Here is a 225,960-nt window from a genome sequence, read left to right on the forward strand (position 1 = left end):
TAATTACAACCTCTACGAGGTATAATTTTTATTGCTGTTTTCTGTGCAACCTTAAATATACCTCAAATCAATCTTAATACCTCAAAAATACCTCAAATCAACCTTAAATATACCTTAAATTTTCGTAAGGGTAATAATTCTAATTTACTAAATATGTCAATTTGATGTACAACCTAATCCAAACATAAAATACATTCCAAACATTACACATTCGCATAAGCATGAATTGTTTTAGTTAAAGCATTTGCTCACCACCTAAGGAATTAGCCGATAAATTTTTTTATTTAGACTTAAAAAATAAAAACAATTGAAATGTTACGATTTTTTTGAAGAAATATAAAACGTGATTATAGATTATCAATAATAAACCAATAATTTCAGTTAAATCTAAATAAAGGCAAACAAAAATGAGCATATATATTAAATTTTTGAACTAGAATTAGTATACTTACAATGTCACCGAAACAATGTCACGAACGTATTATGCCCGGTTACATAATCTAACACAAGAGCGCTATGACTGGACATTCCTGCTAAAAGCAAATTTGGCTAAAAGGCACGTCTTTGGGAAAGAAAAAACATTAAAAAATAAACTAAGAAAATTGAATGCCTCATCTCTCCGGAATGCCAACTGGAGCCCTCGTTTTTTACATCCACAACGAAAGCTTAATATATCTGCTCTTTGAAATTTTAGATCAGTCTGTTTTCTGTTAGTGTCAGTTTATGCTCGAATTTAGACAAAGAAATTATACTGTAGATATCCGATGTTTCTATAAATTTGACAGAAGGATTAGAGAGTTCTAGACCATAAATAACATAGAGGCAAATTTAAGAAACAAACGACATTTTCGCATAATGCATACAAAGGCTACATTATTTTTTCAGTGGGGTCAGAGAGCTCAGTGGGTGGTGTAAAGTAGGTAATATAAAAGGATTCCTTACATTTTATTTTTCTTCATTAAAGAGAGCATTTCATTTCATTGCTCGTTTGACGGTAAGGTTTGAGTGGCAGTAACAACTATCTTATTTATGCAAACGCTTATTTTGTAATTTTTTAATGTGTTTTTTTTTCTTTCGAGGTGTATCTCTTTTATATCAATATTAAATGAAATAATAAGTAATTATTATTTATCTGTTCTCAAACTACGATTTTATTTGTACAACTAGATAATGAAAAAACATGTAAAATATTTCCTTAATTGAAAACACGAATATCTGTTTGAAAATGTCGCCTTGCGGAATAAGCTACAGTAAACAGCTGTATACTTTCTGACCAGAAGCAAATCAGGTCACGAGCTTGTTGTCGTGTACAGTCCGCAAAAAAAAAAAACGAATCACCCTGAATAACTTTCGTTCTAATGATCGGATTTTCACGAACTAAGTGTCAATCTTAATGGTTCCTGGGGGTGACCTCAAATATGCTAATTAATTAGTGCTAACTATTAATTAAGTTACGAAATCAGACACAAAAACGTACTTTCTCTGAATAAACAAGCATTTTTTTTCACATATTTGGATTTCTTATCCTCAAAATATAGGGGGTAGCCGCAATCTGGGAAATGTGGTCCCCATAGTTTGGTCAGGAGAGCGATTCAAAGTTCGTACCCCTTAATGTTAATTTCGCTTTTTGCGTTTTCAGTCATATTTTCAAAACTAATGAAGCAATTCAAAAAAAATTGCACCCACTCATAAAAATCATTTTCCCAAAGATAATTTCATGCAAAAAATAATTTTTAATAATTATTTATTATTTTTTATTATTTAATTAAAGTGAGGATGAAAAAATATTGAATTATAAGGTATGAATGTTTTTATACCATATTAATCTACATATTTTTCAATTGAAAAATCTAAAGTTTCAACTGTTTTTATTTATTAGAAGCTGAGAAAAATTAAATTTAATTATTTTTAAAAAAATAATTTGGCGACAATAAAGAAATAACTAATTGGGGCGATTAATATTAAAATGTGATAAACTTGGGAGGAACTTGACTTTGCGCGCGTAGCGTAAAATTTCATTCATATTTTTTTCGCTAATAATCGTTTGCTAATCTTTTTATTTTTATTTCTTTCACACTATAAAATACGATGTTTCTTTTTTAGTCATTTAATAATTTATTTGCAATTTAGTAAAGAATTTTGAATAAAAAACACTTTATTCAACAAATGTCTAGTTTTAAAAAAGCGTGCTTCTGATAGAATACACAAGATTGTGCTTATTTAATGTGATTATTTTTTATTTTTTTTATTTTGTTTTTCAATAACTGATACAATTTCAATAATATACATACGTATGCATAGATTTGGAATAATATATTTATCAATTTCTTGAATATATATTTTATAAATATTAATAAAAATACGTAGTCAACATTTTTAAACATCTCTCACAACATCGCAAATTTCTCAACATCTTATAGGGTAAACTAAACAATGAAGAAACACTTAAGCTTAGCTTGCCTTTAATAAAAATTCATAAAAATTTCAAAATTTATAATTTTAGTTAAATGATGGTTTCGACATATTTGTTATTAAATGCAAATTATGTAAAAAAAGTTAGATAACTTACATAATATTGTTTTAAGCTTTTGGTGGTTTAAACAATAAGTAGTAAGATGACCAAGTGAAGGAACAGTTCTTACCAGTGAATAAACACTAAATTTTCCAGAGAATGAACACTTAATTTTGATAATGTTTGATGCTCGTTAGGAATCCATAGGCCACACAAATGTCTAAAAACAAGATTTTTTTTGGAATTACGACATATAACCATAGTTAATGTGGAAAATTTTACTTTTTTTCAGTCATGGAATGGAAAGTAAAATATGTTTAAATACATAATTTTAAAAAAATGTTTTTCATTTTTTTCTCACAGTTTAATAGTCCGTTCTAAATTATGAATGTTTATCATTGTGTAATCTGATGATGTTTTTATTATTATTATAATTCGATCATTTTTTTGTTTAATCTTTTCCTCATATTTTTTAAGCTTTTTTTTAAATCTTTTTAAGTATTTTTTTTCTCTTCGTCATGAGTAATTTATTTCTTTTTCTTTTGATTTAACCTTCCTCTTTTTTCCAAATTTTTGGCCAATGTAAATGTATCTTCGAAATTTCTTTTGATTTTCCAGTTCCATTTCCAGAATTCCTCACTGGATAATAAATGAGAAAAAGGAGTTTCGAAGTTTGAGTAAAACCCATCTCTCATTGACTTATATCTAGTAGTTACTTATGAAACCAATCGTTTTTGCAACTAACAATGCCTCAAGAGGACTTATCTCAAAATCGGTTTTCAAGATACTTTCATTATTAATGTTAGTTGTCTCAGCTTCAGAACCAAAATTTTATTATACAATCGTTCTTTTTGAAATAAATTCTTCAATATTGAGAAAAGCGCAGGCTATTGTATATTTGGGAGATTAAACTTTTCTGTCAATGTTCCTTTAAAAATTTGCAACATAACTTGTGAGATTTCCTTCTCAAGCTTCTGAAGAAATAGCGCATCGTTACTCTCGAAGCATGTGTTTTGTTGATAAGTTGTCTTGCTCATTAACTCTTGGTGTCTGTTTTGCATGCATTTGTTACAGTCAACGTTTTCTACATCGAATGAAAAAATATCGCATTTCATAAAAGCATTTTAACTTCATCAGTTGATGCCTCAAATCTTATTTAAAAATGGATGTAAAATTTTCTAGACATATTGTTTTACAATTCTTTTGTTTTCAAGATCTAACGAGATTTCCAAGAATTACGTAGAAAACTAAACCAGAAAATTCGTTTTGAGGAACAAAACTTGCTCAGTTTCAAATTGATATGAGATTTATACCTATCCAGAAGAAGCAAAATTAGGAATTTGATTGCATTTTTAATTAGCCATGGGTAGAAACTTTTGCAATATATTTGTAAAATGTTGCTGCGGTCATCGTTTCATTTCATGAATAGCTTTTTCCAATGAAATATGTAGCAGGGACTGATTCTATAATATCTCTACGAATTCTTCTGTAAGGAAAAACTACCAATGGAGGTACTTTTTCTTTCCTAGGTACTTTAGAATATAAATCCTTATAATTTTTAAGGCCGCAGATTTTTCCCGTTTAAGGGCAGTATTCAACTCTTGTTTCATTCGCATTGTAAATACAATCACTTTATGAAAGGATGCCAGGGCTACTTCCCTCCTAAAGATTCTCTGAAGTTCTTAAAACCAGTATTTCGAATATTATTCTCTAAGGGAAGTTTGCCTTTTGAAATTATCTTCGCATTGCACTGAGTTATCGGTGGATGTCACCTTAAAAAAACTTCACCCATTTTTCACCTAGATAATTGTCTTTAAATGGATTTTTCCTACCAGTTCCCGTTAGGACATTAAAGACGGCAATAGGATAATAATTTAGCTAATTATTGGCACAAAATCCTGCAAAGATTCCATTCAAGCTCTTATTATTATATTTAGTTGTTATATTTAGTTAATAAACATAGTTTATTAAGGAGTATAAGGTATGATGTAATAACTAATCATTACATTTATAAAGATAAATAATAAATTAATTATTATTATAATTCTTTAAATAAATTTAGCAATTAAATTTGCATATTTAAATGAAATAGTTATAGGAACTATTCATACAACATTTAACTGAATTTTAGGAGTCCTCTATGTCGCTGAACTACTAATTATCCAAGTAAAATCATATTTCACACATACTATTCATTCACTGGGAAATCTATTCTCAGTGAAGGAACATGCCTGTTCCTTCACTGGTTAGAAGTTGTTTTTTTTTATTTTTAACATAATTTTGATTTATAATATGACAAAAGGTACAAGAAAATTAAAATTTTTCTTTTATTTTCATTAACTTGAAAAAATCCCAGTAAAGGAACACTTGTTTATACATTGGTTTTTCATCGTTCTGTAATCCAGTTAATAAACACCCCCTAATCTCAGTACTTGCTTATGTTATGATGCTTAAAATAAATAAAACGTAACTTCAATGACCATATTTTGAATTCTTTTTTTCACAATGAAAAGAAAAAGCATTATTATATGCAATTAATTGTAGTTTAAATGGATAACAACAAACACTGACCTTATAATTTTGTCAAAGAAACAAGGCGTTGAATAGATACTAACAAATTCAAAACTTTTTCCAGAGAAGACTCAAAGACCAGGTAACTAAATGCATTGTTAAAGGACTTCCTATTGTTAGGTAGTAAGCTACTCTTACCAATCAATCTAAATCAAAACGTTTAAAATCTTATTTCTAAGAAATATCTATGAAATGCTCCTTCATTTGTTGGTTTACCCTATATCATCCTAATCTTAAAAGAAATTTCCGGAAGTGTATCGCAGAACTATTTTACCAACTATTTAATAAAATTTTAACATTTTAAAATTCTTATTCTTTTCCATTTTACGTTTATTATTTCTTCATTAATATACTAATAATTTTTTTAGAACTTTAATTTAGATTTTCTTTAATTTAGGTTTCCTTTTCAAATTATAGTCAAGTTTTTTTTAAAGAATTATTGTCTGCTAGCTAAGAATAAAACCTTGTTAAGAAATTAAAAACATTCAGCGGTTTAAAATAATTTAATGCAAAACAGCTGATTATTTACTTAGCATACTATTTTTTTGAAAAAAGAATATAAATTATTGATTGTCTTCTTTTTTTTGTTTCTTGTGACTTCAACTTAGATTATCTAAAATAGTGTTGATGTTTTACAAGTCACTACAAAGTGGATAAAGATACCGAACATTAAAAGCTGTGGAATACGTAACCAATTTTTTTAGTGTCTTAAAATATCTCAGTATCTTAAATGTCGTCCTACTATCTTAGTTGTGAAATTAAATTTTTAATTATCTGACCACGTGTGATTCACTAATTATTTCATTATATCTTTTACTCTTTATGATACCAAGTAGATTTTTTTTCTGATAATATACTAAACTATTTTGTTTAATTTTTTACTTTAGCATGATTTCCAAGATAATATTGTAGTATAATTTGTTATCAGGAAAATGCCTTATTTTATTAATCAGGAAATACTAAAAATTGAAATTTGTAAGGATTCCGAAGCTGTGCACACAATACACAATTTCCGACCTTATTTTAATAAAAAAAAAATTAAAAAAAAACGTGGCAAGTAGGCTAACATACTTTTTACAGAAACTGTGAAAACTAATTTTTCCTATATTTCGTCAAAAGAGGATAAGAATGATATTGCTCCAAGGGACCTACTCAATAATTTCGCTATTTCCAGAATGAAATCTGTTTGATCGAAACATATTATTCCTTGAAAATTACACGAGGGAAAAATTAACTTTTATTATTTATCTAAGCTTATTCCATTTATTTAATGATAGCGGTATTAAGGTTAAGGATATGCGTCGGAAGCTCCGTTTATTATTATACTATAAATGCATTAAATCGTGTAGCTTGAATAATTTATTTTAAGTAAATTATTTAATAATTTTAAGCAAATAAGGGTGTAAAAATAAACTCGATCGAAATACTCCGAAAGTATACCCTGAAATATATGTAGAATAAACTTTGGAATCGATATATAAAAAATACCTTTTCAAACAACTTCGAGTAGGACGGAAACGCTAACTTGTTTAAAAAAGTTGTCCTTGTTACTATTTAATTTCGATTCCTGGTACTAGGGGACATTCCATTTTCACATTCGACTTTTGAAATTTCAATTGTAAACGGAATTTTTTTATGACCTTAAACTAAAATGTTAAGGCTCGCAGCAAAAAAAAAAAAAAAAAAAATTTTTTTTTTTACTGCATTAATTTTTTTACAAAGTAGTGAATTATTATTTTTTCAATCTAAGAACCTGTGCCTATAACATATGTAAAACTTATTTTAATATCGAGTGAAATAATTTAATATGTTGTGTAACTAAATGGATAATCCCAAGAAACTGAATCGAAAATATAAAAACTTCATTGATTTAAAAAAATAATAGATGATAATAAAAATAGACATGTTTTGAGCGTCCAATAATAAAAGTCACAAGTTATCCAAGCCTGACAAGTCTTGAGAATGGGCGATTATATTTGAAAAATCGAAACATGTCGACTTTTACTTCCCTCTTCATATGTTTTGAAGCCAGTTGAGTTTTTATCGTCAATTATACTGTTTTACATTTGGGTCTTTATCATTATTTTGATAAGGATTTCACACTAGTTAAAGTAAACATACGCATTTTAATATTTTATCAGGATTCATATGGTCTTTAAAAATGTAAGAACATCAATATTGTAAAAGTTATATTTAACTTAAAAATTAACATTTTGACTCCAGATATTTTGAGTTAATGAAATTAAATATTTTATCTCTTAAGTTTTTGTGCCCCCATTTCAGTATCTTAAGGATCTTACGAGCTCTGTTTAAAAAGAGATCATCAGATATATATAAGAAAGCAAAAATAACCATAGTAGCAGTATTTGGTGGTAAATGTAGCTTATCGTAATTGAAGAATATGCTGTGCGACATTTTATGGTGAATTTGCGAACGTATAAGTTTCAGAATGTATCGAAACATGAGGATGCTATTTGCTAATCATCTTTATCCAAAGGAAACGATGTAACCTAAATCCTAAACCAATCTAGTAGAATGAAGCGATTTTTTAAGCAATGAATCCTACAATTTGCAACATATTATTTCAATATCTTATTCTTAAACATAACATATTTCAATCTTTTTAAAATGCCACTAAACATTCAGCAATTCCTTGAGTTATAGATAAAAGAAATATCGTAAATTATAGAAAGCCTTGTGAATGTGCATTAGAATTATTATACAATCTACATTTTATTTTTCAAGCACTTTTTTTTTCTTCAAATTTTCTTGCCTAGAAGACTCGATTAAAACTGTAAAAATGATTATCCCTAAAATTTTGTATATAGCTATAATAAGTTATGCTCATTTTATTTTAGTATAAAATCCTCGAATAAATATAGTAAATACAGTGTAATCTAAACAATATCAGATAAAAAGTTCATGTATTTAAATTCTAAAAACTATCATAAATAATTTATAAATCGATTCAAATTTACTTTTCAAAGGAGATTAAAATAATATTTTTTTTGCTTTTTGGACAGAAATCCCCTAAAAAAATTGTTTATGGCCTGGAAACTTCGAGATATTTTCTATTAACAATAAATTAAGCCCCTCCGAGCAATCACTGAACATTATTTCAATTTTTTTACTATCAGAGTTTGGTTGCGTAGCAACCTAGTAAAATTAAGCACTCCTCTTTTGAATTAGGCAATGGGTTATCTTAAAATATTTATTTGCGCAGGCGACTTTTTTTGGCGGTTTTCTGGACTATCGCCAAATATATAAACATTTATTGTGGCCCAATTTACCACCCAATTTTTTTATAATTTTGTCTACCCCCACTAATTCAAGGGTCTAGATTCCAAATATGTAAAAAAAATTATATGTTTATTCAGAGAAAGTACGTTTTTGTGTCTGATTTCATAACTTAATTAATAGTTATCACTAATTAATTAACATATTTGAGGTCACCCCCAGGAACCATTAAGATTGACACTTAGTTCGTGAAAATCCGATCATTAGAACGAAAGTTATTCAGGGTGATTCGTTTCTTTTTTGCGGACTGTACATTTACATTGAAAACATCATCCGTAGGGTTGCTAATGGCAAACATTTATAAGGTCACGTGGTAAATGTTTCCATTCATCCCTTGGAAAGCAAACTTTATAAGATGAAGATGGTTGAAAGGAACTAAATTAGACATACGGAAACGTTTGGAGTTTCCTCACGCGATGCTGATTGGTGGAATTTTTGTTTACATTGAGTATTTCTAAAAGGGTCATAAATGGATTCTGCGAAGTATTGAAATCATTTTCATTCGTAAAAAGTCATAAGTCCATATAGGTTTAAACTGTTCAGCTTCTATTTTGAGAAAAACATCGATTATGTGCCGAGTGTTGTGATTGTTATGTGTGCTAATGGTTTTAGGAGTTTTATAGCTAAAAAATCATTTAAGTTCGAACCTTTAGTAACCAGCAGTTTCGAGCGTAAATTACGAAATTTTCGTTTTCATTTCCAGAATAATAATAAATCATTTTGGACATGAATTAAATGTATTATAATAGTAAGAATCTTTTTGAAGTTGCTATTATTTTTCATTTACTCTTTAAAAAATTCGTCGTGTTTAGAACAGGTGTGAATAAAAAATATTGAGATAGGCATGAGTGATGTCCGTGATTTCATGGTCCATATTTTTCTACTAACTTGTAGCAGTTGCATATTGACTCAATGAACTTAGTGGAAAACTGCATTTTAAAAGACAAATTATATTTAAAAGTAAGTAGTAATATATAAATAAAAATATGTATGGAATTATTAAAAACAGAAATATATATATTTTCAAATGTGGGATTTTGGTTCATAATTTGGTAATATATACGTGGAATTGCAAATTGATTGTATTTTATAAATACAGAAGAGTAAAATAATAAAATACAGTTTTGTTATTTTAATTGTTCAACAATTTTATGTAGGAAACTGGATACACTCAATAATTTTTTTTTTCCCTCGCTAACCCCATTTGAAGTTCACTTGTGTTACAGTCATTTTAAATAACAGAAAACATGTATTTCTTTAATGAAAAAAGCCCTCAGATCTATATCAAATGCTATTCTCCATGTAACAGTTTTGTTACTGTTCTGTTGCAAATTTCATAAAAATATAAGACTGTATACACACAAAGATATTTAATGCTTAAGGTGAATATTCATTAAAAAGATACAATAATAAGCACAATGAATTTACTCCCTTATAAAACATATATCCTATTTCACTTCATGATACCTTTTAATTTAACCTATCTTTAATCTTCGTTTTAGAAGATACACAACAATAATCTATGCATTTAATTTTAAAATTGACTTACTCAGCCATTTTAAATCTCCTCACATTTAGGAAATATATTTCCAAATGCATAATGTGGCAAAATCAACATTCTCAGGCTCTAGTAAAAACTAAACATTTCTATCAAAAAATGATTGTCTTGCACCCAGCATACTAAGATTTTTTGCACCATTTAAAAATTAAAACATCCAGGCCTTCAAAGTTAATATGTAAATTTATTACTACTCAAAATAGCTTGACAATCCTGTAACATTAAAAAAACAAAAACAATCAGTGTAGTGAATTCCAAGCAAATTTATTCTTTCAATCAAACTTAAAGTTTGAAAAAAAAAGAAAAAAGGTAGGTGTTTTGTCGAAACCTTTCCTTTCACTCACTCTCCAAATCTTTACATCACATTTATCTGCATGAAAACAAATGCAGCAAAAATCCTATTGACAGTTATCGATGCTGTTGGTGGAAAAAAAAAAAAAAAACTTGAAAAAAAAGTTACAGCACATAATGAATCAGTTTCTTGTTTAGAAAAGCTATGAGGAGTAAATATAGTGGATCTCTCCTCGGTTTTGACATGATTTTTAGCACAGTGACTTTTTATAAAAATCTTCATTCTGTTTTAAGTATTTATAAGTTTCCTTTTAATTAAAATTATTATAACAATCTATGTACATAAACAATAAAGACCAGTACTGTGAGGTTTCTTATCTATCTTTCTGAATAAATTTTTGTGTTGGTATCAGCTCAAAAAATCACCTGATTTTAGTGAGATCCGAGTGAAGGCACAGGAGAAGCTAAAATCATGTTTAAATGTACAGTCATGGTTCATTCTAGGTGGAGATTGCAGAGCTGGGCACTCTGTTTGCCCTTTGAATAAAAAATTATCGCTCCATGTGCTCTATGAATCTGAATATGTGCCCCAACATATTAAAGAGAGAAGGGTATATTTGCACAGATTTTTTGGTAAATTTATGTGGTTTTCTGATCATTTTTCAGCAGAAATAAATCTTGTTTCGGCCATAATTTTTCAACCGTTTTCCTATGGTTTTTCAAATTCTGATATATAACCGGTGCATAACCTTTTTGAGTGAAAGGCCACATACGCAGCAGATTGATCAACCGAGGGCTGTATGCCAAAGTATTTCGACTGACATATTGACAGTAATTGTAGGTAGTAATTGTTATATAAACATCATTGTTTTAGACAATTCTTTTTTCAGTTAACCTTGTAATATGTTGGCATAAAATTAAATACTTCTAATTGTTTAAAATTAGAAACTGCAAAACTGATTACTTAGAAAATAAAACAGAATCTATTTATCAGAATAAATTTATCAGAAAAAAATTCCAATGAAATGAAGAAAAAAAAGGCAGAATTCATGTGTTTTTTATCACATTATATAATACAAAAATAGGATTCAACATTTAGTAAGGAATATACTTCAACTTTAAAACATTTATTTTAAATAAATTATAAGAGGCAGGGGTTGAGAGAAGAAGGAAAAAGAAAGAAAGAAAACTTTATTTTGAGCGAACCATTTTCCTTAATAATTAGAAACTAACAAAATATTTGTTTACAACTCTTTATGATCAATACTTTTTTTTAACATAACACTATTTACAATTAACACACATATATTAACAATTAATTAAAATTTACATTAGTTTATGATACTTATCTTAATTCCATTTTTACAGTTGAAATTTAATGATATACGAATCATTTCCCGGCATATGATCATAAATGATATACAATGGTCTACATAGGCAGAAAATGGTTTAAAAAATTTCTTAATGGTTATTCTACACATTGCAAAATTTTCAAATACAGTAGGGAACCGATTATCCGGAACGATCGGGACCATCGCTATTCCGAATAACTGATTTTTCTGGTTTTCTGAATCGCTACTAAAAGCCGTTTTTTTATTGTTAAATCCAACTAAAAAAAAAAATAATATCTTTGGAAATAATCTTAAAAAGAAGAAAAAATTATGAAGTAAGACACTAATGATTATTTCCAAGCTGATGGTAAGGTAAACATCTTTCAAAAAAGAAAGAAAAATCCTAAAATCTCATGAGGAAAAAAAAAATTAAAAAAAAAAAAAAAAAGTCTGAAAAATTTATTGAATTTCGTTCCGGATTTTTGGTTTTCCGGTTTTCTGATTTCCAGATAACGGGTTCTGTACTGTATTGTGATAGTTTTATCTACTTGATCATGTGATATCTTTTTTGGGCTATTAAATGAAAATCTAATGATTTTGTTTAAAGGCTGCTCCTTAATTTTGAACATGCTAAACTCATTTTGGAAAACAGTCTTTCAACATGAGCTGCTGTTGTGGGCAGCATTAAAATTAGGGCCAAATTGTGGTCTTTCTTTCCAGATTTTTAAATCACATAAATATGAATACTTATGTGTTATTTTTAAATCTCTTGAATACAAATTGCTATGTGTGATTTTTAAATTGCTTGAATAATAAACGCGATGCTAGGTTTTTAATGTGCGGGAATACGAATCAAGATGTCTGATTTTTAAATTGTGAGAATGCTTACAACATATAATTTTTAAAATGCGCGAATATTGACCGTGATATGTGGTTTTTATATCTCGTGAATATGAATCGCGGTGTATGATTTTTAAATTGCGAGAAGAGTACCAGTGTGTGATTTTCTTAGATGACAATTTGTGACTTTAAATCTCATGAATACGAATTGTGATGGATGATTTTTAATTCTCATTAATGTTAATGGATGTGCAAATTTTAGACCCCGTGAATACAAATTACGATGTGTGACTTATAAATTGCGAGAAGAATTGGTGGAAGGAATGAATGTTTTACTTTCTCCTGATGGTCAGAAAAAATCGTTTTTCTGATAAGCTGCCATCAATCAAACTCAAAAGAGAGGCATGCTGATTTCGTTTTCTCTTTGATTTAGGAGGGGGTGGGGAGAATGCATTGCACATGCATTTCAGTGAACAGATGATGAAAGAGAAATGAAAACGAAAAATATATTTATCTACGATTATTTTATGAAGTAGATTGCAGTTTTCTTTTTTTTGATTCTACTACGTTTTAGTTTTTTTTCCTATTCTCTCACACGGTAACTTTCATACCTAATAAATTAATTCTTTTTATTCATTAATTTTATCATTAGGTCTTTTTTTAAAAAAAAATTCCTTTGATCTTATTGATCTTGCCTTGTTCCGGGTTTTAATATTTATGTTAGTGCCTTTTTTAACTATCATTTCAGTTCGATAATTTTCAAGTGTTATTCTTATTTAGATTAATAAGTTTTCCTTTTATTTTATCGTTTCCCCCCTCTGTATAATTAGGTATGAAATATATTTTGTTTTTTAATCGTTGGTTTTGTTTATACGGTGTAACGTCCCATTTCCGGACGTCCCTTTTCCGGAGTGGTCGATTTCCCGGACACTTTTTAACAATCAAAATAAACAAACATTTCTTCAGCTTCCTCTCTCTCTCTCTCAAAAAAAAGAGAGATCTTTTGACAGGTTTTTTCCTTTCTTAGCTTTTAGTGATTTATGCATTGAACTCATAAATCAACCTAAAGGGGAACAGAAGATCTACCAAGACTGTACCGTTAGTGACGCTCCTCCTCTGGAACGAAGGAAAGTAGGGGGGGGGGGAGATAGGGAAAGAAATGCTGTGAAAAAGGGTAAACACAGAAAAATGTTGAAGTGGAGGGGGAATCCCCTTTAGTCACACAAGAAAAAATAAAAACCCAATCAGCATGCCACGCCTTTATGCTTGATTGATAGCCAATGAAGATAAGAATTTGTCACTGCCCCGCCCTTAACTTGAATGACAAGTAAGGAGGAAATAAATTTTCTTCTCCACCTACCCACTTTAATGAATGACGGAAATTTCCCCTTCTTGCTTGAATCGTTGTAGTTCAAAATGGCAGAAAGAGCAATTAATATTTTCGTAACTAGCAATTTTTTCGTTTTCTATATTTATTTTTATAATAGCAATAATTATTTTTTTTTCTAATATTTTGTTTTTCATAGATTAGATACCATTCTAATACTAAAACATTATTGCCCGAAAAATAAAGTTTTTTTATTTTTTGCTTCTTAGATTCAGATCATTTTAAGCGTTGTTTACGTTGAGGGCCTATTATACGGAAAAATCTAATATCCGGACTTCGGGAAGTCCCGCCGATTCTGGATACGCGACTTTCCACTGTATTTGCTAATTTAGGAATTTTAATTATTTTAAACGAACAAATGGGAGAATCTTGTATTTTTTAAACTTGTATTTCTTGTCTGAACTTTCAAATTTTTTTTATTCTTTTAAATGTTATTTTTCTAGTATTTTTTTCTTTTTAAATTAAAGCAAGCTTTTCTTTTTTCTCATACTTAAAGATGTGTTACACTTTTTCCTTGTAATTTGGGTTCGATAAAACATCGATTAATGACACTTTTTGGTCGATCCAGAAAACCAGGAAATTCAGACATCCGGGATAGCGATGGTCCCGAGCATCCCGGATAATTGGTTCTCTACTGTACTATGAAACTGTCGATGGGAGCTTAATTGAACCTAGGGGCTTGTTTGGTATTTTACGATATGTATTTGCTTATGTACTGTATGTTTATCTTCAATTTTTTTTCTTCATATTAATATTCAATATTTTTTTAGCTGTCTATGGTTACTTTCTATATGTTGTGGTATTGGAGCTGCCATGGAAAGTGATGCATTTTCTGAAAGTTCTTTCAGTAACGGAGAGTCTTGTGAAAGTGACGAAAATGGCGAAATATTTGAAACATGCTCCTTCAATGATAGTGTTTTACAATTACCGGAATTTTTCTGTGATGAGGTAGATGTACTTTTTTATAAATATGAATTCTCTTATTATTTATATTATTACATACTTCTTAAATTCTAAATTAATTTTGTTGAGCATTTACTGATTTAAGGTTTTAAAATTAAATAAGTGGCCTCTCAATCATGTGAAATCCTTTAAAAACTAGATGGACTTTCTTGTTCATTGGAGGAGTGCCAAATGGTATTAAGATTCCTATTTAAATTTCTTTAGGGAGCAGTTTTCCACACAGTCATATGGCATTTGCTAAAGTGTTATGTATACCATTGGTTAATTTATATAATTATTATTCATTCATTTTTTCTGTTGAATAGTTCCAATTTAAAGTTGATATGATTTTTCTGCTGAAGCCTGTTCTAGAAAGAGTTGCTGTCAATGTACAGTACACAAAGTAAGAAACAAGAAACCTGTATAACTTTTAATTCAATTCTTCGATTTTCATATTTAAACTACCAAATCAAAGGGGGAAAAATACTTTCTCTGAATAAATATACCTTTTCTTATGATGAATCTAGATTCTATAATGATGACGCCTTTATCTGCAAAATAATGTCCCAAATATTGAGGAGAGCAACAATGTTAATTTTACTTTTCGTGTATTTTACCATATACTTGGAATTGTGAAGGTAAATCAAAGAGCTTTTGCTTTGACTTGTTCTTTGAAAAATAATTTTTCACAAAAAATTATTTGAGTGAATCTTTATTTTTTAAAAAAATTTTTTTTTTTGTATTGCTTTCTTAAAGGTACCTAAATTCATTCATCATATAAAACCATTCGATTATAAATGACAAAATTCAAAATTTGACTGAAAACAGTTGGTTAATGTCTGATCAATAATGCTTTAATACCATAATTTCACAGAGATACGCTGCCCCGGGATATACGCAGCACTCGTCAAATTTGACTGAAAGGGATAAGTTTTTCACCTGAAAGGCCACATCATCGGATATGCCGCACAAAATTCGACTTCGTGATCGATCATGTAGTTAGTGCATATGTTTCAAATAACAAATTTTATACAAAATAAATAATTGGATGTTTAAAAATCATAAAAATAATTATAAAATATACAATAAATTAATATATGTGTTATTACTTAAAATCAGAAATTAAGTATTTCGATAACTTTAGAACTTATTCAAATGTACGCAAAATTGTGCCGTCGTGTACAATTATGCGCAATTCAAATGCATCGCAAATGCATTACGTTAATAAATACCATTTAAAAATACTCAAATTTTATGTAAACCAAATAGTTAAGAACCTAAATATAATTAAAATACAATAAATTGATGAAAATATTCTTACTAGGCACAAAATTCTATCATATAGAACAATTGTGATTGCATCGTGTCCCTTTGTCATAATTTGATTTGAAATACCTAAATATTATATAATCAAATGATTAAACAGCTAAATATCCTTACAATAATCCAAAAAAATATATATATTTATACTAATTAAATATAGTAAAAATGAATCTTGTTTTGCTCAAAATTGTACAATGCAAAACAATCACGAATGCATCCCATTTCTTTTTTTTAATTTTAAATTTCTCAAATTTTAACCTATCAATGGATAAACAGTTAAGAACCTTTAAAATAATTTTAAAAGATAAGTGTAAAAATAAGCAAATAATTTCGTTTTGCGCAAAATTAAAGCATAAAATGATCACAAATGCATTATTTCTTTTACTGTTAATTTATAATATCCCACTTATAAATCAAATGATTAAACAGCTAAAAAATTTTTAAATATATGTTAAATATAGAATAAATAAATCAGTTCATGCATTCCTCTTTTATCCACGAGCTCATCATGTTGCATCATTTTTCTTGAGCATCACTAAATTGCAAAATTGTATATCTCCGAAAGTAAAATTAATAAAGATGACCTTCAGCTGAAAGTAGGGAGAAACTTGACATTCAAGATGGATCATTTAAGCATTTCTTCCCTTCATTCGTTTTAGAGAATGACTTGCATATTTTTCTTTCACTTTTTTTTTCACACCTGCAGCAGAAGAAAGGAGGAGAGGGAATCGTACTTCCTTTGATCCTTGTAAGAGACTTTTTGCAGGGTAATTGTGGGAGGAAAATTTGTCAACAGCTTCTTTGGTTGAAGAGGAGAACATCTGTTGCACTATTGTTACATTCTCACAAACTGTATTTCACCTACATTGTTAATTCTTTAAATTATTATTGATCGTAAATTATAAAAATAGATCGCAACAAAAGATGAAAAGTAATAATGAAAGTTTGGAGAATCAATTCAACAAAATAGAATTTTCTTGCTCAAGTAATAAAAATAAAAAAAAATTAAAATAACACCGGTTAGGCTACCCTTCTAAATACGCCACACACTCCAAAATTTAATGTTTCAATTTCAGTGTTTTCATTACAGAAAAAAAAAATGGGAGCGAATTTCTCACCCTTTCTCAAAAACAGGGTGAGATTTCAAAAAGTTAAGTGAGATTTCTAAAAATTAATAAAACACGCATAGACTTGGAAAAAAATTATTTCTTTAATTATAATACATTTTTAACATCTTCTAATTGAATATTTTTGCTGCATCATCATATGGAAAATGTTCTATATCTACTTTTTCAACAGCTATTATATTTATTTGGATGAAAAATATCCGTATTTGTTTCGTTTTGACCGTTTCTACTGACATTTGTTTCATTTTCATTTTTCCGCTACGGAGTAGAAGATGTCGCCTGAACAAGGTATTTGTTCATCTTACATTCATGCACAAAAAATGTAAACGTCTTACATGAAGAAACCTTACCTACGGTGAACACGTGGTTGCAGAGAAATGTGCTCTGAATGGGGTTCCATGGTTCGGTGAGGGGGGGTGTTCTGCTGTTCGCGCCGGTTCTGAACAATACTGGTAAATAGGAAAGCTAGATAACAAGGACCAATGTTCAAAATAATGAAAGGTCAAGGAAGAACAGATGAAACGGATTTTATTCTAAATGGCAAAAGACGAAATTTTTTCCAAAACTCGCGCATTTTGAAATTGATTAATAGAGTGTGCGAACTTCTCGCGTTTATCATTTTGTTATTGCGAGAAAGGAAGAAAATATGCTAGATTCTCGCGTTCTCGCTCTGTAGTGAAAACACTGAATGTATAAATGCTGTGGGGTATATCTCCTCGAAATTACGATATTTAAATTTTTCAAATAAAAAACAGAACAATTGAACTAGTGATTGAGTTTTTACATTGCAACATTCTATCTTAATGTTTTGAGGGGTTGACTTTAGATAATAAGTAATATGTATTGCATTTTTCTTTTTAGTTTATATACGTGAGCAGGTAAATATATTTCCCCCCTTGGATTCAGATATCCAGTCATCCAAATATGAGGGTTGTAGCAGTTTGGAAGAGAGGATTAAAAAAGCAGTTGAAAATTAAAACTTATCAATATTAGTCTTATTTTTTGCATATTTTGTCATATCTCTTAAAATATTTAACCCAATCAAATTAAATAATTTTTGTGCTTAATATGAAACTTATATACTAAAAATTTTAAATTATTCTGTGTTATTTCATTTCATTTAATAATTGTAAGTATAGAAATTTTTATATTTATTGTTACATCATTTCCATTGATAAATTCCAACATTTTAAGAAAATAAGGTGAATAAAGCTAAAAACAACATGAATAGTTTTCAAAAAATGAAAGAAATATGACTTTTTTAAAGTTTGATTAACTCAATCAGAAATTATTTGTCCTTTTTTTTTTTAATATGTGTATATAAATAATCAAACTATTAGATTTTGTCTTTTAATATTGCATGGTGAATATGAGTGAAAATTTGTATCTGTATGTTGAGTAAAAATTGTTTGTTGATTTGAAAATTTCTCAATTATTAAATAAAATAATAAAAAATTATTAAAATTTATTTATACTGTAAATTAAATTACTATTTAAATTTATTTTTACTATGAATTATTTTTTGACATATGAGTTTCATACTTTTTTTTGTAAAAATCGTTTGATTCGCTTAAATAGTTCTCTTGATTTGCTTAAATAGATCTGAAAAAACACAAAAAGTAAAATTAACCTTATAATAGGCTGGGTTTTATGACTGCTCTCCTGACTAAACTTTTGAGCTTATATTTTCCAGAGTGTGGCTATTACCCGCATTTTAAAGGTGAATGATCTAATTTCACATTTTAAATTACAGTAGAGAACCATTTATCCCGTATCCAGATAACCGGGACAAATTTTGCTCGATTTTCCCGCCATTTTAAACTAGAACGAAAAAAGTGGAAATTGGACTCATCCTTGAAGTTGAGTAGAGGAAAATGTAAGGAAGGGGAAAAGTTTTTTCCCCGTTTACCCAGAGAAACGTCATTTCCTCCGTGACCTTGAAGGCAGGGAAGGGAGGAATGTTTTATTTTTTCCTCTAGGCCGTCAATCAAACTCAAGGGTGTGGCATGCTGATTTCGTTTTCTGCTTGATTTACGAGGGGGGTGGGGAAAATGCATTGCAAGCATATCAGTGAACAGAAAAAGAAAAGAGAAAAATATATTTATTTGACATCGACTAATAAAAATAAAATCTTTATCTTTTGAATAAATTCTCATTCTTTGGAAGTGCGGTATCAATTGCAAGTTTTTCTTGGTGTGGAATCACATCTGCTGTAATTAAAAATCTTGTTTTTATCAACAAAAAAAAAATAAAATAAAAGGAGAATTGTTTATTAATTTAAACATAGGATTATTTTATGAAGCAGATTACAGTTTTGTTTTTCTGATTCCACTACGTTTGATTTTTTTTCTTTTCCCGAAAAATTTCTCACTCAATAAATTAATTATTTTCATTCATAAATTTTATCATTAGGTTTTTTTTTTATTTATTTATTTTTTTTTTAGAATTCCGTTGATCTTGCCTTGTTCCGGGTTTTAATATTTATGCTAGTGCCTTTTTTAACTATCGTTTCGGTTCGATAATTTTCAAGTGTTTTTATTTAGATTAATAAGTTTTCCTTTTATTTCATTGTTTCTCCCCGTATAATTGGGTATGAAATATATTGCGTTATTTAATCATTGGTTTTGTTTATATTATTTAATTTAGGAATTTTAATTATTTTTAAAAAATAAATATGAGAATTTTGTATTTTTTAAACTTGATTTTCTTGTCTGAACTTGCAAATTTTTTTATTCTTTTAAATGTTATATTTCTACCATTTTTTTTTCTTTTTAAAGTTAGGAGTACCTTTCTTTTTTCACTTACTTTATGCATTGCACTTTTTCCTTGTACTTCGGGTTCGATAAAACATCGATTAATGACACTTTTTGGTCGATCCAGAATACCGGGAAATTCAGATATCCGGGATAGTGATGGTCCCGAGCATCCCGGATAATTGGTTCTCTACTGTATTTATTTAAATGATTCAGCAGATTTGGTGAAGAATGTAAAAAACAATATTTATGTTAAAAGGTTAAATTTTTTTTATTACTCTCTTGACTAATCTCTAAAAACTATATTTTCCAAGTTACAGTAGTAAGTGAAAATTAAAAAGGTTTAAAAAAAAAAAGTTTTTTAAAAAAAAAGGTTTATATGTGTTCTGCAAAAGTGTTTTTTTTTTGTGTCTAATTTTGTATCTTAAATTATTGTATATATATTTTAATTGATAAGTATATATACTTATATATGTAATTATTTACCATGCTTATGGCAGGAGTCATTTCAAATCTTAAAAAGAGCACACATGACAAAAAAGAGAATTGTATTTAATGAAAATTTTCATAGCTTTTGAATATTTCTAATTAGACAAAGCTCTTAATTTTTCATTAAAAAAATCTTATTTACAAAGAGAAATAGTTTAATTTAAAAATAATTCCTTAGTTAAATTTGCACATTCTTTATACCGGTTTTAAAATGAGTGTGATTCTCAAATTTTAAAAATGTTGCATATAATGACATTTTAAAAATATTTAGATTGTAAAAACAATTTAGAAATGGCTTAATTAACAATAAGTAGCTGTAATAAATGCCAAAAAGTGATTAGAAATTGATGTAGGTGAAGTTGTTGCAAATTGAACGTGTAGAAAAGTGTTTACTAAAACACAAAATTTGCTTGCCATATAAAATTGTATAAGAAATATCAGAATTGAAAAAATGTCCTGCAGAAATAATTGAGAAATGATGAATAGATGCCGAAGAAACAATCCTTAAACAATGGGGGTTTAAGATTAAATCATTACGAATTTAGCAGGTCAAAAAGTGACTTTTTAAAATTAAAATACGCGCATGTCGTAATCATCGTTTTATTGGTCATTGAATTAGAAAAAACAAGTAGAAATAGTTAAAAAAGATTTAGATTTACGGGGGAATTGTCGCATATCAAACACATGAAAAATCGATTACTCTAATTCAAAATTCGCTTGTCATAATTGCTATTAAAAATATTAGAGATATAAAAATTAACTATAAGTAAGAACTGAAAAATTGTCATTCAACGACATGAAGTTACGCTGGAGTCATTACGAATTGAACACTTCAAAAAGTGATAAGCCTATTTCGAATGTCATAATACATCATATTAAATTTATTGGTATTTAAAAAACCACATGAAAGGAGCTGAAAAAAAATGATAAATAACTTCCAAAAAAACCCCTCTCAAACTACAAGAAGTTTTGATGGAATCATCATGAATCAAATGTTTAAAAAAAGTGATAGCTTAAATTCAAAACTCGCATGTCATAATAGCATATTAAATATATCAGAATTTGAAAAACCGTAGAGAAAAATTATGTGGATTTGGAAAAAAATAGACCCAAATAAACAGTTTTCTTCCTTTAAATATAGTATATATATATTGGGACGTGTGATAAGTTTAAAGGCCATGCTGGGCAAAAATTTATCATTCAAAAAGCAAACGGGTGACCTGTTCTGTAAATCCTGCCTGGAATGAACCCTGCTTATGGCCAACCTTTTGAACCATTAAGAGAACATGTTGGCATGTGAAAATCTGGTTATTTGCTTATAATTTATTCAGATATTTGATTTTTTATTTTACATTGTGCACGCCAATTTTATGGGGGAGAATATAATCACTCAATTGCTTAATGTATTTGTGCTTTTATAACTTTCATCATACTTTTTTCATTATGTTTATTGTTTAAATGTTTCTCCTACCTAATTGCATGAGCTTTGAAATTTGATGTGATCAATAAGAGTTATTTCAAGTTTATTTTCAATTGGCTGAAACATTGACTTTAAGGAGTGTTGCTCTTATTCTGGAAGAAATTTAAGTAAAATATTTTAGGTCTTACTAAATTTAAATCTGTGTTATTTATATAGGAAGATGTTTTCAGAGAAGTTATTACTTCAACCACATGGAAGTCTCTTATTAATAGAAAAAATGCTGAAAGGTTAAAAGTAAGTTTCAAGTTTGAATTATATTTCATTTTTTAGAAATATAATAGTTTTTTTGTCCATAATTTATTTCATTTTGTTTTATTTTCTGAGGCTAATTGCAGCTCTACTTTCTTATTAAGTATTAGTTTGAAAATTGTTAGTAAAATTTTTTTCAAAATAATTTTATTTCTTGCACTGCACTGCCTCAATTACTTCATAACCAAAGTTCCGTTAGTAATTAACAAAGACATTTCTAAAAGTCTCAAATTTAGAGATAATGGTTGTGTTTCTTTCAATATGACGAGAGTATTTATCAAGCCCTTTAACTCTTCCAAGAAAAAATAGTTTTTTTCTTACCTATTTCAGTTACTGCAAAAGTAATTTTTACTCATTTTATAATTTCATTAAGTAGTATACTGTAACTTTTTTTTTTAGGTAGAAGTGCTGTATCTAATATTGTTATTGCTTTTTTTATGTCATTAAATATTATTAACAATTTGATTATAGAATCCAAATAAATCTAATTAGTAATTTCCCAAATGCGCAATATATTTTAATCTGTCTTATTTTTATTTTTAAAGTGCGACTATCATTTATTTTTAAAGTGACAGGTTGCTCGTAACAGATTTGTTATTTTTCTCAAGTTATGGGTTACATTGTTATTATTTTTTTCAACTGATTTTATTCCATCCCTTCTCTACACTATTCATTAAAAAAAAAAAAAGCGAATCACAGATGTTGTAGAACGTTGATTAATGTTTGCTTTATTTTGGGATTTTTAAAAGCTGCGTTTAAAAAATACTGAACAATTTGTTTGCATGTTAGTGGCGCAGCACAGTATAAAAATGTATATTAAATAAGTTTATATATAGTTAGTTCATGATGTGAAAATGATTTCAAAATATTGGGAAACCTCTTATTTCGTCTCTTAAATGATTATACTGTGTGAAGAAGAGGGTTACCCTCTCTTCTTCACACAGCTTTTTCAGCACACAGCACAGGATAGACTTAAATGTTTTCTATCTTGGCAAATGTTTCCCTACACTTAAACACTATTTAATTTTTAAGTTAACTGTGTTTTTCTATTTTAAATAATCACTCATCGTCAAATAATTGTTTAATCTTTTGAATATTCAATTTCTTTGTGTTGAGTTTCTGTGTCTGAAGGTTTCCTATTACTCTTTTCATTCCCATTGAATAACATAGGTAGAATCAAATGTTTGAAGCAAAAAAGCTTTGAGCTGAAAGTTCTGAAAAAGCTGGAATCTATGATAATAGAGTTGAAGTCTTTTTCATCTTTATTTTCTAAGGGGATTAAAACTGATCTTAAAAAGGCACTTATTAATACAAAATAATAAAAAACGATTAATGGCAAATGATTTTTCTTTATGGGATCTTCAAGTTTTAAATCATCCTATCATAAAAAACTTGAAACTGTTTCTGAAGTTTGATTTTTATCATTTTGGTTATCATGGACACTTTTACCTTGCTTTTCTATCAACTGATTTAAATTTTCGAGACTATTAACTTTGAGTTTCACTTTTTTGAAATTAAGTTTTTGTCATTTCAGCAACTACTTCCAACTTTTCCAGAAAATGATGACTTTGAGAAACAAGAGACTTTAAGGTAACTATATTGTTCCATTCAGAAATTATTTAATGGATTAATAAGTTTTAAGTATCCAGTAATTCTTAAAGGTGCAAGTTAATATTTACACCAAGTTCTTAAGATTTACTTATTCAGGTAAAATGTAAAAATTATTAGTTTGAAATGAGGCTTATAGAAACATTTAAAATCATGGAACTAATTTGGGACACATTAAAATTACTGAGTTTGTATTATTATTATCTATTATTACATAATCAGTCTATATACTTATTAGTAGAATTTACCAAGACACTCTGTAATACAACCATCAAAAAATCAAATTTGTATGCAATTTCAACGCAGTCACTCAAAGACTATTGTAATAGTTGAGCTTAATCTAACATGTATAAAGTACAATTTGAAAATATAAGGTTGTAAAAATTAGATACAAAAAAGTATGTTAAAAATTTGTCGCTGTAGATATGAATTCATGAAAACAATAAAATAAAAAAAATCTATAATGGTTTATAATATGACGATTCTAATAGAAAAACTTTTTAAGCCTAAATCTGCATTTAGATCTTAGTAACGGACCTTATATGAAAGGACGTCACACTCCTAGTTCTAACAAATATTTGGCCACTATTCGGTATTCTGCCCTTTTTGCCAGATATTCAGCTGGTCAAATATTTAGTAAAGTATTTTTCGATGAAGTTTTTTCTTCTTCTTTTTTTTCCTTCTAAATTTCAATAGATTTAATAAAGAATTATCCAAATTAATATTTTTTTCTAAACATTATTAGAAATAGATTTTACTCATATTTGCTAAGTTCTAAAACTTGGAGACTGCTTGCAAATTTATGTCCTGTAGACAAATGAAAAAGCAACATTTAAAGAATTGAAACTAGATTAATTCATACTGTACCACAAGTTTTGTATTGCTGATTTTTTTAATTATATTCAGGCAAGTCAATTACATCATTTTTTCAATACTTTGCATTTTTTTTCTTTTCTCGTTTTTCTGATTTTATCATAACACAGCATTTCTGAAAAACTTTATTCTTTTATTGTCCCAATTATATTTTAAGAACTAAAGACAATTTTTTTCTTATGCTTTTTTTACTGACTTTTTTTATTGGCGTTTCTATAATGATCAGGCAATTAAGAGGGTTCCTATACATATATGTATGCTAGTTTTATATAGCTGTATAGTCAGATTTTTTATTTATCTTAAATGTGTGTAATAGATAAGTATTTTGTTTTTTTTTCCTTTACCCCATACCAGTTTCCTATCTTGGTTTTGATTAACTTTAAATAATGACTGAACTTCTTTTAATTATTACAAAATTAAAATTTTAACTAATTAAATTTTTTTGCTAAAAAAAGGAAGACAAATTTGGTTTAAATGGTGTAGCTTTATTAATAAATTTCTTTTAATTTATATAAGATTTGAAATTTATTTTTATATGTCTAAAAATGAAATTTATTTTTACATGTTTTAGTTTTATCACTTATATTAACTTTGCAAATGTATTATAAATGAACTAAACTTATTTAAGGCTTAGTTTTAACAAATTTAATGAATTTTAAATATACTCTTTGTGCTCATTTAGGATTTTCATTTAATCCAGTTTATCCCATTCCATTGGAAAAAGTTATTTCCTCTTGGAAAATGTGAAACCGAAAACATCAAAGATGTCTACTTCATTAAATTACAGAATATAAACATTTTTGCTTTACCTTTTTAATGCAATAATGTGGCTCCTTTACTAAGTATTTAAAGTATTTTGAAATATTTCTTTTGGAAATGATATATTTCAAGTTTAAAGTTCGTTTTTGAAAACTAAAGATCATTATATTATTCTCAGAATTATGAGCAAGACAATTCGTGGTTATATGCTTTAAAAATAACAGTAAATTATTTTTAAAAAAACCTGATTTTGGGTATTTATCAGAGACTGGTAAATACCTGGATAAATATCCATTTATAAATACCCTACCCACATTTATAAGTATAGGGATAGATACCAACAGAAATGATGTCGCATCTATGAAGTTACATCACAACAACTGGTGTCTCAGCTGTGCAATTTAATATTCTGATTTTATTTATTTCTGAAGTGGTTGATTCAGTATAACTTTTTCTACATAATCAGAAAAAATATGAGTATGTATATATTCAGATTTTTTATTTATATATCCTTGTTTAATTATTGGTAGGTTTAGGCATAAGGCACATATAAATATCAACTTTACAATAGATAAATATCTGTCCTGAATAAGCCTGTACAGTAAGAAGAGTATACTAAATTAATTGCTACTAATGATTGGGTGAATAATGCTGAATGGTATATATAAGTAAATATTTGTTCTAGATGCTATTTTATATGATGAGGAAAAAAATATTTTGACTCAAAAGAAAAGCCTTTCTTTCATTTCTTAGTTCTTTATACTTAGCAGCTATGGTGCTGCTTTTAAATTTGTTTAATATTTTATTTATTTTAATAATATATACATTTGTTAAATATAAATGTTTTGATTTTTAGGAAGCTTTTCAATGGAGACAATTTCAGATTTGGAAGTCCTTTCAAATTATTTTTTCAGAAACTAAGAGGTATGATACACATAAAAAGGTATTTAAATAAATATATATAGGCATGCCTTACGAATCATGACTATTATAGTAAAGAAATTCTGTTTGTTTAAAAGTATTCATCAGCATGCATTTATAGTTTAATTACTTAAGTAATTAAAGTAATTACGTAAGTATAAGTAAAGCATATATCCTTAAGGATATATGTTTTTCTTCATTTGGATGTAAGTGCATAAATTTAAAGGTATGAAAGCTGTGTTTTAGATATTTTTTCTTAATTTACGTAAATTGATAATTTTTTATACGTCCTATTAAAATATTTACCTCTTTCTTAAACAAATTATTTATTTTATTTTCAAATTTTTTACATAAAATTATCGAACTATTAAGCCTCATTCATCAAGCTTGAGGAGATACTTTAAAATATTCTGTATTTTAAAAAGCATAATTCAAAAGCAATATCACATTACAGAACAGCTTTGAGCTATAGCTTGAGTATTCATAGTCAAAGCCTCATTTTTTTTAGATTGTGTGTGACTACCCTTTTCTAATTTTTGGGGTAAAACTTTATGTCCTTGCTAAAAGATTTTTTTTGATAAGAAAGCTACTTTTTTATGTCTTTGATTTTAATTTAATGAATGCTTATTTCTAATGACCTAACATGACTTGACTCTTGAACTGATCCAATCAAAAGTTGTGAGTAAAAATTTATTCAGGATCTTTTGTTTTTCTATCCTGTTTATATATTGGCAGGTTTATGTAATAAAAGATGTAAAAATATTAGTGTGCACCTACAATGGTTGTAAATTGATAAAAAAGAGCAACTAAATTAATCAATGTCATATGCACAGCTTCTTGCATGGTACAAAATCAAACCCTTCTTGGACAGGTTAATTACTGGGGAGGAAAAGTGGATTACCTATGAAAACATATGAGGAAAAACGCGTAATGTGAGCCTGGATAATCGGCCCCCTCCGAAGAAAAATAAAACATCTAAAATATAGCTATTTTTTTAAATTTAATATTAAAGTAGGAATATAATTCAGCTGTATTGATTCATTTGTTTTTTCAGCTCAAAATATTAATGTAAAAACTTGGAAAACATATGAAATGTTATCTTCTTTTTTTTCAATAAGTCATTACAAAGCAAAGACAATAGAGATTTAATGTACTGTATTATAAAATTTATAATTTAGTTTCATCGATTTTTCACAGAATTGACTGAAAAAATTTATAGCTGTTTGTCTTTTTGCCTTTAGATGGATTTTTATCTTCTGAAGTTGTGGAGATTACTAATGCATTAAAAGAAGCAAATTATAGAGAATATAGAAGTCAGCAAAAGCAGTATTCTTATAAGTTACTTCATGATGTATTACTTTCCCGGCAGGTTAGTTCTTTCAAGTAACTACAAAATTTTTGCAAAATGTAGTATTTTTCTTTAGCATTTCAAAGGAAACATATAATTTTGCAAACAAACTGTACATTACAAGATTTTAGTCTAATATACTGGATAAAAAGATCAGAACGCTGATACCCTACTTCTAGCATTATTTTCAGCAGATAAAACAAAACAAGCAGTATACTGTTTTATTGAGGTCATCAAACTCCTCTTGCCAAATTGAAGGAAAATTCCTATGTTTGAGTGCCTTAACCTGAAATAAAAGCTTTAATTTTTACCACACACACACACACACATATGTATGTATATAGTATTGCTGAAAAATTAGTTGTATTTAAAAACATTGAAATATTTTAATTATTTTACAAATTACTATAAAGAAAAATTTTTTTTTGAAAAAATATTGCTAAGCTGGCAAAATTTTTACCTAGATGAAATTTACAATTTTGCATATTTTTATGGTTCAAAACTAAGCAATGAGGAAGTCACTTTTAATATATTAAAAAGAGTTACAAGTGCAAAATTTGATTTTCTACACACTGAATTTTCACTTCATTTTTGTAATCAGCGTATAACTGTAAAATCCCATGACCAGAATTGTCAGGACTTCAGAAAGTCTGGAAAATGGATTTTTCCAGATAATAGGCCTTTAAGGTAAACAAGCATCAAAACATACGCTATTCAATAAAATAAAAAATGACAAATAGACAACTCTATAAGTCAATTTCATACAACGTTTTCTTATAACTTGAATGACCTTTAATTAACTAAAGAATGCATATTGTGTGAAGAAATAGAATTGCAGATAATCTGTTAAAAATCACATTAGCAAACCAGCCTCGAATTCCAAAAGTTAATACAAAGCTGACTAATTGATTTAAGCTGACTAATATAATGTAAACAAGGGACAGAATCCAGTAGATTTTTTTAATGAGAGCATTTGAAACCTGAAGGGAAACAAAACATGTCTGTTCTTTTTAAACACCATTAACATTCAGCTTCATTATTATTTATAGTTCATCTTTTTACCAAAGATTTTTTTTAAACTGCTTTTCTCCATACATGGGAACGTTAATTTTAAAAAGTAATGAGTAAAAGTACAAGTACTTATGGTAAAAGTAACAAGTAAATAGTAAAAAGTTTTGATCTAAAAAAGTGACAGGTAATAAGTACAAGCAACAATTTTAAATTGCATTTCAAGGAAATCGAAATTTTAAAATAACGTTAAATTTCATTAAACAAGTGTAAGAAAAGATATAACTTTAAAATATATTAAATTTTTATTAAAACGTGTAAAACTTTAAAATGTATGAAAATTTTACAAACTTCATTGAAATAATAAATGCTGAAAATATCCAGAAGTCAAAATTCCCTGTTCGTATATAAAATTATTATTCTTTATACTGTCAAATGTTTAGAAATTTTGTTTTCATTATCAGAATTTCTTGTAATAAAATAATTGTAGAAGTAATTTGATAAATCTTGCAATATTTGCTTAAACAAGTAAACAAATTTAAAAAAATTTATTCGTATACACAGGTAACTTAAACCATTAAATTAAAAATCATAATTAGTTTTTAATCATAATTAGTATGTAATTTTACAATTCTAAATAATGAAGATTTTTTTATTTGATAAATAGAACTTTAAAAAATACTGTTTTTTGTTGTCTTAAATTGTCAAATACTATTTTAATAAATCTACTATTTTAACAACAATTTTAATAAATCTGTTCAAATCTATTAAACCAAAGGTTTTTAGTACGAAGTTCAGTTTTTTCATATTATTTCAACTTAAAAGTAAAAAAAATTATAGTACTTTAAACTAAATATAGTATATGGAATTGAAAAAAAAAATTGGTTTTACTGTTTTAATATTTTATGAAACAAATCTTTAAATTGTTTACAGCATTAAGAAAAAAAAATTTTTAATGAATAAATTTTTACCAATTATCATCACAAAAAAAATGAAAACTAATTAACAAATAAACAAATTCCCATTTAAAATTTAAAAAAATTAACATTTAAAAATTAGAAATGTAATTTTTTAGGTTTTAAGGAAGGAGGGCAACGAATGTTTTTTTGATCCCTCCGTTGATGCTATACCATGGTAGTAACAAATTTTAGCATATCTGATGAATGTAAACAATTTGAGTATAATTCAATGCATTTATTTAAATATTTAGAAAATAATTATCGAGTCATTGTTGCTTTTCAGGATCAGATAAAAAATTAAAATCCTTTTTTTATTTTCAAAATGTAAATATAGGAACATCTTTAAATGCACATCTTTCATCTGTTTTTATTTTTCAGAACAGAAGGGGGAGTATTCAATCTTAAATTGTTGGTTTAAATTAGTTGTCAAGCGAGGCAGAGGCGTCACCTTTTTTTAAGTAATTATTGGAGGACACCAAATGACCTTTGAACCTTCAGTTCAGATTTCTCATTGAAATTGCTATTTTTTCCAGCCAGTTAAGGGGTTTCATATTCCCTTCTCCCAGTTACACGGTTGTTTTTAAAAGGCTTTGTAATAAGGAGATGAAGAAGTTTGGTGGCCTTGACTTGTAGCATAGGGTGTTCGAAGAGAAAATAGAGATTTGTCTTGAGATTTTTTTTGAAAGAGAAAATTTTAAAAAAAAAATCAAAAAAGTATTGATTTTTTCAAAATTTTCGTTATAAATATTTGTACCTTTTCCCCAAAAAATGACGAAAAAACAAGTAAAAGTATTAAATTAAAAAAGTAAAAATGCGCACTTTTTACCTTCGTTACAAGTAAAAGTATTGCCATGTATGCTTTTGTCTTTTTCAACAACTTTTTTAGTGCATATTGAAATAGGATAAATGTTTAGCTAGCTGTTGCAGCAAGAAGAAACAAAAATTTTAATTTTTGAACTAATATTTTTTAACCATTGAAAAAAAAAATTTTTTTTCTTTGAAAAAGGAAAAAGAGATTCATTTTGATTGCTAAAAAGTGTCCAGAAAATTGACTTTTCGAGTAAACAGGCTTCTGCATATCAGACTTTGTACTGTATGTGATGGCTATAGTTGTTTAAAACTTAATCTAACAGTTATGAAGGATTATCTGAAACTAACATAGTTATGAAAATGAGGGGTTATTTCTAATGACAAGAAAGCCTTAAAGCTTTATTTGTGGTTTCCTATCAATATTCTTCAAAGTTAATTCATAAAAAAAGTCTGACTAAACTTCCAGAATTTTCATGATTATTACTTATTAAAATTTTTTAATTTTTGGCATAGTTTACCCATGTAGTTAGGTTGATTAGTAATGTAACACCATATTGTAATAAATGTGGTTTAAAAATAATTTGCCATACCAATGTACAACAGCATAAAATGTCTTGATCAATTATGAACACTTAATTTGAAAAATTTCAGAAATTTTATAATTATAAGTAATTATTTCTATCAGTAAATGATAAAACCAAAGTTCTTATACTATTTAGAATTATGTCATGTTTTTACATCATGTATAATGTATGTGGTAGTTAAATAACAATGATAGTTAAATTTCAATAACATTTAAAGGCATCAATTTTTTTTAGATGTTTTATGAATATCTTTAATTTATTTAAATATAGTGGTGGTCAAATTCTTTTTGAATGAAATATTAACACATAATTTTTACTACTACTTCAAATATTTGAGAAAAAACCTTAGTTTAAAAGCTAGAGGGTTGGTTTGCAATTTTTATCTCTGATAAATATGACAATTTGTTTATATTTAAATTGTAATAGATAAAATTTGACCTCATGAAGATCTTTTTTTTTCATATTTTTTAGTATGCAATATTTTCTAGTATATGCAGCACTTTAATTTATTTCTTTTTACAGGCCACTTATAAAAAAAAGTTTGCAAAAGATGTAACTTAATTTCGCAAATAAATGTGTTTGACAGCCACAACATCAGGGTTTTTGTGAAATTTTGGAGCTTTAATCTCTTTAAGCTCTATGTATAAATATTTCATCAATATACCACTTTTTATTGATTTAGTGATTGTCTAATTTGATATAAATGTTGACGTTTAAGATAAAAACAAATTTCATTCATATATATATGTATATATATATAAATGCTACCAAAAACCTCTTCATCCTCCTCCTTATAAAATTATCATCTCAGAATCTACACTAGAATAATATATGATGCAGGAGGTTCAACAGTAATACTTACTTAGGATAAACGTAACTTCAAAGAAATTAGATGCTGGAAAAAAGTATGAAATTAGATAAAATATTCTAAAAATTGTGGAAAGTTTTTTATTACATAAAAAAGAATTATCTGGCTGTAAACAAATTTCTCATAATTTATTATAACAAGATATTAGGTAATATTAACGAAATTTTCTAAAACCAGCCATTGAAATAGTCTTGGTTATCTAGATTGAGAATGTCGCTTGCTTAAGCAAGTTAATCTTTTCATTATTTCACACTTTTGAGCTTGAAGACCTATCAAAGCTATCACCTAAAGATCAGTGTATATTAAACAGTTATTCATACTTAAGGAAATTTGTTGTGAGTATTTTGTTCATATGTGTTTTAAATTTTTTCTTCCTTATACATTGTCATTTCTTTGTAAAGTATTGTTTGATGTATTTAGATTTAAAAAAATTATCTATTTTGGTATTTGTCAGAAACTGGTTGAAGCTTCCTATGCTTTACCTCCTGAGAATTCAGTTAAAATGCAACAGTATTTTACGAAGCCAAAGGATGCTACTTTATCTGAAAAGACAAGATTAAGATATTTTTCTATGCTGCAAGATCTACGAGAAGAAATTGGAGAAGTTGATACTTCTTCAGATGATGAAAATTATCCAGGTTTGAAGAAAGTTTAAATTTTTTAAGTAAATGACTGATTACGCTTACATTTATTAACAGAAATAGTGTTAATAAAAAAGATAATAAAAATTTCATCCAGGGATAAATGGGAGACAGATTTTCAAAAAGACATTGAATGTTTTATAATTTTCAAAAACACTGGTTATTAAATAAATTAAAAAAAAGTAAATTAAATATATTATAATAGTAAGTTTGAAGTTCTTATTAATGTATGCAAATAATTATTTTTTTCTTAAGAATTTTCTCTTGTTTTAAGCTCAGTGGTGTGTTGTTAAGTATAGCAAGCTATTTCCCTTCCTTTATACTGTTTAGTATCTATTGCTTTATAAAATCATTTAGTACAAAAAGTAAAGAAAAAATTATACTTTTAAGCAAGTTTATTATAATGAAAACATTCTGCCCATTCCTGACTTGAAAATTCCTCTCAATATTTTCGTATGAACTATTATGAAAATCCAAAATGGCTTACTGCTATAAAAAATTAGTCCTGTATCCAAAATTGTCCTGACTTCGACAAGCCTAGAAAATAGATTTTTATAGGTCAGTAAGGTAAACAACAAAAGCTTTTGATACGAATGAAAAAAGATTTTTTTTCTTATAATTTTTTTATTGAAGCTTTAATATTCCATAAAAATTGAAGACACAACTATTAAAATATATATAAAGCGTGTAAAATAAATAAAATATCTACAATGTTTGCCTATAAATCTAAAATTCAAATGAATTCTTAATTGCTCATTAGACTTAATTTTTTTTTAAATAGAAAGTTGCCCTCCTAAAGTTCCTAAGAAGTATAAAAAGCATTTCAATCATGAAGTTAGCACTGGTGCTAGTATTTGTATGCCAACAACATCTGACACATCAAATTATTCAGGTAAACTATTTTCATTGGATAATTTTTGAATTTTTTTTTTCGTTTGATAACTTTTGTATATGTTGCTAGCAATGAATTAGAAGAGAGCAAGATTTTACAAAAGTTAAAAATTTTTGGATCCGGCAGTGATTGTTTAGAAGTCAGTATTTTATGAATTGAAAAGTTGCATAACTGCCTTTTTCTTTTGTGAATTACTTGAAGACAGTTATTATTTTTAAATAAATATTATTTAAAATAAATTTATTAGAACTTCTTTTGCTTTTTAACGTGTTTAATTTAGGGTGACTGGACAAACCAATTAAAAATTTAAATTAGGAATTGACTATAATCAGCATCATGTGATCAATCCACAATTGCTGGAACATATACTTGGCCATTACTTTGGCAGCAATTTTCATACAAATATATATTGCAATTTATTAAAAAAAATATTGAATTAAGCCTAATGAGGAAAAGTGGAACTATTATTTAAAGTGCTTGGATGTTAGTAGAGCCTATATTTACTTAGAAGGACTTAATTTAATATGACTTAGTTAAGAAAACTATCTTGCATAACTACAACTGAATATGTAATAAATCTCTAGCAACAAAATATAAAAACTTGTTCTTATAATTTTTTTCAATGTTGTTTTTTTACCAGATTTCTTTATTTACTTTTTTTATGAAAAAAAAATATGAATCTTAATTTCTGCACTCAAGTTTACAAACTGAGGGAAAAAATTCTAAGACCTAATTCAGTTTTAATGAAATCACTAAAAATGGAATGCAGATAGTTTTGATAGATGTAATTAACTCTAAATAATCTGAAAATATTTCAAGTTTATTTCAGCATAATAATATTTATTATTATTTAAAAAATTTATAATTAAGCTTAATATCAATTATAATTTTATATATAAATTAATTGTAAATATGACAACAATATATTATTGATTTTTGTTGCCATTTGCATGGTATCGGATGTAGTAAGTAAAATTGCCGTGCTGCTCATATGGTGCCATTGGCTTTGTTAAAGAGTTAAATTATATGAAAGCATTGTTTTGAGTACTATAATAATATATAAACTTAATTTATTAAATATATATTAGAGTTCAATTACGTTTTCAAGCTACATAAATAATGTCATTTCATGGAAACTGATAATTTGTCATAAATGAACTAGTTTGATTTAATTATAACTTAAATCACTGTTACCAGCGTAGATATTTTAAAAATGCAAAATTAGTATTATACTTAAAGTTAAACATTTGTAATGGAAATTTTATAAATAAGAACAATAATTATAATTTCATATAAATAAAAAAGTATTCTTAACGTTTTAGGAGCCCCAATGTTTTATAAAGAACAGATACTTCACTTTCTCATTATAACTAAAGGCACATTAGTATGTTCTTAAAGCAAGTTGAATGTATTTCAGTTCATGCTCTTAAAATAAGTCGAATGCATTTCAATTTATGTATCAAGTTAATTTATCATCAAGGACAATTATTTTGTATTAGAAGCAAAACCTTGATCTAGTTCAATAAATTTTGTTAAAACCAATTAAAAAAGTGAGTTTCTTCTATTGAGTCTACCCAAAAAATTTCAACTGTAGTTTGCAAAAGTTGCCTGGCCCCACTTTGGTGAACCTTAGTAATGAGTGCAATTATATCAGCGCTTGCATTATATTGAAATTGTTTTTTTTTCTTTTCTGAAAGGTAAATATTTGGATTGTCACACTGGGTATATGTATATTTGGCAATTATTATACTATTTTCAAGCTCCCTACTTTTGAAAAAAAGTCCTTACCGTATTTTTCGGCGAAAGCGCCGCTTCGTCGCAAGCGCCGCACCTCAATAAAAATGAAATTTTTTAAAAAAAAGGTTGTAGTAAGCGCCGCAATGGTGCTAAGCCGCGCATATCAGCATCCATTTAGAAGAGACCTTTAAATTACCATTTAGAGTATCTGTATAATAAAAAATTAAATTTTTTTATGCATTTCATGAAGTAAAGTTTTAATTTCTAAATTATAATAAAAAATTTCTTTTTCAGCAAAAAAAAGCAACAAAAAAAGTTTTCTCTTTCAGCAAAAAAAAAAAAAAAAGAAAACAAAACTATATAAACTAAAGTTGTTCTTACCAGTTGGCACCGCACCAAAAAACAGAAGAACAGCAAAAAAATATTTATATGTTCAGTAGCTGAATTAAGGCTGAACTGATTACAGAAATCCGTAAAACAATGTAATAAGAAAAATAAAATAAAAATTTATTAAAAGAAAGATTTTAAAATTTATTACCGTTAAGAATTTGAGGAAAAACTAATACATAATAACGAAACAGCTAATAATAATAAAATAACTAATAATAACAAGAATAAGAAATAACTAAGCAGGCCCCAAAAAAATTCTGAAGGAATGAGCGAAGGGGAAATAAGTTTCACTTTCACAATCTTTGAGGGTGGAATTTTAGTGGGTAGAATGATGCCCTCTCCTTCAATGGAAATAACCCAATGTGACTCAACTTAGAAAGAGAGAAGAAAATGTTTAAAAGAAAGGTGTACCCCACCTCCTCCACGTGTCATTTCTATTGGAGCTGTTTAGGAGGAATCAATCAGTTATATTTTAAAGGGGTTGGGGAAAAGAAAAGGGTGTGGGACCCCTAATCTAGCATTCCAAAATTCAGCACTTAATCTGATCTAATCTTTTTCGTTTTTTTTTAAAGAAATTTATACTGATAAGACAAAAAAACTCAGCTATTTTCTTTTGAATTTTATTCTGTTGAAGTAACTTACTTTATTTTATCTTTTAAAAATAAAAAAGAAGCTTGAAGAAAAAAAAAAATAAATCTGTATCAAAGGAAACATCTGTTTCTAAAGCAGTTTAAAATAAAGTGAGAAGTAAAAACACCTGCATTTCCAATGAACAAAATAAAGAAATGGAAGTTGGAAAAAACTGATCAATCAATCTTGACAGCTGTGCTTGTGCTTTACTGATTTGCCCCCAAATTTCCCTCCTCTCTTTGACCATAAATTGGCCACACCCAGTTGACATTGAAACTACCATGTGGACAATAAAATGAATTTATTCCTTTTGCGGTTTTTTATTTGATTCATTAAATTTTTTTTATTTTGCCGCTTTTTATTTTTTCTTGTTAATTGCTGCTTGCTTGTTTTTTTTTATCGTTATTAGTTTTTAGCTTGTTTTTTGTTGTTATTCATTGTTAGTTTCTTAGCATTAGTTGTTAAAATTTTTTTTTTTTGTAGTTCCCTGCTATCTTTTTTTTTTCTTGCGAGGTAAGCGTCTTTTGTTAAAACAAAATGTTATCTAAAAGAAAAAACGAGAACTATGATCTCGCTCCAAAGAAGAAACGATTATTTCTTCTTCATAGGATTCTGATTATTTCTTCTTCATTATATATTACAGTGTAACGTCCCATATCCGGACGTCCCTTTCCCGGAAGGGTCGATTTCCCGGACACTTTTTAACAATCAAAATAAACAAACATCTCTCCATCTTCCCCTTTCCAAAAAAAAAATAAAAAAATCTTTTGACAAATTTTTTCTTTTTCTAGTTTGCACTGAACCTCTGACTTATGCATCGAACCCATAAATCACCAGAAAGGGGAAATGAAGATCTACCAAGACCATTGAGTGACCGTTAGTGACACTCCTCCCTTGGAATGTAGGAAAAAGAGGGAGATTTGTTTTCAAAACACCGTAACTGAGTCCCCCCCGCTTTTCCCATGCAGGTGGCTAGTAAAAGAGGCATTTCCTGGAACCTTTTTATTGAAAGAAGAAATACTGTGGAAAAGGGTAAACGGGGCAAGCGTTAAGGTGGAGGGGGAGTCAGAATGAAAAATTTGAATAGGTCTAAAATGATACACGTCCTTGAGAAACAAAACATTCGTTCTTCCCCATTACATGTAATATTTAGGAGACGGGGGGAAAAATGGGGTAACATTCTCTTTTGAGCAGATTCTTTCAGTCATAAAAGAAAAAATAAAGAGAACCCGATCAGCGTGTCCCGCCTTTATGCTTGATTGATAGCCAATGATTGGAGAGAAAACAATAATTTGTTACTTCCCCACCCTCAACTTAAATGATCTCCTCTTTACACTTATTTTCTTTCACAAATAAGGAGGAAAAGAATTTTTCTCCTCCATCTACCCACCTTAATGAATGACGGGAATTTCCCTTTCTTGCTTGAATCATTCTAGTTAAAAATGGCGGATTATTATTTTCATATGTCAATTTTTTTAGTTTTCTATATTTTAAGCAATAATATTTTTTTTCTAATATTTCATATTTTATTGATTAGATATTCTAATACTAAAACATTATTCCCCTTAAAAATAATGTTTATTTATTTTTTGCTTCTTAGATTTAGATCATTTTAAGCTTTGTTCCAGAATTTCCCCTTCCTGCTTGAATCATTCTAGTTCAAAATGGCGGATTAATATTTTCGTAACTGTTAAATTTTTTTCGTTTTCCATATTTTCAGCAATAATATTTTTTTTTCTAATATTTTATATTTGATTGATTAGATATTTTAATGCTAAAACATTATTCCCCTTAAAAATAGTGTTTATTTATTTTTTGCTTCTTAGATTCAGATCGTTTATTAAATCATTTTAAGCTTTGTTTACCTCAGGGGTGTATTATCCGGAAAAATCTATTATACGGACTTCTGGAAGTCCCACCGATTCCGGATACGCGACTTTACACTGTATATAGATTATTATTTTGATTAGCAAAATTTCTCTTAAGATGGGCCAGTTTTAAATTCACCCCATCATAATCTACGATCGAAACTTGACTAAATTTATTGGTTTTTCTGAAATTAACAGTGGAATTGAATTATAGTCATATTTGGGGGCCATATTGGAATTTCCGAAAGAGATCCGAAGTTCGGCACTTCGTCAGTCCCGTGAACGTCGTATTTAGGGTCCTATTCTTCATTTTCTGTTCACTTAAATTACAATTGCCAAGGCGCTAAATAGATTTCTATCTTGCGATTTTTCCTTAAGCTGGGGGTGGATGCAAGATGCATACCTTTTAAATTTTCTCCTTATGAGATGTTTTTTTAAAATTATTATTTCGTTTATTTATTTTCTTACAGGCTGCTGCCGAAAGTTTGCTAAGAATTGGCGATGTTCTGCAGTAGATCGTGATACGGGCGAATATTTCGTCAACTTCGTTATAAATTTTTTTTAATAGTCTTTCTCTCAGAAAATTATTTAATCTTAAATAACTTTCCTTGACAAATTTTTTTGCTGCAAAAAAATATTTCGTCGGAAGCGCCGCTGCATCGAAAGCGCCGCATGTAGGAAAAAAAACTTTTTTTTCGATAGCGCCGCGACTCTTCCGCCGAAAAATACGGTACTTTATTCCAAGAAATTGTTAAACTTATGTTATTTATTAATTAATTTCTGCTTTGTTAAAAGAGTGAGAACCCTGTTAGAGTAAGCTTTTATTTATAAATAAATTTAATTGGTTTCAAAGTGGCTGCTTTTTAGAGGCACACACACTTATTGAAATTTTCAGTAACAGACCATAAGTCTTCTACCTTTAATCTATCCCACTCCTGTGTAAACGATTGCTTTAGAAAGTCCAATCTTTTATGTGCAAGGATTGTGTACAGAGCAAACAAGCGATTTCTTACTGTCATTTTCCTTGCTTTATTTTCCTTGTGTTATTAAAAATATGAACACACAAATTAAAAATAAGTTATTCAACTTCTATTCTATCCGGCACGGCTATAACTTTGTCCAAGTTTCTTTGCCACATCCTGTATTCATCAACTAGACAATAGTAAACTTTTCCTTTAGTTGATCATTTGTTTCCTTAGAAATTTTAGTTCTGTTAGTTTTTCTACTCCCTAATCTATTCTAATACAATATCTTAATCAGGGTTGCCACTCCTCAGGGAGAACAGGGAAAACCTGGAAAATACAGGGAATTTAAAAATCACCTAAAATAACAGGGAAAATGCAGGGAATTTTGATTTTTTTCTTTACAAACTGAGAAAATACAGGGAATTTTGTTTTTACTTTTGTCTTTTAAAAAATGGTGACCACTCAAAGCCTAATCTATGGGATATTTAACCATGATATTTCAGCTATAATAAACTATTTCAGTTACTATAGCATTATTTAAGTATGTTCAGCTGTTTTTCCAGCAATTAAAACTAATAAATATAGTTAGCCCAATATAGCTTACACAAGAGTGCAGTAATTGTTGTTTCTTCTTAACATATTGTGTATAATATGTACAGGGAAAACACAGGGAACTTTTTCTCCAGATTTGAGTGGCAACCCTGTTAATTGCAATCTCTTAGTTGAAAGATAACTATTAATGTCTTACAACTTTCATAGGTAGTTGGCTACCTTTTTCAATAGAACAAATTCATTCCTAAATGAGGATTTTTATACTTTAAACTAATGAAGGTATTAAAAAAAAATAACCCATAACATTAAAGTTTAATAATGCTTGCTGGTGAGAATAGAATGACTATTTAAATAAGAAAAATTGTCCATATATACTGCAGTAAAAACATATTCTGTCCAATAAAATTTGAAATTCTGTTTAAACTAAAGCTCTTGTTTTATATTCTTTTTTTTATATCTTTCTGCAGAAACCATCTTTACTATTTCAGGGTGGAACCACATTTACACTGTAATGGATCCCCACAACTTAACATAATATTCAATGAAAAAAGTATATAACTAGAATAAAGATGAACTAACATAAACTAGAATAAAGATGGAATTTATTACTAAATCTCTATTTCCCTCTTGTAACAGAATTATTTTTAAACATATAATTTTGTTTTTGTTTTTTCAAATGTATTGCTTTTCTATAGTCAAGTTTACTCTCCTTAATTGCTTTTCTGTTTTTCTTCAGTTAGTAGTTCTCATAATTTATAGTTCACAGTACTTGTTTTAAAGATTTCCTGTGTTCTGGATTCAGGGTCCTATACTGTACTAATGGAAAAAATGCCAGTTTAAAATCATGTAAAGATGTACAAAAACACTGTGATAGTGACCCTATCGTTTTTGATAAATCTTATTTTAACTTTAATTCTAAAAGTGTAAGAAAATCAAGGACTTGGAAGTATCAAACTTTTCATTTTCATTTTTTTAAAAATGTTGGTGAAACTTTTAAAAACTTTTGAAGGTGATGAGTGAATGAATTCTCTGAATGATGAAGCAAATGGTTGAATGGCCAATTGTGAAATAACTTGATCAAAGTGTTTCTACAAGAATTACGACAATTGTTTGCCATAATAATTTTTTTGTAGTGCTCCAAACCAAAAATAGTATTAATTTTGAAAGTTTTTTGGTCATGGTTTCCAGAATACTGAGAAAACCTGGAATCTCCAGAGTAATTTCCTAGAATCTCCAATAAGTAAGTATTTGTGCAGCAAAAATATGCAAACAAATCTAGATTATGATCTATCTTAGAATTTTTGATACTTATGTAAATAAATAGTAGAATTCAAAGTAAATAATTCCATGATCTTTTATAATTATCTCTTACAAACATTTCATTGTTCTATAGTTAAAATTTAACTTATGTTAAATTAATTCCTAGATTTACATGTCGAAAGAAAAAAGTATTTTCTTATGAATAATTGCTGTGGAAAGTTTGTTCAATGAAAATGTTGTCTTTGAAAATCTGAGATTTTTTTCTTCTGAATAGATATGATAATATGATAGATAATTAAGAATGCCTGTTTTTGAGCTTTGAAATGGATACCAATGTATGTTGCAAATTGTCTGATTGTGTATTTTCTGAAAATTTATCCAATTTTTTAGGCAATGGTAATTTTTTTCATACTAATGGTGATGCAATGGAAGTGTCTGAAGATAGATATCGTGAAATGCTGCAAAACCATAAAGAAAAAGCAGTCTTGGAGCCAGTGAGTATTTTGTTAAAATTATTGTCAAAGCTGTAACTAAAAGATGAAATAAGGGTTCATATGGGTTTCAAAAAGTCCTGTGGAATTTCATAATTAAACTGTTTAAAACTGTTTTTAAGCCCTTAAAAACAACTTGGTTTTTATTTTTAGTTCTTAATTTTATCTTGCAAACTTTCAGGCTAATAAAATATTCTTATTTTTGGTATCCTACAGACATTCCTATTTTTATCCTTTTACATCATAATTTTAGCATTCATGTTTTTGCACCTTATGCATTTACTTACAAAATCTCTTTTAATTTAAACTTATGCTACAAAATACAATTATACATTTTCCGAAAAGAAAGGATGAAAATTACATTTGTGAATAGTTTTTTTCCTTCCTATTTATTATTGTGGGGTGTTATAAAAACACAAATAAGTTGTGCATCAATGTATGTACTACAATTATTTATTATTGCCAATTAGAATACTGATAAGTTTCGTTTCGTTTAATAACTTAATCTTTAAATGTTAACTAGATGTTTTATTTACCAAGTATCTCACAGCTCTTTTAAAAAATTTTTGTCTACTCGGGAAAGTACTATTTCATATCATAGCGTAGACACTTTCCACAAAAGAGTTTTTGTTTGTTTTATTAGGTGGTCATCTTACAAAAAATTTATATCTGCATTAAATATTACCTCTTTCCAAATTTGATTTATTTCAGCGTTCAAAATACAAGATAGGCATGTGGTCAGGTTATGAGGATTGAGCAAAAAATTCTAATCATCTACTTTTGACTGTTTTTTATTTATAAAGGAAAATGCATTTGGATAATTGAGAATCAGATTAGTGCAATTTAATTAATATACCATTTAGTTAATCTGTCATATCATGCTGCCGGAAAACCAGCTAACTTTCTGAACATTATAATTAAATTTTTATTCTTTGTGCAGTTTTTGATCTTTACTGTTAGTTACTGTTTCATATTGAAGAAAATTATTCTTATCAAATAATGAATGATATTGCCATGGGAAAACTATGAACTAAATTATTTAAAAACTTAGCAGTTCAAACACATTTAACTTAAATTTTGAATTAAAAAAGCACCTTTCACTGACTCTGGTTTATGAAAGAAACAGGATTAAAGTTCTACGTAATTAACTTAAAATTGTTCTTGGTTCATTTTAATTGATGGTTCTTATTTTAGAGCAAAATTTGTATTGAAAGCAACTATTTAGAATATATATATTTTTTTATTTCTATAGGGCATGCAATTGTATTGAAATGATCCTATTCTTTTCTTTTGACAGGAGTTCGAAAATAAATAAAATTCATAATTTATTTATATTAAAATTTATTGATTTGTATCCAAAATTATTACTATAATTTTAATTTCTGAAATTTATGTTAATATCTTATTATAATATAAAATTTTAACCGAAAAATTTTTGTTTTCTATAATTATAGAAACGCCCAGAACTTTCTACATCTTTCATTGACATAAAAAGTGTTAGTTCTAGGTGCAACTTCCCTAAACGAGCTTCAGTTAAATCAAGTAAGATTTTCTTAGTCTATTAAAATACTATCTTGTCGTCATTGAAATATTTTCTGAAATAAGTAACATAATTAATTGATTTAAATGCTTTTATCATTTTTTACTTTTCATGTCTATAAATTGAAATTGAATTTCTAAGTTATGAAAAATACATGTTATTATTAGTGTACCCAAAATCAAAATATTTTATCTTAGAAATCCTGATGTTAAAACTGATATTGTCTGAGTCTAAGGTATAAAGAGTAAAATTAAAAAATATAATGGCTGTTTTATATTAATCTATTTTACTAATGGAAATAAAGACATTTCTGTTTGAATGCTTTGAATTCAAATATAATAGTTTAAAGTTTTAAATCATACTATCTTGTAAAGAATCAATTAAACTTCAAAATAAACAAAAAAAAATTTAAAAAAATTTTTCTTTTTTAAATTTAATTGTTAATTTTTTCATTTCGATGAAAATTATTTAGAAATCAATGAATAATTTTTTATTATTGCATATTCTTATGGATTCAAACAATGTAAATGCTCTGTATTTCTAAAAAAACTATCTTTTCTTCATACTGATTGAAATTTTATGTTTGTATCATATTCAACATACAGATTTCTATATCTTATCTCTCTCTCTCTATATATATATAAAAGCGCAAGTCTGTCGGGATTTATGTTAGCCAATTAATCGAGAGCAGGAACACAAATTTTAATCCTGTTTTTCTCAGCAGTTTTCGAAGAGTGGTTTGTAAACAATTATCTCTTTCTAGTGTTAAGTGGTCTGGTAAAATATCAAAAATTCGCAATTTTATCGATAAAAACCATTGTTATAGATTAAAACATGCACGGTCACTGTAACATTTTTGCCAAATATTAAAAAAAAATAACTGATCAAAATCACTAGAAAAAATTTAATATCCTTAAAACTCACTAAATTCAGGTTGAATTTAAGTGCAGAAGTGAAGCATACTAGAAACAAATATGCATGCTAATGTAAGTTATTGAAAATTGAAGAAATATTACACTTCACCTTCAGGGCAAATGTTACACATAGATTAAGCTATTCTTATTCATCCAAACTGCATGCCAGTTTCAAGGCTTTTAAGTTTATTAATTTCAAATGCTAAAACATTTTAATGACAACTATTAATAATTAATTGTTCACATCTTATTTGATCTCAAATATTTAATTCCTAAACTTTATATTATTGTCCTTTAAATGAAAATATCAAAAACCAGCACATATCTGTACCGTTGCTTCGCAGAGATAGGCTGCCCTGGGAAATCCGCTGCATCTGCAAAATTTAACCAAATTGGTGCCAAAAAATTTAATCATTAAAATAAATGGAAAGGAGTCGATTCTCGGGGCATAATGCTGCAATATTTGAAATTAACATATAGGAAGCATAAAGGTGCTTTTTTTTCCAGACTATTGATCCTTGACTCCTTGTGCTGCCAAAAACTGGTTTCGATTAAAGACTCGTGTGGAAAAGAAATTATCTACTAAACTTCTTTTAATTCGCACCGACCTTACGAAAGAACTTCAACCCCTCCACCTAACTGTCGAATGGGCTTTCAAACAAGAAATCTGGCGGTTGTAGGAGCACTAGATTTAGCACGGCAATTACTCATACGCTAAATCTGGACGCATACAGCTGACACCATATGAAGAGGTCACTGCATGGTTGTCAGATGGGTATTGGCCTTCTTTTTCCCGACGACAATCAATAGATAAATAGCAAAGTGATTTACACAGTGGCTGAACTGAAAAAACAAAGCTCTTACAGAAATAAATATTTATTCAACAGCCGTGAAACATGAATTAATTTACTAATGATTAAGCGAATAATGTAACATATTAATAGCTCATAACTAGGGCTGCAGGTCTGTCGCGGCGCGAATTTCGTATAGATTGTCCTCTTTTTTCTTTCTAAAATCCACAAATTTCTCAATATGTTTTAATTTATGCGAAAATTGCTTAAAATTTGAATTTTTTTTTTCATTTTTAATTTATTATTTTTATTTAATAGAATTTCTTACTTTACCGAAGCCTTAAATTGAACATGTAAAATTGATTAGATATTTAAGGAGTGAAGCAAAATGACAAGAAAATTGTTCAGAGATAAGAGATAATCACAATCTTGTCACATAAGGTGGTCTTTCTACACTTCGGGAGGGTAATAGACTGATAGGATTACCTTCCTGAAGTCAGTAAGAGTACAAAAGAAATTTGAATTACAAAATAATTAAAATGTTATAATTAAAATCTTTGACAGAAAAGTTGTAACACAGGCTATTGCTCTGGGCAATGAAATTTCTACTGCCTTTCTACATCTGCCGACAATTTTTCCTGGGCAGCTTCTTGTGATTTCTTAAATAGGGATCAGTTTCTTAGATGAGAGGGAGATAAGGCTTTTGTATCTAGTAGTTTGAATGTAGAATGCTTGAGTTTTCACAGCAATTACTTCTTACAAAGCAATGGTCAAGGAATTAATTGTGCGTTGATAGAGGAAAATGTATCGAGTTTTGGAAATCAAAGACTGAACGCTATCCAAAACTGGCAATTTGATGTTTGTCGGTGCCTACAAACAGCGTGTGGAAGCGGAAAGATCGTTTTTTAAGTATAAAAATGTATTAAGCGATGAAAGACGAAGCATAAATGAGAATAATCTGACAATGTACAATACTTTGTACAAAAATTCTGTTCATTTAAATAAAAATATTAATATTGCTTGAAATTAAAGGAAATACTTTTGTTGTGCATTTTTTTAAGCTTTTTTATTATTTCCGCAATTTCTGTCTTTTGCATCATTTATATAGTAAATTTTTTTATGTTTAGAATTTGGGTAATTTTCAATATTTTTCGTGAATTTCGGGTCTTTTTTCCCGCGACGAACTTGCAGCCCTACTCATAACCCATTCCCGTGCTGGAGCATGGACTCAACTTTCGGAAGAATCTTATGTAATTGTAGCTTTAACAAACAAAGGGCGAAAGAGAACATTTTGGTTAAGTCTCGGGTCTTTTAAAGATTGAGATTAGGTGTCATTGACTAATTACAAGCTACTAAGCATCTTACATATATTATTGTACAAGTAATTGAAGAAAAATTGGTAGTGCTGGAAGATGCTCAGCTTCGTCACTTCAAAATTTTTATTTGCTTAAATTTAGATAAGAACATGCAACTTTTGTGCAGATTATGATTTTTTATTTAATTATGATTTTTTTACTTGATTTGAATCAAAAGATTTTACTAACAATTCTAAAATAGTAAGTATTTAGTAGGTTGAACTCTTGAATAATATCATGGAAAAAAAACTTTATTAATTAAATTTTCCCATTATAAAAGTTTTAAAAGTGAATTGGAGGTCATACACTTATTTACCATTTTTAGAAGTTGAAAACAAATCTCATATGATTAATTGTTTCAAAGTTTTTGAAGTAATCACTTTGTAACAAAAAAAGTACTTTGTAACTTTTTAAAAAAAAATATGAGTTTAATTAAAAATTTATTAATCATAAAACTTTTGAAATTGCAATTAATAAAAAAAAAATTTTAGGTTCTGAATGTTAATATTAAACTCATTATAATTTTAAATAGAATATGAAACTTTCAAATTTTTTTAGTAAGAAATGATTACAATTTAGAGTTCTATAAGTAATGTCATTTTAAATCTATTAATAGCTGTGTCAGTAGACTTAGACTGAAATTGCTCAATGTGTTTATAAAAATATTAATAAATTCAATTTATATTTTATTTACTATAATTCCTGATAATTTCTATTTATTTAATTCTTAAATTTGGAAAGCATGTTTTGGAAATCTTATGTTATCCTGTGAAAAGCAAAGCATTTTCAAAACTGTTTGAGCATGCCTGAAAAGTTTATTTGTAATTCTAAATCACAAAGTTTGTGCCTGAAGATTGTGTTCCACCAACTATAAAATTATTGCTCTGTCAAAGCTTTTTATCTTGCTGAATTTGTGGTTTCTCTGATTTGTTGAAATCAGACTTAAATAATTTCAATACATTTTGATCCAAATATGAAATAATTTTTTCCATTTCGTCATTTTCATCCTCATAATCGGTTAAAAAGTCAATGATATTTTTTTATGGGTGCATTTTTCATACAATTAGGCAATATTGCAGCTTTGCAAAAAGCATTTGTCCCAGTCTTGGTTGTTACCCCATACCACAGCTTTACTATCTAGTCATGAGTCGTCCGATGAACTTTTACCATATTTGTGTAAATATGTTGAGGGCTGGATATACAGTCTTCCCACAAGGTTCAGACTTGAGTTTTAAATGATCTATTTATTCCAATGTCCAGGGGTTGCAGTTTTTTGTCAACCCTCCTGGAATGATGAATAGTTTTGCTGAAAAAGTTTTACAAATTTTGTTCATTGTGTCTATTAAGTGAGTCCGCATTGAGTCCATGATTAACTATCCTTTGGAATTAGAGAAGGAGCCACAATGTCATGACATTGTGGTTTATTCACCCTTTTTTTCCCATCTCAACCTTGATTTATTTGGGAAAATTGTATTCCATCTAAAAATAACAAAGAGAGCAAGCTTTTCCCTTGCTGCAGAGCTTGCCAAGACTATAGTGAAAGCTGTGTTCACATTCCCATCATCGTAACAGCAATGTTTGGGGGCAATCAAAACCTAAAGGTACCTCATCCATGTTTATAATATCTTTTTCCGTAGACCTATTTTCTGCTATCACAATTCGTGTGAAATTAATAAATTCCACACATTTTTATTACCAATCCTAGGGTAAACATTGCCCAATATGTTGCTAAAAGTCGGGGCTTTAAGCATGATCCATACTGTTTAAGTCAATATTCCCTTCTCTATTTTGCTGAGGATCCAGTGATTTAATTCCGATTCCAATTCGAGTAACACAGGTTGGTCTCTCCTCTTAAAACGTCTCCATTTATCTTTAAGTAAAAACTTCTCCAAAGATCTATAATGTTAAAATATCTTCAGCTGCCCGGTTTCGTTCATTTTTGCTTTTTTGATAACTTTAAATTTAAACTCTGAAGTGTAACTAATAGATTTTTTTCTGGACATTTTGATCAATACACAGAAAATTCAGCTCTACTAAACTTGTGACAAGAATGAAATTGAACATTTCGCATATGTTGTTCTAAGTCAGTGGGGGGGGGGGAGAGAATTGTTAGGTGGCTTATTTCTCTGTAACATGACGTTACAATGAAAATGAAAAAATTTTACACAAGTTCTGAAAGAAAGGAATTCTGTTGCAGAGAGAAAGGTAGCACAGCCGCTTAAAAAATTGAAAGTGAAAAAAAAGCTTTAGAAAAACATTCTTTTAATTTGGAATTCGTAACTTTTGTTTTATAATGAAGTGTTTGAGTGATTTGGGTAAGGATTTTTTAAATAAACTAAATTAAAACGTAATAAAATACAATCCTTAGATATTTATTTTTTCTTATGCTAATAAGATAAAAAGATTTTATTTCTCCTTAATTGTCTGCCAGTCCTTTATTTTTATGGTTTTCTATTTCTTTATTTTTTATTGCACTTAACATTTTCTTCTTAAAACAATATATTTTTAAACATTTTAGATGCTTTAAAAATTTAATTACTTTTTTAATTACGATCATATTAGAAGGCAGAGATTGTATTCGTTAGAGAACGGCCATTTTCACGGCTTGCGTTGAAAGAAAAAGGAGAAACCCGATTTATGAGTTTATCACAGTAAATTAAATTTCATTAATTAGGTTCTCATTTTCTCTTGGTGGTGATCCGATGTGCGTAAATTGCATGCAGTGAGACTTATTAATTAATGTGTGGGGAATATGTTATCAACAATGTCAACCTGTCATCTATCAAAAGATACCTCAAGATAGAATCCAGTTAACATGTCTTATATACTAGTGAATGGGAATTTAATAATTGTAGTGGTAGTTTTGCTATATTACTCCTCCACCAGAATTTTATTTTTGAGAGAATTTGATGAACAGTTTCCATTAGTTGATTCATTTCTGTACTGCAAGAGGTCATGAGAAATGTATTACGATCATTGGGCTTTGCGTGTTGGTCACGAGGGTGTGGTCATTCTTGTGTTGCAATTAGTAGTCAAGTGTACACAACATGAGTGTAATAACAGGCCAACTGTTCACTGTGTTCCATCCATTCAAACAAGACATGTTCATATTGAGCTGGCCGTTTCTGTTGAGTTCGGTGTATTCAGATCACATCTGAAGGTCACCAATGTGAGAAATATGTTATCAACAATGTCAACTGTCATCTATCAAAAGGTACCTCAAGATGGAATCCAGTTACTATGTCTTATATACTAGGGAATGGAAATTTAATAATCATAGTGGTAGTTACACTACAAATGCAATCTCCTTAAAAAGGGAAATACAGTACAGAACCCGTCATCCGGAAATCAGAAAACCGGAAAACCAAAAAACCGGAACGAAATTCGATAAATTTTCCCGCCATTTTCAAAAAAAAATTTTTTTTTTTTTCCTCATAGGATTTTAGGATTTTTCTTTCTATTTTGAAAGATGTTTACCTTACCATCATTTTGGAAATAATCATTAGTGTATTACTTCATCGTTTTTTCTTCTTTTTAAGATTATTTGAAATTTTTTTTTTTAGTTGGGTTTAACAGTAAAAAAAATGGCTTTTTGTAGCGATTCAGAAAACCGGAAAAATCAGTTATCCGGAATAGCGATGGTCCCGATCGTTCCGGATAATCGGTTCCCTACTGTATCTTGAAAAGCTCTTCTCAGCCCTCATATCTATCAAAAATGAGGGGAAATTTTTTAAAAAAATGCAAAACACGATTATGATGCCATCTATACAGAGAAAATTAGCATTAAAAGTTTTTGGTCAGGGAAAAATTGCTGAGCATTAGACACAATGACTCATGATATGGACTCATATATATGACTCATATATATATTATTAAGAAACTTATTGTAAAATGTCTTAACTTGTAAGTAAAATCCTAAATCAAAACGAATTTTGTTTTACTTACTTCTTTTTAATTATATTCTTAACAAAAACTAACTTAATCATCTATTCTAATATCTGATATTAAATAGTTTTAATTATAAATGGTCCTCTTTCACTAATTCTTCCTTTTCAAATTCTTTTTCTATGGCTAGAATGAGCCCTGTAATTGTAATAAGATTCGTTCAATTTTCTGCTGTTCAAATTTCTAATATATTTTTCACATTTGATACTATTTTGAATTATCAAAATTTCAATGTAATTGTATTTACAGCTGATGGTGCCGGAAAGAAAAAAGCCAAAACCTCTGATGCTTCTGATAAATCTGGTACAATTGGAATTCCTGAATCAATAGAATCTTCAGTGCCTTTAATAAATATTGTTATCAAAGAAGAACATAATACAAACTCAAGTTCATCAGATCCTAACATTGACTCCAATCCTCCAGCTGTTCAGGAGACTGAAGTTCAGACTGATCCTTTAACACTGTTAGATGAAGGGGATGATTCAGAAATATGTGAAAATCCCACAGCTAAGTATGATGAGTTCCTTATTTTTATAAATTGTTTCACTTAATTAAGTTTATGATATATTTTTTACTATATTTGTAACATGTAGCTATTAGTGTTGTTAATTTTTAAAGAAAATATTTAAATCAGATTTTTTTTATTATTCAAAGTCAGATTTTTATATTTTGATTTTTTTGAAAAACTATATATTTAAATAAATAAAATTACTAATGCACTGATAGAGTACAAAATAAGTATGTGTATAAATTATGTGGGAATTGTTATTTAGAAGTTTCATTAACAATACTAGTTTTGAGATTTTTTTCACTCTCAGTTCATTTTGCAATTTAGAATGTACTACACCAAATGTTGGAAGAACTGGCAAAGCAGGTTTTTCAAAGCTGGCTGTTGTAAGCATTTTAAAAAGCTTCATATTTCTATCTTTGATTTCTTTTTCTTTTTTCTTTAAACCAGACACATAGCAAAAACTGTTCCTCCATTTAAAGAAAATGCTGTTATATATTGGTGGAAATAAACCTTTTTAGTTTTTTTTTTTTTTTTTGAATTTTTTTTTTTTTTTTATGTATCGCACGTGTAATCACAATTGAAGAACTAGCATTTAGTGTTTTCTGCAAAGAAGCAAGACTTTTTCAGACTTATTTGAAGAACAGTAGAAGTTCAGTTTAATTTAAGCTCATGTTCTATTATAGGAAATTCAAAATAACTTTTTCAGAAATTATCTCAAAGAAAAAATTTAGCTTTTTCAAATTTTTTGAAGAAGTAGAAAGAGATTGATGAACAGACTAATTTGGAAAACAATACCTGTGTAAATACTAATTTAAAGGAAACTGAATATTCTCTGTGTATTTGTCCTAACCCTTAGTAAAGAACGTTAAAGCTGTAGTTGAGAAACAGTAGAAAAATTCGAAACTGTTTTTCTTCCCAGCCCCACAAACAAAATGTAAATGCTTAAATTTGCAATAATGAGCAATACAATGTATTTTTAGGTAAATAATTGTATATATTGTATAGACAAGTTTTTTTATGTATGTTTTTAGACAAATAAGTTAGTTTTGAATTACATTTGCTCAAGTGATGTTTTATCCTGTGCAGTAAGTTATTATTGAGTATTTATGGGATGTTAAAATTTTATTGTTTCATTTTATTCGTATTACAATATCACATAGCTGCCAACTCAGCAGGATATTGTTAATTTACATTAGTTTCTTCTCCTTGTTTTTGCATTCCTGAAATCTTCTTAAAAAAAGTAAACACTTGAAAAAGTTACTATTGAAAAAAATTTAATCTCAGATTTTATTTAAGAATTTAAGTAAGCAATGTTACTAAAAGAATTTATCTTTTGCTTTGTTAATAATTTTATCAATTGAAAAGTTTCTAATTATTTTGAAAATAATGCTATGAAAAAGGAAAATTTTTATGTTATGAAATCTTTAACCTGTATGTTATTCAAGAAACACTTAAAACTATTTAAAGTGAATTTAATATCTATTGCTAAAGAAACTCTTGAATTAAAGCACATAATTAATATAATAATAAAAATTTATACTTAAAGTCTATTAAATTTTTTAATCAGTTTGCATAAAATTTTTATTATTTTGTAAAATTTGCCTTATTTTTGCTCTTTCAATGTTTGCAACCATATTGTAGTACTGTAATTTCTGGTATTTTAATCACAGATTTTGTGTCAAAAAAGTGATTCTTAAAGCGTATGGATTATAAACTGGTCTGGATAATCCATTGGAATTTTTTAAATGACATAATTGACCAGATTTGTTTTTATTGCTGCTAGATGGTGCCAAATCGAATTCATGTTTGGAAATGTTGACATGGAAAGAAAGTTTAAAAGTTTGCAAAATTTGCATTTATTAAGTTAGAGACTATTTGAGAAAAAAGATTTAACAAACTGGGATGAGTCTGGGAAAAATAAAAAAGATGAAAATAAAAATGTTATTTGAGAAACACATTTTAAATAATTAAAAAAAATCCCTGAAATTTGACCAAGAAAAAAGTGTGTGTAGAAAGCATATGCATCTCTTATTCAAAATATTAGAATAATTAAAAAATTCAACATTAAAAAGCATTTTGTTTTATTTATATGTTTTTTTACATCATTAAATTAAATTCGAAATTGAATGAGTCAAATCTACATATTTCACAGCTTTTTTAAGCATTTAAAAAATCAATATGAAACATGAATTATTTTGAAAATTTATTTTTTGTAAAAAGAAATCAAAATATAAGAATGAAATTTTATGTGGTCCAAATGACGGAGAAAATATGAATGGTGAAAAAAAATTACTTAATATTTTGCATCATTGAATTAGATTTGATCACTACATATAAACGATCTTGCATGGAATAAATAAGCCTTTTTTTTGTCCACATTAACTGAAATAAACTAAATGCTCTTCTCTAACTTAGCTTTGTAGGAGTAACTCCTTTTTGCATTGCTCCAGCCTGATCCTGGTTTATTCTGATATGTGATATGAAGAATTTTTTTTTTAACTAAAACCATCTGCAAATATGTCTTCGGACTATGAAATCACGTAGTACTTGAGAATATCTTCATAAATATCTGAATTAACTTTTTTTTGAGTATGAATTTGTTTTGAACCCTTCCAGGTCCATTTGTGCTAATGTAACTCCGTACCATCACCACTAGCTGCAAATTACCGAATATTTTAAGCACTATTTATTAAATGTTTCATGCACTGTGTATTATTGTTTCATGCTACAAACTCAAATTCTTTGATTATCATAAGACACACAGAATGTACTTTTGTCACTAAATATCTTGCCACCGTTGCCAGCCGTTGAGGATTGTAAAGAAAAAACTTCAAGAAGTTGCTCCTGTGTACAAAACTGAGCTAATGGATAGCATTAAGTGTACTTGGGATAATGTGGACAAAAAAAAAGCTTGCTTATTCCATTGAAGATCATTTATATGCAGTGATCAAAGTTAAGAGCGATGCTGCAGAATATTAAGTAACTTTTTTCTCCATTTATAAATAAATAGTGTAACATTTTAAAATATTATTTAGATTATATTCTCCTCGACCTGAAGTAACTCAATATCCAACCTGTTTCTTTGCACTTTTGCGAGACATATTTTGTGAGTCAAGTGAACAAAAACTCTCAGCTGTTAAGGTAAGTAGCATTAAGCTAAGTGTTTTGCTTTTAGTAGTACTCAGAATTGTAAATTATCATCTTAAGCTATGTTTTGTGTCAACTCAATGCTCATTGGGAAACTATGCATTACATGTTAAATAATCAGTTTTAAATTGCATTGAGTCTTCAAATATTAGACTCACCATAAATTATTGCAAGATTCTTAAAACTCTATTTCTAAAATAATATTGATAAGAGGTTTATAAAACTAAAAAGTTGAAAAAAGTTAAAATGCAATTTACTGTAGGGATGTATTGGATACCCAGCAATAACATGGTACCAGCCAGATATTCATTAGTGTAGAAATGGTTGGAAAAAAATAATCAACGGAAAAACCACGTCAATAGATGCCGAGGAAATTGTCCCGAGTCAAAAGTATAAGGAAGAGAAAACGTAAATTCTAAATTCGCTTGTCGAAATTTGAAAAATCATGTGGAATGGCTGAAAACTGATTGGGGATTTGTGAAGGAATCGCTGCAAACAGAGCACATCTTAAAGTGTTAAATTACATTTTAAATTTGTGTGATCTAACTAAATTGTGTTAAAAACATTGAAATTTTAAAAGAAAAATAAAGGCAGCTGCCAAAGAAATTATTGCAAATCGACATGGACTTTTGAAAAAAACTTAATGAATTTTGTTTGTCAAAAAGTTATTACTCAATTTCGCGTATTGTCAGATCCAAAATTCTTAAGTCGTAATAATATTGCATTGAAAATATCAAAATTTCAGAAAACATGTGTAAATGGCCAAAAAAACTTTCGATAGTTACAAAAGAAAAACTGAAAAACAATACAGATTTACGATCGAATTGACACAAATCAAGCAGGTCAAAAAGCTATAGAAAATTTGTTTGAAATTTGTGTTCTACAGTAACACTGAACTAAAAATATGAAAATTCGAAAAACAATTCAGAATTGGTTAAAAAACGATCGTGAACCTCATGGATTTTCAAGGAAATGAGCAGAAGTAGACTTTTTTAATTAACTTCTTTCTCTCCTATAAGAGGAGCAGAGTGGAGGAAACTAAACTTTTTCAAATTTGTTGAAGAAGCAGAAAGTTATTTGAGTACAGACTAATTTTAAAAACAATACGAGTGTAAGTACTAAATTAAATGAAACTGAATGTTCTGTGTGTTTCTTCAAATCCGCATTCAGAAATGATTAAATTGTAACTGAGAAACAAAAGAAAAATTGCACTCTTATTTTTTTTAGTCTCACAACAAGATATAAAAGCTTAAATTTGCATTAATGAGTAATGCAATGTATTTATAAGTAAATAATTATATAGATTTTCTTTTTTTTGGTGTGCAAGAGAAAAAATTTATTCTGAGCTGATAATTTTTTGTCTTCTCATAACATGTTTTTATAATGAGAAAAGCTAAAGAAGAGATTATAATTTAAGCTTTCCGAATATTTTAAATCTATATTTAAACTCAGTTGAGTTTTTACTGCCAAATTGCCCCGTGCAGTAAGTCAGCATAGAAAAATAAGAATTCCAAATTCCTAACTTGAAAATTTTTTAACACTATATGATTCTTGTATCTAGTTGAATAATGTATAATGCTTCAGAAAAGCATATACATTATTATACATTATTCAATTAGAACTTTTCACTCACTGAAACAATATATCTGGTTAATGGTTCATCAAAAAAAAAATTTTTTTTTATATATATATATTTAACTAGTTATATAAATAATGTATTCAATAACATTTATGTGATTTGAATAATTTTTATTACAAAAAATTGAAAGCAAAATGCTATGAAGAAATAATCATAAAAGTTTTTTTTTTGGGTCAGAAAATTTTTGTTTTTCCTGAGACACCTGGTCTCAAGACTCGGTTCTAGGTATCAAGTGACGGGTAACACTCATTTATGTTTGCCACAACTATATCACATTTATAGTAATTTTTGAATTATTCATAAAAATAATTGTAATTTTGGAAATCTATGTTTTCTGCCATTTTCTTAATAATCAAGCTGAAATGACTGGTGTTCAGGCACAGAGTATTTTACTCACTCGTAGAATTTTAATTCTGGGAAACCTTGGTAGAGTAAACACTCACTTGATTTATTAAGATGGAGAAAATTTTTTCATCAAATTTTTTCCAACACCCCCTAAAAAGGTGCAATTTGCTATAAAACTAATATTTGGAAAGATTTTTAAAAAAAAAACATTCTAGGCCCTGCCACTGACCATCACAATTTGAAGACAAGATTTCAGAAACAAGATTTTTTTCAATAAATTGCATATTTTTTGCTGTAAAATGGAGGGTTGTAGTAACTGGACTCATTTTATAGATATTGCTTTTAACTTAGACTTTTATAAAATTGCACCTATTTGTAAAGCAAGTAGACTGAAAAATATAAGCATTTTATGATATTCTTCTCAATGAAATCTATTTTTTAAAGAGTGTTGAAAAAAATTTGTATGTTTTGTTAACTATCGTAAAATGGCTCAAGTGAAATAGTTACTAATGATTTTGTAACTATATCTTCAAAAAGTATAAGAGATTAACAAAAAGAAGTAAGTAAAATCAAATTAATGAACTTTTGTAGTTAGATTTTTAAAAACCCTAACACATGGATTCAGTATGATTAAGAAAATCAAAAATTATTGATATAAATGAAATAAATTTTTGTGATTTACTAATAATCCTTTTTTTGTTTCAAAAATAATCTTTCATTGTTTCCACGGGAAGACAAAGTTTAGTAATAAAAATTTTTGTAGATGTGACTTTAAAGAAAGGGTGACATTATTGTTTAGTGTCGTCTTGTTTTGCCTAATTGGTGAATATCTTCTTCCTGTGAAAGATCTTAAATAATAATAATTTATAAAAAATTGAAATTACTATTTTTTCTAAACACTAAACTCAGTGTCACGACAGCCCTAGAGGGCCAAGGCCTACTGTGCCCATCTCAGTTTTCTTGACCTTGGGCTCTGGGGTGCAGGAGCAGATGTTCCGGTCAGGTGGTCAGCCGAGCGCGGAACCCCCAGTGTTTAGTTCCCAAGCATGCTTTTTACTCATTTATCGACTCACTGAAGGGATGAAAGGCTGAGTCAACCTTGCCCGGCCCGAGGATCGAACCAGGGACATGTGGCACGACAGCGCAAAGCGCTACCGCTCAGCCACGGAGTCTATTTTTTCCAAAACCGTACAATTTACCCAAAAATGCAAAATTGCAATTTAAAAGTTTTATCATCATTGTTTAAAGATATTCGTGCTAGAATTTCTTTTAAAAAATGATAGCAAAGTTTAAAGTGAGACTTTATCTCTTTTAGTTTCCATTTCACATTACATCCATTTAGATTCAACAAGTAAAAGAACTAACAGTATAAACCATTTTTGTGAAAATACCATAAAATAGTCTATTGCTATAAAATCTCTAAATTCAGTTTCTTTATAACTTTATTTTACTTTATTAAACGTAACCTCCACTGTGCTCAAACAATGTAATTTTTGAAAAAAAAATTTATAAATTTTTCAAGAATGATAAATTCTTTGCTTTTTACCGATATATCTTTTTTTTAAAAATTAATAAATTTTGTCAATTAAATAAAAAATTACACCAGAAAATCTTTGCAAAACCACCTGGATTCTATAAAAGGAGAAGACCAAGAATCCAGTGGATTGACTGTCTAGAAAAAGATTTAAGAGTTCTCAAAAACTGCAAGAGTCTATCCAAGAAGTTGCTTCTGAGGAAGGCCATGGCCCACCCTAGTCTAATGCACCTTTAAAAAAGAAGATACAACTATGCAATTGTTTGTGTTTTATATCATCAATTTATTTATTTTGAATGGTCAATAGCATTTTATTTAATTTACATGTTCTGATACATTTGCTATGAGAGATTTTCTATCAAGAAAAATACACTTTATTATCTATTCTAATATTAATTTCTCTATTTATCTTCTGTTTGAGACTTGAATTTCATTATTAATATTTTAGATTATCACTTTTTCGTGCATTTTTTTAAATCTAAATTATAGTTTCAACAAATACTTGAATTCTTAATTATACATATCTTTAATTTTTATAACCATGCCTGATTGTTTGAAAAAGTTTATTTAGAATTACTTTTTAACCTTATGCATAACTTTTTGCTATTAAGTGTCTTATTGCTTTTATAAAAACAGCTTGAAGAAAAGGTTAAAAATTGGCAAGGAGGACCAACTGCTTCGTTATTTGAATGGATGAGTTTTCAGGAATCTTGGTCAGATCTTGTTTCATCTGCATTAAAATTTCTTGCTGGAGATTTAATAAGTAATTATAGCTTATAGCAATATAGTTTTCTATTTAGTATAGAAAAATTGTAACAACTATTGTAATATAACTGCATTTAAAAAAACATGATTATAGATTTATTTTTAAAAAATTTAATAATTTTTGTCACACTTACTAATTAATTTGCTTTGTATACATTTAGGTATTTTACCAGAAACGTTTATACCTTTCTTGGATTACAAAGAGAAACAGCAACAATGGCAATGGATAGGTTCTGGTCGTGACTCTGATGAACAAATGTTTGGTTTATGCCAGCAGTGGTTAGATGGTAAAGATGATATTTCTCTTGATATGTTAGAAACCTCACAAGGGTCCCCACCCCCACCAAGAGTGTAAGTATAAAAACTAAATACAGTAGAGTCTCGATTGTTCGAGTTTCCTATATTCACGAAGGCTTGACTATGAAATTAATTTATATTATTTAGAACTACTGGTTGGACTGTCAGACCTACAGCTGAAAATGAAAAGCAAGCATATCGCCAACAGGTTAGTCTCACTTCTGTTTAATACTAAATGTAATATTTATTATATTGTGGTCCTTAAAGGAATAGTCATAAATATTTAGGCAAAACAAAAATTATCTATATTCAAAAAAATATTGAGTTTTTTGTTTTCGGTATTGGGATTTTTTATTGTCAAATGTTATACTATTTTAATTTTACTTTTTGACTTTATAAAAACAGTTCAATCGTGGGAAATAATTTCAAATCAACTATACTATTTATCCCTTAACTGATTTGACTCTTAAACAAATTACATTAAGTACATTATATCCATTAGAAAGGAGGGGTGATGAAACCAGTCTTTTGTGTTGGAAGAAAAATGGTTGTATCCTGATTTGTGTTCAGAGCTTACTGTTAAGGTTAATATATTGAATCTGTCATAGTGAGTAATCTAAGGAAAATTTTCTTAGATTTACTTATACTATTTTATTAATTTTATTTGAAACTATGGTTTAATTTTAATTTGGATATTGAAATAATTGTTTAGTACTTTTTTTTAATATTAACCCCAGTTATTAGAGCTAATATTAATTCTGTTTTTTCATATTAACCGTGATAATCTACCAACCTACCTATTTTAGATTTCAACCTATTTGATATAAAAACCAGCTTAATCTTTTTATAGAAAAACAGGCTTACCTTTGCTTTTTTTTCTATTTTTAGTTAGTTGCCTAATTTTTTATGTTGTTGGATTATATCAAAAAACAGCCTTCTATTACTTGGATGAAAGAACTGCCTCCAAGTCTGTTCAGGAGATGTTTTTTTTTTCTTGTCAAACTGCTTAAAATGAACTTGATTTTGAGTTGAAATATCTAAACAATCTATAATAATTTTGTTTTTAGACTCAATTATTTTTTCTCTTAAAAAAGCCAAATTTAATAATGGATTTATTTTAAAATACAATGTATTTCCAAAAATTATGCAGATAATGATGATTATACCTGCCAACTCTGCTGTTTTTTTTTTATAAGCTACTTCGTTATTTTGGATATTTCACCCAATTTTCTGTATCTAATTGATTTTTTTGCATTTCTTTTAATAAAGAATTTTTTTAAAAAAAAAAACTCTTTTATGTAATTTTCTTATAAATAATAAATTTTCTAAAAATATTTCAGTTTTTGTTCAACAATTCAATATCATCAACGCAACTGCACTTTTTTTAAAATTCAAAATAGGCTTAACAAACAGTGATGTTATAAGCAGCACTATCAGATTCCAAATCTCTAATAAGTCTGCTTCTGTGAATGGTTTAGAAATATTTGTTTTTTTCCTTTAAATAAGTGCAGAGAAAAAAAATGTTTTATTTTGTTGTGATTTCATCAATGGTGTATGCAATGTTGTCAATTTTTAATTATGGCATTTATTAACAAAAAGCTTTATTTTTACAAAAATAAACTTGGATATTCAAAAATTAATTTACAATATGCAAAGTCACAAAAGAAAATAATACTATGCTTTCTGCATTATACATGCTACAGATATAAATATTAATCACTGTAAAAAAGTAGAGATAGCTCAGTATTTGGAAACAAAAATGATAATATTACTGATAATTGCAAAAATAGAATAATGATTAACAAAATAATGATTTTACTGAGGAACACAATTTTCTAATGAACAGTGTCAACCATGTTATTCAGCTGCCCCAAAAAATGCTTCGAATTAATGAGATTGCAAAAAAAAAAAAAAAAAAGGAAAAAAAATGGTGTACCAGAATTAAAACTAAATCTGTGTGGTGGGTGTGAAAGAATAGTCCCAATGCAGCTCATGCATGTCATAAAAGGCGACTAAAATTGGTACTCAGTGTCTAGGCGTATAACCGGGCACCTTGCCCCTGGGAATTATATCAGGGGACTGGCCCTTCAGGTTGGGGGTTGGGCATAGGGTTGACACCTCTATCCTGTTAAAACTTCTTGTTACAAAATCCTTAGAAGAAAAATCCCAGATGACTTCATGAAAACGATTTGGAAAACGAAATTTGGATATGAGAATTGGAAGCTGGAACGTTCTGTCTCTCAATAGAGCCATGGTTTTGCAGTGTAAAAGAATTCAAATGAAAACTGCTTACATACATTATTAAATGCCCAATCATTTAAAGTTAATGATCTCCCGCAGATAAGAAGGAATTAGGTAGCCACTCTGAAATTGAAAAATAATTCAAATTCAAATAAACTGATGATTGAAAGATCGGGTAGTGGCGATGAGCCTAAATGGAAAGATTTGAGTGTCATTGATAAATTTAAAATGTATTGGAATTTATTCTGACATTCATAGTAATATTGAAAGTTACAAAAATTCATATTAACTTTCAAACAGTACTGAGTCTTTAACACTAGAACTACCAAATCCGTCAATTTGACAGTTTCAAAATTTTTCTCTAAAATTATAACTTATGTATTGTCTTAAGATTTTTTAATGCCTTTTAATGAATATTTTGGGTAGTTTAATTTTCCATTTAAAGTTTCAGCAGCTTCAAATTTCATTTTTTTTAATGATTTGTATGACCTATAAGTATTTATATCAAAACCCATCAAAATGATAATCTTAACAATTATAAAGTTTATAATATTGAATTGACAATCTTTTCAATTATGGATGTTCATAGATATTTATGTATTCATATATTTACATACATATGGGCAATTCCATTGTGTCAGGCAGATTAAATGGATTAAAATGTTAGTGCTGAACGTAAATCACACAAAATTAAAATATGATGATTTGATTATGCATCCTTTAAATTCTGTGAATTGGTTTGGAATTTAATTTTAAACTCAATTAAATTCTGAACTAAAGGAATTGAGACAGTTTTTAAAATATCTACTGCAACATATAACTAATTTTAAACTACTTTGTCTCAGTGTTGAATGTAAATAGTTCATTTTAAATGTAAATCAATAAATAGAATTATTAACCCTGAAACTTATTCTAATTTTTATTCTGATAATATTTGGAATTTTTTCAATTAAATACTTCCTTAAATGTAAAATGCTCTCTTTTTTTCTTATTGATTAGAACCTATAGATCATTGTGTTTTACTACATTTTCCACCTTGTAAAATATTTTATCTGCTACGAGAAGTTTTATACAATAAGATGTTTTTATTTTCTGTCTGGGCATTTGAAATCACCTTTTGAACAAAACATGATACTAGATAAATTTTGTAATAACCTATTTGTTTCACATATTAAAAATACACATACATTGAATTAGCAAAACTACTTGTCAGTAGGCAATACAAATGTTCCATGGCTTTGAATTTTCTGTGATGAAATTTATATTTTATTTATATGTATGTTAGGCTTTGGATATATTGCAAATTTAGTGTAAAATGTTGTAATACTTTTTTTTACATGTCATTGAACAATTTCACAGTACCTCCTATCCCATTGGCTTGGTTTTATTTTAAAATTTTGTTAAGGAAAGGAATGTTCCTATAAATTATAATTTTTAAATTTATTATTTCCAAAAAGTATTTATAAATTTTGAATTTATAACCAATGCTAAAAACAAAATTTGGTTCAGGTTAAATAAAATATAATCGCATTTAATAATTAATAATATCTTGAATGAGGAAATAAATACTAAATGCATCATAAGATAACAGGAAAAGCAAATATACACAATCAACTTCAAATCTAGTTAATTGTATTAAATATTTTGTGCTTTAAATAATTGGAAAAAAAATAAGGAGCAAAATTAGAGAGAAATTGTAAATGACTTATTTTAAGTGCATAATAAAAAATAAAAGAGTATTCAGTAGTAAAACAGAACATGAAATTAGCTTATTGAAGTGAAATATTCTTTTTAAAATTAAATTAAAGCCTATTTAGTTTCTTCTATGCTTATTTCACTTCATAAGTAAAAAGAAAGATAGGTGGAAATAAATTAAAAATATAAAAAAGAATGTTGGATGTAAACATTGCCGGTCATAAAAAGCATTAATTATTCATTTACAAAAGTAATATTCACTGTTTACAAAATTTAAATAGATGATACCAATGAGTTATAAAAACTTGCTTTAAACTGAAAAATTCATTTTTCTAGCTCTAATTTTATTTACTCCAAACAAATAATTATGCATTTTGGTGTCATATCTAAAATATCTGAAATGCCTTAAGACAATACTTTTAAAAATCAAAATGTACAGTTATTCTATATACTTATGTAACAGGTCCTATCTTTTTATACTATACTTCAATGATTATTTACTTCACTTCTCAATATTTATAAAAAAATCTGGATTTATTTGAAAGTCACTTAATGTGACTAAAAGTTTCAGATGATATTTCCTTTCATTCAGCAACCTATAACTAATTAGAAAATAAGTTTATCAAGTTAAGAGCCAATATTTCTAAATCTTCGACTTTTTACCTTTAAAACGACACCTTATTTGCTAAAAAATATTTATTTAAAATTTTTTGCTCATTTGGGTAATTTTACCATGGAATTACCCATTTATAGCATATAAAAATATAACTTTGTGATTCTCAGGAACTATTTGTCTGATTTTGCTTAAATTTTGTATTTTGACTTTTGCATTCTTTGAAATGATGTAAAAACTTGTCTATTAAAAAAATTATATTTAGCATGGAATTATCTTCGGCTAAATGAATTTTATAATTATGTACAAAAATTTTTCAATTTGCTTAATAAGTTCTCAAGGTATGGGGAAATATGCAAAAAGTAAAATTAACATTAAGGGTTCCTAACTTTGGACCACTTTCCTGACCAAACTATTCAGACCATATTTCCCAGATTTTGGCTACCCCCTATATATTGGGAGACAAGAATCCAACAAAAAAAACATGTTTATTCAGACGCGTGTTTTTGTATCTAATTTTGTAATTTAAAATATCGTCTGCACTATTTAATTAGCATATTTGAGGTCACCTCCACGAACCATTAAGATCGAATCCTACAATGTGAACCGATAATTTGATCAAAAGTTATTCAGGGTGGTCCAATTTTTGTGTGTGTGTGCTGTACATTCAAGCATAAATTTACGCATTTAACTAAATAAAAACAGAAAACATATGACAAGCAATGGAAAACTCATGTTTTAGTAATAATCTACAAAATATGACATAGCTGCGAAATTATGATCTTTAAACACTATTTTAATGTTAACTTTTTGTAAATAGGTTAAAATTTATTTTTATAGAATTACAGTCAATAGTTTTTGTCTACTTCTGATGACTGCTTAGTGTTTTTGCTGTTTCATACTAGTTTAAAATAAGATGCAAGCTTGATAAAGTTCTTAAATCACATTTCAAATTGAAGTAATTGGTAAAAACAAATTTATATAACTTTCCTTGGTGGAGTAAAATTGCTATACATAAATCCTAATATATGAAGTTCAGTAGCTGACAACATGCATTGAAATTTAATTTATTATGCCCAAGTACCAATTGGGGGATAGTATTTGATTAAAATATCTAATAAAGAATTACATAATAATGACGTAACACATATGAAAAAAAAGCAGTTCTACTTGAATAGATAAAACGATTGTTACAACATGAAGATATGGGTCTGAATTTTCTTAATTGAAAATGTATATAAAAAATAAGTGCGCTCATCAGTTAGAATAATATTTGAAGTCTAAATTGAAAATGAAAAATAGTTTTTTATTCATGTTGAGAAATCATTTAACAATTTATACATTTTGAACTTGTAAATAAAGCAAATCTTATCAAAGTCCATAAACTTAAATGTCTAAGATAACAAAAAACTGGATCCGCGTCAGATTTTACTAATAATTTAAAATATCTCTCAGGTATTCTTTGAACACCCAATTATCCATATGTTGGGCTTAGGTGTGTCTTGATATCTCTATAATATCCAAATAACTGTATCCTCCAGATATCCATAAATAATATCTCAGAGATATTCAAATTCATAGACTTCTTGGACTTATTTAGATATCTGTAACAAGTCTGTAACATATCCATATGTCCACTGGATATTTTGATACGTAGCAGACATGTTTGGATATCCCTGGGATATTGGTGGCTGTATGGATATTATTAACTTTTGTAATGATATAATTTTGTGCATATTTTATTAATTATAATCAATTAAGATAATGTTTGTTACTATTTCACTATATTTAAACATCTACTGCCTTGTCCAATAGATATCTCAATCAACTCTTAATTCAGATTAATTACCTCTGTTAGTCCCCCTTCAGAAATTATCTTTCTGTTTTCAAAGTGATAGTGAAGTAGACCATGGATTTTTCAATAAAAGCTTAAAACTGGAGAAAGTAATCCCTATTAATGGTACTATAAAACTTATGCTGTAGACATTTTCAGATCATCCAAAGAATTATCATTGATTGCCACTAAGGTAATTAAACCTCTAATGTAGCTGTATCTTAAATCTTATCATTTTAGTTTTCATGAAATGTATTTTTATCTTTGCATTTAAAAACATTAATTAATTAATTGGCAAACGAAATAGCTCTTGCTCTTTTACTACTTGATAGCAACTTTTGAATTTTTTCAAAATCATTTTCTATTTTAACTACTAAAACAGATAATAAATTAAAAGCACTTTCAGATCATCCAAAGCTTAAGAAGTTAATTTTTTAAATAATCATTTTTAAGCATGCTAAGTTTAATTTGTTTATATTTTTTAATGAGCATACAAGTTTTACCTGTCTTTAACGCTGCAAAGGAAACTTATTAAGTGAAACTTTTATTTTTTTATATCTTGTGAAATTAAAAGTAGCTGTAACTAGCTAGGGTTTTACTGCTACTGTGTTTTTTTTTAATTGCAGGAATGTGTCAGATATCAAAATCCACATAAAGCATTTACTTTTAAAGTTCATGGATATGAAGCAGTTGTTGGACCAGTTAAAGGTGTTTATGGAAAAGAAAGCGGTGTTAACAAAGCAAGAGAGCATTCACTCTTAACATCAGATAGACCCCCATTTGTTACTATCCTTTCTCTTGGTTAGTATTATTTAAATATTTTTTCTCAACATTATATTAAAATTTTTTTTTTTCGTTTCCTCAGTATTATTAGTTATTTTTATTGCAGCAAAAATTAGACTTTTTCAGGACTTAATATTCAGGCTATGCAACGTTAGTGTTCTAGGCACTAATTTTTTTTATCAAAAAAATTAGTAATGTATTTGCTGAAAATTAAATACTTCTAATTATTTGAGTCCATTTTATAAAAAAATCTTTTCATCAATAATTGATTTATTAATGTGTGTGTATCCATGTGTGTATATATATATATATATATATATATATATATATATATATATATATATATATATATATATATATATATACAGTAGGGAACCGATTATCCGGAACGATCGGGACCATCGCTATTCCGGATAACTGATTTTTCTGAATCGCTACAAAAAGCCGTTTTTTTTATTGTCAAATTCAACTAAAAAAAATATATTTGGAAATAATCTTGAAAAGAAGAAAAAAACGATGAAGTAATACACTAATGATTGTTTCCAAAATGATGGTAAGGTTAACATCTTTCAAAAAAGAAAGAAAAAATCTTGAAATCTTATGAGGAGAAAAACATTTGTTTTTTCAAAAATGGCGGGAAAATTTATCGAATTTCGTTCCGGTTATTTGGTTTTCCGGTTTTCTGATTTCCGGATAACGGGTTCTGTACTGTATATATATATATATATATATATATATATATATATATATATATATATATACAGTGGAACCCCGATTTTGCGTTGTCCGTTTCGTACGTTATCCCGCTTCTTACGTCATTTTCTGCTGATCCGTGAAAATTGCCTATACCGATAATGTTAAAAAATTCCCGGATTTTGCGCTACCCCTTTTATGAAAATCCCGCTTGATGCGTTTTTCTATTAACAGATAAATTTTAAAAAAAATTCTATTCGAAATGGTTTTACTCATTTTTCCGTGCTAGCATACCAAATGAGATTTTCAGTCGGTTTTGTTTGAATTTGATAGCATTTTTTCTCATTTTTGAAACCTCAGTCATCGTGTTCTTTTCTTGAAAGAAGATGTCGAAACGAAAATGCTTTTCTCTGGCCGAAAAGGCTGAAATCATCGAAAAAGCTAAAGAATTTCATGGCACTAAAGTTGATCTTGCTAAATCTTTGAGAATTGCTTATTCAACTTTGCAAATGATTTTAAAGCAAGAAGCTTCAGTAGAACTAAACGCTGAAAAACTCGGAAAATATGCCAAGAAGCGAAAAACCCTTAAAACATCTCCGTATGATGAGTTAGAAAATATTTTAATGAACTGGTTCAAGGAAGCCAGAGCAGCAAAGTTTCCTATAAAAGGATCCATCCTGAGAGAAAAGGGGCTTGAAATTGCTGAAAGGCTTAAACTCCAAGGCTTCAGTGCATCAAATGGCTGGATCAATCGATTAAAAAAAAGGAACAATTGATGCCTCAAATCTATCTGTTGCGAATCCGATAGTGTGGATATGACAATTGTGTAACAGTGGAAAGAAGAAACTCTGCTAAATTTATTAAAGGGCTATAATCCAAGTGATATATTTAATGTGGACGAAACAGGATTGATTTTCAGCCTATTGCCAAACAAGACATTGACAATTAAAGGTGAAAATTGCCATGGAGGAAAGCTTTCAAAAATGCGCTTTACTGTTTTGTTCTGTGCAAATGCCGATGGAAGCCAAAAGTTAATGCCTCTTGTAATCGGTAGAGCAGAGAAACCACGGTGTTTCAAAAATATCAAAAGTTTTCCTACCGATTACACTTCAAACTAAAAAGCATGGATGACGCAAGCATTATTTAAAAATTTTCTTCGAAAACTGGATAAGAAAATGAATTTTCAAAAGCGCAACATAATTTTATTCCTAGACCAATGCATTGCTCATTTAAACCTTAAACTGAAAAACGTGCAAATAGAGTTTTTTCCAGCTAACTGTACGAGCAAACTTCAACTACTGGATTTAGGAATTATGCGATCATTTAAAGAGAGTTGCCGGAAGCAACTGGTTAGAAAATCTCTAATGTTTCTTGATTCTGGTGACTTTCAGGATGCTTCTAAGGCAAAAATTAATGTTTTTGAGGCTCTTAATTTGATATCTTCAGGTTGAGACTGTGTCGACCGAAAGTGCATTATCAATGGATTCAATAAAGCAGGATTTTCAATAATGGAGGAGGAGAGCACAGCTCTCTCCTCCTCTCCTTTGTTTTGGAAGAAGAAGAAGGTAGCGTGTCTGAAGTTGAGGACCTTCCGGAAATCGATGATGCATACATCGACTGTGACACAGATATCATTACTTCAGAAATCCCTTTCATAAGTGATTTAATGCCTGATTCCGACGATAGTGCTGATAACGATGAAGATGAAATAACAGAAGACGTGCCAACAGCTGATCAAGCGATACAAAGCATAAAAACTCTAAAACAATTTTTACTTGCAAATTTGCAAAAAATTGTTAGTATTGAACGAGCTGTATACTAAATTGTAGCTATAAACGAAAAGCAAGTAAAGATTACTCATTTTTTCCATTAATTTAACTGGTAGGTGTCAATTTTTAAAATTATGCATAGATTTTTCTTAACGTTATTCCGCTTCGAGCGTTTTTTATCGCTAGTTCGACAGAAAACGTAAAATCGGGGGTTTCACTGTGTGTGTATATATATATATATATGTATATATATATATATATGTATATATATACACACACACACAGGGGATGGATAAAATATTGGAAACACTTCTATACTGACGCATTTTTCACGAAATACTTGAAGAATCAGTCTCTTTAATCATTCTCATAAAGAATTCTGAAACTATGATTTTTTTTATCTTCTTACATGAAAGAGCTTTGAAAAACATTCTCAAGTTCTTTAAACAGAAATTTAAATAGTTTTATGCCAACGTTTTTTAATCTTGTGTTAATTTTGTTACTTTTTAGTACGAGATTCTGCTGCAAGACTTCCAAATGGGGAAGGAACTCGTGCTGATATATGTGAATTATTGAAAGATTCTCAGTATCTTGCTGCAGCCAGTGACCAACAGGTATTCTTCTTTTGGCTAGAGTATTTTCGTATCCTTTATTCACTGTCATTAGGTCAATGTAAATTAAATGTATGGAAAATTGCCATCACACTTAGATGGCCGTAACTAAAAAATGTGTTCTAGAAATAATCTCCCTTTGCATTAATATTTTTGCCATTTGCCTGGAAAATATGTTTTTGAAAATATATATACGTGGTAAAAAATATGTTGGTGGCTAGGATATGAAGGAATTTTCAACTGCCCATTGAATTTCAGTTTGAGTAGCAAAAAGTGATCTACCCTAAGCAACAATCATAGCGACTTAGAAACATCTTAACTTTGCTGTGCTCTGTAAGACCGTAGTTTGTAAGCCAAATAAATGTTTTGTATGTTTGAAGAAAAAGTTCTGACTTTCTTTGCTCTTCTTGACTAAAAAGTAATTTTTTATTTCTAACTTTTTGGTTCTTTCACATTCAATACTATTTAGAGTCAGATTAGTGTACATAGAAACCAAATTTTTTTTAGCTTCTCTACTTCATAGTTGTAGGAAATTATTTAGAAAACTTTCAACTATTTGGTTTGATAGTTTATATATATATATATATATATTCCCTAAAATCATATTACAATTTAAATCTTTTTACAACTGTGACATTATTTCAAAACATATTTTTTTCTGGCTTTTTTTTCTCATACTGGGAATAATAAATCGTCTTATAATATTCTTGTTAAAAAAATTTTTTTTGTACAATTTTCTAACTGCGATTTTATTTTAAAACACATAAATATTAACCAAATGAAAATTGAAATAAGAATACTACAATTGAGAAAAAAAATTATTAATATTTATAATATATTAATATTTATGATACATTAATATTTATATATTTATCATTTGAAATTTTTTATTATAATTCTCTAAAATCATATTACATTACAATTTAAATATTTTTGCAACTGTGACATTATTTCAAGACATATTTTTTTCTGGCTTTTTTTTCCTCATACTTGGGTATAATAAATCGTCTTATAATATTCTTGTTAAAAAAAAAAATTTGGTACAAAATTTTCTGAGATTTTATTTTAAAACACACAAATATTTACCAAATGAAAATTGAAATAAGAACACTACAATTGAGAAAAAAAAATTATTAATTTTTATAATATATTCTTTAAAATCATATTACATTACAATTTAAATCTTTTTGCAACTGTGACATTATTTCAAAAAAATTTTTTCTCATACTGAAAATAATAAGTAGTCACATAATATTCTAGTTAAAAAAAATTTATACAAAGTATGTTAACTAAGATTTTATTTTACAACAAATAAATTTTAACCTAATTAAAATTGAAATAAGAATATTACTATTGAGTAAAAAAATTTATGTGATGATATATAATTTTTCCCTAAAAGAGTAAAACATACTTTGAAGCTTTTCTTGAATTGCCATTCGTAATAACTCAATGACTCTAGTAAAACTGAAGTAAATCACATATTTTTAGTTTTTTTAGTAGAGGAAGAAATTAATGTTTGTTATTTTCTTCATTGAATCAATTTTGCAGATTCATACTGTTGTAAGTGGAGCACTAGATCGTTTGCATTATGAGAAAGATCCATGCGTGAAATATGATGTTAATCGTAAATTGTGGATATATTTACATCGACACAGAACAGAAGAGGAGTTTGGTAAGTGTCAATTTTTATTTACTCTTAGTCGAAACATCTAATTAATGATATCAATTTTAAGACTTTATATTGAATGAATTTCAACCACATTAAAATGTCTATATTAAAATTGCCTTTTTTTGTTTTAACTCTGAAAGTTTAACTATTTTTATTTGGTTTATATGGAAAAAATATTTATCCTTCTACAGAGATGCCAACTTGCTCCGGACAGCATATATATGTGTTAAAGTGGAAGTTTATAAATTGTGATTCTTGGTTTAATAAATTCAATTCAGTAGATTTTTATCCACCACTGTTTCTTAGTAATTCGTAGGCTTACATAATTCACCACTTTATAGTATTTATGTCATGCTATACCTTTTAAAAAGCAAGAAAAAATAGTCAAATATTTGCAAAATTTACTTTGTAGTTATTTACCATTTTTTAAAATTATTTTGGTGTGTTCGGAGCAGTTGGCATCGCTGCTTTTATACTGTAAATATAGAAAGATTTATAAAGATTTATTTAGATTTAAAAATTTATCCTTCTATACTGTATTCTTAATTATTTTAGGTGCAATATTCATACATTAAGCAAATTTGTAGACATTTTATTAATTTATTTAAACTAACAAATATTTATTTCTCATACTTATTCTGTAATTTTTTTGATCAGTCATTTCCATTGCTAAAAATAATTGCAACTTAATGAATCACCATATAAAAATCAGTAAGACACCATATAAAAACTATAAGAGATATAGATATCTTGATGACATCAAATCTAGCTTAGTGTCTCTGTCGATTTATTTCTACTGTGTTCAATGTTTGTGGTAAAAGTGAGAATATCCAAATTCAACAAATAAATAAGCTCATGTAACTAGTAATCATGAACAAAAATAAAGATTTCTAAAAAGGATGAGCTTGCAGATAGTAATATTAAAACAATCTTGTAACTTCAGTTGAATTAAAAAAGATATTATTAGGATTGTATTTTATGGTTTATTCTTAGCATCTATTTAAAATCTCTTCAAATGAAATACATTATTATGTATTCATAGATATTTTGTAGAAAAATAAGATAACAAGAAAATCGAAGATGTCAGATAATGGAGGGGGGATTTCAAGTATACATATCTTTTAGAATTTTCCTCTTCAGAGAAAAGCACCTGTAATCATGTGGAGATACCCCTCACCCCACAAATTCCAATTAAAAAAGAGAAGTTTTTCTATGGAAAGGTCCCACTCCCGTACACGCTGCATAAACTTTGATCAATTGCAAAGTAAACGCATCTGTAAATGACAAATTACATATAAAAAGATTAAACAGTTAAAAATCATTGAAATAATTATTAAATATGCGATAAATAAATATATGCAATCATATTTTAAATCAGAAATTATGCATCTCAATTTTCATAATAGTTTTTCGATCTTGCAAATAACTGTACCATGTATAATTATACACAATTCCAATTCGAAATGCTAGCAAACGCATTACTTCAATAAATATTAATTTAAAATATCCCATTTTTATGTAAATCAAGTGATTAAACTGCTAAAAATAATTGAGGTAAGTTATTAAAATACAATAAATTAATTAAAAAAACCTTACTTACCTCCAAACTGTACCATATGGAAAAGTCACAGTTACATCTCTTAATTGTAATTTGATTTGAAAAACCTAATTATCATTAAATTAAATGATAAACAGCTAAAAATGCTTTTAATAAATTCAAAAAAATGTCTATAAATAAACTAAATCTTGTTTTACGCAAAATTGTTCTATGCAGAACAATTTCTAATGCATCCCATTTCTTATTACTAATTTTAAATTTCTAAAATTAGGACCCTCAGAATAATTTTAGAAAAATAGAACCCTCAAAATAATTTTTAAAAAAATAGTAGTAAAAAATGAACAAATGGTCTTGTTTTGAGCAAAATTGAAGCCTAAAATATTGTATCTTTTATAATGAATTTATAATATCCCAATATACCCACAGAAATACAGTTTTTAGCACCCACCAAATAACCTCCATCTTTCTCTATTACAGAACCGAAAATAAGATTTCTCCTAAGTTTAGGGGAATACATGACATTGTGAAAAGTTACTCTGCGCATTTTACCATTTAACTTATTACTTTCTAATGCCTAAAATTGGACTTTCAATATCACCAATGACAAGGCATCAGAGCATTTTCTATAATTTCATATTCAAAGAATAAAACCAAATTATTACAAAAATATGTTGAAGCAGCAGTGTCAAAAAGCCATGTTTCTTTTTCAATTTCATCACACATATTACCTACACTGGCTTCAACAGTATAAAGACTGTTATCAAAAACATTTGCAGTCACATTACAGTAAGAATTATCGGTTAAATTTTGTTTAAATTTATTCTTTACTTTCTTTGGTTCACATTTTAATTTTTGCTTCCTATCTGAAATTAAGTGACCATATTTGTTACAATGATAGCAAGGTTATGTTACAAGATAGCTTAGATTTATCATAACTAGTTTTGGATTTAGTCTTGATTTTAGTAGATTCTAAATTTATTATTAGCAGAACCAGATTTAGACTTGGTTAAACTTAACTTTTCGTTAAAATTTAAATCAACATTATGAGCAATATCACTGACATTATTTAAATCAAAATTTAGTTGCTTAAGTCCACTTTCCTCTAAAAGTAATTCACCTAAAATGTTCTTAATTTTAAATTTAGTGTCATCCCATTTTTAAATAATTGGAACTATACCTTGAAAGTCTTTGGGTAAGTATCTTATAAGTTGAAATCCTTGATATAGGTCGTCAACGGGATGTCCAGCGTCTTTCAGTTGCGAAACTAGGTTCATTAGTCTAGTAAAAAACAGACCTATTAATTCACCTGGGGTGTATTTTAGTTCGAAAAATTGGTCTAGTAGTTGAATAACTCTTGTTCTTGTAGTTGGGTCAAAATGTTGCTTTAATATTTCCCAAGCTACAGCGCCATCAGTTGCCGAGATCAAACTTCGGTACTCTGGTTCAACACTAAGAAATATCAACGTGTATGCTTTATCCTGCTTCCAGAGGTGTTGACCTCGGTTTGCATCTGTAGATAGGGCAGGCTCAGTTTTGGATATAAAACTCCAAACTTCTCGGTCCATGAGGATTACTTTCATGTTTTCTTTCCATGTACATTTGACAAATTCAGATACTCTATGTGTAGGCTCGAACATTCTATGAGAAAAGAACTGTAACTCAAAGATCCTAAAAACAAAATGTGTATTGTTTCTCGTTCCCTACTAAAATCAAATCTTAGGTTTAGCCATCAAATTCGCATTTGTCGACTCAGATTCCTAATTAAAATTCTTTCAAAAAATGCATTTTATTATTTTTGCCAACTGGAGAAAAATTCCTTAGACGTTATATATTTTTAAAAATTAGACTGAAGTTGATGATGGAAAATATTAGCTTAATCCAGGATAATGCAAATTTGATATACAGGACTATGGAAAAATAAATCTTGGTTATGCGTAGGATGATACCCATAACCTTGACAGCCTAGATAGTCGCAAGAATATCAGTGCAGCTGAACGTTTACTTTCATTGAAACAAAGAAAAACAAAGTTACCACGGTAAACAATTTACTTTAAAAGCATATCAAACTTGAAAAGACAAGCATATCACACTCTCACAAACAGGGTTGCAAAAGAACAATGAAAGGGACAAGGATGCTAAGTAATCGGCTTCATCAAAAGTGTAAATACTCTTGTACAGGAGATAAAAACGACATCATGATCCACGTGTGATCAACCAACAACAAATGATAAAAGACCAGCTGAGCACTCGTAGACCATGACGTTATCGACATAAGTTAAATGCATGAGAACACTACCTCATCATTAACAGGACTGATAAAGGGTCTAAACTTTATTAGAATGACTAGCATGTTTCTTTTTTATTTTTATTTTCATCACTCTTGCTGTAGAAGAAAGAGAAGGGGGAATTTTACTTCTGTAGATTCTTGTAAGAGACTTATTCCAGAGGTGATCACGGGAGGGGCATTCTTCAACAGCTTTTATTTAGGGGGAAGATCGTATGTCAGATGGGTTGTACATCCTTGCAACTGCATTGATCATTCTTTAGATTATTATTAATCGTAAAATATAAAAAATAGGTCATAGCAAAAGATTAAAAAGAAAAGGTGATACTGAAATTTTGTAAAATAAATGTAACAAAATAGAATTTTCAAGCTGAAGTAAGAAAAAAAAATCTGATAAGCCGCTCATTTAATATGCTGCATACCAAAATTTAAAGTTTTAATTCTTAATCTATACCTGAATCTGTCAAGTTTTTTTTTTCAGTACATACTGATGATATTTTTTGATATAAAATTATTCAAATCTTTTTCAAAACTTTTAGGAAAAGCATAAAGTTACTATTTTCAAAACTCCATAATTTTAATTAAAATTTTAGTTCATGTAATATAATCTTGTTTCAGTGTCTGTCAATGTCAAACTAAATCTGAATAAAGTTTGTTCAAATCAAATCAAAATCTTTGGCCTATGGAAAGTTTGACTATGTTCGTTAATAGTTTGTTGTTAGTAGTAATTTCTTGATTTCTATGTTGCTTGAGCCATTTAAGTTCTGATTCCTCTTTGGGAAAGCCACACCTTTTCCTTATTGACCAGAATTGATGCTTTTCTCATACTGACTCAATTGTGCATAGATTGTTTAAGTAATGGCAAGAAATTATTGCCTACTTAGTCTGGGGTTTTTTTCAGCTAAAAGAGATTGAATTATCTTCTTAATAAATTGAGTTAAAGAGATTAAAAATCAATCAAATTCTAAAATAGTCAAGTTATAGTAATACTCCAGCTATAGTGCTTCAAGTTTAGTAAATTAACTGTATAATTAGGGGGAAAACCATAAAATGAACTATTACTTTTAAAACACAAAAGAAACAAATTTTATATTTTGGCCGGTCAAACTTAATTTCGGTCTAATTTTTTGAAGTATTTTTAAAAATATCTAGGTATAAACATATATAATAAAAATATATAAATTTTAATGTACTTTGATCATTTCTAAAAGACTTATGTTCACAATTTTTTTAAAGTCTTAGTAATTTAAATAAGATTTTGTTTTTAGATCTTTTTTACAACTCTGTTTAAAAGCACATCAATAGATATGTTATACTAGCAATAAAAACATAAAGTAATAATTTTATGGTTGGTTTTCTACAGATGATAGATACTAAATCCACAGCTGAAAATGAATTTGTAGTTAATACAAATTGTTGTTAGTTGAGTTTTTATGATTTTCATAACTTTCTATTGTTGGCATCCACCTAATTATATATTATTTCTTTATCTAATTTTTTTTTTAGCTGTTCTTGTAAATTATCAATATGTTAGGGAGTGTCAGAGAATTGTGTCAGAAAATAAAGTTATCAGATATAATAGACTAATTATTATCATATAATAGAAATCTTCTTTATTTTGAAATGCTTCTAGGTGCTCTTTTATAAATGTTGTGATTTAAATCATTATTTTGTAGAGCGTATACACCAAGCTCAAGCCGCAGCTGCAAAGGCAAGAAAGGCTGTACAAAAGAATAAATTACCAAAAATTGTAAGTAATATTAAACATACCTAATTTTTTTCCATTTAGATGACTTTTTCCTTCATAAACAAGTACAATCATCAGGGAGATGTGAGCAGAAAGATTGATATTAAATATGCTTTAACTTTACAAATAAGTTCTTGATTGTTACTCTACTCTGATATATTATTCAAATCATGTGATATGCAAGATCATCACACCATCAGAGAATGAGAGAGATGTATTTTCCAAGGCCCTTAAAAAGAACTAAACATAATTACCTGGAAATATTTATTTAAAAATATACACCAATATTTCAGTTTTTTTCTCACTGTGAGAACCACTTGAATTTTAATTCTACCTTTGTTACATAAGCAGCTAGTCCTGGCTTAAAAAACAGTTTTCCCTGTGTTTTGTGTAATGCCATTGCCAGTTTTTCACATCCTATGGAGTTTTCAGTTGTTTTGATAATATGTTTTGAAAGCCTAATTTTTAGCTCTTACTGTTGTAAAAAACGGATAGCATGTAAAAATTAAAGTTAACCTTATTTTATGATGTGTCGTTACTAGCCAAGCAGTAAACTGACACATTGCACTAAATACATTTGCTTTTATGTGTGTATATCTAAGCACGTATATTGCAAGTAGCACACAATATCGCCGATTACGACATCAAGCAACATTTCCAAACTATCAATCTATGTAAAAACATCAGATTTTTACTCATAGATTCTGTTTTATAAAAACATTGCAAAAATGTTGAAAAGTTTTGTAACATCATTCTTAGTGTCATTATGTAATGTTTCCCAGCATTTACAAACGCTATAGGATGTCAATCAACATCATCAACAAGATATTCATAAAACCCATGCTATGGAATATTGTCATCAACATAATTGCTTAAATTGTAAAATTAATAAGCATTTGAAAAGAGGCAGGCCTATTTGTACTCCAGAAAAGAGAAGAAAAAAAACTAAGAAATGAACAATTTCTAGCTTGTTTTTGAATGAAATAAAATATACTTTCTTAACAGTTGTAGCATACATTTACATGTGAAATCTCGTACAGCCAATATTTTTTAAAAAGTATTGATAAAGCTTTTCCTATTAATTATAGACTTTCCACCACTAATTTGCTTTCTTCTGGATGAGAAACAGTCCTGTATATATGTTATAACTATTAATTAGTTTTGGTAGTTCAGGATATTTTTCTTCTTCTTATTCCTGAAATAAGGCAGCAATGCTATAAATTTTTCTCTCTCTTTTTTGGAATACAAGCAGCCGTAAAAATAGTTATTTCAGTCAGATTTTCTAAAAGAACATTGTTCTATTACCATACTTTATCTCTCTCTCTCTCTGAAGAAGTTTAAAATATTAAAAAAATTCAAGAGGAAAAACAATTTTTGTATCTAAATTATCATAATTTTTTTCTCCAACTTTTTCTGTTACAAGATCATAGGATTTAAAGTTTTGTTAATGGTTTTAAATTTATTTTGGATAATTGGTTTTAAAATGTTAAACTTGCATTCAACTAAGTAATCCTAGTATTTGCAAAATTCAAAATTTTCATAAAGGATTTATTAATTTTAACTTAAAATTAGTGAACAAACTTATTTTGCTAAAATTGTAACTATTCTATTTTTTTTTCGTTTGTAAATTTCTGATGAATTTATTCTGGTGTAAGAAAAGTGCCAATTTAAAAAATAAAACATTTATCATTTCAAAGTGTTACATTTGTAATATTCCTATCGAGATTATTTACGATCTCAAATTCTTTTAGTTTTATATAAAATATAATACAATACGATGTAGTTATATATGAAAATTCCTTAAGCTTCAACTAGACTTTACAGAATTTTTCCAAAAATCTGAAGAAAAAAAACATTAAATGCCTTTATTAAAAATATTAACTTTACATTGTTAATATCTGTGATTAAATAGTTTCAATGAGAATCCAGTTAATCTTCCAATTATCCTAAACAACTTAAAACAAATCTGATAAATATTTTAATTAGAATTCTAAGTTTATTCCATATACCATTGGAAATTTTTTCATGATTAAATTAAAATTTTATTTGTGTTAGTCTTTGAAAATTTGAATGACTAAAAGGTTTTACTCCCTGCTTACTAATGCCAAGGGTTGCTTCACACTCAAATTTGTTTCTTAATGATTAGCAGAATGCAACACCAAAATTAACCCTTTGACGGTTAGGGAAATGAGCAGTTTTCGTTTACTTAATTCGCGCAGTATTACGAGCAAACAGTAGTTGAAAGTTGCAGCTGTTTCCCCCCCCCCCCGTTCTTCCGAAAATGTCACCCTTCTCTAGCGATGCCGTAGATAGCTTGCCTCACGCGTTTTAAAAATTTCTTAAAGTATTTGTAGTACATAAACAACACTTTTTGCATACTTTAAAATAATTAATAAATTATAATTATTAATAGTAAATTATAAATGATTATAATCAATTATATAAATAATAGTTAAATATAAATATAAGACAAATATTAAATTGAAAGGACCAAATAAATACAACTAATGTAAAACTTTATGAAGCATTTAAATACAGTAATTACCTAAATACTGTGAACAAAGTCTTCATCAGGCTCAAAACTTGATAAGCTTTCTGTATCATAATTATCGAACTTTCGCTTTTCAGCCATTTTACTTTGCAAACACCCTAAAAAAATGCGCCAAAATACGCATGAGAAGAACAAGGGGGGGAAAACAAATTCCCTCTTCATTATGTAAACAAATTCATGGAACCCGTACTGCCATCTGTAGGCAGTAAAACTAACTACGTTTCGCGAGTAGGATTCGTTTCTAATGCAGAATAATAATGGGGAACGAGCTCAGTTCATCAGCGAGCATTGGGGAAAAATTTCACTACGCGAGTAGAGCTCGTTACTAACCATTACTGTCGAAATCTTGCTCCCGAGCGGAACTCGTTTGTGCGCATTATGAAGCACGATTCGATTGCGAGCCAAACTCGTTCATAACCATCAAAGGGTTAAATATTAATCAATTGAAAATATTCCGAAAATATTTATCTCATTAACAAGAGTGTTTTGTGTCCTACTTACTAGTGCTAATCAGTATATCAGATCTTTATGATAAACTGATATGTAATATCATAGAATTACTTTATAATATAATAAAGAAACATCGCTTTCAGTTTTAAAAATGTTACTTTGATTAAGCCTCTCAAGCACTGATTCTCTGGTAAAAATTGTACTGAGATTTCCTTGTTAAACACTACTTTTATATTGAAAAACTTAGAAAAAACAGTTTTTTATGCAGGAAAGACAATAGCTGAAAGTATAGAAAAAGCCGTGATTAACATTCAGAGAGTTAATAGTTTTTTACTCAAAGAGTTGACGTATACCGCAGGGCTCGAAAAACCACCCGTCCTCGGCGGCCAAAAATTCCCTGCGGACAACGAATTTCTCGTATCCGACGTCCACGCGGACGGCCATTTTCCCATTAATGTTCGCGATACATTTTCACTTTTTGTTATCTTTGTTGGGAAAATGTAAACAAATAGAGATGTAAACAGTATTTTCCTCTTGGCTGTGTCACTTCCTGTGGGAAGTTGTGTCACTTCCTGTGGGAAGTTAGGTCACTTCCTGTTATCTCAGCTAGAAGGAAGTGGGTGTTTCTGTTTTTAGTCAGTTATATCTTTGCTTTGGATAGAATATGTTTCCTCTCTTATGTTATGTTTAGAGAGAGCTATGTGATGTTAAAGAGTTATGTTTAGTTTAATTGAATGTAGTTTTTCATACTTTATATTTAGAGATTTATATTCAATAAATATAGTTGTACAGTTTTCCATGAAGTGAGTTCTTGAGTAGTAATAGATGTCTTCAATATCTTATACTTAGTAAGCTGGCCCCTATTTGTCAACATTGGTTATGGGCCCAGACATTTTAGAAGGGGGCCGTGAACAATTTGTATTGATAATTTAAAATATTTTTTGAAGAACTTTTATAGAGAATGGCTTTGCTACCAGAAGGCTTTAACTTATTAAGTTATGATAATTGGGACAGGTGGAAAACAGACATTAAAATTTTGTTATTAGATAAAGGCTGTTGGAAATTTATTGATGGAAAAGAAGAAGAGTTGGAAGTTTCAGCTACAAGAAGAGAAAAACAGGAATTTGAATTAAGAAGAGATAGATCATTTTCTACACTGTATTATGCAATTCAGCCAGAATTCAGACCGCTTATTCAAGATTGTTTCGATGGTAAAAAAGGCTTGGGAGAAATTGGTTCAGTATTTTGAGCCAAAAACAAGAGCCAGACTCATTCAGATACTTGATGAGTTTTTTAGCATAAAGTATCAAGCTAATGAAAGTATAGGCCTTTTTATTGCTAGACTTAAAACAGCAGTGAAAAAGCTTAGTGAAGCAGGTCATGAATTAAATCAGTTGTTTCAAGACTTCCAAGCAATAAGGCATCTACCACCTAAGTTCTCCGGTATAGTTCAGTTAATTTATCGTTGGAAAGATGAAGATTTTACGATTGATAAAATTGCCGAGGAACTGATAAGAGAAGAAAGCAGACTTACACAAGTGAAAGCTGATATTCGTCCAGAGGTTAGTGCGTTTAACATTTCTTCTATAAGTAAAGATGAAGAAAGATATGGAGGCAGAAAAAAATCTCAAAGTAAATTTGTAGAAAGTAATAGAAAAGTCATTGGTTCATGTCATCACTGCCACAAGTATGGACATTTAGTTGCAAATTGTAGAGATAGATATGCCAGAAATGTCAAGTCAAAGTGGGGAAAACAGAAAAGGAATTTCAATGATCAGTCAGCTGCTTTAGTTGAGACTTATTCAACACACTCTGTGGAAGTTGGTGAAACCATGATTAAAAATGATGATAGAATATGGGTTTTGGATTCAGCTGCAACTACACATTTCTGTAAAAACAAAATGCTAATGTCAAGTTATGAAGAAACAAATAATATTAGCATGGCTTTGGCTGTTGGAGATACTTCTAGTAAGGTACTAAGAAAAGAAACTGTTGAATTTTCAGTTAAAGTAGGAGAAGAAATGAGTAATATAACTTTAACAAATGTTTTATACAACCCAAGTATTCGAAGAAACCTAATATCTATTTCACGATTAGAAGCTGCAGGAGCTAATTTTGTTGGAACTAAGGGAAAATTATGGATTTATTCAAATGATTGGTTGAAGTTATTTTATGCCACTAGAAGAGACGGATTGCACTATCTGAAGTCATACAAATATAAAACTGGAACTCCAAAAGCTGAAAATAGTGGATTTAATGTTGGCACTTGTAAATCAGGAACAGATATAGCTACATTGTGGCATAGGAGGTATTGTCATATTAATTTTGACTACCTTAAAGAAACTAGCAAGAACCAGAGTGTAAGGGGATTACCTAATAAAGAAAAACCAGATGAAAATTGTGACACTTGTCTCCTTGCCAAGTCCTATAGAATCTCATTTAAATCAATTCCAAGTCGTACTTCTCAACCACTTGAAGTAGTATATATGGATATCTGTGGTCCTATGCCGAAAACTTCAAAAGGAGGAAATAGGTATTTTTTGGCAATTATAGATGATTACAGTCGTGCAGTTGTTTTATAACTTATGAGGAATAAAAGTGAAGCATTTAGGAAATTTAGGAATTATCATGCAAAGATGGAGCGCTTGACTGAAAGAAAATTAAAGTGTATCAGGAGTGACAATGGCGGTGAGTTCTGCAATAACCAATTTGAACAATACTTAGAAGAGCATGGAATTTGTGCTGAGCGAACTAATTACTATACGCCAGAAGAAAATGGTGTATGTGAAAGATTTAATAGAACTGCTCTGGATGCCATTAAATCTAAGTTGAAGGATAGTAACATGAATGAAGAATGGTGGGATGAAGCAGTATGTTGTTTTGTTCATACGTGGAACAGAATTTCAAGAAAGGGAAAGAAAACGCCATATGAGATGTTGTATGGAAGGAAACCACCAGTAATGTATTTTAAAGTATTTGGATGTAAGGCTTATGTTGGTGTACCTAAACAGAAGAGAAATAAATTCCAAATGCGTGCCAAAGAAGGTATAATGCTAGGTTATGCTTTTTCAACCAAGGGCTACCGTATCTACTTACCTGAAGATCGTAAAGTTATAGAAACAAAAAATGTTAAATTCAATTAAAATGAATTTGCAGTGGAAGTCATCCTGGACCCAAGTAGAAAACCGCCAAGAAGAAAAAAATGAAATGAAAAAGAAGAATCAAGTGATGAAGATATTATTCATAGGCCAGAATTTGACTCCAGTTGTAGTCATGAAAGCATCAAGAAGGTATCAGATTTAAACTGGTTAAGAAAAGCAACTAAACGTTCAGATGGATCTAGAAATGATATTTATTATTTCATAGAAGGGTCTAAAAACCGATTTAGTCCGATTAAACCGATTTCATCAAATGACATCGAGAAATATTGTGATAGTCATGGAATTGAATTTGAAAAAGATATATTTGATTTTAGTGGTAGGAATGAATATTCTGGTAAAGTAACCAGAAATGAAGTCAGCATAGTACAAGAAGATGAAGCAAATTTAATTGAGTATAATGTTCCAAAAAGCTACAAAGAAGCAGTTGAGTCAAGAAATTGTGAAACATGGAAGAATGCAATGGAAGAGGAAATTGAAATGATGAAGAAAAGAGAAGTGTGGTCATTGGTAGAGAGGCCAAAGGATACTAAAGTGATTAGTAGATGGGTCTACAACCTAAAAACTGATGAATCGAATAAAATTGTGAGACATAAAGCCAGACTTGTTGCACAAGGATTTAAACAACAACAGGGCATTGACTATTACGAAGTGTATAGTCCTGTGGTTAATTTTTCTCTCATAAGACTATGTTTTGCTATTTTTGTAGGTTTGATGAACTGGGTTCACTGTCAAGTCGATGTAAAAAATGCATATTTATATGCAGACTTAACAGAAGAGATTTATATGGAACAACCTGAAGGTTTTGTAGTGGATCCATCAAAAGTGTGTAAATTAAAAAAGGCAATATATGGATTACGTCAATCAGGACGTGAGTGGTATACACTGAAGTAACTAGTGTATTATACGAATTAAAACTTGAAAAATTAGATTGGTGCAATGGAATATTCACAGGTGATAATGTGTTGCTATTGTTACATGTAGATGATATTGTGATAATGGGAAAAAGTCAAAAGAACATAGATCTAATTTTAAAAGAGTTGAATCAAAATTTTGGATTAAAGGTTTTGGGAGAAACAAGGAAACTTTTAGGTATAGAATTTGAGAAAATTAATGGTCATTTAGTAATCCACCAGAAAGAATATATAGAGAATACAGTGAAGCATTTTAGCAAGTGGTACAACATACCCATAGTTTCATTGCCGATAGCTAAAGGATTAAATTTGTCAATGCAGGATTGCCCACAAACAGAAATAGAGAAAGCAGAAATGGAAAACATTCCATACCGAAGTGTTCTTGGATGTGTATCCTTTATAGCAAGTAGGACAAGACCTGAAATATCTTATGCTGTTAATATTTTATCGCAGTATCAAGAAAATCCTGGTATCAAACATTGGCAAGCTCTACTGAAATTATTAGGGTATCTGCAATATACAATGGAAAATATGCTTGATTTGTCGAAAATCTTAGATTTGTCAATAAAGTGCTACACTGATGCCGACCATGCATCAAACAGAGATGACAGAGTGTCAATAGGAGGAACTATTGTATATGTAGGTGATATCCCTATCTTGTGGAAAACCTTTAAACAGAAAAGCGTTTCAATTTCTACCATGGAGGCTAAGTATATCTCTTTATCGGAGTCAGCCAAGGAGTTAGTGTGGTTAAAAAATGTGCTAACTGATAAGAAACTCAAATTGGACGTACCAAGTTGTGAATTGTTTTGTGATAACAGGGCTGCTATTGATTTTTCTAAATCTGAGGTTGAGAACTCTCGCAGCAAACACATTGATGTTCGTTACCATTTTGTGAGACAATATGTGAATGACAAATTCTTTGAATTAAGATATGTTAGAACTTTGAACAATACAGCAGACTTATTAACAAAGCCTGCGGTTAAAGAACGAATGAGATCCTTTTGTAATAAAATATATTTAAGGACTTAACTCAAGGTTATAAATAAGTGTTTAACTTTTTAGCACAGCAAAAGGAAAAGGGGGACGAATGTTGGGAAAATGTAAACAAATAGAGATGTAAAAGTATTTTCCTCTTGGCTGTGTTACTTCCTGTTATCTCAGCTAGAAGGAAGTGGGTGTTTCTGTTTTTAGTCAGTTATATCTTTGCTTTGGATAGAAGATGTTTCCTCTCTTATGTTATGTTTAGAGAGAGCTATGTGATGTTAAAGAGTTATGTTTAGTTTAATTGAATGTAGTTTTTCTTACTTTATATTTAAAAATTTATATTCAATAAATATAGTTGTACAGTTTTCCATGAAGTGAATTCTTGAGTAGTAATAGATGTCTTCAATATCTTATACTTAGTAAGCTGGCCCCTATTTGTCAACAATCTTACAAGAGTCTAGCGCCTCACTTCTAAAATGACCCTCTAATCTAGAAATACAACAACATACTGTGCATGGTGGAATTGATGTTTTCTCTGTCTGGGAGTACTACAGCAGTTGAAAGGGCCTTTTCAGCAATGAACTTACGGAAAAAAACACATTACGTACTGGTCTTAAACAAGAAGCGTTAAACGCAATTATAAACATCTACCTGAATGGAAAGCCCCTTTCAGATTTCTGTGCAGAAACCTCTGGGAATCATTGTCTTGTTTGTTTAACTGGCAAACGTCATATTCGATTCATTTAAAAAACGCAGTACACTCGGATAAATTGACATTCCAGATAACTTAGACCTTCATCACTTAAATTATTTCATAAAAGAAATACTAGGTTACTATTAGTAGCCTAGTATTTCTTTTATTGCTGCATAATGTAATCCTAATATTTGTAATCCTAGTAACTACTAATTTATTGTGCAATTTATATAAATGCTTGAAATGAATAAGAGAAAATTATATTTGTATTTATTTAGAAGCTACGGGTTAGTTTCAAGGGAGGACGGATAAAATTTCTGAGTTTTTTCGAGCCCTGGTACAAAGTTCCATATCTAGGCATCTGTTTACTGAAAGGGTCCCTTTTACGGACACTTTTTAACAATCAAAATAAACAAAATTCTTTTCTCTTTTAATTTTTTTTCTACTTTTGAGTTCTGTTAGAAAAAAAAGTATGCGTGGAAATCCTCTGTTTTTGATTTTTTCCTGATTTTCGATTTTAGTTCAATTTTAATCTGATTTCCACTATAATATGAAAAAAAAAATTGGATATACCAGAAATGAAATTTGGCATTTCACTACAGCACGAAAAAAGTAAGTTTTTTCTTACGTCTTGCATAAAAGTATTATTGCCGCTAAGAATCACACACTCAATTTCAGAATTGGCAAAAATTTTACAAATTTAAACTTTTGCGGATTTGAGATGAAATCATCTCTAAAGCGAGTCATTAAGTGATTATTCAAAAGCGCAATTCAGAATTTTGCAGATTATAATAATATAACATTAAAAATTAAATCGAAATTTTAAAAAATATGTTAAAATCCTAATCTGTTGTAATGTGATAAAAAAAAGCCACATAAACAAAATTGAATACGTCAAAAAGTAATTCTATAAAAGTGCAGTTTGAAATTTCTTGTGTATGATAATGTGGCATTAAAAACTATGAAAATCCGTAGCAATGACTGACAAAAATGCGATCATTAGTCCACTTGGGATTGCGGGTGAATTGTCAATAATTGAGTGGAAAATGCGCAATTCGAAGTTTACCGAATTAAATAATATCATATTAAAACATTGATATTTTAAATACCAAGTGAAAATCCGTTTAATTACTACCGGAAAAACGATCATCAAAACCACGCAGATTTACTGCAGAATCATTGCTATTCGAGAATTGATTACTAAATTAAATAAGTTATTCAGAAGTTGTGACATGTTACATTAGCATATAGAATATAGAGATTTTAGAAACCATGTCAAAAGCTGCAAAAATAGCGCAACCACGTAAACCCCAAGGATTTATTCCTTGTTGATTGAAATTGACATTAATTTTCATCTATTTGTTATTTTTAATTGAAGCAGAATGTTTTGATGTTCGTTTACCTTAAAAACCTATTATCCGTAAAAAATCTCTTTTTTGGACTTGCAGAAGTCCCGACTATCTCGGATATGGAGCTTCCCAGTGTAGTTATTTCATTTTACATTAGTAATATTTGTTTCTTGTATTTTTTTCTTAGAACTTGTTTTTTTTTTCCATTGTATTACAGTTTTTTTTATGATCTTCTTTAACTAACTGTGATGAAATATTTGTTACTTTTTTTATAATATGTTATGAAGAAACACAGTCGACCACTTCCAGTCACACTTGGTCCAGAAACTACAGCTTTGAATATTGACATACCAACATTGATCAGTTCAGGATCTCAAAGTCCAAAAACTCAAGTAATATTTTTTCCATCTGCAAGTCATTTAATATTCATATGTTTATAATTAATTTTAATATCGTGTATATTTTTATATCCTAGTTCTATCACTGAAGTCATTAATGAACTACTTTAAAGAAATTGTGTTATTCACTTATATCAGTAAACTATAGCTGCTAATTCTGATGTATTTTGTCAATTTTTCCAATTCCATGAAAAATTCAAATTTATATAGTTAAGAAAATTCTCTGATATTGAGAAAGTTTTTTTTAAAAAAAAATCTTCATAATATTTTTATTTATCTTATTGTTTACTAGAATTTAAACTTGTATTTATTACTTGACTTTACACACTACATGTAGAGTAGTATTTAAAATATCAATAACACTGTTTATAGCAATACATATAGGTAATTTTTTAGCTTGTAATTTTTGACCTAAGGGTCTTATTCAGGAAGTCAAAAAGTGACAGTATCCAAAAACTTCCCCATGTGCAGCTTTCAACCTTTAAATATAAGCATCTTTTTTTGTACATTTGATTGGAAAATTTAGTCATTTCTTAGCAAAAATCCCTTAGATTTAAAAAAAATGTTTTTTTGCATATTTTTATGTTTTTTAAATATTTTATTTTTGATTATATGAGTATATTTAAAATTAGGAATTGTCTTCTAAAAATTTTGTAGTTTTAAAATATGATAGTTAGCTGCTGTTTGAATTTTAACTTTATAAATCTTCAACTTGAAATATCTTAAATATTACTTTGCATTTTTTTAAAATTCCAACTAAGACATTTTTCAAAGAAAAAAAATATATTTCTCATTTATTTAATTAATTTGATTTTTAGCAAAATCTGTGTTTTATTAAAAGTTTTACTCATTTTTATGTTACCTGCCCTATTTTTTCTTTGAATAATTTAGTGGAAACACATATGAGATTTTTTCTTTACTTGGTCAGGAGACAAATGTGCCATAATAAATAATTTTTCTTTTTTGAAAGATTGGAATTTGTTGCCAATTTATGGGTGAAGTTTTGCAGTTTTTGGTTAATCAAAATCATATTTTATTAATAATAAAAATATGAAAAAATATGTAATCTTTAGAGCAATCTATTTTGTTTGAAAGATGTGATTTCAGATATTGTTTTTGCTATAATCAATTTGTAACTTTTTTTTCTTCAAATGTCATATAACCAGTAGCTCCCAGAAATATCTTTTAATTAAACGTAAAATGTTTGGTTTAGAAATTTTGTGACTTCTAGTCTCAGTTTTTATTTTATTTTCTTATTCTTTTTTTTTTCAAATAAGTTTTTTCTTTTGCAATCATGGGCACATTTTATTGATATTACTTATTAGTTAACTTCTTGCATAGACTGTTTGCTTTGCAACTCCCTAAAATACATGAACAGAATGATTATAAAAACATTTGTTCTGATAACATTATTATTTATGATCTAAAATGAAGATTAACTTTTAAGCATGATTTTTGACAATTTTTTTTCTATTCTGATTGGTGAATTTTAATTAGTTACAGTAGTTTTATTATTAATTTATTTTAATTAAATTTGTTATTTATTTATTCTTTCAATTATCTGTTCTTTTAAATTATTGAAAGTATTATTTTTGTCTGATTGTCAAAAAGTTTCAAATTATAAACTTAAAATTAGGATAATTGAAGAAAAATTTCAAAAATGGTGAGACTTATCTTACATTATCTTATTGTGAACTCTGATAATTTAAAAAATAACTTTTTTTCATTCTTCACTTTCATTAACGTCTTGTTAAATAAATCACTATAAATAAAATTTTTTAAATTCATTTATGAATTAAAATTATTGCCATTTGAGTTCCCTTAAATAGACCTACTAAATATATATTTTTAGTAAATTTAAAGAAAGATACCAATTTTCTGGGTGTTTCTTTGATATTTACTTTAAATGGTAGCATGAGTTACTTTGCTTTTTCATGTAAGTGATACTTTTTATTCTAGGGAAGTCCTAAGCCAAATCGATATGTTATGCACACATCTAGTCAAGTAGATATCAAAATGGCTGTTGAAAGTAATGTGAAGAAAGAAGAAGATTCTTCAATCTCAAATCCTCCAGAGACTGAACTTATTGCAGCTCCTGTAACCTTGTCTTCTTGTGTTCAAGATATTAGCAATTCTCGGCCTTCTACGTCAACCTATTCTTTTGCAACAGCGAAAAATGCCATTGGTAATATTACAGCCACTCAAATAGTTAGTGTTACTCCCATCCAAATTAAATCAACTGATCAAATCAAACCAAATATTTCTACGCAAGTACATGATGTTTTAAATGTAGATATGAAGCCATCCTCTCCGTCTTTTGTTGGACAACCGCCAGTTTTACAGCCTGTTATAAGTCATCAAATTAGTGATAAAACAAATCCTGTGATACCAACATCCACAACACCAACTTTAATCACTACCCCTATAATAACGAAAGCCAAAGCAAACTGTCTACAAGCAAATGCTTTAGCTGGATTTCAAACAATAGTTATTAAACAAGAGCCTGGTCTAAGGCCTTGTGGTACCATTCCTTTGCTATCTATTGAAGAAAATATGCCTTCCTCAAATTCATCAGGACCTGTTGTTGCTCGACTTGTCCATGGTTCTCAGTACTTATCATTTAGTAATATTTTAGCAAGTTCAAATGCATGCTCATCTAATAAACCTTTGGCAGGAACTGTCCAAAATTTTAGAGTTCATGGTGGTAACATTTGCCAACAGGTGCTTTCGACATCTACAATTAAAGTAATGCATTCAGCTCCAGTTTCAGCAATTGCAGACACAAGGTAATACTTTCAATTTGTTCTTTAGGGGCCATTCCAATATATTTTGTAAACATATTTTTAGAACTTTTTAGCGTCTTCTTTCCCTTTGTCAGCAAAAATAAGTAAATCACATAACTCTACTCATGCTTCAGTGGCAAACCAGTTCTATGGTCTGTTCAAAATAATTTATTTTTGCAGTTGCATTTTCAGTAAAAATTATTGTCCTGTTTTGCATTCAATATGTCTGCATTTTGTTAAAAATTATTTAAAAAAATGAAAAATAGTTGTCAACTGCTGTCAAACAAATTATAAGTTTATAAGCATTTTTATGCATTTATTAACTCATTCACTGATTCGACTATTAATAAATGCAACAATAAAATCCCCTTCAATGACTCACCCATATACAAATTCACAGCTATTTATTGCTGAATTGTTGTTAATACAGCTATTCATTGATTGGTTTCCTTACATACCTCATTCTTACTTTATGCACACACCAGGGCTTGAAAAACCACCCATTGTCGGCAGTCAAAAATTCCCATCCGACAACGAATTTCTTGAATCCGACATCAGCTTAGACGGCCATTTTCCTGTTAATGTTCGTGATACAGTTTCAATTTTTGTTATCTTACAATCTTTTTTGAAGGAGTAGATAAAGAAAATTTTTCTCAAGAATTAGTGTCATTAAAGTTTAAGATACATAACATTGTTAAACACCAGAGAAATTCAGCCCTCCGAGCCCAAGTTATTTATAAAGACCTAATGCAGCAAAGTGATCCACAATACAGCAACATACTGTGCATGGTGGAATTGATGTTTTCTCTGTCTGGGAGTACTGCAGCGGTTGAAAGGGGCTTTTCAGCAATGAACTTACAAAAAAAAAAAACACATTACGTACTGGTCTTAAAAAAGAAGCGTTAAACGCAATTATGAACATCTACCTAAATGGAAAACCTCTGTAAATCATTGACTTGATTGTGGATCTGGCAAATGTCATATTTGATTCATTTGAAAAATGCAATACCCTCGGATAAATTGACATTCCAGATAACTTGACCTTTGTCATTTAAATTGTTTCATAAAAGAAGGAAATTATTTCATGAAAGAAATACTAGGTTACTATTAGTAACATAGTATTTCTTTTACTACTGTATAAAGTAATCCTAGTAACTACTTATTCATTGTGCAATTTATATAAATGTTTGTAATAAATGAGAGAAAGTTATATTTTTATTTATTTAGAAGCTATGGGTTAGTTTCAAAGGAGGACGGGTTCATTGTTGGACAAGCCGTCCTCGGGGACGGGTAAAATTTCTGAGTTTTTTCGGGCCCTGGCATACGCTATTCATTTTCACAGTTCTCATTATGAAGCAAACTTGTAATAATATTTTTATGAAGAATCTATCCGAAAACTAACCATTTAAATTAAATTGAAAGTGACCTCATAAAAAATGTATTAATGAAAGAACAGACAGTCATTATTGTAATAGAAAAATATTAAATGATTACACTGGAGGAAATTTTTTTTTCCTGTTGCATAAGATTTTTTAAACGAATCTTGAATATTTTCACGTCACTGATTTCAAATCTACAATCTTATTCTCTCTCCAAGCTACAGTTTTTTTCAAATGACATTTTTAGTCTAGTTTTTGTCAAAATATGCAAGTTTAAAAATGTTATACATAGCAGAGGGTCGCATAAATGTTGCAACAAACTTCTACTGGAGTTAGAGCACATCATTAGGATTAAAATTGCATAGGAATCCATGCTCAGAAATGACTTCATACAAAAGGGTCCGGAAATAACTTCCGTGAAAGGGGTAGCCTACCCCTTTCATGGGTGAAGGCCCTGCACCCTTGTTTTTTGCTTCAACATTTTCTTTTCTTATAATAATCTAATTTTCAGAATTTTAGGATTAAATGCAACTAAAACATGTAATTTTGCATGAAGCTTTTCTACTTTTTCTTTCTCAAGATGTAACTTTTATTTTAAATTTGAAATTTTTCCAAGTGTAATTTTTTAATTTAATTAAATTTGAAAGTAAGTGGATTTTGTGTTTTATGTAAGCTTTGGTTATAAGCCCTTCCCCCTTGTCATCAGCAGAAGTAAGCAAATCTTAAACCTATTACCCCCTTTAAATGCTTTCATAATATTCGAATGACCCCTAATTCATGGGAGCTTATTAATGCCATTTTTCAATAATATTGTCAACTCTTTATTTTAGGCCCAAAAAAAGTCATAAAAATATTTGAATTATGCAAAATTCAAATTATAGAACTTGATTTTTTTATTTGTTTAAAACTTAAGTTGGAAAAAATTATGTACTGCACCCTATTCTATTGAAAAGGTAAAACAGTGGTTCAAAATTTAAAAGTAATAAAACTATTTTAACATGTTTATAATCACCCAAATATTTTAATAGCTTCTAATGTATAAACACAGATACAAAATCTTTGGTTTTAAGATTTGAATTTGGTTTTAAGATTTGATAAAATATTTTTTAAGTGTAAATTTGTAACTCTTCTAAAGTAAAATTGGCAATCCTGCTTCATTCTTTTTTAGTTTCGGTGCATACCTCTATTCTATATTGTAAGCAAGTTATGATGTTGGGTGATGCAAGCTAAAAAAATTTTATCTCATGACTACACTAAATTTACTATTGTTTCAAGGAATTAAACTATTATACTCGCAGCAAAATTAACTTCATAGAATTACCAAAGCTATGACAACCTGTTAACATTTTCTAACGGTTTTGCCAAATAACACTTGAAACAGTGAATTTGAAAACTTTTTAAATAATTCACATTGGATGTACTTAATGAAAGGAAAACTACTATGCAATTGAAAGAGCATCATAATTGCTTCACAATGGATTTCAAGAAATTTAATTTTATTTATAAATTTTTTTTTTGAAATATGTATCTTAGCGAACAAAGATGCTAAATGTATAAAAAAATCTCAATTTTTCGTTTCCATGTCAGAATACTAAATAATGTTAAATATTAAACAATACTCACTATTTGTATTTATTTCACTTTACCAGAAGCTGTACTTTTTAAATATTCCAAATACATGAGGAGTAAATTTACAAGTTGCTTGAAAACCTAAGCTGCAATTACTAACCATGGCATCACCTTCATTATGAAAAAAATAAAAATGTAGCAATTTTTTTAAAATCTTATTTCTGAAAATTACTAAAGCTGAAATGGACAAAAAAAAGCTTTTGATAAAGTTTTATACCATACAGAAATTCTACAAAAAATTTATACTTAATCACTTAATTGCTGTGCCAATTCATGTAATAATAATAATAAAAATCATTATTGTTTTATCATATGCTGCATTGTATATGTAAAGAAAAACTTAAAAATTGTTAAATTTTAATTCTTTCTTGTCTATGTCATATAATGTAGATTTATTATTTCCTCCTGCATTTTATTGTAACCATGATTATTTTTGTTTTGTGAAAAAGATTTACAAATTCCTATACGTTGTGATGTAAACTTTACTGAAATCCTTAAAACATATGAAGAAGCAGTTAACTCCCATTAAAGAATAGAAAGATGAAATAAAGGGAACAACTGAAATTATTACTGAAAAATAATACTTGACAGTTAGTGAAATGTCAAGTATTATTTTTGAAATGTCAAGTTTTCTTGTTAGTGAAATGTCAAGAAAAGAAAAATATAATCAGTTCAAAATGTATATTAAACAATAAGTGCTGTATTAAAATATAATATTATATTAAAATTAAGTCGATTTAATTGTAGCCAAATAAAATGAGGGAGAAGTCTATCACATTGGTTATATAATTCTTCGGTTACAAATTGGAATTTGCTACAAAAGTGCTAGCATATGATCATTAAAATGTTTACCTTTTCAGGATTGCATTTTAGATTATAAATTTTATACTTTTGTGTTTGCCTCAGTAGTTCATTAATTCTAGCCAAAATTATTATGGAATTTTTTTTCTTCTGTCTCGTGTTCTTGAAGTTTAAAGTTGCTTTTTGCTCTAACAAATCTGCACAAAAAAAAGCTATGAAGGGTGCAGGTAAAAACGGAATAAATGTTTCAATAACAAGATTTTGCCTAAGTAATAAAATTTTAATTTTAGATTAACGGAATCCCGAGAAATTTTTTTTGAAATACAGGTTATTGATTAGTGGAAGTTCGCAAACAACGGTGTTGAAATTTGCAGAATTCTACGAATTAGTGCGAAAATCACATCCCCTGTTTAAGATAAAGCTTAAAGGCGATTTTTAATTAGAGGCAAATGCATTTACCTTTCAATTCTTTTTTTTTTTTTTTTATGATTGTAAGCACTTTTTATGGTGGTGAATTTTTAAAGACCAAGTAGTACAATCCCTTACATCCGGAAATCAAACTTTTGAAGGAGTCATCCAATTTAGATACTTGAGGCCAGTTTAAACACTTTTTTTTTTAAATTTTCAGATAATTTCTTTTTTCAGCAATCACATGTCTGCTTCAAGTAATAAAGATTATTTTGATCCCCCTTTTACATTTCCTTTCCTCTATGAAGATTGACTGTAGTTTGAAAACGTTACAAGGAAAGTTTACAAGGATTCTAAAAATATTTAAAGTGCTTTGGGGGTAATATAATGATAAGCCACACTTTTTTTCCGAAACTTACATTTTGACATCAAAGTGGAGTATTCCTTAGTATTATTTTCATGTGGCTATTTTACAAGTGTGTGAAATTTCTACTAGATAACAGCACAATACTCTAAACATTTTATTTCCTCTATGAATATCTTGTTTTTCTTCAAGAATGCTTATCACTTTATTGTGTACGCCTTTCCTAAATTAGTTGTTGTCTGAAATGCAGTTGTTTTTTGTTTCATGAGCAAAACATTTATTTTGCTTTTGGGCAGTATTGGGTAAACTGTATGACTTAATTTTTGCTTTTTTATTTGATTGCAGGTTTCCTGTAATCCAACTAAAAAATCAAGTTAATGCAAAGGAAGCTGCTCCAACTTCATTAAATGTGTGTGGACGAATTTATCAAATGACAAATATCAGGAATGCTGTTATTTCTAAACCAAATGATACCAAAATACCTGCTAATAAAGATCATTCTGAAATTGAAGACTTAAAAGAAAGTATATCTGCCACTGTACCTTCTGCTCCTCTCTCTGTACCTAACAGAAAAACTCAACCAGTGATTAAAGGTAAACTTTATCTCAATTTTTTATTATTTTTTTTTAGTTTTCTATAACTTAGGTTTGGAACGCAGATTTATTTTCTATTTCATTTCATATTCTAAATGCATCTTTAAAACAACAAAAAGTAATTATTTAATCATCAGATATTTTCTTTTGATCTGTCAATAATCGTAATTTTGAATTCTATTTGGCTATTTCTAATCTATTAATCTTGTCTAGTAAATTTTCAGTGGTGCTATATATTTTTACAAAATAATTTCCAATAGCAAATTGCAGAGTAAAATTTTCTAATATCATTAGAAAGATTTTTTTTTTTCCTTTCCAGTTTTTCTTTCTAAACACTTTTGACAATAGAACACAAAAACAAGAGATAATGCATTTGTTTCTCGAACAATTTATTAAATAAATAAATAAATGTCAAGAAAAGTCATGATTGTAAGTTAAAATTAAATTTAAGAATCCACTAAAAATGTTTTACTTATATATTGTTGTTTTTTCATTAAAGTATTTTTCCAATTAGTGGATTTTCACAAAAATGGAAAATATATAATAAAACATCTTCATTGTCTGGTTATAGTTTGTTATGATTTTGTAATTTTTTTTAAATTCATAATAAATATCTATTGATTTAAATCTGAAATTAAGCTACTAGGGTGGGCTGAAAACCCAGGTTTCTATTTAAAAAACGCTATACTGTGGGAAAAATGCCTTTTGTAAAAAAAAGAAATATCATTACAAAATTTTTATATTATAATTTATTTACTCAAAATTTAGAACAGTTTAAAATTTAAAAAAAAAAAAAATACCTCTTCACATTGTATAATTGATATGCTATAGTGTCTAATGCTTAAAAACATAAATTTTGAAAAGTAAAAGAAGTTAAAATATGTATATAAATTCAATGCATATTGATCATGTGATGCGTTTAAAAAACATAAATTATCTCAAATCTTGTGAAATCTCTCTCTATTTACTGTCATGGCTGTTGTCAAGAGTTGACACATAATTCACTATACCTTTTATAATTTTTTAATGTTTACATTTTATTTAGATTTTAGGATTTCAGCTCATTAGTGTTAACATCTAAATAAATTTTCTTTAATTTCAAAATGTTTTTCGATTGGTAGTCTTTTTAATTTACCAGGGTTGGCAAGTATATGAAAATTTACAGTTTTATCTGGCTATTTTTATTTACAGTTTTATTTTACTATGATTTTTTCCACCATGTTAAAAACCACTTTTTTATATAGTTTTTGCCAATTATCAAAGACCTAAAATGTTGGTGTAGAAATAAATTATTAGCTATTATAAGTTGAAGTAATTATTATAAATAAAAGTACATATGAAATTACAAATGATCATTGAATTATGTTCTTTAATAATTTTGACATTTAACTACTTTTTTGTTTGGACAATTACTATTATAACATTAAAAAAATGTTACAATAATTACAATTACTGTACAAAATCCAAAATTTTAGCAGAGAAAATCTTAATTTATTGTAAATTCACTAAAAATAAAAATATGAAAAATTGCAATTTATCTAAGTTGTTTATTTCTTCAATTGTTGAAAATAAAAAATACAAAAACAATTTTCTTTTAGAAAAAGACATCTAGTTCATTATGTGTAAAATCAATTTTCATTTTTCTGTTATTCTAACTTTTGCTTTTTCCAGAGCATGCCATTACATAAGGTTAGTTTTAAAGTCCTCTGTTCTCTGAGTTTATTTTTCAGTTTTGATTCTAAAATATTCTTTCGATTTAAGCTGACCTGCATGGAATAAAGTGTGGACGTACCAAAACTATTATAACATACCAAAATTAGCATGCATTAGAAAATTTATTTTAATAATTGTACTGAATGTTTATAACTTAATTAAGGAAGTTAATTTTGATTGATTGAAAAAACTAATTATTAATTTAAAGAAACATTTATATTTCTTCGGGAATTATAATTTGTAAATAAAAAAACAAATAGATTAATTCCTGGCATAAAAATAATTTAAACATCATAGCATCTGATGCTACCTGTGTAGGACCACTAAAGCTACAAATAATTTATTTACATCATTAAGAAATTTTGCTTGCAAATAAAAGAACAGAAAAACGTATTATTTAAAAACTTTTGCACCCTACTGTACGTTGATTTTTCTAAGTAATGTTCATTCATATGTATTCGTATAAATATATACCTTTGGGTTTCACTGTTGGTGCAAGTAGATTTTGACAGTCAAAGTCTAACGAAATAGCCTTTTTTTTTAAAAAAGATTTTTAAATGAAGTTTGATGCTAAGGTTAACTGAAAGTATTTGTCTTAATATTTCGTGTAAATGTAATAAAACATAAAATAATGATTAGTGCCATGATTCACTCGTTTTTACAAAAAATATTGCCACTTGTAAATCAATGTATTTTTTCTTAAATTTCTGGAGGATCTTCCCTGATCCCAAAACTTTGAGGAAATTTTTTTTTTTTTTGAAAAATAAAAAAAGTGCCTAATAGTTTTACATCAAGAACATATCCCAGAAATTTCAAGAAAATAAAAAATGTCAAGTATCTACGCTTCCCTTATTTGCTCGATTTTTCTTAAAAAAACTGCAACTTAAACATTGTTTATAATTGAAATTTAGCATTTTTACAAGGAATTACAAAATTTTATACTAAAATATATTTGCACAGTATACAAATATTTTTAATATTTTAGGATTTTGCTAATAATCCAAATATATTACAGAAACTTTAGCAATAACAGTTAAAAAGAACAAAATGAAGAATTCTAACTAATGAACTCTTATTTTGGGTTGCCAGTACTTTAGATATTTTAGAAGTAAGACTATGCTAATTAATATTTCATATTTCCTGCAATTTAAAATATTATTAGCATCTCACCTTTATGATGTATAAATACTGACGAGTACTTATAAAGTCAGAAACGTTTTTAAGTTGCATTTATATTAAACAAACCAGCCAGATCACCACGTTTACTATCCTTGATGTAACATTCCTTAGACCAGAAAACATGACATAGTCTGGTTGTAATAAAAATAAGTTAAAATCAACTACAGTTTTAAAAAGCATGTGATGTGTATTTCTTATTCTTTTTATCTGTGTATGTTTTGCACCACTTATATAGCAATTTAAAATTGTATGCTGGCGCTCAGTAAATTAACTATAGTTCATATTTCATTTATTTCTTTTTTAGTTTCTCCGAAGTAAAAGAAGTCATCTGGTATAGTTCTTTTATATAAGAATAGTCTTAAGTTTATAATAATTCTAAGTTAGTTATTTAAAATAAGCTCTGACATGAAAACTCTTTCTGTGTATAATTACAGTAGACTTTAAATTAATTGTGATTGAATTATCCTGGTTGTGAATTATATGAATGATCATTATATGGGAACAAAGAAAAAGTTTGCAAGGATTGTTAAAGCAAACATGGATAAAAATGATGTTGAGAAGTTTTCACAGTAAAATTTGTTAAAAATTAAATAAAAAATGAAGATGGACTTCTGTTATTTCATTCGTCACAAAACAGTAAAAGGAGTAACAAAAAATTTCTGTCAATTCTCTTCCTTTTATTTTAATGAAATTATTAATTACCTATTGTATAATAATTTTATATTTTCTGTAATTTAAAAAAAAATTAACAAAATTTGTATGAGTTTATTCGACCCACTTTGTAGAGAGTCTGATGTATCATATTATGTAAAATAATAAGGATTTATATTTTTGTGCTTATTTGCACAATTGCTTTTTTTAATATAAGATGTTTTCAATATTTTAAAAATATGAATGACAATTTAACTAAAACTATTTTTAAGTGTTTCAATAACATATTCATTTTAACTCTTGTAATATATTAACACAGCTATCTTTAATTAAAATAAAATATGTTACTCTTAAAATTTTTATTCCATTTTGTCATAGACTTTGTATATATTACTTCATTTATTTTAATAATTTCTTTTTCAATATGTTCAAAAATTATTTTTAGCTCAATAAATTTCATTATTTGTTGTCATCAATTGCATGTCATTTTATAAAAATATGCTATGTATAGTACTTGTTTATAAATAATTTACTATATACATTAAAAGAAATATGAAAATAGACTCTTATTATGTCAATCTTCACAAAGACCGTGATAGTAGCAAATGTAATCTAAATATAACATTAAAATTCCTGTTTATTCATTTTTTTTTTTGTAATAACGAAATTGTTAATGATCTATTATATAACAATTTTACATTTTCTTAGAATTTTCAAATGTTTTATTAGATTATCTAGAAATTTTGCTTACCCTGATTTGTCGAGAGTCTACTGTATCCTTTAATTTCAAACATTAAAGTTTTATATTTTTGTGATTATATGCATAAAATTACTTTTTTCAATGCTTTAAAAATATAACAATATATTTGTAGAATAATATATTATTGATAAAAGATTCTATTAGTTTTAAAAATGTCAGTTTTGGTTAAACTCTTAAATGTTGGACTGTATGTTATGATTATTGTAATTGTTTTGATTAGTGTCATGAACTATGTTCCTTTTAAATGCATAGAATGTGGGTTTTAGTGAAACATATTATTTTGATCTATGGGAAATACTGTGTTCTAACATACATGTTTAGTTTTAAAGAAAAATATTGGGTCTATTAGTTTATTTAAAACCAACTTTACATATTGATGTAAAATTCTTATTTTTTGTATTAGTTTTCAATAGTAATCATTAAGTTAATTTCTTGTTATAAACTTATCACTTTACCCTTTTTAATTCCTTGTGCAGTCTGTTTAAATGCTGATATTAAGTTCACATTTGTTTACTTTAAATGTAAAGACTATTTTTAAAACTTAAGATTTCCAGCCATAATACATGTGCTGAAGATGTATTTATTTATTTTCTTCCAAATAAAATTTTGAAAACTATTGTTTTGATTCTTTTTTTACAGTTTTTTACTTTAAACTGCGAAGATTGCAATTTAATGTGTGAAAGTTCATTTAAGGATTTTTCACCCTTTGAAAAGAAGAAAACTGTTTTAAATAAATAAAAAAGAACTTTCTTTTAATAGTGCACTAAGTTTGTCAAGCAATGTGTTGATAAAAAAATTTCTTTTTCTATGCTCAATTTAAAACAAATTTTTAATCATTTGATTATTCAATATTTTGCACATGAATAGCAATATTTGCCTGATGGTTTGGTAACTAACACAAGATTGTGCTCATTTCAAGAATGTGACTACATCAAATTTATCAAAAACTTATGAAAGATTACTTAAAGGGTATGTAACCATACTTTATTCAAAATATTTATTATCTGCCTTTTCACTAGAAATTTATATCTCCTAAAGAGTTGAATGATCATTTCTTTAAATTATTTGACGAACGAAAATCTTTATTTGATGTCAAAATGTGCAATGACTGGTGATTACCAGAGGAAACCCGAATAGAGAATGGTTTTTAAATTTAAATATGTTTATGCAATTCTTATAGAACAGGCAAAGAGCTCGAGATTGTTGTTGTTTACACTTATATTGAAAACACCAAAGTTTTTTTACTTCAGGCATAGCTGTACTAGATCCGTAACTTAACTGTTGCTTCAGCAGCCCCCTAGGGGCCTTTATATCTATGGCAGCCGCAATGGGGTAGTATATAACGAGAGGATGTGTGTGATGCCATAGGAAACAAAATACCCCTTCAAGCATGCACAGTATACTAAGGATTATGGGTAACTCCTCCTTGTTGTTCTTCTTGGTAGACTATTACACAACAGAAAAAGGCGAGTTCATTTCAAGAATGTGACAAAACTTATCAAAAAATAATAAAATATTATTAAAGGGGTATGTAATTATAAGTATTAGTTTTCTGCCTTTTCACTAGAAACTTTTATTCCCTTAATAGTTGAATGATCATTTCTTTTAATTAAATGATGAACGTTGAATAAAAGCATTGCAAGAATCTATGTTCAGTTTCTTTCCTATTATCTTTAATGTTAAATGTAGAATGACTGTCGATTAAGACGTTCAAATGGAGCAATGGAGAAAAGAAATCCTAATAAATTCAGTACAGTTTTTAAATGCATTAGTATTTAATAGTTAGTTGAGTTAAGTCAGTCGTAATAAGCACGCTAGTCTTCATATGTATATGAAACAATAAATTCTTGGAATATTAATAATTTAAAAAAAAAATTATTTTAGCATTAGTCTTGTCTTTCCCACCAACGCTACGTAAAATGGAGGTAGCGGGTCCAAAGCAAAACAATAAATGAATGAGTTTGGTTTAGATACATATGCAGCATCGAATACTTAATGCAAAAAATTGCTTGTTTCTTGTCAAATTGCAGAACAGATATAAAGAAAAAGAGCATAAAAATATTGAACCCACTACCTTTACGCTGAGCGCTTGGCAGAAGAACAACACAATACGGCAATGGAGATCCCAATAATATACAGCTGTCTTACTTGAACCTCACTATGCAGTATTGCTATTCCGCTAACCCATTTAAGGCACATATGTAGCGTGTTCAAATTCCGCAATAACATTCAATGTATATTATGTCTTCCATGAAATTGTGTCATCTGTTTTTCAAACTGAAAAGAGTATTTAAGTCACCCCTTGTATTTAAAAATAAACAAACATATGTATGTAAATAAATCCCACTACATCATAAAAAATGGATAAAACAGTCACCATAGTATGATATATCTTAATTTAGCACCTTTAAAACACTTTAGTTGAACATTTGAAGACATCCTTTTCCTCTCTTTAACCCTTGTATTTAGAAATTATATTAGAATAAGGAAGTCATCATCTAACTTCTATTAACCATTTTAAATAAACCATGGAAGTGTAAACAGATTATTAGCGTTCTGTGTGGAAAAAGGCATCGACGTTAAAAGGTTAAAATTATCAAATAAATTATAGTACTGAAGTTCATTTTAGAAATTTTTTGTGATACTTTAAAGCATAGCATTAAAATAATTTATTTAGCTGCATTTGCTTTTGAGATTTGTATTTGTTACTAAATGTATTGTAATAAGAACTATAATTTTGAAAAGCAAAATTTCTGGTAAACTGATAAAAGTAAACAATAATATTAACATATGAAGCATTTAAATACCATATATTTTGGTTTAATTCTTAGAATTTCTTTACTATAATGATTTTGTCAAAAAAAAATTTCTCTGCATATGAATAAAACATTTATTATCAATGAAAGTTGATATCAATGGTTCATTATCACAGCCTTAAGTATAATGCAGTAGTGTATAATATTTTTTAGTTAAATCTAAGATTTAAAAAAAATCATCCAAACCCTGCTTTATATTTTTCTAGACATTTTGCACTGCAGTTCTTAGGGATTGGCCTCTACACACACTCACAAATCGGCAATCGTTAAAATTTTTATACAATTAATTTCTATGACATAAAAATTAAAATTTTACAAAATTCCATGCTGTTACTTTAAAAATTACACTACTGATAGAAAAGGAACACTAACTGAAATGAAATCAGACACATTTGGAAATATATATAAAAAAATGCTAAATTTGTTCTAAACAAAATATTCAGCTTTACTAACTTTTCTTATTTTATTTTTTTTCAAAATGTGTTCGATATTCACAAAATTTTAAATCTACAATGAGTTACATAGGTAATATCCTTACATATATAAATGATGACTAAACAGATAAATATAATCAATGTTTAATTACTCATCTGAAACTATCTAGATATAGCCTAATATTGATTAAAAAAAATTGCTGTTAACTTTTTTTTAATAAAAAAAATAAATTTGTTATGTCCAACAATTAAGTTTTGGTTTGTAGCAATAAAATATCTGAACAAAAACAATATTTATTTAGAAATTATGTTTATGAAAAACACTTTCGAAATAAATCCTAACCAAATATGAAAATTTTAGAATTTTGCTTGGACAAAAGAGCTTGCAATTAATCTTTGCAGAGCTTGCCCATAAAATCTTCGTTTGGCTTTGGGAATAAGAATCCTTACTAATATCACCTTTTGATTAATAAACTTGAATTCAAACAGCCCCCAGAATATCAGTTGTTATATAGCAGTCTGTTTTGAGAACATTAGGCAGAAAGCAATTATTTTCTGGAATGAATATGACATACACAATTTTATTTTAAAATCAATTGTAATTAAAAGTATAATCATAAATTGAGATCACTTATAATCACTTAAATAAAACTCTTATAAGCTGGAGTGCAAGTAACTCTTTGCTTGCAGTTATTTAATAGCATTTTGCCCCTAGGACAGCTAGAAACCCAACCTAAAATAGTGCCAAAATCGTAGAGTGTAAAGTCTCCTGCTTTTGCCACGCTGAAAAGTTTTATCAATTGCATAGGGGAAAAAAATTATGAACACACTTAAGTTACAAATTATGCTAGTGTCCCAGTGACAGCGATATTCAAGAACTATTCAGTGTTTGTGGCTTGGCTTTAAATTAATCAAAACTTGTTTGGCATATGATAGTTTTTTTTTTATTGTCAATTGAATCTGAGTATGCAAGACAATTTGTTAATGTAAATGTTACAGGGAGTTATGAAATAAGAGCCATTAATGTATGCTTTTAAATTCTTGGAAAAAAGCTATGCACTTTAAGAATCACAAGTTAATATTGAAATTAAAAAGAACAATGATGTCAATAAAAGAAAAAGAGTAATTAAAATAATCAAAAAACAATTTATTTGAGGAAGAAATTTTTTAAAAAAGTTTTCCTTTTCTTCAAAAGTGCCAAATTATTATTAATGTTTTTAAATTTGAATATACACGGTTAAAATCCAAAATAAAACATTAAAAAAAAAATCAGATTTAACCAATGAAACATTTATATTTGTTTCATTTGTATTGTTCAGTTTTAAGATTTCTTTTTGTTGATCTTTGTATTTTTATTTGCTTGATGAGTTCAAGAAAACACAAATTTTATTAAGATCAAATAATAATAATAAATATAGCTATAAAATGATACTTTGTTTTAAAAGTGAAGTCTACGAAAAAGTTAATATACTAGCGACAATTTAAAGGCAACTTCATGGAGATTTTGATGAAAAACAGATTTCTAGAGAGTACTCACTTTTCGATAATTCACCTCTATTAATAATTTAAAATTTATAGAAAAGAAAAAAGTGAGCTCACAGGGCAATAGAGGTAACTTATGAAGATTTAGATACTAGAGAGTTTTTTCAAAATATCAAACTGCAAATACCTCCTTATTCTAAACAAAATCTACAATAAAAAAAATTATCATTGTTAAAAATTAAACCAGATGATTTATGTGAAGAAAAAAAAAGGTTTTTTTTTTTTGAAAAGGTCAAAGTTCTGGAAATTGATCTTCTTCCTCGCTACCCTAAACTTGATGTCATCCCCAGAGGTAGAAGCTTTTGACAAACAGATCTTTTAATCACTTAAAATACTTTGAAGCGATTTTAGTGACTGTCTCTTCACACTCTTTTTTTTTGGGGGGGGGATGCTAAAAGCCATTAAGTAGGACTTAGCATTTTACTGCGGGAAAAGAGGCCTCATAAATATTGATTTTGAACCTTAATGTGCATAGATTTTTTACTTTGTTTTTACAAGAATTCGAAACATACATAAAAGAGCAAGTCATTACAAAGCACTCTGTAAATGCATCATTCTTGATTCAGAGACTTTCACTCAATTTCCAACCTGTACATTTCTAATTCGACCTTCATCAGCTAAGCTTATTAGATAGACCAAACTGTGTGTGGAGGCTAGTTTATAAACAGGATTCAGGATCTGTAATGTACAAAACAACAAATTACTTTACACGCAGTACAAAGGCAGGCTGTAACTAAATTGGAAAAGTTAACTTGGTATTTCATTGCTAATTTGTTTTTGGGAAGAGTAAAATATCTTTGATCACTATGAATTAGTAAGAATTTTAATGTAAGTTTACTTGTGAGGAATTTCACAAGTAAATATAAATGTAATAATCAAAAGAAAAAGAGATGGTCATTAATAATTCACTTCTCCTAAAGAACAGGTGAAAATTAAATAGTTTTACAGCTCTTTTTATTTTTTTTCACCAAAAACCATGAAAGTAACAGCCTTGGTTGGATCACTACATTAAATAAGAAATTATGGCAATAATCAATGATCTGTGATGCATGCTGTTTTTTGAAAAGAAGAACAGGAAAAATGGTCTTTACAGTTAAATTAATGAATAACCTTTTTACTGAGATGGAACAGCATGACAATCAACCTGGATAGCAGAAAAGCCATTTTAAAGCTGCAAAATGAATTATGTTATTATATTTTCTCATTAAAGCTTTAAAGTAGGTTATTGCCCAGCAGAAAGATGAAATTGATTTATTAAATTTTATATCAAATGAAATCAAAGATCAATAAGTCACAATAATAAAATAAATGGCACACTTCCTGATTACCTGGCTTGCAGGTTGCTTAGCGAAAAGAAGAGTGCCACTAAAGCATAAGGAGATATTGTAAAATAAGATTGACCTTCACTTCACAATTGTTAAGAAGCAGAAAGAAATCTTTTCATTTCATGTTGAAAAATTGTTTTTATGCCTTAAAATTTAAAAATCTCAACTTACAGACAAATAAAAAAAATATATATATATAAATTGCTTTAAAAATTAGAAGTAAATAAAAACCAGAAAAAAATATACTTTACCCTAGAATATGTGCATCCTATTACAAATATGTCTCTTATATTTTTATACTGATACTGAATCATGTTTCAACAGTAATTTACTTTGTGCTTATTATTTTATACATGTTGTAATGGTACCATATTTAACTGCAACTTATTTTGTTTAAAAATAAGCTTACCAAACAAAAAATTATTGACCCCTCACTCATTGTATACAATGTCAGGTTCAAATCAGATACTGCACTGTGATGTTTTGAAAATGTTTTTCTTTTGTTAATGATTAAGTTTATGATTGTGCCCATATACTGTGTGGCAACTCAAGCCACGAATAAGGTTAAATCCCCACTAAAGGGATTTCTACTAGGCGTCTTCCCTAACCAAGTTTCATTCTGATTGAATTCTCCCTCGGTTAGGGAAGACGCCTAGTAGAAATCCCTTTAGTGGGGATTTAACCTTATTCGTGGCTTGAGTTGCCACATCCTCCCGCCCCGAAAGAGAGTTAAAAAACAATTTACAAATAGAATTTAAAATTATACTAATACTAATTCTACATTAAACTACCAAATTAACAATTCACGACATACTGAGGTAAGCACAAACATGAACCAGTATGTTTATGTTAAAATTCACAATAAACTGGTGCTGCCTCTCAATCAAAATTTTTATGAGTATGCTTTCGATACTGCAATAATCAGCAATTCTTCAAATCAGTAGATTTGTGAGCTTAAACTGAATTCGACCCTCTTTGAAGAACTTGAGGACTCACTTCCTAGGAGAATTCAGGTGGTAACCAAGTCCAAAGACAAAGTTAATTTAAATAATACTTTTCATAATTTCTCTAGGGATAACTAATTGTTTGTGCATTGAGTTTATGACTCTTAACTATTTTAAAATTATTATTCATTATTAAAAGTATTATAAATGTTACAGATAATTGTTCATTTGAGATTTTAATTCCTATAGTATAGTAAATGAAAAGCTACGTAAATATTACTATTGAGATTACAAGAGAATATATAAGAAATATTTAATATGTATTATTGTGAAGTTTTCCTCACCTCATTAAAAACACGAGCTGAAAGAAGATCGATTTGTACTCCTACATCACGCATGTCCCCACTGTATCTGAAATATAAATCACACTTTTTATTTCACGTTACAAAAAATAAAATTGAATTTAGGGTTTTGTGACACTAAGTCTAAATAAAGCAAACATCAAAACAAATTGCAAAGAAAAACTGGCTTGAGGGATAATTTTTATTCAAGCTAGAACAGGGTGAAAAGTAGTTTAAGTACAAAACAACATCATTGTTGGTTAGACCAACAAAGTCTGTTTTGGATGATGGGTGTGAGTGAAATTTGGTATAAGATTTGTAAGGACCATAGGGGAAAGAAATCAGCAATTAAGAATTAGTTCAAATCTCAAAGACCAGGAGTCGAAAAGGAGTGCATAAAAATACTAGTTTGAGGCTTCTAATTAATCCAAAATATGGTCAATGTGTGCTCCATTGACTAATTTAATTCTGAAATTAATTTGTGATTTAAATCACTTGATCCTTTTAGTAAGTCAATGGTTTAAATTAGTCATTTAAAAATTTATTTTTAATTTAAAAAAAAACTGACGTGAATAACGACACTCAGAGAGCACTGATAACCTTGATTTTCTACAGATAGTTTCAAGAGTAATGAAATAGCACACTTCTTGTTATTCATTAAAACATCGCTTTGTTTCTCAGGCTTCCTCTTACCTTACTAGCATTTAAATTAAAAAAAACTTACATTGTAAAAATTCGTATAGGAACTATATTCAATGAATAGCAAAAATATGTATTGCATAGTTAAAATATTCATCAAAAGTGGCTTTATGGAGTCATCATAATTCCTATCAATAGCTTGTCCTGTTTTTTTGAATGTAGGATAAATTTCAGTGGAATAGACTGGTGTGTGATTTTTATAATTTTTAACTTGATTGGGGTAGTCAATCAATTTTGTCTATTCTTATGCAAATGAAAATTATCAATTATATTAATATGCATAATTTAAATGGGAATTCCACATTTCTTTTTTAAATCACTATTTTTTTTTTAAATGCAGGTCCTATACTATCTTTTTTTTCATCCTTAGTTCATTAAAAATAAAGTACAGACATATTAAATGAATTATTACAACAACGAATATGATATATTACATTATTACAATAAAAATATTTACCTTATGTAAGTCCAAAGGCAAAGAGTTAATAATATAACTCCCATAATAAGGTTACAAAAATGAGCAATTGCTGTCATGCCAATCAATGAAAATATTCCAGCTGAAAAGTATATTATAATATCTAGAGTAAAAAGTGTAGCAGGAGTTTTAGCAGATGCAAATATATTTTTTCCATCGTTATGCTTTTTGTAATTCAGGTACATAAGATCAAGTTCCTTAAAAAAAAGCAACAATATAAGACATAAAGCAAATACATTAATTTAACAAACAAATAAATGATATTCATGAAACAATGCTGTAATATATTATTTTGCAGTTTTACTAACAAGATAATGCACCATAGTGCAAAATAATGCATATAATACAAAAACTAGTAAACTCAATATTTTTAGAGTTATAAATTTTTTATGATTAGGGTTATCTAAGTATAACTTTCAAAAATGTAACAACAGCTTCAAGAAAAAAAAGAGCTTAAATTTGTTAAGTAACATGTTTCTAAATTATATTTTCAGAAACAGTTCAAATCAAACTTCAAAAAAATTGCAATTTAAAAGAATTAGTTGCTAAATTAAATAAAAAAACAAATTAATTATATTGAATAAAACAATAAACATAGTTGTTTCAAAATGTAGTTAACTATTGAACACACAAATAAACTCAATTCTTCATAATATCCCAACACATGATATAATATTCTATATAAAATTGAAAAAAATTTTTTTAAGCGAAAAGCTTTTATTTGTTCAACTGAAGATAGGGTTAAGGCAACTACATGTTTTTGCCCCACACATGATGCATGCAATTGATTAATATAGTCTGTAAAAAAAATTTGTAAATATATCTATACCTGGGATATCTTAATACCAAAAGTGAATACATAAAAGTAATTTTATTCATATTCATAAAACATTGTAATTTCTGATTGTTCCTCTGATGTTGAATCAACTGATTAACTTTAGGCTACACAAGAATGAAGCTAAACGATGTGAAATAAGTACAAAAGATATGACATTATTTGTGCTTTTTTTCATGTAGTTAAATTTTATTTTTTTATTTGCTACTTTCAGAAAAAGGTGAGTTTTTTAGGAGTAAATCAGTAAAAAGGGCATTTCTAACTATGAAAACCCTATGTTTAGTGTTCAAAAGGGAAAAAAAAGTAACACCCTAAATAACTTTTGATCTAATGATCAAAGTTTTATGTACCGTATTTTTCGGCGGAAGCGCCGCGGCGCTTTCGAAAAAAAAGTTGTTTTTTTCCTACATGCGGCGCTTCCGATGCAGCGGCGCTTCCGACGAAATATTTTTTAGTAGCAAAAAAATTTTTCAAGGAAAGTTATTTAAGATGAAATAATTTTCTGAGAGAAAGACTATTAAAAAAAAAATTAATAACGAAGTCGACGAAATATTCGCCCGTATCGCGATCTGCTGCAGAACATCGGCAATTGTAATTTGAGCGAACAGAAAAGGAAGTAATAGGACCCTAAATCCGACACTCACGGGACTGACGAAATGCCGATTTTTGGATCTCTTTCGGAAATTCCAATATGGGCCCCTAATATTACTATAATTCAATTCCATTGTTAATTTCAGAAAAACCGATAAATTTAGTCAAGTTTCGATCGTAGATTATGATGGGGTGAATTTAAAACTGGCCCATCTAAAGAAATTTTACTAATCAAAATAATAATCTATATAATATAATCAAGAAGAAATATTTCGAATCCTATGAAGAAGAAATAATCGTTTCTTCTTTGGAGCGAGATCATAGTTCTCGTTTTTTCTTTTAGATAACATTTTGTTTTAACAAAAGACGCTTACCTCGCAAGAAAAAAAAAATAAAAAAAAGCTAACAAGGAACTACAAAAAAAGAAAAAAAATTTAACAATTATTGCTAAGAAACTAACAATGAATAACAACAAAAAACAAGCGAAACAACTAATAACGTTAAAAAAAAAGAAACAAGCAAACAACTATTAGCAAGAAAAAAAACAAGCTCACTATTTACAAAGAAAAAAAAACAACAAATTAGCAGTTAATAACTAATAAAAAAGCGGCAAAATAAAAAATTAATAAATCGAATAAAAAACCGCAAAAGGGATAGAATTCATTTTGTTGTCTACATGGTAGTTTCAATGTCAACTGGGTGTGGCCAATTTATGGTCAAACAGAGGAGGGAGAATTGGGGGCGAATCAGTAAAGTGCAAGCCTAGCTGTCAAGATTGATTGATCAGTTTTTTCCAACTTGCATTTCTTTATTTTGTTCATTGGAAATGCAGATGTTTTTACTTCTCAATTTATTTTAAACTGCTTAAGAAACAGATGTTTCCTTTGACACAGATTTTTTTTTTTTCAAGCTTCTTTTTTATTTTTAAAAGATAAAATAAAGTAAGTTACTTCAACAGAATAAAATTCCAAATAAAAAGAATATAGCTGATTTTTTTTTTTTATCTTATCAATATAAATTTCTTAAAAAAAAAAAAAAAAAATATTAGATCAGATTAAGTGCTGAATTTTGGAATGCTGGATTAGGGGTCCCATACCCTTTTCTTTTCCCCAACCCCTTTAAAATATAACTGATTGATTTCTCCTAATCAGCTCCAGTAGAAATGACACGTGGAGGAGGTGGGGTACACCCCTCTTTTAAACATTTTCTTCTCTTTCTAGTTGAGTCACATTGGGTTATTTCCATTGAAGGAGAGGGCATTCTACCCACTAAAATTCCACCCCCTAAGATTGTGAAAGTGAAACTTATTTCCTCTTCTCTCATTCCTTCAGAATTTTTTTGGGGCTTGTTTAGTTATTTATTATTCTTGTTATTGTTAGTTATTTCGTTATTATTAGCTGTTTCGTTATTATGTATTAGTTTTTCCTCGAATTGTTAACGGTAATAAATTTTAAAATCTTTTTATTTTAAAATTTTTCATATAATGAATTTTTATTTTACTTTTCTTATTACATTGTTTTACTGATTTCTGTAATCAGTTCAGCGTAGCTACTGCACATATAAATAATTTTTTTGCTGTTCTTCTGTTCTTTGGCGCGGTGCCAACTGGTAAGAACAACTTTATTTTATATCGTTTTGTTGTTTTCGTTTTTTTTTTTTTTTTTTTTGCTGAAAAAGAAATTTTTTATTATAATTTAGAAATTAAAACTTTACTTTATGAAATGCATAAAAAAATTTAATTTTTTATTATACAGATATTCTAAATGGTATTTTAAAGGTCTCTTCTAAAAGGATGCTGATATGCCCGGTTTAGCGCCATTGCGGCGCTTACAATAACTTTTTTTTTAAAAATTTCAATTTTATCGATGTGCGGCGCTTGCGACGAAGCGGCGCTTTCGCCGAAAAATACGGTAATAGGACTCAATCTCATTAATTTGAGGAGTGATGATTAAAAATATGCTAATCAGTTAATGTATATAATATTTTAACATAATCAGACAAAAAAACATACTTTCTTTGAATAAATATACTTTTTTATGGATTTGGATTCCCAACTCTCAAAATATAGGGGATATCAGGTAAATATGGTTACAGCAGTTTGGTCAGAAGAGCAACCAAAAGTTTTGACCTCTTCTTGTTATTTTTACTTTTTTGCAATCCCGATAACTTTCTAAAAAGTTTGAAAATTTTTCACACAATTTTAAAACTTGTTTATCCAAAGATACCATGTGAAAAAAATGTAATAATTATTTATCATCAAAAACAAACAGACAAAAAAAAATAGAACTGGAATGTAAACAATTTTTTACATCATTTTAAAGAATGTAAATTTATAAAGCTAAATGCAAAATTTGAACAAAAGCAGTCAAACAGTTCCCGAGAAATCAAATTTTAAAAACGTCGTGTATTTAAATTTTGATTTCCTAGGAACTATTCAACTGATTTCATTTGCATTTTGCAATATAAAATTACATTCTTTAAAATGATGTAAAAATTTTATACCTTACAATTCAATTATATTATTAAATAAAATAATAAATATACACTAAAAATTTCCTTTTTGAATGAAATTATCCTTAAATTTAATTAAATTTTCAATTAGCAAAATTTCTCAAGATGTGGCAAAATACGCAAAAAGTAAAATTAACATTAAGGAGTCCAAACTTTGGACCACTCTGCTGACCAAACTATGGGGACCATATTTCATAGATTGCGGCTATCACCCATATTTCGGCGGTTAGAAATTTCAATCCAGCGATTGAGAATTCAAGAATTTGAATCCAATTTGAAAATCCAATGATTGAGAATTCGAATCCAATGATTTCATAACTTAAAATATCATATGCACTAACCAATTAGCTTATTTGAGATCGCCCCCCTTGAAAAAAGTTTGAGTCCTAGTGCATAAAAATCTGATCATTAAAATCAAAAGTTAATCAGGATATTTCGTCTCTTATTTTTATTTCTTAATACACACTGTACATGTATAAAACACGTTCTTTATTTGAGTACCAATAGAATTTCTTATCATGAGTGGAATTAATGGTCATGGAATTTTTTTGATGAGAGAAAAGCTCTGATTTTACATTATTTTCTGGATAGCAACATCCTGGAAATTACTTACCATACTTAATGAGCATGAGGGATAAAAGCTCATTTTTAAGATTGAGTCATCACAGCATATTATTAATTCCAAAAAGCAGAAACCAAGTAAGCGATAAAAAATAAACAGCTTCAATTAAAAAAAATTCAACCTGCTGAGAGTAAAATATGCTTTAGCTTACCTTTAAGAGTTTTTCACAATATTGCCGAGAAAATTCTTCTCCTCCCATTTTTCTAGTGTAATTGAAAAGTATCTCACATTCATTTTTTAAATGATTATGATGGAGCTCTAACTGCTGAGGTCTTATATAAGGTTTATCACCACCACAAATCTTAAAAGTAAGAAATATTGTTAAATATGAGAAAATAAGAAAAGAATTATATTTAAAAGAATTATATATTAAATATAATCCATAAATTGAGCTTACATCTAACACGAAATCATTTAAATCCTTTCCCACATAGAAAGTAATAATATTGATTTAATTATCTCATAAAATATGATGCGTCTTTAGTAGCTTGAGAAATTGATCAGTCCCACGTTACTAAGACCGATTAATATTTAAATATATTGTCCAAAGAGTTATAGAAACACTCTTTCCAAGGTCAATTGTCTCTTTTTTATCCACCAGCATGGAATGTTCTCATTTCTGGGCCAATTTAATAAAGTTCTATTATTTTTTCATGTTCCTGCATCTGTTTCAATAAACAGCCTCACTACGAATTTAATGTTAATGGTTTCAAAGCGTAATAAACATACACATATATTATTTACATATGTATTTATACAATGTAATATATTAATTTAATGTATTTGTATACATATTTATACACATACATGTATATCTTGTATATTTATAATTATTTTTTAATGGTTTTTATTTAACCATTAAAATTATTTTTATATGCGCATTTATAACACACGCGTTAAGTCTGTGATCGGTGCCAGCGATAGTATGGTAGAACTTTGAGCAGGTGTTTAATGAAATATTTTTTAAAATTATATTTTGCAGCCATGACGTATACACCATTGCGGCCTATCTCCGCAAAATTATAGGAGTTTTGTCTGCAGTTATTTATTGTATTTTCAGCCATATCCTAGTTTTTAAAATTTTTAAATGTTTTCATGACATGAGAAGTTCAAATTCGAACTATTACTGTACGGTGCATTTGGTTTGTAATTATTCTGTCGTAAATCTGCAGCATTTGCTGGTCTTTGTTGGCAGTTATTTTTTGTTTCTTGTCCATTTTTGCAGAATTTTTCAATTTCTGTATTAATACAAAGTTATTACAATATGCAATTTAGGAATTTGAGTTATCTTTTCTTTAAGTGCTTGAAATTTTTTTTTGGATCTTTGCTTAAAATATCGTGACTTTTTGGGACTTTGCGAATTTAGGGACTCTTTTATCAAATTCAGGACTTTCGTGATTTCTATGACACTCTATTCCACCTATTGGAGCTATTCTCTAACTAACCATAATATCGGAATTGACAAAAATTTTCAGAACCCCAATTTTTAAATATATTCCTAGGTCAAGAATCAAATTTTGTCAGGAAACAGTTACTTAAAAAATTTCAACTTACAAATTTACACAAACAAATGTATTTCCTGAGAGTAAAATACTTTTTTAATGGACTCGGGTATTTAATCCTCAAAGGCTGGCAATTTGGAAAATAAGACTGTTCTAAAACAGAGAAACTGAATTTTCCTATAGAATTCAGTAGCTGAGATTTTACAAGTTGTTAATTTTCAGAATAAATTTTTACTTGCATACACATATTAAAAAAGGATTTGACAGTATTTTGCTTAAATTTAGGGTATAATACAGCTGAGGTACTTCTACAAGTAAGCATTCTTCCAAAAAAATATTTGATATTTTAAAAAATGTGTCTAAATATCAGGGGCTGCACCAGTGGCGTACGCAGAATTTTTTCAAGGGGGTGTTCATAATTTTCTGAAATTACTAAAAGAAATTCTAGTATGTAATAAAGCACTATTATTTCCCTAATTTAGACAGCTAACAATTTTAACTTTTTATTTAGATAGCATTGTTTAGTTAAATTTTGATTTGATTTTTTAAATTTAAGAACATAGTGTAATATCTTCTCGCATGTAATATCTTCTGAAAAAAGTTCAATGTCATATGAGTGGGAAGTAACACTTTGAGGGTCACTTTCACATTCATCAGATTTTGTTATGCTAGAAACGTTTTCTTCAACTGAAGTATCACATTTCTGTTCAATAGAAAAACTTACATTGGTACCAGATGCCGTCATCTCACTAATTTCAGGTCGTGATTTTTTCTCACAATGATTAAAAATTGTTAAATTCTAGCGTTTTGGCATCCTGAAGATCCAAGAACAGCAAATATATACATATATTTATTGGCATAGAAATATCCGCTATGCTACGATCTCAAAGTTTCAACTTCAACGAGCACAGTATCTCCAATGGTATTGTTACTGATTTCTTCACTAGTCGAAATAGTGGCAACGACGGGTCCGGCGATTGAATTAACTTTTTGTTAAGACAAAACGAAATAGATCTGGCGACAAGCTGCAAAAGACAAGCGGCAGAGATAACTCTTAGTCTGGCTAACTAACTCCACTGTACTCCGTCCCCCCTTTTATCTAATTTTTCACCGCATGTCCAAAATTCTCGAATTGTCTCAAAGATGACAGAACGCCTAGGATTCCACAATCATCGCGTAAAGACCTCGCGAATGACTGCCAATCTCGAAAACTATCGCGACTGGCAGGACAGAAAGGAACCAGCCCGTAGTACGACTCTATTATAGTATATGTTTTTTCAGTGTTTTGAGAAATACCGTGAGAAGAAAAAGCAGGCATAAGGCAAATAAAAATAATATAGCCTTAAAAAATTATAGCCCGCATAATTTCAACTAAAATTTTCATTTTTGCTATTTTGTCTGAGCTCAAGGAGGGTGTTTAAACCCCTAAACCCCTCCCTTGCGTACGCCCCTGGGCTGCACGAAGCATTCACTAGCTTGGCAAATGCGATAAAATTATAAATTTGGAAAATAAAATTGCGTTTTGAGAAAAGTACTGGAGAATGATTTTTTCACATGTAAAAAATATATACCGTAATTTCGCGGAGACAGGCCGCGGCGTTGTCAATTTAAAACTTGAAAATTTCATAAAAAGGCGTATCTAACGGGGCGGCCTATATAGCATTACTTTTTTTTTTACATAGCATTATTTTAGAAAATTTTGTCTTTTAGAAGCCCCACTGGAAATTTCATCATCATTTTTTCCACCTGTTACTTATGCTTTTTATTTATTTTTTCATCTTTAATGTTACTCCAAAGAATGGTCAACGCACCTAGAATTTCCTCCTCCCCCATGCTTCTAAGAATCACTTTCTGGAAAGCATTCATAGCATTATTTGCTATCTGCAAGAGAACAAAAGCTTTTCTTTCCCTTCTGCCTTAGGAACAGCAATTGAGTGCAGGGGACGGGCGTGGAGTGGAGAAGCATAAATCAGAAAGGAATGAATAAAGAAAATCAGGGTGGTGCCAGTGATGACATTCACTGTGAAACAAACGCTCCCCTCCCCGTTTTTTTCCAGGAAATATGTCTCTTCCACTTGTCATGGTTTCATCAGTAAGTATCCACTTCCCTTTTTTCAGCTGTTTGTTAAAAATATGTGAATGTTTGATGAATGAATGGTGCCAATGAGCTTGAGATGGCCTTGAATATTCTTACAATTCAAGAAGAATTTCTAACTTTCAACTCAAGGTCAGTGAAGAGAGGAAGAAGCAATGTGGGTGAATTTTACACCTTCCTAGGCGGAGTCAGTAAATAAAAAAGAGCTGTTTTCTGAAGTCTCATTTGAGAAGAGAAAGTAGGGAGAGGGGAATATAGAAAGGTGTTTTAAATGCTTGGGAGGGGAGAGCTTTCAGGGTTCCCACTCTTTTATCAAAGCAAAAATTAAGCACTTTTAAGGACTTTTATCAAAAAAATTAAGGACTTTTTTTGTAGAAATTAAGGACCTTAAAAATGATTATTTATCATCAAATAAAACATCATAGATTAATAATAATAGATTTAAAAAATGGAATAGCTTCTCTTCAACTCAGTCATCCTTTAAAAAATTTAAAAAAAAACTAAATAAAGAAATGTTTAATACAAATAATCTGTATATAATTAAAATTAAATTGCATTTAATCACTTCACATAAGCTTTTAAGAATATAAAGAAAAACTCAAAGAATTCAGATTAAACATTAAAATTTTCTATTTTAAAAATAGCAAGAAATTGTGTAAACAGATAGAAATATATAAATTATGACGGTAAATTCATTAAATTAATAAAAATATTATTTTGAGTGACTAATAGTAAACAAAGACACAAAGAAACTAACACATATAAGTTTATTGAGGTTAAGACAATTATTTTAAACTAAGTAAAACCTAATTATAATAAGCTCAAGATTTATTAAAATCACAAAATATAAAAAATTTAATGATTAAAATCAGAATATATTTAGTACCTAACAATCAGGAAAAAAGAAAGAAATAAACTACAAGGAAAACTTATTAATTAAAATTAAGAACTGAGAAACAGAAATGATAGTTAAAATAAGTGCTAATATAAATATTGAAACACAGGACAAGGGAGGATGTAATGATCAATTGAAATAAAAATGAAAAAATTCCATACCTAAAAATTGAAAATGAAATGAAATAATTCATTAAGTACAAAATTTATTGTGAATGAAGGATAAAAACAACAAAACATAGTGGAATCAGAAACAAAAAGATAAAAAAACTTAATAAAATAGTCTGCGTTTAGTTATAAAAAATTGTATGCTTACACTGATAAGGAACCTCTGAGGAATTAGAATTTATTCAATTAAAAAGTATTGTGTCTTGTATAGATATTAAAGGAACTAAAATAATGGATGATAAAAAAAATTTGTTCGTAATAAAGTATTGTCTGAAATTATAAAACAATAATTTGTCAAATCAATCAAAGGTAATGAAAATTGGATGCAAATATGGATTATATATATATATATTACTTATTATAATTATATTAAAATTTATCAATCAGAGATCTTTAAATCAATCAAAAATAAATTTATAACAAAAGAAAATGTTAATTCTAAAAAAAAATTTAATCTATAACATCAATAGCATTGCTTAGTTTTTTCAATTAAAATAAAGATGGATTGACTTAAGACTGTCTTAAGGATTGACCTGCCTTAAAGTAAAAACAAACACAAGCTTTATTTTAATTTTTTTTAAAATTAAAAACGACTTAGATTTTTTAAAAATAATAATAAAACTGTTACAAAATATTTTACAAACATTACAAATTAAAAAAAAAAAAGAAAATGTCCACTTAAATAAAACATTTTTTAAATTATTTGTCGAAAAAAAAATTAGCTTTTGAAACTTTGTTAGGCTTTTGTTAATTACTTATTTAAAATAATAAAGTTGTATTGACTAATGGTCAAATGGTTTTAATGTAAGTTCATTTATTTATTTATTATTATTTTCCTTTCTGAAAATGAAATAGACTAAAGATTTAAATGTTTAAAAATAATACTCACTATCTGACAAATTATTAAACGAACATGTATTGAAGGGATTTTAAAAAAAATATATATATATATTCTATATTTAAGAGCACTATTGTTAAATTATTGAAAAGCGTTAAAACATTGCTTAACTTTTTATTTAATTTAAAAAAATTTAGTCACTTTAACTAACAACCAAATTAAAAAAAAAAAAAAAAAAAAAAAAGAAAGAAAGAACGCAAACTCTGTTTCAATTTCCTCAAAAATAAAAGCAAATTAATTAAATGTAGGCTTTATTCTAATTTTTTAAACCAAAAGCGACTGAAGATTTATTGGTTTAAAAACTAATCAAATTATTTTATTTAAAAAACTTAACTCAATGGCGCGACAGCCCATAGAGGGCCAAGGCCTACTGTGCCCATCTCAGTTTTCTTAACCTTGGGCTCTGGGGTGCAACGTGAATTAAATAAATTTAAAAAAACAATTTACTTTCTATGACAAAATATAAATCACTTAAATACAAAATATATAAAATATTAGATTGTATCACTTTTAAAAAAATCAATAAAGAATTTATTTTTTTTAAATTCATGATTTCTAACAGTAGGTCTGCTGAAAATAATTGAAAACGTTAAATCCAAACAGAAAAAAAAGTGACAAAATAATGCGCAACAATCGCTAAGTAGCAAAAGTCTCACTGAAAATAATTTATTTGAAACGTTATATCAAGTCGAAATAAAACGCACAGCGAACGCAAAATAAGTCCCGCTGAAAATAATCTTCAAGAAACGTAAAATCCCAAGGTCAAAATGGCGCATAAGGAAACTATGCATCGCGTTCTATATTTCAATGTTGATCCTCACTCTTCGTTATTTAATATCACGAAACGAACATCATCTTCGTAGCTAAAAATGTAATCAACATCTTCGCAGCTAGACGAAATCAAAATAGTCTTCGTCAGAGCGGTGATAGCGTAAGCATGCGCAAGAATCCTCGCACGTTAAACCGCGAGCGTCTTAAATCAGATTCCTGATGCATCGCCTAAAATAAAAGTAATTATATCGGCCTGCCGATATGTGCATTAAGTCGATAAATCGCGATACATCGATTTAGAAATGTCTAAGAATAGCGCTCTTTAAAATTGCTGCATCATAACAAAAACAAATTGGGAAAGTCAAACGAAATAAAAACAAAGAAATCTTTCTCAATTTTTAGAAGAAAAATTTAACGTTGAAAAATACACTTCAAGTGTTTCCCATCGCCGGATTTTTAGAAAAAATGACGAAAAAGAAGCTCTTTAAAATATGCTATCAAAATAAATATAAAAAAAACACAATTAATCAAAAAAGCAAAAGAGAAACAGAAAATTTTCCTAAATTCTTAAGACAAAACTTGCAACGTAGAAAATCAATTCTCTATTTTACCGGTTATCTAATTATCTGTATAACTTCAAAAGAAAAAGTGGAGATAAAATATATCAGAAACGCTGTTAAATTGCTGCGCTATGAAATAAAAAAACCCAGCAAAAGTGAAAACAGAAAGCAAACATTTCACTCTTTAAAAAAAAAAAAAAGTGTCGATGAGAAAACGACGAAAATGACTTTCCTGATTAAAATTATACTTCGCCGAATATTCGTAATATCCCTAATATTAAAAAAATGGAGTCATTTATAAAATTCAATTTCAGAAGAAAATCTGATACAATGAAAAAAATCCACTTTGCCTTGCGACGATCACTAGATGCTGATCCATTCCTTATATTTTTCATCAAATGTCCATAAATTATTAAAAACACACTTTCCTGACATTTCTAACAATTTCACATTTGAATGAAGTATCAAAGCTACCACGTGTGCTATCGGAAGAATTGAATTTCTCGAACCCTATGGATGTAGAAGGTCAATGCAGGTCTTCAGCTGATAAAGTACCTCTAAGTACTGTCTAAAAATAAGTAAAGACCTCTACCCACCTGCAGTATCACGCTCCCCTCTCCCCACACTAAATTTTTTTCTTTCAGAGTGATCCAGAAAGAAATATTTTAATGAAAAATTAATAAAAGAAAAAAACAAACAATAAGGACGTGTTTTCTTCCACTTGCTTGTAGCCCCTACCCTTACACACATTCAAAGTATTCTACCCTCAATGCAGGGTCTCATTCTAGGCGAAAGACATACTTTTTAACTGTGGATATTTTCCTAAGATAAAAAAATTGTTCCAACCAACTAGTGATACTAGAAATTAAGGACTTTTAAGGACCGTGAATCAAAATTCAGTACTTTTAAGGGCCCTTAATTTTCAAAATAAAAACAAAGCAGTTTTTAAGGACTTTTAAGGACCGTGAGAACTCTGGCTTTTTCTTGGAATTTTTTTCATTGCTCGTATTTCTGCCTTAAAAGTTCGATTATCTTCTTCCTTAGCTTATTTTTTTTATCGTCTAATCTTCAATTCTGATCTTCTGTTGCGTTTTTGTTTAGTTAATATTTTTTTTCGTTAATATTTTTGCCTCGTTAATTTTTTTGTTATTTTGTTTTATTTAAATTTCAACATAACTTGTTTTTAAGTTATATATTTCAAATGCCTCCCATTAAGAGGAAAAGTTATACTTCTGCATTTAAGCTTTCAGCTATTAAAAGAGCTGAAGAAATTGGAAATCGGGCTGCTGCTCGAGAATTTGATGTAGATGAACGGGATGACCCGGAAATAAACAATGAACTTATAAACTTATTTTGCTCCGATACTGAGAGCTCAGATTTTGAAGGTTTTTAACTGCTGGATGTGATTATATTTGATATCTGGATATATGATTATATGTGATATATTAATAAATTTTAGTTTTGCTTTGAACAAAATTTGTTTGCACTTATTGTTTAATGCTAATTTAAAAGTAAGATTGTTTTATTTTTAAAAATGTTAATGCTTATTATGCTACATTGATTATTTAATTCATATTTTAATGGTTACTTCAAATTAAAATTAGAAAATGCTTAATATTTACTTAGAAAGTTATTGAAATCCATTTTAGTAGGATTGCTTATTTTTTTTTTTTTGTGTATTTAATATACTTTTATTGGTTTCTCATTTAACTATTTAAGTTATGTATATATATGAGTATATAGAACATGTTTTAAGTCTGTAATCAATACCTGCTTTGGTATAGTATAATCCGGCGTGGCATGCACGGCGAAATTTTTTTATTTAGCCAATTTTTGAGGGCGCGGCGTGTATACCAGGGCTGCGTTTCTCCGCAAAATTACGGTATATAAAAATAACTGTTAAGATTTGCATTTGGCGAAGACTTTCAAAAATTGGTGAATACTTTTGATATTTGGCTAATAATTTGAAATCCCTTACTACTTTGCCTGAATATAATTTTAAAACTTATAGCTATACTTTATTTACATTTCTCAGTGCATTTTAGCAACAATAAAAAATTATCCTGAATTGAAGTATAAATTAGAGATGTGAGATTCACTAGTACTATTTTTAATTATCTTTAAACCCATTTTTGAAATCAAGTTTTTACAACTCTAATTTTGTTCACCTATTATAAACAAAAATCATTTCTAAAACTAAACAATTAACAACAAAAACTATTTTTATTATATTTCATGTGACGGGGTAGTAGAACTATCACATACCTAGCAAGCAACATTTTATGCATGTTGGACATTTATTCACCCAGATTTCTGCTAGGTGAATACCTTTCATTAAAAATAAAATGTTAAAAAACTGTTTCAAGAATTAATTTCTATCACCAGTAAACTATATTTATGCAAACACTAGCACACTCAGAAGTTAAAGACTCCTTAGCACACTCAAAAAGATAAAGGTTCATTTCACAAATGTAAAATAAGCTATTTAAAATGAATAAATATACCTTTTCCATTGCGCTACTGTAGTGATCTTTTGCATTAGTAACAGCTGTTAGATTATTAGCCTCAGCTGTTGCCTGTAAAATTATAATCGAAATTCAAATATGATCATAATAAACAAATAACAAAGAAGATTGCACCTTCATCAGTGTAAAAACATTGAACAAAGAAAAATATAATAGAATCAAATTAGTAATGGAGTAGGGGTGCACAACCTGCGGCCCGCGGGCCAAATGCGGCCCTTCGACTACTGAAGTGCGGCCCGCGAGAGCTTCTGAACACAATAAAAAAAATTTAAAAAAGGGCAATTTTTAATCGCACTTTTAAGTCATCACGTTTTGACACAATCAATTATAACATATTCTTTAGTAAATGTATGTTTAACGCGCTTTCTTTAAGCCGATTTTATCGTAAATATAAATGATTTTTTTTGAACAGTTATTTCCGCTTTTCTACGTGATTTCGAAAATCCCGAATTTTTATTACGACGCGTCTAACAATCACGTGTCGTAATAACATCACAGTTGAATAACGGGATTGTCAAAATCATGTGGAAAAAGTACAGAAATAATTAGGTGAAAAAATTACTTATATTTATGCTGAACTCAGCACGAATAAAGTGTGTCAAATGCACAATTTAAAATTGGCATGTCCTAATAGAATAATTGGAATTTTTTATGATACGTGGGAACGCATAGCAATAACTGCCGAAAAAAAATTTTGAAAAAAAGAAAGAATTGCAAAAAAAAGATAAAAAATCACTTAGATTTAAGATGAAATCGTCACATAAAGTGCACCAAAAAGTGATTATTTAAATGGGCGATCTGAAACTCGTGCAATTAAATAATCACTTTTTGATACGGTATTTCGGTGCAGTTTTATCGTAAATCCTAGTTATTTTTCCTTCGTTTTTTTTCCGCAACGAATATGATTTGGTCGAATATGGTAATGAATTGTGATTTGGTCAAAAACCAAATATTCATTAAAAAAAAAAGAAGAAGAAAAATCGACTGAACGCCGTACACTTGGGGCCAAATAGCAAAATCTTTTAGCAGCATAGCAACACTGAAACTGAAATTTCAATGCTCAGAATAATATTTCCTGGGAAAATGTATTCATAAATTAACTCTAAAAAATAAGGCCAATCAAGAACGTTTTTGAAAATGTCGAAATGTCAAACAGAGAACATAAAAATCAATCTTAATTTTTGAAGGAGCCGGCCAGGTGGCCGAGCGGTTAGCGTGCCTGACTGCGAAGCCATAGGCTGCGGGTTCGAATCCCGCTCTGGGCATGGAGGTTTCTCTCTCTCTCTCTTTGTGCTGTCCTCTGTTGTGTGTGTGTGTATGATGTGTGAATGTGGCCCACCCTATAAACGGGTTTGTGGCAGTGTGGCGTGGGCAATGTTGCTCGCCTCCGTGACTTTGGCTCACAGGTGCCCACTGGGTAACGCGAAATGAGCAACAATTCTGGCATAGTATAGGCGAAGATTCAAATTCAGTGCCTGCCATTGGAAAAAAATTTTTTTTTTTTTTTAAAGAAAATTTTAAAGCTGAACATCTCAGTTTTCCAATTACCAGAAAAAGCCAAGAAAAAGGAATTAAGTCAACAGAAATGCTATTAAAAATTACTACGTTATAACAAAAACGTCTAAAAAAAGTTTTTTTTATTTCAAAAAAATAAAAAGTTAGAGAAAACGTTCTTAATTTTTTAAATGAAAATCTTATGCTGAAAATCGCAATTAAAATTTTTCTTATTGCCATAATTTTAGAAGAAAAAAAATTGCTATAAAATAAATTTTATTAGCAACTTTATTTTTTAAAAAAATGCTGAGTCATAATAAAAATGCCTAAAAAGGAAAAACAGAAAAAACAAATTTTTCTTAGTTCCAAAAACAAAACTTTAATACTGAAAATCACACTTTTCTATGTTACTGGTTATTTATATTACAGTATAGGGAAAGAGTGATAATAAATTAATAGTATGAGGCGTTCTGTTGAAATGCTGGGTTATAATAAAAACAGCAAAAAATGGAAAAAAATCCTTCTTAATTCTCAAAGTATTGAAAAAAATGACAAAATTGACTTGTCTGATTATAATTTTTAAAAAAAGTAGTATCTATAAAAATTCAAAAAAAAAAAAAAGAACTTAGAAAAATACATTTCTAAAAAATATTCTGCCGAATATTTGACTGATCATTCAACCAACTGAATTTTTCACAGATGGGCCAAATACTCGTTACATCCCTAATTTAAACGCAATGTTATTGCAACTTGAGAAATTCATAAAATGGCGGAAAACGTACATTTTTAAACAGCTCACTGTTTGTAGTTAAGATTTCAATTTTTTGTTGCTTAAGTGGTCTCTTTCGATTAAAAAAAAAAGGAAAATTTTCACGATATAAAAAAATCTAATAATTAATAAAATGAAATAATAAAGTACATTACAAAATAAATATTGAATTTTATTTTCCTATACTATCATAATTTTGTTTTTATTTTGGGCTTTTGTTAAAAACTTATAAATTTTCTTCAATTAAAATATTTAATTTGAATTTATATTACTTAATTATGACTAAATTTTTTCCTACTTTCATTCTGTAGGCATTGCAGTTTTTTTTATTTATTAGAATTTACAAGGCGTATCCAGAAAGTAAGTTTTCCTTTTTTTTAAAAAAAAAAAGAACTCATACTTTCAGGAACATATTTTTTGCCAATAGGTACAGCAATGTTTCAGCTATTTTTCAACATAGCAACATAGAATTGAGACACTTGTCGTATCATGGGTTCAACTTTTGTATCCCTCTGTCGTAGAACTCTGCCGCCTGTGAATGGAACCACGTTGTGAAACATTAAGCGCTGCCATTCAAAACAAGAGGAGTGGAATGCTTACTGCAGGTGTTGTGCTCCTCCATGACAATGCTCTTTCACATACAGCTCGACGCACAGCAGCTGTTTTGACGAAATTTGGCTTGGAGTTGTTTGATCATCCACCCTACAGCCCTGATCTTGCTCCCAGCGATTTTCATGTTTTCTTGCACCTCAAGAAATTCTTGTCCTCCGGTGAGCGTTTTGGCAACGACGAAGAGTTGTCACACGCTGGTTCCATTTACAGGCAGCAGAGTTCTACGACAGAAGGATACAAAAGTTGATCCCACGATACGACAAGTGTCTCAATTCTGGTGGTGGCTATGTTGAAAAATAGCTGAAACATTGCTGCACTTGTTGCCAATAAATATGTTTCTGAAAGTATAAGTTCTTTTTTTTAAAAAAAAAATAGGGAAACTTACTTTCTGGATGTGCCTCGTAAGTCTAAAATGAATTTTCGTATTGCATGACATGATAAAAAATAAAAAAAACATTTCTTTTCTTCAATGTTTATTTATTTTGATAAATCTATTGTTCATATGATAAAAATAGCAATTTTTTGTAAAAAGAAAAAGTATAAGTTTTTTTATTTTTGAATGAATTCTAAAAATGGAACACCTTTAACTTTTTACAAATGTATTACAAAGTTTATTGATAAAAAAATAGAACGCTAATGTTTAAATAAACATTACTACATTTGTCATTAACATGTCTCAATACATGTGCGGCCCTTCGTTAGCCAACCTGCTGTGTAAGTGGCCCTTCACTCAAAAAGGTTGTGCTCCCCTATAATAGAGCCTTCATTGGTCATATGTGGGACATTTCCTAATGTTTTTTTATTATTTCCACATAGTTTTATTTCCATATAATGTTCTTTTTTATTATTTCCATTACTTAGTCTTTTTTAAAAATGGAAATTTTATGTGGAATTTTTCTGAAGTGGTCACAACTCAAAATATATTATTTATAGTAATTAATGCCAGTGTCTTTTGTGGAGCATTGTTGAAAATGCATATTAGTATTTTTCAAACAAAAAGACGAATTTTGCTAATTAAATTATTTAATCAATACATATTATTATTTCTCATGAAAAGTAACTCCACTCATTGACTTGACAGTCCCTTGAGGATTGGAGTTGGCTTCAGGATAGCCCTCCATTCCTCATGGTTATGGGGTATAAGGTAGTCATGCAATAAGTTTTATTAATATTGTTATTATTTTTTAAAGTTGAGATTAGTTTGTCATATTTATGACACCTGAGAAAATAGTACATTGTCCCATTTTTTATCAGTTCACAAAAAAACACTTCAAATTTAATTTTACAATTGAAGACTTTTATTACTCAGAAAAATGAAATTTTCAACAATAGCACAACTTTAACAATTCTACTTTTTTTAAAAGTAACTTGCAAAATTAAATTAAATTCTTTGTTTTTAATGAAATAAGCAACAAAAAAATTTTCCTAAGAATTTCAGTTTTATTAAATTTCAATTTATCATGGTTGTTAAAAAAAGGTTAATTTGGTTCTTTTTTTCACTATATAAGTACTTTTTGTTTCATTCATAACTGGACATTTAAGCTTATCATTTTTCTTGGAAATTATGTGGATTTTTCAAGCTAATTATTTTTCCTGGTTCTTATCTGAAATAACTTTTCCTAGATATGTTTCAGAATCACCTAGGTCAATTGGCAAAGATTCAAACTTTTAGTTTGACTTTTTTTTTTTATCATTAGCATTGAATTTTAGACATCAATTAATTTTGGCAAGTTATAGCTGAGCAATGGTGGTAACTTTGAAAAATATATTTTATAGTTTTTCTTCATTGACAAACTTACTAATTTTGAAAGAGCATTAAGAGTGTTTCTTTTTCCTGTGCAGTTGCAAAATATAAAGTTGAAAACACTTGATAACACTTTTACTCCCAAGAAGTTTCAAAGTAATTATACACTGATTTTGTATAACACTTTTAAATATTTTTTAAAGTAAAAATATTCCCACTTACCAATAACATACTCTTAGGTTCTGGAAGTTCACCACATTGAAATATTTTCACATATGCCTAATTAACAACGAAATTTTTTAGTCAATATTTTCAGAAACAATAAGAATGATAGAAATACAGATATTTATTTTTTACATAATAAGGCACATCATTCTTATGCTTAAAACTTCCTACAAAGCATAAGAAACTGCAAAAATCCTAGTAGACCAGGTTATATTTTAAACTTAACTTTTAAAATAAAAAAACAGTTAATTCCATATTAAACAAAGCCAGCAATAATATTTAGGAAGGCATCTAGAAATGAAAAATATCATATCCTTTGCTTATTTTCATTTTTTATATGCATCTATCATGTTTGGAGCTTAAAAATAACTAGATAAACGGAGATTTAAGCAGGAAATTTTTTTAAAGCCTATGTATTGTTTATCACTCTCACAATGATGCATAAAAAAGTCAGTTTTTAAAACAATTGTAATTTTTATACATTAATTGGGAAACATTAAACGAGCAAATTATAGAGCTCTTTTTTATTTGTTAAATGGTTATTGAACTCAAATGCAAAGTAACTACCGAAAAGTAAAATAAACACCGAAAAATTAAACAATTTATGGAATTATTTACTTAAAAAATTGATTAAAAAATAGTGTACTTAGAACAGAACTTTTACTGTTATTCTACAAGGCACAGAAAGAAACTTGCAAGATAATTTTTTATAACTTACATAGAAAAAATTTTACTGAAATTTTAAGATCATGGTATTGACAGATTCACAAAGAGAACTGATTCTCAACGTCACCCTTTCCAGGCATAGGGGAAAAAAAATTTTTCTTGCTACCCCCCAAAAAAAGAAAATATCCTTTTTTTTGGGGGGGGGGAGGACATTTTTTTGGTTTAAAAATGGTTTTATTTTTTTAAGTTCGACAATATGCCCAGAATTTTATGCTACATATATACATACCGTATATTCCGGCACATAACGCGCCCTGGGGTATAACGCGCACCCGTAATTTCTAAAAACTTTTTTTAAATTTTAAGATATACTCTTCGTATAATGCGCACTAAAATTTTGATTGTACATGTGCAATATCTCGTCTAGTATCTATAGAAAACCAGAAAGCCTTTTAGTGTGGGACATGTTTCGGTCCCACCTTATAGATAATACAAAAAAATTGTTGCAAGAATGTAACACCGATATGGCAGTTATTCCGGGCAGATTAACACCATTTCTTCAGCCATTGGACGTTTGCTTAAACAAACCATTTAAAGCCAATTTAAAAAAACAGTGGAACACTTGGATGTTGGAGGGCGAGAAAACCTTTACGAAAGGACATATGCGCCATGCAAGTTTGGAAGTGCGAATGAATATTAAAAGCATGGGGTGAAATTAAGCCTGAGATGGTTAGAAAACCATTAAAAAAATGCAGCATTTCAAATAATCTGAATGGATCAGAAGATGACTGTTTATTTATGGATGAGGGTAACACAGATGATGAAGATGAAACAGATTGTGATGACGTGCCTGAAGAAATAACGGAAGACGAATATAATGAACTATTTATGTAATAACGAAAATCAACAAAGTATATAGGTAAAGGTATGTTACTTCTTTAAAATAAAAGTATTTTTCTATACTTAAATTTTTTTAATCTATAATTTTTTATATTCGGCGTATACCGCACACCCGTACATTCCAATGTTATTTTTTGTATTAAAAGTGTGCGTTAAACGTCGGAATACACGGTAGTTTTTTTTTAAAAAAATCACGATTTTATATGTATTATTCAGTTGTAAAACCAATCATCTCCAGAATATAAAATTTTCTGTAAAAGCTGGTTTTCTGCAACACTTAGCAAAAACACTTTAGTTTATGAAGCATTATAATAGTGTGCTTTTAAATACAATATAAGGAGGCAGAGGCAAATGAAAGAAGTTAGTTATCAAATTTTTCATTTTAGATTAAGCAAGTTATACAACTCTTTTTGGAGTCCGCTGACTTTGTTGGTCTGCTGAAAATCAGTTCATCATAGCTGTCAACTGTTCCAATTAAATCATATTTGTTCCGATTTTTTAGCTTTCTCTTTAAAATACAATTTTAGTTCAAAATATTTCGATTTTTTGTATTTTAGTGCCTTTTCACGCCTTATACTGATTTTCTTTCAACCCTCCCCTACTCTAAAAACTCGAAACAGGGCATGTGATTTTTCTGGAAATATCGTAGAATTCTGCATATGTCAAGACCATTGGTTTGCCAACCTCTATGAATCAAAATCTTATAATTCAATGGAAGTTTGAAACTCTAGCTAAATCTCGTTAACAAGACGTTTACACACGACTCTTGAGCAATTTTTATTCTTTTGGTTTTCGATTTTTGCCATTCTGAATATTTGGAACTGCGCCAGAATCTACTAATGACACGATTCTTATTCGTGAGATTTTAATATCAAGTATTGATTTCAGTATTCACCAGATTTAAAAATTATGCATTGGGATTCGTATTCATCCAATATAAAAGTCAGATGTCGGGATTCTATTCACTACGTAACTCATTTTGGAGAATGTCTGTTTTATATCTGTTGAAAAACATTTCATCAGCCCTAAGTTATATTTCTTAATCTATTAAAAGTTTAAAAGCGTATGAATCATCTTTTATCATTTTAATAAAAATTGGTGATGGAAATTGATGATGAACTTATGTTTGTAAGACAAATAATATTAAAAAAAATGGAATAATTTATATAAAAATAATTTCCATTGAAATAGTAAAAATTAACAAAGAAATTCCTCATTAAAGAAAGAAAGAGAAAAGAAAATAAGGTGATCCACTGTGTGAATCGATCCTCAAGCATCTGGTAGTCAGACTTAATTAAAATTCATACAAAAGACATTTGCTTTCAACAAAATAGGAAATATAAAAATAATAATTTCGCATTAAAATATTACAAATTTTCAAACTACATGTACTTATGCATACGACAATTTTTAAAATAGTATCAGCAGCTTAAAAAGTAATTAATTCTAAGTTTCTGTACCTTAAAATATTCCAAAAGCTCTTTACAAGTAATTTTCTTCCCATTCACTTCCTTTAATATCAGATTTTCCCTAGAGAGCAAATGTGGAATCAAGAGTCTCAAACTTTCTTTGAAATTGTCTGCTATATCTAAAAAGAATAATAAAAATTCTGTCAGTCACCTTCAAAAGGAGATTAAACACTTCATTCTATTTACACAAAAAAACTTATATGTGAAGCATAAGTTAAACCTTATTCCCTGCTTTCAGCTGGCTTCCTTGTTGCAAGAAAAAACTATATTCTTTTTATGTTATTTAATGATAATGATAAAGATAATACAGGTTTAGCTCATCATACAACCTCGTGCACAGTGGGCAAAATAAAAAAAGGTATCACTTTGAAAAACTTTCAGTCTAATGATTGGATTTTCACGTACTAAGAATCAATCTCAATAGTTCCTGAAATTAGTTGGAAATATCTCTTATTTTCTAGGCAGTAGACATTTTTTCTGACCAAAAAGCAAAGATTTTTCTTCTTCTTTTTCATCTCCTTTGCAACAATTTTGCAACAGCAAATTTGAATAGATTTAAAAATTATTTATGATTTTCCAAACTTTTAGAATTTGAATACTTTTTATCTAATATTATTTGTGTTATTTATGATGTTTTTACTTAATTTGCATGATGATTTCATAAAAAAATCAAAATTACATAACTTATTATAATTTATAAACAAAATTTTAGAGATAATTATTATTACAGTTTTGATTGAATCTTCTGGGCAAGAAAATTTAAAGAAACAAAATAAAAAAAAGTGCCCAAAAGAATGTAGAGGGTATGGTAATTCTAATGCTATTACGATTTCTGTTTTTCCCCCTTAATTTACAAACCTGTTCTACGATCTAATCACTTTATATCTGATATGATATTATCCTTTTAAATCCCATAGTTTTGTGAGGAGAGTCATCCAAAGTTTGGACCCCTTAATGTTAATTTTGTTTTTTAAAATGATTCAAAAAATTCTATACCACATTTCAATTTTTTTTTAACCATTATTAAATAAAATAACGAAAATAATAAATATTTACTAAATGTTATTTTTTGCATAGAATTATCGTAGGATAAAAAAATTTTACAATTGTGTGCAAATTTTTTTAAATTCGATTAAAAAGTTCTTGAGATATAGCGAACTATCCAAATAGTAAAATTAAGGGGTTCAAGCTTTGGACGTTCTCCTGGCCAAACTAGTTTAACTATATTTTGGGGGTCAGAAATCCGAATCCATTGAAAAAAAAGGTATGTTTATTCAGAGAAAGTAAGTTTTGTGTCTGAATTTGTAACTTAAAACATTGCACTAATTAATTAGTATATTTGAGGTCACTTCCTTGAGAAATTAAGATTGAGTCCTAGAACGTCCGATTGTGAGATAAAAAGTTATTCAGAGTTCCTTATTTTTGCACCCTGTACTATTCTATTTGTGTAATATGCCAATCCTAAGGGTCAAATGGCGACTAACAGTGTAACTATCATCATCACTAATATGGATGTAAAGTGAGGTTGAGAAACTCTTCTTGTTAAATAGAAACTGCTATCTTGTGTAGTGACATTATGAGTGGCTATCTTCATTTATACAGTTCTTTTTTTTGTTATACAATTGAATCTAGTTGTTTTGTTATGTCTACCTTTTCTTTCTATTTTAATAGTAATGATTTTGCATCAGTTTCATTTTTTGTTTGCATAAAACCCCTTAAAGAGGTGTTAGAAAATTAATGAAAAGATATAAGGAAATTATAGAAGTATAACATTAGAAAAGAATAAAACTTCGTAAAGGAATTTTGTATGAATATGCTAAATAATTAAAATTTTAAACTAGTTACCTGAAAGTCTACCATCAAAATGAGGATTTGTTGCTACTTTAAGACCAGGATGAGGTAAAAGAAAACAAGAAGTATCAGCAAAGCAGGCACGAATGTGTTTTCGAAGCTGTTGTAGTTCCGGATGTTGCTTTTCAGAAATCTATAAAAAGAGCTTTAATTGAAACTAAAAAATGCAATAACAATAAAATCAGAGTCTGTACAATCCTGAAATTTATTAATATAGAAGTTATATTTCTAGAATCCTAGTCAAAGACTGAGTTGAGGAAAAAAATAAAAATCTAACAAATAACTGAGGAAGGCAAGACTAAAAACATCAAAACCTTATTGATTACCAGAGAAAATTTGAAGGTGATTTTAAGAAATGCATTTAAACTCTGCTATGTTTAATCTGGCAATGAAAAGTTTTAATATTTTCAGCCCCATTTTTTTAATACTTATTTGTTAAATTTTAATTAAATTTTTGTTTTTTCATCCTTAATTTGCAACACTGAATATTCCCTTTTGTTAATTCAGATTTTACAAATATTCTAAAAAATAAAAAAAAAGATAAGTGAAATGGAATACCTAAGATAATTTTGGCAACTGGAATTCTAGATTATTCCACATTCCCTGAACAAAAGTGGAATGCAGCAGATGAGACATATATACCATATATTTTAATTAGAAAACAAATAATTCAATAAGATTAAGATTACAGAAAAAAGGTGAATTAAATTTTTAAATGAGAAAAATCTGAATTATTTCTCAATGAAAATTCTGTTTGTCCTATAATTTGTAAGTGGAAAAAAGTTTAGATGCTTTGAGCACTCGAACATGGGGCTCACACTAAATATGTGAATGATGAAAACATAACAGACAGAGATATTTTTAACTCCTCTACAAGCATATTTCATGCATTGAAATTAGAATTATTAGTAAGGTGAGCTTTCATGCTTTGTATTTTAAATGAATATTGAAAAAAATATTATGGTGTATTCTTGAAACCTCCTTGAATTGTTTCCTTAGTTTCCCACTACATCCAAACTTTGCAATAGCAATAGAAATGCCTTTGTAAACAACTGAATGTAAAAGAGGGTTTTTAATCCTAGACAAGGTAAAAATAATTTTAAAAAATTGACAGACAAACAGTTGTAATAAACTTGAATATCAAACACCAGTTATTCTAAAATATTTGAACTCCAAATACAATAAATATTTTATTGGTATATGAATGTAATCAACACAATAAACTGTTTCCTTTTGCCCCATTGGGTAAAGTAAAATAAAACACCAATACAGCTCACATACAAAACATTTACATTTCACATACAAGCATGCCAACATCTGCACATAAATCATGAACCAATTTGCTACATTTACTGCACTTGATCAACCTTTCTACTGTATATACATTGTTACAGTACAAGCATATAATAATAGTTGAAATTCAATATAATGACCTTATAATAACAAATGACCTTATAATAAACAATAATGAACATAAAATGAGCTCTTTTATCATTAGTGTGATATATTTAATCATGATATATTTAACACCATATATATTTAATCATAAATAAAAATAATAATTTTGTTTATCACTTAAATAAAAATTCAAAAATTAGCAGAATAATTAATAGAAATTCTTTTTTTTTTTTCCTTTTAAGATAATATATATGCACACAAAAAAATACCAATAGAATCATCCAATGGGACTAACATTTTAGAAAAAGAGTGAATAATGAACATGAAATTTGTTACTTGCATCAATATTTTTGTTACAATACAGTATAGGACCCGAAATCCGGCACTCACAGGACCGACGAAATTGCGTATTTCGGAATTCGCAGAATTTCTGATCTCTTCCGAAAATTCCAATATTGCGCCCATATGTAATTCAATTATGCTGTTAATTTCAGAAAAACCAATAAATTTAGCTAAGTTCCAATTGCAGATTATGATGGGGTGAATTTAAAACTGTTCCATCTTAAGAAATTTCATTACCGTATTTTTCGGCGAAAACGCCGATTCGTCGCAAGCGCCGCACCTCGATAAAAATGAAATTTTTTTAAAAAAAGTTATAGTAAGCGCCGCAATGGTGCTAAGCCGCGCATATCAGCATCCTTTTAGAAGAGACCTTTAAATTACCATTTAGAGTATCTGTATAATAAAAAATTAAATTTTTTTATGCATTTCATAAAGTAAAGTTTTAATTTCTAAATTATAATAAAAAATTTCTTTTTCAGCAAAAAAAAGCAACAAAAAAAGTTTTCTCTTTCAGCAAAAAAAAGCAACAAAAAAAGTTTTCTCTTTCAGCAAAAAAAAAAGAAAAGAAAACAACAAAACTATATAAAATAAAGTTATTCTTACCAGTTGGCACCGCGCCAAAAAACAGAAGAACAGCAAAAAATATTTATATGTTCAGTAGCTGAATTAAGGCTGAACTGATTACAGAAATCCGTAAAACAATGTAATAAGAAAAAATAAAATAAAAATTTATTAAAAGAAAGATTTTAAAATTTATTAACGTTAAGAATTTGAGGAAAAACTAATACATAATAACGATACAGCTAATAATAACGAAATAACTAATAATAACAAGAATAAGAAATAACTAAGCAGGCCTCAAAAAAATTCTGAAGGAATGAGCGAAGGGGAAATAAGTTTCACTTTCACAATCTTTGAAGGTGGAGTTTTAGTGGGTAGAATGCCCTCTCCTTCAATGGAAATAACCCAATGTGACTCAACTTAGAAAGAGAGAAGAAAATGTTTAAAAGAGAGGTGTACCCCACCTCCTCCACGTGTCATTTCTATTGGAGCTGTTTAGGAGGAATCAATCAGTTATATTTTAAAAGGGTTGGGGAAAAGAAAAGTATATGGGACCCCTAATCCAGCATTCCAAAATGCTTTAAGAAATTTATATTGATAACACAAAAAAAATCAGCTATATTCTTTTTATTTTGAATTTTATTCTGTTGAAGTAACTTACTTTATTTTATCTTTTAAAAATAAAAAAGAAGCTTGAAGGAAAAAAAAAATCTGTATCAAAGGAAACATCTGTTTCTAAAGCAGTTTAAAATAAAGTGAGAAGAAAAAACATCCCCATTTCCAATGAACAAAATAAAGAAATGGAAGTTGGAAAAAACTGATCAATCAATCTTGACAGCTGTGCTTTACTGATTTGCCCCCGAATTTCCCTCCTCTGTTTGACCATAAATTGGCCACACCCAGTTGACATTAAAACTACCACATGGACAATAAAATGAATTTATCCCTTTTCGCGATTTTTTATTTGATTCATTAAATTTTTTTATTTTGCCGCTTTTTATTTTTTCTTGTTAATTGTTGCTTGCTTGCTTTTTTTTTATCGTTATTAGTTTTTAGCTTGTTTTTTGTTGTTATTCATTGTTAGTTTCTTAGCATTTAGTTTAAAAAAAAAAATTTGGTAGTTCCCTGTTAGCTTTTTTTTTTTTTTCTTGCGAGGTAAGCGTCTTTTGTTAAAACAAAATGTTATCTAAAAGAAAAAACGAGAACTATGATCTTGCTCCAAAGAAGAAACGATTATTTCTTCCTCAAAGGATTCTGATTATTTCTTCTTGATTATATTATATAGATTATTATTTTGATTAGTAAAATTTCTCTTATGATGAGCCAGTTTTAAATTCACCCCATCATAATCTATGATCGAAACTTGACTAAATTTATTGGTTTTACTGAAATTATCAGTGGAATTGAATTATAGTAATATTTGGGGGCCATATTGGAATTTCCGAAAGAGATCCGAAGTTCGGCATTTCGTCAGTCCCGTGAGTGTCGGATTTAGGGTCCTATTCTTCCTTTTCTGTTCGCTTAAATTACAATTGCTAAGGCACTAAATAGATTTCTAGCTTGCGATTTTTCCTTAAGCTGGGGGTGGATACAAGATGCATACCTTTTAAATTTTCTCCTTATGCGATGTTTTTTTAAAATTATTATTTCGTTTATTTATTTTCTTACAGGCTGCTGCCGAAAGTTTGCTAAGAATTGGCGATGTTCTGCAGCAGATCACGATACGGGCGAATATTTCGTCGACTTCGTTATTAATTTTTTTTAATAGTCTTTATCTCAGAAAATTATTTCTTAAATAACTTTCCTGGACAAATTTTTTTGCTACAAAAAAAATATTTCGTCGGAAGCGCCGCATGTAGGAAAAAAACAACTTTTTTTTCGATAGCGCCGCGGCTCTTCCGCCGAAAAATACGGTAATTAAAATAATAATCTATATAATATAATCAAGGAGAAATAATTCAAGATGAAATAATCCGAGTCCTCCGAAAAAGAAATTATCGTTTTTTCTTCAGCGCAAGATCATTGTTCTCATTTTTTCTTTACATAACATTTTGTTTTAACAAAAGACGCTCACCTCGCAAGAAAAAAAAGAAAGCTACCAAGAAACTGCAAAAAAACAATTAATGCTAAGAAACTAACAACGAATAACTACAAAAAAGAAGCAAACAACTAATAAGGATTAAAAAAAACAAGTTCACAATTAACAAAAAAAAGTAACAGCTAATAACCAATAAAAAAATTAATAAATCGAATAAAAAAAGCAAAAGAGATAGAATTCATTTTGTACACCACATGGTAGTTTCAATGTCAACAGGGTGTGGCCAATTTATGGTCAAACAGGAGAGGGAAATGTGGGGACAAACCAGTAAAGCACTTGCACAGCTGTCAAGATTGATTGATCAGTTGCTCCCAACTTGCATTTCTTTATTTTGTTCATTGGAAATGCAGATGTTTTTACTTTTCACTTTTACTTTATTTTAAACTGCTTTAGGAACAGATGTTTTGTTTGACACAGATTTATTTATTTTTTCACGCTTTTTTTTAAATTTTTAAACGATAAAATATAGTTACTTACTTCAAGAGAAAAAATTCTAAATAAAAAGAGAGTATGACCGATTTTTTTTTCTCATATCAATAAAAATTTCTTAAAAAAAAATTTTTTAAAAAATTAGGTAGGATTAAGTGCCGAATTTCGGGATGCCGGATTAGGGGTCCCATACTGTACTGGTTTAAAAAAAATTATGAAAGTAAAATGCCTACCTTTCAATTTTGCTACTTGTAACAAAAATAAAAGAATTTCAAAGTATGTATAGAGAAAATGCGAAGATTACAGTTAACAGGTTAGAGATGAAAGTAACTTACAATAAGTCGTTTCTCAAGAATTTTCCTTCCACCTTGTAATCCATAACTTGCCTCATATGGGTAACTCCAATCACGAACAAGAAAAAGGAGTTTCTAAAAAATAAGAATATTGTTACAGAATTTGCAATATTATTTAGTTATGAGTAGAAATAGATATTTTTGTTCTTTTTTAAATTTAATTTCAATTATTGTTGTTTCATTTCAAATGATAAATTGAGAAATTTGCATTTCTTCAGTGTATCTCTCCTACGAAAAAAAAATTAAACAAAAAAAAAATCATTTTTTAAAACATAAAGCTACAGAAATTATAATTAATAAAGCACTATTAATGGTTTTTTTTAACTAAAACAATTACTTTAAGAGGACATTTCCTAATAAACTGATATATTGATTTTTAATAAACTGTATTACTGGACATTTCTTAATAAACTGTATTACTGATTTTTATATTTACTAATTTTATTCAATTATAGTTTCATTTAAAATAATCATTTAAGATATTTAAATAAATTAAACAAATAAAAAAAAACTTTATTTAAAAAAATATGTTACGAAAACTAAAATTTTTAAAATACTATTATAGGTTTTTAAACTAAAAAATTACCTGGAAAGGACGTTCCCTAGTATCTTCAAGAGCCAATCTTCCATATTCTGTAAAAAGCTAGTCATAAAATATTATTAAGTGCAGTATCAATTTAATGCTGTGTTTAATTACAATAAAAGTTATTATATAATTTAAATGTATCGATTATAGATTTAAAAACTGCCATATGCCATCTAAACATAAAAATTATCAAAAACAGACTAGACAGAAATCTGCGAGAAATTTACCTGTAAGTGTTGCAGATCATTTTCTTGGATGTTTTGAGGAAGATTATACACCTGTATAAATTTAAGAATTTTTCGATCAATTATAAATAAAAATCCTATGTTTCTATCACTAATTATTACTTTTTAAAAATTTGACAACAAAAATAATGCTAAAAACAATATAGTTTATGATTAAAATCATTTTCGATTAGTTTAAAATATCAGGACTTAATTATAAATTTTTAATTAATTACATTAGCAATTGCATCTTGAATTTTTATTCTTTCATAGTTACTGAAAATTTTTACTTTCTATACTATAGTAAGTTTCATAATGTTATCCGGAGCCGGTTTGTACGGATTTTGATACAAAAATAAAATTTTTAGTTCTAAGCAATTTGTCCAATGAGGAGTCAGTGTCATATAATTTTGATATGAAAGAGACATTCCTCACAACTTTAAATGATATTTTAATATTTATAATCAAGTCCAGAGTTGGTTCATTATTTTTAATTAGATATAACTTGTCGTAAAATTTCAGACTTACAAAGACAATGCAAACAATTAAGATTACAATACTCCAACATTAAGAAAGTTATACCTTGGATCCATATTGATTTTTTATTTTTTAAACGCAGAATGTAATAATTCGAATAACTTAGAAATATTAAGAGAAATATAATATAATATCATATAGTTAAAACGAAATTACTCCAAAGGTCAACATGGTGTTGTACTACTATAACACTAGTTTGCATGCTTGTTCACTAAACTTAAAAGTTGCTGAAATTTGAATATTAATGCAATCAAAACTTATTTTTAATTAAGTTTTGAAGTAGCCTGTATTAACAAACCTGCATAAATTATTTTGTAGTACCTGTATAAATCAAATTAATCATAAAAGCAATATTAAATAATATTTTACAGGAATATTTCATAAATTTGTAGATTTACTAAGAACATAGAAATTTTACATCATATATGTGGCGAAGTCTATAGCGAATTATAATTTTGCTAACTAATGTTGAGAAGCATCTTTAGCTTAATCAAAGGTACAATTCTGTATTTTTAAAGCCAAAAGTGGAAAGAAAAACGGACCTACCAATAAATTTACCTTTTTACCTTTACTGGCCACCACATAAATTTTCAAGTCTAGCCCTTTAAGAGAATGATATTTTGGCACTTACCCACCTTAGTTTTGATTTTAAATTTAAGTACTATAGAGTTTATTTTTCCAATTAAATTGATTGGGAAAAATTACTTAGTGACTACAAAATCAATAAACCTTTTTATCACCAGTCTGAAAAACCTGAATTTGTCCAAAGCACAGCAGATAGTACCTGTTATTACATGTATCACGTACATAAATGGAGTGCAGACTTTCTTTACTATGGAATGCAAAAATTCACAATGGTCCAAGATACAACATTCTCATCTCTATATTTTCAGTCAGTAACTGACCATATTTATATCTTAATTATAGTGAGATAATAAAATCTTTGACAAAGATTGCCTACGTTACAATCAGTGTACATTATAACAATAAATTGATAAAAGAATGAATGGAATAAAAACAAAATCCTTGACTTCCTTCAACAACGTATCAAGGCTTTAAGGAGGTTTTTTATGTAAGGAAACATACACTCATGGTCTTCTTAAAACAGAAATTTGTCACTTAAATTTGAGTAAATTGGGATAAACTATCACTTTTAAACAAATATTGTACAAATAAATATTACAGTGACAAAATTAAGATACTTTGATTAAATTTTTATAAAATATATTTTTAAAGAGGTTAAATAACTCATGCAATACATTAAAATGCACAATAAATCCATGCATAATTAAAGTTATACAATGCCTCCTATCATGCATTTGTAAAAATAACTCTTAAAAATAGTGTTTCTGTGATTTTTCAACAGAGCGGTTATAGTGTTCACTTAATGTTTAAACCACAATTTAAGAAGTGTTTTTAATTCTAAAGGTTTTACGTAATTAAAAAGCTTCTAAAATTATAGAAATAGAAGAACACTTTCAGTGTATTTAGTAGTAAAAAAAGTTTCATTAGAAAATATATAAATATGTTTGTGTGTGTATTTATGTATGTATAAAAAGTCTTATGTATAAATGTCTTTATATATATTTATGAATATATATAAAGAAAGAGTGGTATTTGTGTCCTTTACTCTTATTCAATTTATTTTTCTTAAAATTGTTTTTCTATTTTAAAAATAACTAATCCCCCAAATATACATTCTTATAAGTATCAAATTCATATTATCATAATCATTATGACTTAACAGCTCAATTTCAATGTGTAAAATGTCACTTCAGACCCTGTCCCCAACATTAAAGCCAGATATTCAAAGGAAATTTTCACTATAAAGTACAATATTGTTGATATATTGTTCAAATTTTTGCAACTATAGATTCAAGTTATTAGAAAAATATATTTTCTCCTAAATTTTTTTATAATTTCACAATTCATCAGAAAAATGCTGTCCCACAGTTTACTTGTCACTGATGTCCATTAGCATAAATACAATTGAATTGCTCACTGAAAGGCCACACATTTAAACCAAATAGGGATGAATTATTAGTTGGATTATGTATTTTTTGTATAGATGTGAAATTTAGTTAGTTTTCAAACTATAAATCTTACTCATTTTTTTGAACTGCATAAACAAAATAATGTAACTCGATTTTAAACAGTTTATAGTTTATTATAAGTTCTGTTTTTTGATAATGTTGGCTGACTCAGATTTAACAAACGAATTAGCTCAGTCATTTGGTTCTTGTTATAAACTTGTTTGGCTCTTGATATAATATAGAATCAGTCTAACAAAATAAATGAAAGCAAATAAAACCTTTTATATAAGTAGCTGCTTGAATATAATCAGAATAAGTTTCACACACTTAGAGTATTCTAAACTAAAAATTAAATTCTTAGCATACCATATAAAGGAAAGGGTTCCACTTTAATAGCACCAATTACCAAACAGATGTTCGCCAGATTTTGTAGAATCACATGATGAACTTATGAAAATGAAAAAAAGGCATTCTCTTTAAGAAAAACGCATATTTTGCAAGATAAATAATATTATAAACTGAATTAGTTACTATTAAAAGATATAAAAATATTATGAGTGTGTGAAGATCAAAGTATGAAAATCTTATTACAATTCAATTTTTTTTAAAGAAAAAAACCTACAGCCATACAAACAGGATCTGTTATTTCAGATTATTGCTGATAAACTTGAATTGCCAAGGTGAATATAATTTGATACCACTCACTTATGCTTATTTATCATTTACTAATAAAAATCAAGTTAATTCTTCATAATTAAATATCTATAAAAGACATTGCATTGAGAAATTTGGAGTTTCAATTGAATATTTCATGCAAAATGAGGCACAACCCACATTGCACGGAACAGGTGTTTTACTTCCTGAAAGAATATTTTGGGAATAGAGTGACTGCACTAAATTATTTCAAAGTTATTCGAGCAGGCATGAAGTGATCATACTAGCCTGATCTTAAGCTAGCCCTTGAGATTACTTTTTTTGGAGTTCATTGAAAGACTGTCAACCAAAACAATGAATGAGCTCGAGGAATTGTTCTGAAAGGCAAGTGCATCCCTTTCTCTTAGCACACTATAGAAGGTCATGACAAATTTCATTATGTTTGCGACACTGAGAATACTGAACTTAAATTTAAACTATTCCTGTTCTTACAATAATTATAGCTAAGCAATTATATTGGCCGTTTTCAGTATTTAATTTCGTTTATTGCTTTTTTCCACTTTGTCTAGTTTCTCCCAGCACCCTGGAAGAAACAGATTTCTTTCAGGTGAAAAAAAGGTTTAACAGAGTCGTTGCTTATAAAAAAAATAATAACAATAAAAGATAACAAAAATGACTCTAGATTTCCATAAAAATATCAAAGATGAATATCGGATTGATAGCTATTAAAAAATGAAATTGCGAAGTGGAAAAAAAAAGAGAGATAAGCATTTTAAAAAAAAATTTTTGTTAATTTACTCCCCATTTGTTATTACCATCTGTTTCAATTTTTTAACACTGAAATGTTCTCTTTTGCATTATAGTGTATTTTTTAAAATAAGTGCTTCCACCGTGAATCATGATGAGAATGCCATAAAAGAAAGTATATTAGAATCACTCTTATAGAAAAAATTAAAAAAAGGAAAAACTATATGATTAATGCATAAAAAAATAATAAAAATAAATAAAGTTAGAATGATAGCAACCATGAAAAATAGATAAAAGATGAAATTGAAAAGTGGTAAAAAATATAAGAAATAAAAACATTTTTGTTTTATTCTTAAGTCATTACCATCTGCTTCAATTCCTTTACATCAAAATATTCCTGTTTTCCATATAATTGTATTTTCCAGAAAAAGAGTCAGGCATTATAAAAATGCTAATAAAAAGCAATATCAGAATTGCATCAGTAAATAGAAAAGGAAAAAAAGATAAATAAAAGACTGAATAACAGATATAAAAATAAATGAAAATTTAAAAAAACTGAAATCAATTGCAAATTGACGAAAACATGAGAAAAACAAGGAAAAATCCCTCAGCAATTAATTCAATCTACCACAATATGCAACTACACTGTTGTGTTGCACTGTTTTTTGCCAGAAGGACATTGACATTATCATTATTTGTACAATAGAAAATATAATTATTCGGTTCAACATCAAAAATAATGATATTTTAAGAACTGAAAGAAAATGTGTAAAAAAATTAAGAATTAATAATAAAACATATTTGCTTTTGAAGTTCTTTGAACACTGTTTGATTTAAGAACTTACAGATTTTAAGAATCACCACACACTACATAATTTTATTTTACTTAGGTCAAAATAAACATGCATATCTCTTTTTAAAAAAATGAAGATGCCCATGTTAAAACAAATAAATTTCTTGTTAGTCAGAAACATAAAACTGGCAAATAAATTATTATTGTTATTATATTATAAGAAACAGGAGTTCTTATATCCATAACATATAAACAACAAATCAATCATTAACAAGCAAATAAAAATGTTGCAAGCATTATTTAAATAAAGAAATTTTGAATGTTTTTTTAAAGTTTCCATAGTTTATTAAGTGTTACTTAATAAAGTATTCATGAAATAAAAGGAAAGATTACCCAACACCCAGTTACTAAGGGAATGCTGAAAATCAAAATCATTCAATAATTGGACAAACTTTAAAAGTTACATTTTCAAAGTGTACAAACATTCAATTGTGAAGATTAGTAAAAATAGGTATTACTACCTAAATGCAGCTACCTCAACTTATCAGATAACACAATTTAAGAAATAACAATATATGTCTTATCCAAATTATTCAGAAAAAAGTGAATAAAATTCCAGACAACATTTTGCTGTACATGGCAATATTTCATTAGAAATATATTATTTGTTCAATAAGAAATGAAACTTACTTTTTTAGAGAAAATTGTGAAGATCGCATTTTGTAAGAGTCAAATTTTTACTAGGTGAAGGTTTAACATTCATATTTTATAATAAACAAATATATAAATTATAGATGGATAGAGCATGCAAACATGATTAAATTTAAGAAAAATTTGAAACAAGACATTTTTAAATAAAGAGAATTGTGAGCACGTTAATATCTTAATTTCAATCAATAGTTGCAGCATAATTTACATAAAAAAATCTTAATATATATTAATTATTTTAAGTCTTGTTGACTAATTAGTATTACTATGAATTTAAGTTTGGTTGTATTGGTTAACAAATGCATTATTCCCTGACTTTTAACCAAAATAAATTTTACCGACAATTCCAGGATTCTTTGACCTAATGGGAATCATGGCTATCTATCAGAGATCAAAGAAATATTAAACTAGATATTATAACTTTGTTTTGAGATACAGTATTTGGCCAAAAGAATCTGAACACTCTATGGAATGGACTCAAGAAATCCTGAGCCTTGTAATTAATATGATGTTGTTCCCCCTTTTGCAAATTTGACAGCAGTCTAGTCAGGATAGATCTGGGAGAGATTTTTCAATACCACCATTTTTCGATAAATGGTCCTAAGAATTGACTTCCATCCATCACGACTGAAGTGAGTGAGGATGGTTGATTTAGCTGGCTACATAATATACATTGTAATTCTTCCCAATGATATTCAATGGGATCTAGATTATGACTCTGAGAAAGCCAGTCCAGTTTTAGAATACTCATTTTGTCAAAAAATGATTGTGCAAGACATGATGGGTGAGAATAGAACAGTTATCCTACTAGAAAAGAGATGGACTTTCCCTGAAATATTGCCAAAGTGATGGGAGAACAACACTTTCCAGAATGACCATATACAGTGCGACAAAAAAAGGACCACCCTAAACAACTTTGGATCTAATGATTAGATCTTCACATTCTAGGACTAGATCTTAATAGCTCAAGGGGATGACCTCAAATATGTTATTAATTAGTGCATATGACATTTTAGGTTAAGAAATCAAACTCTAAAAAGTACTTTTTCTGAATAAACATGCGTTTTTTATGGATATGGATTTTCGACCCCCAAAGTATAAGGGGTAGCTGCAATCGCCCAAACATGGTCCCCACAGTTTGGTCAGGAGAGTATCCTAAGTTTGGACCCCCTAATGTTAATTTTATTTTTTGCATATTTCGTCATATCTCAAGAACTTTTTAAGTGAATTGAAAAATCTTTTGCAAACCATTAGAAAATTCGTTTATCTGAAGATAATTCCATGCAAAAAAAATTTTTAGTAAATATTCAATATGTTTTATTATTTTATTTAAAAACAGTATTTAAACTTTTGAATTGTAAGGTACATAAATTTTTACATAATCTTAGTATCTAATTTTACAAGGCAAAATACAAAATTTGAGCAAAATTGGTGAATAGTTCCTGAGAAATCAAATTTTAAATATAAGAGTTTTTAAAATTCGGTTTCTCAGGAACTATTCAATCGATTTCGCTCCAATTTTGTATTTTGCTGTGTGAAATTAGATACTTTAAAATAACTTTTAAAAAATTTATACCTTATAATTAAAAATTTTTTTTGAATATTACTAAATAAAATAATAAAAACTTCGGATTGCTCTCCTGACCAAACTATGAGGACCATAATTCCCAGATTGCAGCCACCCACTATATTTTGAGAGGTAAATAATCCAAAACCGTGAACAAAAGGTATGTTTATTCAGAGAAAGTACATTTTTGTGTCTGATTTCGTAACTTAAAATATTGTCTGCATATTTGCGCCCCCCCCCCCTCAAACCATTAAGATTGAGTCCTAAAATGGTAAGATCCAATCATTAAATCAAAAGTTATTCAGGGTTGCCAGTTTTTTATTTTGCGCGTTGTACATCGCGTATTTCAACCATAGGAACTAAGGATCCCAGGCTAAACCATGTAAAACACCAACTAGATACACTTCTTTACGTCAGTATTTGGTTACTTTTGGCCAAATAGCGTATTACTCTAGTGTATCCATTAAAATATTTACCTGTATGGAGCTTATCATGGTACTCAAAGCAAAAACAGTAGCACAATCTTTCACTGTTGAAGCACTATCAAAAGCTCCTTGTGTATCAAGAAGTAAAACTGCAACCTAAAAGCAAATAAACTTACTCAGTTTCTAACACCTATTTTTAACTACAGAACCATCTACAGCCCAAATCAACCTTATAGCCAACTATTAGCTATAACAAGAAAAAAGATAACTTCATTATTAAAAGAAATTAAATTTTTATAAGGTCCTGATCATGTTATCTTTAATAATGCAAATAAATAGCTGATAATGCAAATAAATAAATAATTAATTAAAAAGGAAAGTATCTATAGCAATTTATGCAAAATAGTAAGGGATTACACCTATGGGAAATGAATGTAATTCTTTTTCTCTTTTATCCATATAGATTGCATTGTGAACAACAACACTGCACTATAATGCATGAGAATTTGGAAATGAAAAGATTTAATGCACATGAATACATTTTAACTTATCTGTTTAATTTCAAAATTACCAAGTTTTGTATGATGCTTATGTTTTTGTTCTTCTGTTACTATTTGTGTGGATGAAGTTTATCGTTAAAGAAGTAAGGGAAAGTTAACAACTTAACTTGAATTATAAAATTAAACTGAATGATATAGATAGAAATCCAACTATGAAGATGAAAGATACATAATCAAATGTGAAATTATCCCAGATACTCTTTCAATAACACCAAGAGAAAGAAAAAATATCCTTAAACTATATGAATCAATGAATCAACTGTCGTAAAAAGGAAGAAATGCAAATAATCTCCTCACTAGGTGGACACACCTCTTCTTAAATGATTCCAGCAGTTTGCCATTCAGAGATATGGCATAGAAAATGAGAGTTAGAATGAATGAATACTGAAAATGCCTACACCATAAAAGTTTGGCTATACCAGGAAGCTTTAGATTTTGTTAAACTTTTCAAAATAGACAATTCTCCAGGCAGAGCTGGCTGCATAAATTAAATGCTACCTATAGAGTGTTGTGTGTGTGTGTATATATATATATATATATATATATATATATATATATATATATATATATATATATATATATATATATATATATAAAAAGTTTTAAATGTATAGCATTAAGTGTTGAAAGGTTCTGTTAAAGTTGAAAACCAAAACCAAAAGTGGTGTGCTTTATCTAAAAAAAAATTAAAACAGGGAAAAACATTTGAACAAAGGTGTTTGGATGCATATGGGAAACTTCAAAATTAAAGGTTATGTTAGAGGTTCCTGAAAAAAGAAGTGTAACTATTGTGGAGGAATAAAAGCCACTGTAATAAAGAATAAACACTGAAAAGAAAAAAAATTAAATTTATATTTAAATTTCGATTCATGTAAGATAAGTGTAAATTATTCTAAGGTATAAAATTTATTATTTCCAAGAAAACAATCTTTCTTTTTTCTTAAATGCGAATAGTGCATAAATGTAATGTACTAAAACTTCATTATTAAACACATCATACCCAAAAATTCTACAATTTTTTTTATATATTTTGCACAAGAAAATATGTATCTGATAAAAAAAATCGGATTTCATTATAAAAATAAGTAATAAATTTTCAGTCATAGATTATCTTTTAAGGCCGTGATACAAATAGCTTCTAGACTGATAAATTTTATTTTTTTAGTTCACTATGGAGGCTCATAAAAGGTAAATTTTGAGAACTTCCGTATATTTCTTAATACATGCTGCTCTAAATTTAAAAAAAAAGAACTCTGTGACAATATAGAAATGGAAGATTGAACACTTGAAACTTCGGGGAAAACACAATGAGTGCAGGATTTATTAAACTTGCAAAATATTCTAAAAATAGTTATTTCTATCCTTTTAAATACAGTTACAAAAAAGGCAATAGAAAAATATCTTTAAATACTTAATGGTCAATTTTGCCACCTCTAACATTTTCAACTCAGAGTAGATACACAGTTTACCCACCCTTTCTTGGATTATGCAGTTTTATAGTTGAAGAAAAATTATGAATGTGCTTAATAATTTTAAATGCTTACAGCATGTCAATAAAGGCAGTTTTTTAATAGGTGCATTACTTATTTATCTACAACATTATATATCATATTTAAAATTACCCTTAAAAAATCTTATATTATATTAATGCAATTTTGATATAACTTCACAAAGAATAAAAATTGCAATCTAATTTTTTTTTCTACCAGATCAAAAACTTGAACTAAATATGTGCTAAATTTATACCTCTTCCTCATTGGGTAGCTTTGTCAAAAACACTTTACTCCAAATAAGGATTCCAGTAGTATCTCTTTCGCAACCACCACGCCATGAAAATCCAGTTAAAGGTTCATCTTCAGCTCCTATCCAATCAGGGTTTCCCTGAAGAAAGAAAAAACAAGTTTCAAAAACAAAACTTAGTAGAGATTATAAAAAAAATTGAACTATAGTAAATTCGCACAATGTTGTGAACAGGTGCTTTAATAAATTAATTTTTTGAAATCAACGAAATCTATATAACAAAGAGCTAATATTTCAACCTGAAAATCATTAAAAAAAGACAGCTTTCTAATGAATTGTGACAAAAAGAAGTTTAGAGAGAGCTTGATACAGGTTTTGCATAAATACAGGTTTTTAAGGGGGGAAATCCTGCTCATGTGGGTTTTTTGATCATAATCAAAACGCCTAGAGATAAGTAAGTTTTTTTTAATACATACTATAAGCATACACATATATATATACACTAAAAATAAGATATAGTATACACTGAAAAAATATTATTTAAAAATTATCAAGGGGATTAATAAAAGAAATAGTTAATGAAATGGAAATGAATGAAAAGAGATTATAAACTTTAAGCATTTGTTGTTCATTTCAAATAAATTAAGATTTAAATGAACATGTAGGAATGTTCATTAAATTTAATTAATAGTCATGTACAAATGAGCATATCATGAACAACCAATATCTACAATATGTATTCACATTCCTTCCATTAAGAGATGAATTTATTAAAATTTGTATTTTATTTCAGTAACATTCGGTAGACATCTTTCTAGGTGGAAGCACAGACCTGCATGCCTTTCCAAGTGGAACTGTTAATGCCTGATGACATTCTTAATAATGATTTGCGCTGTTATGCTGGTGCAATAGGTGATGATTTCATGCTACTGGATGATAACACAACACCGCACAGGATTCACATTGTGAATGATTAACTTCATTAGCAAACAAATCAGCGCATGGAGAGGCCAGCTTGATCACCAGACTTGATTCCTATCAGATATGTTTGGGAGGTTTTAAGAAGGTATGTTGCTGCTCTCAATCCTCAGACCTTGCAACTGCTTTGCAAAAACAATGGCTCACACTTTCAACAGAACTGGCAGACTGCATAATTTAAGTATGACATGTCACTGTATGTGTTGCTACATTTCTTCCGAGTTGTGCTATATCATACTCCATACTGAAGGCACTTTCCCTATTTCAAACTGACACATCTGATTTATTCATTTCATACATATGCTAATTTCGGAAACACCATAACTGTCTTATGTTATTTCATACATTATTATGTGCACTATAATGTGTGCCAGTTTCATCAAATTCTATGCATAACTTTTTGAGTTCTGATCATTTTTGTGATTTTACTTTAATCTATGATAACCAGAGTAATAAAAGATATTTTTAAAACATAAAAGAATATAGTTAAGAAGAATAGATACCTTGTTATTTAAATACCGTAGGCAAAAATCCAAGAGGAAAGATTTCCCTTTTCTAAATGCTCCAGCAATTGAAAGCACAACAACTTTCTTATCTCGAACATTATCAGCTAAAAGAATAGATTCTAAAGCCTCTTCTTGGAGCTCAAATAAATGATCATCAGTAGGTGAAATCACTTGAGCAGCATGCCCTTCTACTTTACAATCATTTAAATTATTTTCATACTCTAAAACATAAAAATAAATGGGGTTATTAGTTCTGTTTTCATACCTAAAGTCTAATAAAATCATTCCAATAACACCTTTTTATGACCAAGGTAATAAATTTAACTACTTTATGAGTAAGGAATGCTAACCAGCAATGTTTTCAGCATTGTGGGATGAAATTTACTAATCTTGTGGAACTGACAGTCAAAGTTAAGCATTTCATTCAAACTTAGAATTAATTTGAAACATTACAACTGACAATAGAGCAAAGAGTATAAAAAGAAAAGAGCTTGTAAATATGACATTTAATATTTTATAAAGACAATATTGAGAAAATTAAAAAAAATTGGTCTTAAACACCCACTAATGATTATTTTTTCAAGCTAAAAAGTAAGAACATGAAAAACATATAAAATCCAATGAGTCATCTAATAGTCTAGATCAAATTTTAGTGACAAATAAAGCATTCAATGAAAAGGGTTGTAGTTTAATATTTATTGATAATAAATATTTTCATATAGCTTCAAGTACTTTATCTTGCAATCCACTTCCTTCTGAGAAACTTTTCTTTGTTAATTATACAGAATCAATTTTTTTCATCTTAGCATTTCTTTGCATAGAACTCCAAGAGAACAACAATGCAGCTCTGTACTGTTATTTTCTGTCCTCTAATAACATATAGAGATCCTTAATATTCTCTTTGTTGTGCTTTAAAAATTTAAAAACACTGTTGAAGTTTGCTTCAAGATCAAGAAGCTTGCTGTGCTTACACAGATGCAGCAAAATACTAATGTCCATTTCTGTGAGAGAATGCTAGTTTCAAATCCAAATTTCAAACTTTCACTTGTCTGTCTTCTGATTATCAATTTTGCTTAACAGGAGCTTCATTATTGCTTGAGTTAATAACAAATTAACAATTGGTCACTTTGACAATTATTCTAGCCTTTTGACAACTATTCTAAATGGCTGCAATGCTTTTAAAATTGTTTTAATCCTGCTAAAAAAAACTTGGGCAAAAACTCATGAACCTCTTTTTGTTACATGCAGGCTACACCTTACCATATATCTTTGAAGAAAAAAGCAATATATGTAAAGGAATGGGAAAAGGGTAAATTATGCGATCCAGACATCAATAAATGACCTTCATTTTAAAAGAGAAGAATTTAGTTTCTAAACTTTGATCCAGTGGGATTGAGGTTCTAAACCAGAGGGACTAGTCTCACAGACATCAGTGCAAATTTCCACCAAATTCCAATCAGACGGATCAGGATTACTTTTCTATAAGAAGAGCTCAACAGAAAAACTGGATGTGACTTTTTTTTTAAAAAAAAATTAGATTTCTTGGGGAAAGTTTTTATTTTAGTCTTATTTAAATATATAAATCATTTATATTTCTAAATCTATTAATTTCGAAGATACTCTCAATGGCTATCACATGCTTGTTAAACGTTGAATGTGAAAAAAAGCTGCATATCCACTGAGTGAATAGGTGTTCAGCAGCAATTTGTAAAGTGCTAATCTAAATGTTGAAAAAAATTAGAGTCCCCCAACTAATCGTGATCAGGGAAGCTAACCATAATAGAAAAATACCCAAAACTGTTTTATAAAATTTCTTTAAATTAAGCTGACATTTTTGCCATGAAATTGTAAATTTTTATTGAAAAATTGAAAGTAATTTATGTGTTTTAACAACTATACCTATATACTTTTGGTATTAAAACTAATAAAAACACTTCTATTCAATTTCAGACATACACTAAGATGTAACAAAATTTCAAAACATTTTGACCACAATCAGCACTATTTAAAATATATATGATGCTTTTTTAAAATAAAAAATTACTGAATTCTTGACAGTTAAAACAATACATATCGCAAAAACATCCCCTCTGTGAATGTTCAGCTCTCATTGCCTCTGAATCCGTTTTTGGACTAACAAGACTAGATAAATTTTAACACCAAATTGTTCTGAATAAAGGTTGCTAAAATTTTATTTTGTGAAGAAAAGCTTAAATAAATGTATATCCATTTTATCTTTTCAAACAAAATTATATTAATCGAAAAACATTAAAAATCCTCCATAAAAACAAGAAAATGCTACACAAAACTCATTAAGATCCTTCTTTATTATAAAGAATCAAGGAAATAGACCCCTAAACATTTTATGAGTTATCTTCACAAATATACTAAAATATAAAGATTGAGCAAAGTAACAAAAAAGAGAAATGCATAAACTTTAGAGATAATTTACTCAAATTCACTAAAATTTCACATATCCTATTCTTCCACTAACCTCTTCATAAATAAGTGTACTGTATAACTCCTATTTCATGTTTTTATATTGAAAATATAAAAGTAAAAAACTTAATAGTTTCCCTTATTTCGGTATAAATTAGAGAGTAGTTTAACTTCTTTCATAAAAACATAAAAATGTTATTAACCTATACAGTTCCCCTAAATAAACAACAACAAAAATTTATTATCTTGAAAAAGTTTTATCTTGCTCACTATTTCAGCCCACAAGCAGTGCTTCCAGTATAAAAAAAAAAATTTTTTTATCTCCTAAAACACCCACCTATCTAGAACTAGAAAGGAGAAAAATTACCCTTCATAACAGTTTTATGATAACAGGTGGTGGAAGGTTTGGCTTGAACTACAGTAGTATAAAAAAGTATTAATACTTGGAAGCAGTAAAGAAGGAAATTGTTAAAACTCCCAGTGAGTTTCCTCATTATACACACATTACGGCAAATAAAATAAAGAAGAATTGAATTGTAATATATGTTTCTAAGAGCACAAGAACTTGATTTTTAAAGAGAAAAAATTACATTTCAGAATGGCACTCCAGGTCTTAATAAAAGTTCCAGAATGTCAAACTGGAACATTTAGACCTGATTACACCCCTGATTATATTATTAAAAAAAATTATACTATAAAATAAAAAAAACTGAAAATACCTTTTTTTTAATTTGTTACTTGCTGCTATGTTAAATAAGTTTTCTGTAAGAAATTAAAATAAATAAATTGAAAAACAGTGACTTTCAATTTTAAGGCACATTTATAGTGCTATTTAAGAAAGTTTGGCTTTTGAGGGTGGAAACTTAGAACGTGTGAAACAATATTTTTAAAAAGCTTACGCATGCACACAAAAAAAACATGCAGATATTATAGCTATACCTTCCAGATACATTGTCTCTTTCTTTCTCACAGTAATAATCAACTGTCATACACTTCTCTACAAAAAAAATAATAACAATTAAGATATGCAAATATTATAGAATTACATAAAGTATTTATTTTACAAAAATCAAGAAATGGCTGAAATAATTTTACTCTCAAAAGATCAATAGATTAAAAGAATTGGAAGGTTTTTGACAGTTAAATAGGTGGTTTTGACAAGGTTTTGACAGTGACCTAGGATAAAACAATCACGAGAAAAATATGTTTTCTAAAATTTTAGATGTAACAATTTTAATCATATAACCATAATTTGATTCGCTTTTGATAATAATTATAAGCAATCAACTTTTACAACTAATTTTCCTAAGCTTAAGAAATAGCATGGTGTGCAGCCAAATTTTTCAACAAAAAATAAGCACCTTTTAAGCACTTTTCAAGCACTAAAAAATATTTTTAAGCACTTTAAAAAAGTATCATAATTAGGTAAAGTTGGCAAGTTTTTGTTATTCATAAATGTTTGTTATTCATAAAATTCAGTTATTACATAATATTATACATTTTGATAAATTTTTACAATGTTAAGTGAGTGCCCTTTCTAAACTCAAAGTGCCCTTTTCAAAGAGGAAGTGCCTTGCCTTTTTCATTCCTAGGGAGATTTCTGGAAAAACTCATTAATTATTTCAATGATTTTGGTTGCATTTTATATAAATAGTATAGATCCTAATTATAATAGTATATAATGCAAGTATTGTGCATAATTTAATATCTAATAAAATGTCCACAATGCTAATAAAGAAACTTGTTCCAGGTTTTTGACAGTTTTTGTCAGATTTTGACTTTTTTCTTTACACTTTTTAACAGGTTTTTGATGCCAAAATCCCAACCCTATAATTAGGATATGCACTGTAATAAAAAAAATTTCTTCCTCCTATTTTTGAGAGTTCTTCATAAATACATTAACAAAATGCAAAATAATTTCAAAAGACTTTACATGATCATAATAAAGTAACTAGCTTCAGACAAAGAACTCTTTTCTTAATTATATTAGCCACCATAAAAAAATTTATACAAAATTTAAAATATATTCAATATTGAGTGGCTGATTTTATTTTTTAATTTAATAATTACTTTATTTAATTACGTAAAAAATATTATTTAAAACCATAATTAATTTAACTATTATTTAAAAAGCTTATCAAGTGTATTTTTTTGATTTAAATAAAAGTTATTTATAAAAGCATATTCGACAAAGCATTAACAAGATTAATATTATTGATCATACTGAATTTATAAAGATATGTAAAGAATTAAGCAAACTAAGAAAAATCTAATAAATTCATAATACAAATGCAAATTAGTGAATAGTTCCTATAAACGTTTATCATTATTTGTTACTTGATTCAGGGTTTCTTTACTGAAATGATTAAAGAAATGAAAATAATTGTGAAATGTAAATACAATAAGTGTTAAAGCTAAACATGTTTGTCAGAAGTAATTATACGGCCCCTGTGCACATAATATTTAACAAATTTTAAGGAAATTGAATTTTTTATTTTGTTTTTAAATAAATCATTAAGAGATGAATTCAAGATTTTTAGAATGACAAATCTGAATTTTTTACCAAAAGATTTTTTGCTGTATTTAAAATATCAAAAGCCCCTTATTTCATACTCTTTTAAAATCGTACCTTACCTCTAAATATTATTGAGTTATCTCATAAAACAACTCAAGAAAACTGAAAATTTTAAAATTAATAATACAATTATTAATAAAAAGCAAAAAGTAAAAAAAAATATGAAAAAGAGTAATGAAGTACAATAAAAGTTTTAAAAAATTTTTTGCAATTGGAGAACGGTCCCTTAGTTGAAAATATTACGCCCAAAATTCTCAATTAATTCTTAAGTTTAATGAATAAAAGGAAGATGGACATTTTGAGGTTATGAAGCTGTGAGATTCTTGATTGCTTTTGGGACTCACATGAAAATACGTAATTAGTGAATGATCCCCAAATCTAGTTCAAAGATTATGGTACTGATCTATAACTACGATGTCGCCAGAAAGCTATTAGCTTGCCAGTGACGAAGACGATGGCGCTTTACCAGCGATGAAATTAACAAGAGAAATAAAAAAAAATATCGTTATTGGGGGGGGGGGGATTTGACAATGTTTTTAGTTGGTTCCCGCTATCAGCGAAAATGCAGAGAGATTTTTCAAATCGATTTCAGAGGGCGGAAAATAAATCCCGAAAGTGAGAATCTCTTGCAAAATGCAGTGTAGTTGCACATGAGTGGGCAAGAATCCTTCCCACTGAATCCAGCTCTATATACGCAAATGTGGACAAGAAAGTATTGAATCAAACACGTAAAACAATTGGCGTTTTCATACGAACCCACGGTATAGAAACGGTACGAAATAGATTTGGGGTAAAACGAATCGTTAAAATTTTGAATAGCTTTCTGCATAATTTGTGGCGAAAATCAACATGGTAACGAAAAAATATCTCATTTTGGAATGGGAAAAATTAAGCACTTTTTAAAAACACAGAATGAAAAAAAGCACCTTTAAGCGCTTTGATAAAATGAAAATAAGCACCATTAAGCACTTTTTAAAAATGCTATGCACCCTCAATAAGATTTAAAAAAAACTCTATAATTATATTATTACAAAAAAAACTACAATCTGATTTTAAAAATTGTTGCTTAGATAACTTAAAAATTTCAAATCTCTTTAAGTTATTAGCATATGCAAATGATATTGATATCTTGGAGATACCTCAGTAAGCTCTAGTAAAACCATTTACTACCCTTGAGAATATTGCCAAATATATGGGCCTGGTAGTAAATTTAAAAAAAAACTAAATTCATGGTGGTGAATTTCAGCAACTAAGTAGTACAACCCTTGACAATTGATAGCAACAATAAAGATATTGATCTGAGCCATGATGGCTATGGGGATAGAGCCTTCACCTGTCAATGAGGTGAATCCTAGCCATCGTTTGGATTCGAATTCCGCGCCCGGCTGGCACCGACTACATTGCTGATGTAAAATATCCTCCTTAGTAGGGGATCATGGGTTAGAGACTCCTTGCCGTCAAACTAGCCGTGGGAGGTTCGCGTGTTTTTCCTCTCCATGTAAAGCAAATGCCGGTTAATTCCATCAAAAAGTCCTCCACAGAGGCAAATTTCTCCCAATACTTGATCCAGGAGTTCCCTTGTATTTCGGATAGGGTTCAAAATTACAAGACTATGGACTTGAATATTAGTTGTCTTAAACTCAAAAATTGGGTTGGCTGTTCAACGATGGTTATAAAATAAAATAAATATATTAGTGAGTGAGAATTAAATAATAGGTTTTTAATAACAAATAAATATTGGTCTAAAAAGTCCATTTCAGTTAGGATTTATTTCCTTAAGTACTAAAATAAATATCCATGGAATATATAAATCAGATTAGACCAATAATCTTATATGGCTGTGAAATTATGAAATCTCTACATTAAATAAGTTAGAAGAAAATAAATTATACAATTATATGAAAGAAAAACTTTCCTTTCAATTTTTTGGAGTACTTACAGAAAATAATCAATCATTGTAAGAGTTATCAAATCATACAGAATTGGATTGCTATGACATATTTATCAATTTGATTATTCAGACCGTACCAGAAATTAGGATTTTTAAAAATAGAGGGAACAAGAAAAGGTTAACCATCATGCACGACAAAACCAAACGGACTTTCAACTAAACCAAGCAAAATAGACGCGTCAAAAAACGATTCCTCCAATACCCCTAGTCCCGCAGTGGACTGATCGTTAAGGTGAGATGGCTACGATCAGTGTGCGGGTGGGTGACCACTTGGACCAGCCTGCGTAGGGACCGAGGGTGTGCGGTATTGGTCCTCGTTAAACTGTTCAACCGTCAAGTGCTCGACTTCGCGCTCAGGTCGTCGGGATACCGAAGCGGGGGTGCAATCCCCTCTGCAGAGGATCAAAATTATGATGGCATGTCTTCGGATCATCCTCAGGGATGTTTCCCAGACCCTCGCCAATAGCCCATTGTGCAGCTCTAGTGTGACGTAAATGAACAACAACAACAACCAATACCCCTAGCAACAATTTTAATTGGCCCCAGTTGAACTCAAAATTGGCTAATATGGGTCCCATAAGAGCATGCAGTGAGGGACCTATATTGGGATGTCTAAATTTTTTGATATTGGACCTAGAATGACTTTCAATATTAAAACAAGATTCATTTCTATCTAGGACCAATATTGAAAAATCTAGACACCCAAATTTTTACCCAACATTACAAGTCTATAAGGGTCCTACATAGAAAATAATATCGGTAAATTATTGAAAGCCATTCTAGAACCAATATTACAAAATATAGACACCCTAATATTGGCTTGTAGAGTGTTAGTTGAGGCAAGCGTGCTCAGATCACGCCTGCGAGTCGCCTATGTGGAGCTAGACTAAAGGACCACGTTGTGTCTAATCTAATCTGAGTAGCAACACCACGAGGTCACAGTTACAAATCGCAAGTCAATTGTTTACTGTGTTCATATCGAGGTGGACGTTTCTGTCGAGAGAGGCGTGCTTAGATGACGTACGAAAGTCACCTATTTAGAGAGTTCGTCGAGGCAAGTGTGCCTGCAAGCGGCCCTTGGGGTGCTAGACTACCGACAATGTCAACCTTCATTTATCAAGAGGTACCCCGAGATATAAAATAAGTTAACATATTTTATATACTAGTGAACTTGAATTTAATAGTTGTAATGGTAGCTACACTACAGCCTCTGTTTCGTAGCCTACAAGGGTCCTATAGAGAAATTAATATTGGTCCTATGTTCAAAACCATTCGAGGACCAATATTAAAAAATCAAGATATCCCAATAGTGGCTGTATATTGTAAACCTATAAAGGTTCTACATAGAAATAAATATTTGGCCAGAATATAAAGCCGTTCTTGGACCTATTATTTTAAAACCTATACACCTCAATCTCGGTTCGATATCGAAAGCCATTCTAAGACCATTGTTTAGAAATATATAAGACCATTGCAGGTTTGTTATTAAGGACCAGTTTTGTATTTATATCTATTAAAACTGGAAACACTTAAATTATTTTAATAATATTGATTTCTATATCTAGTTCTCTAATAAGTGATTTACAATACAAACAAATGTACCTACGACGGATTTCTCTTTTCTGCTCGTAAGACATTTTTGTTTATTTCACAATAGTTCAAGCACAATATAAACATTCACCTTTTGAAAAGAAATATTTTTTCTTTGTTTGTCTATTAAGCTTCTGATAATTCATACAAAATTTTGGTAAAATTATACAGGATTAATATAAATTTTTTGTTTAGGATTACTTATTATGAAATAAGAAAATCATTGCATTAATGTTATTTGTCTTAAAACTCTCAACTGATCCACACATCTTGAAATAAATAGAACAATTAAACACACATATTTTAAAAAGAAAAAATTGCTTTTATTCATTATACGGCTTTTGAGGGTAATACGGTGCAATTAGGCGTAGAAAACTAAGAGATGTAAGGGATCTTAAAAATTTATTTTTATTCTTGATATTGCATGATGTTAAAAAAAAAATAGATTATTTAAGCTGCACTTGGGCTATCGTCTCCATTGAAGAGGGGGCTTAGAAGACACAATGCGCAAACCGATTTAACACTGTCCTTACAGCATCACTGGAAATGATTTTCACCTTGGTCAAAACGACAAGTTTCTGGTCAAAATTTATGTTTGATGTTGCAAGAGTTAAAAATGAGAATGATAAAGCTGCATTTGAACTATTGGCGATATTTTAGAGTGGGGTTCAGAAGACGTGATGTACAATTTAATTAATCACTCAGTCGTTACCGAATTACTGGAAATGATAACTACTAACATTTTCATCTAGTGCCGTGGTGGCTGAGGTGATAGAGCGTTCGCCTTCCAACAAGTTCATATCCCAGCAATGGCTGGTTGATACGAATTCCGTACCCGGGTCGTACCGGGTGCGAGCCGGAAAAAAATATCCTCATTTGTATACGGATCATGGGTTAGAGTCTCCTTGTCGTCAGGCTAACCTAGGGCTAGGGTCAGGCTTTCCTCTCGATGCAACACAAATGCAGGTTAGTTCCATCAAAAAGTCTTCCACAATGGCAAATTTCTCACTATACTTGATCCAGTTCCCTTGTTTTCTGGATTAGGTTCAAAATTAGGTCTTTCGAGTTGAATATTAGTGATCATAAACTCAGTATTGGGTCGACTGTTCAACGGTGATTATAAAATAAAACATTTTCACCCTGGTCGAAATGACAAGTACTGATGGTAGAAAATTGAGTTACCAAGACCACTGTATGTTTTGATTTTATTGTAAAAGTAGCACAAGAGTTATATGGATGGCTATCCGCCCATGACATTTGAAATCACCTAAATATGATTTTAGAGAAAAGCATTTATTATTTTACCTTTTTAGTTTTCATTAATGGCTAGAAAATATGGGTTTAATCGGCCAATTTTAAATAACGTCTTTAAAACATCGGGTGAATTATACAATTCTATATATATGGTCTACATTGATTGATTAATGGCTTTAAAATATCGGCTTAATCTGACAATTTTAAGTAGGGTTTATATTGGCTATAAAATAACGGGAGAAATTAACAAATCTGTATAGTGCCAATAGTGGTGAAATAAGGAAAGTAAAATATTGGACGAATCAAGCTACTATATAGGGCCCACACTGGCTGTATAATAGCTTTAAAATATCGGGTGAATTGTACAATTCTATATATAACCCATATTGGCTGAATATTGGCTGCAAAATATCGGTTGTATCGGCCAATTTTATTTAGGTTCTATATTGGCAGAATAACAGCGATAAAATATCGGATGAATCGAACAATTCTATATATGGCCTATATTGGTTGAGTAGCTGCTATAAGATCATGGGATAATCGGTCAATTTTATCTATGGTCTATATTGGCGAAATAACGGCTAAAAAATATTGGGTGAACTTAACAAATCGGTATAAGGCCGATATTGGGTAAATAAGAGGAATAAAGTATCGAATGAATTTGATTATTTTTATATAGGGTAAACATCGGCTGTATAGTGGCTACAAATTATCGGGTGAATCGGATACTTCGATATTGGTCCAATATTAGCAAAATATAGGTCCTTTAAAACTTTGTTGAGCCAAGATTGGTGAATATTGGCTCAATGAGTTCCGAAGTTATTTTGCTACTAGGGGCGTGACTCAAGATTCGCGGGTTGTAATATCGTAATATGGGGCTTTTTAAAATCCAGACAGAAATCAACAAAAGTAGATATAATTGTCGCATCAAAAAATGAATACTCAAATGCACGATTCAAATAGTTTTTTTTTATTGCTATTTAAGAAAAAAAATCAATAACTGCCAGAAAAAGATTGAAAAACCTCATGGATTTATCATGAAATCAACTCAAAAGGTGATTACTCAATGTGTGTCGTAATGGATAGCGTTTCCTTCACTAGGGTGTACTGTAAGCTCTTTAATGCCTATACTTCCGAGTTGCTGCTTCGGGTGTATTTTGAAGTCATTTGGTTCACAGCTTGGTCATTGCGTTTTGAGATTCTCTTGAGTAGCATTTCTTGCATACGTGCATTTGTAAACTGCTTTCTTATTTGTGTTTAAAAAAGAATCGCTATTTGAAGACCTGTCACTTCAAGACGCATGAATCGTCATTTGAAAAAAAGAATCGTTATAAAACACTTTTTAGCTAGCCGACAATACACAAACTTCAAAATAGAAACCTAGATGACAATTGAAAAAATGAACTTAATCTCGCTACTCGAACAATATGCTAACATTAACATATGATGGTGCATGGTTTGCAACAAGAACAATATACAAATAGGTGTTAGAATCTGAGTAATTTATTTGCTTTTAAGTTGCAGTTTTACTTCTTGGTACACAAGGAGCTTGTGATAGTGCTTCAACAGTGAAAGATTGTGCCACTGTTCTTGCTTTGAGTGCCATGATAAGCTCCATACAGGTAAATATTTTAATGGATACACAAGAGTAATACACTATTTGGTTAAAAGTAACCAAATACCTACATAAAAAAAAGTGTATCTAGTTGGTGTTTTACATGGCTTGGCATAGGAACCTTAGTTTCTATGGTTGAAAACATGAACTCGATTTCGATTTACAAAGCACAAAATAAAAAACGGACGACCCTGAATAACTTTTGATCTAATGATCGGATCTTCACGTGTTAGGACTCCATCTTAATGGTTTGAGGGGGTGACCTCAAATATGCTGTTACGAAATCAGACACAAAAACGTACTTTCTCTGAATAAACATACCTTTTTTTTTTTTACAGTTTCGGATTAGTGACTTCTCCAAATATCCACAATTATGGAAATCATTATTGTTGTAATTCATTTACGTAGCACTAGAGCTGCACAATGGGCTATTGGCGACGGTCTGGGATGCATCCCAGAGAATGATCCGAAGACATGCTCCATCACAATTTTGATCCTCTGCAGAGGGGATATGGTCCCCACAGTTCAGTCAGGAGAGCAATCCAAAGTTTGGACTCCCTAATGTTTATTTTATTTTTTGCATATTTCGTTATATCTCGAGAACTTTCGCTATATCTTGAGAAGTAAATTTAAAAATTCTTGCACAAATTTAAGAAATTCGTTAATCCAAAGATAAATCCATACGAAAAATAAATTTTTAGTAAATATATACTATTTTTTATTAATTTATTTTGCAATAGTCGAAAAAATTTTGCATTGTAAGGTATACAATTTTTTTTACATTACTTTAAAGTATCTTTCACATGGCATAATACAAAATTTGAGCAAAATAGGGTGAATAGTAGCTGAGAAATCGAATTTTAAAAAACTTGTATACTTTAAATTTGATTTCTCAGGAACTATTTGACCAATTTCGCTCAAATGTTGCTTTTTGCCATGTAAAATTATATTTTTTTAAGTGATGCTAAAAATTGTATACCTTACAATTAAAAAAATTTTTGACCATTCTTAAATAAAATAAATGATTACTAAAAGTTATTTTTGTATGAAATTATCTTTGGATAAACAAATTTTATAGTTGAGAGTAAAAATTTTTCAATTCGCTTGAAAAAATCTCCAGAAATAGCGAAATAAGCAAAAGTAAAGTTTCAGGGTTCAGAAATCCGAATCCGTTGAAAAAGAGGGTATGTTTATTCAGAGAAAGTACGTTTTTTGTCTGATATCGTAACTTAAAATCTCGTCTGTACCTTTCAATTAGCATATTTGAGATCACCCCTTCAGCCATTAAGTCCTCGAACGTGAAAATCCAATCATTAGAGCAAAAATTATTCAGGATGGGGTTCTGTTTTGTTTTTTTTTTCTTTTCGGCACAGTGTACATTATTAAATGCAATAGTTCTAAAAAATCAAAGAAATATTTAACTTAGACCGAGCGGTGCCTAAGGGGTTAAATACTATAATAAACTATACAAAGAGCTCAATTCTAATTTTTTAAATATATCTCCATTATACAAGATTTGATTTAATCTTCCAAAAAGAGTAAATAAGCCTACATAAAAAAAAGTGTATCTAGTTGGTGTTTTACATGGCTTGGCATAGGAACCTTAGTTTCTATGGTTGAAAACATGAACTCGATTTCGATTTACAAAGCACAAAATAAAAAACGGACGACCCTGAATAACTTTTGATCTAATGATCGGATCTTCACGTGTTAGGACTCCATCTTAATGGTTTGAGGGGGTGACCTCAAATATGCTGTTACGAAATCAGACACAAAAACGTACTTTCTCTGAATAAACATACCTTTTTTTTTTTTACAGTTTCGGATTAGTGACTTCTCCAAATATCCACAATTATGGAAATCATTATTGTTGTAATTCATTTACGTAGCACTAGAGCTGCACAATGGGCTATTGGCGACGGTCTGGGATGCATCCCAGAGAATGATCCGAAGACATGCCATCACAATTTTGATCCTCTGCAGAGGGGATATGGTCCCCACAGTTCAGTCAGGAGAGCAATCCAAAGTTTGGACTCCCTAATGTTTATTTTATTTTTTGCATATTTCGTTATATCTCGAGAACTTTCGCTATATCTTGAGAAGTAAATTTAAAAATTCTTGCACAAATTTAAGAAATTCGTTAATCCAAAGATAAATCCATACGAAAAATAAATTTTTAGTAAATATATACTATTTTTTATTAATTTATTTTGCAATAGTCGAAAAAATTTTGCATTGTAAGGTATACAATTTTTTTTACATTACTTTAAAGTATCTTTCACATGGCATAATACAAAATTTGAGCAAAATAGGGTGAATAGTAGCTGAGAAATCGAATTTTAAAAAACTTGTATACTTTAAATTTGATTTCTCAGGAACTATTTGACCAATTTCGCTCAAATGTTGCTTTTTGCCATGTAAAATTATATTTTTTTAAGTGATGCTAAAATTTGTATACCTTACAATTAAAAAAATTTTTGACCATTCTTAAATAAAATAAATGATTACTAAAAGTTATTTTTGTATGAAATTATCTTTGGATAAACAAATTTTATAGTTGAGAGTAAAAATTTTTCAATTCGCTTGAAAAAATCTCCAGAAATAGCGAAATAAGCAAAAGTAAAGTTTCAGGGTTCAGAAATCCGAATCCGTTGAAAAAGAGGGTATGTTTATTCAGAGAAAGTACGTTTTTTGTCTGATATCGTAACTTAAAATCTCGTCTGTACCTTTCAATTAGCATATTTGAGATCACCCCTTCAGCCATTAAGTCCTCGAACGTGAAAATCCAATCATTAGAGCAAAAATTATTCAGGATGGGGTTCTGTTTTGTTTTTTTTTTCTTTTCGGCACAGTGTACATTATTAAATGCAATAGTTCTAAAAAATCAAAGAAATATTTAACTTAGACCGAGCGGTGCCTAAGGGGTTAAATACTATAATAAACTATACAAAGAGCTCAATTCTAATTTTTTAAATATATCTCCATTATACAAGATTTGATTTAATCTTCCAAAAAGAGTAAATAAGCCAACTATCCCCAATTCACTCTTCTTAAATTTCAACACAGGAAAATTTAAATTATTTTATCTTCATTCAAGAGTCACATCAGTTTAGAAACATATTTGGTAGAATAGTTATGTGATACTCCATTCACCTCTGAACAAGTTGTGGATAGTCCTCCAGTTCATAATATTGAAGTCTTGTAATTTTAGAATTGTTATGTTTACGACAGAAACCAGGCAACAACAAAAAAAAAGAAGCTTAACTACAGTGACCTGCGGAAAAGTAGCATGACTGATTAAACCAATAGTCTATGTATAAAATAGAAATTTATCACACCAAAAACGCAACAGAAATGTAAACTAACGATGAATATAACTTCTGGAATGGAATTGGGGAAAGTTTTTTTTTTCAGTCCCCTCATATTTGAGTTATTGCAAATCCACTGTAATTCAGAAATATTTTACTTTAGAAGAAAGTCATGGAAATATCTCCATGTATTAATTAGTATATGATAAAAATAATAAACAAAGTATTGGAATAAGGAGAGTTTTTTTTCAGCCCCCCCCCCCCCCCAGATTTGAGTTATTGCAAATCAGACTGCTATTTACAAATGTTTTGCTTTGTTTGAAAGTTAGGTAAATATTTCTATTTCTTCATCAGTATATCATGTTTTTCATAAACCAAATAAAAAGTATTTGTACCAAAAACTTTAAGAACTAAATCTCTAAAAATTATCACAGAAACTTCAATTTGTTTATTTATATTTGTTTACATTACATTTCTTACTACCTTTCAATGACATAGCAAAAACATAGCAAAACATTGCAGAAAACATAGCAAAAAAAAAAAAAAAAATTCTGAAGATGACAAAAACCATACAAAACATTTTTTTCAAGACAATATAATCATGGGAAAAACTGTTTTTTCCCCCAAGAAGAATAAAACTCGGATAAAGACCACTATATACAGTACAGAACCCGTTATCCGGAAATCAGAAAACCGGAAAACCAAAAAACCGGAACGAAATTCGATAAATTTTCTCGCAATTTTTTTATTATAAATTTTTCTTCCTCATAAGATTTTACGATTTTTCTTTCTTTTTTTAAAGATGTTTACCTTACCATCATTTTGGAAATAATCATTAGTGTATTACATCGTTTTTTCTTATTTTTAAGATTATTGCCAAAAAATTTTTATTTTTTAGTTGGGTTTAACAAATAAAAAAAACGGCTTTTTGTAGCGATTCAGAAAACCGGAAAAATCAGTTATCCGGAATAGCAATTGTCCCGACCGTTCCGGATAATCGGTTTCCTACTGTACTAGTATTCACCTATTCCTAACAATGGTCTGCTCTATTATCGGCATGTGTCGACACAATATGAGGCATTTATAGCTTCCTTTGGATGATATGAATGCATGGATTTATACTAATTTAAGCTGAGAAGTTCATTTTATATATTTTTATTTAAAGGTCTTAAAAAGAAAATTTCTAAGAAATGGTTCAAGTAGAGATGCACAACCTTTATAAGTTGAAGGCCACTTGTACAACAGGTTGACCAATGAAGGGCCGCTTAATTTGCACAACTGGTTGACCAATGAAGAGCCACTTGCCCAAGTATTTAGACACTTTGAGAGCACTTATGGAAATTTTCATATAAACTTGAACATTTTAGGCACTAAATCCTTTTTATTAGTCCTCTTATTAAAACATTTGCATAGCATTAAATGATTTTAAACATTAAAGCTAAAAGAATGCCAAACTTTTTATATTATATATATATATTATATAATGGAAATATTTTTTTGAAAAAAATATTTCCATCTTAGATATATATATGTATTAAGAAAAAAAAAAAAGATTTATCAAAATAAATATAAAGTAAAAAGTAAAAGTTCACACGACACAAGCTTATTTTAAAATAAATTAACTGTAATTTTCCAAGAATAAAAGTTAATATAATAACGAAATATTTTATTTAGCAATATATATGCCAAGTAAATATTTTATTTAGCACAATATAAATGCAAATTTAATGTTTTAGTTAAAAATATATTTATGGTGTTTAAAATTATTGAAAGTAAAACAAACACATTGTAGCTCAAAAGAAAATCCAACAGTCAGTTGGGAATATATTTTCAACTATTCATTTATGCTTAATGAACTATAAAAAACTTTATCATGTTAAATCTTAAATGGTTTTTAAGCACATTTTAAAATACAAAGAATTAGAAATAAAGTTACAAACGGTAATGAGTAAATTACATGTTGTTATAATACATGTTTAAATTTACATTCTACATGTTTAAATGTAATTCTACATGTTTAAATCATGTTTAAATTTACATGTTGTTATACTATGGTACTAAAATATTGTTTTTTTAATTACCATGTAAAAAATGAGCAGCAAAAATCGGAAAATAACTTGGATTTATGGTGAAATCGGCATAAATAAATTATGTCAAAAAGTGATTATTTAAATGCGCAATTTGAAGTTTGCGATAATATTAATGTGTATTATAGTAAAAATATTTGAATTTCAAAACCACTAGAAAAAAAAGCCTGAAAATAACTGCCGAAAAACAATAAATAGATTCTTCAGATTTACGATGAAACCAGCACAAATGAAACATAAACTCATGTTTGTGAAAATTGCAACACAATGAAGGACTTATGTGAGTGAGCTGAAATTTTCAGGAAATGCAAAGTAGAGCATGATATGCAAATGATTAAAATTTCAGATCCGTAGCACATGCGCATGCTGAGCAGCGCCCTCTGAATGGCTGATGGATCCGAATAAATAGACGGCTGTAGCGAGGCGTGTATGGTTATCACTGGTTATCTGCTTGTGGCAAACGTTAGCTTCGTCGTTACTTATGCCTCTTCCACAAAAGAGAGCAAGTTTTCAACCACTTACGGAGTTCGAACGGGGGGAGAATCACCAGCCTTCGGGAAGCTCGATTATCTTATTGTGCAGTAACCGCTCGTGTGGAGCGTAAGAGCAGCACAGTAATGCGTGTTTGGAAGCAGTGGACAAACGAGTGTCAGATAACTCGGAAATCCGGTAGTGGACCGCGAAATGTCACGTCAGCTCGCGACGATAGACACCTGGTCTGCATGGCACTGACGGACCGTACGGCTCCCTCTAGACAACTGGCAGCACAGTGGTCAATAGCTACAGGTGATTCATTGTGTGCTTCATCAATTTGTAGACGTCTACTGCAGCGTGGACTGCGCGCAAGGACTCCTTTATGCAGGATCTTCCTCACGCTAAACCATCGCCGCCTGCGGCTGCAATGGGCCAATCAGCATAGGGACTGGAGTGCTGATTGGCAGCGTGTCGTGTTTTCTGACGAATCTGTGTTATCGTGTTTTCTGCCACCTTCCAGAGTGCGTTATCGAAAGCCACGTTGGGCGAACACCCAGAGTTATGGTCTGGGGTGCCATAGCATATCATGGACGATCTCAATTGCTACGAATTGTGGGTAATCTGAACAGCAACCAGTATATCAGTGAAGCTCTACAGCCCCAAGCTGTTCCCTTCCTTCAAGCCTTGCCAGGCTCTGTATTTCAACAGGACAATGCCCGCCCTCATATTGCTTGGACTCTTCAATCTTTCCTTGCATCGCAACAGGTACAACTTCTTCCCTGGTCTGCATATTCCCCGGATATGTCACTGATTGAACAAGAGTGGGATTTCGTTGGTCGGCGTCTCGCTTGTGATCCAAGTCCTGTTGCTTCTACAGACGAACTTTGGGTACGCATACAAACAATATGGAATGCTTTTCCTCAGACAGACATTCAAAATTTACTTGAGTCCATGCCATGTCGTGTAGCAGCACTTATTGCGGCGCGTGGTGGCTACACAAAATACTGATTTTGTTCTCTTGTTATTGTTTGTTTGCTTTGAAAGTTTAATCATTTATTTGTACCACTACCTCTCAACTGTGTATTAAATTTCATTTAATTATGACGATTCCTTCTTGGTGTTGCAATTTTCACAAACACGAGTTTATAATTAAATGCATGGTTCATGAGTCATATTATTGTATTAAAATACAATATCATGTAATTAAAATGAACTTCATGAATGAATTTCAGTAAAATTTTTGTAGTTATGTGAGCTTTTACAAGTTCAAAATTTTAATGTTATGTGAAATTTTTGAATTGTAATTATCATGTCTAATTATTGACACAAGAACAAATATGATTTTTATAGTAATATTTAAAACGCTATATTTTAAAACTTTAAATTTTTTTAAAAATTTTCTAGCAAAAGTGAGATACTAATTTAACTAAGCAACAAAATTATAAAATTCCCATAGTTATTCAGATAAAATTTTATCTTTAAAATTGTGCGAATTGACTAACACAAATTTTAAATTAACAAGCTTGAATTAGCTAATATTGTGCAGATTGCAATGGAAAAACTTTGTTTTTATTTTGAAAATTTATTTAAATGAGAATATTTAATACTATTTAAAAACTATTTAATACTGTTTCACTGCTATCGTTTCATTTGTATAACTAAATAAATCTTACAAAGACAAACAAACCCGAAGCACCTCTGGCTATAACGTCAGAAGAGGTAAGCAAAACTTCTTGTTCCATTTTATTTTTTTTTTAAGATACAGGGTATCTATCAAATAAAAAAATTACTAAAAGAACTACTGTGAAAAAATTACTAAAAGAGCCACTTAAAAAGAGCTACTGTGATCACTAACTTGCATCTCCTGGTAATATAGTAGATAAAAAAATAATATTTTGCTCTTAAATGTTATTAATTTTCAATTTTGAATTACAACTTATTTAATCAACTCTCTGATTTATAAAGTGAGAGCAAAGTTAATTTTTAACTATAACGCAAATTAACATTATTTTTTACTAAAAATTGCTACGACTATTTTCTTTTTTTATTACTATCGGTTTAATAAAAACAAAATATATAACAAAACAAAAAAACTTTCATAAAAATTACTCAAGAACACATTTTTTTACACATGCTGATTTTAACTTAACAAATATAAATAGAGCATGATTCCTAATAAATAATAATAATATTTACAATACATAAATAATGCAACATTTTTTACCAAAAACTGCTTAGTAGCTTTAATTAAATTGCTCCTTTTTTAAGGTGGTTCCTAAACTTCAAAAGCACATAATGAAATTTAACACAATTCACAAAATTATTTTAAAGTAATTAATAATTTAGAGTATTGTGAATGCAAAAATTTTAATATTGTATGTCTTCTTTTAAATATTGTAAAAATAAAATAGATTAATTTAACAAGGGCTACATTATCCTCTCAACACAAAATATCAAGTGGTTACTTAATTACATAGCCTTTTATTTTATTTTCAGGCCAAATTCAACATTTAATGAAATTTCGATGAAGAAAAGCATTTATTTATTAAATTTCAACAAATATTTCAGTAAACAATTGAAAAAACCCACAAGAGAATTGGAAAATTTAATTTCATTTTAGATTTTGGTAGCTTTTTGACACTGTACCTGAATTCTAAAGCTATTACAACTTTTTCTAATAAAACAAAAGTGCCAGTCTGCAATTTTCTTTTATTCTACCGATAATTTTCCATAACAGTTAAAGAGATAAAAGCTGAGCATAAATTGAAAATTCGTTACAGCAAGGAGACTCCATTTTTTAATATTACAGTTATATAATAATTTATTGTTTCAGAGATCTTCGTGTTAAGATTTATTTTTAAAGCGTTAATAATAAACTTCTTTCTTATTTTAAAAAGATGCAATGTGAAAGAGCTTTAAAACTTTAGGCTAACAAAATGTTTATAAATTTTCTTTGAGCTAAAAGTATAACACAGCATTTCTGAAAGATATCAATGCCTTAATCTAATTATATCCATACCTTGTTTTAATCTATTATGAACAAAATTGATACCACGTTCTGCTGCTATTGAAATCGAAACATAAACAAAATAAGAAAATGTTTCAGAAAGTTGCCACAAATATGGTAGTTATAATAAATCAAGAGTTTACATATTTAGTATCTATTTCTACCGTTAGCTAACTCCAGACCATTTTAGTTAGTTTAACCGCGCCAAATGGGTGAAGAATGTTTCTTTGCCAATAGCGATAAATAACTCTACTTAGTTGCTCTTCTTCCGCATATGCATTTCACGTCATTAACTCCACCCAACTATGTTATTATCTGAAATCCAACGAACATGGATGGATCGTATAAAGCTAAGCACAGGTGGCGCTAAAAGTTCAAATTCATTTTAAGACTTCCGGGTTACTACTTTCGATTTATTATTCCGCCTAAATTTGAAAAAGCGGTTCATCCAATATTATTATGGATGGGTGGTCTAATGTAAATAATAACAAGCGTCCTTAAACCGGAAGAAATTTAGAAAATTTCCGGTGTATCCCTCCGCTTATGTTATGACTACGAGGCGATGTGTGAACATGCCAAATATTCTATGCAGTTTTGTTATTGTAATTTGGGTTCAAATCTAAACATAATTGTACCATTCATAAGAGCTTTCAGAAATGTATTGGTTCTCAGAGGTCGTAAGGCCAAAAAAAATTTTGGAAAGTTAATATCTCATTGTGAATAATTCTTAAGATTTGCCATGTTTTGTATTTTATCCCTTATTTGGCTACATTTGAATAAAATGTCGCCAAAAATATCTTTAAAAATATCTTTTTAAATTAGCCTAATTAGAAAATATTCTAATGATTATAATATTAATATGCTAATGCTGAAGTTTAAAGGCTGAAAGAAAGAACTCGGTACTTGTGAAATACGGCAAAAGATATGATGCAATAATATGGTGGCGCGTTTTTTCAATCTGCGGCGTAGAAATATATCGGAAGCAGTAACCCGGAAGTCTTGAAAGAGCAATTTTACCACTAGCACCACCACCCTCAGCTTTACACGATCACCCATCCATACTTGTAGTGTTTGCAACATAATGCTTTCTTTCGATTTAACTTTCAGTGGAACAAACAGCAAACGAATTCGAAAGACTCCACAAGCACGTTCTACCCAAAAAATAACTAACGGCAATATTTTACAAAAATATAGTCAAATAAGGGATAACAGTCATAGTAAACCTTACGTTTTATTTCTGTTCTGATATTAATTTTCTCAAATTTATTTACGGCTAACGACCTTTTAGAATCGATAAATTACAGGAAACTCCCATGAATTTTAAAATTATTCTTGAATTTAAATGCAAAGCACAATAATAAAACTTCCTAGGATATCAAGTCTGATCCCACATCTCCTCGTAAAAATAACATACGCGGAGGGATACATTGAAAGTTTTCTTAATTTCTTCCGATTTCAAGAATTTCGCTATTGTTCACATTCAGTCAATCATCCATAGACAGGATATATTTTCAGATTCAAAGTTTGGGAATGAAAAGCTTTCTTTTTTCTACAACAAGAAATACAACTGATGTTTTTCGATGCTTCTGATGTATTAAATTTTAAAATATTTCTGTTTCATTTTATTTAATATTTCTTTATTCTGTTCGCTGTGACATTTGAAACCAAGAATTTTCCCATCAGTCATCAATAGCAAAGTATATTTTCTCCACGAGGGGGATGATTTGATAGAAGTTTTCTTCATGGAAATCTTGAAGCGGGTATGAGAAAAAGAAATCTTAGGATTCAAACAGAAGAAAACTAACTTTATTTATTATATTTTTTATTAAAAATTGCTACTACTAACTAATTTCTTTCTATTACTATTTACTTCATTAAATAAAAGATATAACAAAACAAAAAAAATTTAATAAACATGTAAAAATTACATAATTCAAGAACACATTTATTTGCAAATAACAAATTTAATTTATAAAATATAAATAAACTTAATAAAAAAATTATATGCACAATTTACAAATAATGCAAATTTTTTTTGTCAAAAATTGTTTTATTATTGCTTAGTAGCTTTATTTAAATCGTTATTTTTTAAAGGGGGTTCCTAAACTTCAAAATCACATAATAAAACATTTTCACCAGACTATTTTTAAGTAATTAATAGCTTAAAGTATTGTAAGTGCAAAATTTTTTATATTGTACTCCTTCTTTTAAATATTGTAATAACAAAATAGTTTAAATTAACAAAAGCTACATTATCCACCCAACACAACTTATCAAGTGGTTGCTTAATTACAATGTCTTTTATTTTATTTTCAAGTCAAATTCAACATTTAATGAAATTTCGGTGAAGATAAGGATTTATTTATTATCTTTCAACAAATATTTCAGAAAACAATTTTTTAAAAAACCATATGAGAATTGGAAAATTTCCCTTAATTTCAGATTTTGCTAGCTTTTTGACACTGTACCCAAATTCTAGAGCTATTACAACTTTTTCTAATAAAACAAAAATGTCAGTCTGCAATTTTTTTTTCTACCGGTAATTTTCATAACAATTAAAGCCATGTAAGCTGAGCATGAATTGAAAATTCGGTACAGCAGGATCAGTCCATTTTTTAATATTATATAGTTAAATAATAATTTATTGTTTCAGGGATCTTCGTGTGTTGATTTATTTTTAAAGCATTAATAATAAGCTTCTTTCTTATTTAAAAAAATGCAGTATGAAAGAGCTATAAAAGTTTAGTTTAACGAAATGATTATAAATTTTCTTTGAGTTAAAAGTACAACAGCATTTCTGAAAGATATCAATACCAAACCTAATCTAATTACATCCATACCTTGTTTTAGCATATTATGAAAAAATTGATACCACTGTCTGCTGCGGTGGATAGTTTACTGCATGTAAACAATAACAAACTTCCTAAACCCGGAAGAAATATAGGTAACTTCCGGTGTATCCTTTCAGATATATTATGCTTCCGAGGTGATGTGTGAGCAGGCTTCATAATCTATGAAGTTTCATTATTGTGATTTGTGTTCAAATTTACGCGTAATTTTATCATTCATAAGAGTTTTCTGTAATTTATAAATTCAAAAGTTTTGAGAAATAATTTATTGCTTATGTTAAATTTTCAAATAATTCCAAACACATTAAAAAAAAAAATTTCATTTCTCTATCTGCATTATTTATAAAGTTTTGGGCACTTTTTTTTTTTTTTTTTTACTTATGAAAATGTCAGTGGTTTTTTTCAGCAAAAACAAAAATCTCTCACGTGCATGCTTTTTTAATATTTACTATTTACATGTTATTTGAATCTCTAGAGATTTTTTTTCTGTTGATGATGGAGCTTTTAAGTAATTTTTTTTCACAATCAGCCTAAAATAAGATTGAGTATAAGCGTTTCGAAAATTATTAAAGTTTTTACAGCATGTTATTTATATCTGTGCATTCGATATTTCTTGCATTTTTTTTCATCTCCATTTTATATAAAGGGAACCATAGAAATTGTTGTAATTGATATATGGGTGATTCTTTGGAAACACGACTATTCGAACCAAAAATTTCTTCAAATTTAAAGTCTTCAAAATAATCTAACTTTTTTTCTATATACTTATTTAGTTACATTTATTAATATCTTACAGACAGCACTATAGTTTATTGACAATGCTCAAGAAAAAAAAATATAATAGAAATTCACCAAATCTTGAATGCCAGGAAAATGACATATTAGCTTAGAAGTTTAAAAAAAAGTCATTTTGAGCTAATAGTATGCTCAACTTAAGCCTTAATGTTAGATGGACCATAAATTGCGTAAATTAATTCTTTTCATCCACAGTAGAAAGAATGAAAAATGTTTTTGTTACTAATATGTGCAGAATAAAATTGTGCATAATAATCAACCATTAAATAAATAAATAACTTTGATTACATTCAAGCATATTAAAATCCTACATAAACTTGGTATTAGGTTAATATTTGCTTTCCCTCTTTACAGTATACTGCCTAAAAAATTTTCTGGTAACACTTCAATGTCCTGGCATTCATACGCCAGGAAAATGACAGCCAGGATAATGACAAATTTGATATTTTATAGCATTTAACTTTACTTTAATTTAACATTTTGGCCTAAGACGTTTACAACCTGCAGAAAACAGCAGAATTTCTTGAAATAACTCAGATAAATCTACGTAGTTTATGTTATTAATTATTTCATGAAGACAGGAAAATGACAACATAAAAACCAACTCACCTTGAAAAAATTTTTGAAATAGATTTTGAACCAGAAAGTTGGTTCTTTATTCATGCAACAAGACATGTTCAGATAGATAGGGGGGTATCTAATCAATCTATAAACATAAGATATTGATTGCTGGTCCTATCTATTTTGGTTATAAATCACTAAATAACAGTAGCCAGGAAAATGACATATGAGAAACAAATTATTGACAGAAAAAATTATTTTAAACGAAGTTTTTGTAAATAATACCCTCTGCGTATATTCTACAAATGCTTACAAAGGTTGAGATAAAAAACAATTACATATTGAAAAAATTATGCGAAGTTTTGAAGCTAGTTATTATTGGAAATATTGTTTGTGACATACTAGAAACATGACATTTTGAAATTAAATTAAATTTTATAAATATACAAAACAGTCGATGCTAGTACAAGGTCATTTTAAATTGCTAACAGCAATGCTATTTATTAAAATTTTTAAAAAAAGTTCTTTTAGTAGTATAGTATTAGATCTTTGAGCAAGAGACTGTAAATTGTCATATATCGTGAGAATTACCCATTTAAGCAAATGAATGCGTAGATTTACTGTAGGAACCATATTGCTGATTTTTTTTTTTTTTTTTTTTTTTTTTTTTTTTTTGAGAAACATGTTGCAAAAACTTCTCGCTTTAAAATCTTAAAAATGAAAAGATTTTTGCACATTTTTAAAAAATCTGAGCGTAATCGCATCTAAGTAAATTCCTGTTTGTGAAAATTGCAACACCATGAAGGAATCGTCATAATTGAATGAAATTTAATACACAGTTGAGTGGTAGTGGTGCAAATAAATGATTAAACTTTCAAAGCAAACAAACTGTAACAAGAGATCGAAATCAGTATTTTGTGTAGCTTCCACCCTCCTCAATAAGTGCTGCTACACAACTTGGCATGGAGTCAAGCAAACTTTGAATTTCTGTCTGAGGAAGAGAATTCCATACTGTTTGCATGCGTACCCAAAGTTCGTCTGTAGAAGCAACAGGACGAGAATTACGAGCGAGACGCCGACCAACGAAATCCCACACATGCTCAATCGGCGACATATTAGGGGAATACGCCGGCCAAGGAAGACGTTGTACCTGTCGCGATGCAAGGAAGGATTGAACAGTCCTAGAAATATGAGGGCGGGCATTCTCCTGTTGAAATGCAGCACCTGACAAAGCTTGAAGGAAGGGAACAGCTTGGCGCTGTAGAACTTCACTGATGTACCGGTTGCTGTTCAGATTACCCACAATTCGTAGCAATTGAGATTGTCTATGATATGCTATTTCACCCCAGACCATAACTCCGGGTGTTCGTCCACTGTGGCGTTCGATAACGCACTCCGGAAGATGGAGTTCACCGGCATAGCGTCTGACACGAATGCGGTCATCATGGCACCACAAATTGAAGAAGTGAGATTTGTCAGAAAACACGACACGCTGCCAATCAGCACGCCAGTCCCTATGCTGGTTGGCGCATTGAAGCCGCAACGGCGAAGGTTTAGCGTGAGGGGGATCCTGTATAAAGGAGTCCACGCTGCAGTAGACGTCTACGAATTGATAAAGCACACAATGAAACACCTGTAGCTATTGACCACCGTGTTGCCAGTTGTCTAGAGGGAGCAGTACGGTCCGTTAGTGCAACGCCGAACAGGTGTCTATCATCGCGAGCTGATGTGACATTTCGGGGTCCACTCCCGGATTTCCGAGTTGTCCGACACTCGTCCATTCACTGCTTTCAAACACGCATCACTGTGCTTCTGTTATGCTGCACACGAGCGGTTTCTGCACGATAAGATAATCCAGCTTCACGAAGGCCGATGATTCTCCCCTCTTTAAACTCCGTAAGTTGTTGAAATCTCGCTCTCTTTCGTCGAATAGGCATAAGTAATGACTAAGCTAACGTTTACCGCTAGCAGATAACCACCGATAACCATACTCGCTTGGCTACAGCCGTCTATTTATTCGGATCCATCCGCCGTTCAGAGGGAGCTGCTCAGCATACGCATGCGCTACGGGTCTGAAATTCTAATCATTTGCATATCATGCTCTATTTTACATTTCCTGAAAATTTCAGCTCACTCGCGTAGGTCCTTCATTGTGTTGCAATTTTCACAAACATGAGTTTATTAATTTTTGAAAATTAATTTGTTTTCATTAATATTTGATTGTCGTGTAACTAAAAAAATGTTTATTTTAATTTTATTTAAAAAAAAATTGTTCTGAGGTTATTTTGACCCCTTAATCATTAAAGAATTAAAATTAAATTTGCATTTTTTTTTAGATTTGAATGAGATTTGAATGAGAATTTCTGGAATTTTGTTTGTAACAATTTTTTGTCATAAAATCCCTTTTATATTATGGAATGCGAATAATTTTGTTTCATAACATCATCAAATAGTCCTACATGTTTATTTTATAGAGTTATAACGAGATACATAATATCGAGTTATTTTAATAAAAAACTAAAAATTCACTACTTAAAAATATTTAAATGCCAGTAAATTAGCTAAAGTAAAAAATAATTTACTTCGCTCATAAAAGATTTGAATTATTTAATATAGTTTTCTCTTAATACAAATGTGCACCGTGAGCACTTCCGAGGAAGACGTCACTAAGTTACTGAGAGGCCTTGATTCTCCGTTGCTATGTTCAACGCCTTTATTACTCGATGGCTATAGTTTAATGCACTTCGGCGGAGGCAATGAATGAGGAGAGCAAAATCTCATCTCTAAGTACAATAACTTGAGACGAAAATTAAGACCAGAGTTTACTTCCTGTCTAATTCCCCGACATTAGACAGGAAGTAAACTCTGGTCTTAATTTTCGTCACAAGTTATTGTACTTAGAGATGAGATTTTGCTCTCCTCATTCATTGCCTCCGCCGAAGTGCATTAGGGCCGGGATAGCCTGGTCGGTAGGGCGCTGGGCCCATATCCAAGAGGTCGTGGGTTCGATCCTCGCCGGCCGAAGACTCCCCGTGTAGTAAATGGTGACTGATGAACGTTAAATCTGTCGAGTCTCAAAGTCCTCCATGTTCCCACAACAAATCAATACCTCTGGGGGTACTGATCCAGGAGTTTCCTTGTCTTCTGGATTGGTTCAAAATTACAAGGCTACCCTTATGAAAAAATCGAGGTATAAATGAGGTATAAACGAGGTATATTTTAAAGGTATAAAGGAGGTTGTTGTTTAAATACGTCGTAAAGGTTGAAAAGGGTGCAAATGAATACCTCAAAATCAACCTCAAATATACCTTAATTATACCTCCAGAGGTATATATGTTTCAGCCTGAAGTATATTTTTTTACACTTGAGGAAGTATTTATTCAACGACCTAAGGTGTGTCATTTTACACTTCAGGCTATTATAAATCAACCTCAGATGTATTTTGTTCGACATCAGGTAATTGTTTTTCAACCTCAGGTATATAATTTTATGCTTGTAGAGGTATATATTTATCAACCTGTGGTGTGTCGTTTTACACTTCTGGTTGCTATAAATCAACCTCAAATGTATTTTGTTCTACCTCAGGTAATTATTCTTCAACCTCAGGTATATAATTTTATGCTTGTAGAGGTATATATTTTTCAACCTAAGGTGGGCCATTTTACACTTCTGGTTGTTATAAATCAACCTGAAGTGTATTTTCAACAATTGGAAAGGTTATTTTTAATTAGCGCCATGTGTTCCATGTTCTACCTTAAGTTATTATTTCGTAACCTCAAGTATATATTTTTGTATTTTTAGAAGTATTAATTTATCAACAAAAGATGTTTTTTTTAGCACTTACGAAGGTGAGGTGTTATACGGACCACCTAGTTTATTAATTTTTAGACTCACTATATAAAAAATATAATATATATATATAAAGATATTATATATATTATATGAAGAATAATGTATATTACAGTTTTTTCACTAGTAGAGATCATTTATCAACCTGAAATTTTTAATATTAAACCTTCGGCAGTAATTGCTTCTTTTGTTAAGCTGTAAAAGAAAGTTTCAAATGCATAATTCTTCTATAATTTTAATAGATTGATTTAAATCATCTTAAAATACCACTTAGTTCTACAGTTAGTAAAAATTATTTATGGGAACTCATACTCGTATTTTTAGAAGATAGTTGTCTAAGGTCCTTGAATTTTTTAAGCTATAAAACTACAAATTTAAGTAATTAGTCAGCTGAAATTCAAAGTACTTTTATTTAAAACTAAAATTTCACTCTTTTTACAGACCAACAAAATTATTTTAAATACTGTTTCCGTCTACACGTTGAAACTTGTAATTATTGGAACCTAAAAGGAAAAAAAATATAAATTGGTAAGAAAGTCATATTTACAATAATAGTGGCAGGTCTTAAAATATTAGAAAATATTTTTTTTATCATTTAAATTAACTGGATGAAATTAATTTTCCTTTTCAGATAAATATCTTCTGCCATTTCTATTCAATCCTCGTAGCTAAAAAGCATGACATGTATCACAGCCACAAAATAAAATACACTGAAGACAGTATTACCATTAACAACATTTACAGAAATTCAAATATACAGGGTGTTCAATATTCAGGGTGTTCAGAAATTCAAATATACTCGGACCCATTTTGATGTTTAATAACTCATAAAATAATAAAGATAGATTAAAATTAATAACATAAATGGTTAGATAGACTCAAAAACTTTCACGAACCTTGTCAATGAACTTCCACGTGTGCCCCCTTCGTCGCACGGAGAATATCAAGTCGATAGTCAATTTCACGCCAGGTAGCGGCAAGCATGTCGGCATCCACAGAGGCTATTGCGGTTGTAATTCTGGCTTTTAGGCCATCAATGTTCGACACGATCCTCCTGTAAACATTGTCCTTTATAAATCCCCAAAGAAAAAAGTCCAGCGGCGTTATATCAGGTTATCTGGGTGGCCAAGGAATTGGACCTCCTCGCCCAATCCATCTTCCTGTAAAATGATCATTCAAAGAACTACGAACGATGATACCCCAATGAGGTGGTGCACCATCTTGTTGCAAAAAGACATGTGGCTGAAGCTCTTCTAGTTGTGGAAATACGAAGTTTTCCAACATGTCTAAGTATACGACTGATGAGATTGTCTTTTCTGTAAAAAAAGAAAGCTACCTCTCGTGAAATTGACTATCGACTTGATATTCTCCGTGCAACGAAGGGGGCACACGTGGAAGTTCATTGACAAGGGTCATGAAACTTTTTGAGTCTATCTAACCATTAATGTTATTAATTTTAATCTGTCTTTATTATTTTATGAGTTATTAAACATCAAAATGGGTCCGGGACTTTATAAACACCCTGTATAATTCCAATCTTATTATGCAATTTTAACACTTTTTATTTTTCTAAGCATCTGTAACATTATGGTACTTGTAAGTTTAATAATTAGATTTCCTTCCCTTTCTTTTTTAAAAATCTTTAAACTCAATAAACCTAGTCTATATTTTTCAACTTTTTGTCAGACTTCATGAAACTAGCAGCTTTTTTTAAATTTTTGACGCTGATTCTGAAAAGGACTTATGTTATTGTCAATCACATCATAGCTTCTTAAAAAATAGTTATTTTAATAATTTTTAATCAATGTAATCAAGAATCTACAATCGTTTAATAAATTAAAATTTTAAAGTTATGTACCAATTTTTATTCTTTTTTTACACTCAATCGAATAGAACAAATTACAAGCTGATAAGGAGCATTTATTTTAAAGTTGTGAGTAATTTTATGTGAGGAAAATGTCTAAGAGAGAATGATTTGAAATAATACTTTTAAAATAAGTTGAGTATAATATCTCCTATATAACTTATAATACCGAGCAGAATAAAACTAATAGTTAGTTGTTACAAACACTTGTTTAAATATAAATACACATCCCATAGGATGAAACTCAAAATAATGCATATTACTTTCAACAATAAATGTTTTTATTTGCAATTGATTTTATTCAATTCAGGATTAAAATTGCATACTATACAGACTTATTTCTAAAATATTTAAGATTTCCGAAATTCGCACATTTTTGAAGTAGTGAACCATAAACAGCTGCATGAAAAAGCTCATAACCTTGAAACAAATTGTCATATAAACTTGAAATCGGATTTAATTTCATTCTGCCCAATATTCTAATAAGTAATAACAATCTGCTTAGTAAATAATTAACGTGGGTAAAATGCGAGAAAATATCATGTAGTGAAAATAGCAGTTTTGTGATCAAACATGAAGAAGTGAGCTAGTACAGTTACTAGTTTTCAATTATCAAATATCTAGCAACTATTGTTATCAACAATTACATAAATTCTGTAGTTTATTAGGAGAGATTACTTTTTAGGTATAAATTCAGAACTATATCCTAGGGGAAGGCTGAGCAGTAGCTTGCTTGTCTCTTCTTCTGCGCCGCCGCACATGTACTATTTACAGCCTAGGCCATCTCAGTAATATCAGGGAACTGTGGATAAGTTCTGTAAATATATATATATATATATATATATATATATATATATATATATATATATATATATATATATATATATATATATATATATATATATATATATATATATATATATATATATATATATATATATATATATATATATATATATATATATATATATATATATATATATATATGAACTTTGCAACAAATATCCAAACGATAAGCATACAGCTATAGTAGAATTTCAAAGCAAAATTGCTATTTTAAAAATCTTTCTATTTTCAATGATTTATTTATAAGAGAAATTGTGAACATTTTTCTCAATTAATCAGCGTGCATACTGCTACGTTAAAACATATACATTTAAGCAAAATAAAAAGAATAGTTCTATTTGACTGAACTACAAACAATAAAATATACTGTGCATAACCTGCTGTAACGATTCACCAGTAATGTTACCCAAAACAGTGACGAGAAATATTTCGGTTATTCTCTCTTATTGCTAAGCCTACAACGATAGCCTCTAAGAATATCCTCCAACTTAAATTATTTAAGATCAGGACGCGTCGTTAAAACAAAAATAATAAAATTTAAGTTTCAAAATTGAAGCATATTTGATTAAAAGTGATAAAACTAAATTAATAAATGTCAAGCACACTTACCGAATTTCGAATAGACCTTCGATTGTCAACACACACGCCATTTGCCGGCTCGCATGGAACTCTGGGAAGTGAGTTAGTTAATAAGAAGTGTACTTTAAGCAACCTTAAAACAAGCTTAGGTATAAATAAAATGACTTCAACACCTCAATAAATACCTCACTCTCTTTAGTTGAAATAAGGTATATTCTTTTATACCTCATAAATACCTCAATATCGTTAGTCGAAAAAAGGTATACTTTTTATACCTCGTAATTACCTCACTCTCGTTAGTTGAAATAAGGTTGATTTTTTTATACTTCATAAATACCTCTTTTGTTACAAGTGTAAGAGAAACAACCTCGTATACCTTAAAAATCATCTTATCAGTCTGGATGATTTGAAGTGAATTTAAAACAACCTCAAAATAAGGTTAGGTATAAATAAAATGACTTCATATACCTCAATAAATACCTTTTTATCGTTAGTTGAAATAAGGTAAAAAATTTTATACCTCAAAAATACCTCTTTTGTTACAAGTGTAAGAAAATAAACCTGGTATACCTTAAAAATCTCCTTATCAGTCTGGTTGATTTGAAGTGAATTTTAAACAACCTCAAAACAAGCTGAAGTATATATAAATCAACCTCGTACACCTTAATTACAACCTTTACGAGGTATAATTTTTATTGCTGTTTTCTCTGCAACCTTAAATATACCTCAAATATACCTCAAAACAACCTTAATACCTCAAAAATACCTCAAATCAACCTTAAATATACCTTAAATTTTCATAAGGGTACGGAGTTGAACGTAAGTAGTCGTAAACCCATGAAATTGGGTCGGCTGTTCAACGACGGTTATAAAATAAAATAAAAAATAATTCCCCGACATAGTTTAAAAAGTCATCAGTTTATAATAAAAATTTTCTTATCCACAACCCAGATAGCACAGACTGTCTCAGTGACATGATTAAAAAAAAGTTAAATATGGTCAATCACACTCACAGGTGTGACCCTTTTAAATTGTCGCAATAAGGGGATAATGTGACTTGTTACTTTATTTTGTAATATCACATAAAAGTCTACCTGACTATTTATTGCGACTTTCGTCAGTTGGTAGTCATACCTATATTTTACTGGGATTAAAGTCACTGAGAATCTTTGTTGCCACTTAGTTGCAACTTTGATCCCTTGAAAGTCGCATAAGAACTATTTCATGACTTGTCCTTCAAAAGTTATAGGAGTATTAATTTGCGATCTGTCTCACTTAAGTTAGACCAGTAACTTTAAAGACTTGTTAGCAGTTTTTTGCGATATCTTAAAATTAAATGTGTGAATCACAAAGCAATCACGAATGTTCATAACAATTACCTTTTTGTGTGATCTTTTTTAAATGGCTCCAAAGGCCTCTCAATTAGAGTTGGGCAAAACAAATAATCTGAGAGATTCGAATTAATAGAATCAGTTACCCTTAGTGATACAAATCATTGATTTGAATTACTTGTTGATTCCAATCACTTATTGATTCCAATCCCTTGCAGATTTGAATCATTTACTGATTCTAAGCACTGATTCAATTTAGTTGATTCGGAACAATGATTCAAATGAAGTAATTCAGATCACTGAATCATACGATTTGGATCAGTGATTCAAATCAATGTTATTTAAATCATGTGATTTCGATCACTGATCAAATTATGCGATTTGCAACACTGATTGGAATGAAGTGATTCAGCTTACTGACATTCGGATCATTCGGATTTGAATTATGATTTGAATCAAGTGGTTCTCATCACGTGATTCGGATTAGCTACTCAAATTGGATAATTCGGATAAATGATCATGAGTTTCAAATCACTGATTCAAATATTGCGATTCGGATTAATGATTCGAATCAAGTGAATCAAATCATGTGAGTGAAATTGTGATTCATATATCAACGATTCGAAAGAAGTGATTCAGATCACTGATTCAAATCATGTGATTTGAATGAAGTGATTTAGATTACTGGTTAAGAAAAGTGATTTGAATCGTGTGATTCGGATTACTATTAAAATTAGGTGATTTAAATCACGTGATTTGGATGAGTGATTTAAATAAAGTAATTCAAATCATGTGATTTGTATCAGTGATTAGAATGAAGTGATTCAAATCATGTGATTCCGAACAATGATCATAATGAAATGATTCAGATCACTGAATTGAATCATTCGATGCGGATCAATGATTCGACTGAAGTGATTCAAATCACTGATTCGAATGAAATGATTCAGATCACTGATTAAAACCAGTGATTTAAATCATGCGATTTGGATAACTATTAAAATCAAGTGATTCAAATCGCTACAGTGATCCAATTCAGTGATCCATATCATGTAATTCGAATCTGTGATTCAAAATAATTTATTCGGGTCATTGATTCGAATCTCGCAATTTCGATTGCTGATTTGAATCAAAAGATTCAGATAATTGATTCGTATCATGAAGTTCGGAACAATGAAGTGAGTGAAATCACTGATTCGAATCATACGATGCGGATCAATGATTAAAATGAAATGATTCAAATCACTAATTCGAATCATGAGATTCAGGTTACTGATTCAAACCAGTGATTCGAATCATGTGATTTGGATCACTATTCAACTCATGTGATTCAGATAAGTGATTCGAATGAAGTGATTCATGTAAATGATTCAAATCATGTGACTTGGATCAGTGATTCGAATGAAGTTATTCGGATCAATCAATCCAATCAAGTGATTCAAATCACTGATTCAAATTATGTGATTCGAAAGAATTAATTTGGTTCAATAATTTGAATAAAGGTATTCAAATCACTGATTTAATTCAAGTGATTCCATTCAATGATTCTTATCAAGCAATTCAGATCACTGAATCATACGATTAGAATCAATGATTCGAATCAAGTTATTCAAATCACTGATTCGAATAATGTGATTTGACTGAAGTGATTTGGATCGCTGATTCAAATCAAAAGATTATGATCACTGATTCGTATCATGAAACTCGGATCAATGATTTAAATCAAGTGATTCTATTCACTGATTCAATTCACGTGATTCGGTTTATTGATTTGAATTGAGTTATTCAAATCAATAAACCGATTATATTAAATATTAATATTTCAATCTAATTGAGCCGTATTAATAAATTTATATATTAATATAGAATACAAATCATCCTAATCAACCTAACAATTAACTTGATTAATCTCACTACCACACGTGGTGGTTAAACCTAAAATTATTAGTGGTAGTACAAAGCTATAAAATGTCTCTGGAAATAAAAACATAACCTAAAGACAGACAAACATAAACCTAAGAAAACGACAAATAAAGAATAATTTACAAATATTTATTCCAAGATCATCATCCCTAGAATCACACGCACAGTGAAAAAAAAAAAGAAAAATAAAAGAAACTTATGTATGCATCATAGATTTGATAATCTGATTTACTTATCAGACATTAGAGTTAAGGATCAATAAGGATCCTGAATAGTATTTTAATTCCTTAGCGACATGTACTTTTTCACCACCATCTCAGAGAGAACAACGACAGGCCGAAGCCTCCGCTACTCACCGAATCAGACCATCATCTGCCGTCTCAAATTACTTGAAAAGGACACTTCACACTGTCGTTGCCATCACACTTAACTCGAAGGATGAAAAATACTTCCTTCCCCAATTTTCAATATAGGTGTCTCTGTCCTCTCAAGTTGGAATTCGGCTTTCTCCTCTTTGCCTAGAATTCTGACCTGAAGTTTTTGAAATCTGAAGTCTTTTTTTTTTATGGTCACTTTCAAATCATTTACTCCAAATTGATTTGCAGTTGGCAGTAGATCACGGAGTGTGAAAAGTTCAAAGTCTTATCAGTAAAAAAATCAGAACAAATTGTACCTTAAAAAATTAGTGTTACAATGTGTAACATTATCTTTGATTGTCACTTTCAAATCATTTACTTTTTGATTTGCAGTTGGCAGTAGATCATGGAGTGTGAAAAGTTCAAAGTCTTATCAGTAAAAAATATCAGAACAAATTGTACCTTAAAAAATTAGTGTTACAATGTGTAACACTTACCTATTTTTTTTCTTCCAAATGTCGATTGAAAAAATTTTATTATTATTTTTCATTAATGAATTTTTTCAAGTAAGTGAATATATTTTTTTTTCGAAAATTATATTGTATATGTTGAAAATTCCTATAATTACTTTTAACTACGGTAAATTTTAAGAAACTACGAAAGATATATATTTTATTACTTTTTTAATTTATTTATTTATCTGACTTTTCATTGAATTCTTTGATTGGAAAAAATCTTAAGTCCTTAATAATGAATGATTGAGAATCTCTTAGGTTTTACAAGAAATTTTTAACTATCTATGACATAGCATCACAGTGAATCAAGACTAATTGAAATTTACGAAACATTAATTCATTATAATTTAAATTTATTTTGATAAAATCAACTGATTCGAATCAGTTGCAAGTTGGTGATTCGAATTACAGATTCAATTCAGTGATTAATCATCGAATCTCTACTCTCATATACCCAACTCAACTATAATACCCAACTCTACTCTCTATTTGATTTAAAAAAAAAAAATTCCGTAAACGTCTCTGTTATAAAAGAAATTAACATACAAATTTGGACGAATACCTTTGTCTAAATTACTGAACAATATTTAAATATATTTATTTTAATAAATCTATTTTAATATTATCTTTTTAAATAAAGAATTTGCATGTGGTTTCTCTTTCTTTTTAAAATAGTTGTATGCACTTACATTTCCTTTAAGATTCTTGTTAAAAAATTCCAAATTTTACGCAACTGCTATAGCCACAGACCGTCTTGACAAGATTTATTTAATTCAAAAATATTATTGAACTATTAGAAAAAGTAAGTTTTTGAGCTGACAATCTCATAAACTAAGCATATTTGTAATATTTTAACTTTGAATGAAATGCTTTTTTCTATTTTGCATATATTTTGCTTGCAAAACAATTTATTTTCAGGAATAAATGTAGAATAATTTTCAATAGAATTAAGCACTGAAGCATTGAGTTAAACATTGAAGTATATATTGTGTTCACAGACACCTTTCAATTTCTTAAATTATCCGTAATAAAATTAATAATAATGAAATCCTTAATTAATAATAACTTGTGAAAAAATTTTAAATTTAATTTTACAACTTACAGAAATTTAAGTTGAGAGATTGTTGATAGAGGAAAATCATTCAAACTAATAAACATCTAATTAACATTTGTTCCATAAAAAGCAAACGATTTTAAATCCAGCGCGAACCACAGCTGCCGCCATTTTTAAATTTCAGCACATTTCTTTTTTTTTTTCAGGAAGTAATTCAAATTCAGATGCTTTGATGCTTTAATTTAAAATTGAAAATAAAGTCATCCGTTAAGGATATGTCACAAAATTAAAAATAAAAATTCATTAGTTTGTGTTGAATCCATCTAAAACGCTTCTTCTTTATAAAGCTTTGTTCGACTTTCATTAAATGTTATTTGTTTGCTGTAGATTTTGATGAAATTTTAGTTACTTAGTAGTAATGTATTATTTGGTGAAAAGGGGCGGAGAACTGATATTGTTCGTTTGAATATATAAACGAAGAACTCGTATGATAAATGTAGCAACGATGATGTCACAAAAAATTCGAATATTTTAAAAAAAGTGATCACTTTAGAGGAATGTTGTATTTAAACTTGAAGAAGCTTTAATTCTTCTATAGTTTGATTAATAGCCATTGCGTTTTTTTTTTTTTTTTTTTTTTTTTTTTGAAAAGTGTTATGCTGTTATGTATTCCAAATTCCAAGCTTGTGATTTTAAGAAGTTTTGAACTTTTCGTAGTGTATGTTTCAAAAGCAGAATGAAACGGGTGAGTGAGTCCTACTATTTTGTTTGCTTATATAAGCTCTTATATCAGAAAATAAATTTGTATTTGTGAATTAAGGTAAATTAGAATACGATAGTGTTTTAATATTGATGATTGAAGAAAATTGATATGTTTTGAATTACATTTCTTTATTCACTTTCGATTTTTTTTTTAAGTCTATTTAATTTCATTGTTTAAAGGATCTTTCATTTTGAAATACGTATCTGGTGTTTATTTTTGATTATCAAGTCAAAATTTTATTGATTTTGATCATTTTTTTTTAGTTTTTCCTTCACTTTTACAATAATGTAAGCCAATTAACAATATTTTTTATAGTTTTTATTTTCAAATTTAGATTGATTGACTTTATGAAGTACTTAATGTTTTTGCTTATTTTAAAATATTTTAGGCTTTTTTTCCCCACTATGTACATAAATTTTTGAACAGTTAAGAAATTAGAATTTTTTAAGTTTTAATTCAATTAAAAATTTTGATTTCTTAATGCAAATGTGTATTGGATGCTTCCAAAATTATTCTAATGTTTAAAATTATTATTCTCACTTTACGCAATTATTTATTTAATATTATGATAAATTAATAATTTTTTAGCATACTATACCTTATACACATCATTTAAATATTATTAGTCTATCTGTCCCTGTAAACACAAATAACTGTTTCAAATTTCTAGATTTTACAAGCGGTTTTGGGAAAGTAAAATATGGTAGCGTTTTATAAATACTACAAATAAAAAATTCAGGCGCTGCTAGCCTGAATTGAAATTGGCATAGCTCTAAATCACTATGTCCGAACATTAACGTTCTCTTCTCGCCATCTTTATTCATTTTAGTGAACTTCGTGTCAATTAACTTTATCTACTCGATACATTTAATTAGGAATAAAAAAATTGTTCTGTTAAAGCCTTACCAAAAGCTTTAACTGATCAAAATGGACGTTTTTACACAGTCAAAACGCTCTATAGTGAAACATTTGTGAACTTATAAATGATGGTTTACTATAATTAAAATCTCAGAAAATTCTTTTTTGTCATATTGCGGAAGTATTGTTAGAAATAATGATGGCAATAGTACGCAATTAATGCTATAATATAATAACCGTTTGCAATAATAGTATATAATATAATACTACATTCAGTAACTAATGAAATATATAAAGTTTCCTTACAAATGATGTTTCCTTACAGTGAATTTCGACCTAAAACGAACTTTTTAATTGGAACATTAAATAACATTCAGAATATTCTCCATACTAACTGAATACCAGTTTTCCATACGACTGGAAAAATTTATGCTATCAATGAATCAGTATTGTACAACATTCTGAAGTAATGCACAAAACAGAAAGATATATACCAACACAATTAATAAAGCTGAAATAATTCCAATTTTTATTATTATTATTATCATTATTTTTTTTTCCTTATCGTGGACTTTATGTTTCTAGATAAAGCAGAACACGTTTCAGTAGTTTATCCCATCAAAATAACGATTAATTTTATTCAGCATAGTTCGGAATGATCTTAATGCTCGAAGCCAACTCATGATGACCAAAATTCATCCCAATTAAGCGGTTTTCTCTGTTTTGTCCAGCAAAACACTTTTTTTCACATTGTCTAGATTAAAACTGCTAGGTATGAATGGAGTTTTAATAGGGACCCGATATACTAATTTCACCTACAGTAATACATTTGGTATTGATTAATATTGCACCAATTATCATAATACCAAAAGCGCCTATTGCCAAAATTAATTAAGCACCATTGGCGTCAATAATAGTATGGTAATTTTTCATGTTCCTGCTGAACGAATTAATATTATTTCCCCATTAATTTCGCTTTTCAGTAAGCTTATTTTTTTCAATTAGTTTATATTACCAAAATTAATTAAGCATCATTGGCATCAATAACAGCATGGCAATTTTTTACGTTTTGCCTAAACGAATTAGAATCATTTCTTCACTTATTTTGCTTTTTAGCACTAAGCTTATAGTTTTATTTTAATACCAAAATTAATTCAGCATCATAAGCTTCAATAAAAGTATGGCAAATTTTTACTTTTCTCCTAAGCGAATTAGTTACATTTCTTCATTAATTTGACTGTTTAGTATATAGTTTATTTTTTACTTTAGTTATTGTAGCTATTACCATAATTAAGCATCACTGGCGTCAAAAATAGTATGGCGAGTATTTTATTTCCTCCTATAAGAGTGAGTGCCATTTTTTTTTTATAAATTGTGCTTTTCAGTATATAGTTTACTTTTTTATTTTAGTTAGTACATATCACTAAATTTAATAAAACAACATGGGCATCAATAATAGTATGGTGATTTACTGCGGTTCTCCTAAATGAATTAGTATGGTTTTTTAATTAATTTTTCCTTTTAGTACGTAGTTTATTTATTTTTTTATTAAAATTAGCACCTTTTACCAAAATTAATCCAGCATCATTGGCGTCAATAATAGTATGGCGATTTTTTTGCCTTTTTCCTAAATGATTAAGTATTGTTTGATCAGTAATTTTGTTTTCAGCACATATCTTATTCTTTTTTTATTTCAAATACCATTGATTATAAATTATTTAGTTCTATAGAAATGCGTTTTAGAAGCATAATTATATTTAAAAAAATAAACACGTGGTTTCATATTACTTAAGAAATATTCATTTGGGGACGTAGTTCACCTATGCTACCACGCTCACGTTGATGATTGAGTTTTTCTGACGTAACGAAGAAAAAAATAACTAAATATCTAAAAACGTGCAATAAACTTTTTTTTTTTAATTTTTTTTATTAATGGGAGATATAAACAAGCAAATATTACTGAGGCTATCTTTAAAATGATCTGCAGTTTCATTTATTTAGATGGCGCTATCTCTAAACCAATGAGAATATTCCATTTTTTAAATGTCTCGCCTGAATGGTCTAATTAAAATTTTTGAACGATTTTCAGGATCGGGGGCTAAAATTGTCTCTTTAATCCACTCTGTCAGACAAATAGTTCTGAAATTATAATAATGCACAAACATGATTTTGGAAACACTGCATTCTTGTAGATTTTTTTATCCCTTTGAAGTCATTATTTGTTGATATTCTATGGGAATGGGGGCTGAGAAACGGCTGCATAGAGTTAATTTTATGACTTAGCTTCTCTTTGGTTAACCTCGTGGGGAGTACATATTTAAGTAAATTTTGGTTTCCAGGTCACCGAGATACCCTGGTGGTTTTTCTTTTCATTTGGATTTTCCGTCAGACTGAGTTTATGGCACCCTCTTTTGCTACCTATGTCTTTAAAACTCTCACTGAGTCTGTGCTTGTTAAATTATTTTTCCTCCTTTAGAGTTAGAACAAGGTGAACCACTTGTAAGAAAGGTCGTAAAACATAAATAATCTATAAGCTCTTATGCGCTTATCGCTTTGAGTTATTCAAATACGTTTTAACGAGCTAGCTATTCAATTCGTTAAGTATAGAATCGAAAAGACAGACCTCCCTCGATGATGAGTTGTAAGTATCTGCAAACAGGAAATGAGAAAGAAACCTTTCACTTTCATCCCCACATGGCCGTCTTCCCCTTCGAGAGAACAGAGCCACCTTAACCTATCTTTCAGCCGGCAAGCATCCAAGCAACAGGCCAGCCTGAGTGTGAGAAACAACTACAGGGAAAACAAACGTGAACACCAGACCGCATCTCCTGTAAGAACTAGCAAGCATTGTCCAGCATAACAACCCCCAGTAACCACCGAGATCCTACTAGAAGACTGGAAGGTTAAACTAGTTAATTAAAAACCAAGTTAATTAAAAGTTTAATAAGTTAATTAAACCAAGAATCTACCAGATAGAGACTTTAAAAATCTAAGAAGTTAACTTTTTATTGAGAAAAATAAGTTAAATCATAATTGAGAGCCCCTTATAAATTTGAACCGAACTCAGAAATAGGGAATAAAGCTACATTTGTTGTTGAATGCTGTTTAACTAAAATCAAGTCCAATACAAAAAGGTAGAATTTTTAGACAATAATTCCAACAGGGTATTCCTCAAAGAACGGCCCTTATAATATATTTTTTTATAAAAACATAATATTTAAACGATCGAAATCATACAAAACCTGTTTGATTTCGAGGAATTGATAATTAGAAAAGCCTTCCAGTTTCAATCTCCAATTAAACAGGTTTTGGTATTCTGTGCACCCGCCTTCCTCAGTTGTAATTTGTCAGATTTCGAGAATAAATTGGTTTTTCAAGTGTACATTTCTTCTTATTTTTTATATTACGTTTTTGTTACGTAAATATTGATCTGAAACGTTTCCACCCATTTCTGCTAAGGATTATAAAAATATATACAAAGATAGAACGGTCCCTGTAACAGGTATAGACAAGATCTTTACTAGCACATAAAGCTCTATTATTGATATTATATATAGATATAATTTTTATGACTATAATATTAGTTAAAATGGTAAAAAAAAATATTTATTAAAAACTATTTTTGCATGGAATATCTTTAGATAAACGAATTTTATAATCGTGTGCAAAAATGTTTGAATTCGCTTAAAGAAGTTTTTGAGATATTTCGAAATACGCAAAAAAAAATAAAATTAACATAAAAGGGTCATTACTTTGAACCACTGTTATGATAAAATTTTATTGGGACTTATTGCATATATAACAATCAGGGCCGGATTTAAGCTTGGTGAGGCCCTAAGCTACTGAAAATGATGGGGCACTTATAAGTTCAATTCCATTTCTATACATCTAAAGTAAACTGTCACTATTTTTTACTGTTGAGTATTAACATTATATTATTAAAAAATTTTATAATATTACTTTATTGTTAAATATATTAATTTTGATGAGACTTATGTAGAACCTTTCTTCTATTGCACATATTTTTTGAACCAGGGGAAGAAGTTACAAAAGAAACACATTTTAAGCACAGAGTAAAAATTTGGCTTGCTGGGCCACTATATATTTAGTTTTATTATATATTAGTTTTTTTTTTTTTAGATTCATTTTGAATATATTTTATATGATTTTTTCGCGAATTTTTTTCTCAATTGTTTTTTTTTTTTACGTTACAAAATTTACAAGACTTAGAAACATGAAATTTTGAATGTGCGTAGAAAACATGCAAAGAGTTAGAAAGAAAACAAGAAAATACAATTTGATTATTAGTTTTATTTTTTTTTATAACCACCGTTGAACAACCTACTCAATTTTGAGTTTACGCCCTATCAACCAGGCTATCCCGGCCAAATTTATTAGTTTATTTTATAACAGTCTTTGCGCAACCGACCCAATTTCGAGTTTACGACTACTAATATTCAACTCCGTGGCCTTGTAATTTTGAACCTAATCCAGAAGACAAGGGAACTGCTAGATTAGAACCCAGAGGTATTTATTTGTTATGAGAACTTGGAGGACTTTGTGACCCCGACAGATTTAACATGCACCAGTCACCATTTTATACATGGGTATTCTTCGGCCGGCTGGACTCAACTCCCATTCTCACGAGCACGAGTCCAACGCCATATGAACCAGGCTATCCCGGCCAAATTTATTAGTTTATTTTATAACAGTCATTGCATAGCCGACCCAATTTCGAGTTTACGACTACTAATATTCAACTCCATGGCCTTGTTATTTTGAACCCAATCCAGCAGTCCCTGGAGCAGGTGAGGGCCGTTTTGTAAAAATAAAAAGAACATTGCGTAAGCTGATATTATTTAATTGATGTTTATATTGAAAATATTTCTTAATTATTTTTGCTTTCTTTTTAATTATTTAAAGTACATTCGTTAAATTTTAGAGCAAGAAAAAAAATTGTCATTATTTATGTAAATTTTTGGCTTATATTTTTAAGGATTTATTAAAGGGTCTATTAAATATCAGAGAGAATAAATGTCATAGGTTAAAGTACATTCGTTAAATTTTAGTGCAAGAAAAAAAATTGTCATTATTTATGTAAATTTTTGGCTTATATTTTTAAGGATTTATTAAAGGGTCTATTAAATATCAGAGAGAATAAATGTCATACGGGTTTAAAGTATCAGCTCTGCTCTTGATGGTGTATAGTGGCTAGGATGTGAAAGAGCAACAGTCCCGAGCATTCAACATATCAATGGAACACACTAAAGCTTTATATCAATTAGCAATTAGTTTTTGATAATTCCAATTGTAGAATATTTATCTTATTATAGAATGAAATGTTTTAAAAGACAAATATCTGTTAATGTTTAACATTTAATCAACGAAAAAACAGAACCAATATTGAAATCTAACGAATTTATTATTTTTAAGTACTGATAAAGTTTGTGACAGAAAAAAAATATATTAAGGCCTGATAGATTTCAGAATTTTAGAAACACCTTCTAGTTATACTATTCAATCAAATAGGTTTCGATGTCTTTCATCCCGGTCTCATTAGTGATTCAGCATATTTCGATATTATTTTTGTTTCGTTCTTACTTAATATCAATTTGTTTGAGACAGTTAATTTGTATACCTCTTTTACTACATTTTTGAGGAGTTTAAAAATATAATATTGAGGATTTTAACTGAAATGAAATTTGCTTTTTTTGTATGCCTCTTTAACTACGTCATCATCACACCCACACGCAACTGTCTACTCTAAATAATGCTATATAGAATGAGATAGCAAAACAAACGTGTGTAGTTATTTAAATTCTTATTCAAAAGTATTAGTTAACTTTTTTTTTTTTTTTTTTTTTTTTGAACTGACAATTTCTGTCCTTTTTTTAGATATTTTAAAGTGCAATTTAAAACTGCTGCATTTCACATGAAAGCATTAAATATATCATTTGTACAATTTTAAAGTAAAATAAAAGGGAATTCAGATCCTTAGAAACAGATATTAAATAGCCTGATGATCGAATGATGGGACAAAAAAAAACTTTTTTACCTTTCAAACTAAAAAAAAAATTTATTTATAAATAATTTATTAATACTCAAATTGCTTGAAAGATGCTATGTTTCCTGCTAATGACAACGAAGTTTTTTGTTTTATTCAGTCATTTATTTATATTTATCTTGTCTGACAATGTAAAAAAGAAAAAAAATGCATTTTGGGACTCTGAGGGCCCCAGCTCCGAATAAAACTTTAAAAAAAGAGGGGGGGGGAGTAGGATCTGGGGGCCCTTGTCATCTCGGGGCCCCAAGCTACAGCTTATTTAGCTTATACGTAAATCCGGCCTTGATAACAATAATAATAAAAAAAATGTAAATTTAAAATATATATGTATAAATGTTTTTTTAAAGAAAAGCTTAAATGAAAAATTAAAGGAATCAATCAATTAATAAACTGAATCAATTAATAAGCTGAGTAAAAAGCCTGCTTAGAAAGTATTTTATTCCTGAGCCTTCCCCAATTTTGTTTTTTAAAAGCGAGGATCATAATATTTATTTTGCGCCGACGAAAGTCTCGCTACTGTATGTTCAATCTTTGCTAACAGATTTGTTTATATTGAAAGTGTGACTTTGGATGCACCGTCAACTCTGCAAGTAAAATATCTCAATGTTAAGTCTTTTTAGAAATTATTGTTTGTTTCATTTGAATTATTGCAACATCCACGTGGTGTTTACGTCATAATTTTCTTCCTGGAGAAGTCCGTGCCACCCCCACACGTAAGCTGAGAGGGAGGAATACGTATGTTACCTATTTTGGTGCGTTCCCAAACCAATGGGAACGGGAAAGTCTTCCCATTTGACCAATATTCACTTCTTACTGAACTCTCTTACAGAGAACAAGCAAGCAATGGCTAACCGAGGACCTTCTTTTGGCCTTAGCGCCCAAGTGGCTAACAAGGTAGGCCTGTTGTTTGTTTACAAGCAATCTTCAAACATAACTTCTAATACTATTTATCTATAGTCAATAATAATAATAAACTTATTAAGAGTCATTTCTCTCAAAGATCATAAAAATTTTCGAAAAACTTATTAGCAATTATATTGGTAAAACTTTGTATCTTATGTATTAAAGCTATGTTATCCTTAAAGATATGCGTTAATTTGCATAGTTAGATTTGTTCTCCGCTTTTTAATTTCTCATCTATTTTTCAAAACGTAACGTTTAATAATGATTTATAAAATTGATAAGGATTGTTGAAATAATTATTATAAAAGTTTTTGTTACAGTTTCATTGAATTGCGAAAAAAAAGCACCAAAAATGATTTTTCACAAACTCTGCTTAAGTTAAACAAAAACTAATACTTTTACAGCTTAATGCGTCTATAGATAAAATATGAGACTTTCTGTTGACATTTGAGGAGCGGGAATGATTTCGTATCATTCATTAATGATGTATTCTTATACAATTTAAGACCCGTCATTAGAGATTCCTTTAAAATATATTTTAGAATAAAGCTAAACAACTTATAAACAGCTCTTCGAAATTAACGCACTAAATGACTAAACAATTGGGACCATGTTCTCTAAATTGCAACTACTATTTTTATAGCCAAAAATCCAAATCTGCCGAAAAAAGACATGTTTATCCCAGAAAGAATGTTTTTGTGTCTGATTTTAAGACCTGATTAATAGTTAGCACCATTTAATAAGCACCTTATACCTTTAACATTAGCACTTGATATGGAAAATCCAATCGTTAGAACATAAGTTTTTGAAAGTGGCATCTTTATTTTTTGATTCAATGTGTAATTTTCCAATTTCGATGAGATGTGTCTCCTTACGAAATGAACCATTCATATCAAATATTCTTTTCTGAGAAGCCTCTTCCATCAAACTTAACAGTCAAGGAAGAGTAAAGGGAACTTATAAATATACTTTTATTTAGTTTTATTATTTATTTAATTTATTTAAGAAATTATAAATATACTTTTATTTAATTTTATTAGATCTTTACAAAGCAATATCTTTTCAAACAAGTAAAATTAAAGGTTGCCACCTAAATGGAATGGGAAACAATATAATTAGCATTATTCTAAAATTGATTTTTCTGACTACATAATATCAATACAGTTCTGCAATCAGAATTATTGAAATGGTATTAAGTATTACACATTTGCTCTAGATTTTAGTTGATTGATAGCTTGGTGTAAAAAAAATGCCAGCATCATTCAATGGGATTATCATTTGTTTAAACAATAAGAAACCATTATTGTTTTTGTTTTGTTTTTTTAAAAACTTCAAAAACAGACTAATGTATTACATTAAATTATTTATTTAAAAAATAAAAACCACATAATTTTATGGCTCTGAATTTTTGAGAGAGAGAAAAAACCATGGAAGTTTCAAAAATTATCAAGTTCTAATTCTCCTAATTTAATAAAGATACATTTTTTTAAAACTTTTTTAAACAATTATCCAAATCTAATAAAATTCCTTTTTATTATAAAACTTTTTTGGATAGTTTATTGCTGTCGAATGATACTCCATCACCAAAAATTTGTTCAGGAAAAAACAGGAAGAAAAAATAAATAAATAAAAAACAGGGAGAAAATTAAAATCAAAATTTAACTTAAAATCCAAGAAGAGGAAGTCGTTTAAAATGTAAATTGTGTTACCCATTCCACTTATTTATATTTATTTTTCAATTATTTATGATTCAATTAAGAGAACTTCATAATAAGAGCAAAGAAAAAATGAATAGCAAAATTTCTATTTTGAAGAAATCTCTTATTTTTTCCTTTACAGATGCAATAAGAATTTTTGTTATCAATTTATCGTCATTTGAATTCAAGATAATTTTTTTGCATTTGTAGTAAAATAAAATTCCTTTTTTATTTCAAAACTTTCTTGGATAATTTATTGCTGTGGATTGATACTCTACCACCAAAAGTTTATTCAGGAAAAATCAGGAAGAAAAAAAAAAAAAAAAAAAAAAAAAACAGGGAGAAAATTAAGATCAAAATTTAACTTAAAATCCAAGAAGAGGAAGTCGTTTAAAATGTAAATTGTGTTACCCATTCCACTTATTTATATTTCTTTTTCAATTATTTATGAGTCAATTAAGAGAACTTGATAATAAGAGCAAAGAAAAAATGAATAGCAAAATTTCTATTTTGAAGAAATCTCTTATTTCTTCCTTTCCAGATGCAATAGGAATTTTTGTTATCAATTTATCGTCATATGAATCCAAGATAATTTTTTCGCATTTGTAGTAAAATTACAAAAGAGTTTCTTGAATGGAATTAGTGAAACTTGACACCATATTCTTTGTAAAATAAGTCACGGAATTCCTCATATCATTGAATCAATGGTGCCGCAAAGGACAGGGGTGTAGTGATTGTGTACTTTTTCCTCTTTTTCGATTAAACACAATTTTTTTCGTTAATTTTGCAGTCTTTTATTAATTGTATATGTATCTTGAATTTTTGTAAAGGTATATTAAACTTCATATATATGTATATAGTTGTTTTGCCGGTAAGACCTAGCTTCTATGAAAGTGGCTTGGTAAAAGTCCGAATTGTTATATGATTTTATTTCATTTCAACCTTTCTTTTAAATAATTAGTTATATTTTTAATCTTTTATCTTAACTTTAATCCAATTCGAAAACTGAAATTTTTAACTCTAATTAACTAATGCTTCCCTAATTTGAAGCAGTAATTTTCTTTTGTGCTCATACGATACTTAATTTAACGAATTTTAAAAAAGAATGATTTTTATTACATTTTTCATATTTTAAAGTTTAATTACTGTTAAAAAGGTGCATTTTTGTCAAACACTTTTGGTGTAGTAGCTTTAATTCAATTTGTAAAAATTTCGAATACTCAGATGTGCTTCAAAAATATTTTTCAGAAATACGAAAAAAAAAAAAAAATAATCCTACGATTTTTGTTGTATTTTGCCTAGTAGCACCCCCATACCAACCCTGGGAATTCTTCGTTGGGTGCGTGACTACGGTTTTTGCTGCAATGGGGTTGGTGAAACAAATTAACTGTATTTTCAAATTTCTTGTTACTAAAATATTAAAAATTTGTAACTTCGAAAAATATATTACAATTATAATATTTTAAATTTTCTGTAATAATATAGAAAGTTACAAACATAAAATAATACAAATTCTTACAATTTTAAAATTTATCAATTTGTATAAGTTTATAAATTGCGTTTTTTTTACTTTTTCTTTTTTCTTGCGGAATTAAATTTTATTTCCCCAAAACAATTACCTAACATCGGCTCTGAATATTCCTTCAATTTTAAATTATATTATACTATAAAAAAGTTCGATATAACGAGTACGACGTGTTATGATGAGAAGTCCGCTATTTCAACGAATTTTCAAGTCACCTACAAAATATGTATTAAAGATTCAAAAATTGCATATTTATAACCGAGTTAAAAATTATTAGCCGTCTGCTTTTTCAATAACATTTTTTGGGGGAAACACATTTTTCTGTTGATTAAGGATGCAATTTTATACGAAGAACTTTGTAAATAAAAAAACATTTTATGTATTTCTGGTATTAATGTAGAAAAGCGAACATCTTTTCCTTTTTAAATTTTTTTTTATCCCTTACTATTATATAGCAATGTATAGCTAAGCCACCAGCTAAGTTATCCTTTTTCCCGTTATGTGCAGAAATCCTATCTCGCTATTCGAAAGAATGCTTCTTTCGTTGACCACTTTTTCTATCATGCTCCTTTATATACCTTCCTGATAACTTATGAAAATCAACATTCACTTTTATCAATGAACGTCAAAAAGTATCGCATTTTCTTTAATTTTCTTCTTGCAAAAACTTGTTACTATTTGGAAACTTCCTCAAACTTTCCTGTGGTAGACATTTTTGCCTTTCATAAAGTACAGACCTACGTAATTTAGTTGTACTATCTGAAGGCAAAGGCAGTCTACTCTCGATATGTATTCTACATAAAGAAAAAATATCTATTGCATTTTTTTATCTTTTTACTGCTATTTTAATATTGAATTTGAGTATTTGCTTATAACAACAAATTCGCTATAATGACAATTTCATGTGCTATTATTATTTTTCGTAGTTACGGACTTCTCCTGTATTCTTATTTTCAAGGAATTGGTCAACTGTTGATTTCCCGTTAAATATACAGTCATATATATTTTCGTCGTATTTTTCTCATTTTATCACTAACTTCTCAAATAATATGCTTCTTATAATGATGCTTCTTATATTTTTAGATCACCAATATGCTTTTAATAATAAAGCACACATTCTTCAGTTCCCAATTAACTGCAAAACTGCTTTCCTTATATTTTACTGTTCCTTAAACAATTTATAATGTCTCCTAAATCAACATTTGGGTGATGATAAAATTGAGCAAAATTATTTTTCATGAAACGTAATTATTTTTGAATAAACCATTTAAAATATATGAGCAATATGAAATAACCAGTCTAATTTTTTAAATGATTTAAGAGCACTTTGAAATATTTCAACTACGTGAAATTATCAATCCACTATTTTATTTATTATTTTCCCAATACCTATTCATGTGAAATGACATTCGTCATTCAGGTATCAGAAGGACAGATTTCTTGAACGCTCGTTCAGAAGCAGGCACCATATTAGGTGTGCCATCATTACCCCTCCAGTAAGAAGTATAGAAAAGAAAGAAAGAACATCCATGCCGCTAACCGGGATTTGAACCCGGGGTATTTCTGACATCAGGTCAGCTCCCCGGTCGTCTCCAATATTTGATAAAAGTAAATGATTTGGAAATACTCGTACAATAAATCATCAATCGTATTCTTTAAATTAAATGATTCATTATCAATCCATTTTCTTATAAAAAAAAACCATTATGAATTACCTGAACTTTGAAATTTTTTTTTATTTTCAATGGCAGCAAAAACAAACTATAAAAGAAAACATAGACTGGGGGGGGGGGGGAGTCTATGAATATAAAAGGTCTCTGATCTTTCAGTATTGGATCATAATATTACGATTGGCTAAAGCTCGGTAGAAGTAAGATCGTTCCCAGATTACAGAGACTGTAGATAGGACTTGAAACTTTGGAAAACGGTGCAAGTGTTCGGAAGACATTTATGGCCAAAGCCGAGCCTAAAATCAGCCACCATTTTATATCTGGGCCATTTTGAGGCTAAAGATAACAAATAGGGAACAATTTTTTTGTAGCATTCATACAAATACTTGATCTTACCTAATTCTGGTGTGGACATTTCAAATCTGAAATTAATTTTGCTCCTAAAGCTACGTTTTTTTAAATGATATATTTTGTCGTAATGAAGAAGTTTAAAAATGTTATACATAACAGAGGATAGCCCACATGTGGCAACAAGTTTCTAGGGTAGTTAGAGCACATGATTAGGACTAAAATTGGATAGGAACCCATGCCCAGAAATGTCGTCGAACGCGGTGAGGGGCACAACCTTATTATGAACTGTTTCTTCGTGTGCTTCTGAGCAGGTCACAATAGGGAAGCACCCTTAGCCACGCACGACGACATTTTCGGGCATGGGTTTCTATGCAATTTTAGTCCTGATGATGTGTCCCAACTCCCCTAAAAGTTTGTCGTAACACTTACACGACCCCCTGGTATATACAACGTTTTTAAACTCATACATTTCGACAAAAAATAGATTAAAAACGCCATTAAAGAAACTGTAGCTTGGATTAGAAAAAGTGAAACCGATTGCAGATTTTGAAATCAGCGACGTGAAAATATCTAAGATCCGTTTTTAAAAAAATGTCATGCAGCAGAAAGCAAAATGTAGAGAAAAAAAATTGTTCTCTAGTGTAATTTGTTTTTCCATGACTTTTAATTTGTTCTAAGAGCGAGTTTTCTTTTTTAAACTCTTCATATATGGTATTTGTGATTAATCAATTTATTATTCCATCTGGAAGGAGATTTCCAGAGTCAAAAGATACTATTTTTGGCCAATGAAAAAGTAAGCACAGATATTATTTAAATGAAACCATTTTTGTGAAATAGTGCAAAGAACTTTTGTAATTTAATTTTCTTTTGAAAATTTGAAGAAAATAAGAGATACTATGATGTCTTGCACGAAAGATAAGTCATTAAAATCATGTTAATAACTTGAAATCTTTTTTAATATGCAGTCAAATATACACGTTTTACAAACATACTAGAAACAAACATTCAAAGAAATTGAAAAATAAAAAGCTTTTTTTTTGAGTTTGAAAAATTGGATTTTTATTTAAAAAAAATCATTTGGATTCCCCCAAAATATAAAATATTTACCAATATTCAAGTGCTATTATGAATTTGAGCAACATGCTATACTCAAACGCTGTTCACTAATTTTTAATTTAATAGGTTAATTAGAAATCGAGTAATGTTGCTAGTCATGTGAAAAATTTGAGTTGAGAAAAACAGATTTAAAGACAAAATTTTGAATAAATATCTTCGAACAAAAAAAATGAGTTTGCAGACAATTCCAATTAAGAAAATGGGTTTTTCTGATTTCAGTAAGCTTTTGCCGTAACTTTAGAGGTTAATTGTATTTGACGTTTGCTTGTTCTGAACAACATACATTAAATTTTTTCTTTGTGGGGAAAAACCATCTAGATCGCTTAAGAAGCGTTTTTCACTAAAAAATTATTTTTTTCTGTTAAAATAGAAAGAGAAACTAACAATAAGAATCTCAGAACAGTTATAAAAATAGCATATTAGAAAAGGTGTTCTGGCTCACGTGGATTCACTTGAATCTTTGAAGAGTTATTTTGAAAGTTTATTCTTAGAACATCGCATCGCTTTTTTCTTTGCTTTCATAAATGTCTTCCAAATACGCCACATGCCATGCTGACTTTTGCAGTCACCGTAGGCGTAGCGTCGGGAGTGGGGCACGTGTCCCCTCAATAATTTCTCAAAATTATTACTTTAAGAGAATTATTACTTAAATTTTTTTTCAAATTATTACTTTAAAAGAAAATATTAAAAAAATATTTTTAATTTAATAAAAATGAATAACTTTAGACAGATTGATTTAGATAATTTAACGAAATAATTAGATACTTATAACTTTTCGGCTTTAAGTCGTATCTTAAAAGCAATTTATAGAATTTTTTAAAATTATTTCGATCATTATTTAACTATTCTGAAATTGAAATTGGGAGCAACAAGTATTAATATAGTTTAAATGTGATTATTAGTTATTTAGTTTAATTTATGCACTCTATATTTTTTAAAATTACAATTATTATCTATTAACATTTAAAGATCTGTTTATTTTTTATAACTATCGAAAGATTTTAGCATCGTTTTAGCCCTTTAGTATAGTTATCGCCCTTTAGAACTTTAAGTTTTCATTCGGATTTGTTCCAAGTATACATTTTTAGGTAAAAGTGATAAAATATACTTATGTTTACTATCCTTATAATTTTTAACCAATAAATTTCATTGCATACGAAATATCTATATTACGTTACTGATTAATTTTCAATGCACCGCATTAATTTTCAGCATGTTTCAATAGCAATTCTAAGCAATTTTGCTTAGCTATCACATAACTTTTTGAAACTACGAGATTGAAATACGAGATTGCACTAAATGCATAAAAATATTAAAAAATGACGCATTATTACACTTATTAAAATTGTTATTCTTTTAGATTTAAAGGGAATTTCATATCAAGGAATTGCAGTGTTAAATAATAAATAAAGTACATTATGATGGATCGGATTTTCTCATAATTTTCCGGATAATATATTAAAAAAATTAATTCTGTAAAAACGTTTTCGCGTTTTGGGAAATGTGGGTAAAGTGATCATATCATTAATGAAAAGCCCTGACTAATTTTATTCATGCTACTTTAATATTGAAAATATATTTTGTGACAGAATTGCATCAGATTTCTCATAAATTTCAAATTAGAATGAAACATAATTCCAATAAAAAAATTTTTTTCACCATTTGCTTAAAGAAGTAAATATTAGAGAAATAAGAGTGAAAAGTTAAAAAAAATCAATCCAACACTTTTTTTATGGTTAATTGTTTAAAAATTAACGTAGAAACTAATTAAAATCGAATTTTTATATCTTTCTTTGAAATAAAATTGCAAACTGCGAAAAAATAAATAAATAAATAACAATATCAACGAATCACCCTGAACTTGGTGAACAAAGAAGGCCAAGACCCTTAATAACTTTGATCTAATAATCGGATCTTCATGTTCTAGGACTCAATCTTAATTGTTTAAGGGGTGACCACAAATATGCCAATTCAGACGATAATTTAAGTTACGAAATCGGAAACAAAAACGTATTTTCTTTGACGTATTCGAATTTCTGGGCAACAAAATATAGGGGGAATGGTCCCAATAGTTTGATTACAACAGCGATTCAAAGTTAGGACCTTTTAATGTTAAATTTACATTTTGCTTACTTCGAAAGCTATTTTAAGCAAATCGAAAAATTCTTGCACACAACTATAAAATTCGCTTATTTAAAGATAATTCCATGCAAAAATTATTTTTTTCTACAATTCTAAATATATATATATATATATATATATATATATATATATATATATATATATATATATATATATATATATATATATATATATATATATATATATATATATATATATATATATATATATATATATATAATATATATGTATGGAGGTTGGTGTTAGGTATAAGTTGAAATGACTACGCTTTAGTAATAAACAAATTTAATAAAAAAAATAACAAGAGATATGAAACAACCCCTCCGTCTGAGCGTTACAAAAGTGGGGTGGCGCTGCTGCAGTGGAGGTTGGATTCCCACACATATATATAATAAAAAGACAGCGTGGTTCCTCAATAATTACTTTCATGCAATCACAATTCAAGCTTATTTTTAATGACGAAATTTATCATTAGTGTATTTATTTATTTTGTTTAAAAGGAAATTCACTACAAATAACAGGGTTAATATCAACTAGCAATAGTATTTCTGTATTTGATGTATTTTGTTGTTTATTTATTCAAAAATGGAAAGATGTTTACTTTTTAGTTGCATTATTGAGCTACTATAAAATTTTTTTAAGATGGTTCGAATTTTAAGAAAAGGACATACCTCATTTTTTTTTAAAAGTATAAATGCCAATGTTTATTTTAAAATTGAAATTTTTAACCAGAATTTCATTTAAAACTTAATCAGCATTAATGTTTTTCGAGCCAAAAGGAAAATAAAATTGAGGATAATGAAAAATAAAATCACGAGATGAAAATATTTCTTTAAAGTAAGTGCAATATAAAAAAAAAAAAATAATGCGCTAATTTTTAAAATTTTATTTGATAAACTTTAAAAAAATGCGCAATATTCGACTTCTTGTTACCCCTTCCAACTCCTTATAACAAACTTAGTAGCAGAACTGAGTTTGTGTTAAAGCGCCATAGCAAATTGTCATTAACGAAAATTTTTTAGTGCGGGAATGTAAGAAAATTTGTAAAAAAGCGGAACTTTAAAAACCACGACCAGACTTTTAGAACAAAGATTAAAGTGCAAAATTATTTTATCGTAGATGTAACTTTTTATTTCTCACGTTCTAGAATGTTCTCTATTTTATTCAGTTTAGTCGGTGTTAAGTTCAATTATATTAATTATTAATATTTTTTTTAATTTTATCTTCAATGTTAATTTATTTCCATAAAATAAAAATAATTGAAGTCAAGAATAGTTTAAATTTAGTTTCACTGTTACGGAATTTTTCTTTTTCCAATTAATAAATTTCAAACTAATAACACTTCAATTAATTAATTTTAAGTACCATATTTTAACAGTGCAGCTATTTCTTCATGTATTAAAGACATGAAGAAATAGCTACGTGTCCCTCAATAGACTGTTCACAATAAGACACGATTCCCAATAGATAACTTAAGTCAAACATCACTGGCTGAGTTCAGTGTGTGTATCGGTGACTACTTTGATCAGTTGCGATAGGCCCGAGGGTGTACACATCGATTATCGTCAAACACCACTCTGCGGTAAAATGCTGGACTACCAGCGCAGGTCGACGGACTACCATAGCGGCGGAGCTATCACCTCTGCAGAGGATCAAAATAGCGATGGCATGTCTTCGGATCATTCTCGAAGATGTTACCATCGCCATCATTCTATTGTGCATCTCTAGTGCGACGTGAATAAAGTACTATTACTACTGTTAGACAGTCTTGCCTATCAAAACTTACGGACCTACAAAATGCAACTTTTAAATACAAGCATTTTAAGCAAAAACTGCTCTGCAGATAAATTTTAGAATATTTCCAATAATGTTGCAGATTAATACAGATCATTTCTCTACTAAAAGATATCAAACTGTGACAGAAAATTTGATTTGGAATTAGATTTTTAAGAGCAGATTCAGAGATTAATAGAAATGTTTTTGTTTACAGTTGGCTGGAAAACGAGACCCCGAATTAGAAGGTGACATTTTGAGATGGATCGAGGCTATCATGGGACAAAAATTACCTAATGGACCCTATGAAGAAATCTTGCGAGATGGTGTGATTCTTTGCAAGTAATGTATTCAGAAGAAAAAATCTTTTTAATGTCCTTTTTCATAAAGTAATTTGCATTTTACAATTGAAGATTAAAGGGGATTTATATTTTTCACAAAAATGATGATTGGAACGACATTAGTGGAATTTTCAGGTTCTTTGATAAGTTTTAATAAATCAATAACGTGGAATATCGGTTCCCCTCAAGAGTTATTACACATTGTAGATAGTTTTGGCCGTGCTAAGGAAAAACCGTTCCTGTCTGTCTTGATTTTTTTTTTTTGTTTTTCTTCGTAGAATCAGCTCTCTTACTCCCAAACCACTCTTCCGCTTGATCTTCAATTGTGAGAATCTCTTATTTTATTTGTTTCTATGCTGCTAGATTTATTTTTAACATTTTATTTTAATTTTTCAAATAAGATACTTTAGGTTATTTTCTTTTTTATTACACGACATTAAATATTAATGAGACGAGTTAAGTGATCGCATTTGTAAAATATTCTTTCATATAGAATAATTTATGAAACATTGTAGAAGCTGATAAGCCGATACTTTGTATGAATTTCGGTATGCATATTGTTCCTTAAACACAAACCTTTAATTCTTAATTCTCGAGAATAATTATCATTCTTGTAATATTTTAATTTAAGAGAGAAAACAGGCTTTTTTTTCCTTCTTAGAATCAGCTCTCATACTCACAAACCGTTCTTCCGCTTGATCTTTAATTGTAAGAATCTTTAATTTTGTTTGTTTCTATGCTGCTAGATTCATTTTTAAAATTTTATTTAAATTTTTTAAATAAGATATTTTAGGTTATTTTCTTTTTTATTTCACGACATTAAATATTAATGAGACGAGTTAAGTGATCGCATTTGTAAAATATTCTTTCATATAGAATAATTTATGAAACATTGTAGAAGCTGATAAGCCGATACTTTGTATGAATTTCGGTATGCACATTGTTCTTTAAACACAAACCTTTAATTCTTAATTCCAGAGAATAATTATCGTTCTTGAAATATTTTTAATTTAAGAAAGGAAAAAAAAAGATATTTACTATATATCATCAGGTCTCTCTCCCCTCCCATCACAAGAAATAAACAGTTTATTTTTTGAATAAACATGAAAGAGGATTCTTGGAGAAAGGCGAATGTCTTTCATTTCCTAATGAATCATATCATTTCTAAACATTAACACTAAAATTCAAATTGTTTGAAACACAAGCCTAGTTAAAAGCAACAAATTTACTCAACATCAAAATGACGCTAAAAGTGTTTTCCGAAAATGCTGTTTCGTCCTATAATTCAAGAATAAGTAAATAAATAAAAACAGTTTAAACGTCTTAAACGTGAAGAAAACCCATAATTTTAATTATTTTTTTTATTTTACTATCTTGCCGTAAAGAGTTATTTTGGCAAGATATTAAAAAAAAATTTCAAAAGGTTTTAGAACGGACAAATAACTTCAATTTCACAAAAAGTATTAAACTTTAAAAAAAAAAATTCATTAATTCAGTGAGATTTTTCATTCTAGATTAACATCAATACATTTTCAATTTCTGCAAAATTTTTATGTGCAGCTAGATCGTGCAGCGTAGAAATACATTTTTAAACATTAAAAAAAGTTGATAGCAAATGTTTTTCGCACAACTATGACTTCTCTTTTTGATATTTTGTGCTAGTTTCATAATTTACGTACGTAAAAGGTTAAAGTTAGACAAAACGTAACAGTAATGAATGACTTACTAACTCACGACAATTTTTGAAAAACAAATATAAGTTAGAAATCTTTACTTCGATTTCGTTTCTTTCTTTACTCTAAAAATCTTCACTCTAGTTTCGTACTCTGATAACGCTTTAGTTTCGCTTTTTTACTAGCCGAAAGGTATGCCAAAGTTGCATAATTAAATGATTAACTAATTTAGCTCTTCAAATAAAAAAATATAAGTTTATTTTTAGTCCGTTTACTAATTTTTTACTAAATAATTTCTTGCATGAAAGCTAGCGTAAGCTATCTGAAACGTATCTCAAAAAAAAAAAAAAAAAAAAAAAAAAAAAACACGAAGTAAAAGCCAAGAGTGTTTCTCCAGAGAATGTAAATGAGAGAATTAAACTTGAAACTTAATGACAATGCTGACTTAATGAGAGTTAACGTTGTGCTAGTGAAGTTTTTCTTTTTCTTTTCTTTTAAGGAAAAAAAAGCGCTGAGCATTATGTTAGTAAAGTGAAAGTTGCTTATAGATATGGAGATTATAATGCTCAATTTTTTTTAAATAAAAAAGTCGCACATAGTTCTTCTAATCAAAAATCCTTAATGCTTCCAAATAATAATAATAAATAAATAAAATATATATATATATATATATATATATATATATATATATATATATATATATATATATATATATATATATATATATATATATATATATATATATATATATATATATATATATATATATATATATATATATATATATATATATATATATATATATATATATAGACAGATAGATATAGATATATATACACTCGATAACAAAAAAATCGACGCACCAAGAACGCACTAAGGCGTGCAAAATCGACGCTCGATCAGGCTGGAATGATGCCGACTGGGGACGTATAGTCTTTAGCGACGAATCCCGCTTCCAACAGTGTCCTGACGATCATCGAGGACGCGTTTGGACACAGGACAGAGGGGGGATCCTGCCTTCACTATTGCATGCCACACCGGCCCTCAACAAGGCATTATGGTCTGGGGTGCCATTTCCTTTGACAGCCGGACCCCTTTGGTCGTCATTAGAGGTACACTTACTGCACAGCGGTTCGTCGACGACATCCTGAGACCTGTTTTGCTACCGTTCCTTTTGCAGCTCCCTGGGCTGGTTCAGCAGAACAATGCCAGACAACATACGGCACGTGTTGCTATGAACTGTCTGCAAGCTTGTCAAACTCTTCCTTGGTCTGCCAGATCGCCAGATCTCTCTCCCATCGAGCATGTCTGGGATATGATGGGAAGGCAATTGCATCTGGCACGGAATGCTGATGACCTCGTTCAACAATTGGATCGAATTTGGCAGGAAATACCGCAAGAGACCATTCGGGAACTTTATCTGTCCATGCCACGCCGTGTGGCAGCTTGTATCCAGGCTAGAGACTGGTCAACACCTTATTGAACTTGTTACAGTAACTCTGCAATAAATTATTCAATTGTTCTGAAATTTTAATCATTTACTATTCTGTACATTGTCTTCCTATCCACCAATTTTCGCTTCAATCGGACGACTCCTTCTTGGTGCGTCAATTTTTTTGTTATAGAGTGTTTTGTTATAGAGTGTATATATATATATATATATATATATATATATATATATATATATATATATATATATACGTAATAACGTAATATACGTAATACGATAATATGCTGTGTTTGGCGAAATTTGGCGAATAATTAGTGTATATTTAAACTATTTAATCAAATTCTTGTGTGAATTGATAATAGTATAACAAATACTTTTGGGCTATTGTTTAAGCAGACTAGAGCTAGACGAGCTCAAATCTTGAGGACAGTCCTCGAATTTTAATTGTTGTGTCAATAAAAACTTTCGATTACTCAGAGGACAGAAACATTTTGTCTTGAATCTTAACACAAGTCCTCAAATATCCGCGACTTTTTTGAAAACACTTTTATTATATGAAGTGAAAAATCAAAAGTACTAAGCTAAAACTAACTGATAAAAACTCCATACACGCCTGAAAATAATTCCAACAAAAATAAACAAATTTTAATAATCATGTACTCATTTATTTTACATGTGTTAAGCAAATGCTGATCATCAAAACTGCTTACTTCTAAAATCACCTGATATTTAGTAATAAATTTTTAAAAAATTACCTTGTTAGGTTACTAGTTCATTGATGGGTTGGAAGGGGAATAATATTAATTAATATTTTTCATAAATATATGGATGTTCTAAAATCGTAAAATTTTTTGAGGATGCTCCGCTGATTTGTCCTCAAATCATGGCTTAGAAATCTGGTCACCTTACAATCAAAGCCTCCTAGATACCCCATCTAGGAGACTTTGCTACTATTATTCGAAGTTTAATTGCGAGTAATTCTGCAATTTCAAGAAATTGACATTATGGCTGTCAATAAGGCGGTTTGTTTACATGAAATGAACTTTTTGTCGGATTTAATTGATAAATTCACCATAGTCTACTTACTACCAAGAAAGTTTCAATCGTTTTTCCTAATTGATAAAAATTTTTTGATTGTGGTTGATTATTTGTTAAGTAATTTCAATCTCCTTGTCGGATTGATTTGACAAACTACTTTTATAAACAGTAATGAAATGCATGTATGTTTTTAATTTTAGTCTCATAAGATTTACATAAATCTGTCAATTGTATAAAATAATTTTATAATGCTTAATTTCTATTTATTTCCGTATGGTTTGAATTCATATTAATATCCTGTGAGTGGTACGTGTATGCTTAACTAACAAACGCTAGTTTTATTTTAAGATATATTGTAAATATGTATCCTAAATTTATGATTATTGCCTTATATTGTATAGTAAAAATATTGTTATTGGCTCTTATAAACTGTACGCCAAAAAGAAAAAAAAAAGAAGGAAAAACAAAGCGGACCACTTGAATAATTTTTGATCTAATGATGTAATCTTCACGTTTTAGGACTAATTCTTAATGGTTCGAGGGGTGACTTCAATTACTAATTATACTAATGCAGACGATATCTTAAGTTACGAGATCTGACACAAAATCGTGCTTCTGACTAAACATACCTTTTTTATCAACGGATTTTGGATTTCTGACCCTTTAGTTTTAGGGGGTAGCCGCAATCTGGGAAATATAGAGAGTAATCCTAATAGTTTGGTCAGGAGCGCGGTCCAAGGTTTTCCCCGTTACGCTAATTTTGCTTTTTAAGTATTTCACCATACTTCAAGAAATTTTTAAGCGTATTGAAAACTTTTTGCGCACAATTATAAAATTCGTTTATCCAAAAATGATTCCGTGCAAAAAATAAATGTTAGCAAATATTAATTATTTTTTATTTAATAATAGTCGAAGAAATTTTGTATTGCAAGGTATACCATTCTTTACGTCATTTTAAAGTATCTAATTTTTCATGGAAAAATACAAAATTTTAGTGAAATCGGTTGAATAGATCTCGAGAAATCAAATTTTTAAAAAGTAAAAGTACTAACTTTAAGTCACCCCCTCAAATATTAAGAATGAGTCCTAAAACGTGAAGATTCGATCATTAGATCAAAATTATTCTTCGTTTATTTATTTATTATTATTTTTTGGTGCACTGTTCATCGTATTTTACTGTAATTATAAATTTTAGTGTTACTGAATAACAAGCATGGTGACGGCTTCTTTACACCAAGTAGTGTAAAAGAACATTCTAGGTGTTTCACTACACCAGGAACTATCCTTGATTTTGGTGTAATGGAACACTTCCTGAAACACTACTTGGTGTAAAATAGTTGCCGCCATTTTTGGTGTTCACATACACGAAATTTCTTACAATGTATATATGATGTTAGATATATGATACTCATAAGGATAAGTAAAGCTACTTTTACTATACAACGTAAGAATCATATATTTAGGATTCATATATATGTACCGTTTATTAAAATATAATTAGTTTGTTGATCAAACATACACCCAGCACAGAGAGAATATTAATATGAATTTGAATAGACAAAAACATATGACAAAACAAAGAATAACAAAATAGAATAAAGAAAACAAAAGGAGAAGAATAAACAAAACGAAAGGAGTAGAAATAAAATATTATGAAATTAATTAATATTGTTTACAGATCTTTAAAAATTAAAACACTGATGGAAAAAGAGTCCCAACACCAAGAAAAATTTATTGTACAGAAATGAAATTTTGGCGATGCGTGAGTCTGAGTAACGTATTTAATTGATTAAAGTTTCAAGATCACAGGTTAATGCAATTAAGAGAAAAACCATTTCAAATGTGAAATACTTGTACATTAATAACTAGTGTAACTACCAGAATTTTGTATGCAAGCATGCATTGCGTCATACAGATGCCGTATGTCATTTTGTGGGATAGAGTTCAATGCCAGTTATATTTGGTCAGTCAATACGGGGATAGTCAATGCTGGTTGATGACGTAGATGACACTGAAATTGTATTTATTTATTTTTTTTAAAAAAATTACTAGCACACTAAGTTGTTTACTCATATTAAGTTAATGTCGCCAGAAAGTTTCAAGTTTAATTCTGTCATTCACATTCTCTGGAAACATTCTCTGGCTTTTGGTTGAGAAGCGTTTTAGATAGCTTATTTCTGCTGTATTGACAAGCACAGAATCAATTTTAAGTTGAATCAATTTTAATAACCAGTTTCAACTAGACCAGGGGTGGCGAACCTTTATACACCAACGTGCCATTTTTTTCTGAAAAAAATTTTAATGAGGTCATAGACGTGCCGTCAAATAATTTTGACTTCGTGATTATTGGGAAAATAATAATACTAAATACTATCAACTCAAAACTCTTTATTTACATTGAAAAAAAAAAACATTTTGCCATGTCTTAAAACAAATTAAAGTAACATCAGTGTGACTTCTGTTGCTGCAGATACGATGACAAATAACTTATATTAGGTTGTAAGATGTTAGTTTAAGCCGAACTGTTACTTTTTTTTTGTTGCTAGTTATTTATTGTTAGCTTGCTTTTTATGGTTATTAATTGTTTTTTTAGCATTAATTGTTAATTTTTTTATAATTAATTGCTTATTATTTTGTTTGTTTTTTTGTGAATTTTAATTTGATTGTTACATATGCTTCATAGTGTAATAACATTTGTGTAATAACAATTCATAGTGTAGTAACAATTGTGATCGGTGGCGTGCCCAAAATATTGTGTCTCGTGCCGTAAATGGCACGCGTGCCATTGGTTCGCTATCCCTGAACTAGACTATGAAATGATTCTATAGGACAGCACCAGGGAGCATGACTCAGTGATATTTCCCTTACTGGAGAAATGTAAACAACTCGCAAAAGTTACTACATTTAAAAATTGTTTTAGTTTAATATATGAAAAAGTAAAAATATTCTAAGAACTTTTCTTCTTTTTTAATTCCTCTACATTAAATTACATTCTTTTAATAAACTTGATAAAATAGCTCTTTTAAAATTTTCTTAAAACCTTTAAAAAGTGGATTAATATTAAGGTTTCGTTTTTTTCTTGTGATTGAAATCACTATTTGTAAAAGTATATGATTCTACAAAATCACTCTAATTTAAAAAATAAATAATATCAAATGTATTACATTTATAACCAATTCATATATTTTCCATTGGAAGTTAAATGGAGCCAGTTTGGACAAGTCCACAATAATTCCACGAAGACATGCGTCTGTTTATACTTAATATTTGTTAATTGAAACTATACACAGTAAAAGTTAATATCAAAATAGGTAAAATATATATATATTATAACATATTATCATCTTTTGTTGAAATCCTTAAAATAAAATATGTTAATAAGAAATAAAGAGAAAGTTACTTTTGCACCTTAAAAACCTTCTTTTGCAGATTTCATGTAAAGTATTCACAGTATGACTATACAACTGCATATGGAAGTGTTCATTAGTGGTTCCAATCTACAATATCCCACAAGGGCCCCCAATTTGATCAATAATTAATAAAGTTATTCAAGCCCCATAATCGCACACTCGCCCTCTCTCCCCTAGCATAATGTAATGTAATTTTTTTCAGTTGCGAAACATTTGTGGTAGTGCAATTATGATATAGATCCTTTATATAATGCTTTTCTTTCTTTTCAAGTTCGGGAACATTTGAAATTAAGTACAATTATGATATAGATCCTAAATATAATGTTTTTTAATTTTAGGAACACTTGAGAAAGTACAATTATTATATAGATCCTTAATATAATGTTTTTCTTTCTTTTCAAGTTCAGGAGCATTTGAAATTAAGTACAATTATGATATAGATCCTTAATATAATGTTTTTTTTTCTTTTTAAGTTTAGGAACACTTGAGAAAGTACAATTATGATATAGATCCTTAATATAATGTAATATTTTTCCAGTTTAGGAACACTTAAGCGAGGACAAATATGTTACAAGTGCATAATACAGATCCTTAATATTTTTCTTTTTAGGAACATGCATACAAGGAGAATTATAATATATGTCCTTAATGTAATGTAATATTTTTCAGTTTAATGAATAAACTGATGCCAGGATGTATTCAGAAAATTAATACTTCCGGTGGACAATTCAAAATGATGGAAAACATCAACCGTTTCCAAGAAGCAGCTAAAAAATGGGGTGTTCCAGAAATTGACGTCTTCCAAACAGTCGACTTATGGGAAAGGAGAAATATTGGCCAAGTAACACAATGCTTAATGGCTTTAGGCAGAGCAGTAAGTTTATTTATTCAAATTATGAAATTTAAAAGCTGAAATTAACTCTTTTAAGTGAAAAGAACAGGATAAAAAATTTGAAAATATTTCGAAGATTGAAAAAAATAAATATTTAAGGTAAATCTTAGAATATTGCATTTTCAAAAACTTCTGAATTGATTTTCAAAAAATTTTTTGTATGAATTCCCAACTCTTGAAGAGTACTTCGACGTCGGGTTTTATTTTTTTTTTCAAAAGAAATTTTCAAAAAAAAAATAAATAAACATTAAAATTTGAAGGGAAAAAAAAACTATGGTAAAAAGCGAACAAGAGAAAAAGTTTTTCAAAGATCCTCGTGAGACATATATACTCGAAACATTTGCATAAGAAACATCGCACTGTAATAAATTTAAAGCAATTATTCGCGTAAAGCGTTTGAAGTTTTGCGAAAATTGTGATACAAAAGAATTAAAGCATCAATGAGAATGAAATAAAGTTTCAGACAATAAAGAAAAAGTAAGAGAAATTTAACAGACGTCGAAGATAAAAATAAAAAATTTAAAAAAAAATTAAAAAAAAATTCTGTTGAACTAACAAACATTAAAACTAAGAGAATTTTGATTTAAAAGAAATTTGGTTTATGGTATAAAATTTGGTTGATAGAATACAAATCAAGTGACCGTTCAACAGTTATAATTAAGGATGCAATAAAAAAAAGTTTCTAGAAGATAAGGGAAAACCTCTGAGCTTAAGGACATGAACCCAAAATTTTAAAAAATATTCGGAATTCCGAAAGCAAACAGGGCCAGTAGTTTTCTAATTTGAGTTAAGGGATTATTTATGAAATATAATAGCCGTAGTATTAATTAAATATTGTATAAAAGGCTTGACATATTAAATTTTATTGGTATGGTTTTCAATATAGTATTTTTTTTAAATACTTCACATAAATAAACAGTTTTCTCACTCACTAATTTAAATTTGTAAAGCTAAAGATTTTACTGATTTACTGAAGGTAACCATTAAGTATTTCCAATATAAGAACTCTAAATTCCAATTAAACTCCCGATTCTATTTTAGTGCACTAACTGTCTTCGTTAAAAAAAATCCTATTTCCAGTAAAAATTATTTAAATGTGGTAGTGTGTTGTTTTATTTATCAAGAAATGGAAGAATATGTATAATTTCATTATTTCACGTTCAAAACAGTTAAAAAAAATAATAAAACTACATAATTTAAAATATACAGGGGGTGGACAAAATAATGGAGACACTTCTATACTGATACATTTTTATATTTCTCAAGAAATAAATAATCATTTTATACTTCAGAAGTGTTTAGATCATGCAATTTCTTATACTTTTCATTGATGTTTAAGTCTTTTAGAAGTTTAAGGGACCGACAATAAATTATAAACGGAAAAAAGTGTTTTTGAACACTCTATACCAAAAAATGTAGTAATAAATTTGTAACTTGCAACAATTAGTTTGGTTATTATATGTGAAGATTGCCCAAAATTTCGTATACCTATCTAAGATATTTATGAAGATATGAATATTTTTATAAAAACTAATTTATTTATTTATTTTTTTTGTCTTACGTTTTTTGCTATAACATTAAAAATATTCTACAAAATTAAACAAATTTTAGAGCACTCTAAAATTAATTACAAAACTATTACTTTAAAGTTTCAGAAACATTTGTTTAAAATTACGCAAGATATGGGTAATTAAAGCAGTTCTTTTATACTGTGCATGAATGGAAAAAAGTTAAATTTTTTTCTCATAATTTTATTGTGAATCGTATTTGGCAACTAATGAAAACAGTCCGAATTTAGTCTGAAAAGTCCGAATTTTAATTTAGAAAGTTTCAAGCAATTTTCAAAGTAGTTTTTGCACCTTTTAAAAGAATCTCACTGTGATAAGGGGTTTTCTACAAATAGTATTTTGTATCGTTAAGCAAAATTAAATAACAAACAATAGTTTCTTGAAATAAACATTTATGCACCGAAATGTGATTGTATCAGGAAGGAAGGAAGAAAGAAAAGCTGCTTTTATGGAGAACGATCCCCAACAAAGTCGGTGTCATTTTTAATAACTCTTAATTAATTTAGAAAGTTTCAAGCAATTTTCAAAGTAGTTTTTGCACCCTTTAAAAGAATCTCACAGTGATAAGGGGTTTTCTGCAAATAGTATTTTGTATCGTGAAACAAAATTAAATAACAAACAATGGTTTCTTGAAATAAACATTTATGCACCGAAATATTATTGTATCAGGAAGGAAGGAAGAAAGAAAAGATGCTTTAATGGGGAATGATCCCCAACAGTGCCGGTGTCATTTTTAATAAATCTTGTTTAATAGTACAATATAAAATTTGTGGAAAACTCCTTATCATTTTTAGCTTTCTTTTAAAAAAGTACGAAAACTACATAGAAATTGCTTGAAACTTCTTAAATTTTTAAGATATTCAAATCAAATTCAGTGTATTCTTGCTTCTGAAATTAATTTTTTGTTTTGCAATTGTAATTTTAATAGAGTAGAAATGCTACCTGGTTCATGTAAAAACATACAAATTATTGACTTTCGATATCCTACACGTGACATAAACAGTCCTGAACCTGAAATATCTTTGTACTAAATGTGAATAGGAAAAGTAGATCTATTCATTCTCAGAATCGGAATGGCTATGAAATTGCACTTCTTATAGTATCGGTCGTAAACCTACTTTAAGATTCCTGGCTGGAAATTGGAGTTATTTTATTTTTTAGAAGCAATATTAAAGCAGATAAATTAAAGGGGGGAGTCATTAAGTTTGTCTCGAATGAATTTTTCTTCCCATAAAGAAAGTATCTCAAGGATTTTTTTAGAAACAATACTGCATTATTTTCTATTATATTTACATCGTTTTCAGGGTTAAATGTTGTCGAATTTTCTACATATTCATCAAATCAGTTGATGCATTTTTATAGGGGCTATGTGAAAGTTTTAGTATTCCCATGTCCAACTAGCTCTCCTCTATATTTGAGAAAGCGAATTTTTCACCTAGTTGCATCAGAATCATAGTTGCATCAGAATCATTTAAAGTCGGAGTAGATTTCATTGTACATGTAACCATAATAAACACTGACAAATACCGTGAAACACTGATAAAACGCTCTCTTAACGTCAATATTATAGACGTTTGGAAAATGTTCATAACACAAATATTTATAGACTGGACATGGTGGAAAGCTAGTATGATTTAGAGAAGCAAAAAGTATACACAAAAATACTTCGACTGACTAGGTAATTAAATAGTTTCCCTACATGCAAACCTATCGACAACTACACACTATAGACAATAATTTCCCCAAAAATGATGCAAATACAAGGTTATTACAGTTAAAGTTACAAAGTTTACATTAATTTAAAGTTCGTTTTATTTGCCGGATGTCTATGAAAATCGGTATATACATCATATAGATCATGAGAAAAAGATATTTGCCATATTTTTTTTCGAATGGCAGGCACTGAGCTTTATTCGTTTCGCCTTAGAAGATGCTACAGTTGTTACTCATTTCGCGTTCCCAGTGGGCACCTGTGAACCAAAGTCACGGAGGCGAGTAACATTGCCCACGCCACACTGCCACAAACCCGTTCATAGGGTGGGCCACATTCACTCATCACACACAACAGAGGACAACACAAGAGAGAGAAACATTCATGCCCAGAGCGGGATTCGACCCCGCGGTCATTGGCTTCGCAGTCAGGCGCGCTAACCGCTCGGCCACCTGGCCGGCGATATTTGCATTATTAAGTTTACCCGCATTATTAAGTTGTTGCAGTTAATTTACGTCACGCTAGAGCTGCACAATGGGCTACTGGCGACGGTCTGGGAAACATCCCTGAGGATGATCCGAAGGCATGCCATCACAATTTTGATCCTCTGCAGAGGGGATGGCACCCCCGCTTCGGTAGCCCGACGACCTGCACGCGAAGTCGAGCACTTTACAGTAGATCAGTTTAACGAGGACCAATACCGCACACCCTCAGTCCCTACGCAAACTAATCCAAGTGGTCAGCCACCCACACACTGACTGCGGCCAGTGATGCTTGACTTCTGTGATCTGCTGGGAACCGTGTCTTAGCGATCAGTCCACTGCGGGACCAGCATTATTAAGAAACCTGCATAAATCTTATAAAAATTAATTCTCTGTCAAATTGGCTGAAAATTTAATGTTGTTCAAAACATTCTGAACTAAAGTTCTCGTTGACAAAAAAGGATAGTTTCCGAAACGCTGAGCCTCAAACATAAGATATATAGACAGCGGCCACAATGGTGAAAGGTGATAGAAGAGCGCTTGCGCGTAGCATTAGACGTTGGGTACTTGTACACCATTGTGAATGCTATATGGTGTCTAGGATATGCACGGTATGGAGATAACATTAAGTAACCATCTACGAAGTTTATTGAATGTATCTAAGAAGCAGCGATTCGACAAAAAAAATTGAAATAATATTTAAATAATTGATGTGCAGTCATGTTTATGCGTGACTATATATATTTGTATACATCCAAGTATCTTTTTGTTAAAACAATCAAGGGCAATAACATTTGCAAAATCCAATCCGACAACCTCCACATGGTGCACATTGGTTAATGCTAATGACATGACGGTATTAGAGAATTACTACTTTCGTATCTCGGTAACTATAAATTTTTGGACTTAAAGCCAATGAGAACTTTTATTTAGAATGTTATGAACTACAACATATTAAGTTTTCAACTAATTTTACAAAGAATTAGTTTTCATCATAATATGCACACGGGGTCCTTCCGACCAATAGGTGAGATGACACGCAAAAAATTTAAGAAATTGAAATTGGAGAGGCAAAAATGTATACGTGCATTTCATTTTTGTTAAACATATTGCACCATTTAGTGCGAAGAATATCAAGATGTATTGCTGCATCTTGATGTGTTGGGCAACTTGCTTTCAATCTGGTTTCATTTGAAAACAGTCTCCTTCGTAGCACTTCTCTAACTACCCAGTCTCTTCAGATTTAGACATTCTTTTTCAAAACCTGCCTCGACACAAATATTTTTATTTATCAATTTTTTTTTTTTTTTTTTTTTTTTTGTAAAAATTTCAAGCATGTAGTTCAATTGAAAGTTTAAAGTCGTTTCGATATTACAAGTTTCCGGCAATGCACGTTCTTTATTTTTCTTCTTTATGTGGTGCAGTATATTTTTTACACTTTACGGCAATGACTGCTTATTTCTTAATCAGCTTTATATTGAATTCATTAAAAATATGTTTTAAAAAGCTAAAATATAAAACACTTTTATTGTAGATGCTCATGGTCCATATAACGTATATATCCAGATCTACAGGGTAATTAAAATTACCCTATATATATAAAAAAGACCTTACTTCAGAATGATTATTTCTTTACAGTGTTATACACGTCCAGATTACAATGGACCCTGCCTCGGTCCAAAACCAGCTGAAGAAAACAAGCGTCAATTCACAGAAGAACAACTTCGAGCCAGTGAGGGTATTATCAATCTTCAGTATGGTACAAACAAAGGAGCCAACCAAAGTGGACAAAATTTTGGCAATACGCGACACATGTAGAATCTTTCAAGTGCTTGTTTCTCGGGGGAACAAAATATTTAGCTTGGCTTATTTTTTGTGTCAAGAAAATAAATATATTTACAGAAAGTGTGTGTGTATATTTTGAAAAAGCTGACTTATTCTTTTTAAATTTCGTATGCACAATTGTTTTATACAATCAGACTTCTCAAACCTAACAACACTGCAAAAAAAATTAGCGTTCCTCAACGCCAAAACTGGTGGAAACTGCTTTACACTTAAGTGGTGTATGGAAGCACCATTGGGAAATTCTTAGTGTTTTACTTCATTAAGATTCAAGGATAGTTCCTGTTGCAGGGAAACATCAACGATGTTATTTAACACTACTTGGAGTAAAATAGCCGCTACCATTTTCAATAGCAATCTGGAAACATGTGGTCCCAACAGTTTAGTCGGGAGAAGTTTCGAAAGTCACTTGATGTTAATTTTATTTTTTGTGCATTTTGCTATATCTCGGGAACTTTTTAAGCGAATATAAATTTTTTTGCTCAAAATTATAAAATTCTTTTGCCGAAAGATGTAAAAAAAATATTTCTTGATAAGTATTTTTTTCATTTTAAGGGTTGGCATGTTTTTAAATATTCTGAATTTTTAAAACAATAATTACATAATTATTATAAAATTATTTTTCGATAAAGGAGTTTTATAATTGAGTGAAAAAAAATTTTAAAAATTTCACATTGGTGTAGACTTTATATCATAGCCGGCATTGAGCAGTAGACTCATTGTGTTGTTTGAACACAAATGTCCAACTCCGAAGCCTTGAAACGAGGAAACTCCTGGATCAGACATTGGAACAATCTAACCTTCTCGGAGGACATTTTAACGGAAGAAATCTGTATTTGCGTTACATGGAGAGGAAAACCACGAAAACCTTCCAAAGTGAGCTCGGTGACATTGGAATTTCGAATAGTATCTAACAGAGGGTTGACTAGCAATTTGCGTTTTGGTTTCGAATATTTTTATTACTATCTGATTCGGGGTATTTAAACATGTAACCAACTACGCGTGTTTGGCTCTTCCAAGAGGATTGGACACGCGGATTACAAAGCTCTGAGTTTTTGTTTATATTATGATGAAGAGGGAAACGGATGAAATGCTTACAGGTCTATGTAGGTGTAGACGTGCCGTTTGTAGCTCAGGGTTTGCCGATAGTAATTTGATGTCCTTGAGTCAGTTCTGTAATTTTCTTTTTGAAAGTTTGCGAACATTTTAAAGCGTTCGCCTTCCAATAAGGGGAACCAGGTTCTAATCCCAGCAATGGCTGGTCAATACGAATTCCACATCCGGCTTGCACCGACGTAAAATATCCTCAGTGGTAGACGGATTATGGGTTAGAGTCCCCTTAACGTCAGGCTAACTGTGGGAGGTTTTCCTCTCCATGTAACGCAAATGCGGGTTAGTTCCATCAAAAAAGTCCTCCACGGAAGCAAATTTCTCCCAATTCTTGATTCAGGATTTCCCTTGTCTTCTGGATTGGGTTCAAAATTACAAGGCTACGGAGTTGAACATTAGTAGACGTAAACCTGAAACATTGGGTTGTCTGTTCAACGACGGTTATAAAATATAGTATGTTTAGGTACTACCAATGATAATAAACTGCCAATTTCAGCGTATTTAATTGCAGTAATGAACTTATATTTATTTTTTAAAAAAATTAGACTTAACGGAAAAAATCGCTTGATCCCGTGCTCACGTATAATCTCGGAGCGTGGGGGTCTGAAGACGTGCTTCTTTCACCTTTCGTCGGTCCTGAACAGGTTAGCACGTTCATTGCCAACCGAGTGCAAGTAGTTATACTAAATCTATCATTGAAAAATGGCAACCTATAGAGATAAAATCAAGGTTATATTTTCTGATTTCAGCAACCATTTTAGTTTTTAAATTTTACAATAAGTTTACTTTAATAAACAATAGGTCTTGAAAAAACCCATTTAGCTCAAAAATAGGTGAATGATCAGATGAATCTCTACTATTTGATTTGTTTTATTGAAACGAATAGTAGGGAAGAATTTAGACATGTGATATCCCGTGATCCGGTAACCGAGTTTGAAATGCACTGTAGATTTTATCATACAATTACATATAACGTATATTGAGTATCAAAATAAGAAGTTTCAAATTTAAACTTAAATCTATATGATATGGAATAACTGGTCCATGTAAGAAAATTCGAGTTCAGAACCTACAACTACCAACTCAACAATTTCAACTACCGACTTAATCGCTGATTGTTAATACCTAAAGCCAATACTGTGATTCAGCCCTCTCTTCTATTCAATATATCATTACTTACATTAATATATATAGTTAAAATTACTCTATTACGTTGTTTTAAAAATATATTGCAATATTAATAAATTACTTATTAAAAAAATAATTTGTCCATGACAAATTATAATATATAGTGAAACTCTTACCAAGACAGTTATTTCAATATCTTGTCCGAGAATACATTAACTTTTTTAAGTTCGTAAAATATTGCGCTTTTTTCGTCAGTTTTTATTTTCCACTGCTTTTCGTTTTCTGGAACCAAACGAATTATTCCTATCCATATTTTGAACAGCAATAAATTCCTCTCAGAAAATGTCAAATCACAATCAGCAAATACTATACAGCATGCGATTTATTAGATATTTATTCTATCCTGATAAATATTTAAGCATTATGGCTTAGAATAATTTTCTTTCAAAAAGAAGATTGCCTAATTTTCTAAGAAATCACTAAGTTGGCATTGTTTCAGATGCATTTTTATTTATGTATGGTTTTATTGTGTTCATAGCATAACAAGCAATGCTAGCAATAGCTTGGGCAGCATTAAGAGTGAGTCCCAGAATGTGAAGATCCGATCATTAGATCTAAGGTTATTCTGGGTGGATCGTTTTCTTTTTCTTCCTTTGAGAACTGTACAAATAGAACTTAAGTTAGTAGTTAGTCTTATTTCAATTAATAATTATATACTTAGTTTTATGAAAAATAAAACCAAGCATAATTTATGATTACGAAAATAATTATAAATATATAATCATGAAAAAATTATCTTTTCATAATTATGGCTTATTAATATGAAAAAATTAGTTTGCATCTTGCACAATTACTAAAAAATAATAGTTAACATGAATAACGTTTTTGAACTAGATCTGCTGAAAAACACATCTCATTAACATCAATGGTCGGAAGTACCACGATGCTGCTAGCGAAACTACTGTGTTACTACTTTTTTTTGTAGTTTGCAATTATGTGATACTTATTTTTAAAATGTAGTGTAATACGTAATGCAACGAAAAATAATTTTAAAAAAAATAAAATACAGCACTTTTCAGCGATTTCTAGCAACTACATTTAACATTTTGTTGTTTAATAAAGAAAATAAGGTTCAAATGCAACGAATTTTTCTTATCTGATTGATGAATATCTTAATACACTGCTCAAAAAAATTAGGGGAGCAAACAAAAAAAAAATTATGAGACCTTTGCGTGGTAGTCATGCATGGGCGTAAAATGAAGAATACAAGTTTAACAAAACGCAATGCATGAACAAATAAGAAAAAGTAAGAAAAAAAAGGAAATAAACAATTACATAGAAACTTTAATTATTTGGAATGGTATAAAGAACATGAAATGATGTTTTAAGGCAGCAATTTGATAACATATAAATGACAAAAACTGGTGGTACGGAAATGATACAGGTTGTTAAAAATGGTGTGTGGTCCCCATGAACTGCTTATGAGTGCCGTACACTAATTTTGCAAGGATGCGATAAGGTTATCGTTGAGACTTTGGGGAATACAGTTTCACTCCTGACGAAAAATTATCTCCAAGTTTTGGATAGTAGCAGGAGGCCTTGATCAAGCGAGAACACAACGTCCGAGTGCGTCTCAAGCAGGCTCGAACGGATTTAGATCAGGAAAGCATGCTGGCCACTCTATGTGATGCATTGTTTGAGCTTAGAGAAAATTCTCCACAATACGAGCTGTTTGAGGTCTGACATTATCCAGCATTAAAAAAAGGAATCACCGATGGCTGCAGAGTAAGATACATGCGGTCTCAGGATCTTGTCTGCATACCTTTGAGCCGACAAATTGCCATTCCGAGTAAAATGCAGATCAATACGTCCACCTATGTTGATTCCAGCCCATACGATCATATCACCTCGTCTGTCATGTGATATTTTTGGACAAATATAGGGTCAATTCGCGTGCCCTTTTTTCACCATACCAAAACATGTCTAGTGTCATACTCTAAACTGAATCGGAACTCGTCCGTAAACAGCACATCATTCCAATCATTTTGCATGTGGACCGGGATAGCCTAGTTTTTAGGGCACAGGACCCATGACCTAGAAATCGTGGGTTCGATCCCAGGATGGCCGAAGACACCCCGTGAAGTAGATGGTGACAGATGCATGTTAAATCTGTCGAGTCGCAAAGTCCTCCGAGTTCCCATAACAAATCAATACCTTTGGTGGTATTGATCCAGGAGTTTCCTTGTCTTCTGGATTGGTTCGAAATTACAAGACTACGAAGTTGAACATTAGCAGTCGTAAACCCAAAAACAGGGTCGGCTGTTCAACGACGGATATAAAAAAATAAAATCACTTAGCATCCAATCTCGATGTTCAGAAGAACACTTTCTTCGAGCGACCCGGTGTCTGGCGATCAAGGGAATACACAATATTGATCTGCGTGCATGCATGAGCAGTGCATTTATTTTAATGTGATCAAGAAAAGGGAAAAGAGGAATTTTTAGACGTGTATAAACATTACCCGTTAAACAAAAAATAAAAAAATAAATAATAATAATAATACATTTTTAAAAAAATACGTAATCCGATTTTTAAGTCCTCGGTCTCTCATTTGAAATGCCTAACCTTCGAATGCGAATATAAAGTGAGCAATACAAAAAAAGGAACACCTTAAATAACCTTTGATCCTAATCATCGGATTTTCACGTATTAAGATTCAATCTTTTAATAGTTCCAAAGGCTAACCTCAAATATGCTAATTAATTAGAGTAAGCGATATTTTAAGTTAGGAAATGAGACACGAAAACATACTTTCGCAAAGTTAACATATTTTTCTCGACGGATTTGAATTCCAGAACTCAAAATATGATCCCAATAGTTTGGACCTCTTAATTTTAATTTGACCTTTTGCGTATTTCGCCATGCCTGGAGAATTTTCCAAACGAATTTAATCATTTTTGCTCGCAATTATAAAATTTATTTATCCAAATATAGTTTCATGCAAAAAATAATACTAATAAATAAAAATCATACACATGAGCCCATCCTTATACACATTTATGAATACAAAAGTAGTTTTAAGAAGGCACAAAATTTTAATGCATATTTTCAAAATGTAGTGCAGTTCCGCATTTTACTGATCGTTAGGACACGGTTCCCGGTGGAATACAGAAGTCAAGCATCACTGGCTACAGTCAGTAAGCGGGTGGGTGGCCACTTTCATCAGCCTGCGTAAGGACCGAGGGTGTGAGGTACTGGTCTTCGTTAAACTGTCCTACCGTAAAGTGCTCGACTTCGCGCGCAGGTCGTCGGGCTACCAAAGCAGAGCAGCCATCCCCAACAGAGGAGCGAAATTGCTATGGCATGTTTTTGGATCATCCTCAGGGATGTTGCTGTTGTTGTAGTTCATTTACGACGCACTAGAGCTGCACAATGGGCTATTGGCGACTGTCTGGGAAACATCCCGGCGGATGATCCGAAGACATGCCATCACAATTTTGATCCTTTGCAGAGGGGTGGCACCCCCGCTTCGGTAGCCCGATGACCTGCAACGCGAAGTCGAGCACTTTATGGTAGAATAGTTTAACGAGGACCAATACCGAACACCACTAAATTGCATTTTGGAATTTAGTTAGTTTAGTAAAATTTTCAAATAATATTAAAAAAATTGTTGAATTTTTTTATAGTTAATGCTTTTTTAAGATTATTGTATCAAAATGTTGAATTGATTATTATAAAAGCTACTGCATAATATGTCAAGCGCGACATGCATGATCATGTATACTAGTGCGTTCATAGTAAAATACTATTATTTCAACTATTTAATTGAAATAATTTCTTTAAATTATGGAAAAAAATAATAAATGGTAGTTTCAATATAAATAGTTGAAATTTCCCCTTATTTAGCTGTAATAACTTTTAAGGAAGGTTGCAAAGAGTTATTAACAGTTATGGAACAATTAGAAAGAAATGTAGGCTTAGCAGCCAAAGATTATGTTCCAAATGAAGATGACAGAATTTAGGCTGCTATTTTAAGAACACACGAGGATAGATCGACAAGACTAGCATTTAAGACTGCTGAAAATGATGGTGAAGAAGTATCTTACAGACATTAGTGCATTTATGATGGTGAAGAAGCATCTCACAGACATCTTATTAGTGCATTGATGTTAGTTGCAAAATTGTATATCTTTATATTGATCCCAAAACTTTAAACGCAATTTACTCGAAACTATGGATGGGTGATCGTGTAAAGCTAAGGGTGGTGGCGCTAGTGGTAAAATTGCTCTTTCAAGACTTCCGGGTTACTGCTTCCGATATATTTTTACGCCGCAGATTGAAAAACCGCGCCATCATATTATTGCATCATATCTTTTGCAGTATTTCACATGTACCGAGTTCTTTCTTTCAGCCTTTAACCTTCAGCATTATCATATTAATATTATAATCATTAGAATATTTTCTAATTAGGTTATCTTAAAAAGATATTTTTGGCAACATTTTATTCAAATGTAGCCAAATAAGGGATAAAATAGAAAACATGGCAAACCTTAAGAATTATTCACAATGAGATATTAACTTTCTAAAATTTTTTTTGGCCTTACGACCTCTGAGAATCGATACATTTCTGAAAGCTCTTATGAATGGTACAATTATGTTTAGATTTGAACCCAAATTACAATAACAAGAGTGCACAGAATATTAGGCTTGTTCACACATCGCCTCGTAGTCATAACATAAGCGGAGTGATACACCGGAAATTTTCTAAATTTCTTCCGGTTTAAGGACGCTTGTTATTGTTTACATTAGACCACCCATCCATATTTCTTTTGCTGTATTCGCGATCGCAACACTCGAATACGCCATCTGGGGAGAGACTGGTTTCATGCTTTTAGCCCTTCTCCCTTCCCTCTCCTCCTCTTTTTAGTTGTATAGGAATGTACTACGATAATTTCCCTTTTCTTAATATTTTTCCTTTTTATGTAATAAAAATATTTTTTAAAATTTCTATGATACTTTTCTTTAGAACTAAGTTTAATGTAGTTTTCAGTTCCATATAGTTTTTTAAGTTAAAAGATTTTAATCTATGTGAAAATCAAGAGAGAAACTAACGTACTTCCTTCCTCTATGACTTTCCACAGGCTAATGGGAAAAGCATGTGAAGTGTTGCCATAGGAAAAGAGTTCTGCTCTACGCCACCTGCAGCCCATTTCGATCGCCAATGTCATTAACTAGCACAATTTTCAACCGCGATTTACTTGAAATTTGAACACAATGTTCACAATAAATATTGCGATCGAAATAGGCTACAGGTGGCGTAGAGCAGAACTCTCTACCTGTGGCAACACTTCGCATGCTTTCACCATTAGCGTGTGAAAAGTCATAGAAGAACGGTCGAATACGCCATCTGGGGAGAGACCGGTTTCATGCCTTTGGCCCTTCTCCCTTCCCTCACCTCTTCGCAGTTGTATAGGAATGTACTACGATATTTTCCCTTTTTATTTAATAAAAATATTTTTTAAAATTTCCGTGATACTTTTCTTTAGAACTATGTTTAATGTAGTTTTCAGTTCCATAAAGTTTTCCAACTCAAAAGATTTTAATTTATATGAAAATCAAGAGAGAAACTAATGTACTTCCTTCCTCTATGACTCTCCACACGCTAATGGGGAAAGCATGCGAAGTGTTGCCATAGGTAGAGAGTTCTGCTCTACGCCACCTGCAGCCCATTTCGATCGCCAATACATCCATATAATTAA

General features: G+C 29.1%; 3 protein-coding genes across 5 annotated transcripts; 2 read left to right on the forward strand and 1 right to left on the reverse strand.

Annotated features, from left to right (window-relative positions):
- Positions 1-8,716: 8,716 nt before the first annotated feature.
- Positions 8,717-98,971, forward strand: LOC107438122 (nuclear factor related to kappa-B-binding protein). 2 transcript variants are annotated; one of them, XM_043041956.2, is made up of 23 exons: positions 8,717-9,340; positions 14,558-14,735; positions 22,058-22,135; positions 23,685-23,740; positions 26,247-26,314; positions 27,553-27,680; positions 32,343-32,526; positions 33,311-33,421; positions 41,214-41,317; positions 42,769-42,856; positions 50,109-50,370; positions 53,406-53,511; positions 57,672-57,798; positions 57,962-58,151; positions 58,245-58,305; positions 65,107-65,281; positions 68,236-68,339; positions 69,885-70,008; positions 75,524-75,597; positions 85,985-86,089; positions 88,055-88,881; positions 93,805-94,052; positions 97,249-98,971. In XM_043041956.2, exons 2-23 carry the CDS (start codon positions 14,601-14,603, stop codon positions 97,260-97,262), a joined length of 3,369 nt encoding a protein of 1,122 aa, XP_042897890.1. In that variant the 5' UTR covers positions 8,717-9,340; positions 14,558-14,600; the 3' UTR covers positions 97,263-98,971. The 2 variants fall into 2 exon arrangements, with proteins under 2 accessions (XP_042897890.1, XP_071044225.1); XM_071188124.2 differs by having other exon boundaries at positions 8,996-9,128.
- A 3,555-nt stretch (positions 98,972-102,526) lies between these two features.
- Positions 102,527-168,423, reverse strand: LOC107438123 (atlastin-1). Of its 2 annotated transcripts, XR_015430800.1 has the most exons (17): positions 168,185-168,423; positions 151,251-151,308; positions 147,870-148,093; positions 146,395-146,529; positions 144,140-144,244; positions 136,628-136,678; positions 136,401-136,457; positions 135,797-135,889; positions 130,628-130,766; positions 128,774-128,901; positions 125,745-125,801; positions 120,883-120,954; positions 111,642-111,791; positions 106,914-107,128; positions 105,761-105,827; positions 103,587-103,825; positions 102,527-103,481 (listed from the first exon to the last, which is right to left on the reverse strand). XR_015430800.1 is itself a non-coding variant. In XM_016050309.4 (16 exons), the coding sequence occupies exons 2-16, from the start codon at positions 151,261-151,263 to the stop codon at positions 103,724-103,726; spliced, it is 1,608 nt and encodes a 535-aa protein (XP_015905795.1). In that variant the 5' UTR covers positions 151,264-151,308; positions 168,185-168,386; the 3' UTR covers positions 102,527-103,723. The 2 variants fall into 2 exon arrangements, 1 of the variants encoding a protein (XP_015905795.1); XM_016050309.4 differs by having other exon boundaries at positions 102,527-103,825; positions 168,185-168,386.
- A 24,776-nt stretch (positions 168,424-193,199) lies between these two features.
- LOC107438124 (myophilin) lies at positions 193,200-218,026 on the forward strand. Its single transcript, XM_016050310.3, has 4 exons — positions 193,200-193,273; positions 203,774-203,898; positions 212,138-212,342; positions 217,760-218,026. Exons 1-4 carry the CDS (start codon positions 193,223-193,225, stop codon positions 217,937-217,939), a joined length of 561 nt encoding a protein of 186 aa, XP_015905796.2. The 5' UTR covers positions 193,200-193,222; the 3' UTR covers positions 217,940-218,026.
- Positions 218,027-225,960: the final 7,934 nt, after the last annotated feature.

This window comes from Parasteatoda tepidariorum, chromosome 12, assembly GCF_982258835.1.
Source record: "Parasteatoda tepidariorum strain Cologne lab strain chromosome 12, Ptep-v5.0, whole genome shotgun sequence".
Classification (NCBI taxonomy): Eukaryota; Metazoa; Arthropoda; class Arachnida; order Araneae; family Theridiidae; genus Parasteatoda; species Parasteatoda tepidariorum.

Excerpts from the sequence above, each read along its gene's own strand:
- LOC107438122 (XM_043041956.2), top strand. The coding sequence starts at position 14,601 with ATGGAAAGTGATGCATTTTCTGAAAGTTCTTTCAGTAACGGAGAGTCT. Across the intron at positions 70,009-75,523 it reads CAGAACAGAAGAGGAGTTTG|AGCGTATACACCAAGCTCAA; the intron begins GTAAGTGTCAAT and ends ATTATTTTGTAG. Across the intron at positions 86,090-88,054 it reads CTCAAAGTCCAAAAACTCAA|GGAAGTCCTAAGCCAAATCG; the intron begins GTAATATTTTTT and ends TTTTTATTCTAG.
- LOC107438123 (XM_016050309.4), bottom strand. Across the intron at positions 130,767-135,796 it reads TTCTTGAGAAACGACTTATT|ATTTCTGAAAAGCAACATCC; the intron begins GTAAGTTACTTT and ends CTCTTTTTATAG. Across the intron at positions 105,828-106,913 it reads TGCCTTTGGACTTACATAAG|ATACAGTGGGGACATGCGTG; the intron begins GTAAATATTTTT and ends TTTATATTTCAG.
- LOC107438124 (XM_016050310.3), top strand. The coding sequence starts at position 193,223 with ATGGCTAACCGAGGACCTTCTTTTGGCCTTAGCGCCCAAGTGGCTAAC. Across the intron at positions 203,899-212,137 it reads GATGGTGTGATTCTTTGCAA|TTTAATGAATAAACTGATGC; the intron begins GTAATGTATTCA and ends AATATTTTTCAG. Across the intron at positions 212,343-217,759 it reads TAATGGCTTTAGGCAGAGCA|TGTTATACACGTCCAGATTA; the intron begins GTAAGTTTATTT and ends ATTTCTTTACAG.